This window comes from Strix uralensis, chromosome 9 (assembly GCF_047716275.1).
Source record: "Strix uralensis isolate ZFMK-TIS-50842 chromosome 9, bStrUra1, whole genome shotgun sequence".
Classification (NCBI taxonomy): Eukaryota; Metazoa; Chordata; class Aves; order Strigiformes; family Strigidae; genus Strix; species Strix uralensis.
Window position 1 is genome coordinate 15,282,045 of NC_133980.1, and position 281,460 is coordinate 15,563,504.

At 38.9% G+C, this 281,460-nt stretch overlaps 5 protein-coding genes across 26 annotated transcripts; 4 read left to right on the forward strand and 1 right to left on the reverse strand.

Annotated features, from left to right (window-relative positions):
• Positions 1 to 21,992: 21,992 nt before the first annotated feature.
• DLG1 (discs large MAGUK scaffold protein 1) lies at positions 21,993 to 191,294 on the forward strand. 20 transcript variants are annotated; one of them, XM_074877519.1, is made up of 26 exons: positions 21,993 to 22,401; positions 22,700 to 22,831; positions 37,759 to 37,925; positions 80,660 to 80,824; positions 121,976 to 122,074; positions 126,096 to 126,149; positions 129,701 to 129,751; positions 130,770 to 130,894; positions 132,251 to 132,420; positions 133,084 to 133,220; positions 135,789 to 135,933; positions 144,904 to 145,030; positions 147,060 to 147,216; positions 148,379 to 148,481; positions 160,511 to 160,625; positions 166,956 to 167,132; positions 167,901 to 167,970; positions 173,476 to 173,575; positions 176,246 to 176,287; positions 177,879 to 177,914; positions 179,422 to 179,472; positions 182,036 to 182,137; positions 182,387 to 182,559; positions 186,189 to 186,298; positions 186,670 to 186,761; positions 189,536 to 191,294. In XM_074877519.1, the coding sequence occupies exons 1-26, from the start codon at positions 22,383 to 22,385 to the stop codon at positions 189,640 to 189,642; spliced, it is 2,826 nt and encodes a 941-aa protein (XP_074733620.1). In that variant the 5' UTR covers positions 21,993 to 22,382; the 3' UTR covers positions 189,643 to 191,294. The 20 variants fall into 20 exon arrangements, with proteins under 20 accessions (XP_074733620.1, XP_074733604.1, XP_074733605.1 ...); XM_074877503.1 differs by lacking the exon at positions 177,879 to 177,914 and having other exon boundaries at positions 21,994 to 22,401; XM_074877504.1 differs by lacking the exon at positions 177,879 to 177,914 and having other exon boundaries at positions 21,994 to 22,401; positions 173,479 to 173,575.
• Positions 191,295 to 194,159: 2,865 nt separating this feature from the next.
• On the forward strand, positions 194,160 to 214,659 carry MELTF (melanotransferrin). 3 transcript variants are annotated; one of them, XM_074877526.1, is made up of 15 exons: positions 194,160 to 194,285; positions 196,842 to 196,996; positions 200,558 to 200,657; positions 202,148 to 202,330; positions 202,642 to 202,798; positions 203,676 to 203,743; positions 204,490 to 204,677; positions 204,862 to 205,042; positions 205,970 to 206,121; positions 206,529 to 206,625; positions 207,437 to 207,631; positions 209,253 to 209,409; positions 212,096 to 212,163; positions 212,261 to 212,448; positions 213,270 to 214,659. In XM_074877526.1, exons 1-15 carry the CDS (start codon positions 194,240 to 194,242, stop codon positions 213,546 to 213,548), a joined length of 2,214 nt encoding a protein of 737 aa, XP_074733627.1. In that variant the 5' UTR covers positions 194,160 to 194,239; the 3' UTR covers positions 213,549 to 214,659. The 3 variants fall into 3 exon arrangements, with proteins under 3 accessions (XP_074733627.1, XP_074733626.1, XP_074733625.1); XM_074877525.1 differs by lacking the exon at positions 194,160 to 194,285 and having other exon boundaries at positions 196,750 to 196,996; positions 213,270 to 213,468; positions 214,482 to 214,659; XM_074877524.1 differs by lacking the exon at positions 194,160 to 194,285 and having other exon boundaries at positions 196,750 to 196,996.
• A 409-nt stretch (positions 214,660 to 215,068) lies between these two features.
• PIGZ (phosphatidylinositol glycan anchor biosynthesis class Z) lies at positions 215,069 to 219,982 on the forward strand. Its single transcript, XM_074877527.1, has 2 exons — positions 215,069 to 215,192; positions 215,789 to 219,982. Exons 1-2 carry the CDS (start codon positions 215,075 to 215,077, stop codon positions 217,348 to 217,350), a joined length of 1,680 nt encoding a protein of 559 aa, XP_074733628.1. The 5' UTR covers positions 215,069 to 215,074; the 3' UTR covers positions 217,351 to 219,982.
• A 761-nt stretch (positions 219,983 to 220,743) lies between these two features.
• Positions 220,744 to 224,586, forward strand: NCBP2 (nuclear cap binding protein subunit 2). Its single transcript, XM_074877529.1, has 4 exons — positions 220,744 to 220,877; positions 220,993 to 221,174; positions 222,075 to 222,213; positions 222,795 to 224,586. Exons 1-4 carry the CDS (start codon positions 220,797 to 220,799, stop codon positions 222,864 to 222,866), a joined length of 474 nt encoding a protein of 157 aa, XP_074733630.1. The 5' UTR covers positions 220,744 to 220,796; the 3' UTR covers positions 222,867 to 224,586.
• A 13,684-nt stretch (positions 224,587 to 238,270) lies between these two features.
• On the reverse strand, positions 238,271 to 259,074 carry CPB1 (carboxypeptidase B1). Its single transcript, XM_074878221.1, has 11 exons — positions 259,004 to 259,074; positions 258,822 to 258,897; positions 257,046 to 257,170; positions 254,561 to 254,660; positions 253,013 to 253,114; positions 251,564 to 251,665; positions 249,168 to 249,278; positions 248,979 to 249,069; positions 248,065 to 248,267; positions 239,681 to 239,765; positions 238,271 to 238,458 (listed from the first exon to the last, which is right to left on the reverse strand). The coding sequence occupies exons 1-11, from the start codon at positions 259,072 to 259,074 to the stop codon at positions 238,271 to 238,273; spliced, it is 1,254 nt and encodes a 417-aa protein (XP_074734322.1).
• Positions 259,075 to 281,460: the final 22,386 nt, after the last annotated feature.

Here is a 281,460-nt window from a genome sequence, read left to right on the forward strand (position 1 = left end):
AAACTTCACTTCTTGTGCCAGAGAAGTAAATGAAATATCAAACTCAATGGCAGACCCTTAAGGACCTGTGGTAGTAATTCTTCTTTAGGCTCATCCTGCCTCTGTCAACACTGGTTTTTATTGCATCCCTTGTAGCCAGTTCCTTCCTACTTTGTATCTTGTCTTTTAGCAGAAGCATCTTCAGTCTGCTAATCTCCCTTTGATGCCACGTCAGCTGCTTCTCTGAAGTCCAAAGGGATGAGCTCTAAGGGGCTTCCTTTGGCTTTTGAAGGAAGAAAGAACAAAGTCTGACAAAACTTCGTTTTGCAAAATCCACATTTACTGTTATTGTATTTTTCATTATCTTGTACTGTTTCAAAATATGTTTTAAGATCTAGCTTCCTAATGCAGTTAGACTACTGGGTCTCAACCTTTCCTCATCACTTCTCCCTTCTTAAGTATAGATATTGTTTTGCATTTCTCTAGTCATATGGTAATGTCCCAGATGTGCTTAAATACTGCTATTTCTGCAGCTTTATGTGTCAGTCCACTCTAGTTGAGTATGTGAAACTGCTTTTTTTTTCCTTCATCTCTAGGCTGAAAAAAATGGCCAATTACAGAATTTATTTATCACATTTATCATATTATCCATCTTGCCTTTTACCTCATATCCAACATTATTGTTTTCCTATTGAAAAGTAAGGCAAAGAGTTAACATAGCTTGGGGCCATCCTGAGATTAGTGTTTATCCCATTTTCTCTGTAAAAAGACCCTCCCTTCTCCTTTCTTTGATCTACTTTTTCTCATATAGCTGACTAAAACTTTCTGTGGGTTTAATACCTGTGAGGTGTTGTTTAGTCTGAGGATTGCCAGAGGTGATAACTAAATGTTTTTGACCTGTATGTATCGATACCTTTGCTTTTAGTCCCTATTCCATTCCACTTGGAGTCTCTGCATCCTCCAACAACTCTTCTAAGGTGGTGCAGTGGGGTTTTGGGCTTGCAGTGCTGCTCCAGACCTTACCCCTTTTGCATGAGATACAAGTCCCAGAGCAATTTAAGAGCTTTTCTTCCACCTTTGGTTCTTGAATTCCTCAGCCTAGCTGGTTGCTCGTTTCCTACAGCTGATCAATTTGCCTTTCAGGATTTGGAATTTGGAATCAGACCTGTGTTCCTTAGAGGTTTGGTGTAAATTAATATGTGCTCAATTGATAGTAATTTATTTTTATCCACTCCCTTTTCACAAGCTCTGTCACTGGTACTATATGCTGAAGCAACCATCACCATGTGTCCCTCTCAAGGGTTACATATATCTTGTGACACTGCAGTCTCCTGTCTCTGTTCTTCTTTTCACTCCCTTCATGCTGCCTTCATAACTGTCCTCGTCTTTGTCTCTGCTTCCCAGGCAGATAAATCCCTGCCTTACTGTTCACCGGCCTTAGCTGGTGACTGCTTAACTCCTTCACTCTCCTGCCTCCATTGGCCCTGCCCTTTCATTTAGGGCTCAGCAGTTCATGGTCCATCAACTGAGAGTGAAACTTAAATAGGAAAAGGCTTATTCACACGGATCAGGTGATGGGACACTCGGGCAAAGCCTGGCCTGGGGAACAAAGCATTTTTGGGGATTGCCAAGTCACCTCTAAGGATGCAAAAACCGCCTCCTGGGCAATTCCTTCCCTTAGCAGAGAGGATTCAAACCTCCCCACGTAGCCATGGGGTGCATGTGATTATGTAGGCACAGTGCAACATTCATGGCTGCTATGCCCTTGGAGGAACTGGCAGAGAGGATCACAGCTGGTTTTAGCTTCCTCTCTATTAGCTTTAGCTACAAATTAATAGCATACAAGCTTTCTCCATACCCTCAAACTTGGGCAGCCAAAGCCTTCCCTTGTTGCAGTTTGCAGATATTCACAGTCTGGTTAATTATATAATTGAGATGTTTCCAGTGATTTAAAAGAGTTCTGACTAAGCAGTTGGCATAAGGGGGAAAACTGAAAGCCACAGTCAGGGGGAATCAAGAATTCAACAGAAGCCTTTGAACCAGTTTTTGATTTACATATGAATAACGTTGATCTGCAAAGGGAATTGTGTCCAGCCATCCCCAACAGAGGCACCAGGCAGGAACCGGTTCCTTGCTGGGAGTGCTCCCCCAGTTCCTATTAGGAATATTTTCTTTACCATGCTTTCATGACATGTATTTCTGCCTGGTTACATAGGATCTCATCCAGATATAAATTCCCTTGATCTCAGGGACGTTGAACCACAGAGTCCAGAGTGACTGTGGTATGTAGAATAGGGACAGACTATAGTCCTGGAGGTCTGGGAGGTATCACATGATGATGTAGAAACAGAGGCAGCAAGGAGATGTTAAAGTGTCTCCGTACTGGTGGGGGGACAGTCCTGCAGGGACATTTGCTCTGCTGTGTGGGGATAAGGTGGTACCTCTGTGCTGGGTGCTGACCTTGTGACTTGTATCAGCTCCTTGCGCAGCTGGTTGTCAGTTCTGTTGCTTCTGAAGGTGTTGGAGATGAAGGATTTCGTGGGTTTTTACTTGGAGGAGGCACTCGAGCATAATGTATAGCCTATAAACTGCTTAGGAGACTCTAAGCTTTACTTACCGTTCTTCTGGGGTAACCAGCGTCATGTGCCTTGTCTGACTAATGCTTTTTAAAATGCAGTAGATTAAAGGCAAATGTGTTGTTTTGGATTTAGCAATGAAGTGACAGCATTTCTCATCGCTGTTCACATACAGCTCATCAGGGAAGATGAACATTTCCTCTTCCTGAACCCTGCCAGTCATCCCTGAAAGTGACAACAGCAGTTCAGTGATTACATCCCTGCCCACTTCACATGCATCTGTAAAACACACCTGTATGCTGTTGCCCTAGCTTTATGTGAGGATATATTAACAAGTCAAAGCTTGAATTTTCATATACAGGTGTTTTTAATTTTTTTATGATTTTTCTGAATGTCACCTAGAAGGTGTAGTCAGTAGGTTGGTGGTTTGCAGTGTTACCTGGCTACGTGAAAGGGGGAAGTGACCAAAGGTATTTGGAGGAGTGTGTAAGAAAAGAAGGTTTGCAGATAGTCTGTCTGCCTCTCCCTGCACAGGCTGGTGATCCATCCCTAAAGGGGGCTCTGCAGCCACACGCCTTCACTCCTGGTTGCAGTAATGTTAGTGTGACTGTGACTGAGGTTGAAACTGTACTTTAATTCCAAACTGGTCTGCACAAGCCTTGTTTGGATCTGGGTGTCACTCCCGATCCCTTTGATACCATAGAAGGTAGCAACCAGCGCTCTCAGACTGCATCGGGACCCTCCGTACTCACTCTTGGCTTCTTTCATTTCTGATCGGTTTTGCCTGCTTTTTGCTGCTTCAAAACTTATCTTTTCCACTTGCCCAAAAATATTTTTGGTACTGATAGCTTTTAACTGATCTAGGTCTTGATTTGGGATTTCTTGCTTTGGTTGTGGGGAGAAGTGGGGAGGTATTCACAGGCCTTATTTTTACTTACAAGCACTCTGTTCTCTGTGCCCGCAGTACACCGCAGGACATCTCACCCATGTCTTGCTGGAGCTGGTTTAAACAAACCCCACATTCACAGCAATTTATATTTAATCTGCTGTCCAGATCTAGTGCTTCTGAGCCACTTCAGTCAATGCATCTCCTTCTCCTCCCTATTCTGGGCTCCTGGGTGTGCTTTGATGCTGCTTCTGTGTAGCTCAGCCTTCCAAGCCTCAGCTTACGTGACATCCCCAAGACAGCCAGCTTATGTCACCATCATCCATCAGGGACAGCCACAAAGAAATCTGCAGCTCAGTAGAGCTGCTCTTGCTCCCGTTCCTCTGGGAAGGGGCAATATAAGCTTAGTGAGAAGGCAGGCATGCTGCAGAGTTGCATATGCAACATCATGACATTTGAATGAAAGAAAAGAATGTAAAACTCAGATTTGTTACAAATCCCACTTTTGTATATGTGTTATATAAAGCAATTATTTGCTGCTGTGTTAGAATAAAAAAAATTAAGTCAAGCATCATGTACAGATGTGGTGGTTCTCTTAGCAATAGGAAATTAGTTTTTTCATGAGATGATGTGAAAGAATGTCCCATAGAGCTTGCCTGAGCATATGTCCAGGGTACTGGACACAGACAATGTATGTCTCCTGCCTCATCCCGTTCTCCTTCTGGCAGAGCTGACAGAGGCTCTAAGTGAGGAATTGCAGCTCTTTCTCTTGTTCTGCCAGAATTTTGAAGGGTGTCACCTGAAGAGCTGTTTTACAGAAAAGCCAGCAACTTCTGTGTCCAGCTACAAATGGGCTGTCCCTGCCCCACGGTGAGCTTGGGTCACCATGCCCAGACCACAGTCGCTCATTTCAATGGAGCCTTGCATGTGGCTCTGCTGCTGGTTTGCTGGGTGACCTTGGTCAAGTCACTTTACCTTTCAGGTCACCTCTTTCCGGCTCCTTGCCCTGCCAGCGTACAGGGACAGGGCTGCTCCCACAGTAGAGATGTGAGACAGCTCAGAGGTTCAGCTGGCCCCACGGGCTCCCTGGCAGGTACCAACAAGAGTGGAAAGAGGCCACAAGACTGAGGCATTGTACAGCAACTTTTCTGCCTGCACTGCCTAGCACAGCAGAGACCTGATCTTCACATGAGTAGGCTGCCACCACAAAAGTGATGGAGTGTAACACCTTATGTTACACTAATCAGGTAGCTATTATCTGCTTCTCAATCTCTTCTGGCCCTTACCAGATCTGTGCGCTATTTCTTTCCTAACCAGCCTTGTATCATAGCGTGAGATTTTCATGCTTGAGGAGCTGGATGCAGGGCTGCTCTCTTAAACGGCTGTTGTTGTTCTGTGTTGCAAATTAACAAGATTGCACTGGGTCTGTAATCAACACAATTAACTTGCCACAGAGGTTGCAAGAGCACAGAAAACCATAGCTGCCAATGCCTTGCACAGACATACTCACACATACAGCTTTTCCTATACAGAACCATGGCTGGAGGTGTCTGCAGGGCTCTGTCCCCTGAGCCAACATCACCACTTGGGAGTGGAGGAGGGAATTGCCTGGAGTTGAGTCCCACAAAAACCATCTTGCCCCCTGCAACCTTTGTATGTGGACTTGGATCCTACCACCCCTGTGCCAGGCTGACCTCCCCTCACCAGCCAGAGGATGAGTGGCTACTGGGGCTGCTTCCAGTACCAGCGAGGTGCAGGCAAGCCTGAACTCCCTGCAGATCCCACCGGGAGGATCACAGCATGACCATTGCCTTTCTACCTGAACCTAGCACTTCTCTCACTTTTCCTCATGATGGAAAGAGCACCTAGAAATGCTCCCTGGGCCTGAATCTGCATCTGGAGACCTACTCAACTTTCATTGAGTTTCCTTTTAAAAAGGTTTGTTAACCTTTCTCCCCTCTGATCCTGCCCTTCCTGGGTTGTGCTGCTGTAGTGAAACCTCTCCATTAGCTCCACATTGGCTCAAGGAGGTCTCTGGGACAAAGGAGTTTCTCAGGCTTGTTGCTTAGGGAATGTGCCATCCCTGGAGCAGGCCTCTGACAACGGCAGGGACCCAGCTGACCAGCCAGCTGCTTGTGCAGATAATTGCAATATCAGTGAGATATATTAAGTTATGTTTATTTCATGATCGGTTATGTTCAAGCTCTTACAGAGACATCTTTATTATGTTAAATTAAAATTAATCACTGATTCTGGGGAAAGATTAGCTTCTAAAAGCTACATAAGGCTTGTCTATTTAGTAGTACTTTGCCTATTTGTGAAGACGTGATCTTGCTAAGTCAAGAATGAAACATGAAGTGCATCAACCGCAAGTGAACTGGATGTAGGACCTGCACAGGAGTCTGTACTCACTTCACACATTGCAGGTAATTGTCTGCTTTGTTTTTGCTGGTGTGCCAGAAGTGTCCTGGATATAATCTGGCTCAGCTGGCGGATGACTGAGGACACCTGTGATGTGCCTGAGAAGGACAGACAGGAGGCAGTCCTTTTTGGGGCAGGACATTCATTTTGGTACCCATGGCAAGGAGTGTTTGCACACATGGAAGTGGGGGTATCTCCAGCATCTCTCTCCCACACAGAAGTGCTCCTGCAGATGAGTACTGCCCTCATCCCTCCCTGCCCACCACTGGGAGACAGGTTCTGTCCAAGCGGATCTGGCAGATTTCTGGAAGGTGAGAAAATATTTCATTTTTACCTTAAGTGTCCTAAGATATCAAGGTGTTGAGGTGTCATAGTTGTCCAGGGAGCTGAAAGAGACTCTCTAATCCATATCCTCTACATCCACTAACTAAAAGATGGAGCAAAGACTCTAGCTAAAATTGTACCAGCAATATGTTTGAAAGCAGATAACATTGCTCCTTCAGAGGCCAACAGAAGATAGTGGACGAGAACCCTAATCAGCTTCTCAACATGGGGCTCACTATTTGATGTCCATACTTTTCAAATGGCTTTTGGAATTAAATTTTCATGGTTGATCACTGTTTCTGTAACCTGCTCTCCCTCTGCTATCTTCCCGCATGTTCCCATATCAGCATAGATGTTCTGACAGCTCAGAGGCTAGTATTTTATTTCTGTCATTCCAGTTTTTCTCATGTATTGTTAGATCAAGATGGTTGTCTCTGTGTCTTTTCATTCATCAAATATGCTATAATGTAGAAGCAGCACTGACAGAAGGGTATTGCCTCATCTACAAGTATTTATCAGCAAAATTATCATTTATCCCAAAAGCAGAGTAACTCTATCTATCCAAGGATGTCTTCACTGTGGTGAGAACAGGGTTTTCCATCACTGTGAAAGCCACAGACCACAGAACATGCCCTAGGTCAAGTGCCCCAGAGTAACTCTCTCTTTAACTACAGATCTCAAAAGGAGACTTGCAAAACAAGACTTTCTGAAGGATTTTGATGCTTTCAGGCAAAACAATCCCCATTTTTGGTGGAAATTTTCTTTGGAGAGGGACTCCAAGTGACACCTGCACTTTGCAGAGGAAGTGTTACCCAGTTCTGCAGCAGATCAGGTTTGCTGTGAGCATGGGTAAGATCAACTCAGTCCCATCTCCAGACACCCAGCACCCATAAGATCCAAACCCAAAGCAGGATGCAAGTCCCCTGTCCTCAGGTACCTTTGGCTTTTCAGACTTCCTTTGTCCGCAGCGGACTGTGGATCTGTGTACTGTCCAGTGCCAGGAATTGACAAGTACAGCATGTCAGTTGTTTGACTGGAGAAGCTCACCTGAATAGTTAATTACAGTATTTCATAGCACATTTAGATGGGGCTAAGCAGGTACAACTACTTCAGCTCCGTGGGGTAGGTGTCTTGCTCTGGATCCGAGCTTGGCTGTTCATTTTTAAACACTATTAGAGTTCAGATGAAATTGCTTCCAGCTGCTTTCACAAAGCCCAAATATTGCCAGGGTCCCACATGATGTCCCTTTTCTGCCAGACTGTGGCCTCCTATAGAGAGTCCTTCAAAAACCAGTTTCAACAAAAACAAATTATTTTGGAATATAATTGCCTCTCACTCCCTTAAATTTCATTGTGCTCCAAAGAGTTTCCTGTAAATAGATCCCATTCTTTAGAGGAGCCATGCTATTCTGCAGTGCTGATGGAAGCCAGCCCTCGCCAGGCTCTGCTCCATTAGCAGTTCTTGGACAGGCAGCGCTTAAGTAGCTTGTTATGTGATAAAACGTCACATTTCTTCTCCCCACCACCGCTTGTGCTGATATTCAGCTCCTGCAGGAAACCATATGGCTTCCAGAAGCCTACCCACATACCTGTACATGCCTACGCAGTCCATGAGTCACATTTACTGTTTGGATGCCCCCTGAGTCATGCTGAAAATCTGTGAAATTTCCACATCTATTTTCCATGCAATCTCTTAAGAACTTTAGACAGTTATGCATAACTGTTTGCATATGTATGGTTTTTCCTATTCTGCTTTTAGTTTCATGGGTGGTAACGCAATGGCACTTCTTACTTTGAAGAAAATCGAATCTAGATGACTGCAGAGCACTGTCTACAGCTGTCTCAGGCTATGGGATCGAACTGGTAAAGCAAGAACCTCTTGAAGGTAGGGTTTTGGGGGCAGAAAGTCCAAGACACAAACCCATGAATGTGGCTAGTTGCTTTAGTCCTTTCTCGCTGCTCTGGCAGAGCCATACTTGCTCACTGTTGACCCTCACTTGGTGGTTTCAGTGTCCAAAGGTAGCTGCTACGCTGCCTTCAGCGGGGTGTGGGCATCCCAGAGTCTTTGATGCTGCTTTGCTGTGCTAAGGCCTGGTGCGGATGGAGCACACTCGGATCGCTCCTGCACATCCTGGGGACTGACTCGGGGCAGAGGGGTGGATGTCTCTCTTCATGCTGTCAGCTCCTCAGCTGCATGGACTCCAGCCTCAGACAAGTCTATCTGCCCTTTATCAGCCTCATTACATGGCAATTTTGCCACCTCAGCACAGAACAGGCAACATGTAAACTTTGACTGTTGCTTTTTGCTGATGAAAATAGATAAAAGATAGCTCTTCCTTCTTCCTCTACAAAGGGCCAGCACTGACATTACAGCCCAAATTAAGAACAGTAGCCCCGAGGTTTGCTGCAGCAGCTATGAATGATATAACCAGCCTGCCAGAAACAGAACTATTTTTGCAGCTGTACCCCAAATGCTAGCAGCATTAGGTGTTTAGCAGAAAAATCTCACAATCAATCTAAGGGCAAAGAATGTGTAGATACACTGTTCTGCTGTAGAGCATGTGTGCTGACTGTTTACATTAAAAACATCTATGTCCCCTCATAAGTGTTCCCCAACCTCATGATAATTCTGTGGCTTTATAGAGCCAGAAAGTGTCAGAGGCTACATGCGAGCTTTTTGTATAGCTGGAATAAGCAATGTGAGATTGTAGAGAACTTCTTGCTGTAATTTAGCATAGTAAAATTGCCAGAAATATTCATTAGGGCAAACAATCTAGCTGCCTCCCCCACTGTGAGAGAATATGTTACTTTACTCATCCGCCCAAAAACATTGCTCAGTGGAGGCAGGGACTTTCCTAGTGTTACTGTACTGTTGTGAAGTGTGTCTGACCTGGAAAGCTGCAAATGGGCACACAAAAACATTGCTAATTTAGACCCCTCCCACCCTTCATTCAGAGTGGTACTGTTTCAAAAGATTTGCTCTGTGGAATTAAAAAAACCCCAACAAACAAACTCACAAATATTTTGAAAAAGTGTGCTAGTAAACCTGGCTAACTTACTATATAGTATTTTGTCAAACAATATTGATAATTGGTAGTGACTGAAAAGACTTAGAGTGTGATGGCTGCTCTGTAATAAGTTTGTTTCAGCCCATTTCCCAGAGGGCAGGTGTAATGAGGGTAGGCAGTTTTGGTATTTCTTGTCAGCAATCTTATCTGAGACACCATAGAAGAAATGTTTGCAGCCTTCCATGGAAATGTTCTTGTACTTTGTAACACAGCTTGAAGAAAGCTTTCCTTTGGCTGCCCACATAGCATCCGTCCTGGGAGATTACTGAGTTCAGAAATGGCAATACAGAGCCCTTCAAAAACTTTAAGGGCGTTTTTATAGATATTAAAAAATCAGTTTTAATATTATTTGTAAGCTGCGAGGTATACTACATACAATAGGGCAGGAGAGTAGAGAGCAGAGTTAAAGGATCGTGGGTGCATGAGATGACAGGAGAGCTTCAAGAGAAAGCTTCAGTGAAAGCTGCTTTGACGCAGAGGTTGCAGGGGTGCTGGTGTGCTGAACCCCTGATACAGCACTGCAGGGGAACCCTTCTGCCTGCAAGTGATACATCCCCACTGCATAGACAGATTCTTGAAATATTGACAATAACATGCTAGCTAATAAGAAGAGAAATAAGAAGCTGAAGTATTAAGTAGAGATGAAATACCCTATCTGAATGTATGCTTTTGCACATGCAACAGAAATTAGCCAAGTGGTTGCTTTTAGGAAGAGCTGTTCCACAAGTGCTGCTGGAGGGATCTATGTAACAGATCTGAGCCCACATAATGTAGCCCTTAAGTAAGAAGAAAGTTTACAGGTTGTTTCTGGCACAGTCTGTGATTGCTTACAGCAAAATAAATGCTGCGGTGGAGTGCCTGTGTCCCAGGAAGCCTTCTGGCCGTCCCCAGGGGCCTGGCTGCCCTGTCAGCCCTGAGGGCAGCTCTCCCTAAGAAAGTGCATCGTGCTTACCGGGCAGGTTCCCATTCCTGAGGGGCATTTCTGAAGCTGTCTCTGCTTCAAGCTGAGAGAGTTTAAGTAATCTCAGCTGTTCAGGGGAACTTGGTCCCCAGTTGAGCCTCCCAATAACTCCTAGGGAAAGGCGGTGTCCCCCTGCAGCTTTCCAAGATGAAGAGGCCACCAGGAGCAGCAAGCCTGGTACACGCGTGATAAGGCTGGGCACCCCAGATCCTGCGAGCTTGTGCTACTCCATCAACACAAACTAGCAGGGACTCTTGTTTTGCACTTCCCACATGCCACCTCATCTTTCCTTCTAGCTGAGTGTTTTTCCTCAAATGGTCTGTGGATCTCTGTAGGATGGGCTGCTTTTAAGGACACTGTAAAAGTGAACCAAGAAATTAAGCCTATTGTTTAATGAGTCTAGAAGTGACTCCCCAGATCTGCATGGACATTGAAAAGCTTTTAGGGGTCTGTAAAATGAAAACCTGTATTCTGCTTTCAATATATATAATTGCTGAAACTGTCATGATATGAGGCCAATGATTTAATTCTCACTGTGGTGGTTGTGGGATGATTTCCTTGGCTTTAACAGTGACACTCTTGTGAGCGATTGGATTCCGGCTGCCTGGGCTGGCAGTCTGCTTTCCCTTGCAGGCACCAGCAATGAAATGGAGTTGGTCCATGTGTGGGCTGTTAAAATCTGCAAGGTATTTGAAGGAGTTTTATATGTTTTCCACATTTTCAAACGTACTTTCCATCCATCCAAAGAGTTTACAGAAATAACTTGCTGCAAAAATATAAAAAGCAGCAAGTGTTTGTACTGTGTGGAAATGTTAATTTAAACTCACTGGGGCTAGACCACATAGTTTACTTACTAGCACTTACTGCATGGGTAGTGAAATTTCTGAAGCACCATGAGTCAATAAGGGCTGCAAGTCAGCTGAGTCTCCTTTGGTCCCCTCACCGGTATGACTGTGGCCAGCAAGATGCCATGGCCTGGCATGGAGAGCACAGGGCTGTGTACGCTGGGGCAGCGTGGAGCAGGGTAGGAGCAGAATCGAACACTGCCTGACTAACTGCAGAAACTTAAATGAAGTCCACATAAGGAATCAAGAAAGTGAGATCTGCGGGGGCTGCTTTATACTCACGCAATGTCCCTTTGATGCTTGCAGTTCTGTGGGCCTATATAAAAAACAGACACAGTGGGTATCTAGCAGCTAATTCCAGCCACAGATAGAAATTAGCGCATTTCAGTTGCTAATTTCTTGAAGGTATGAGCTGTTTCTGATATAAATATAAGAATGTGGCTCAGTGTGCAGGGACTACCCACAAAATTATCATTTTTAGTTACATTAAGACAAAGCAGAGAAAACTGAAATCTGCAGAGGCAAAGATGCATCAGAAATTCACTGGATCTACACCAAAGATGTACCCTGCATAAATAGCCTTAACAAACAATAATTAACACAGCCAACATGTTTCATCATATTATATTGTTAAGGAGAATAGAAATAGAGTTAGTTAATCCCATCTGAATTGTAATGCCATAAATAATTATATAGTTCTCTTTCTTTGGTCTGCTGGTTTTGTTTTAAATGACGGAACGTCTTCAAAGAGTCTAAATTAAGTGTTCACAATGAAACTGGATGCTTCCTCCAGCATGTGATAGAATCATAATCAAATGAAATTTTAATTAATAATTGAGTAAATCCTTAGTGAGTTTCTGAAATGTGAGGCATGCTCTGCATCTGCATGATGCCAGGAGATCTAGGAGAATACTGAGCTGTTTCTGATTAAGAAAGTAAGTAGGAGTCCTTGAATCCAGACTAGCAATGGTGGACTGAGCTGTTCTCTGGAGTCTACCCTCAGTACACAGGCCTGGGAGTTCATAGCAATCCTAGAGCAGAAATGTAAATTCAGTGCAGCTTTGAGAGGAGCACCACCCTTCCTCACTAGCTGATTTTTGTCCCTTCCTTGATATGATTAAATATAAAGCAGTAAAAAAAAACCCAAACCCAAAACTAGCAGAGGTTTTAGTCTGTCCCCTCCTGTTCACCTTACAGTAGAGGAGCCTATCTAGTGTTTTACTATTTTAGAGATGTTCTCAGCTATCAGAATAGTCTTCAGGACTCCTGGCTTTCAGCAGCTTGTTACCTTGAAGCTGCTGTACCTTACAACACTGTTCAGACCACCTACCAGAGGGCCCCAGAAATATCAAGAATGAAGGCACAAGAGAAACTGTGTGAGAGGCAACTTACCACAATGAAACAAACCCAAAATCTTTGTACACTGTTTCCCATCAATATTGAGCAATTTCAATGCAGATGCAGCCCAGATCTGACTGAAATTTACTTTTCTATTTAAATACATGGTGCAGTCTGTGAGTATCTGAGGTGAAAGGCACCAAGGCTCTAGGACATGGAATTGAAAGGACACTGTGTGCATTTTGAAGGCAACATTTTACTGTGTTCAGTTTACCGTGATGTGTGGCTTCATCAAGTCCCACCTTGAAACCAGCTCGGTGAGCTGTCTGAACTCTTCCAGTTACGAAGCAGCTCCAAACCTCACTGCTCTTGTCCTGGGAAGCTTTCTGGGGGAATCTCGTTCTTTTTTGACAGCCTTGCTGACCTGAGTGTCCTCTGAGGCTCTCTACTCTGGTCATCATCCCAGAAGCCCTTCTTGCCTGCCTTCTAGTGCAAATTCACCTTCATTGAACACAGATGCTCATGGTTACATATTACTCTAGGTGAGGTCTCACTAGTGTTTTCTACAGGGTCATTAGGATAACCCTACCTGCTGAAGCCCGCACCAATCATCTTCCCCTTTCATAGTCATGTCTCAGTAAGGGCTCACAGTCATCCTGTGTTGAATAGCCACATTTCTTACCTCTCCTTCCTGCCTGGTATGACTTTGATCTCTACACTATTCACAGCATTTGTTTTGCTGTTGCTCTTCATGTCAGCCCATGTTTCTTCTATAAGTCTGTCTCCACAGAGTGTAAAATATTTACTGATGAGAGAGAAGGGAAGATATTTTACTTTAAGTCCTAGTCCACATGGTCTCTGCAAGCAAAAATAAATAAAGGAACTTTGCTGTTTTCAGCATTAAGCAAATACATAAAGGTAAACCATTCCAGAAGCGGGGACTGCACATCACCCAGTTAACGTTTTCTTCTGCCACACTTCTAAATTATTAGGGAAAGGGGACAAGAACTGCAAGCATACACCTGTCTTCCAACTTTTCTTGTCCTTATGAGTCAGTCTTAGTATCAGACAAACTAGTTACTCAATGCACTCTGCTGTTGCAATAGTGTAGATCTGAGAAGGAATGTGGTACAGCCTCTGGTGATACCACTTTTTTACCTTGCACAGTCATGGTTAGTGGAAGATTTTTTTTCTCCCCACAATGAAAATCTGAAAATAAGAAAGGTTGACAGATTCTTTCCAGAAATGCTGTATTTTGAGGACAGAAAGCAAACAGAAGTAATAGAAACACTGGAATATCAGTAGTAAATAAATAGCCTTACGGTGCTGCTTGTAGCTGAGTGTGCATGTTTGATTATTGCAGCCAGCTTCCCTGTAGCTTTCCGAAGCACATAGCTAGATCCTTGGACCCAGCTGGAGAAGTTAGCTGTCCATGCAAGCCTTTGCCAGCAGCAACAGAATGCTGAGGTCAATATGTTCAGAAGTAGTTCTTATTCTGAGAGTCTAATATAAGTTCTTTGGGAATTACCATCAGGAACTGTTAAAATTTCCATTGACCTCAACTTGCAGTAGTATTTGATCGGGGAACTGGGCCAAGATAAGTGATGTGTAAGCTACAAAGCTTAAATGAACTATCTATCACAGATGTTTTACTGAAAGGACAAACTGGAACCTGCATGTTAATCAGTAACAGATTCCTTTGAACTCTGACAAACTCTTTCATACTCAGTAAGAATAAACACAATGCCACTAGGATTTAAAGGGTGTTTTTTACAAAACGTATATGAGAGCTCTCTGCAAAGTCCTTTCTTAAAAACAGAGCAGGTTTACAAGTACTTTCTTCACCTAAACACATATCAAAATATAACAGAAAAGCTGTGTAGGCACTGCAGGATGCTTGCTGTTAATGGGAGCTCAGCACCACTGAATGCTTACTTCATCTGGAGCAAAGGGTAGGTTGCATTAACTGTGGGCAATTTCTGCAGCCCCTAGGTCCTTTTCCTCAGTAGATACCTGCATAGCTGGACACAGTTTTGTGGGTTTCCTCACTGCTCATCCAGAGTTGATCCAGCTCTGCAGTGGGACACTGAAGGACTCATCCCTCAGTTTCAGTCACTGGCAGCCTTTCTCTCCTAGAATGTAAATTATTCATAAAATTCTAAGCAAGACAAAACTTTGAGTTCTCTAGCTGTGTTCCTTTTTAGCACTGCTCTTTTCCTTCACATAGCTGTGGAACATACTCATGCTTATCATCCCAAAGCTTCTACACAAACAAGGAGGAAGAAAACCCATTAAAGGGAAGGTGTGCCTGATAATTCAATTACTTGCTCACCACCAGTGGTAGCCCTGAGGGACAGCTGAGCATGCTGGCTCCGGTAACTCCTGCTCTCAACTGATCTCTTTGCAGAAAACTTCTACAATCTCAAGCAGCAGGGGGTGAGGAGGGGAAGCTTGGGGCTTGCGTACCTATATCATAGCCTATAGCTAGTAGCAGGCAGAATGCCACAGATGGAGCTATGGCTTGTGAAGGGTAAACCAAGAGTCTGCTGTCTGTGCTCTTCCTAATAGCTCTCAAATAAGTATTTCTCCAATTATCTGGTTAGCTCAAAAGGTAGGTGTTAGCATAGGAAGAGGGAATTTTAAACAAGCTGGCTGTCATCCCAGGAGAGAGAGGGGTTACTATAAGAGCACCACATGCTCAGTGTGTTCCTGCAGTGCTTAGAAATACTCAGTATTTGATGCAAATTAGAATGTCTTAAGACCTTGCAAGAAAGCTGTTTATTTAGAGAGGGATTCTTAGCTTTTACAATAAGGTACTTTCTGACAAGTATGATTTTGATTCCTATAAAAATCACTGCCAAACTCTCTTTCTAGTTTTTCCACTCACCTAATCTGGCTATGTGTGTCTGTAATCCCAAAAGACAAAGATTATTTGTTTCTTCAGGTACATGTGACAGACAACGTGGTGGCAGCAGATGTACGTAGATCTCACCCTTGTGTAAGAGTCATAAGGCTGGGCACAATCCCATTCTCTCTACTACAAGTACTACATTGTTTGGGTTGGGAAAACAAAGGTATCTTGATGTGATATGCTGTGATGTCATTTTGCTGTGTGCTACTGGATCGCGTGGTTCAGGCACACCACTTTCTGTACTCCAGGGGAGGTTAGGCTTGTACAGATGTCTGAGCTGACACTAGGACAGCGCAAGGACTCTGGCTGTGGCAGCTCCTCCAGAGAGCAGCTGCCTGAAAATTAGCACAGAGTAAAAAGAGCCATGACTAGCGGCTCCACTTCAAGGCATGCTGTGGACTGTGCCACAGAAATAAGGAAAAAGCACTAGAGTAAAAGTGGCTTTTGTGCTTTCTGGGGGAAGGTGCTACTTTGCATAGCCTGTGTCTGAATTCCACACTGAGGTTTAATAGCACTTTCTTGTGTTTTGTCTGAGTTAGATAACGTTGCTGTTTTGGGGGGATTTGTTATATATTCATATGTATGATGTGAAGAGTTAAATTCATTTTGCATAGATTTTGTTTTAATTGGCTAACACTTGATCATAGAAAGATTCCCAAATTAACTTTCTAAACACACCTGTTAGCATCTGATCAGGCAAAACCCAAAGCCACTGCTGTACTCCTCACAGGAAAACACTGCTGAAGAGCATCTAACCCACTCTTTGAGGGTTTACTTCTTGAGTCGGGTTTTTACACAGACAAACTCATTCCATACAATACACCAACACCTCTGCTTAACTGGGAAAGTTAAAATAGGCAGGTTATATAATGATGTTTATCTTTACAATAGGAAGTCAACTAAGAAGCTGTTAAGCTGATATTATATAACACAGTCCTGATTATAGAAAGTGTGGAGGAAGATGATCTAGGTTGATGCATGTCATATTGGCAGTAGTTGTTAATGGTTATAATTAATATTGTTTTGTATGCTTTTGTTTTTGATGTTTTGCAGCCTTCCAGAATGCGTTGGAGCATTAGCAGCCAGGCACTGATCTTTGTTTATAGAAACTCCAGTTACACTATTCTGTATGTTAGGTAAATACATTTAAAATAAAACATTCAAAATAATGAAATAGAAGTCACATATAATTTCCTATAATGCTCTAGTTCCTGAGGTTACTGGAATAACAAAACTCACTCTTTTGCAGGATTGTGAACTGTCCCAAACTGAACAGATATACCTTATTACAAGAGCAAAAGAAAGATGAGATGACTTTATACACATGGCATACATTCAGACCACAACTTCAGACCACACAAGCTACACAATGATAGGGAAAAAAAATATTTTTTTCTTCAGATTAAAAAAAAGAACAGTTCTCTCTTACTCTCTCTGTAAACAGGAATGTGTTCATCTATGGTCATACTCAGCTGGATTCTCTAACCCTAAGAATAAAGGCATCCTTGTATTCTGATCAAGATTGAATTAACATAAGACAAGTTTCAGTTATGAGAACAAACACTGGATATAGAGCTCACAAATTAAAAATATGAAGCTTGTGTTACTGGGAAATGGTCTTATCTGTATAAGAAAGATTAAAATCAAACAATCAGAGATGCATAAGATGATCCCATAAGAATTCTATTGAGTAGACTTAATTAAATAAGCTAGACCGTGATTTTTAATAAAACTTTTAACAACTGGAATAAGATTGGATCCTTCTGTGTGTGATAGGCAGCAACTTATTTTACCCATAAGAATGAAGATGATAGAAAAGAGTGAGCTGGTATTTTGACTGTTAATAGTATATATGACAGGCATGCGACTCATTGGGTCGCGTGACACAGTAACTGCACAGCACAATGAAAAGAGTAGCTTTAATCTTTAGTAGTCTCACGAAAATTAGCTATTAGTATTAGCTCTTGCAGAAAGAAGACATATGCCACCATGCCATGCTTTCATTCAAGCAGACTGCTTCTATAAGAAGTTGTTTGCACCTCTTATAACCCACAAAATTACAGATGATAAAGAAAAGACGCTCTTTTGAAAAGACAGCTCCTGGAAGGTAAGGCTGTGGCACATGATCCAATCTTATCAGACATCAGAGAATCCAGATGAGTGGAAGCATAATGAACAAGCTAACTTCACTCAGGCTTCATTCCTTATTAGCCAGGGGAAATTAGGCTTCATTAGTTTCATTGCTTCCCCAGTTAGCTGTGAAGCTTTGCACTGAGTTTGCAGGGGAAGTGAAGGGAAAGCTTTTCTGCAGCTGTCAGAGATCCTTTTATGAGTAACAATTCCCAGTTCTGTATGAAAAAGGGAAATCATCTGCTTTGTATAGTATATGGTAATTTGGGGCATTAAACAGTGACAAACATAAGATAGAAAGGATCAATTTTCTTGTTCGTGTGTTCTTTTATTAGTAAGCCCAATATAAAAAACTCCTGAGTTTTACTCATTACTCTTCAACAAGCAGCAATTCTTTTTGCTAAAGTTAATGTTATTGATTCTAGTAATATGCCACCTTATATGCCAGTGTCCAACTTGAAGTGAATATGAATACATGTACCAGTATTTACTGAGTTAGCCTTCCCCACCTTCTGCTGTAACAGAGTTTCTCTGACCTTGTTACTATTGTATTTTCTTGGCCACACTGATAACTGTAAACTCTTGCAATGTGGTGATGTCTGCTGTCCTTTTCGTCTTGGTTTTCAAATGGTTGTTGCTGTTGTGATTGGTGTGTTATGTGTGGATCTAGTGAATGTTTCTTGAAGTCTCCTGGTCCAAGTTTATCATACCCCTGCAGTTACTGTGTGGGGCACCAGCTGCAACACATGTACTTATATTGCCATTTTGAGTTGTCCACATGGTTCTCAACTTGCTCCAGTGGGACTTAAGGGGTCCACCAGGTAGCTGGCATGAAGTTAGACCCCTCCATGTCATGTTGCCCTGCCTGTGTCCAAAATGTGACTGCTGCAAGGCACAAGAAGCCTGACAGCATTCCTGTTCCCTATGGTGGGTGTCAGCCATAAAGGTGACATTTCTAGAGCAGAAAGAGACATTTTCAAAGCGGCATCTGGCAGCTGGCTGGCGTGGAGGAGGTAGGAGCTTGTGCACAATCAGGTACAAATCCCTGGTAGGGGGCACTGCTGTGATCATTTTCAGAGCAGGCAGCTGCCAACACACTCTGGCATAGTTTTTCAAAACGGAAAAACGTTGTCTCTGTTTTGCTATGGGTTTGTAAACTGGGTTTACTGGCCTCTTGCACAGGGCCTGCTTTTCCCCGTGTGCACAAATGCCATGGGCTAGGATCAGGTGTCTGTTACAGAAGTTTTTCCACATCTGGGCAACACGCTTGTGCCGTGCTGGCTTCCTTGCTGCCAAAAGCCGCCTGCTCCTGTCACACATCCCCCCTAAGCACCATGTCCTGCAACAGGCAGAGCAGTACATGTGTTGTAGCAAGCTGCCTGTCCCGGCCAGAGGTATGGTCCCAGATAGCGTCACATGCAGGCTGCTGGCAGCGCTCACAGAAGAAAGGATTTTAACAGGGAAATCTGAAGGCAGGGAGAGGGGACCATCGGTCAGATCCTGAGCCGCTGCTGGGGCCAAGAGGGCTGCAATGGCTACAGGCTGCTGTTTCGTATAATTGTTCTGGAGTTCCTCCGCCAAGGGTCGTTCTGGAGCACAGCCAGGCCGTGTTGAGCGCAGCATAATGCTGACTTGTATGCTGACCACACCAGTCACAATTTAAGTACAAGCCTTTCTGTATGCTGCCTATAACGGTTTGATTTAAATGATACTGCTTAAGCTGTGGCATAAATGATGCTCTGGTTCATACCCAGTTCCTCCAAGGGAACTGCACCATTTCCTGAAAACCAGAGCCTGAAAAACATGATGTGTAATACAGGACAGTTTTGCAACATTGACTCTTACTGTACTGTGCTAGTAAAAATGCTATTTTCCATTCATGGAATATTTTCTATGTGTGCTGGAATTTCAAAACTACTTTATATACTGAAGTTTAATACTGTGCTTTCTGGTTCAACCACTTCCAATCAACAAATATACTCCTAGAACTGAAACAGAAGTGCCGGGAACCAACCCTGCTCTCGGAGGTACAATAAGGCTCACCTAATTGCTTCCTGGCCTGCTGATCCGTCATCCTGACCCCCTCTTTGATGTTTTCTTTTTTTTTTTTTTTTTCTTGGAGCATTAGTAACAAGTGAGAAATGCTGTCTCAGGCTATTATATATGGGATTATTTCTCTATCGCCAGCACAATGACCGTATGTAACAGGATTATCTCTTATTTAAAATAAAAAAGCCTAGGAAACATCAAATCCTTTTTATGAAAAAAGTAGCTTCTTTATGGTGGTTCCTTTAATTGCAAAAAATTTTCTTTTTTTGCTTTGTAATAATACATTTTTGTCAGTCAGCAAAACCAACCTAACTGCTGCAGATGTCTTCTTTCTGCTAGCTAAATTTAGGCTGTTCTTCCTCTCCTTCTGTGTATATATTCCTCTGACATCAAGAGGACTATGGCCCCTTTAGAGTACATTTATTGCTGTTGTAAACAGTGAAATCTGATGAGGCCAGATGATGGAGGCTTCTGCCAATGTCCCTTCTTAGCATGCTTTCATTTCAAAATATATGCACTGGTACCAGTTAGTGCCAAAACTCTGAGAGTATGAAAATACAACTAGAAAGGAGGAAAACGGGAAATGTGTGTCAGTTAGCATATACTAAATGTATATTCTGTTTTCTTCAATGAGGTATGTGAACAATTTCACAGTATGCAGATGTGGGAGGAGGAGAAACTCCTGGTGCAACTCTAAGTAAAAAAACATGGGAGTATTGGGGAAGGAGATGGAGAGAGAGAGAAGAGAGGCCTTTTCTAGATCTGGGTTAGGTTTTTTGCAGTGTAAGGTTTTTTTTTAAGACAAGGACTTTGCCACAGCCAAATCTAGTCCTAATTTTTAAACTTCAAATTTTCAAGAGTTGCCAGGTACTTTTTAGGTACCTGGGGTAAGCTTGTGTGCCTTTTCAGTTGTGTTTAAATCAAAAAAGTGTAAATGGAAATGCAAGCTTGGATCAAAAAAATTACATCAACAGGATTTGCTTTGAACTTTCAAGTCTCTCTCTGCCTCTCATATGCACGTTCATACAAGGTTTGAGGTTTTTCTGATTTGAGGTTCTGGTTGATCTTCCATCTGACTGAGAAATAAGTAACATTCCCCCTCAGTTACAGGCATTTGAGTTACCCCTAAATTTACCAGTTTTAATACACATTTTCCCTTTAAGGGGAATCAAGAATATGCTGCAAAGATCATTTACCTCACACATGTTTCTATCCAAGTCACCCATTGCTATGCTCTGTTTTCCTCTTTGCTATCACACAAAAAAGCCAGCTGTTTGTACTGCCTTTGAAGGCACCTCATTATCATTTCCATGCCAGTTTTGAGAAAATAGCTTTCATGATTCTGACCGGTCCATGATATCAGCCTATACAGCCCATTTCTGAAATTTTCAGATGAGTAAGTTTTTTCGTGATTTTTCCCATGATGTCCTTATGTTAACCTTATGTCCTTTGTTAACCACAGCAAAGCTATTTCTTTATCCTCCTTCAGATAAGACCTTCCTCTCCTTCTCATGCTGTTCTTTGCCAGGATGACTGAAACAAAAAAACCAAACCGAGCAACAGGTGGATGCCAGTGCTCTCTGTATTGCTTATTGTGTCAGCCAGTAAGGTCTGTAGGGTATCTGTGTCCCCTGCCTGTCCCATGACTTCTTGTCATGTAATTAGGTTATCAGCTTCCTGGAGCAAGGAACATCTCTAGCTGGGTATTTTTACGGTAGGCAGCACAACAGGAGCTGATCCATGCCTGGGACTCTTGCAGTATCAGTGCCAGCAGTGATCTAGTCCATTTTTGTCGTTAACTCCTCTGCCAGCTGCATACCCGTTTGGTAACCGGCAGTTAAAAGGGGATAACCGGTACGGTCGGGTGACTTCGGCGGCACACCTGTCCCTGTCCCGCCCTCCCAGAGCACACGCCGGCCGTCACCAGCGGTGCGCCCGGGCGAGCGGCCCCGCCGCACCAGGGAGCGCCTCACGCCTACAGCGGGGCGGCGGCGATCAGCGCCGAGGACGCTCGGGTGCGGGTTTCGTCGGGGGGACGGTCCCGGTCCCGGTCCCGGTCCCGTTCCCGTTCCCGCCGGTGAGGCCGCACCGCCGCGGCCGGCGGGAGGGAGGGAGCACGATGCTGCCGGCCCCTGAGGGGCTGGGCGGAGCGTGGAGCCTCGGCGCCGTGTAGCGGACCCAGCCTCGCCTTCCCGCGGCGGGCGCTCCGCTCCCCGGTGCCGCCCCGGCCCCGCCGGCGCCCGGCGGCAGCTCTCCAGCGAGCTGAGGGGCCGGGCGGGCGGGCCGGGGCTGAGGGGCCACCGCCCCCTCGCGCGGGGCTGGGCGGGGCCAGGCGGCCGCGCGCCGGCCCTTTAAGGCGGGCGGCGAGGCTCACCTTTCCTCCTCCCCCCGCGCCCCACGAACTAGGTACCGGCCCCGGGCCGAGCCGAGCCCTGATTGGGCGGCCGCCGGGCCCGGTCACGTGGTGGTGGGGGGGCGCGCTCCCCACAGCCTCTAGGCCGCCATTTTGGTTGGAAAGTTTGGAATTTCCGAGCGGTGCGAGCGGGAGGCGGCGGGCGGCGCGAGCGCCCCAGCCCTGCCCGCCCCGGCCTGGCCTGGCCCGGCCCGGCCCTGCCCGCCGCGCTGCACCGCACCGCGCCGCCCGGCCTGGCTTGTCCCATCGCTCGCGGAGGCGCCGCGGCGGGCGCCGGTGGGAGCCCCGAGCGGAGCCGCTCGCTCGCCGGCGGGTGCGCGGGTCGGTCGGTGGGTCGGTCAGACGGGGCGGCCACCGCCCCCCCCGCGCCCGGCCGGCAGGGGGAGCCGCACCGCCGCCCCCGCCGCGCCGCCCCGAGTCGGGCTCAAAGTTTGTGAGGCGGAGCCCCGGCCGGCGGGGGAGCGCCGCGGCCCCGGAGCGCCATGCCCGTCAGGAAGCAAGGTGAGCGCCGCACGCCGAGGGGCCCCGGCAGCTGCCCGCGGCCGCTGCCTGACAGCTGCGGCGGCGGCGGGACGGGCGGGGAGGGGCGGCTGCCGGGAGCCGGCGGTCCGTGGGCAGCGGGAGGGTGCGAGCCCGCCGAGGGGCACGGTCCCGCCCGCGCTCTCCCAGCTGCGAACAAAGAAGCTGCCGGGCTGGGGCGGTCCCGAGCGCGGAGGCTGGTTGCGTCCCCGGCGTGTGCATCCCCGGTCCTCCTACCTGGTGCGCCCGGGTCACCGGTGTGTCTGGTCTCCGGTTGCAGATACCCAGCGAGCCCTGCGCCTCCTGGAGGAATACCGCTCCAAGCTGAGCCAGGCGGAGGACCGGCAGCTGCGAAACTCCATAGAGCGTGTCATCAGCATCTTCCAAAGTAACCTCTTCCAGGCTTTGATAGGTAAAGGCTGATTTCTTTCAGTTTGTGCTCAAGCCGGCTGGTTCTTGCTTGTGCTGTCACTTGCAGTGTTAAGAAGAAACGGTATTTTGCCCTTTTGTTAGAAGCCACGTGCTTTTTGTCCTTGTGTTTTTATTTTGCATAGTAACACGTGCTGTTACTGATCAACAGTTCACTTCTTTCATATACTTACTTTATTTGAGGCTTTTGACTGGCCCAAACTACTTAAAACTGTGGTGCAATTTTTTCTTGTCACAAGTTATTGTAGATTACTTTAGACTGTTTTTCCCCATATCTTTATTCACCTGAGCAATTTCTGAGGAGGTGATTTTTTTTTTTTTTTCTGTGAGTCCATATGTTACAGGTTAATGAATGAGTTGAAATGATTTTAATCTAAGGTATGATTCAGGCAAATGTTCATGCAGAGAAATCTCTAAAAACATCACAAAATGTGTATTTGAAGTGCAAAGTTAACTTGAAGTAAATGAGAAGAAACCTCTAATGCTTCAGGGAATACTACAGTGATCTTTTTTTCTTTGCTTGTTAGATATTAAAGTGTAGTGTAAACACTATTAATTCTTAGCTTAGCATATTTGTTGTGCTTCACTTAAAATGTTCTCGTAAGTCTGGTTAAATTACTTACATGTAATCTTGAATTTCCTGCATGTGTGTTTGGGAAAAAAGTTGAGCATAAATACAACTTGCAGAATCCTGACTTATTTGGAAACTTCTGCAGGGAAGTAGTGAGATGTGGTTTCTCTTTGATCAATTGTCACTATTTTTGACAGCTAATGAATGAAACGGTTTTGTTAGTTTACCTTCAAGAGTAAAATTTGTGAAGTTCTGCATCCTTGTCTTTTAACAAAGTAACCTGTGTCTGAATTGTACTAATAACAGACACTGTAGCTGAATTTATTTGGGTACTGGAATGGTTGGTGTCCTACAGGTGTGTGTCTTGCTTCATAGTATATTAGCTTCTTTGAATCTCTGTTGTGGTGGAAACACAGGGACAGGCAAAACATAAACATGTGTTGCTGCATGTGGAATATTTTCTTCTGGAGCATTTATTTAATCTTCTTAGATTTTCAGAAGATAATAATCTTGCTGTAGTTTTTTTATTATGTAAATTCGGAAAAGGTAGTTGTGAAAATAAGTCAGTTACAGAAATCCTTTACTTACAGGAACTCTGTTTCTCTTCAATACTCAGTTGATGCTAACCAACCCCATGATAAAAAGCTACACAATACTTGTGGGATATCTATGAACAGGATTCACTCATTGGTGGATCAGAAAAGTCTTGCATCAAAAGCTTAATGTACTGCAGTTGTGCCTTGTATTTCCACCCAGCAAATTTCAGTGTTGACTACCTTCAGTTTGAGGAGGAGAAGGTTGAGGGGAGACCTCATCACTCTCTACACCTACCTGAAAGGACATTGTAGAGAGGTTGGTGCTGGTCTCTTCTCACAGGTGATTAGTGACAGAACAAGGGGGAACAGCTTTAAACTCCAACAGGGGAGGTTTGGACTGGACATTAGGAAAAAAATTTTCCCAGGAAGAGTGGTCAGACAGTGGAATAGGCTGCCCAGGGAGGGGGTGGAGTCACCATCCCTGGATGTGTTTAAGGGTTGTTTAGATGAGATGTTGGGGGATATGGTGTAGGGGAGAACTTTGTAGAGTAGGGCTGATGGTTGGACTTGATGATCCAAAGGGTCTTTTCCAACCTGAATGATTCTATGATTCTACCATTTTTCTTGTTCTGGGTGTATGTGTGGTTTTTTTTTTTTTTTTTAATCTGTCTTGAAGACCCATGCAGTTTTCTCCTCTTCATTGAATAAGATACCAGTCTATTAGTCCTTGATATTCTAACCTGCAAGACATAGTTGCTTCTCATATTCACATATGGATCTTCATTGTTTTAATAACTCTGCACCTAGTAGTAGTAAACTTGGAACAGCAAGCCACCTCATGTCTGCTGGCTTCATTCTGCAGGAGCAGAAAAGGGGAATGTGGTGTTGTCTGGGTGGGTTACATGGCCTGTTTTCTGGTCTTGTAAGACGTTGTATGTTGCAGCTGTATGACCCTAATTTTTGTTGAGTTCAATTCATCTGTGCACGCACAGTAGGTGTCATGCTTCTTGGGTGTGTTGCATTGTTTGCATTTGTTGGTTCACTGTATGATTGTTTATTACAGAGTGTGTATGGTCCCAAGCTGTTAGTCTGAAAGTTGATAACACAGAAGGCTAGTATTTTCCAAGCAACTTATGCTGTCAACTTGAGTCTTTCTCTAACCTCCTCCTTTCTGTGGAAATACATCCGGGGAGTTCTTGTTCATGGCAGGGTGCTCCTGGCTATTGTTTTCCTGGAAACATCTTTTTTTGGTGTGACTGCTGCATGATGGGGGTGAAGAGCTGGGGACTCCCTGGAAAAGATGTGATCTGGAGGATGGCTGTGGCTACTGGGAAGACCCTGAGCTTGCTTCTGCCTGTCCTCTTTCCATGAAGGTTTGGGAGCAGGCTGGATGAAGTATTCAGCTGTGTTGCATGTTAGGCTTACCTGGAATACTGCATTTCACATCACTTCATGGCCGATTTTTAAGTGTGCCTTTTAGAGAAGTTGCAATGTGTTCCCACCTGAAATAGCCCATGCTGTTCTGACAAAGTTTCAAGCTCAAATACCAGGTTATTTCTCCTATAGATACTTCTTCCAGAAAGTGTGCTACTTTTAGTTTCTGTTTTTTTAAAATAAAATAATACTAAAAAGGAAAAAGAATTTAGTTTATTTTCTGCTTTTTCTGCCAAGTTACTGCACTATATCGAAGACCTGCCTGTCCATGGTAGGTGAGAATGTTTGTGAAGGCTTCAGTCAGGATCTGCTGTCAACTTCATGTATCTTTTTTAGTACGATTTTTAACTTGGCAATCAAATACTGTTCTTTCAAGCAATAAATAGACATTACTTTATGCACAGAAATATATCTTTGGGTTTATAATGGGGGAAATAAAATATTCCTGAAACCTACAGATTTTATTAATATTTCATATATTTAGATACACATGAAGAAATTAAAGGTTAATTTTTTAAAAATTTCCATTTGGATGCTGAAGAATCAGTGGTATTGTTTTCTCTTTTAAGCCTTTTTTATGTTGTCCTCTCTTTTTTAATTCTATCAATAAAATTTTAGTTCAGCAATCTATGAACTTGACCTAGTTCTTAAATATATAATTATGGCTTTAAATGATTTGAATTAGAGCAGTAACTAGTCAGTGTGAACAACAAGTGTTACAAAACTGACATCACAACAGTGTTCTGTTTTAAGTGAAATAACTGTAAGAACTTCAAATTAGTAACAAAATTGGTAACCAAACATGACCTCCTTAAAACGGTCTGTGAAAAAGCCCTTCTTTTATTTTCTGTGTCTTCTGTAATGTGGTATTTCCCATTGCTGTTGCTGCAACCAGCCAAGTGTAATGATGCTTGGTACTTTAATTAAATGAATACCAATGGTGTGTAATTAAAATCAGCTTGAGAATCGTGTCAGTTTTAAGTAAGTTTCCTGTTGTACAGTCTCAGAATTGTGTGCTGTCTTTTTCTAGCTTATGAATTCTTGGCTGTAGTTAAAATAGCTTGTTATTGATATTCTGATAATTGGTGAGTCAGTTTATTAAAAGACCATAGTAAGATATCCACATATGGAAGCACAGAATAGACTTAAATGTCAAATTCTTTACCAAAGTGAAGTTATCTTCAAATAGTGGGGTAATAATTCCACAGATAAGTTCTGCTTCTAATTTGGGACTCTTTTACCTTCTTCAGAAGGTACAGGTTCTTGTAAAGGTACAGATATATGATGTATTTGTCTTTTTGAGAATATAGGAGGAACAACACTTACATGCAACACTTACAGAAGTCTAACACTTCTGAGGGAAAAACATTTGAAGCAGACTTCTGTTCATATACTGAATCTTTCTGTGTAATTAAAGACTGTTTCTAATAGGTTGTGTGCTGCAGTTGACCATATTAAAACAGTCTTCTAAAATTAAAAATATTCCTAGTTATAGCTAGAAACATGAGATAGTTTACTACTTGAAAAATATTCATTTTCCTGACAATAACTCAATTTGCACAGCTGTCAGAAAAAGGGAATTCTAAAAGAGTCTCTACATACCCTGGCAATGGAGTTAGTTGTGCTGCCTTTCTTGCTTTCTTTCTTGCCTTAAGTGTTTGGTTTTTTGTCTTTTTTTTTTTTTTCTTTCTTTTAATATAGCTATGCATATAAAGGCTTTCTGGTATAAAATGGCAAATTTGACAAGGGAAGGTTGAATTTCATATGTGTAAGCATATGAGTTTATTTCACTTGGAGTCCTTTTGCATGAAGAGCTGCCTCAAGAATTGTGCTTATGCACTGGGTATTCCTAACACTAAATATCCAGTGTGGGAAATTTTGAAGAAAAAAATGTAGTGATTTCCATAATCCTTACTGAACCAAAGAACAGCTCCCCCCTAGTAATCATTAAGGTTTGTTAGCCATAGTTTGCATTCATGAGCTTTATGAATTGGACAGAATATATTAAAGATAGTGTTAATTTGTTTTTACACACCAGAAAAAGTCCTGTCTCCGAAATTTTTGTAAAATTGACGGTTGCATTAAGGTAAACTCTTTGTTCAGGTTTGTCAGCAGTCTGACTAGGGCTGAAACTTCTAGGAATATAAAACATTTTCTCAGCTCTGTCCACACTGGTTTTCTGAACTGAACTAGGAAAACAACCCTAGATTTTAGATGGACGTAGACTGGATTCGATCAGTACTCCTCAAAGTTGGTACCCTTTGGAGTAGACTGACCACATTTCTGCTAGATGGCATGTAGCCCTGGTTCTCTGAGCTGCGTGTGGCATCTCTGTAGGCATTCTTTGTCTTCTAGCTCCCTTTCAATTAGCCAGCATGGAAATATTTTCTGTACTTGCTGGCTAAATTGAAATCAAACACAGTTAAAGCAGAAGCTCTTCTTTATAACTGAAACCAAAAGTACTTGTTCTTGGGGAAACTTCAGTATCAGCTTTTATTTCAGTGATATGGTTAGTTAATAGAGCATATGGCGTAATGACGCAGTTAACTTTTCAAATCAGCTCAGGCCTTGTAGAAAATTTTAGTTGTGGGTATGTGTCATTGTGTAAGACTGCTCTTCAGTTAACTTGAGGAAGGCTACTTTGTGAACTGCTTCCCATTTTCTAAATGTTACTGAGGCTCTACTACAAGGTCTTTCAGACTCAGTTGAATAATATTTACATTAAGAATCCAGAAATTCTTGACAGTAAGTTGAGGCTCTAGTTAGATAATCAGTGAATGTTGGGTTGTGTTTTTTTTTAATTGGAGGAAAGTTTAGAGAGAATTGGATCTTCTGTTATATTAGATACTGCTGAAATTGTTGTAGATGCTAAACAGGGTGTTTTCACATGGAAATCTTACCCGTGTTACATTTTTCTGAGCTTTTCCCCAGATTGCAACTTCTGAAATACGTCTTTACTATGTTTTAGGCTGAAACATCCATGGAATATAATTCTTGCAACTTTGATGTGTTTGGTTTTTGGACAAGTTTCTGAAGGATATGCTATGATTAGGTTTACTATGGTCTCCTTCCAAAACTTATGCAAAAGCTGGTCAGTTTCAGAGAGATTTGACCTGGCTTTGTGTTTTCAAAGGTAGTTAAGTACTTGATCATTTTCATGTATTTTTCTCTATCCAGATGGAGGGAGGATAAAACATTTTAGTTGGTGTGCAGATGACTGGAGTGTTAACTCAGTCATTGTTAGTATGCTTCTGCCATGTAGTTTGTCTTTGCTTTAGAATGTCCCATTTTCTAGAAGAAGTTCTCGTCTTCCTCTTCAAGGAACCTAATAATGAGTGAACAGTCTCATTACTCCTCTTTTTTAAAGAACTATTTATTGTTTTGTATGTATGTAGTGCAGTTCGGAAGTGTAGAAAGTTTTGGGGTGGTTGTGTGCTTGCTTTTTTAAGTGTTTCTCATGCTGTATTACATGTGTGTGTCTGACAGTGCAATGTATTGAATTTTTGGGATTAGGTGCTGCTTTTGGTACCCTAAAATAGCAAGTAAGACTAGCGTAAGTTGAGTAGCTACTGGTATGCAGATAAATCGTGTTGTGGCAAAAGATTATCCTTGTGGTCATTATACTGACTGTGTATTTAGTGTTGAATAGCTGCACTGTAGAATTATCGATTATGGTATTCTCTTCACAGGAATACCATTAAAAGGGGCTGTTGACAAGAAAACTGCCAATAAATCTGCTGTTCATCCAGGGGCTGAAAAGAAAGTCAAAGTTGGGAATAATTGGTATAGTTTCCAGGTTCTGTGAAACTTCTGTTCTTGTTTCACTTTATTTCCTGTGTTCTTTTACCTGTTTTCCCAGAGTCTGATGCCTGTCTCCTCCCATGCTGATGTGTACCTGGCTTTGCTCCTAATCTCCCTCAACATTTGTTTCACTACAGTGTAGAGGAAGGGGGAAAACACGAGAGAGGGTATTTGGTCTTAATCTTAGGCCTGCTTCCATCTTGTTCAGCTCTGCAGCTGGAATGCCACATGCCTCCTGTGCATCTGGTTGCCTGTATTCTGAGGGATGATGCTTGTTTTGGTGCAGGTGGAATGAATCTTCAAAGAAGCTGAACTCTAGCAGCTGACTAGTAGTCTCCTTGCACAGATGGCTTCCTGAATTATAAGTAGGCCAAATTTGCAAGAATGTTAAGAGATCACAGAAGGTGTAGGGCTGACACTAGAATAACAGCTTCATGTTCCTTCTCCAATTTAGGGGAGGCTCTAGAGCTCTTTGGTAAAGCTTTTATAGGAATCTTGTTGTGTGCAAGTATCTTCCCAGACATGTTCTCAAAAAAGTTGAGTTATTTTGGCTTGAAATTAAAAGGTCAGCCTAAGACAGAGGTGCAATAAGGAAAACTTGTGGACAAATTGTAGAAGTGTTGCAAACTTAAGTCCTGTTTTCAGAAACTTGTGTTAGAATTTGGCTGCAAGAGATGTACAAGTGTTACCACTGATGGAGATGCTAGTATGTGATGTCACCCACCCTTGTGTTGCCACTGATGTCAGATAATACCTTGGAGTCTGAGATTTATGTTGGTAGAAGAAACCAATGCTTGTGCTGTCTCCTCTAAAGCAGAGCTATGCACCTGTATGAAAGCTCAGCTTAGAGTATTGAGTGAACTCATGCCAAAAATAGTTTGATTTTTTTATGAACGCATTTGGAGAGAAACCTCCTCAGTCCTGTACTGACACTATTTAGGGGACGTCCTACAAATAAGCCTTAGTAGTAACACTTCCTTTGTCCCTGACAGGTTTTTATTACCACTAAAGACAGTAGTAAATGCGTTCTTTTAAGAAAAAAAAGTACATTGTTATACTGGCTGCTGATTTGCAGCTGGGGTTGAAATATTTGGAAAGGGTGGATAACTGGGAGTTAATTTTTAGTTTGGATTTGGTTGTGTGTTTTTTTTATATTTAGGCTTAGGTTCATGATGACTAATTGCGCATGAGGTGGTATTAATTGAAAAGAGTTTGGATAGCATTTGGAGGATTGTTATGCCAATTTTTGTCTGTGTGGTGACAACTTTAATTTTTAGGTTTTTTCCTACCTTAGTTCTGAACATAGAGGAGAAGACCCTGTGGGTTGCTGAAGGAAAATTGGAGAGAGACAATGTGAGGGTATGGTGAAGGAGTGATTAGTAAGCAAAGAGGAAAAATATGAATGAACAGTTTGGAAATCATAAGTAGACAGGCTGGCAAGGAGTTCAACATGTCTGTAAAAAACAGCTAGAGGAATAAAAGCAAACAACTAGATCTGAGGTTAGATGAGGATGGTTTCAGTTCAGCGCAAATTAAGGAGCATTTGTGTTAAAGGGGAAAATAGCATCTCCTGGAATTTGCGTTAAGTAAAGAGGCATCTGCAGAGTGGAGGATTAAAGGGTAGGACACAGTTACTGAAACAAGTGGAAGGGCTGTTGGATGCTCTAGCTTGTAGTAAAGGATCTTGTAGAACAGAACATGAGTGGTGAGAAAGTTGCACTGCAACTTTCAACTTTCATTTTTGTCTTGATTGTGCACAGCAGTAGTAGGTTTAGATTTTTAAAGAAGAGAAACCAAAACCAAACTAAACCAACTAACCCTGAAAGGGGCTTTACATGGGCTGTGATGAGGCTGGTTTTCACTTCCATAGTATGAATGCAAACATTTATTTTTGCCTGGACACAGAGACTATGACACAACGCAACCAGTGAATACACAAAGAGAATACTTAGCTGACTGTGGTCATTGACTTGGTAAATGGATATGAAGCTTTTCTTTGTGTTTGTATTTTCTTATTGATCACTAATCCTATACTTTTCAAGTCTCAGTTCACTTGTGTTAAATAGATATTTTTAGTTTGATATAGCAGGTGAAGTAAGCATGCAGGATTGAGATGTCCTTAAAATTAGTAGGAGTTGCTTTACAACTGAAGAGTGAAAGTCTGTAGCACTGGCAGATTCTTTTGTCTGTTCCGACAGTGATCATGACTCTCTACATGTTTTGTCTGTACATCCGTTGTGTAGGGCTGCTAAGAATTTGGCAGATGCCATACATCTCAAATTGCCCTGAACTGGAATAACATGTTGACCTTGGTTTTCCTTTCTAGTAGTTTTAAGTCTTAAGTTTTCAGTGCTTCAGGTGCTTTGGCAGGAAGCCCTAAGAAAGAAGGATGTCTTTACCACCCCTTCCAACCGCCCCCTTGAATTAGAGAAGTACTTAATTTGTAATGGGATGACACATCTTCCTGGACAATGTACAGGTAGTCAGACCTGTTTGTTTATGAAGTTACCCATATTCAAAAAAAAATGGGTATTTGGATGAGTGAATGTCTGAAGAGACAGACCAATGAGAGATGACAGAGGAATTGCTCACATGGATGGATCTTCAAGTGAACTACTAAACTGAACTAAGTCAATTTCTGAAAGAATTAATAAACTTCTTGGTTGCTTGCAAGTCTGAGGGAGCATGGTCATACTGAAAAGGTTCTCCTGAATGAAGCTGGTATTGGAAATGCTTTGTCCGGTAAAGTCTGAATGTTGATGCAAATGTATCTAGAGGTTTTCTGGCTTGCTGACTTGAACATTGGCTGAAATCTGTTTGTTCTGCTGTTGAACGTCTGTCAGAAAGGAATACTTCATTGATGTCAGTGCAGAATTAACTATATGGCTGGAGCATGTAAATCCTGGTCATGCTGCTGTGCAGAGGAACCTCGTCAGGCTGGAGAAATGTGTTGATGGGAACCTTATGGAGTTCAGCAAAGAGAAGAGCAAAGTCCAGCACCTGGGGAGGAACAATCCCATGTACCAATGTATGCTGTGTGCCACCCAGCTGGAAAGCAGTTCTGCAGAGAAGGACCTGGGGGTCCTGGTGGACACCAAGTTGAACATGAACAAGCACTGTGCCCTTGTGGCGAAGGCAGCAAAGAGTATCCTGGGCTGTGTTAGACAAAGTATTGCCAGCAGGTCGGGGGAGGTGACCCTCCTGCTTTGCCTGCTTTGCATTTTAGAATACAAAATATGGATTTAGAGTTTGTAAAAAAAAAAAAAAAAAAAAAAAAAAAAAAAAAGAGCAAACAGAAAACCAGGATGAACTTCCTAAGCTAACTCTTGCTCATGCACAAAGCTGTTAAATACATTAAAACTGAAAGCCTTCAAATGAGGATACAGCATATAAAAATGTGGTTGTTAACTTTGTGTATATTATAGTAGCAGTTTTCAACTTTACATAGTGTATGGTGTAAGGCCAACAGTTCAGTTTTACATGCGGTGTCCAGCACAGTCTGTTGTAGTAAATGTGTGTTTTAGTCGATGAAACATTAAGTTTGTGTGGAATTTCCTGGTATTTATTTAAGAAAAAACAACTATAACCCACAAATGGTCAAGATGCTTAAAGTGTAAAAATGCCAAACCTAAACCCAGTAGTGATTGTCAAAGGACTGCTTTTAATTTCTTAAAAAAAAAAATAAAATCATATAATCATTTAGGTTGGAAAGGACCTTTAAGATCGAGTCTAACCATTAACCTAGCACTGCCAAGCCCACCACTAAACCATGTCCCTAAGCGCCACATCTACACATCTTTTAAATAACTTCAGGGATGGTGACTCAACTGTTTCCCTGGGCTGCCTGGTCTAATGCTTGACAACCCTTTTGGTGAAGAAATTTTTCCTAATATCCAATCTAAACCTCCCCTGGTGCAACTTGAGGCAAAGGAACTTGAGGCCATTTCCTCTTGTCCTGTCTCTTGTCACTTGGGAGAAGAGACCAACATCCACCTTGTTACAACCTCCTTTCAGGTAGATAAGTAGTAAATGCCAGTGAAATTTTAGTGATTCCTGCTATACCATAACATTAAAGGTCCAATATTAGAAACATAAAGAACAACATCATGTAAAAAATTAGTGAGTTGCTTAATACTTGTTGGAAAGCTAAACCATATTAAAATATGGGCAGGGAAGAACAGGGAATCCTTCCCATAGAGATGTACAGTGTTGATGGTTTCTTCCTCAATGTTGTGTTTTCTTGAGGTTATTTTTGTTTGCTAACATATTCTGTGCTTTGTTCTTTCTTCATTACTTTGCAGTTCCATGTTTCATCTGAATTTCTTGTATATATGGTGTGTTTTACAGATGCTGGATGCTTGTTCTTTGTTCTGTTATCCCCAAAACTGTTTTTGCTCAGTTCTCAAGGTTGGTTTCCTTTGACCAGTAAATAGCAGTTGGTGAGTTGTTTATAGCCTTGAGGCCTCGATTCTGTCCTATGCCTTTATTTTCAAGGCCTCTGCTCTCATTCTATACTTGTGCTCCTCTATGGAGCTCTTTATTCTGGGGCCATGGGCAATTAATTCCCCACAGAATAACTACTTGATACCTGTTAGCTACAGAAATACACACAGAGTCTTATTTGTATATACAGTCTCTGTGTGTGCCTGTATTTAAATATAGCTTTTACTTAGCTTCAGACAATTGTGTGATGTAACACCTACGGGCTTTACATATATTTTTATATAATATATAAGGAATATATATAACATTTATATGCAAATTTATATATTTAAATATGCATAAACTGTGTGTATTTCATATAGAAATATTTATAAAAATAGATGTTACATCACAATTATCTGAAGCTAAGTAAAAGCTATACAAATTAGATAAGTCTTTAGAAAATTGCTGTTAGAGTTGGACAAGCTAAAACAAAGCTACAGGCAGGCCAAGACAAGTCCAGACGCCTGGTTATTAGCTTAATATGAGACCTATGCCCTGTTGCAAGCAGTGCTAACACCTTGTTTATGGGATTACACTCAAGAAAATGCAATTATAGGTATCCCATCTTTGACTTGTGAAGTTAGAGTTACTGAAAGGTTCATGCATAGAATAATTCTGTTCAGCTTTATTTTACTATCTGACTATACTAAAATTACATACTCCTTTCTGCAGGAAAGGCATATGGGGAGAGCTTGGCTTGACAATGGGATTTTTAGAACATAGACTGATCTTAAGTTATGCTGATTACAAGTGTACTCCCCAAATATATGGCAGAAAGTATCAGGCTCTCCACATACCAGGAGAAATGGCAAGCAGAGGCCTTATGTCTGATTTCTAAGCAGCAGGGAACAAATCTATCTGAAGGAATGGTGTCATGTTGCTGGTTGGAATCCTTGTCCTTGGAGGCAGATCCTCTAGACAAAATTGATGTAGACTCTTGAAGTGCCATCAAATATACTTAATTTAGGAGATGCTGTAAGAATTTGTTTGCTTTGCTGTTCTTTTAATTACTGTGTTGTGGTTTTCAGTGAACGTGGAACTCCCTTGTGAAGTTGGTTTGGGATTCAATTTATATTTGGTAGATAATTCTTTCTTGTTTCCTTTAAGAGTGAACAGTTTTAGCTTCCGATGTATCACATTACTGGTGAATGAGCCTGTTCAAAGAACAACACTAAGATGAGTAGAAAACATGAGGGGGGGTGGGGAAATAATAACTGACAAACTGCTTGTAGTTTGTCAACTTCTACTGTAATGAATATTGGAAAAAATACAGTGTTTGTCACCACTGATTAGCTTTTCACATTACTAATAAGAAAAATAATTTTCATGTCTTCAGGGTCCTCCTTTTCAGAATTGGTGGTCTGTCACTTGCTTTGTAGAGACTTTTATTCTTGTTGCTGTCAAACATATCGCTGATTTGGCTACTTAATGTGATTTTACTTGTAAACTGACATAATTCCACGATGATTTTCTGTGTTGCCTACCATTCATCACTTTTGTCACTTTGGCTTTCCTGAAAGTTTGTGCTCCTATTTTTTTTAATTATGTCAGCTGTTCTTTTAATGTTCCCCCTCTAGTTAGAAATGTTCCCCATCTGTGTTTTCTTTTGCTGTTGTGTGATACCTGATTTGGATTATTTTTCTGTAACTTAGTTTTCTGTAACTTAATTTGAGATAAAATCTGTTTTGGAATTAATATGGGAGAAAAGGGCAGGGACATGAAAAAAGCACATCTAGCTCGAAGAGGGACTCTAACCATAAATATAACTTAAAAAATTAGTGGTTTACTACCTGCTATTTGTAAGAATTAGGAAAATATTAGAACTTTTTATATGCTAATAATGCATCCACAGATTAATATGACTTCAGTAGATATTTAAGTGTGTTCATGTGATGAAATAGTTTTCTGAGCTGCTACATAGCACTAGACCAGAAGAAGAAATTTTTTAGGTTGAATTTTGTATGGCCTGAGTTTATGGCTTTAAAAGATTAAAATGTCCAGCACTCATTCCTTGTGGACCTAATCCATTCAGGGTGCATAGACTGCTTGCCTATGCTCCAAAGTACTTAATGTTTGCATTCTGAATAGTAAAAATGTAAAGAAATGGTTTTTTTGTTTTATTTGGTTTTGTTCCCCCCCCCAAAATAAAGGTAGATATTATCATTTAGACACCATGTTCCTAGAAACTTTTTTTGCAGATTTGGAGCAAGTTCATGATAAACATAAACTAACCCCCATATTAAGTGGTGTATATATTTCTGATATCTTTCAATAGTAAGCCTGTTATGGTGTCATTCATAGACTTAAGTGGAGAAGATGTATGGGAAATAAAGTGCTTTTTGAAACAAGTCATTCTGCAGTATGAATAAATGGCTACCTCCGCTGGCAGGGACTTAAAAGAATGGTAGCAGAATTGACAATCGGTGCCCTAGATTTCTGTTGCAAAACAGTTGCGCAAATAACCCCTTCCCATAAATAATGTAGGGATCTTCCTGGCTTGGTTGCTGTGGATTGCAGCTATAGAATCAACTGAAACCACTGCCTATTTAATATACCAAGTACTCTCTATCAGGGGAAAAAAAAATCTTTACTTGGTGTGCTTGATTGATGTATTAATGTTAATGCAGCTACAAGACAAATATGCAACTGAAGAAGCTAATGTGAAAGATAGATTTAAAGACAATTTGTATCTCTTAGGCTGCTTTGCTCCTGTATATCTAGGTCACTTAACATCTCCTGCAACCCTCACTGCTATTTCTTCCAATCAGCAGCACTAAGAGCAAGTATAACTTTAAAAATTAATGTAAGCAGTTGATAGGAATTTGACTCTTGCTCAGAGAAGAGACACAAATGGAGTTTGAGAATTGTGGTCTTCTAAACTGTTAGAGAGCAGGAGTGCAATTTCTATGTAAAAAAAAAAAAAAATCTAAGACTGGAACACCAGCAACAGTTAGACTTCTCTTATTTGTGTGGGGTTTTTTTGTGGTACAGCTTTATAAAGAAATTAAGTTATTGTATCTCTGTTGCTGACTCTGGGCAACCTCTGAAAAGCTACAAGATTCTGCTGATTAAAGTTCTCCTTACTCATGGCTGGATCCTATTTACTTGGGGTGACTGTTTCTGTATGTTTGTTTTCTGTGAAGTTGGTGTAACTGAAAACATGAATTTACAACTCCTGTTTAGCAGATTTTTACTTTGAAGATGATACTAAAAGCTTTATAAGACAACTTCATTTGTCTCCCCTTCCCTTAGCCTATACCTTTTCAGATTTTTGTTTTTTAATGTATTTACAGATGTGATTACAGTTGTGTTAGCAAGTTTCATATGCTTATACTTCACAGAAACACCTTTTATGCTTCTCTAGATTGTGTTATTTTTATTGGTGCTTCATGTAGTGGATAGGATGTCATTAAAAACACCAATACAGCTAGAGTCTTGTTCCCTAGAAGTTTCCAGTTGATTTTTCAGGGTTATAGAAAAAGCTGTTTATTCATTCATAAGTATGACTTGTAATTCATACTGTTAAAAGTTTCATCCTATTTCTGTTACTTAGACTAAAAAAGCAGATGAGGACCCATCCTGATCAATTTCCTTTTTCCTAACTTCTTGCAACTTTTCTTGATGATTTCATCAGTATACTTTTTTCCTGTGGTCATCTAATTAAAATATACCACAAAAAAGACCTTTTGATGTTGCCCATGAACATTAGAATTCAGCTAACCAAAGGCTGCATTAGATGAAATAATGCAGACCATAACTTGAAGCATAGACACCCATCCCTTCTACTATTCCGCTGTGGTTATTCCGTACGCTTCTGCCATTCCTGCTGCAGATCATGCTACTGGGGTTGGTGGCAGAAGTCGAAAGTGAGTGGGGACACTTAGGCTCTGAGATATGGGATGTAAAGAGCGAGTTGTATATCCTGTGGGGAGGTTCATGTGATCTTGGTGATACAGCTTCATCTATAATAGATAGATAAAGTAGTAGGTATCTAATTTGTTTTGCAGGAGGAAGATGGTGTTAAGATCAGAATGTTTTAGTAACTATAAAGCTTAACTTCTCAATTTTTTTTCACGTGTTTAGATATTCAAGAATTTTATGAAGTGACCTTATTGGACAATCCAAAATGCATTGATCACTCTCAGCCATCTGAACCAATACAGCCTGTGAATACCTGGGACTTCTCCAGCCTTCCAAGCACAACAGTGACATCAGAAACACTGCCGAGCAGCCTTAGCCCAAGTGTAGAGGTAGGATATAGAAACTGCTGTTTTATTTTTCTGATTGGGACTATTAGCTCAACGTTGTTCTCTACACTTCCTTCATTTTATAAAATATTTATTTCAATAGAAAACTTACATTATTAAGATCAATAGTCATAGGGGATTTAAATATTGAAATGTTTAGTAACAGATGTATGCCTTTTGCTTAGTCAAAAATTTATAAACTTTGTTTGTCAAATGTACCACTAAGTGACCATTAAATTGGATTTATGCTTTGAATTTGGAACCTTGCAGACAGGCTTGATATGCTTTTACTCATCCATACTGATGACTCTTCTGTCATTAATCCATTAATAATTTGGGAAATCTGAAGCTATATCTTTCTGATAGTAAAATTTTCCATCTGTTCATAAGAAATTCTCTGCAACTTCCATCTGTGTTCTGGAAGGACTTTTTTTGAAAACTAGATGAATACAGTTGTCCCTAGTGAGTGGTTCAAAAACTGAGCAGGGAAATGCACATTGATGTGTTTTTCCTGAATCAGGATTTCCCTGTTCAAGTTACAATGTTGCTTGATTTCTATTGCATCAGACCTATTGTTTGTCCCCAAAGAGGTGAACTTTGTTTCAAGTGTGCCTTCAGTACAGACAGCATTAGCAAAGGTGTGTGAGCTTCACAGTAATAACTGAAGGCAGTGTGCTGTGATGACCCATTTTCATGAAATGGTAATAGAGCTGAAGAGCACTGGGGGGAGAACAGCCAAAGGACCAGTGCTGCAGCCTGTAGGGAAGCTCAGAAACTTGTACTGCTCAGCAAGGTAAAGTGGTAAGGATGCTTTACTGAGTGAACTCTATCAGAAGCTGCTTGATCTGTGTAAGAAGTCCTTTTAGCTGCAGAACATAAGCAAATGTGTGATGTGCTAGGGAGTTTGTGCAGTTTAAAAAAAGTGCTTTTTAAAAATTTGTCATATTGAAGCTAGTATGAAATGCATCAGAAATGCCTTAAAGGAATCTATAGAAAAAATGCAAGAGCTGTTTTGTGTTCTATCAGAAAGTAGAAAATGGCTAGTAGATAAAAGATGAGTCTAGCCAGGGACAAGATTTATATATTGCTGAGATCAGTCATTAAAATATCTTTACATGAAAAAACTGAGCAGCCTAGGTATACTGTATTTTTAGGTTTGTAAGTAATTGAACACTGAGGGATTAAAAATCTAGTTGAACTTGCAGTGTAGGAATAGATGATTTTCCTTTGATTTTTTTTTTTTTAGTCTTATTTATACACTGGAAAACTTAAATTATATGTCTCTTTGGAATCTTAGTTACCTGAAATTGCCTAGAGAAGGTCACTGTCATCATAGTCACCTTAATGAAAATTTTCTCCAAGAATTATCATCTTTGGAGAAAATGGAGTAATGCTAGGGTGTATGAGAAATAGTATGGAAAACACCATTGTACTATTTACTTGTATGCCATCATCTAAATCTTAGGCTTCAAGCTGTAGAACTTCTCTTTCTGAAGGTATGGTGGAAATAAAGTCTCTTAGAAGCAGGGGCAAAATGGACTGTAGACAATAAGGTGGGCAAGGATAGGCAAAGTTTATTTTGTCTAATGAGGGGTTTTGAAATAAGCTGGTTCTAATGCATTTCATGTTTGCATGTGCAGAGAACTTAATGAGGCAGTTTAAGAGTCATTATAGTTGCCCTTGGTCGTGGAGGATGGATGGAGTTCCAGAAAATTGCAGATGGACAAACACTTAAAAAGGGCATATATAGCAGCAAGGCAGGAAAGGAGGATCCAGGTTTAACAAGTACAGGGAATGATTCTGCAGTCTTTTTGTAGCTCCTTGAAAGTGATAAATGAGCCAAATAACAGCCATCATAATTGTTATAACAGTTTTGTCAAACAGTTTCTTTCTAATGTAGTAATAGTTGTGGTTGGAAGAAACAGTAAATGTGATAAATTCTGACCTCAGTAAAACTTCTGGCATGGTTTAACAGGCTATCTTTTGAGATAATTTATCAGTTAAAATTTCTAAAAAATGCATCCTAGTTTGAGTTATTAGTGAAAATATCCTGATTAAATTATAAATTAAACCATGGGAGGAGAATGGTGTGTTGCTTCAGAAGCCATGAGCAGTTGAAGTAATTAATGGGCAGGCTCTAGTTCAGCAGCACCAAGTACAGTGTCCTGCACTTTAGTTGTACTAAAGTAGCATAAACAAGTTGAATAAAGTAGCATAAAGAGGTTGAATAGTTAAGAAGTGGTTTCTCAGGAAAGATCTGGGTCATTTTTGTATCTCAAGGTGAGTCAACCATGGCATGTTAATACATGAAAAGAAACACCTTATTGATGTAAGTGTGGTGTAAAACTGTTCTGTTCTACTTGGTCTGCATAAGGCTTTGCTGGAGATGTAAAATTTAAGGTACTGTGGTGCAAAAAGATGTAGAAGAATTTAAGTGCTTAGAGATTGACAGGGAAGTTTGAAAAGCTTAAAAAGAAGTGAAGACTGGAAAGATTTGGTGCTGCTTAAAAGAATTGAATACTTAATTGGGAAACAGTTTTCCTTTGTAGGCTAATGTAAAAAAAGGAAGATAATATTTTTTGCCTATACAAGATGTATTAGACTTACACTATACTAATAGGCTTAGCAAAAACATTTTAAATGTTTTCCGAAGCACCAGAATAGCTGTATGTGGGCAAATCTCCCTTACTGAAGGTCTTTAAAAGCAGTGTAACTGTCTTAAATGGCTGAAACGTTGGGGGTTTTTCCCTTTTAAATACACCTTGGAACAGTGTAGTGGACTTGAGGGTTTATGTCCCTACCAAGCCATTTTGTTGTTCCAACCATAGCATAGGTTTTGTGCTTCCACTATAGGGGAAACTTGCTGAAATCTAAAGTACAGAATAGTGCATATTGTTTAATCCAGGCTTTGTGATTATTCTCCCCCAACCCTTTCCAGAAGCTGGAAAGCTTATCCTATAAAAGTTTGCTTAATTTGCGACCGTGACGTCCACAATAAGAAAAACTAACTTACCAGCTAAAGGGTAGTGTTGTCCTTGTTTCTTTCTAAATTTTACATAGACCCATGTGAAGGTGCAATTTAATTACAAAGTTGCATCTTTAGTTTTTATTGCCCTGTGCTAGTAGACTGCCAGTGTCCATGACACTCCACGAGTGACAAGAGGCACATTATCATGGCAAGGTTACTAACGTGTTGTAAGGAAGAATGGCCTAATTTGGGAGGTCTCACCATAGACTTCAGTGTATGTTCTCAGCTGAGATGTTTGCTGGATAATACATCTGCTTCTCCAGTACAGTCTGGTGATCATGGTATATAGTGTTACGTAACAGAACCTGATATAGTGTGAAATACTTGGTCATTTTTCTAAGTGGCCCAGATTTGAACATCTATGACAAAGCTACCTGTCTTCATTCAGATTTTTTTTGTCTCAAGCATCGTGTGAAAGTCAGACAGTTGTTTGACCTTTGGTATATGAAGGTCAGATTTTACATTTACTGCCAGTATTTAAAAGCATAATTGCATATATTGATGTTGATCTTAGTTTATGTGAAACTGAAACCAAACTTTTCTCACAGTCTATTGCCAACAGTAAATGTTACCTTGTATTTCATTAGTTAGAAAACTGCTTACACATTATAGTTGTAAAGATGGACAATTTTGAAGAGTGGTAGTTCACTGTTGGTTTCATTTGCTTTTTCTAGTATATCTGAATGTCTTGGTTTAGCTTTCAAGTATGTATGAAAATTGTTACAGTAAACATATAATCTTGTACATTTTATTGGCCTTAATTCTTTCTTCAGTGACTGTTCTTTGATTTATACACTTGAAAGGCAATAACTTTCCCTCAATATTTTGAAATTTAATAAAAATGATGAGGACAAATTCTTATGTATTGACAGTTTATATTCCACATACTTGGTATGTGTAGTACGTGAAAAGTAATGTTTTTATCCTGTGAAACTTAATGCATTTTGGTTTCAATAATATCCTGCTTTTTTAGCTACTTAGGTTTATTTTTAATATTTGGTTTTAATCAATCCAAGGGCATAACAATTCCAGTACAGTATGTATTTAATTACTTGTTTTGCTTGCTGGAATTTACTAGAGATTGGAAGGAACTCGAGTTTAGTATATCTGATTTTCTTCATAGCAAGCTTTTTTTTTCAACAGAAACTGTCACTTTTTAGACTTGCAAGGCTGCTGCCCAATTCGCTATTAGTTCATTAACCAGATACAACCAGATCGGCATACCAGATGCGCTTTGAGATTATTTTAGCTATATTCTGTTGCTTGCCAGGCTGGTAGTACTGTAGGCGATAAGAATGGGACACGTTTTTTTTCTTGCTTGCAAATTGTTAGCCTTCGAAGTAATACCTTCCAACCCTGTTTCTTTTACCTTAATGATATATTTTTGTTGTAGTTATTTTGGGCCAAATGAGTATTCTTCCAGCTGACACTTTGATGGTATATGTGAGTGTTTCTTGAGAGTGGGAATATAATGCTCCCCTAAAGTGATTAAGGATTGTATTACACGAACTTTCTACACAGCTGACTTTGGGAATGACTTTTTAGCAATGCGTGCTTGTGTATATACATAGAATAGTGGTATACAAGCTTAGGTTGTCTGAGGACTTTTGATGGGACATAGCCTAGTTCTGCTTTTGCCTTCCTGCTTCTGGATCAAAAGACTTGAGTTTGTAATCCTCACAGGTTATTGTGTTAGAGAAAATTAGAGCTACAGATTGCAGTTTTCCTGTTCACAGCAATCTGTCATCTTTTCCATGCTTTATGTTTCCTGGAACCTTGTTTGACAGTTTTATTTGTTTTACTCCCCAGTACAAAAAGATGGGGGGGGGGGGGGGGGGGGGGGGAATAAAGGAGAAATTCAAGACAGTCATAAGCAAGAAAGGAATGTTAATCTTTTCAGTACTAGAAACTAGCAAAAAAAATTCAATTTGAAAAGGGCGAAAGGCGCATACCTTTTTCTTACGTGCATTAAATACTGAGTTCTATGTATGCGTTGGCAAAGCAGCTAACAAATCTAAACATCTCTTACTACTAGTAATCGTGTGAGAAGTATGTGTACAGGAGGGACCAGTCTTTTAAGCTGTTGGCTGTGATATGTAGTGCCATCTGTAGGTGGGACAGTTTGTGTTTTAGAAATACTTGGTGAAACTTGAATCACTGGTAGAAATCTCCTTTGACCTGAGTAGTGCATTGTTAAGGAAATAGTTGACTTGTGACGTTTTTTTTTTTTTAAATCTGTAGGGTATGTTTCAATATTGTGATTGTTTTAAATCTGAAAAGTTAAGTTAAAAAGTGTTTGCTGTTTAGCTTGAATTAAAAATAGCCATGATAATTTCATTTTAGATGTTGAAAAAAATCCCCACTGAACACTGTCTCAAAAGAAATGTTTTGTCTTAGGAGGTGGAACTCGATCTGGAGTGTCTTACAGTTGGGCTAACAGATTGCTGTATTTAGTGAGTAATGAGTGCAGAAGACCTTTGGTCTGATCTGTGGTCCTGATGTATCTGCACGTGCCCACGTGTTTAGAGTCTGGCTTGTAGAGAGACTGTATGGCGCGCTGTCTTTAAGGCCTTTTGCCAATTTCTTTTAATAAAAAGAAAGCAAAAGAGGAAGTAAGGAAAATAGCTGAAATCATAGACATATCAGCTAAATTTGACACCAAGGCAGGGTGGAAATGAAACTCTAAACATCTTGGAATCATAAAATAATTCACTCTCACCTGTGAGGTGGATCAGATTACAAAGGGTTTCAACCAGCTGAGCCTTGAAAACCTCCAACGATGGGAACTGCAAAACTTTTCTGGCTGATCTGTTCCAATGCTTGACTACCCTCATGGTGAAAAATCTCTTCCTTATTTCTGACTGAAAACTCTGTTTCAATTTATTTGTAGTTCCTCATGTCTTTCCATCATGCACTTGGCTCTGTCTTCTGGGTAACCTCATTGGAGGTACTGGAAGAGTGCTTTTAAAGTTCCACTGAACTTTTTTCTCTAACCCAAGCCCTGTGCCATCATCCTCTCTTTAAAGGGCAAGTCTTCCAGCCCACTCACCATCTTAATGGGCCTCTGCATAGCTTGCTTCACGTTATCAATATCCTTGTTATACTGGGCAGCCCAAAACTGAATGCAGTATTCCAGATGTCTTATTAGAAGTGCCAAGCAAAGAGGAATAATAGTTGCTTGATATTACTGACTGGTTTTGCTACTGCCACTCCTGTTAGCCTCCTTTGCTATTAAGGCATACTGCAGGCTCATGTATGGTTTGCTCAGTATCTGTAAAAAGACAATAGTCAATGCGAATGTTTTGAAAAGGGATAGAGTTAAGCTAACCTGATTTTCACCTGCAGTATAGGAATTGGTTTTGTTTACAAAGCAAGTGGTGATGTCTTTTTAAGCTTTAAGACTGATAGCTTTGTGTAACTTCTTAGTAAGATGAGCTGACATAGTGTAAAGAACTCTGGCTGTATTGTTTCCAGTGGAATGAAAAAACCTGTGTTTAATCAGTAGCAGTTTGTATTCAAAGTGGAATGGTGCATCAAGCAGCTAATTGACGTCTTAGAGGAAAACTTGGAAAGAGATACCTGCGTATATAGAATACATTATTAAAGTGGCAGGATACTCAAGTTCTGTTTTTCTGTTTTCTGAATTTTAACTGCAGTATCCTCACCTGGCCTTTACAAATGCAGTCAGTTGTACCTGTTGTAATAACAGCTGTTCTGGGAAAATCCCACACCTATTGCACTGTCTTCAAATACCTTCTTTGCCTTAATATTTATAAAGATTCAGTACTGGCTAACTTGATGATATCCTATGTCTGATTGTTGTACTCACTGTTATGATACTGGTCCTTTATGCTTGTATCTGTATGTGTGTATTGCCTGTTATTTGTATCAACTCCTTTTCTGCAGAATTGGTGTGCTTGTTTTATTTGAGCACCTAATAGGGTATAGTCTTGTGTCACTCAGGAGCCTCATTGCTTTCTCTGTGTTGACTTTACAGTGGGGAAATGGTATTTGGCTTGCTATATATTTTGCCTTCCATTCTTGAAATCCAGGCTGTTTGAACAAATAAAAGAATGTGAATTTTGAACCAAAGCTAAAGTCTTCCAGGGAAGGCTTCTGGTCAAACTGAATGCAAAAGCAAACAAACAAAACCCCAGTGCTCTGTTCAGGATGCGTACACAAGCAGTAAAAAAATCTGCTATTTCTAAAAACTTACCTTTCTCGATTCAGAAGTAAATAGATAACCTACAAAAAATGATGTGAATTTGGTATCTAATTATGTTGGGTTTTTTTAAACTTGTAATAACTACATCTTGCAGCTGGGTTCAAAGGTAGCTAGATAAATTAGGTTACAGCATCTTACAATTTTAATGCTTTCTTTACTAAAGAAACTGAGAAAATGCTTGCAGTGATGATAGTGCTTGATCTTTACTGAGTCTTTGAAATGTCTTCTCAAATATGCTGAAGTTGGGCCATTGACATACCCTTAAGCCGAGCTGAGCCTGCTTCTCTGGTTACACCTGTGACAGCTGTGTGTTATGCAGGTTTTCTCACAGAATCTGAGAGAGAATTAGCATTTAAATAACCATATGCACTTCTAAATTTTCAGATAGATGAAGAAATAACTTATCTGCAAAATCAGTATTTTCCAAAGCATTGTTTTCATTTGCGTGATTTATTTCTATGCATGGTTTACCTGTGCATGAATTTTCCTTCAGTTATTTGGTGACTTTGTAGATAGAGTCTCTCACCTTGGAAAAAGAATAAGCCTGTGACACACAAAAAGTGACTGCCAAACATAACCTGAAAGAATTGGTAGATAATTCAAGGCAAGAAAAAACTATCTCTTTCCTTTGTGTTTCCCACATGAGAATCATCCTTTGTGTTTTAATATTAATGCCACAAATAATGGTGAATGGAAATATACTTCTTTCTTCTGGCCAAACTGTATAGAATAGAGCTGTTGCTGATGGTTACTGAGATCACTTGGAACTGACAGGACAGAGAGGTTTATTTTCAGTAAGTATGAATGACATGAAGAGATTGCAGTGCTTCTCACCAAATCACTAGAATAATAGTGTTTTTAATGGCTAGCAGTACTATGTGGAAATGTCTCACTCTTCAGTGCATTAAAAATGGGGCTTTTCATGCATTTCATGATTTTGATTCAAGTTTTGGTGTGTCCTTTAATGTCTTGCTGTTGCTCCTCACAATACAATTTAAAGTAAATAAGGTTTTAAGTTATTTTATTAAATTGTTTAATTCCAGTAGTTTTAGTTCTGGTGTCCTTACCTAGTTCTCATTTTGAAAAAACCTTTCTTCTGAGCTCCAAAATTTAATACATGCTTGCTCATTCAAGGACTTGTAAAATTTGTCTTCAAGAAGCTATATTATTGTTTCTTGTGCTAAACTTCATGAGAGTTTGAATCTTGGTCAATCTTTTTTTAATATTTATTTTTTTATTTCCAATGAAAAGTCTGCAGAAACTGCTTTTGGACTAGAAAATACTTTAAGTACAGTGCTCTCTTTTTTTGAGTGCTTATTCACCTGTGTACTATATTTATGAAAACGTGTATTGGTGTTTGCTACAAATTCTTTTGCTCTACCAGTATGGTATATGTGTGGTGTCTTTTTCTATGTGGGCATTCTCTTGTTTGTGCTTAGCTGAAGATGGGTCTTGAGCGAACTGTGCAGAGAGTTACCAGAAGGGCTTTTAATCCATTGTAGTGGTGCAGTGATTGGTAAAGGGCTCTAATGTAGCTAGGTTGTACATGCTATTCTGATCCATGCAGTGGATGTGTTACTACTTCTCAAGCGTGCTTGTTAAGAGATGACTTTCTGTGCCCTCTGAAGTGTTCAGCGTGCCTGTTCATGATGAGCAGTCTGATCCACAAATCGTCAGCAAAGAAATGCCTTTTCCCCACCTCTCTGGATAGGTCTCTTTTCCACAACTCATAGTTTGCATTGGCAACCTGACAGATGTTATGTGCTTCCTATGACAAGACTAGTGGGCCTCAGGTCTTGTTAAAAGGATGATAGTGAGTGGGAGGGGAAAAAAATGGTGTGATGATGATCCTTAGTTCTGAAAGAGTCCCAAAGACGGCAACAGAAGAAAAAATTGGGGAAAAAGAAAGTGATTGATCCTGAACGTAAACTGGTTGTAGCCAGGATTAGTCTGCAGAAGCTTAATCTTGAACCAAGGTGGCTGAGAGAAATTTGAGTGATGAGGAAGTATCATTGACCTTTCCCTTCATAGACACAGTGTGAGGGGCAAGCCTAGTTTGCGTGTGCTATTGGGGCTCCTAAAGTGAAGTTTGTGCAAGAAACGTAAATGTGGACTGACTGAAAGTCTTGGACTAGTCCAGGATATTTCTGGGCAAGACACTGGACATGTGCCAAGTCACCCAAAAATGCATTTTCTCCATTTCCCTTATTTTTTTGGATGCTTACACTTTGTTAATTTCTCTGAATTTTACAATCTTCCTGACAGAAGACTTGGGAAATTAAAGAATAATTTTTATGTGGGGTACCTTGTGTGCGTTCAGCTACGAAGTAATTTTTTTTCTTTTCTGATGAAGAGGGAAGTTCCATCAGCTTAACTGGTGCTTTTCTGCTTTCTGAAGTCAGAAGTTTTAGACTTCTGTCTGGGTTGAGAGTTGTCAATCTGAAAGATGTGTATTTTTCCCCACTGATGCTTTGCAGCAGTGAAGACTTCACCTAGGTGTTCATAGTAAAAATTCTTCACAGACTTCATAGACAATGTAAAAATGGAAAGTATCTCTGCCTTGATTTGGTGGACACACAGGGTAAAAATCCTGGTCTTGGTGGCTGAATGTAAGATTTACCTTGAAATTCCATTAAAGCTGAGGGGGGTTGTTTTTACTAGCATGCAATCAAGCTTTTATTTAACAGTTTGGGATTTTTGGGGTGTGGGTTGGGTGTGTTTTGTTTTGTCAAATCAGAGGATTTTTTTAATGTTCTCCTTTTCCTCTTTGTCCTGTAAAGGTACCACCTGCCCACAAAGTAAAATGTGTAATTTTAGGAAGAATACTTCCTTTATTCTTAACTTTTTATTTTCTGCCCCTCCCCCTGCCCTCATTGCCCCCCAGCCTGCCACCCTCCTAGTATATATAGCAGAGCCAGGGAATCAAGTGGAGTAAAGTTGCAGAAAACTTAAAGGGAATAGTGAGAATGCTCTAGATACATACTTAGGATATTATAGAGTCATTTGCTGATGTGAAATATAATCAGTTTGGCTAGTTGTACATCTTGGACTAAAAGCAAAATGATGCAGATGAGATTTAATAGCTTGAAATTATTTATTGAATTTTATCAGTATACTTCATTGTGTTTGTAGCTAAGGTGTTAGTGGGAGACCTAATGGGACAAGATAGCAGAAACTGAGTTAACTAGTTGCTTTCAATGCCTCTTGTGGGAAATTAATGTAATAAGGTTCATAGCAATGTATGAAACTGTCAATTTAGTGTTTCATAGGACATAGAAGGGTTTTTTGTGCCCAAGTGTTTGACCTTCCCCAGCTGTGATAATTAGGCAGAGAAGACAATGCCTGTGCACACAAACTTTGCCTTGTCACTGCATTACAGCCTTACAAAAGGAAATGAAATTCTAGGTTAATTCGAGGCTCAAAATAGCGTTTCTCTTGCAATATGCATTACTCTTTCCTTGCCACTTTCTTCTCTCCCTGTTCTACATGGAATATTCCATTCATTACTGCCTAAGAAATCAGTTATTTTGCAGTCTGCAAATGCTGAAATGACGTTAGAGGAGAAATACTTGCTTGCAACCAAAACTATTTTTGAACAAACGCTTCATTTTAGAAATTGTAACCAGCTAAGAAAAGCTGAATTGAGATTTTTTGCTGCAAAATAATTTTGTATTGCATTTCATCAAATGATTCCCTGTGATGCTCATGTGTTAGGTAATCCTGAAAGAGGAGTATATGAAATAGAATACGAGGAGGTACTTAACTGGTATGGAATAGGATTTGACATCTTTTGTAGGATATTTTCCAGGATAAATTTAAGTTTTTCAGACATAGGTAATCAAAACAGGTTAAGAATCTTTCATGAAACCTAAAGCATTTGTATTTTAGCCTGCTTTTTTTTTTTTCTCCACGGTGTTTCTACCTCTGAATGAATGCAAAGGGAAACCTGGCACGCATTCTACTGTTTTGACTATTAAATAAGTGTGCTCTTTCTTGTTCTGTTGAGATGGTGTTTAGCTGTGATTGAAAATAAACCTTTTAAATGTTTGGAAAGATACCTGCTATGCTGAAACGATGGATTGCTTATGCATTGTAACAACAAAGGTAAGATGCTAAAGCTTTTGATTAATGCCTACAATCTTTGAAGTTCTTGTTGAATCTTTTTTCCAGTTTTTGTCAACCTGTAATGAAAATGTCTTGATGGTTTTCTAGTGTTGATTTTTAACTTTAACTGCACAGATTGCTAAAATAAATTCTGTAGCTGTTGCTAAGAACAATCATAGATGTTAACTCTTCTAAGAGCCAATTATGCCCATATTGAAAAACTCAAGTGTGGTAGAATGATGAAATTTTTTGTCATTCTGCAGTAAGACTCTCTTCTACAAAAATTCACTCTCTTTTAAATGTGCTAAAATAATAGTTTGCTTTTTATTCCAGAATGAGGAATTCCAAATGATGTTTTACATGTCCTGATAAAGGTTATGTTTAAAATAATCAAAGAGAAGATGAAGAATCTGGGAAGTCCTGTTAGGGATGGATATATTTCAAGATGCTTTGTTATTTTCAGATTTTGCTGCTTTGAGATGAAGACACCCAGATAGCTTAGTGTTGTTACTTCTGTGCTAGGATAAAGTTTCACGTATGACTGTTTTTAGTACAGTTCACTTGTAACTGCTAAAGATAAAATCTGATGCATAAACAGAATGTATTAGTAGTGTGCTTGTGAAATATTGACTTGGTGAGTTTGTGTTTTTTGGAAGCTTTTTATTTTCTTGCAAGTGGTAAACTGTTCTGTATTGCTCCCTTTTCTCTGGATGTTCAAATAGTTGCATGTGTAATTTTTTTTTAACAAGCTACTTGTAGCATTTTTCTGGATTATTTGAAACCATAAAACTTGTTCATACAAACATCCTTCCCAAGAAGTATAATAAAATTGAAGATCTTTGAGAATATTATGTAGATTTAATGATAGCTTTTATAAGAGAAAAGATCAAGATGCTTATTGGTCTGGTTGACACAAGGAAGCATAGGCTGATTGGAATGGGTGAAGTTACCTTGTCTCACCATCAAAGGAGTTTTTCTGATGTCAGGTTTTTTGGGAAGTGAAACGTACCCTTTAAAATCACATTTGATTTAATAACATTCATTTGTGGCATTTCTCCTTTAGAATATTCTCTTTTGTACAGTGAGATTAGGATAAAATATTAATTCCTTGACTTTGGTCATATCAATATGTACCTTAATCTTGTTGTATTTCTTTTAAAAAAGGGAAGGACAGTGCTGTAATTTTCATAATTGAACTGCTCAACTTCAGTTTTATTTTCTGCACTTGCTTACCTTCCCATATCTACTTGTCTAAGAGCAGAAAGACAATTTATATAGAAAGTTAAGCCAACAGATGTATTCTGGGGAAAAAAAGTATTGTTTTTCAGTATGGTTAGCCTAACTCTGAGTGCTAAGCAAGTAAGACTGCTCACAGAACTGCTGCTCCGGAGAGGAAGAGATCATCCTGTCTGCACAGCATAGTTTTAGATGGGCTTAGACTGATCATGCATTTCCACGTGGAGTTATCAGCACTTAATCCTGTCTGCCTGTTTCATGTGAAGTTTTGGCCTCATTTAACTAAATGCTGCTGTAGTACCTTGTAGCTTCAACTAAAGCTGTTTGTTTACAGTGTAGCTTAAAGAACTGTTTGCTTCCCTGTGAACATGTGTGTATCTGATGACTCGAAAGTTGTAGTCTGGTGTAAAATACAATCCTTGTTTTTTTCCATAAACCTATTTCTCAAACAAAGGAAAATGAATGCATATAAGGCAATTTTGAAATTGACATTAAAGAAATGTATGATAGGATTAGTAATAACGTTACATGCTTCCCCTTTCTTCAGCTTGAGTGATGGAGTATATGAAACAATTTGTTGTTACTCTTTATTTCTGAATAGGGAAGAGAAGAATTTGGTCAGAAAGGTGAAATTTCTAATGAATTTAAGAAATCTTTCATAATTTGGTATTTGATAATTCTGACTTACTTAATTCAGAATTAAGATCTAGCTATGATGGGTGAACAGGTCCTTAAACTACTTTGTCGTGTCTTCTAAGGTCTTATTGGTTTACTTTGCACTAATCTAGTGCAAAGAGTACTGATTAATGCAGTATTTTTTTTCTCCTTATGTGGGCACATTCGGTTTGATGTAGGTAGGCAAATTTGCATCACTGCAACCATGGATACTATTAAGAGCAGGCATGTGGGCTGAGCTTACAGTAATGATTTTTATTTAAGTAACAGTTTTAAATGAGTTCATGGCACTTAAATATTCAGAATATGAAACATCATTAATTTTTTCAGAAAAACAATTTTTGAGCAGTCATTCTTAGTTTGGTTGTTCGGTAGTATACTTTCAGTAAAACAGTTGAATTATTTGAAGTGATGTAAAATTTCTTCAAATAATATTTCTAGTAAGACTAGTGCAAAAGAATGATTCTTCTGTACCATTTTTATTTCAGAATACTAAGCAACATGCTGCCTGGACTATACCAGAGCAGTATTGGTCTAGTCCAGTACCTCATTTTGACAGTAGCCTGAACCTGATATCTCAGGAGAGAGGAAGCATGTATGATATATCAGCCTGTTACCAAGGGAGAAGGATGAAGGTTTTTTCCAAGTTGTTAAACTTAAGTCATGAGTCCTCATAAATTCTGGATCAGCTCTGTTCTGGGTGAGCACAGTGGTGTGGCTGTACAAGGTGGGAGGTTGCATGGTGCCTGAACAGAGGAGCACAACTACAGCCAGCGTGGCTGAAGCTGGAAAGATGGCACTGAGTTTCTGTGATTCCCGCAGATTTCCTCACTTGGTTGTGCGGTGTACTGTAGTTTCGAGTCCCACTGTTGTCAATTTTCAGAATTTTCCTCAACTTCAGTGATTTGTGCCTCCTCACCTACCAGTTGCAAGTGTGAAAGGCAATGACAATCTCTTGCAAGAGATCCAATGCAGTACTTGAAGCAGAGTCAGCCTCAACTTCAGGCCAGGTTACCTAGGGCTCTGAGTAGGTGTTGTAAACCCCCTTGCCCTGTCTCAGTTTAACATTGTCTCTGCTGCTGTGCATAGCAAGGGCCAAGCTTTGTTTTCTTGGTAACCTTCTCTTAGACATTAGAAGGCTGCTGCTAGCTCTCGCAAAGCTGCCTTTTCTCCAGGGTTGAACAAGCACAGTTCCCTGAACATTCTTCCTTGTGCTTCCACTGCTTGACCATCTTGGTGTCTCTCCACTGTACTTGTTCCTGTATTACAGATATGATCTTACAAGTGTTTAAAAAAGCATAGGGAGAGACTATAATTCAAGTTTTGACCTTGTGGAGATACTGTGTGCATAAAAACTAAAAACTCCAATGTTGGTAGGAAGTAAATTGTGATGGAGGCAATTGTGTGAAAATGGAAACAGCTAAAATCTAAGCTTTTATGTATAAACTTGATGCAGAAATGACTTGGTGGGCCCAAAGGAGGATGCTTTCTTAAAGCAGAGGAACAAAATATAGAGTTTTGTGAATTTAAAATTGTAGAAGAGATGGAAACACAGTTATATGGAAATTATTACACGAAAAGCTTAAGAAATACCATGAGTACTAAATAGCCCACAACAGCCTTTCCAAGTTGGCACATGTGAATGATGTGTTTTGATGGGTTTTGGCAAGGAATTTCATTTTGCCAACATTCCATGTCCTCACTAAAAAGCAAATTGCTTTCCAAACATATTTGAATGGATTGCATATAAAGCATAGTTATCTGGTGAGCCAATTGAGTAGTGCTAATAATACACCACTTGGCTTTGATATGCCATCTGGTTATAGTGTTGAAGAAATGCGTGCAGAATCAGTCATCATAAAAACTTTGGGAAGTGAAAAAAATGGTGCATCACTAATGTTGGCAGTGCCAGCAGATGGTATGAAATTGCTCTTGCATGTAATCTTGAAGTATAATGCAATGCCAAAGAAACAGCTGCCTACTAGATAGTTGGTGTCAAAATCAAGGATGGTTGTCTGCAGACTAAAGGATTGCTTAACTTTCATTTGGAATAGGAGACCAAGCGTGTGAGTAATGTATGACATAGGTGGGTTTAAAGGGTATTTGACATAAACAATGAAGAATACAGGCAGAAAATACTAATCTTGTGGCCATGCTAGGAGAAATAATGTCCCAACTGTGTGTGTTTGTGGTTGCGAACAAGCCTTTAAGAAGCTTGAAGTTTTAATATGCAGAATGGACTTGGGCGGGGGGTCATGCTTCGAACCCCTACATGGCAAAGAAGCTCAATGCAACACAAGATACCATGAGGTTGGTTAAATCCAGAGGTTGTAGCTAAAGGACTTAAGAAATACTGTATTTCAATTCTGTGGGTGGAAGTGAAAGTGGTTTGAGTTTTGAAGATGAAAAGGTTTGAAGGTGATGAGCAAGGACACAAAGAGTGATGAAGTTGAAGGTGGCAGAGTGTGACAGTAGTGGAAATGATAAAGGGACCTGATATGCGAAATCTGAAAAGTTGTACTAAGAGAGCATGAGAAAATAGACCCATGTCATGCAAATAATTAGTAAAAGTTTGCATTCTTACTGTATATCGATTACAATGATATAATAAGCTTTCTGCATTTAACTTCTTTTTAAGGGGATTCTCTTAAGTTCAGAGTTATCTTTCTCTTAAGTGTTACTTGGTATTCTCCCAACCAACAGTTTAGGCCTCAAGGACTTCCTGGGCCAGAGGCAATTGCTGTAGTAATATTTGGCACTCTCTGTGGATTGTCTAGTCTCACCAAAATGCACATAAAATACAAAACAAAAGTATAAATCTGTGGCATATGTTTCATATACAGAGCATCTCCAGAGAAAATCTCTGTTTACATGTGTTTGATTGCTCTTTCTAAATGACTGCAAGTATGCAGGGTCATTTCACTGATAACACCAAAAATTATTAGAACAGTGTAGTTTTTCAGACAGAGACATCAGTGAAGTTTGTCTTTCTTTGAGCTTGTGTGCTTGAAGAAACTGGATGCCATGTAGCTGAGGTGCTTATATGAGGCTGATGAATCTTATGTGAAGCTCTTGAGTCTTTGTGTTTAAGTTCGTACTCGTTTCCCCTCCTGTTTTAAAAGCTGCTAATTAATACTATGGATAAATGATGAATTAGTTACATTTGGTTATTGCACAAGTTCTGAGTGTATTTTGGTTAGGAATTGACTGAAGAGCAGATAAAACAAGTGTCTGTAACATATCAGTATTTCCAGCAGTGGAATTATACAAAATGTGGACTGACTTTGAGAACATGGTATGGAATATGTTTAGGTTGGAGATGATGAATACTGCAGTAAAAAAGGAGAATAACTCTCTGAAATCAATCCTATAAATAAGACCCCTTTAAAGCATTTTCACAACTCCATTTGCCTGCTTGGAACTGTGTGGGTTTAATTCAGAGGAGCTGATGATTCTAACCTGAGTAATTTTCCAGGTAGGATTAATGGGAGCAGAGCATTGAAACATTCATTCCTGATCAGTTTTGCTTTGCTGTCCTTCTTTACTATGGGAGAAGAATTCTATCTGTGACTTCATGTGTGACAGTGATCTGATCTATCAGGTTGCTGCTACTGAGAGTGCTTCTACTTCCTTTTATTCACTGTTCACCTATTAGGAACCTAGTAGAACCTGGTGTGCTTTTCTGATGGCTAATGAGGTGAAAGCTGCTCTTGGAAAAGGTAGATGCTGGGGTGGAGAGTTGGAGAGTATTGAGTGATTAAATTGACTCAGCTGCCTGTGAAAAGGCAGGTAAAATAAGACTTACCATCTCAACACTTTGGAAGGAGAGGAGAGCAGTGATTCTTCAGCAAAATCAAAACGTTTGCTCTGACTGCTGCGCATGAAACTGGACCCTCAGAATGAACAGCTTTGGCATAGTTTCCTGTTGTAATGAAAACAGTGGGAGAAAACAGTGGGTGAATAAATGTAGGGTTGTTCGTAGTTGGACATATGGTCTCCAACACGATTCCTTCAGTAGGCAGAGGTATTTAGATTTCTTGATGGAAGAAAAACAAAAGGCTTCCTCTCTTGAAATGAGATTTCAGGGTGGCTGAACTCATTGGCTGATTATCTGGTATGCCACTAGTTGGTTTTGTTTTACTAGCTGGCACCATGCTTGATCACTTCTCTTTTGTGAATGCAGTAGCACCAGGGCTTTGTTAACATGAGGTGTGTTTTTACACTTTATTTGAGGCTTAATCATAGCCTGACTTATTGTCAGTGGGTATTACTCATACTTTCATAAGTGGTAATAACATTACTTGAATCTCATTTCTAGGACTGGTATTTACCAGACCTAAAAAAAGTAAAAGAGAAGACATCTTCAGGTGAAGACTATCACTGTTTAAGTGATATTTCAGCCTTGTTAAGTTTTGGTGGTGGCGTCTTTTTTTGGGGTGTGGGGAGATGAGATGGTTGAGGACCGTATGCTGCTACATCTTGGGTTTGGAGGAGGGAAGGACACACTTTAATGAAATTCTGATACACACTAAAAGAGTAACTGAGGGCTGCTGTCTTTAAAGGCCAATGTGGGCAGGAATCATCTGCATTTTCTGAACTTCTCTAAATGCCCAACTGAGAATGAACAGTCCTTAGGGTGTTTTAGTGACAAACCCGTACTGCCTGGAAGAATGATTCCCTCCTCTCCATTGTGTGAAAACATGAAAACAATAATTACTTATTTCGGTCCGTGTGCGTACTCTAACAGTGGCTTACTTTGTGCCCACATATAATACGTTGAGGACATTTTTGCTCCTTCCTTATCCTGGCAAGGCTAAGTGCACCGGCCGCCATTCCAGTTTCTCTCAAATGTGCCAATGAGATGGAGCACTCCAGTGCAGTGAATTTTCGTTCCTCTGTGGCCTATTCTTTCTTTCCTATTGGAAAAATACTCAGTGTGGTAGTTGCATTTAGCCATATGCATTTGGAGTGCCTTTATTACCTGGTGAAGACACCACCACTGAGGAATGTTTTGTTCACATGTTGCATATGCAATAGATGATGTGCAAGTGGTGTTGCTCAAGCTCCAGAGCTTTTCTCTTAAGCAGACTACAAAGGCTCTTCTGACTTGGGCTCTCACATGTACTGGGGTGGTGGGCTGGCCAAATGAGGGAGCACTGAATCTGGAACTGAACAGTCACATTTCTTGCACTTGGTTTTTATTTATTTCCATAACAACTCTGTTGAAGTCCTTGGAGTGTTATAATGATGAACTTGGTCCATTTTTCTTTGGTAATTAGAAGATGGCCTTTCACTTTTTGTACATGCATTATTTCTTTGAAAATGTATAGTAATTCAAAATTATGCATGTTTGGCTTGTAGTATATTCCTGTATCTTTTTGTAAATGTTTTAGCCAGAAAGAGACTTCTTATTCTTCAGTTTGCTGTTTTTCTATTTGAAAAAAAATATTTCATTCACATGTGGTAAAATGCAATTATTTACTACATGACTGAGTCCGAAAATCTACTTTGCTTTAGTTTAGAAAAGTGCAGTAGTTAAATTGAGTACAGTTTTCCTAAAAAAACCACCAACCAACCAAAAAAACCCCAACCCCCCAAAAAACCTAAAAGAGGAAGAAATGTCTGTTATGTAGTCTAGAGTGATGATGCTGTTGCAGTTTATTAAAAAAAACCCCAAACCAAACAAAAAATAAACAACCCTCTACAAAACCAAACCACCTTTCTGCTGCTATTTGTATTTAAGTTTGATAATAACTGTAGCTCAAGAAGGCAAAGGTAGGACTATCTCATTACATGAAACTTTTTTTATCTGCTGCTTTCATCTTCCTTCAATCTAAGAAAACAGCTAGGGAATACTGGAGTTGTTTAAATTGAAGTTTGACTCTATGCTGTAAAAAATTTCAGTGAAGATGAGGAGGAGTGGTTAACTTAGTGACCAATTACTAATAAATGCATCTTAAAATCTGTTTGTAGAAAACTTTCTGGAAACAAGCATCATCTTTTGTATGGTGAGAAATGCATCAATTTTTCTATTTCCTCACTTCCTAATAGGTGGTTTACAGGATTGGATGTACACAGCTGGTTTTATGCAAGTAACTGGAATTCAGGTGACTGGAGAGAAGTTTGAGGTTGTGCTAGAAGCAGTGTGGTCTTTATAACTCCATTCCTGATCTTACTTTGATTGTGACAATGTTAACACTGTTTTATACAGTGTTACATATGCGCCACTCAAAATTATACATACACAGCTGGAAGTACTATTAGAGAAGCCGGAACAGCTTGTCTTGACACGGTGGGGAATATGTTTCCAAAATTGAAAGATGGCAATGACTTTTCAAACGAGACAATGTTGAAATGGGAACGATAAGAGTTAAGCCAAAATAAATTAAAGCTGGAAATCAAAAGGTTCCCTGCTGCTAAAGTAATTGGTTCAATAAAAGCCTTTTATAACAATAAAGTAGATAAAACAAGCTTGTTATGATGTAGCTGGATGATTTTAAAGATCATATTAAGTTTTTTTTTTTTATTAAAGGTTTAGGTTGTTTGAGACACCTAGCAGAAAAATCTATCTCATGGTGCATAATTTTGAAGGAAAATCATCAGATTGGTTTGGATCCAAAAATGAGGATTGTTAGTTATCTAAAATATATGCGCTGTTTAGCTTATTCTAATGTAACTCTCCTGTCAAAAGGATTGTAAAAGTATATGTCTGATAATGTTAAACAGGTAAATTAATTTCAGAATAGGATTGTTTCAACTTTTTAAGTACTCATAATCCCCAAACCTTTACTTTTTCTCCTATTGTTTCTTCATGTATTCATTCAGAGAATAAAATCAAAATGAGTTTTTGTGCATCAGGTCAGTGCACTGCAGTTTATAAACAGCATGTTGGAACAGCGTTGTAGCAGTTTGTAACTATAATGAAGGAAGTGAAAAAACTGTGTCAGAATCAACTTGTATTTTCTCTGGTTTTGTCTTTGCTTCAATTCTGAGACTTGGATATCGTAGTGGATTTTCTTGGTTTGTCTTTGTAGGATGTGAAGTGTATTTCTATAAAATGAAGACCTTGGAAAAAGGAATATAAAACAGGAATATAATTTACTACAAATTCTTGTGTTTCACATCCTTACCTTTAAATGCTGCTATTAGCAAGCAGAGAAACTCTTTCGAGTGGAAATGGAGAAATGCTGCCCTCTACTGCTTATAAAGGGTTTTTCTCAGATTAACAAAAGCAGGATAATGCGGGTATCTACACTGTCGAGAAGTTGGCAAGGCTTTTTCAGCCCTCCGAGACTTGAAATATGTGAGAAGGTCCTTTTGAAAGGTAGAGGAGGTCCCAGAATTGTAGTATTAGCTTACAGGTTACAGGGCTAGCATTAAGTTGTTGGTTTGATCATGAAGCTGTAAAATCTTTGTTGATGTTATTGTATTTTTTTTGATTCCTACATTATTTTGGAATTCCTGTATACAGTTAATATCCTTCCATATCCACTATAAAAATATGCATGTGGTAATTGTTGATAAAACTGGATTATCCCAGCCCTCATTAACTTCGGTAATGATTTCTTGTAATATGAGAACTGGCAACAGTAAACTATTTTTGGTTTGGTGATCTGTTTTTTCTATGAAATGTTTTAAAGGGCTTTTGCAAACTCTGGCAAGTACTGTTTCTATCCTTTTCCTTTCTTAATTTAAACTTGTGTGTCCTCAGCAACCCAAGTACTATGAAAATGTCTTCAACTCTGTATGATGACTTCCCTTATAGCCTCAAATAAAGATACTAGAAATCTGAAAGTTTTCTGACCTGCCTTTTGTAGACACTACAGTGCACAAATGCGTTAAAACTTATGTAATTTTCTTTCCCTTACCCTTTTCTCTTTTTGTTGTTCCTGTTTGTCATTGTATTAGCATCTCTTTAACCAATACTTAAATGCCCAGTGGAAGCCTTGAGTTGATCCAAGTCTCTGATGTGCTGCCAGTAGTAGGTGATGCAAATTGAATCCTTCAGAGTACAAATACTCTTTTTAAAACTGAAGCACTGTCAAATACAGTGAATCAAGAGTGCAGTGAGAATTAATTCGCAAGGGTCTTTCCTATCTTGAACTTCCTGCTCTGAGTGTGCAGTTGCCCATAATGTATGTAGCAATAATTATGCCTTGGTTAACCCCTTCTGTTTTCTTCATGCTGGACTGTTCTCCAGAAACCACTGATGTATCCCATCTTTTTCATGTGTAGCAACACTTTTCCTCCGCTTTATTGCTTCCTGTTGGTTTAGTTCAGTTGTACCTTGTGTTAGTTTTGGACAATGTGTAACAATTTGCAGAAATGAAGTCACAGCTGCTTTCACAACAGATAGCTTCTACAGGTTTAAAATATGCTTCAAACAAACTACTTTTTTCTAAGATGCACTGGTTTAGTTGACAGAGTCCTTCTCACATCTTGGCTTTCATGCTTTTGCTCAAGTGCCAAGCATTAATAAGACCACTTTGACTAGAGTTGAAAATATAGTTTGAAAAGAAAATTATAGCACTCTACTGGACATGGATTTTCCAGGTTCAAAGATGCTCTTCAAAGATTTTTCTTTTTTCTTTCTTTAAACCTCTTACCTGAAATAAGGAGAGTATCTATGGATTCTTTGATTGCCTCACGCAGCCTCTTCTCAGTGGTGGAAGTGAAGGGAACTGGTTTGCTTTGTTGTGACCTGACTGCTTTATTGATGGATCAGATTGTGATGCTGTGGGGAGAAAGCAAGATAACTCTTCTGCTTCCTAAGTAAAGTGTCTGTACTCCTATCAAAAATACCTTCTCTGTTAGGTTAGTGTGAGACACGGTTCATATGTACTCCTTGAAGTCACCTACAGATAGATATCATCTCTGGTTAATGATTAAAAAGGAATTTTTCTGACAAAATAACAATAATGCAAAATTCATTTCTTCTACACAGTTGGTTCACTGAAACTGAGGAGAGTATAATGTATGGAAAAACATGTATAAGATGAGACCAATATTTTCATGTAGCCTAGGATTCTGTTTCTGAGTGTGACTGGTAATTCATCTTAAGAAAAACATTGTAAGTAATGGACAAGTGTCCGCTTCAGCTGCTGTCCTACTCCAGCAGGCACCATCTTAAAGATTTCCTGAGAGTGATTACATTTGTACATTTTTATTAGACCTTGATTTACATTTATCTACTATTTTGTAGTTTCCTTTTGAACATTTGATGTCCTTGACAATGATTTCTACAGTAGTTTCTTCTGTTTACTTTAAAACACCTGCTGGATAATTTAATTGTCTGCTAATGCCTGTGTTGTCTTAAATAGTAATTGCTTTTTATATGCCTTTTCTATGCCATTCATCTTAAAGATCTCATATCATGTTCCCATGCTCAGCTGCTTGCTTTATAAGGTGAAGTGCTTTGTCAGTTTAATCTCAAATAGAAGACACTGAGTATCTTTATCCTTGCTGTTATTCTCTGTACTTTTTTGATCTTTTTGTTGCTGCTTTTCTCAGATGAGATGATCAGAAATGTTTTCAATAGGCAAGATTTGTGAACACCTTAAAATTACACAGAGAAGTAATTCTTCCTGGTTTTCTCCAAGTTTCTGTTTTGAAGATTGGAACTCAATTGTTTTGAGCTAATAGCTTTCCTCCACTTAGAGGAGTTTTTAAACCACCAACTTTTTACTTAAGGTACTATTTTCTAGGTGTGTTTCTAGGTAACAGAGGGGAGAGGGAAGGAGAGAATGACCTACATTTGCTATAACATGCTGTTGCATTCACTCAGGTACTTGGGTTCTAACTCTGAAGTAATTCCAAAGCTGAAGTAGGGCACTATTTTCTGTAGCAAGGTACTGCATCTTGCTAAAACATACTAAGAATAAATAGTCACTTTTGAAGAGTTGTGCAATTAGTTTGCCAACAGCTGCTGGTGTTTCTTAAGGACTGGTGTGTGCGTGTGTGTTGCCCTAGATTCCTGCTGAAGTACTGTGGTTTAGAAACATGTTTTAATACGCAGAGGCTCTAGGGTTGATAAGTAGGATTGATTTTTTATGATCAATATTTCGAAACTTTGCTTCATAAACTATGGATACAAATCTAAACCAAAGTTAAGTTTGATTTAAGCTGCTTATGTTGCAAATGTTTAATAAGCTTAAAAACTATGATTTAATATTTGTATGCTTTAATAGTTGTGAGTTAATAGTAAACAAATGTTGCCTGTTTCTGAAGACTGCTTCCAGCAGTAGACCTCATTGTCAGTTGAAGTACCTACTGTTATGTTTTTGCTCTAGTAAGGGGTGTTCCTTGTGCCTTCTCTCAAATGATGAAGTTTTGGAGGAAGGGAGAAGCATTAGTAAGTGAAATATAACTAAGGTGGACTGGAGTAAGTGTGGTCAGGGTAATGATTAGCACTTGGTAATAATAAAGTATGTAAAGCATGACTGTTTGAATTCTTGGCAAAGTTTGGCTTTAATCTGACAGCGATTTTTACTGTGAGAAAAAGCGTTTTAACTTGTGTTAGCTAGCATTAAGGTAATTCAACCTGCTATAGGAAAATACAGTTTCAGATTCCTTTGTGGAGCTCAAGTTCAGTTTCAGTAACAGTCCCCACACTTCTCACTTAAGATGTTCTGTCATGGTGATAAGGTTGTAACTTGCCTCTTCAGTTTTTAAAAGGCATAACACCACCCCCACCCCCCAACCCTTTTTTCAGCTTGCTAATTACTTATTTCGTCCTTATTTGCAAGTTCTGAGAGTGTTACTGCACTGGCTACCATATTAATGACCACTGCATAAGAGACTGAATCTGCTAAGAACAGCAGAAATACTTGGAAAAATACAGAGAGAATTGACACTCACTTTTTAGCAGTATTTGCTCTACCCTAAAGTGCCTGCAGCTTGCGCTGTCCCCCATAACTATTAGATGCTTCTTAGTACAGCTGTTATTCCCAGTAGTAGTGCATGGGTTTTGTTTTATCCTTGCTGCAGAACTTGGCACATCTTGTTGAGCTTCATGAACTGCGTTCTGACTCAGTCCTCCAGGTCACAGAAGTCCATGTTAAGGTCCTTCAATTTCTTGTATTAGCCAGTTTAACTAGTGGAGTGTCACCTGTCAGTTTGCTTTGGGTGTGCTGTGTGTCATCATGCCAGCAACTAGTGAAAATGTTGAGCAATATGGGCCCCAGTATCTGTCCTGGGGGTGCTCTGCTTGTTACAGCTGCTAGCTGGGTATCATGCTATCAGTTGTTTTCTGAGCTGGGTGGTCCATCAAATTTTCAGTCCATGTAACAGTCTGTTTATCCTGCCTGTGAGTCCTTAACTTCTAGATGAGAAAGTTCCAAGAGGCTGTGTCAGAAGCTTTTCAAAGCTTTGGTCTCTGCCTGTCTGTCTGTTCTGTCTTTTCTTGCAACTCTCCCCTTTGCCTTTTAGTTTCCCAGAAAATGGCAGGAGGGTCAGTGGCCTGCAGTCAATAAGTCTTCCTTCCTGAGAACAGATGTTCTCAGTTAATAATGAAGTGTAAATTGCCAGTATCCTTCCATCTGGATTGAGATGGCAATGTTAGTCCCTTCCTGTAAGAGGCTTTGCATTTTAAAATGGAGAAAGTGATGGAGTCGCACTGAATTGAAACTGTAGGCTAGCAAATTATTTTATCTGTTGGAGTCAAATAGTAGCATTATGGGTCTTTTTCCTTTTAGAGGAAGGAGTCATCTCTTTTTTGAAATGTTCAAATCTATTAGAATGACAGAAGAAATATACTATGGGAATTTCCCCTTTAAGCATTGAACCAACTTTTTGTATGAAAAAGTCTTTTTGAAAATAGTTGTTTCTTATAGAACCTAGTGACAGTCCTCTGTTTACTCAGAAGTGTATGGCAGATACTTGAGCATCAACAGAACAGTATTGCTGTCTAGATTGTGTCCTGTTCTCAGCAAACTATTTTATCATTGAGACGTGATCTGTTTTTCCTGCTTTTAAAGCAGTGGGACTGGAGGACTGATTTGTGTTTGTCTCTAGGAACAACCTTCTCGCTGTCTGCAGTGGGGGGGAAAAAAGAAACGCAGTTATTAGCACTGTGGAAGCACTTCATCTCCGCTGGCTATGAGAGGCTCTTAGCCTTTACTCTGTTGGTGCTACATCAAAGCAGTAGAGCAGAAACACATCAAATTGCAGTCTTTTTTTGATGTTGTGTTAAGGAAGCATGAATGGCTATTGAAATGAATCTGGAGTAGTGTGAGGCTTCACCAGATAAAAGGCATTTTATTAGTATTATTAGCATATTTTCTCTCCCTCATTTTCACTTGTTTTTTTATCTGTATGCTGTTATTTTTCCATGGGAGTCACAGACGCTTGATGAACACTTTTGAGAGTTACTCAGCAGCAGAGCTACTTTTCTTGGCTACATTGCATGGTCCATTTAAAAGGTATTCCACTACTGAAAATTGCTGCTCTAAAAGGAGCTCTTTCAAAAAGATAGGATGGGATGACTCAGATTCTGAACAGTCCTTCAATAGCTGAAGGATCTTCATATGTTAGCCATTCTGGAATAAACCTCAAAGATGTTGCTTCTCTTTCCTCCCATTGCCTTTCCCTCCAATAGTTCTTCCATGACAGGGTGAATCAAACAGGACTTCTGTCTCAGCACAATAGATGCTTAAGGAGAACGATGTTTAGGAGGATGTGCTTAGCCTAGTCAGCCTGCATCCTATAGGGAACAACCCAGAGGGATAAATTAGATCCTTGCTCCAGCCTGGTCTTGACACTGGGGAGGGCAGTCCCAGCTAATCACATCATGCTGGATTAAATCTCTCCCACTGAGTATAGCCCTGCAAGTATAACCTGGCTTGGCTAATAATCTTTATCAGCTGATTTTAGAGTCTATCTGCTTCAAATACTAGCAAGGTAGAAGCTTTGAGGGTGTGAGGTGATGAGACAAGGGTGTAAAGCTTTTGGGTCTTTCAGGTCTGTTAAGTAATTGGGCTTTTATAGGTTATCAGTTTTATCTTTGGGATTCAGTGTCTATTTACTAGAAATCTTTTTGAGGTTTGGATGGAACTATTTAGGACTAAATACATATCCTTTTTTTCTCTTGTGGACAGATGGGAGCAACACATCAAAGGCAACTTTAGATTAATCACATACTTTTATTCTAAGAGTGATTTCAGCAATGGTTTTTGAATACAGAGATCTCAGTTCTTAATTTTAAAGGACTTTTCAGGTCAGACTGGTACTGGTTTGGCTGGGATGGAGTTAATTTTTTTTCACAGCAGTCCATATGGTGCTGTGTTTTAGATTGTGACAAACTGTCCATTAACACACCAATGTTGTAGCTGTTGCTGAATAGTGCTCACACAGTGTCAAGGCCTCCTCTGTTTCTCACTCTACTGCCCTAGCAAGTAGGCTGGGGCTGGGCAAGAGGTTGTGAGGGGACACAGCTGGAGCACCTGCCCCATACTGACCGAAAAAATACTCCATCTTTTTTAACATCATACTCAGCAATAAAACTGGGGGGAAGTCTTTCCAAAGTAGCTGGTGCTCAGGTTGGCCATGGGTCTGCTGGTGGGAGGTGATCTGTGATCTGGCTTGTATCACTTGTATGTGTGGTTGGTTGTTTTCCCTTCACTTACTTATCTCAACCTATGAGGTTTCTCCCCTTGCTTTTGCCTTTCTGATTCTCTCCCTCATCCCTCTGGCAGGGAGTGAGTGAGTTACTGAGTGGGTATGTACCTGCTATCCAGGATCAACCTACCACAGACTGTTCGTAGACATGTTAAAAATGTTTGAAGTAATGTACTACTGTTTGATTTTGGGGGTTTCCTAGTTGAGTTGTATTCTAATCACAATACTTTCTATTCAGAATACAGTCACCTTTTTTTTTTTTTTTTTCCCCTCAGAGATGTTACCAGTATAATGAAATTAATTTTTTGCTGTGAATTGTAACAGGAGGTCAGGTAGGCTTCAGTCTGTTGCATTTACGTCATCTTCAGTGGATCAAACTTGGAAGTGTTGCAGAAGGAACCATTTATTTTCAGTCCTTTCTTAATCTGTTTTGAGAACGTTCTCCTGCTTTTGGTGGTTTCCAGTTAGGAAAAAGTAACATTGGATTTTGGATTTCATAGTAGTCATACTAGCCAGTTCTGCAGCCTCTCTAATTCTCAGGAACTTCTTGTGTGGAAACTAAAGATGTAAAGGCATGTTCCAGTAGTGCTAAAATACTTTCAAAGCATCAGAAGAAGGGGAAGAGATTCTACTCTGGACCTTTTTAATTCCAAAACATGAAATGGTCTCATACCTGCCTTACAGAGTGTGACTTCCTATGACTTTTTCTCAAGGTGTGCTACCATTTTAATCTACTATAAACCATTTTAGTATACTTCCCCCCCCTTAACATCTTTCTTGTTACATAAATTCTGCCTTTTGTTGCTTAGGCAGCCTTATTCCCTCCCTGCTCCCCCTTCCTTTGGTGGGGATTTTGTGATATTTATTCCCTTGCCTGCTACCTACTTCTAAGAAACTTGCAAATGATTGATATCCTCAGAGACCTCTATCCCTCCAATTATTTTGGCTGAAGTGAACCTATAGTGTTGGAATTACTAAGAGGCAGGGGCTGACAGATGAATGTTATGATTAAGTATCTTTGAAACCACATGTCCAATGCTATAGGACCTTTGGTGGTAATAGTCAGAAAGGTCTGTTTTTATGAAGTTTTGCTTCTGAACACTTTTTAGTCTGTCATGATTTTGCAGCTCGTATTTTGAAGCCTGATTATTTATGCATATAGAGAACATCATAACACAGACACCTCTGGGTTTTTTTCTCTGACAAGGCATTATATTTTCCTCCTCTGTTTTGGACTGAAGAGAACTCCAAATGTAAGTTTATAAATACCCATAAGGATGGTCACTCAGGAAGGAAAACATTCTTGTCTGGTTTTTGGCTTGACTTATTGAGGCTTATGAAGGACCTCATAGGAGTCATGTCCCAAATCTGTCTTATACATAACAATTTAAGAGTTGGAGTAAACTAGGAGAAAAATCACAAACACCCACTGAAAAGTTTCTATTCATAGGACCTGTTCTGGGCTTAAATGCCATTGCAGGGCAAGTTTTAAAAAAATGCAACTATTCATCAAAATCCTCTTTCCAAAGTAACATTTCACCTTCCTTCTGAAATAATGGGGATGTGGTATTCTTCAAAATTTTGGCAACTTAAGACATGGACAGCTGTATTCACAATATATGACAATATATTTACAAAAACCAGAAAATATTTTTCTGTTGTTGATGTTAAAACAATAGAAAGGATTCTCACTGTTTGAGAGTTTGGTGATGATTATTTTCAGTATGTATGGGTCAGTGGGCACTGCAAGTTTTCTATTTGAGAGTATTAAGCTTCTTGAGAAGGGCAGATGTACATCAGTGTTCTGAACTGGAGGTGTAACAGTGGCTGCTGGTTTAACTCCTGAAAACATGTTTACCTGCCAAGCTCACAAAAAGGTGCTTCTAAGATATGGATACCTGTTAAAAATACCCTTTAGAAGGGGAAACTTTGGCTTACAGTGTTTTCTGTAAATAAATCCATTTGTCTGAGAGTACTGTGCAAATGTTTTTTTTTTTTTTTTTTTTTCTTCCTGGCAATTTAGGAGCATGCAGGAACAAGCAGTACATTTTTTGGCTGCTTTCTCAAAATTGGCTGGGATGGTCATCTGATATTTCAGGAAGCAAGAACTGCAAAACCAGAGAGCTTCATGGATGCTGATGGATGCAGTTTTTACGAGACATCAGTAGTTACGAAACTAGTGGTCAAATTTCATTTATGTTACAGAAAATGCTTATAAAATTACTACTCCTTGAGTAAGGAATTGTTACAGCCATTACATTAGAGCTCTATGTTAGTATGAGGTAGTCTTAAACCAGTATCTAGGCTTCTTTAAAGAGACTAATTCTGGAATTCTGTGTGTCTTTCCAAGACCACACAGACTAAGATCATGCAGAGCAGAGGCTAAAATAAGTTCATTAGATTTAAATAATTCTGATGCTGACAAGCATCTTTTTTTTTTTTTTTTTTTTTTTTTAAATTGTATTAAGTATCCTGGAAGTATACGAGTTCAGGCTTCTGGGGAAGAGGGACCCAAACTAGAGTCCTACCAGCTTGACAGGTGCCTGCAGTGATACTTAAGGGACATGTTCTGTCTGAAGAAATACGAAGGTTAGTATAGCTTTTTCCCTTTTGGTTTGGCAGTCTGAACAGTTGGTACATTTGTCAAGTTAGATCTTCACTTGTTTCATTAAAAACTCCAGGTCTTACTGCTTCTGAGATTGCTGTTTCCTAACCTGTGTTGTATTGAGAGACACATGGATCGATGAAACGGGTACTATGCGTGTTCAATCAAGAATAGTTGGCAAGTGCTGAACAGAAGCATTAAGTTTCTGTAAGCATAGTGTGGTTTTCTGATGCTGTTGTAAGTCTTGTTTCCCTCTGATATTTGTACTGCTCAGGGAGATTTGGAAGTAGGAGCTTTCTTATGATAATAACAAAATTAGTCTAGCTCACTAATTAAAAAGACCTTAATGCTGTTGATATTTTTATTGTGCACATGGGAGCCATGCGTAAAGATGGGTTGTTGCTAAGTAAACATTCAAACAGAACTTGAAATAAAGGCAATTCATTTTATGTAATGTTTTCATAAGGATGAAACTAGTCACTTACTGGTAACACTTTTGAGTACATGTGATTTTTAAAAAGTTTTGAATTGGTTTCTTTAGATTGTTCTGTTTAAAACTGTCATTTTAACATTTGTATAATGTCAGGTAGAAGCATCCTGTGCAAGAAGAAAATTTAGGTTTTTGTTTTTCTGTGTTCAGTGAATGCTGATGTGATCTTAAGTATATGGCAGCATTCGATGAAGTCCTGGCAACTGTATGTATCTTGCAGTTTCCCAGTTTACAAATTGTTGCTTTGTATGATCAGCATGGAAATGGGGATCTGACTGCAGGAGCTTAAGCTTGTATGTGATAACACAAGGTACAGACTGATAAATTGGGAGGGAGTATTGATAGATCATTAAGGAGTTAAGGCCATATTCTTCTTATCAACAGCTTGGTCATTGTGTTGATAGATTGGTTTTTGTTTTTCAAATGTTAATCCAACCTTCAATTTGAATCAGAGCAGTAGTGAAATAAGTGGGGATATATGTCTCTTTAGAGCTCAAAAGTAGTTTTCCAAATATTCTGTTCCATAAGTTTCTCCTTATGATAATATACTGTATGTTCATATTTCAGAGAGCTTTATGTTCACAACTGTATTTAAAAAGCCTTTGAGTACAAATAATTGTTTTGAACAAGTAAAACCTTCATTACAGGTAAATCTCTGGATTTCATCAGCAAAATATGTAAGAATGCATTTTAATTTTACAAGTTTAAATATTGTATTTTGAAGCTCATGGGCAGCAAGATGTGTAAAAAGTTCCATGTTTGTATAAAGATCAAGACAATTTTGCAGTGTAACCAATTTATTTGTTTACAGCCACAAATATATGGCTGAAAGATTTGGATGTTTTATGTAGTCTTCATCAACAATGTCTATAGATGTCATTGCCTGAAGTTATTTAAGCTTTTTCTTCTTTATTGTATCTTTCTGATGGAATCCTTTGTAGATGTGTAGACTATATCTTCCTCTTATTGATTCTTCTATGCCCATGGCACATTAGAACTTATATTTTCTGCATCACAAAAAGCTATTTCTGCAACATTCAAGGACTGCTTGGCTTTTGGCTCTTTGACTTTATTTGTTGTCATGAAATTGCCATGCATTTGACTGTATTATTTCAGTGAGAAATTATATTATTACAATGCGATTAGAGGTGTGAAAGTAAGATAGATTGTTGATCTGTGGTGCATAGAAAAGGTTGTTTTGTGGGATAGGAACATTCTTGTGTTTGGCAAGAGATGGGACTCTGTTTTGCTTTCCCTTGTGCATTTTTTTTCTTTTTCCTGTGTGGTGTTTAAGTATGTGTTCAGTTGTGCTCTGCCCTATTTCTTCAGACAAGAGACTGTGTACTGTAACACTGACTGGGGGTCAGCTAAAGGAAAACGAAGGGGTTTTTAGGTTCTTCCACCATTCTGTTATACTTAGAGCTACCCTTGGGTTTGAATGTTCTCGCAAGAAAAACCTAACCTAACTTAGCTAAACAAAGAAGGTGTATTCTTCTTTTCTTATTTGTGGGTTGTTTTGTTGTTTTTTTTTTTTTTTTTTTAATAGTCTTTGATGATTAAGCAGAATGTTAGAGATTTTTCTTTGGTCCTGCCCCTAATGCTGTACTTGCATGCAGAAGATGACCTACTGTTGCAAATGATGTCTAAGGCTATTTGGTGAAAAATTGTAGGTCATGGCACACGGTGGAAAGAAAAAACTATGCTTATTAGTATGGAAATGCTGTCATCTGTAGTCCTTGGATATTCTACCAAGAAAGAGGTCCTCATGCAAATGAAGTTTATTTTGAGGTTTACTGTGGGCTGAGTTACACATTTTTCTCCAGACATCTTGCCTTAGTTTTGGTTTCATCAATCTGCACATTTATATCCAGATGACTGTCTCAGTATAATTCATGAAGTTACCCATTTCTGAGCTGTAAGTGTGGATGCCAATTTTACACTACATTAAACTTGCTACCTCAAGGGGTGCTTGTCAGGTAAACCAAAGGAAGTAAAAGGGAGATGATGGAAGACTGCTACAGGTCTAAACTTAAGTGAACAGTCATATCCTAAAGAGGGGAGATCTAACAAGATTTCTCTGGAAGTATTAAATGCTTTTTTGCAATACTGTTCAGTACAATTAAAAATAGAAGTGATGGCTAACATTTCATTGGAGCTTTTTGCGAAGGTTTGTTAGTTTATGGTCTAAGGCATAGATGAGGGCAGAGAAATCACAGAGAATGTGTTTTTGATCAAATTCTGTAATGCAATTTATTAAAATCTATAAATACATAAAAGTCTGCAGGGACCCCTGTACTTCTTGAAAAAAGGAAATAAAGTTTGAATCCTTATAGGACTTGATTAAAAAAAAAAAACCACATGAAAAATCCCCAACAAATAATTTTAAAAATAATTTCATGTCTTAAACTTGTTAGCACACAACAAAGGAAAACAAATTTTGAGACCATGTATTTATTCCAGTTCTAAGGAAAAAAGCTTTTTTTCTTCAAACTGTGTTGTTAAAGTGTTCACATGTACAGTTGCCTGAAATGCTCTACTGAGGCTCCTCATAACTAAATTGATGCATAGTCCAGATTATTCATCATTTTCTAGAGATAACTGGGGAAACAATAGCAGCTTCCGATTTCATTGTGTGTTGAAGTTGGAGAATATTCATTTATTTCTGTAGCTGTTTATTGCTTTTGGTGGACCATTAGGAGTTTTACTCAGCAGTTAAAGAACATTTCTTTTAACGTGTCAAATAACCTTGAATTTTTAATGTTAGAAAATGAGGATTAAATATCCCATAGCCATTCATTTTGTGGTCTGCTGACACTTCCTTGAAAAAGCTAGTGTAAAGTGCAGATCAGCAAATTCCCTGCTGTTAAGCTTACAACTTCCCTGGGTTTATAATTATGCACAGCTGATTTTAAAATGGGTTTTCACATGCTCATTGGTGCAGTGCGAAAGCACCTTGCAGGAAGTGTTGGGTTTATCTCTATCGGGCCGTGTAATGAGTCCCTTGCTGCAACATCTTGCCCCTCCCCTAAGCAACCAGCACACACTGAGCATAGTGGCTCTGCTGGAGTTGCTTCTGTTTTCATGGAGGAGATAGCAGCCCTTACACTGCAGCAGGTGGAGCTGCCTTGGTGGATCTAACCCTGGGTTCTGGCTGAGAGGATCCGAGTATTACTTTGGGCCACGAGACAGTTGTCACTTCAGGCTGATGCTAACGTAATTAAATATAAAGCTGACTTGAAAAATTTAAAAATGGACACAGGATTTTTTCTTTGCCTTTTTTTAAAAATCTGGTTTCTCATGTGAAGCAAAATTCTTCCTGAAGGATTCAACCTATCTATACAAAGGCTTATTTTTGAACACCATGGACCTAGATTAAATGTCAAAGACAGGCAGCAAGCAGCGCTTACAGAGGCATTTTTCTGGAATCTCAGTCACGGATCGATTGAAGTGCACAGGGTCTGAAAAAATGTCTCCTAGCATAAAAAACTTGGATTGTTTTTCTCCGATGCTATGCCACTGTAAAGTAGCATGTACCAACAACACAATATCTTTAATGTTTGGATGTAAGGTGGGTCTATAAAAGGACTTTCCTGGAAATGTAAGCTGCATTTAATGAATGATTGCCATTATGTCTAATGTAACTGTAACTTAAATTTCTGATTAAATAGTGTGCATTTTGTTCCATGCCTTCCTTGATTATTGGAGCTCTTGATGATTGTGACAGAAGTAATGAATTATCATGCCTACTGTTTAAAGATCCCTTTGAACAACATTTTGGATTTACTGAATGACGCATGTAAAATGTCGTCATTCTCTGTTAATCAGCATTAATCATCATGTAATCAGTTTATTGCACTTGGCTTTCATTTTCTTCAGCTGTAGAGAATTACATACACAGGAGACTTGCACTGAGATGCAGGGCTGGAAATGCCTCTTGACATCATATTGATGGAAGCAATTGTTAGTGGCAGGTTTGGGTTTAACAGTGCCCTTGGGTATTTAGTCATTTTAGGACTATATCAACTATTTAGGTTTCAGAGTAATAAAACATATCTAATTTGGTAATCCTCAGAATAGTAAACAGAACATATTCAGTGTTGTGTCAAAAACATTTTCTTCAGTAAGATTAATGCACGAGGTGAAGGATTTGATGAGAACACTAAGTACTGGAAAGCCACCTTGAAATTAAAGAGATATGTGTGTGAAGTTACTTTTGAGACAGATTCAAAAATCTTTCTCTCCAAAACTTATTTTGCATATTTGGTGTTTCCAAGTCAGTGTTCATTATTTTTAACAAAAAATAATTGAACTAGATTTTATAAATTGGGAACAGTTGCGTGTGTGTGCACACATGTACGTACATATATGCATGTGTGGTGCATTTTTAGAGAGAGATACATATCACAAAATGTTCATGTTGAAGTAATGTCATCTAGGTTGAGAGGGAGGAGTCTAAATTTTTGTGGATCTTTTGATAGTGTGAATGATTCATTATGAAACTTAGTTGAATGCTTCCAGGAGGGAAGAATTTGTCTTGTTTTGAATCCGCTTATCTTTCATGTGTCCAGAGTATTTTTCTATTGAAAGTATGTGTATATTTATTGATGCAATTTGGAAACTATTTGCTATGAAATTAAGATTTCTTTCCTTCTTTTTGTGCAGCTGCACACCCCTTTTTTATTTATAAGACATTCTCATGTTTAAATAATAAACTTGGGAAGAAAGCCATAGAATGAAATGGCTATCTTGGTTTTTAATTTTGCCGGTTGAACTGCAGGGGAGAGATGCTGTTCACTTTAAGACCGAACTAAAAATATCCCGCAAACATCCAGAATCCACTTTGGGCATTTTGTGTCGGATCTGAGCGATGGCGGCATTTTCTGCTGCACTCGCGCGTCCGCGGCTCCTTTTGTCCGTCTGAAGGCATCACCGCCGGTTTACCGCGCCCCGGCCCCCTGCGCGGGGCTGCGCGGCGCTGCGCGGGGCCCGCCCGGCGGAGGGCGCTGCTGGGGCCGGGCCGGGCCGGGGGGAGCACCTCCCACAAACCCCCACCGGCAGAAAATCTTTGATTCTCTTTTTTTAATGTTGTCTGGCTGTACGCTAGTAAGAAGTGTACCTTGCAGACCAGAGAGGTTTCTTGAGCGTAATTAATTTAGCAGTGTTGAGTTGTAAAATATCTCAGACTATTTATGCACAGGCTTTAATTATCTTCAAATAAACATATTGCTGTTAACACAGAGTGGGTGCTCTATACTATCTACATCCCAAATGAACTGAAGAATTTAGGTTTAAATAGTTGTGACCTGCTCGTAGTGCAGATAGAATTTGCACCAGGCACTTGTTAATTTTTGAAGAAAAGTTGCAGCGTTGTACTGCACTAAAAATAAAATACTCTTGTCCTCTGATTAGATAGTTTGAATACTGAAAGAGTCAATGTGACTGTGAAACAATAATACAGGATAACCTGTTCAGTCCTTTACATAAAGAAACAATTCATCTCATACAAGTAATCCTATGGAATAGTGTTTTACATTTTCCTTTACTATTTTTTGACCACATATGAAAAGAACATTCATAATCAGACTGTTTTTCCTTTGGTTTCTTTTCCTCAGCATTCTGGAACAGGTGAACTTCACTGTGAATATTTCTGGTGTTTTTGTAAATGTATATATGTATGGGAAATTGTTGTGTCATTTCTGGATATCCATGACATGAAGCATTACATAAATACATTCAATACTAGCTGTGCATTTTGACATATGATGGAACACTGTGACCTAAATAAACACATTATAAGCAGTTTTATTCAAGAGACAATGTCAAACTGAAACTGTCCAAGGGGGGTGAAATGCCCTTTTTGTGTTAGCTCTAATTATTAAAAGAAAACTTAGTGCTTTTATTTAAGAAGGAAGCAGTTAAGTTACTCAAAGTACTGAACTTTGTTTAAAGAAAACAAACCCAAAGATCAAAACACCTGTTCTAATGTTTCAAGTCATTCAGTTTGTTATATGTTGAGACCTAAATTGAAAGTAATACTGAATGTCCTATTCCATGATCAGTGAAGAAGTTCTGAAAATACACAAACACATACCTTCTTTTCTTATATTACTGGAGTTTCACAGGCTTTCAGCTTTTCAGTCTGAACTGCTGTTGGCTTGCAAAGGGACTATTTGGCTTTCGTAATTTTCTTGTTTTTTACAAAGGAAGGCTTTCAAGTTAACTTCAGTACTGCAGAAGTGGAGCATACCTTTTGTTTTGCGTTCTTCTCTTTTCCTCTGTGAAGGCAGTTATTTTCCTAAGCACCAATTTCTGGTTTAGTGCTTTCACTAGAGGACAGGGAACTTTTGCACAACATACATGAGCATCTTAATATACTGTTCATTTTGAATTAGTTCTGTTTTAGCAAGATTATGCAAATTTTGACTGCATTGTTGCTTTTGTTGTTAGAGTTGTTGGAGCTTCTTTTCTGCTGAATGGTATCTGGATGTCAGAGTTGTGAAGGTTGGTTTTTGGGGAGATGTGAGGAGAACTGTGGGTATTTAGATTTTTCTACTCATCTGCTTTTGACATATTGCATCCTAGTCCTTCTATGTCAGAGTGGAGATGTTGAACATCAGTGCTTCCCAACATCATCAGTTGCTGGAATGATCTTTTGAAGGGTCCTTTCAGATTTAGTTTAACTTCTAAAGTGGAGCAGTGACTGAACAAGGACAAGTAAACTTGGGGAGTCAGGTGCAAATGGTCTAAAGCCACTTTGTTTTATTATGCTGCCTGCTCATACTGCATCAGAGAAGGTCTGACCTTTTGAGCTTCTATATGTTGGAATCAAATGATCAAATGATTAGATTTACTTAAGTCCTCACTTATTCATAACCTCTTCCAAAACATTGGTTGGACTTTCACAGTGAAAATAAAAATTTAGGGACAGACTGTAAAAGTCAGGCTGTGTGTTTTCTTGGGTTTTGTTTGTAGTTTTTGTTGTTTGAAGTGTGCAGTAATTTGGGAGCATATTGCTGTGTGGGGAGGGTTAAAGGAAATGAGTATAGGAATGTCAGCTTGTCAACTTTATTGTTTTTTAAGCACCCTTTCACTCTTACCTTAAAGCTGTTTAGCACTGATTTTTTTTTGTGTGTAGAGAAGATACATTATTGTGCTTTCAAATTTGTTTTTACATAAGGTAATGGATTGATGTGTATGTCTAATATGAATTGGATTGATACGCATCCCATTTTGAAGAGAACTGTAGTTACTGCTGCCTTGCATTTTGTCATTAAGTTATCTGGTAGCTAAGGACATTCGTGTGTAACTAATTTTCTGTCCATAAACATGGCATTCTGTATGGCTTGAATCTCTGGAGTAACAGCATTGTATGCTGTTGTGGATATGGGTCACCAGTTTAGGGCATGGGATTGCTTAAGTGTTCTTTAAATAATTTCCTTTCATTTCTGTTTTAGTAAGATTTTTCATTAGAGGATCTTTAAAAAAAAATATAAACCCACAGTTTAATTACCTCTAGCGGGTAGATGACGTATGAGAATATCTTTGAAGTATTTTCTTTTTTAAAATACAGATGAGATCTTAGGCAGTCTGAAGTGAGCTTTTTTTTAGAATGAGTTTCCTAAAGCTTTTCTGTGCTTTTTCTGTGAACCAGGTGATCTGTATTCAGAAAAATGGTGCTATGAAATGTCTGTAGAATCCTTGATTGTCCTGTAGATTGTTGCAGATACTTTGTTCGTCCTTATTTTTGTCCAGCTCTGCTAGGCCTGGGAATTGAAGCAGGGAGGCTGTGGGCCTGAACAATTAACACAATGAATGATTTCACTGTGGTGAATTTGGACCATCTTCTCAGGTAAACTAGCACTGGTTTATTAAAGTTAAATGTGTTTTTCAGTAGTTTTCACCAGTAAGTAATTTAGTCCGTAGTGTTTGGTGACAGTTCAGAACTCATTAAAGGTATAATCTAGCCTGAAGAAATCTTAACTATGTTGCCTCAGAAGAGAAATGTTTCTAATTAATCTTGACCCACCTGTATACCTGCAGTTGAATCCTTTGGGGCAGTATCTCCATCAGAACTGTGTTAAATGTTTTGCACTTGGTTGTTTTGGACTTTAAATTATGATTATAAATTACACAGGAGTTCATAAAGCTTCTTAAAAAATAGTTAGCTTGGCTACTAACAAATTGAGTGCTGGGAAACTTCCAAGATGTGCAGCTGAGGCAGTCTGTCTGCAAGTTCAGAGCTGCTTTGCCACATCTGCCTTTTTTTCTTTCCTTTGATTTTTCTTGCCTGTTGTTTGGCTGACTCTTCTAAACTAGGGTCTCCTTGGAGCCTAGATTTGGGTGCGGGTTTGGATTCTCTTGGTTGTAAGCAGAGAAATGGTCTGGTAGCCACTATGAGATGGGTTGGTGCTACCTGCTTTTCTTCCTATTATGCCAGCATTGCTGCGTGTCTCATTTTGTTGTGAGATGTTTTAGGGAATTAAAGAAAATTTAATATTGCTGGAAGAGGGAACAAACATTCTGCTAAATTAGTTTGCTAAGCTTGCGCACCATCTTAAGTCAGATGTTTACTAGCAGCAAGGGACAGGGAGACATAGTTGTACAGCTCGACCAAGAGGGATTGAATGGGTCTTGCTCCTTTGGACGGTAGCTGCCATCTGAGTGAGCCAGGCTGTATTGTGAAATGGTATCTTTAGACTCCTACAGAAAGTAACCTGCGTGGGATTTTGCTTCATATGTATCAGCGAATTAGGTTGGTATGGCGGAAACAGTTGACTGAGTTCTTGTTCAGGGGATGGCAGCTCCTGGGAGAGGAAAGGAATGGACAGTTTTGAATGGTGGCTCTTTGATGGTGCCAGATCACTTGAATGCGCTACCTCAGTCAAGAGGCATAGTATTTCAGAGGTGATGCTCCGTGGTACAGTAGTACAAAACACTTCCACTTCGATGGAGAATTAGCTGTTAGAAGATACAGTAATTTCCTTTACTTGAAACACTGTGCTTGAAAGTAATTTCTGCAAAGGGCAAGGATAGTGTGGTACCTTTCAGAATAAGAAGTATTGTGGATATTATATTTTCATGCACTGCATGTCCTTGTCTTCTGTTTGCACTTTGAAACATAATCCTGTAAGTCTTTCAGTTGGTGTATTTTAAACATGGATTCTGGAGGTGGTTTTTTGTAGTTTCAAGGTGAGAAATATTTTGCAAACAGTAAAGTCAATCTTTAATTTTGCATCAAAATCCAATTAGCAGTTCACATTTAAAATGTTTTTTTGAGAAGCTTATAGCCCTTGTCAGTGCCTCGTATGGGAGAGAATCATTTACCACAACATTTTTTCGTTTTAATCTAAATAATGGCATACTGATCTATTAAAACTTTGTACACACGAAGTTACTGTAAGCACTGATAGACTTTATAATGTAAATGTATGTTTCTTAGTGAAATCTAGGGCCTGTTTACACTCAGGCATGTCCAAATACCTGTTCCTAATAAATGTTGTCTGGTTTGAGGAAGAAAATCAAGGTAATTCTGTGCTTTGCCTAAAGGTACCGACTGTTCTGTAAAGGAAGTTAATTTTAGTTGACCTGTGACTTTTTTTTTTTTTTGGTAATTAAACTGGAATGATCCACTTTGAGATTTCCACAGGGTCTTGTCTGAGATGATCTGGGAACTTAATCCACTTTCAGGTCCCATTTTCCTGCATTTCATAGTCAAATTGAAGCTTCAGATCTGGCAGGAACGGTTTGGATCACAAGTCCAGCCAAATATTGCTTTTACCAGCAGAGCAGGCTGCTTTTAAGCTAGCAGAATTCCTACTTTTTCTGATGTTGTGAGATATTTTCTATCCTTCTTGAAGCTTTAATGTTTATTTTCTCTAACTTCCAATGTGATCTTATTTATGCTCTGATAATGTTCACTTGTATTTTTGCCCAATACTGTTCTTTAAATGATAATTCTTCCCTGTTTCTGATGTTTAACATGGCTGCTCTAGAGACTTATTGTCAACTCCTTTCAGGGTTTTGTTTTGTTAAGTTAAAAACAAGTCAATCTCAGAAAATAGATGAATGGCAGGAGTCAGCCTGAGCAATCTAGCATCTCACTGCTGCAGGGAAAGCAAAAGGACTTTTATCTTCTGGTAGTACTGAGCTATTAAGTTGGCTTGGTCATCTTATGAAACCTCTCAGCTAAAGATGTGAAAAATTAGGGCTTTTTGCGTAACCATTGCAGTTTTTCACATCTACCATCATTCACCTTCTCTCCTTTGCCATCCAGCAAAGGAGAAGGTATGGAAGTGTTTGGAGGTTGGTTGTTGTAAAAACAGAAGTCTTAATGCTCTTGCTTTTCTCTTTGGAATTATTTTTTCTGCCTTGTGCTTTTCTCTGCTAATCATTGGTATTTTTAGAGAAAATATACTTGTATTGCTTCTACTTCGTAATTTCTAATTCTTCAAAAGTGTAACTTCTCTCATATAGTAGACCTTGATCTCATATGGTCTCAACAATGAATGGTTGAATTGAGTAGGGTGGATAAAGATTTTTTTTTTTAACTTTATTTTTTAAGTACAAAAATAAATCAGGGTTATAACTTCAAAGCTCTCTGACATTTCACCAGTTACAGGCTAAAAGAAACTGTGCATCTTCAGTGTCTGCCTGTACGTGTGTGGTTGGGTGTGGGTTCGTTGCTGTTGCTTTGGGGTTTGGAGGGAGGGGTGGGGATGGTGTGCCGTAGGGCAGGCTGTGACTGGGTAAAGTGCAGTGGGTGATGGAAATGTAAAGCCACAAGTATTCCTTCTAAGTTAGTAAGGGAACTTAGCTTGTCTCCCAAGGAATCTTAGTGTTGGCAGAACAATGTGGCATATGGAAGAGAAGAGCAAACAAATCCTTTCAGCACAAGCCAGTTATGTGACTTCAGGTGCCCCGTTGAACCACTTCTTTGCTGGCAAAACTGCAGTATTGCTATATGATGAGTCTACAGAAGGCAGAGTAGACTGATGTATGGCTTCCAGAAGAGAGAGATCCTGTCCTTGATTTCCTCTCTCCTTTTGCACTGTCTCTGGTATTCTTTGAGTCCCTGCCTGAATCAGGATCAGTAATCCAGTACAAGTCTAACCCCCTACAGGAGAAGAAAGTGGTCAATTTTCTGCTGATTTGAGTGCCAGAACCAAAGAAAGGAAGCGGATATGGTGTCATCCCCAAGGTTTGGGCGACAGGGAAGAGCAAGATGTTCCTGTTAGGAGTTTAGCTGTCCTATTTGACCATGCTTAGAGATTGGCTTTTGCTGAATAGACAAAAAATTAAGTCTTCCTGTAAGACAAGCACTCAGAGTTGGGTGGGCAGGAAATGAATGGGTTAAGCATTACAGCAGCTGGTAACTGATGGATCATTTCAAGCAGTTTCTTTGTAGTTTATCCTGTAGACTTTATAACTTTCTAATATTGCAGGACTTTTCTGTGAAGGGCATGGAACTTTGTGGTAGCCTAAAATCATACTTGCATGTAACTGTTAAAAGCGTTAGTTATCATACACTGTTTATCAGGTACTGTCTTGGTGTAGTGTTCACGTGCTTATACAGATGGGTTGCTCGCAGTGATCTACTGGATTGTGATGTATAAATGACTTACCAAGAACATGATTACTTTTTACTTAAACTGTAGTGTGCAGATCTTAAAATTCTGTTTAAAAAAACCCAAGGACATGCTTTATCTGTAAACTAGTAACAACTGTGTGCGTGCTCTGAAGTATACTAGTAGTGTGTGAAAGTGATTGTTCAGGTTATAAAATACTGTGATGCATCTTATGAGCACAGTAAACCCTGCTAGAAAAAAGTTGCTTGACTTCAGCTTTAGTTTTAACTAGCAATAAAATGCATAGACTACCTAAAGTGCCTCAGAACTGGTTGAGACTACAAAGGTGAAGCTGGGGTGAAGCTTATATTTGTGTTTGTAATGTGAGTCCGTGTTAACTTTGGAGTTTGGAGGTGCTGGATGAGCATTTAACTCTTCAGTCTGGAGAACAGGTCAATATTATGTATGCTTCTGATTTCATGAATACCTTTTAGTAGGGATCTGCAGGTGTGGATAGAGCACAGTCTGAGTAGAACGCATCCCTGGTGGCTAATAGGTTCTGTTTTTTTAAATTGCATGCAAATTAATAAGACAGAGACTGCATAATGTCTTGTGTTTCTGTTGGAAGATTTACTTGTTGGGGAAGCTTAATCTGTCTAGTAGCAAAACCGCATTTTATTGTTTCATAATGAAGTTAGCAGTAGTGAATTGCTACATTGATACCCTAGTGTAAAAGCTGAAGCCCTTTAGCTGACAGAAAATGCTTTTGGCAGATGTGTTAAATTGGAAGTATGAAAAAAAGCTTTTGAGGCTGATTATTTTTAAAGGAAGGACAAGGTGATAAAGCCAGTTAGTGCTGAGGGTTTCTGCTATTAGCGAATTAGGTAGTGCTAAAGTGTTCATAAGAAAAAAACTAGTCAAGGGAAAAGGGTTTCAGGACGTGTTCCTATATGCAAATAGGCAAAAGAGAATTAGCTAACTTTACAGTAGTTTTAGGTGAGACTAAAAAGGCTGGAACATTTTTAGACAGGATCAGTCTTCAAACTGAAAATACTAGTTAAAACTTCTGTTTATAGATTTCGTTGCCTTGAAGTCAGCAGTCAGACAAATAACTATTTCAGTCTGACTTAGGCTTTCTGGATAATCTTTTCAATTTCTGTGGTGGACTGATCTTTTTCTATAATTGTTTTCTTCAGAAATACCGCTACCAGGATGAAGATACACCTCCACAGGAACACAGCTCTCCACACATTACCAATGAGGTGACAGGTCCAGAGCTGGTTCATGTATCGGAGAAGAATCTGTCGCAGATTGAGAATGTCCATGGATTTGTTTCCCATTCTCATATTTCTCCAGTAAAGGTAGGCATTAAAAAATTGAGTGAACTGTTTTGATATACTCTTCAGGTATATAATCATTGGGGGAAAGCAATGCATGTGATACACCCGCTTCTTTTTTTTTATGGAACAGTTCATTTGTAACTGCTCATTTGTAGACATTAAGGCATTGACTTGCTTCCACACATTCTGACTAAACATGCATGATAGTAAAATGCCCAGATAACAAATGTAGGGAACTTAAGATCTCAAGTGCTGTTTTGAGGGGCACTACAGTTCCTACTGTCAGTTACATTTTGGGTTTTCTATCAGGATCCTGTAGAATCAATTCTGAGTTTGTTTCTGGTAAACATTTTAATTGAGAACATATGTGGAAAATGTAATAAGCCAAATGTAATATATATGTGGAGTTTTTCAACATATAGCCCATTATTCTCAAGACAGCTCCAGTAACTTCAAAGCAGATCTAAAAATTAAGAGGACAAACTGAGTGTGAGATTTGGGAGTGGGTTGTAGCAGGCAGTTTTATTTACTGGGTTAGCAGGGAGATGTAGCTTCATCATTTTCTTAATAGCATAATATTTTAGTGTACCAGACTAAGTGGCGTTTTCTATAACACCTCTGAGTCTTTATGGATTGTTTTGAGGAAAAAGGGGAGAAATGATTTGATACTTGTGAGTATTTGGGCTTTAGAATGATGAGATGGGCTTACACTGTGGTAGGCCTATAGCTTGGTATTTTTAGCATGAATTGTTGGTGTGTTGTAGTGTGCTTTGTGACTGAAATGGCAGTGTACTATAACAAGTGCCACTGTATTTTAAGGAAAAAAGTTGGTTTGAACCTAGTTACACTTCCAGATTTTTATTATGAAGAAAAATCTTATTAAATGTATCAGCTCTTTATAAGTGACTTGTATGGATTCTATAGCGGAGCCAACAGTAGTGGACAAGTGTGTTTACTAATTGTGTTCCAGCTTTTCTAGGATTTTTAAAATGTGTGTGTTAGTATTGAACACAGTTATTTATTTTTACTTGTAACTCCATAATGAATTCTGTGTGTTTCCATAGTCTTCAGTAGCTAGACAAGCTGAATTGTTTAAGCCCTAATGAATAATCTTTTTCAAGTGGGCTATATTAACCTCTGAAGAGCCTTCTAGAATGCTAATATGAGAGTGGCTAGGACCTCAATCTTTGGTTGCTTATGAAGGTAGACACGCAGCGACACACTTTCACATGTCGAATTCCCTGAATTTATTGATATTCAGAAAGTAATGCAACATATTTTGTGTGCAACTGTTAGAAAAAAAGAAATCCTCTGCCTCTGAGGACTTTGTCAAACCTGTTTATTCACAAGCTTTTCCTAATTCATAATGCAGTTAGTCTTGCATTTCAGAAAGCATAAAGGGATCAAAAAGGCAGAGACAAACTGTAAAACTGTCTGTAGTAAGTCATCAAGTATAATGCATTTCACAATCCAGAAACTCATAGAAATAAAAAATAAAATTCTAGAATGGGTATGTGAGACGGAAAGTCTGTTTCTTGGAACTGATGAAGTGTTATTTCATTGTACTTGAGACTGTTCAAAAGGCTGTAATTACCTTGGTTTCTTTCTGGCTTCCTGGATTTAAGGAAAACCAGACTACTCAGAATATTTCCTGTGTTTGACTTTATTTCAGATTATTTTTGCAAATAGCCAACTACAGAAATAGAGAAATGAGGATTTGATATTGATAATATTAACATTCTATAGAAGATGACTTAATTTCTTACATCTCTACAGTGCCAGTGATCTCTACCTTACAGAGATCCTACAGGCAGTCTCCACAAACAAGCGAGGCTTGTATTTAGACTGTAAAGTGGGACCCTTAATTATCTGTAGCTCTATTGAACTACTGTAACTTTCTGTAAAGACACTGATGTAAAACCCAGAACACTTTTACAGAAATAGATATGAATGATTGTACTTTGCTTTCTTCTGCTCGGATGTCATCTAAGGTGAAAATTTTTTAGTTTTCTTGGGGTGTGTTAAATATACAACTCCGCACTGTTTTGGAAGAAAGAAACCACTGCTCATTTATGCTGTTATGGAAATAGAGTTAAGCAGTGTATAATTACAAAATATGGTGAGGCCTTTTCAAAATACTTTGTATCTTAGGTCTCTGAGGAGGGTTACTATTCTCTTTTTTAAATTGGTGAGTGCTGGGAAATCACTTGATAGGCAAGAATGTGTATAAGAGAAATATCATCATAAAATTCACATTGCCATTTATACCATACACCTGATTATTTTCAGGTGACTGATTTCAAAGCAACGTATGGTAGAAGTGAAATGTCTCTGAGCTTTGTTCATCTGAAAACTGGGGTCAGTTCTCCAGGTTTCAGTTGTTTACCAGCATTTTGTGGAACTTATTGGCTGCTGACTTGCGCTTCTCCAGAAGAAGTTAACTTTTTTGCATAAATTGTTCATAACCAGAGTCTGAGGTCTGAAGGTGTTTGGAGAGGAGGGTGCATCCATAGTTTCATAGGCCCTGGGACTGTTTATGGGACATTTTAGAGTTAAATGCCTTTGAGCTCACAATTTCTTTTTGGTCAGGAGATGGTTTGCTAAAGTTATTGGAGTAAATGCTGTTAAAACTTGAACTTAATCATCTCAGAAAAAAGCCAAGGTTGCTACTGTATTATTAGCATAGCTGGTCCTCTCCTCTTTTGGCCTGGTGATCTGCAAGACGTTCATAGTTTTGGCATAGCTCATGCTGAACATAAATTTAGCAACAGCAGCTCTGAGTTAGAGTGCTTTGTGTAATTTATTTGGTAGGTTGGCATGATGCACTGTGTAGGGACCAGGTCTTGGCTAATATACAAGATCTTGATTAGTTTGTTCAATAGTACATTTATTTAAGGAAACTAAATGTAATAGAGGAGGTTGTGTTTATTACTCTAATAAAATAATAAGCAAAGTTTGGGGTTTTTTAAAAAATATAAAAGTTAAATACACTTGAAATTTCAAATACAGAATTAGTAGTTTGAAGAACAAATGTAGACAGTGCTTTTACGATCATATGCTGCTTTTTAAGAAATACTGCAGAGGGCGGTAGAACCCGATTTTGAGGAATAGTTTCGTTATAACAAGCCCTTTGCAGTCTAGAGCAGTAATAGAGAACATGAGTACAAGATCGTGAAGTGTGATGCCTGGTTTTAACTAATTTACATTTTGTTCTTGAGAGAAGCTTTCAAATTTTCTAGGACTTAAAAGTAGCTTTTACAACTTGCTTGGACAGGTGGGTGGCTTTCAAAGAGCAGCTTTCAATGACCAAAAAGACATAAATGTGTATCCCAAATTTTTAGAGGATGAGTACTTGACTAATATTTATCAAATATTCCACATTAAGTACCGTAGTAACCCAAGGTGTGGTTTACCTTCTTGACAGAGGGGTGGGCTACCTCAGATTCAGATTGGATTAAGATGTTGCATGTTTGCAACTAGCATGAAATGACTGATACTAGCTGTACTGATTTAAACATGAGACAGGACTTACAGGTTTTGTCTTAGGGTGGAGCTTTGTCACTATAAGAAGAAATGTATACTTTATATGTCTTGAGCATCAAGGTAGTAAAATTTGACCCAGGAGATTTGATGTCCTCTGTTCCCTATTTAATACTGTGTAAAGTAGAACTCTAATTCTGTAGAACAGCTTTTTTTAAATGTTTAATGATAGGGAGTCATGAAGAGATAGTAAAAATGGTCAAACTTAAAATCCTTCACAAATACTCTGTCCCAAACATTTTAAAGAATATTTTTGGGTAGGTAGGCAGCTTAGTACCGGAAATTCTTCAGTATGAGGTCTCCAAATTCCTTATAGAAACTTGTGATTACAGTGCAAGGTTCCTTGAGGTATGATATAAAATGGGATCAAATTGAATTGGCTTTGATGTAGTTGAAGCAAGACATTGCTACCAAGTTTGACCACTAGATGGTGATGCTACAAAAGGATTTATTTCAGTTGTAAAACTGAATTTATCTTCTCTATCATACCTTCAGATTGACGTTTTTTGAATTTAATATTTGGTTTTATTAAATAGCTCCAACGAAGTGAAATCTGTCATAGGTATATGATATGATGCCAAACAGGTTTTTAAACTGTGGAGTGGAAGTTGGAGTTTTCCATCAAGGAAAAAAGCTTTGAGTAATAAATTATTACAAAGCTGTAAAAGGAGAGATCATGATGTAATAAGGCAAAAAAAATTAAATTGCAGTACTCTTAATTTAAAGCAAGCTGTCCATGAAAGGGGAAATACTTTATTTATAGCTCTATATTTATGATGTAGCATGGCATTTCAGTATTTCAGTATAGACCCTGATTGGGGTTTGTATATATGTATATATGTATGTGGTAAGTTTATAAATTATATTATGGTGTGGCTGCCTCCAGTAACAGGAAGCTAGACTTACTGATGCAGAAAAGTCTCTTAAATTCTTCTTTCTCTCCTGCTGATCTGTCTCTGAGGATTTTTACAGTAACACCAGTCTTCAAAGGGCATGAGAAAAATGCTTGCACTTGGTTTGTTCCTTACATAGCAGACATCGACAGCTGAACATAAATGTTTTAGAATGCCGTACTAGCTTTGTTAGTCTAGTAAGGTATCTAAAATTGCTTATTCTTGCTATTCAGTAAAATTTTAATTAGACTGGCATGTCCATAAGGAACTAAAGGTATTCTACTGGTTGAGTAGTTGGCATCTTTAGAATAGCTTTGTGCAGTCATCAGTGAAATAGCAGAACAATCGGGAATTGTGAGAAATAGGGTTGGGGGAGTGGGGGGGAATGTATGTTAATATTCAATTTATGGTTACATAATTATGGACTCTTGTACATACTGCATGCAATACAGTTGGCTACTTTATTGTTCTCCATGTGTTCACAGAAATTATCTCTAAGTGATGCTGGGAAAAGACAATACTGAGCAGATCAGGCAGCATAGTGATTGGCCTTTTTTATTACCAGCTGCCTGTTTGGTCTCATGCAAAGACCTGTCATTCTGGCTGAGTTCTGTTACATTCTGCTAGTGTACTTGAGCTTCAGATAATGCAGTAAAAATCCCTACTTCCCTATACCGAAGACCTTTTTAAAAAGTTTTAGACATGTGGATTAATGCTGCTTGTCCATTTAAAGCACAGTGGTGGAGTCTTTTGTGGTTATATAAACTTAGTGAAGAAAACTGTGATTTTATAATATTATGACATTAAATGCAAATGAGTTACTGTTTTCCTGTCTTTGAGCAGTGAAGTATTTCAAACTAAGGTGACATACTGTTCCCCATTGGGGAAAAAAAGATGAAAGTTTTACCCCCAAGCTTTAACTACAAAGACTCCTTTTGCCAAAGTGAAGCCTCAGGTGCTGGGTCCAAAACTAATCTCACAATGTGTTGAATACCTTTGAACCAGTAGCTTTGCCTCATGTCAGTGCCCCTCTGCTTTATCTGTGTTTACCTAGCTGTGTCAGATCTAAGAGGAAAATAAACTTATTCCGGCTCAGTTTGTATGAGTGTGGAAGTAGTCATTTATTAGAATAAAAGCAGTAAACTAGAGCTTACCTTCTTTGGCTCTATGAATCTCTGAACTGTTGGAGCTTGGGATGGTATAGTGGGGAGGGAAGGATTACTCAATGCTTACGCTATTAGCTACTGAGACAGGCAATAGGTTAGTTGGGCATTTTATTTGACCTAGTGCTGTGATTACGTGTGTCATGGTTTGAGCTCAGAGGGCAACTGAGCACCATGCAGCTGCTCATTCACCCCTTCCCCCCACAGCGCTGGGAAGGGGAAAGTAAGCGAAGATGCTGCTCACTTCCCCCTTCCCCCTTCCCCCTTCCCCCATCCCAGTGTGGAGGAGGAGGAAAGAAAAAGTTCCAGGAACTTGAGATAAGGACAAGGAGCAATGATGTCATCCTTTAAGGCACAGACAAAACCCAGACTTGTTAGGAGGAGAAAAAAAGAACATAAATTCAATACAGACACTAACAACACCACCACTTAACAGATACCACATCTTGAAAACACATTCCCCCATCCCTCCCTTCTTCCTGGACTCAGCTTTGCTCCTGATATCTCTACCTAGCCCCTGCTCCCAGCAGTGCAGGTCAGTGCTACTGCTTCCTCCAGCTTGGGGGTGGGGTGTGGAACTCCTGGAATCCCTCCCCTGCTCCAGCACGGTCCCCCTCTAACAGGAGAGAGTCCTCCACAAACCAGCTCCAACATGAGTCACTCCCACGGGTGTGTGGGTTACCCCTGCATGTTACAGTCCTCCCAGCACCGAACTACAACCGCGGGGCCTTCTTCCCACAGGGTCCCAGCCTTCTCCGGGCACAGTCACCTGTCCTGGTGTGGGGCCCCCACAGGCTGCAAATCAGTATCTGCTCCACTAGTGACCCCCATGGGTGGTTGTGGGGTGGGGGGTGGCCCTGCCCTCTCATCACTGAATATGGGGGAGTCTCTGCTCTGGCACACCTCCCCCCCTTCTCCTCCTTTCTTCCACTGACCTCGGTGTTTTCTCAGATATTCTCCTTGCAACTTCTTCTCACAACTTCAACCCCTCCTCCCAGGTTTCTCTTCTTAAATACCTTATTGTAGAGGCACAACTAATTGGCCCAGCCTTGGTGCAAAGGTGGGTCTGACTTGGAGCTGGGGAAGCTTCGAGAAGCTTCTACAGGGGGCCACTGCCTTAGCCCCCTCCCCTGCTACCAAAAAACCCCTGCCACTCACTCAAACCAGGACAATGTGCTTGTTGGGTAAGAAGTATGCTCTCTAGCCTTATCTTTCCTCTTGCTTAGAAGTAGTGGCCCTCTGTTTTTGTGCCAGATGCCCCAAACTTTGTGTAGTGTACTCATTGTTTCAGAAGGGTTTCTAATAGTATATATCAGTGTAACCAAACCTACACGATGGGCTTTGTAATCCTAGTACAGCAGTCCGGTTGACTACATGCACTGCAGTTTGTGAAATAAATGTCTTGTGCTCACTTAGTGTATGCCTCCTTTTTTCACATGCTTAGGCATATTTGGAAAAGTATTTCTAGGACCTAATGGTATTTAAGCTTAATGGTTTTAAATTAACTCTGATATGAAACTGCTTATCCATTAGTGCTGCAATGCTGTATAACAGTCTACTTAAACTGACTGGTATCACAGGAATGCAATATGGCAAGGTGATACTCATTCTTAAAATAGCATCCAGAAGGAAAAGGAGAAGTGAGAACTCGCCCTCATTTCTGTACTGGAAAAACATGGTGTGAACTATTCTAAAGAGCAGAATCAATGATTATGTGGAGAAATTGCAGATGAGAAAGCAATGAAAGCATTGTGAAGAGAAGTTCTGCTGCATGAATCTCTTAGAGCATGTGCATAAAGAGCACCATGTTCATGTAGGTTTCTAGGTTTTCATAGACGCCGACAGCAGAATTCTTCAAAAAAGCTTATAGAGAAATTTAAGCTGTCATGGAATAAGAAAAAAGTATCTTGAGATTTGTTTAAAAAAAAAAAAAAAAACAAAAACCAAACTACCACCAAAAGGAAAGTAAAGGCTAAGAAAGAAGATCAGTAATCATGATGGATGGAGGTTACCAGAAGGATCTTGGAAGAACTTGTATTTTCATTGCATCATCTCAGAGGAATGGGAGTTCAGGTTTGTAACAGATTAATGGAATAATCATCTCCAGTACTCAAGTTACAGTCAAAAAGGCAAATGGAGTACAAGGAATATTGGGAGAAGAAAATGGGAATAAAACTGCATTATTTTATCACTCTAGAAATCTGCACTGTTCTGTATCTTGATGAAAAAGGCATAGTAATCTAGAAATGGTTCACAGAAGAGGCATAAGGGTGGTCAGACACAGAGGGCAGCTACTGTATAATGAAAGATGAATCAGTTTGACTCCTCATTTTGGTAAAGAGCTGAGTCAGGAGATAAAACGACAAATAAAACTACAGTCAGTAAGGTTGAGTCACTAAAATTATGAATATGACTAGGGAAGGGTTATTTCTGAAATATCAATTTATTTTTTGAAATATCAGTTTATTTTTTGAAATATCAATTATCAGGTGATAGTCATCTTAGCCCCTAAACACAGCGATCTACTGTCAGTCTCTGACTTTGGAATTCTCTTTCAGCTGCTGATAGTCTTTCAGTTTCTGGCTACACCAGTAAAGGTATTATAGCATACATTGCTTGTCTCTTCTGCCCTTTTTGTTCAACTGGAAGCAAGCACCTTTATTTAACTCTTTCCCATTAATCTATCTGGGAAATAACTGCTTATATAAATGTGCGTGTACACACATGCTTCCTTTGATGCAGGGCAACCTCCTTTCCCTGTGAACCAGAATCTTGTGCTGATAAGCTTAATAGGTTCCCTTCTCTTCATCTCCTCGTGTGTCTTCCCTCGCATTCCCTCAAGTGCTTGCTCAGAAGTCTTTTAGAGCTTGTGGAGCTTCTGTTAAAAGAGATTTCTCTGTTCATTAGGAGAGTTTTTCTGCTCTCACAAAGAAGTGATGGTCTTTATCATTTGAACTATGCATGTTCAAGGTTAGTCAACAGCATGTCGTGGTTTGAGCCCAGAGGGCAACTGGGCACCACGCAGCCACTTGCTCACTCCTCCTTCCTCAGGGATGTGGAGGAGAAGATACAACAAAAGGCTCAGGGGTCAAGACGAGGACAGAGAGGGATGACTCACCTGCTATGGTCACAGGCAAAAGACAAACTTGATCAGGGAAGAAAAAAGAACATCAGTTTAGTTTGAACACCACCACTAATTTACCAATCAGTAGGACAGTGAGAAATACAGCCCCACCTTAAAAACACTTTCCTCTCCACCCCTCCCTTCTTCCTGGGCTCAGCTTTGCTCCCGATTCCTCTGCCTCCTCCCCTGGAGTGGTGTTGGAAGATGGGGGTTGTGATCAGTTCATCACCCACTGTCTGCTGCTCCTTCCTCCTCAGGGGGAGGACTCCTTGCACTCTTCCCCTGCTCTTGCGTGGGGCCCTCTCATGGGAGACAGACCTCCACTGTGAGTCCTTCCCACACACCGCAGCTCTTCACAAAGTGCTCCAGCGTGGGTCCCTCCTGCGGGTTGTAATCCTCCCAGCAACACACTGCTTCAGTGTGGGCTTCCCTCAGAGTCCTGGCCTTCTCTGGGTGCAGCCACCTGCTCCATTGTGGGGTTCTCCACAGGCTGTAGGTGGGCATCTGCTCCACCGGTGACCTTCATGGACTGCAGGGCACAGCCTGCCCTCTCACTACAGGCTGCCTGTCATGGTCCACTTGGTGGACTCGTGATGGTTTGTTTACTATGATCGTGATGGTTTGTTTACTATGATCGTGATGGTTTGTTTACTATGGTCAGACAGTGGAATAGGCTGCCCAGGGAGGTGGTGGAGTCACCATCCCTGGATGTGTTTAAGGGTTGTTTAGATGAGATGTTGGGGGATATGGTGTAGGGGAGAACTTTGTAGAGTAGGGCTGATGGTTGGACTCAATGATCCAAAGGGTCTTTTCCAACCTGAATGATTCAATGATTCTGTGATCTCAAAAATGCAAAATTAAGGCGACCACCACCAAAGGGGATTACATCAGTCAAACAGTGAAACTTTATTGTGTTGCCTGTGAAGCGGCACGCAATAGAGATGGGTGAAAGAAAGGGGAAAAGTAAAGTTTAGAGAGAAGAGGAGAGGTTATAGCTACCACTGCTGATCTCAAGATGTCCTAATGGTCCTGCGTCCAGCCAGTGCTCTGTTGTTGGTCGTCATGATCCTTGGTGGGGAGGCTTCGAATTTTCATTGCCCAGAAGTCATCTTTTATGCTTAGTAACACACCTTGCTCCTCCTCTGCCTCAGGGATCTCCGCCCTTCTCAAGTGAGGCTACCATGCATGCACGACGGGGAGTGTCCAAGGCGTGGTCAGTCTTGGTATTATAATGAAACAAAATTCATCTAAAGTTCATGATTTCTTCATCAATGTTATGGCAACAGTTGTGATCCATCTTTTTTGACAGTAGCTATGCGGTCATCTCTAACGGCTCTGGTTAGGCTCAGGTACTGAACAACAATAGCACAGCGCTCTTTGTACCACATGGCTCAGGCACTGAAGAACAGCACTGCACTCCCTGTACCACACAGTTCAGTACTCAGGAGAATAGCACAGCACTTGTTGTGCCACACAGTTCTGTATTCGGGAGCCTTTGCACTGCATTCCACTCTTAGGATTGGCAACTGTGTTCCAAACAGGCTGCTGTCAGGTACCTTCCTGTCCATGTCCCTGATGACAATGTTGAGACAATGCTGATCTTCTGACTCTTCTGACTCTGCGCCTTCTTTCTTTAATTGGCCTCAGTGTTTGCATGGGTATTTCCCTGACAACTACACCCCCCTCTCAGGTTCCCCTTCTTAAATATGTTATTGTAGAGGTGTGACCACCATTGCTAATTGGCTTGTCCCTGGCCAGAGGCGGGTCTGACTTAGAGCTGGGAGAGTTTTGAGAAGCTTCTCACAGGAGCTGCCTCTGTGGTGCTACCGAAACCCCGCCACACACAAACCCAACACACAGCCAAAATAACTGCATCTTCCTATTTGCCCTAGTACATTTTTTTGCTTATATTATTTCCTGAATCCTGCTCCTGTCTGAGCACGTAGGTGATATTACCCTGAAGATGAAGATACTGTTTCCATTTAGAAATTAAAGATTGGTTGACAGGTAATTGCAAGATCAGTTATGATTGTGAGAAAGTTGCAATCTGCTGCCTTTTTCGAAATGGAGACCTTTCTAAAGCCTTATGACATCTTCAGCAGGAAGACAATACTTTTGGAGTTAGGAGCATACCTAGAGTAGTGGAAATTATAAAGAAAATCTTGAACATACTCTCAGAAATACTCATTTTTGGGCTAGCGTCATATTTTGGTGGTCATTCTGGAGAGGAGGTGCTCTACAATCTTTAATTAAAATGCCTTGCCCAACTTCTTGACAGTTACTACTTTTAAACTTCCTGTAAATGAAGAATATACAAATATGTGCAAAGGTGTCAGTTTGTGCCTTATAGTAAGCAGCAGTTGACTGAATCTGCCCTTTTCTCGGTATGGATCTGCTAAACACATTCTTGTCAACAGAGACAAGAAAGAAAAACTGTAACAGATGGACTGTGGATTAAACCAAACATTAGAACAACCTAAGATACAGTAATCAACATCAAGTCATCTTAATTACTGGCTCTTTTTGCCTGAGATTTCCCCTGAGCTTTCAGTGCAGTTGGGTTCATTTTGATGACTGAAGAAAGCCTAAAAAAACTTAGATTAAACACAGGATGTTTTTATCAGTCTGGCGTGCCAGAAAGATGGGCAGGAGGTTCATGAACAGGGTACGGAAAACCAGGCAGTTTAATCTGCACAGATTGGTAGGTTGTTTGAGGGATAGTATGAGTAATAACGTAATTATCTTTTATATTCAATATTTATACTCAAATGTGTCATTATAGAATAATTATGCTAAGGTGTTTACTTATAAGGTAGTTTCAGCAGTAAAATATCTACTTTTTATTGACACTGTAAATTACACTTGATCAAGGACTATCCTTTCAGTTCTGCATCAGTGAAAAGCTACGATAGACTTTCCAACATGTCTTAGCAGAAAGGGTTAACAACTTCTTTTTCCACATTATCCAACTTGAGTAGTGTACTCCTGGGCTTTGGCTTACAATATTATATATGCTCAGTAGTGAGACTTAAATTTGTTATGCCAGTAAAAAATTATTAAACATAGAATGCTGAAAAATGTAAAAAGTAAACATGAATTTATATCTGCATTTTCAGTGGTGTGTTTTATTCCCCTGCCTGGAGAGTTAAAGTTGCGTAGTCCTCATTCAAATATTTCAATTGAGTTATGCACATTTCTTTTGTGTCTCTTGTTCTGGTAAACACCTAAGTGATACTGAAAATAAAATAAATCCCTGATGTTGTTTTAGGTGGCTCTTGAATTTTCTCTATTAAGTATATGTTTATTCCTTTTGAGTCTGTGCTTATTTTAGCCAATACTCTGTTTAACAGGGTGGTAATAAAAGGTAATATAAGACACTTTTCAAATGCTTCAGGGGTTTTGTTGTTATTATTTAAAATGGTAATTGAGATATAACTGCTGTTTGCATATACAAACAGTTTTTGTTGCTATGCATTTTTAATTTCGAGGCTTGTAAAGGTATGTTTGGAAAGCTTTATCCTTGAGATTAAAATATGGCATTATGTAATGTTTTCACTTGTCTCAGCGAGCTGATAATAAGAATTGGCTAAGGTACTAAGTCAGAGGAACTTCGTTCCAAGTATTTGATGTTAATTTTTAAATTCTGTAACTGCTGTGATCACTATATCTTGGTAATTGGCCACAAAACAAATAATGTTATTTTGCATCCGCTACAAATGCAGATGTATCTTGCAGTAAATTTATTAACCTGTAGAAAGGTATGTGTGCTAACTTAGAGATCTTAAGTAGGTTCTGTTTTGTGGGGTTTTTTGGTGTTGTATTTTTTTTTTTTTAAATCAGCAAATTCTGAATTCTTGCCTCACAGTAAATAGGGGCTTTTTTGTTTTGCTGTGGTGTTTGATTTTGGTGTGTGGTGGTGGTTTTGTGGGGTTTTTAAAAATTATTATTATTTTATTCACATCAGTTCAATATCCAGAATATGAAAAAGGGATGATGGAAGCTCTCAGCTCCCATTAGGGTTTCCTGAGATTCCCTGGTTAGCCTCCCTGTACTACCTCCTGACATGGGAGGCAGTCATTCACAGATGCAATTTCAGCTACCACCTCTGTGTTGACGATTCTTAGATTGTTTCCTTTCTCTGGATGCTTCTTTTTCGGTCCAAATAGAACTCTCTGATTTCTACTTGTAGGTGTTTGACCCTCTGTTGAAATGCTCTTTGACCAAAACAAGCTCTTGTTTTTACTCCCACCCATGTTTTTTTCAACTGTACCATTTTTCTAGTCTGGACTCCTTTGCATTATACTGATGTTGTACCATCTCTAGAGTTATGCCATGCCTTTATCTTCAGGTTGTTTTGTAACTTGTAAAAATCAGGATTTGTCTCATCACCACAGTACAGGCTTCTTCTACAAATAACTGCAACTGTATCTTCTTAGGCATCAGCAAATCTTGCTCAATATCATTAACATCCATATGGAGTGTAGGTGACACAGATTGCTGTCTTGTATCACCAGCATGATTGCATAACGTCTTCCTGAAGTACTTTTCTGGATTTCTGTCTCCATTGAAATCAAATCATCATAGCTTCACTTTCAGGAATTTTTTTTTGGTCTATGTGAGCCTTTCCGGAAGTGCTGGTTTCTAAAGTCTCATTGTCAGTGACACCACAGTTGATTGTTGGCTGGGTGGGGATCATCCTTGAAAGAAACTGCCTTAAAATACTGCAAACCTGTCTCATCTTTGGACAGATTGATATAATAGCAAGAAAAATAGGTACTTGGTACATTGCTTGTCAATGTATTGTGGTGTTTCCTTTCAGAATTTTAAACAGTACTCTCCCATGTGACTCTCAGTTTGGAGCCTATAGAGACATATGTGTGTGTATATATATAAAAAAATTCTTACACATTTTTTTGAAAATTATACCAATATTTTTGTGCCCTCAGATCTTTTCAATACATACAGCAGTGTTGACATTCAAGGCCATGTGAAGAAAAGCATAAAAAATATTTTCACTTTGACTCTTTATAAAAAGACTCAGAATTCAAAGCATTTCATTTGTAGTTTGTTCCAAACATCTTCAGTCATAGCCAGGGATTAAATAATTTTTTCAGTAATAAATTCATAGGCATTTTTCAGACTAGGTATTTTCGGTGAGTTTGGAAAAAGTATGGCTCAGGTAGGACTGCAGTCTACCCATGAAAATAATTCACATTATAAAAAGCTTGTCCATTTAAAGGATCATTGCATCTATTATGTGTCAGGCATTTGTTTACCTCCATTATGTATCTTATGAACATGGCTTTGAGGACACTGCACAAGTCAGACCAAGTTTCATATGACTTACACTGTTAAGCCATTGTATTTTATGAATATTAATAAAGTGTCTGAAAGATGTACTTAGAATATTTATATGTGATATGTTATTGAGCTGTACTAGTGATGAAGTAAATGGTGCATTGATCTTATTACTATAGTTTTAAACTAATGTACTTATTATTTCTGCTTGTAATGTAAGCTGTCAGGAAAAATTTGTTACACAGAATAGGATAGCTGTCAGTAAGAATGCGTTAAGCAGAAGGGTATATTATACCAAAAAAAGTATATGGGGAATTGGGTAATCCCCACTAATATGCACATTATCAATCACTGGATTTGTAGATTCATGCTGTTGTAAGTTGTGACAGTGTGGTAAGGAACTTTTCTGCCTTTGTTTTCTTCTCTTTGAAAATGTTTGTCCTGGTGTTATGATTATGACAGAGCATTTTGTATAGAAATAAACCACAAACAGTTTTGATAACTTTGTGTTGTATTTCTGGAGGCAAGCTTGTACTGAAAGCCTTGACACTTAACTGATTGCCTAAGTAACCTCTGTGATAGGAGCTGGAGGATTTTTTTTTTTTAAAGTAGTTTGGTATAAAAATTTGGATGGTAATTTCTGTAAGGTAACTTGAATTCCATATAATCTTTTGGATAATTACTGTTACTGAAAATTAAATAGTTCATAATAAGTATTTTTCATCTTTTGCCAGTTGTACTTTTGAGAAATAATGTTGGGTCACAAATATATGTTTATTGTTTTAGTATTATGCTTACAGTAGTCACAGAATTTTGGAAATAGGTGTTACAATCATGACATGTTAATCATAGAATAAGAACAACAGAGTGTTGACGTTTACTGTTTAATCTTAATATCTCTAATCTTCTTGCTGATTAAAAAATGCCGCAGCAAAACAGCCCTACCAGACATCCATTGATATGCAACACAAAATGACTGTTTTGTGGCACTGTGATTTCTTCCCTCCATAGATGTTTTATGCAGTAAGGAAAGGGGGAAAAGAAGAGGAACCAGCAAACAGTTCGTTCTTGGATGTTTTTTCTGAACAGGGTGTTAAGCTCTTTTTGCTCTGTGGAATGTTTTCAGAAAGGCAGAATCGGTGAACAAGTGCAGTTATGCTGCATGCTCCCTGTTTTGTTCAGTTCAGGTTCATAATTTATGCAAGCAAGGAACTGAAAAGATGCTATTGGATCTTACTACAGGCAATGATTGAAACTTGGTTATTTTTGATCCATGCTTTCTCCACCCAGTAGCTGTTATCATCCACCACCATCCTCATAGCTGTGAATTTGTAACATTGTACTGTACCTGCTACCCAGTTTCTCTTAAATATCTGTTGTCAGCTAGGAAGAGAGAACAAGCTTTCGATCCTGTGGGTTCTGAAAAAAAGGAAAAAGAAGAAAAACATTTGCTTGCTCTTTTTTTTTTTTTTGTTAAAAATTGCTCAAGATTATGCTCATCATTGTAATCACAGGTAGAGAAGGGATGTAGGGGGTGGAAAAGCTTGGAAGAAAAATAGCATCAGCTATCAAGAATTTTGTTTTCCTGGTTTGTAAATGATGCTGCTGTAATTCTATCTGCATTTTTTTTTTTTTTCTGCTCATTCACCACTCAGCAGCTGGTAGGGAAGTAAGACTGCCTGGCAACCACCTGCAGAGCTGCAGAGATGAATTACATTTTCGGAAATAACACACTCCTCTATTCTCGCGCCAATCGAGGCAACACTAGCTCAAGCCACAGTTCTGTAGGCCCAAAGCACAAGCAGTGGGCAAAGAAAGGCTCAACAGATGAGTTACGGAATGAGCCTTCCCGTTGGCAGCAGATAGTTGCATTTTTCACTCGGAGACATGGTTTCATTGACTGCATTTCTGTTGCTGCCAGCTCCACCCAGGTAATATGCCACTTGTTGAAATTACTGTGTCTGCATGTTTTCTGGTTACTTGCTAGTCAGAAATAGCAATTATTTATATGTGCATGCTTTCATATAATCTCTGATTTATGAATGGTGTTTTCTGTCTGCTTTCATTTTCATATTTTACAGAGCTCTCTATAATTTTTAGCATTAAAGCATGAAAATGGAAACACTAAATGAGGTCTGATTTTTATTTCAGTTATATTGCAAATGATGAGCCTTCCAGAAGTTTAAATATGAGGTATTTTAATGAAATAGTGAAGTACTGAAAAATGTAGTTTGCATTCTACTGCTTAGCTCTGGAGGGGAATAATGTGTTTAAGAAATACTAATTGCATATCTGTAGTAAGATGACAAGTCAATAAAGACTACATATTTCCTGGTTAAAGAATCGTATTTAAAGGATTAAATAAAGTCTTAATTACATGTAGCACGACAAATTCTAGTCTGTAACGGTTTTCTGGGTTTTTGGCTGCTAATAATCCATAAAAAAGATAAAGGAATGCTTTCCTTACATGCAGAATATACATTTAATACTGCAGTCTGTAAGAAAAACAATAAATAGGAGATCTTAGAGGGGGATTTTCACTTTCTTGTTGCAAATGTACATGAATGTTGAAGAGGGATCCTGTAGTTTCTGTAATGGGTCATTATACAACTCTTAAGTGATGCATTAGATAGACATAATAGCTTTTAAGTACTGTTATTTTTTTAAAAGTCAAAACATTAATCTTTTGACTAAGTATTATTGTTGCTCTTATTTGTTTAATGCTTAAACAAGTAATGTTGGAATGCATGAAACTTGTAGTTGGACTGACTAGTCGGGACTAGAAATTTGCTGATAAATAAAATACTGAACAGCCTCTGCTTTGAGCGTAGACCAGATAAAGATCCTGAGATCCCTTCAAACCGAAGCTGTGATTCTGTGACTATCCCAATGTTTGTTCTGTTTTTCTGCTATGAAAAAGATAGCATACCTCTGTGAAAGCCTGCCAATTTTTTTTTGTAAGTCTGACAGTTCTTCTGTTAAAAAGAACTGCTTATACACGTTCATGGCCAGAAGGAGAGAAAAAACCAAAATATTTTGAAGTGGTTGTAAAAAAACGTAGTGAGCATATTCAGAAGTAATGCACTGAATACATAAGAACTTGTTGAAGCCTCTTCCTCTGGAAAGATGCTGTGCTATCCTTGTACCTTATCCAGCCATTGCAGCTGTTCTAGCCTCAGGGAGGGAAAAAGATATTGCAGATTGCTCATTGTGGTGCAATTTTGTTTTTCAGTTATCTTCAGTTTTTCTTCTGTGATGTAGTATTCTGAAAATTCTTGATGACTTTTATTTGTTCATTTAAGGTACATCCTCATCACTTGAATATAATTAGATTTGCAGAGTCCAAATAAATAATTAGATGTGATGTACTTCTCTAACCTTCTCTGTTGAAATTCTACTTGTGATGATGATCTTATTGGTGGAACATCATGATTTTTAGCATATACAAAATCAAAGTGATGATTTTTAAAGTACTGGTCATCTTCCCTTGTGAATCTGCTATATGACACCCATTTTTAGCTGTACCTTCATTTGCTTGGCTCTCTTGAATGGGGTAGGATGGTGTGGAATGGTGATACTTCCTTAGTTCCCTCCATTACCAGTGAAAGGGAAACAACTCCTGGAGACTGGGCTGTGTGCCCTGGTCCTTCTCTGGGGCTTGCAACAGGTCACCTTCTCCCCGGCAAGGTGGTAAGAGGACCTGTGCTAAAGAAGGACTTTGGATTTTGGGGTAGGGCATTTTTTGATTAGGGGGTCTTGTACCCTAAGGAAACAAGGAAGAAGTTGGTGATGGATATGGTAGCACAGCTTTTTGCTGTAGTTATTGCTAGATTTACGCCCAAAAGAATACGTGTGTGCACAAATGCATTGTGGCATGGAGGACTAGTCAGGAGTGAAAGGCCACAGCACCCTGAAGACTACCAATCCATTTTCAAACATTAAAGGTGCCTTATTTACCAGCATTACCCATTTTTAATGTTGTTAGGAGATTCAAATCACCCATCTCTCTTAGGAAAAAGGCAGCAGTGGAAACAGATGGTGTGAACAGGTACAAATGAAGACAGAAAGTGGTCATTCCCACTCTGCTTGTGTCCTGCCCTAGCCAAGGTCTCCAGGGTGCCTTGCATGAAGTGACTGTCTTTGTAACCTTCGGTTCATTTTGTAAACACTTTCTGACTGTGTACAGTGCAGATGGAAACTTCTCAAGACTGAAGTTTGCTTAACATTTTAAGGAGAGATACACAGTTTTAAAAGCATATTAAAATCAATAAATCTTAAGAACATGTATCATGAATCATGTAATGTCATGTAGATTTTGTTAGCATCATGTTGGTTCCCTGCTGTAGCCAGTTGTCTCTCCTTTTATGGAGTCAACCAGTGGGCTCATGGAGTAGTGGAGGTGTGCTGCTTCCCAAACCCCTGTGTGTGGCTGTAATGTTGGCATGTGCAGTGTGTTATTTCAGTTGATTGCTTGCCACACGGCAGTGGTGATAAGAACTGAACCAGTGCTCTGGCTCCCTGCCAGCACTGCTTGCTGTCAGAAGGTTTTAGATTCCACTTCCCCTCACCTGTTCCCTCCCACCTGTTGGTCTGTCTCACTCAGAGTTGATAACAGAATTTCTTCATATTTCTGTTCCATTGTGTCTCAGGAAAATTACTTTTTCCAGAATGAGTCAGAAATCTGGTAAGCAAAGGAGAAGGGGACACAGAATGTTTTGCTTTTGGAGTACTACTGCTACTGCAGGGGCTTTCTGTCTGTATTGTGCCCAAGACTCTGAACCTTCAGGCAAGGCAGTCACTGGATCCCCTCTTACTCCATTGTTTTCAACTCCAACTAACAACTCTAGTGGACTAACAGAGTCTTGCTGTATGAAACTAAATGTATGGCAGCCTGTGAAAGAGGTAGGACTCTTTAGGTCTGTTATATAACTTCGCTAATTTATTTTATATTTTGATAGTTGCCCTCTCAGTTGAGGCTTGTATTGATTGACAAAGTGTTTGGAAAGTCAAATACAGGCCAGTCTGTCTTTCACCAGCTGTCAGCTTACTAAACAGGTCTAGCATGGTTCCTGTGGTATAGCATTTCTGTTTTGCTGCCAAAGCTGCTGTATATGTTTCAGTTAATACAATTATTAAGTAAATGACTGTCTGACAGAACCACTGAATCTAAAGTGAACGCCATCTTCTTCCTGTTCTTCTATTTTTGGTCTACAACATCAAGAGCACTCTCAATTATGATTAAGGATGTGCAGGATGTTTCTTTTAGTTTGAAGAAGCTAATGCAACAGAAATGTTTTAGAAGTTTTTAGAAAACGTGACCTTGTCTTTTAGAATGATCTGCCTCCATGTTTGAGAGCTGATGTGATACCATATGTTGTGCAACTTAAGAGAGTTTTAGTTCATACTCAGTTTAGAGTCTTGGTAAACTTTGTGTCCACAGCCATTCTGGGATGTATGGTAACTCAAGGAGAGTAATTGTTGTCTTGTTAAACAAGATAAATTAAAATCTTAATGTGCAGAGTAGCTATGCAGTCTCTTTTGAGAAGAATTTGGTTTTCTTTTCTAGAACCTCTGTTGGGGCCAGTGCTTTCCCCTATACTCCAAAAAAGAGGAGATACTTGAATTTGTCTTTATGAAAAACAATTACTTACTAAAATTTTCAGAGAAGCAGGTAGGCCTTTGAGTTCTCTTTTTTTTTTTTTCTGAAAAGCATTTTCTATAATTCAGTTTTCTGTATGAATGTTTGAATCATTTTATCTTGGTTGAATTTTTTTTCTAGTTCTCACAAGTGGTCCTACCGTGTGTACACTACTCAGTGTTACGTAAACTCCTAGTCCCTGATAGGTAATTTCTAGTTCTCTATTCCTTCCCTATCCTCATCTGAGTTATAGCATGATTTTTATTGTCACATAATAACCAGTGATTCCTGTTTCATATATATTATTCTACCACTCTTGAGACCAGTTTTCCTTATTCTACTGAAATGTGTATTGTTGTTGCTTATACCTGGACACAGAGTCAACCTCCGAAGTATTTCAGTGCATGGAAGCAAGCATGTATTCTGCAGCTGTTGTAAAATGTCAGGTGTGTGTATCTGTAGATCCCTTTATAAAAGATGCCTTTGCAAGGCATGAAGGAACTCTGTTTGGACTATGCACACAACTTTTGCCATTGCAGGGGCATGACAGTCTGAGTGAAGAACATGCCTTTCACTGCTCTCCCTGGGAGTGAGCTCAGACTAATGTTTGACACGCTACTGTTTGCTGAACTTCAAGCACAAGCATATTGTGAAACATTTCCAGTGCAGTTCATTTTTTGTATTACTTTGGCAGATCCATAAAAGACAAAAATGTCAGGAATACATCCACCTCTTCATGTGATGCATCTCATATGCAATTGAAATGAAGTGCCTCATCCTTGTTTATTTGTATAACCACATCGTTCACACTTTGTTTGTCATGTAATGGCTCTGTAATAGACAAGTCCCAGTTGATGCTTTTGTCCGTTGAGTAAGGATACTTCCTTTGATGCTGTTTCTAATGTGCCTTCCCAAATTTCATTCAAGTGAAGATCGCATAGTTCTATATATGATTTCAGGAACAGTTAAAAGTCTTCTCCAGTTAGAAGACAAGAGAAATCCTTACCAGTTGGGACTGTTCCTGCAACAGATGCTTTGCTAACCAAACACTGTAATGAAATTCTAGCAGGTATAAGTCTAAAAGGGCACCATAGTTGCAATGCTGGTCTCAGGGACATATGCAAAAATAACAGGAGTACATCAGTAGACTTTGAGGAGGATATAACCACCCTGTCAGCTGTCATGTTCATGTTAAGCCAGCACTCTCAGTCTTTCCATTTTGTTGTTTACAACATTGATAGGAGCATTCCTGTTTCACAACAAAGACTGATAACTTTGTGCCATCTGTCAAAGAAGCTCAGAACACTGTAATACAGAGGTCAAATTCAGTACTGAAATCTGAATTTTTGTTGATACCACCACCACCTAGCAAGTCTTCCCTGAATCCCAAATGTACCCTCTGAGGACCTGCTGTTTCTGGTTTTGCCCAAAGTAGCATTAGCAACATTCATTTCTGTATCAGTCAGAAATGTCCCTGAAAGTAGTATGTCACGTCCAAAAAAAAATTTATCTCTCTTTGATATACTCAGAAAGCTGCAGTATCTTTTAAACTATACCTTTGTTTACTTGGGATCATCACTGGCTACTTCAAGCAATCTCCTCTTGCTACCAGCTTGAGTTTCTTCCAAGAACTGCTTGGACTCCAAGACAATCCGTGCAGTAGGTGCTTCCTGACTCTCCTGAGCCATGTACATTCTCTGTACCTCACTGATGTTTTACAAGTTATCTACTGGAAGCTGCTACTAGAGTAGATGCTAAAGTTGTTAAAGTTATGTTCTAATCTCCACTTTACCAACATGGCTGATTCTTATCTTCTGGTGGGTAGAAGCCACCTGTTCCACACCAATGTGCATTTAAGAAAAACTGTTACATGTTTTTCCTTTGGGCAGCTGGGGTAGGAGGAGGCACTTGTTTCAGTGGACTGTGATCCACTTTTCTTGCATTTTTTTAAGGTCCTCTCATGTATCATAACAATAAAGTGGTTTTATCCCCTAAAAAACTGTCAGGGATCCCAAAACTTGTACAGTTCTGTCACTTGCTTTTTGAAAGACTTAAGGCTTCCTTCTATGTACCAGGTTTTTGTGCACACACACACACACACACGCACGGCTCAATATCAGAAAAGCTTTCTGAAGGACAGTAGTCAATGTAGAGCAAAGATCCCCTTCTGTGTCAATCTTTCATAATTTTAAAAAATCTTTGTCACCAACAAAAGCACTTCTGGACTTATTTTTCCAGTTGGTGTTCCTCAGGGTGTCTCTGTGCTGTTCGTTGCTGTTCATGTGACTTGGGTTGTCAGTATTGAATTTCATCTCGCTGCCTGTAACCCACTTCTCTAATATCAGGCTTGTTCTACAGCTTGTTTCTGTTGTGCATTTGCTGCCTTCCTTTTTTGTGTTTAGCTGCACATTAGGATGTAGTTGAGCTAATGTGTTCTCCAGACAGATAATAGAGATTTATGACTCATTTTGTCTCTCTTGTAAGCTGATCTTGGCACTTATGAATTTTCAGTCTTTTGCTCCATTAAACTGTTTCCAATGCATATTCTAGTCCCTTGTAACATCTCAGAAATGATATATCTAAGCAGTGATTTAAGTAAAAACAGATCACCCTATCCATATTTTTCATAGAAAAGAAGAAAGGGTCACGTGTAAAGCTTACTAGGACACTGGTAAAATAGAAGTGCTTATCCATTTTTTTTCATGTCCTCGTAGTCAGCTTAAGAGTATTCTTTTTAAGTTACCATTGTTTTTTAAACTCTTACTTTTACTGGAGACTAGTATGTATGTAGTTGTGTCAGTCTTCTAGTATGATGTCATATTTTATGGGATGCAGGTATAATACAGGATTTTTCTTTGACCATGGAATCTTCAATTTCTTCCCACTGCTTTGTGTGGTATTTACTGGAAACTGCTGTACCGTGGGAATGTTTTGAACGAGTCTTCTAGCCGCTCCTCCTTTATTCTCTTTATCGGTGCTGCCTCACAGTGTGTATTTTTCCTTATATAAAATTGTTTCTCTTAAGACTGATGCCTGTAGAAGTTGAGCAACCTGTATTACGTGCTTCCCAGGTAATGGCGTTTGGTTTTTGTAACAGAGTAGGGAGCAGAGTAAAGATTGCTTGTGCAAAGCAAGTTTAATTTCCTAAGTAAACGGTAGTTGTTTTTCTTAGATAACGAACTGTATCTGACTACACAGTGTGATGTAGCAGGCGAGAAGGGAGTCAGTTTTCCCTGTGGAGAAGAAGAGTGAGCGAGCTCTGGATTCTGTCTGAAGCCTGTACAGTCTCCAGTCTGAAATCCTGGCCTGAAAAGGGATCCTGATATATTGGGAGTGTTCAGAAAAGGGATTATAACCGTAAATTGTGTTCAGGAAGACCTGCTTTAAAATGGGAAACCTAAGAACCTCTGCTTAGTTCATCCAAGGGAAAGTCAGGAGTTGATTTGGTCACAGACTATAAATATATAGGGATAGATTTTGGAAACTAGAAAGCTTGTTTGTTTAGTAGAAAAAGGCATTTGTATTCCAAGTCAGGGAACTGAAGCTAGACAAATTTAGTTAGAAAACTTAATTTTAAAGAATAGTATTAATATAATAAACATTTTAAAAGTGTAGTGGGACATGATGTAATTGCCAAATCGGGGTAATAAATTAGTATTTCCTGTGTAAAAAGCATAATGACAAATCAGATTTGTACTTGAAAATGTCAAAATACAGAATCTCTAATTTAACATCTAATGTAATGACTTCAAACTGCTATTTGGAAGCTATAAACTGCTATAAAAGCAGTTTATATTTTTAAAAAACTATTACATCCCTTTACTACTGCTTTTAATTTGTATTCTAACTCTCTAATTTTTGTTACTCTTTTTAAAAGATGAACACCATGGGGGAAAATTCCATATACAGCTTTTTAGAATTTGAGCATGCTGCCTCATTAAAGAGTAGCACTTCAGTAGTTAGATGCTAAATCAAGTGATATCAAGTGAATCAAGTGACTGTGAAATACTGATAATCAAGATGGTGAAAGTACAGACCTAAGACTGTATTCCCAGATAAGTGTTGATTGCCAAAGCAGATGCATATCTCAGAGCAAAAAAACAGCTAGGACTGCCCTACCTGTGAACTTGGAGTAGTTCCTATGATTCGTTTTACTGTATTAAAAATAGTAAGATTCAGGTGCCAATAGTAGAGAATTTAAATTAATGTGTTAAGAGGCACAGGTGATCAATAGGAGATGACATTTATTCAGGATTTCTTAAGGAACTTGTGTTTAATATGGCTGAACCGTCTGCTATGTTGTGTGTGACCTTTTTGTTTAAACTGTGTGGGTATTCCTAGAATAAAAATGTTAAAAAAAGGCAAATATGATGCCCTTTAAAAGGAGCTAAGCTGTACTTTCTGAGACTGAGCAGGTCTGATTTCCTTATTGTACAAACTTTGAGAAATTCTTTTATTATTAAAGTAGTATTAACAGATAGATGGATAAACTTATTTTGACAAGAAGTCAGCTTGTCTTTGTAAAGGGAAAATAAGGACTTGCAGTTCCTCCAGACTTCTTTGAAAACAGGGTGCATGTAGATAAAAACCTCCATGAGAACGTGTGGTCATCAGAAGGTTGTTATCATTACAGAAGTCTTTGGAAAGAATGTTTTTTGGATCAAAGTATGTTAAAATTAATGGTGCCATGAGATAAAGGGGGGAAGGATGTTTTGTAGATTTATTAAAACAGGTCCCTTCAACTGGGACTGGATTCCCAGAAGGTCATAGTTGTGAATGGTCGACTGGGAGTGGGGGGGAGAAGCTGTGAGGCAGAGGCATGTGATTGATTTTTTTTTTTTTTCCTAAATTATTTTTATTTTCAGGTTAATTAAATTAGCTGCAGAGAATAGCAGACCAAAGTGAACTGGCACAAAAATAGCTGTTAACATTCATCGTAGAGCAATGAATGGGGAACAGAGTTAGAAGGATAATCCTGCACGTGTGCATATAGTGATAGGCTACAAATGAAGTATTTCTATTCCAGAAGGAGACTTTGGAGTTGTCACTGATGGTTCTCTGAAAATGTCACCTTAGTCCTCTGCAGTAATGAAAAGGGTAAATGAAATGTTAGGTATTACTAAAGAAGTAGGGAATAACTCAGAACATGACACTGAGTATATTTCCTGTGTATCAATATTTTGAATTTTGTGTGGGGTTCCGTTTACCTTGTCTTAGGATATAGCATAATTAAAAAGGAAGAGGGTAGTAAAGTGTTAAGAGGAATAATCTAGTTATCTACAGGAACAGCTAATTTAAAAATAAACCAAAAAAAACCTGAGGGAGAATATGATACAGACTTATAAAAAATGAAATTAAGAAGGTTCTCAGTTAGAAGTTACTTAATAGTTCTCTAATTCTAAATCTATCACAACTGTCCTGTAAGAATTCTACTAAAATTGTGAAAGTCACTGCCACAAAATTCTGTGGAGAGGAGAAGGTTCAAAAAGAGAATGATTTCACAGTGTAGTGAAATGGATTTGCAAAGGGCAGGCGGCAGGCAGCTATTACAGATTGTGTGTGTATTACAGATAGTTCAGGAAGACCTTGACTGTCAGGTTCTGAGATGGTTTCCTGGGAAAATTACTGGGCATATGTCTAACTCCTACTTGCCCAACTATCAGTTTTTGCTGTTAGTAAGATTCTTGACCAGAGTGGGCCTTTTCTCTCATCCAGTATGGCAATTTTTACTGTTTGTGTGGAGCACATTTGTTTTAATGGAGAGGGACATGAACTATCAGAATAATTTATCTGTGTCTGTAGTGCACCGTGTTATTTGAGGTTTCTGAATAAATTACACTAGGAAAAAAACCCTGGATAAATCTCTAGAGGATATTCTGAAGCTTGGCAATAATGTGAGTTCAATGCAGGGAATAGAATCTCAGTTTCTGGCCTTTGTGTGTCACTCGGCGATCATGCTCATCTGACCTAGAAGTCTCCGAGTCTAAGAAAATGCCATCTGACAGATTCATCCCCTGAGTGATGCATCAGTCATGAGAAGATCAGAGTGGTAGGAATTAATCTTGAAACTTATCTGGGAAGGACTAGTGGATAGATTAATAGTTTCAGAGAATGTGATAAAGGAAATGAGTAACAGGTGAATTCCCTACTGTTGTCCTTAGGCCTGTCTAAATTAGAAACATTCTTCTTGTGTCTTGCTATGCCTTCTAAGTACAGTAGATATATTGCTGTGCATCTTATAGAATCTTCTTGTGTTCTAATGTAATTGGTCAATGGCAGGAGTGCTGGCAGGTTGCTTTTTGTCTGGTGCTTGCAAGGTGGGCCTGTGCAAACCTCATGAAATTCAACCAGGCCAAGTGCAGGGTCCTGCACATGGGTCGAGGCAATCCCAAGCACAAATCCAGACTGGGCGATGAATGGATTGAGAGCAGCCCTGCGGAGAAGGACTTGGGGTTATTAGTGGATGGAAAACTGACTATGAGCCAGCAGTGTGCACTCACAGCCCAGAAGGCCAACCGTGTCCTGGGCTGCATCAAGAGAAGTGTGGCCAGCACATAGAGGGAGGGGATTCTCCCCCTCCACTCTCGTGAGACCCCCCCCTGCAGTGCCGTGTCTGGCTCTGGGGCCCCCAACATCAGAAGGACATAGACCTGCTTGAGTGGGTCCAGAGGAGGCCACGAAGATGATCAGGGGGCTGGAGCACCTCCCGTATGAGAACAGGCTGAGAGAGTTGGGGTTGTTCAGCCTGGAAAAGAGAAAGCTCCAGGGAGACCTTATAGCGGCCTTCCGGTACTTAAAGGGAAAACAGGAAAGCTGGGGAGGGACTCTTGATAGGGAGTATAGTGATAGGACAAGGGGTAATGGTTTTAAACTGCAAGAGGGCAGATTTAAATTAGATGTAAGAAAAGAATTCTTCACTATGAGGGTGGTGAGACACTGGCACAGGTTGCCCAGAGAATTTGTGGCTGCCCCCTCCCTGGAAGGGTTCAAGGCCAGGTTGGACGGGGCTTTGAGCAACCTGGTCTAGTGGAAGGTGTCCCTGACCGTGGCAGGGGGGCTGGAACTAGATGATCTTTACGGTCCCTTCCAACCCAAACCATTCTGTATTCTATGATTATTACTTTCACCTAATTTCTTTTAATGCAGGACTTGAAAAATTTGGCAGCTTCTAATTTGGATTTGAGCCTTGCTAACCAGATATATTTTGTTTTCTGATTCTTCAAATTTAAAGCAATTAAGTAGGTATCTATTTATGCCATTACCACTTAATAATTTTCAGTATTAATTTTCCATTTGTTTCACCCCTGTTTCTTTATCTGCTCATTTCTACCGATGTTGTGCTGCTCAGGTTTTATCAGTTGTCCTTCAACTTCAGCAACCATAATCAAATGAAGTAGAATCTACTGTAAAATACAATTTTCTACTTAAATTTTTGCTTGCTGGAAAAGAAAAACTGCAAAAGAAAAATACTGGGATGTCTGTCAAGGTCCTTCCAGCAGCAGTGATTGGAGGGCTAGGGAAGAGTATAAACCCAGGACAAACAGGTATGATGCTTCCTCTGAGGGCTTTCATAGCTTTCTGTCTGTTCCAGTGTAGGGATTTAAGAGCTGGACATGACTTGTGTGTTTAATAAACCTGAGTCCCTGAGTTTTCATTGACTTGGCCTGCCTTCTTGTAGTGGCAAGGATTCAATGGTGAAAGGAGCAAATTCTGCTTGTTTATCACCTAATTAGCGGAGGAGAGTCAGGGTTATGAGACCTGTTCTTGTGCATTTTGTTGAAAGATTTTTTTAATGCAAAACAGTGTTGGAAACAGAATTCAGGTTAAGGAAATACCCTTTCCTTGGACTGAAGAGTCAGATTTGTCTTTCCTGTCTCTTGTTGGCCCTATTTGGTTTTAGTTTGTTTGTTCTTAAAGGCATCTGGGGATTAGATGAGCTGTTGGAGCAGCCTGTGCAAGGAGCAGCCTGAGCACTGGCCTGAGAAGTGGAAACTTTTGAACCTCACATGTCAAAGCCTGAAACCCAGAACTTCACCCATGGCCTGGCCACTGTTATAAAAGTGTGGGTAAAAGTACATTTATCTTGGTATCTCGTTATTCTGAGGATGTAAGAATGAAGAAAGTTTTTTGAGTAATTGTGGTAGGGAGGTAAATAAATGCAGGCCGTGACCTCACTTCATTTTTCCTTTAAACCGTTTAAGTATAGAAATATTTTATTGATGTCCGTTAGCTTCTCAGTGTTTAAGTGCTTGAATCATTAGTAGAATTGTGTGAATTGCTGGTAGAATTGTGTTGTGTAATGTTGTTGGAATTAGATAGGGATTATATAAAATGAAACTGCAAAATTTTCTTTAAATAGTTTGTAATTTTGAGGGACTGAGAAATCCTGTTTTGCTTTTCCTCAGTTGTAAATTCAGAAGTCAGAACCCTTGTCTCAGCCCTTCCTACACATGTTTTTGTAATGAAGAATTTAAAATATTTGTATCCTAAAGCCTTCAAACATTTTATTGTAGATCAGGCATTTCATTTATCTGAACTGAATGGAAATTGTCAAAAATGATTGTGTAAACTAGTATTCTGTCAAGATTAGACCAAAACCATTAATGGAATTAAAGTCATAACTCAAGAAAAGCTGACATTGTTTCATGTTTTCTATAGTATTCTGAGAAACTTAAGCTACTTCTTGTAACATTTATTGTTACCCACTTTTCTCAGGTTGGTATGGGTAATATTTCTTTTATTCAGAGTAAATAAGGCAAGGATGTGCCACACAACATGTGGCTGATAGACGTTTTGGTCAGTGTGATGCCAATGCAAAATGCTGACTTTATGTGATCCCTGGTCTTCCCTGGCACTGACGCAGAATGGCAAGTCTTGCACAATAGCTCTGACTCCAGCAGAGCCATGTGGTTGTCACTGCAGTGTCTTCTTCCCAGGTGAGGTGTTAACCACCTGATCTCAGTGCTGAACCTCATCCTCTGACTCCTGTGTCTCTGTCCTGAACAAGGTGAGTCCTCATGGAAACTGCAGGGAACTGTTTACATGGCTTCTGCATTCAGTTTGGATACACAAGGGCTTAGTTTGCTCCATTTTAGTTCCACTTTGAGCTGACTTGGCCTAGTTCCAGTTCATGAGATGTACAGGCTGTTTTTGTACGGAACCCAGAACGGCTCAGGTTTCCTGCTCTGCTTGAGAGGTTAAGCAGCTTCTGCACTGCCTGGGTATGGGTGCACCATAGCTGTGTTTGTCCAGCACTGATCATAAACGGATCAAATGTGACTTGTGTTTCTATGATGCAGTTAACCCAAAATCCAGATAAAATGCCTATGGATAATTACAGACCAAAAACCAGTTTGTACACCTTGTTTTTAAAACCACATTGTTTTTAGTCAACACTGTAGACTTAAAATTATACATAAATGTTTTTCCATTGCAAGGTTGCATAAGGCTATATTATTTCCTAAGTTATACTGAAAAGTGCTAGAATCCTTAGGAATTTTTAGCAAATAACATTGTAAGAAAAAAGCCTTTATTTACTTGTGGAGTGAAAGTTTGCTCAAGTAATGCTAGGCATTAAAACTGTTAAGACTTTTATAGTATTTTAATTTGCTGAAGACAATGAGTGTTTGATGCTACATAAAAGATGCCTATTTTGCTGAAATGTTGCAGGGCTCCTATGACTCATTCTAGAGCCTGGATGTGTTGTATAATGGTACTTATTTTGAGACTGTATTATAACTGCATGTTGTCATGGAAGCAAGTCTGAGGAGCTTCCAGTGTTTCCATGGTGTAAGAATGAATAAAATCAGATGAGGTGCTATCTAGTAATTGCATGGTAAAGATTTTAGCCTTAGCTCTGAGCAATGAGAAAGCAGAGCATCTGGATAGCAATATAAAGCTATCAGAATTGTAGTGATGATAATAGTGTATGTTTGGGAGGAATTCAGCATGTGTAAAGTTAAAATGCTAATGCCACTTATATGTACAAAGCCTTTCGTAAATGAAGCAAGGAGTGAGTAAAGCCACTCTATGTGTAAATCAAGTCATTAATTTTCCTAAATTTTCTGACATTTACATCCTGAAAAAGCTAATGGGTTTTAATTAACAGGTTGTTACATATGGGTTTTCTTGTGTGGTTTTATGTTTGTGGTTCATTAATGTGAGGTAAATGACTTTCTGCTCATGCTTAGTGTTTTAGGGCACACTTGTTTATTATTATAAAGAGATTTTTGGATGTATAATAATAGATTGCTCACAGAATAATACAATTGTCAATAAAATAATAAATACTTGTCCTGAACTGGAAAGCTCTGTCTTGGATTCACTGACTTTCTTGAGATCACTTCATTACTCCTTGTTTTAGGACTGAACCCGTAAATACTTCAAGGGCACTGGCGTGCTATAAGTAAGTGAACCTGAATGTTTCTTACCCTAAAGAAAAAACAGATAGTGCTTTAGATGAGATGAGGCTCACATGCATAATTTCCATATTTTATGAGTAATGTTTCTTATAGATGTACTCCAAAAAAACCCCAACCCTCAACCAAAAAAACTTTTGGAGAAGAGTAGTGAGATAGTTTTAAGAGTTAATGGACACATTTCTAGTATCGAGAGAGATCACTTTGTAGTATCAGAGCTAGATAGATACAGGACATCTTTGCTATTTGAATGAATTATAAAGAGCAAAATAAGCATGCTGTCTAGGAGGGTTTAATTATTCCCTGAATAATTCAGAAATAATTGGAAATTATGTGTTCTGAGAGCTTATAAGAAGTGTCATATCTACTAAAGCATGTAAACAGTATCCAATCTTTATTGTTGTATTTTGGTTTAATAGAGTTGTCAGGAGTGAACAGAGTCTATGACATCTCACTTTACTACCACAGCATAAACTTTCTACTGTGAATTTCAAAGACTAAAATATTGACACCCTAGAGCTGCCATTATTTTTCTATAATAAAGTCTTAGAACATATTTTCTCTTTGCCTGGGCTGTTCTGATGCTGAAACCCTGCTTGGGCTTCTTTGTGGAGTCTTTAGCATTATAATGAAAGCTACTATTCTTAAGGCTGTTATTTAAATAGAGCTTTCTAGGCCTTGCTTTAAGTTGCAAATTATATGCATTAAATTCATTCTCAATAGCACTTATGAACCTAAATGAGGAGCCTTGTAATTCTGTTTTGAGTTTAGAGTGCTGGCTTGCTTGGTGAATACAGATGCATAGGGTTCAGTGCTAGACATTTCGTTTAGTATTTGAAAAACAAAAGTCACAAATTACCTTTATTAAAACCAATATTAATTCTGTGTACATTTTGTGTATTATGGATTTGGAATATGACTGAGATTGAACCATTTAAGCAGTTCGTGAGAGAACTAGTTTGAGCTAAGTGAATCTTTCTGAATACCAGACATCAGAAGTGGACAGTGGTGGTCTCCTCTGTGTGAAACGTTGTGATGTCAAGTCTATAAGGGTCCATTTTTAGATCTTGATAGAGAGAGGAGAGGTTGGTTGTTGAAACTGTTCTGTTGAGACTATTGTAGGTATTTGCATGAGATTCTTATCATCAAACCACCACTGGATACTGTGTGAGAGTGCTGGTGATAATTTTGCCCCGTTTCCGCTTTGCGGGTGTCCATTTATCTTGTATGCAAAGCTCTACCTTTGCTACAGAGTACAACTTCATCCCACAAACTGCTGGACAGTCTGCCTTGTCCTATATTATTGCTTATGGTTAATAGCATTCTGTGGTGGTGTGTTTTTGGTGTATGTTTGTTTTCCCTTTTTTTAAAATTTTCTGCACTAAAAAATTGTTTACTAGGCCTCAGCAAATAAGAGTCTGTTACTGCCTTTGCTACTTTACTTCTGTTGAAGTAACCATGGTGCAAATTGTTCATCACTGGGTTGTTTTTGTAGATGAAGATTGCAATAAAGAATTGACAGTAAATAAATTGCTTATTTGTCTTTAAATCAATTCAGGTCACTGTCACCATCTGTGATTATACTGATATTCTGCTGTCACTGTTTTTCCCCTTCAAAGCTATTTATTTATGTTTTAAGTTCAGAATTTTAAGTTCATTTGAGTTCATTGTAAAATGCTGTGGGGTTTGGGGAGGAAACTAGGTTAGAGAATCAATTTGTTGACTGAATTAAAAAAACAAAACAAAACAAAAAACAACCACCAAAACCAAACAACCAGATAACCCCTACAGTTTAGACATATCCAGCATGCTAGCTATGTGTCTTTAAAATAGAGTGCTCACATAGATATATATTCAAGAGCCATGGTTTACTCTGAAAAAAGTGAGACCTAAAATCAAGTCACATTCAGAGTAGTCCTTTTAATCTACAAGGGCTGGGTGGGTAAATCTCCTTTCTGGGATCCAGAAAACCTTTCATAACTTTGTTACAGTACTTATCTGAACTAGTGTTACAGCTCCAAGATGACTTGCCTGCCCTCAGAATCTCTCAGTAAAACCACTGTGTACTAACCAACCCATCTTCATGTAGACATACCCTGACAGGCTTCAGTCCCAGCTTCTTCATTTCTGTGCTTTCTGCCCAAACTCTCCTTGGAGAGACCTGGACAGCATTCAGGTGGAGATCTAGGTATTTTTATTCCTTGATCCTTGGGAGACCACGGGAATCAGTCTTTGCTCCATCATGGCAAGGAACAGGGAGTGCCCTTGAAGGGGTAGAAGGGTCAGAAACCCGAATCTGAAGCCAGAAGTTCTCATGCTTGTATCAGTGCAGAATGATAGGCAGATTTAATTGTAACCACCTGTGGGTTGAGGCCATCATAATTAAGCTTATAATTTACTCTCTTAAGGTTTTGTTTGTGGTAAATCAACTTACTGTTAAACACAGTATGGAGTATGCTGACTTGGACAGGAGAATCTAAACAATACCCCCATCCCCATGAAGTACGTGTGATGTAAATTTGTGACAACATTTGTAAGCATGAGTGGTTAAAAAGCTGAAAAAGTGCATATATTTTAAATAATTTGGTTTTTAGCCAGTGTGTATGAAATAGTCAGATATGGTATCTGTATCAAAACTGGAGAATTACTGCACTAACACGCTGAGCAAGGTGCACAGGTGAGTTTGAGTTCATCAGGTGGGAAGCACATTTTTAAAGCAAAGTAATGGTCCATTGATAAGAGAGAACCTTTCTCGTGTGAAACAAATAACAAACCTGTAGAGAGAGAAAATCTTAGTCATACTTTGATTAATGGTATTCTCTTTTTGGTGGTTCTGCTTCCCATTGTATGTATTCAGTGTATTTTACCCTCTAGACTAGTTTATCAGCACGACAGTACTCATGCCTGGGTAGAATTGGATCTTCTGTCTTCGCAGTTCTCAAAATTCAGATACATGCAGCATATTAGCATGTCTGTGTTATATGCTGTTTTGATATATGAACATTGTTTGGAATTTCAATACTTAAATGATTGCTTATGTTCAGTTAGTTCTACACTTTTCACCTCTTGTGAAACTTGGTAATTTTTTATTTGATTGCTGTGAAACTTTGTTTGGCAGTAGCGAAATAACTTGTGGTATGTTCTTGATGCTACAATTTGTTTAAAGTCCTGGATAAATACACTCAGGAAAAATATGGGTGTCTTAAATTTATTGCTTAACAGCTTAAGTCACTGACATTGTAGTACTAAGGACCTGCCCAGGCCACAGGGATGGCTCTGACTGAGGGAGGAGTATGGCAGTGTTAACGCTAGCTGTGTGCTCAGGTTTAGATGCGCTGGGCACCATCCAGATAACATGGATTATAGATGAGGATGGATGGGAGTTGTGCTTTATTCTTACCACCATCAGACCCCACCAAACAGCCTTAAATCCATGAAGGTGTGTTTAGATGAGTATTGAGTTTTGTGATTTTGAGGAAGATGGATGCAATATTCTTAAAATAGCAGACTTCACTAGTGAAATGTCCTGTGGCATTCTAGGATGTAGTGCAAAGAAAAGATATAAAACTACGCTGCCAGACCTTAAATTATATATCTATAGAAAGAAAATATGACTTACATTCAGCTTTGTCACTAGGTATTGAGTGAAAATTGTTTCTTCCTGCCAGTTTTAAAGATTTGTTCACTTTGGAAGATATTTTATTTCCTACTTTCAAAAAGAGGTAATGAATATGGGCTTGTTTTCGTCAGTCAGGTCATATGAACAGAAGTTGCTGCTTTTGTGGTATCTGCTTGAAGGCAATAGGAGTGAAGTACAGAATTATTTTTGGAGGATTCTCCCAGCTATTAGAATTGCTTTTTGAAGTAATGGAGGTTGGTTATTGAAGCTTTAAAACAGACCTTTGCAGTAGACATTGCTGGTCAAATATTAGTACTATTTTCCCTTTCCATGGGTATTCTTGTTATCCAGCTATTTGAGTGGGTGTTATAGAATGTGGAAAGAAAATGATCCTTGAAGAAATACTACTTGTAAAAGATTACTGGTACTTTAACAGTTTGCTGCGAAGAAGTGTGCACTGTACATTCGATGTAGTAATTTAAAAGAATGAAATATTGATGATTCAGCTTTGTGTTAGTAACAAATTGTTCAGAGTTAGTACGTAATATGAAAACATAACCTGATCTTGAACCCCTTCTGGTTATGAAAAATCACTTAGTGCTTGATATTAGAGCAGTTCGTGCTAGTAATTAATACAGTCTGCAGAGAACACTTGCGGGTTCAGGCTTTCTGCAGTCAAAAGATGATCTGCCAAACCTGTGCAGCTTTAGTTACATAACTGCTTTTTCTTGCTTTGAATTATGCATATGTCCTCACTGCTTTGCCAGCGATCTGTGTTTTTTTTTTTTTTCTACCAGTGCGACTGTAAGACAGGCTCTGCCTTACCTCACATGTGTGAATGTAATTAGGCAGAATGATCCCCGTGACTCTCAAATATCTGATTAATCTATTTTAATAACATTCTTCTTGCCTTCTCTACTTTCAATTTTTTTTCTGTTGTCTGTTTTCATTTTGTTTACACCATGATTGTTCTAGATAAGCCTTGCTATGTTTTGATTATATATGTCTTTTTTCTTCCTCCCATGTCTTTTTGACCAAGATTCACTTTCCATACTTGCATAAGGCTGCATTTCGATGTGTCCTAAGCTTTTCCACTGGAGATTGCCCTGACACACCATGCGGCCCTGGATGAGTTAGGTATTCTGCCTGTACCTCCTGTTCCTTGGCTGTGTTTTGGTGCTTGGACTGTTGCTCTTGGAGCTACAGGTGCCTTCAAGATTTTGTTTCATTTAATTATTGATATCTTACTGATACCATCTTAGGGACCAAAGGCATGAAGACTTATGGAAAAAAAACCTTCTGCTGTTACCAGTTACACACTGAAATCAGTGTGTCTGAAAGCACATTGGAGAGATGTGAATTCCTTTGTCTTGTCTTTTGCCTTGTGTCTTCACCTTTCTTGTTTGGAGGAGAATATAGGAAGCCAAACAACTGAGTTTCCAAGAATATAGTATCAAGCATCACCTCCCCTTGCCCTCCCTGTCTCACTTAGCATGCTTCAAAGCTGATTTTCTTTTTAATCAAGAAGCTGCTTGGTCTACGTGTTTTCAACAAAGTTGATGCCTCCAGGAATAAGATGTTCCTTTTGAATCTGGAACATCACCTATTTTGGGATTTATTATGTACGCAAGAGAAAAGCCTTATACCCAAAACCCCTTGCTTCTTCCTTTCTACATTTTAGTAATTAGACAATGTCATGCTGGATAGAAAATAGAGAGTACTGATATGCAAGTAAAATGGGTGGTATGAATGCAGCCTGCTAAACCTCCAGCAATCTTGATAAAATCTATGGAAAAAAAATGTTTGTTTGTGGTCTACAAAAGCATTCATTTGCCACACTGTTGCCAAAGAGGATACTGGTACAGGGGCTTTGACACAAGACATAGTCTCTGTCCAAATAATCCCTGCAGGCTGGAGAACGTGCTTTAGAGTTGCTCAGGATTAATGTGTCTGTGGCAATTTCTCAGAGGAGAAAAAGTTAGTTGTGATGTGCTGGTTTTGAACTGTTTACCTATATGCACATTCACAACATGCTTGTCTTCCTCTCTGCCTTTGCCCTTCAATAACAAAATCTAGAGATCTTGGGTTTTCCAGACAGAACAGCCTGGGTGCATCTGCCCATTATGTATTAGTGGGACAGAGTCCTCCAGCTCCCTGATGCTTCAGAGGCAAAAGGCACACCTACTATACGCATGCACAAGTCTGTGAATGTTTGTATGACCAATGCATTTCCAGCTTCTGTCACTGGCCAGAAGCCCTTCTGTCTCTGCATTTATGAATATTGCATTAATGATATGTTATGCAGCTCTTGCTTACATCCATTCTGGGTAGAAGATGAGACATGGCAGCTCTTAGTGATTAGAAGAGCAGCTGTCAGTTCCTATTCATCTCTTAATATCCATGCTATAAATAACTGCAAATGTTTGTACTTAGGTCTATATTTCTAGATATTATTCTGTGTGTAAAAATTATGCCAACTCATATTATTTAAATATTCAGATTTGCTGTAGGAAGGTGTACAGTGAGAGGGAGAATAACCATGTATTAATGCTAGGAACTGATGAAATCTCTCTCCATTTTATCCAAATACAGTACATCTGACCTAATCAAGCTTTATTTCCTGTGGGCTGGTGTCCTTCATTTTTATCATACCCAGTGCCATATACTCAGATTCACAGTATATTCCTAGAACAGACCCATGGGGCAAGAGGCAGATGATGTGTGCTGTGGCTGGCCCAGAGCTGTGCAATGCTGGTTGTGTGTCCACTGTCAAGAAGGCTGCATGACCACTGACTTGAGCCTGCTTCTTCCTTCTGTAAGGCTGGGAATATCGATGTCTCTAGCTGTCAATTTTCATGTAGACACTGGGAAATTAACTTTGGATCCTTACCTCTTTTTAGAATGATTAATTTAAAATTGGCTTGAAAAGTTAAATATTCAACAGCACAATTAAATCAACTCCTCATTGTGTGCCCTTTTTTTTTTTGAGTGGGGATAGGAGTTGTTTTGGAGCTTTTTTGTTTTGAAAATTGGAGTAAAGATGTGATATAGAGATCATGCATCCTTGGCATTAAAAACTGAATTAATAAAATATGAAGAACTCAGGCTCATTTAAATGTCTGTTTTTTTTAAAAAAAATCCTTTAGCTTAAACAATGTGCATCTTAAAATTGTGATCTCACAGTGCTGCTGTATTTCATGGAAATGCATCTCAATTATTAACACAAAGTAATTCTTGTTATTGTTATGGTCTGAACAAATTTGTTTTCTGTCATGGAAGTTTAATGTTGAAATCTTGCGTGTGTCTGCCCGTTCACAATTCATATACATTTCATCATAAGCTTCTTTAAATTGATTAGTTTTCAGCGCCCATAAAGTGTTCAGAAAAGTAGAGGAATTAGTCTATTTTAAAATTTTCTAGATGTAAACCTTGGAGAAGTTTTGAGGTGGTAAAATACAACCAAGTTTAGGGATAGTAGGATCTTAGGGGAGAAAGAAAACTATAACCTTTCATAGCTTCTTTTTAATAAAGTCAGATGACTTTTGCCATCTATTCAATAATTTGTGCATTGCATTGATTATTTATGCCCAGCAAATTGACTGTTGTGCGGTGGTTCAATGGTGCTCTTTAAATAGAGTGAGAGAGTACATAACATGCAGTACTAGCTAAAACAGCATTTAGTGTTTCTTCCTATGACCATAATCTAGAAAACAATCATATTTTTTACTTTCTCAGGAAGCAATATTTTGGTTTATTTTCCCTCCATTTTTTTTTCAAAAAGGACTATCTTTGTTGCTCGTTTCATGGCTACTCACTGTCATAACTACAAGTACTGTGGTGCTACAGATGACAGTGAAATGGGAACGCTCAAGCTCACTGATTTAACGAGGAGCCCAAGAATGGAAATACGTCAAAATCTTCATATGCAGCCAAAGCAGCCTTTTCGGCATCAGCAGCGGGCACTGAGCTTTTGTACATCTTTTAGTTCATCCATGCTGCCAGTGTCTTCCAAACACAGAGGAAAATTTATAAACCTACGTGATAGTGTAAAAAAAAGTCCTACAAAAAGCACAGCAAAAGTAAAAGCTGCTAGTGGTTGGATGTCTGATGGCTCATGTTCTAGTTGTTCTTTAGAAAAGGTATGTATTGCACTAGGTATTTATAGATGTGCATTTTTGATGCAAACTGTAGAAAGTATGTCACACTTTTTTTCTTTCTGTAGTGTTATCCCTGCTATTTCTAGAGACTTTATATAACTTAATTTTCTTTTGTATTTCATAGCTAGAAAACAAAGTAGCAATAATTGAAATTGGGCTAGCAAAAAAATACTGCTCGGTGTCTTCCCATTAAGATTGTTGCACTGTATACAGTGTGGGTTTTTACAGTAATTTCTTGAAAGTGAGGAAAGTCTGGTTTGCTTGATTTCTGTTCTCCAAAATATATCTTTTTGAATTTGCTGGTTTAGTTGGTCTTCAGGATGTGTCTGGTGCCCTGATCTAATTTCAGGTTAGCTGGTTTCCTCTCAGAAGGAGTTACTGTGTGTTGGTTAAACATGAGAAAATGGGTGTGTTCTTCCTTTTCAAACATCTGAACTTAGTGTTGGATTGGGAGGCACTAGTTTTAACTGATCACTTAAAGGCATTATTATCTAGCTTTTTTAAGCATGCCACTTAAATGATTTTTTTTTTTATATAGATATTAAAGTCCGTCCTAACACTTAAAAAAAAATTACTTGATTTTTATCATACTGTTGTAACAGGATGGCTTTTTGTTGTAGGTGTTAACACATTTATTTAGGCTGACAGATTTTGTTAAAGTGAGTTGTTCAAGTCATGCATTCCTGTATATAATGGTCTATCATAATTGTGTGCTATAGTTCGTATATATTCAAAACAAGGTTTTTAATTGGCCCACTACTTTCTTTGTAGTTAGATTTATTTGTGTCCATTTAAACCAGGATCGTTAAATGCTTTAGCCAGACATCTTTAAATAAAGTTATTCTGAGGATAAACTTTTGTTTTTCAGAGTACTTCAGTGTATTTTTTTGAGAATTCCTAAAAATTACAAGTGTTTCTTGAAAATTCCTGGGAAGTGGAACATTGAAAGCGATACTCTGGGCTATTGGAGCTTATTCAGCTGCTCACACAGATACCTGTATCATATAATAGTTTTCAGACTGATTATGTGCCATACTAAAATAAAATTAGCATTCCTCTATTATAAGGAAGTTCCAGGTCTTCTTTCTCTGGTGATTAAAAATCTTTTAATTTCTTGGATTGTCCTTCCTTGTGGTAGCCATGGTGCCTGCATCAGTTCACTGTATTCCATTAAACATTCAAGTGAAGACAGTCTTATCTTCATTTGGATTTGCACATCCTTTGAAAGTGGTTGCCAGTGTTGTCACCTCTTTCTTCACCCACATGGTAGCGGAGGAGACTCAGCAGGAACAATGCCAGGATGCTTGGAGGAGCAGGGAGCAGGTTTTAAGAGACAACGAATAGTAAACCAACAGCACAAAGGGAAAATACAATGATAGTACAAATAGCTTGTGAGACTGGAACCTGAGAGAATTGAGGGACTTTGAACAGTGTCAGTTTTAAAATAACAAGGATAAAAATTGGAACCGGTTGGAAGGGTTCTTGAAGCATTTGGGAGTGAGAAGCCCAGAGAGATGTGGGAGTTAGGAATTGAGAAAAGGAAGGAAGCAGGAAAATAAAGCTGCCATTTGGTGCAAAGAGAGGGGTGCAGATTGTTTGGCCCATGAGGAAATCAACTGCAACTTGGTCATTTATTTTGCTAAGTCAAAGAGCAGGAAAGTGTATGGTCAGTATCTAAGAGTAAGTTCAGTTTGTTTTTAACCTTCTCTTATTGCAGGAGTTGTAAGTGTAAAGCTGGAATTTTCCTGACATGCTAAATGCTTAGCTATTCAGCCTTAACGTTGTGTTATATATTTGTAATATGTGTATATCTGAAATTTTGATTAAGTGGATTTTTACTGTGTATACACGGGAAGCTGCTTACTTTGGAACGAGGCAGACCTGAAGGGGTGGCTTATTTTTTGCATCTGTAGGGGTGAGTGATTGCTTAAGCTATTTAATTTGATCTGTCCTCTTAAAGGTTGCATCATTCTTCCAGTATCTGGAGGTTTATTGCACTGAGCATTTCCTGCATCCTTTGCAAAATGCATGTTACCATTTTTCTAGACCAGTTGAGATTCTTGCCCACCCTCCTTTTTTTAACACTTGAAAGATTGTGCTGTTGTTCATAGATGTAGGGATGTTTAAATGACATCAGTCATCATCTTTCAAGATATCACATATATCTTGTTCTTACATCTTTCAATAACTGCAGCTTTTTTCACCAGCTGTTCATTTTGGGTAGATTGACTTTGAGCTGAAAAAACCCTATAGAAATACCATATATGCATTTAATAAAAGTTGCTGCTCTTGGGCTGTTTCAGGTTTCTTTAATATTTGCTTTTAGTCTTTAATTTGGTGTATGGTGTTGGTGTAGGGTGCCTTGTTTTTTAAAAGAACTCAAACTTTAAAAGTATGTTTAATACTGTTATGTTCTGGGGTTTTGGTTCATTTTCAGGATTTAGTATTTTCTTTTGTCATTATGCTTACTTATATTTAAGGATCACAAGAATGTCTTGGAACAACTAAGTTGCAAGAGCTTTGATCTGCTGTTCAGCTTGTAATTTTGATGATAGTTGCCAGTAGTTTATGTTGCTGACAGCTTGTTGACAACCAGTATGTTAACATCTCAAAATGATTTGAGTCAATGTTTTGCTCAAAATGCCATTTGTAATCTTTTTCCCTTGCAGCTTATGTGCCAGTAGCTTTCCTGGTTATTATTTTAATGAAAATTCCTGAGACCAAAATTCTACTAGTCTGATCGTGTATGGTAAACCTGTATGAAGATCTTTGAGAGGTGGATTGGATCTGTTTTAGGATCTTCAGCCCATTTGACTGAAACATTTTCTTTGATTTTTGCCCGGTTTAGAAACCTTAATGTACTTCTGTTTTTTTCCCTTTATCAAAGAGGAATATTAACTTGGTGCAGTGCTATCAACTTTAGCCACTGTTTCCCTTCTTTTGTACACTGTTGTATAATGGTGAAGGGCTTCTGTTGTGAAACCAGCCCACAAAAAGCCTCACTCTGTCCATTGGCATGAACAGGTTTTCTCTTGGACCCCAAAGTCTCAATGCTCTGTACTGCAAGGTGAGTCACTTGGTATGAATAAGCAACCTGGATATGCCTTACTACTTTGTGTTCTTTGACGTTAGCACATTGCTGGGGATGCACTGCTGTATACAGCATGGTTAAAGGTAGTTGGTTGTCTTCAGTTTTAGTTATAGTCTCCAAATCCATATGCTATTTCAGATTTTTTTTTAAAGCTGTTAAATTTGAATCTTGTTTGTTTTAAAAAGTTTTTCTAGTTTTTGTTATTTTTGACATTTTGTCGGTGATTTTTAGCCCACAGAAGCTGTTCCTTCCTCTCCTCCCATTGTCCCTGTGATCCCTGTCCCACCAGTCCCTGCTGAGACCACTGTCATCCCATCCACCATACCACAGGTTTTTATTCTTTTTTTTGTTAAATTTGTTCAACTTTTATTTAATCAATCTATTTCATTGCTTTGTTTAAATTCACCTTTTGGTACTCTCACAGCTTTGAGTTGAACTGTGAAATAGCTGAATTAGTAATACACTAGTTTCTTCCTAATTTTTCTTTGTTTTATAGCAGCTTTTAGTCCATTTAAAATATCTATATTTTCATATGGAAGTGTATTAGTAAGGTGTGAAATAGCTAAAGAAAAAACCTTAAAAGAATGGAAAGAAGCAATAGGATATTTTGTGTTCAATAATTTTAGAGTCATTTCATCCTTACTAAAGCATTATTGCCTCATTTATTTATAGAAAAAATGTTTCTCATCTCATATACCAATACATATGTCTTTCATCGATTGCACTTGCATGACATTTCTCATGTTCTCTGACCATTTGCTGGTATTAGTGTCGTTTGGGGCATTTAGAATACAGAAGGGTTTTTTGGGGGGATTTTTTTACCCCTCTGTTCCTAACATATTTGGCTCATAAAATGTGCTTCCCTTCTGGACCTTCAACCTTTAGGTCACGTAATGTCAACACACAGGGAAAAAAAAAAAAAAAAACAACCAACAAACAACCCTGTCAAGACAAGTGAAAGTAAACATGAGTTAACATTAATATCTTGCATATAACTCGAAATATGTGATTTAGGATAGGTAGCAGTTATATTTTTGCATATAGAATGGTATTCTGCTTTTATTTTTTTGTAACTTTCAGTGCAAAAATCTGAAATGAAGAGTGCCTGCCTTCTGAAAAGATGGGTCACTTTTTGGAATTGTTTGGTGACAGATATTTATTAACTTTAAAAGGGAATTGAGCTATCCAGAATAATACTAGGATATTTTTGTAGTATTACACATCAATGTTTTTTTTGCTTAATGTCTGCTTTCAAACTAGGTGGCTAAACTCACAACAGTTAGTGTAGTCTTTTTTTATCTCTGCTACACTGTTAAATTTTACATAATCCAGTAATTATCAAAAGTTTTTCCACTTGATTATTTTATTGTGCAATTTCTAGTGGGTGTGCATTTACATGAATCTGTCACCCTTACTTTTCCCAACAGGCAGACCAGAGATTTTGTTAGTTTAAGAAATATTTACTTATAGAGAGATTCTGCCCACATTAGGATTTGAGGCAGACTATTGCAAGCGGTGGACTTCTATTGTCAGCCTTGATGGATAAAGATAACTGAGTCTCCAGTAGCATTTACTTTCAGGGAATTGCCAATAGGCTAAACTTAATTTAAAATAATCAGTGCCGTATGTAGTTATATGTTCTTTGACTGCCTTTGCTGTGACAGTATTTCTGTCCATTGATGATGCTGAATTACAAGCAGAAGAGTAAGAGTTGAGCGGTTTGTGCCTCTGTCTTCTGAGTGCATACAAGTGTCTACAGGAGTTAGCTATGTAATTCTGCATCATTTGTGATTCCAAGCAATTAGAAAATACCACAGAAAGTTCTAATCAATTTTGGATTTGGCAGATGCATTTTTGTGCAATAGATACTCTCTATTTTGTTAATCACTTTACCCCTTAGGCAAGTCCTTAGTCGGCTTGTAAACAAACTTGTCAAATGTCTTTTAAATATCTGAACAAGCCCTGGCACAGAAGTTTGAAAGTGTTAGGTAATTTAGAGAACTCTTGCAAAACAAACTGAAATACAGGTCTTCCTTCCAAAGACATTTGATGTTTTGAGATAGATGTTGCCCTTTGTCTTTGCAGTGTCTGGGCATACCTTTGGAATGCCTGGCACAAAGCTTTTCTCCTTCCCGCTTGGAAATGATGGTAAATTATTGCTTCTTGATGGAGAATTCAGATAAATGTGAAAGGACTATTAGGAACCATCTTTTAATTTAGGAAGGTGTTGGCTAGTTTGTGTCTCAAACATACTGCTCACATAGAAACCTCAGCTACTAATAGCAATTTGCTTTTAGCTAGTCTTCCTCTTTTTTTTTAAAGACAGTAAAAGAATACCACTTGTCAACCTGAAGAAAAAGATTCACGGGAAACCAGCTTTCTCTGGCACTGCTTTTGTTGAATATACTTGGATATTACAGAATCCTAATATTAATTAAAATAAATTCCAAAATTGAGTAAAATGTAAACAACGTAACTGAACTTTCAAAATTAATCCTAGTTTTGTTTTCTATTTATAAATCTAAAATATTTTCATAGTTGATACACAAATATAAAATAAATGTATTTATGCTGGTCTCTTGTAGATCAAGTGGAGATTAGACTCCTAATGCCTCATATTCAGTCAGTTTCTTTTTAATGCAGTGTATTGTTTTGTTTTCTTAAAAGTGTGTTAATTGTAAAGCTCTTACAGAGATGGTGATGCATAATTTAATTGATGGGTACAGGATCTTATTTTTAATTTAATCTTATTTTAATAGAACTTGCACTTGAATAAGAAGCAGAAATTGCAGTGTAATTGAATAGCAGAAAATGGTTGTGAGGGATAGCATTGTTTGTCAGAGATTTTTATCATGATAATAATAACTGGTACTCGATTTCTGTACTGCATAAAGTGTGCCCATGCTTCTACTGAGAGAATTGCTGGGTGATAAAGGTGTTTGACGGCATCTTGACAGAGCCATAAGTGTCATCCTTTTTGTTTCTTTTTTTTAATAGTCTACTCTGTTACCTTGCATAGATACCACCTGGTTTTAGTACTTATTAAATGATACAGGCCTAATTTCTGACACAGCAACCTGATAGCAGATTCATGACTCCTGTCTAGTGATGGTAGATTATTCATCTCGGTCTTTCATAAGGAACTTCTGAGTCATTGCTTAGTTCCTAGCTTCTGGAAACTTTTAAAAATTATGAATTCTTCAGAAGTATGCTGTTGTCATGGTAATGAAACTAAAATGCAGAATATGAATAGGTTAATGTAATTGTCCTGTAGGTCTTAGGTTTATCTTTGAATGAGTTTAATACTACCTTCTATTGCAGCCTGTTAAACTGTCCCTAAATTTACTTCCATGCACACATAAGAGATTAAAAAAAAAGTCTTAAGTTTAAAGATAATGGATTTTTGTACATATTTAAAAAAAATCTCAGCTTTATTAAAGCTGTAAGGAAATTTTGTGCCACTGAGTTTGTAGGTCCCATTGAACTTAATGCATCAACAGTATTTGTAGTCTGTACACTTTTTTGTTTGTTCTCAGGGCAGGCTAGGTACTGCCTATTTTAAAGGCAGATAATTGATGCAAAAATAGGAAATCTGTTTATTTGGACGTATTTCAGATAAATGTCACCAGTCTGTACAGATTTTCTTTCAGTTGAAACCACATTTTTCACAGAAAAATTCTCAGTAACATCAGAGAGTAAAAGTGTTAGCTTATTCTACCAGTTTCTGGCTAGCAAGAATGCTATACTGTTTCATATTTCTGTAGCAATAATCCCTGCTTATGGCTTGTGAATCTGTAACAATGTTCTGATGGAATCACATGCTGCTGGGCGGTGGATTAACGTCTGCTGTGAATTTGCTTTCACAAGTCAGTTTTGTAGATCCTTTCTTCCATAAGTTTGCATTTCTGTAAGTTTCCATTTTGCAGGTTGAAGAGGGGAGTGGAAAAAAAAAGTGTTCCTGGTAGGAAGAAAGAGAAGTCAAATCCACCAAAATTTGGTTTTAAGATATTGGCTGGTAAAGCAATTTCTGAATGTCATACTACAAGTATTAGGGTAACTGACATCATGTCAGGTGATTGCATGACTCAGTTGTTCTTTTGAAAAACAAGGTAATAAATGGCAGAACTTGTATATAAAATATGAGCTCAGAGTTCTGGAAGAGTGTGGTTTTGTAGCATGAAAGCAATTTGTTCAGGGTAGAAAAAAGTGTGTCAGAAGGTGAATTTTTGAGATTCTCAAGCTGAGGCTACCTTTTAGTAGAACTTTGAGAAACAGCAGATTAAATGTTTTATAATTATCATTAGTACTGCTTTCTCTTATGCTGTATAATTTTTTAATTCTTTTGTTAAAGGCAAATCCCCCTCCAGTGCTGGTGAATACAGATTCTTTGGAGACTCCAACATACGTAAGCCTACATTTGCTTTCAGTTATAACTTCAGATAATGTTTTATGTATGTGGTTGTGTAGGTCTGTTGTTACTGTTTAATAAAACCTATTTTACCTCTTCGAAGGTGCTTGATTTCATCAGCTGTCCTGATGGTTATTTGAAGTCTTTACATAGCTATTTCATGAAAAAAAAAGTTGTATATTGCAGGTGAAAGGTTCTGAGTACCACTATGTGACAGTGCAAAACATGGTTCTTTGAGGTTCCAGAGGTTCAGTGTTCAGAGAACAATCTGTTTCTTCAACTGTGCAGACAGACGCTTTAATATTTAATGTGCTATTTCCGTTGCACTTTGCATAAAAACACTTCTTCATGCAGTGGCTATACTTAAGATTTTAGTGCTCTAAATGCTCATAAAAATGTGTTTTGAAACATTAAGGTAATAAGTGCAGTTATGTGGAGGCTAAAATTTGTGTTTGACAGTGTGTGTTTTGTGATAGGAATACCACTGGCAGATAGAGACTTTGGGATGTATGTAAGTTTGGCATAGGTTTCAGGTCTGAATTTTCCTCCTGTACCTTCCTCCTACAGTTACTTATGTATCCCACTTGCTTGTTGTTTTACTGAACAGTGTTAATGCCTGTACTAGTTGTTTTATATTGTGTTTATTCTAAGTACTGGTATTGGCAAGTAAAGAGTAAATCTTGTCCTTGTCAAAAAGCATTCATAACTTAGCAGCTTTGCTAGAAAGCAGCTAGAAAGACAGACAAAAGCATGAATTAACAGTTTAAGCAGAAGACAGAAGGTTAGTACAGTGACATAATTGGCTCATAGATGAGTACCGAGCAATAATGATGCCTCCAACTAAAAGATCAGAGCAGTAGCCTGCAGTGTGTGGCCCTTTTATTGATGTGATGCAGATACTGTTTAGAAATACTGAAGGTAAGGTGTCTCCCTGCACACACAAACTAAACCAAGATGAAAAATGATTAATAAATATGTATTCCCATTTCAGAAGGCCCCATCTGATAGAGGCATGTGGAGGACAGTAGATAGTAGACACAGGAAGAGAAAATAGCATTAACAGAACAAACTGGCACTCAAAATTATAAGCCATCTAAATTAGCAGTTTGTAGTGAACGTAAAACAAACAAGCCCATAACTGTCTATAATCTAACCTACTCTGTAAGCATAGGAAATTGGGTACAGGAATCCCCTTCTAGGTCCCCGAGTAGCTAATCTACAAAAACCTTGACTATTAAAATTTTTCTGTTGAAAGAAGAAAAAAGGCAAAATATGAATCTAGAAAGTCATCAAGGAACAAATGGTCAAGAACACAGCTCTTGTTATCTGCATCATAAAACTGCTGAGGAAGTATTCCCTCTTAGGACTCAAACTGGGTTGGAAAAAAAAACAGCGAGCATATATTTTATTCTTTGTAAAAGCCCAAGGAAATGCACACAAAATTCAAGTTGGTGGCACATGAGAAGATTAACTATACCAGAGAAAATAACTGTAGTACGGCCAAAAGGCTCTAACCAAATTCTGCTGAACTACTAATAGGTTTTCAGATTCCAAGAAGATTGCTGTGGCATAATTACAGCATTTGTATAGAAACTTCCTTCATCCAGGGGAGGTCCCTGCAAATAAAGCTTGACTTAGTGGATCTAAGAGCAGTTCAAAACTTGCAAAAAGTAGAATAGGACAGTGAATTTTATCATCTGATGTATCCTTACTCCTGTCTCTGCTAATGGAGGGTTTGTTAGATAAAATCAATTCAAAGGTAAATTTAAAAAAAAAAAAAGAAGCTATAGAACTGAGCTAAAGCAGAAGACAATATTTGCTCCTCTTTATCTAGATGATATTTTAAAATTGGTTTACAGAGTTTTGCACGTGGAAATAAATAAGAGACTGCTTAAATATATTAGGATTGGCTTTGTTTTGCCTAATGGTAATGAATAGGGAGATGATTAATGTCCTTGTTATTTATAAAAAACAAACAAACAAACAAAAAACAGAAGAAGAAAAAAGTGCCACATACTGATCAGTCATAATGAACTATTTCCCAGGTACTGTAATGCTGCATGCCTGGTTCAGTTAGCACATGTTGTAGATAATAGCTCAAGGAGTAAGCTACCATAAAGACTTCATCACAGGGCCTTCTTTTGTGTTTGCCTAGAAATAGATACAGTTTCATGTATTCAGAAGGTCAAGACCTCTTTCCTTTTTAATGGAGAAATATCATGTGTTCTTTTCCACTGAACAGACTACTAAGGACATAATCATTTTTGAGGTACTGCACAAAGATGATGATAATAATCTGTTACGTTTGGAATGGACATGGCTTCTATTGTGTTAAGGGGAGATATGATTAGAGATTGAGAAAAAACTTTAGCGAGGGATATATGAGCTTGATATTAGCCTGTGAAAGTTGTGGCATCTCCAGCTTTTGCAGCTTTTAAATATGTTAAATAAACATATGCAGAATGAAGTAGACATGATCTTAATTTTGTTTGGGGTGAATGAAAGTCCCTTTCTTAAGTCTCTGCGGGAGAACTGTACAGATTTTAAAATGCTTTCTTTTATACATATATTTTGTATCTTTGTAAAATCTTGAATAGTATGTAACAGAAGACTACCAGATACAGAATATCTTAATAGAAAAGATTCTTTGTAAAATAATAGAGTAAATGTTTCATCCTAAAAGGCTTGAAATAGCGAATTGCCTGTAGTCACATGTTGTATATGCTGCTGTAGGTATCTGTGGAGGAAAGAATTTGAGTTCCAAGATATCTTAGTAATGGAAAAAAAAATCTTAATGTTACTTTAATATTAAATATAGTTAAGTATTTGATATTTATTTCTTTTCACTTAATTTAGATATTTCTTCTGTTACTTGATTCTGTGCTAATTCCGTAGGCAGCAAAGAAAGTGGGTATCCTTTCTAACTGAAGAATGACAAGGCTTCTAGTATTCGGGTTTTTCATCTAGCTTTATAAAATATTCTTATAAAGTCTTCTGGTTTTGGTCCTGTTTTAATTTGTTGATCTTTAGTATATCTGTAACATGATAAATAGTAATCTAAACAATTGTTAAATGTTGCTTTAGAAGGGTCTTACCCATTTCTGGTGAGAAATGGTGTAAAGCATCAGTCTTTGATTTTCCTCTGCTCTGTGAGGAACAGCAATTCGAAAATACTGCTCTGTTCTTCTATACAATTTCTTCCCTACCCCATGACCCCTTCCTTTTCTTATGTTTCAACTTGCTACATGGCCTGAGGAACATCTGAGAATCTCAAGAGCATTTTTTTGTTTTCTGGCAATCAGAAGCAGAGGGCCTCTGCTCTACAGTATCTGTGTAGAACAGTCCGCCCTCTGAAATCTTAACTTTTAAACTCATACAGCAAGAGTGTCTGATTCATGTACAGAGCAGTATGAAAATCACACGTCCCCTCTGAGCTCAGTGGTCACTGTGAATCAGCTGAGATTTGATGGGAGTGAACCTCTAACTGAGCAAACTGTATCATCTAAAGTGTAAAATTCTCTGTAAGTCTCACTCTTCTTTTATTATAGGTCAATGGCACGGATGCAGATTATGAGTATGAAGAAATTACTCTTGAAAGGGTAACATTCTAAATGTCCTTCTGTACTCTGTTTTAGATGGGATTTATGATACGTTAGAATGAAAATTTAACCTCTTGATACTACTAAATGGCAATCCAAAACAATCCTCACTGTTTTTTTTTCTCTAGGTAGATTATTTAGCCTAAAGGAAAAAAAATACACCCAGTTGCTGGAGTAGGAATAGAAGTTTTTATTCATATGCTTGAGCATTAAGAGTAAAATGGGGGAAGGATCTCCCTGGGACATAGTGCATTTAATGTTGTTATCTAGGTTTGTAGAGAGTAATAACAAATTATGATTTTGTTTCCTATATTGCCATTTATGAAAGGCTTTTATTTGTACCGTTAAGCTTTAGATTGTGATTCAGGCTTCCACTTGAGATTACAAGTGACACCTTGTCATATGCATTGCTTTGTTAGGTTTACAACATTAAGATCTATCTCAGCTCTCTTTTCTTGAGCTGCACTGTTAACAAAAAGAAAGGGTTGCATTTGATACCTGTGCAGTTCTGGAGGTTACTGAGAGGGTGAAGAGGTCTTGCAGTTGGTAGTAAGGGCAGGCAACCTTTGAAGGGGAAATGTCAGGCTGAATCTCTGCATCTGTGAGGGTATATTACATATGTGACACAAATTTCTTGGGGGCTTCTCTGGGAAAAAATAATTCATCACTAATATTTTAATGAGGAACAAATATTCATATGAATAATCTCAAAGATCTAGCTCACTAGAGAGGGAAGTTTATATCTAGTTTATCAGGCTCACTTCAATGAGAAAGCTGTGGTGTTGGAACTGTATCTCCTACAGTCACACAATGACTTATGTTCTCCTTCTGTGAAAATAAGTATAATTACATCTTACATATGGTTATATGTAGTATACTGCTTAAAGTGTCTTTTAATATTTTTTTTAATCAGTGAAAATTATATGGATTTGATTCTATATTGAATCAAATAGATATACTAGACTATCTTTTTCCCCCAAAAAGAAATGTGTAAATTTTTTTTCCCCTCTACCTTTAGGGAAATTCAGGACTTGGCTTTAGCATTGCAGGTGGTACAGACAACCCACATATTGGGGATGATTCAAGTATTTTCATTACAAAAATTATAGCCGGGGGTGCAGCTGCACAGGATGGAAGATTACGGTATGATGACTTTCTGTGTTGGGTTGCTAAATGTTTATTATTATATTTTCAAACAGTGGATAGAACACTTTTTGTTACTTTTTTGTTATCATGCTACATTACATTTTAAATAAGTTTTTCTTACAGAAGTATTTTGTAAATAATGAAAAAATGTTTGAGTAGACCAGTTGTGGGGTTTTTTTTTCCAACCAATAAGATCTGCAGTTAAGTGAAATTAAGTGAACTTTATCTTTTCTATTCACTGGTATAAATTGATTATGCCATATGTTCTATAGTCCTTAACAGACAAAGGAAAAGCTTAGGTAGGATAGGTAACTCTTCATTATCCGTGTGCAGATTTTCTGATCTGTAAGATAGTTGAGCTTAATAACAGCCCTCTCTTACGCTGTGTTTTAATTTTTCAAAGATATTACATATCTTCAAAAGCAAATTTTTATTTGAATTAATAGAGTACTCCTTCTCCAGTATACCCCATTTCCTTATTTAATTGTGGACTGATACTACTACTTAACTCGTAGTGAGGAAATGTTGGCATATTACTAGATGGTAGCAAGTGATATTTGCAACTTCCCTTGAAGAGTAATGTTTGAAGTTAATAACAAATTGCATTAAGAAATTATTTTTCTAATCCAGAACAGTCTTTAAATATACTCCTGTATCACTGTGTGGAAAAAACCCCACATCCGATTGTAGGACCGTTTTTTTTCTCTGTTGTCAAGAACTGCCCTGTCATTTTTAGTGCAAATGCCTGATGCGTTACGGTTTTTAGTCCTAATAAGCTTATTTTAAGGCTTCATTTTAGCTTGTTGGCCATTGTCAGAGGTACATCTGACAGAACATGGTGGCAGGTGAGTCAGGCATTGTACTTAGTGTAATGAGAGCTCAGTGTTACTACAGCAACATGTTAAATGGAGTGGAAGGCCAGCACTTAAATAGCTCGCGTAAAGCAGGAATGGAGGTTGACTTGTTCGTATCATGGCTTAAAACTAGTGTGTTCTCATTGTGTGCCTCCTAGTTTCTGGATTTTTAAACTCTTTCTTATAGCCCTAAACAAAAGGTAGTTTGTATGAAGCTGTCTTCAAAATCCTATTTAAATATGAACACACACAAGACGGTGTCCTCTTTGGCTGTGAACAAAATATTCCCGTTAAATGTTTTCTAGTGATCCTTGTTTTATTTTTAAGCACTAGTAATTAATTTTAGAGCATTGTCTTGATTCAGTATAGTTTTGAAGCAAAATCTATGTATCTTAATGTGTTAACATGTATGTTAGTGTATTGTAGATAAAATATTAGGCTCTTAATGTATCCTCTCTGCTATAACGCAACAGCTGAACATGAATGTTGCTATCTCTAGGGTTAACGATTGTATTCTACGAGTAAATGAGGTGGATGTTCGTGATGTGACACATAGCAAAGCAGTTGAAGCATTGAAAGAAGCGGGATCAATTGTACGATTGTATGTCAAAAGAAGAAAACCAGTCACAGAAAAAATAGTGGAAATCAAACTTGTAAAAGGCCCTAAAGGTACGTAGGAAGTACAAAGCTTCTGTTTCACAAAAAGGATAGACTGGATGATAGATTTCTGCATTTATTTTTCAAAATAAAATAGTACCTTGCATATGAAGTTCTAGGAAACGCAGAATAATGAAAAATAAGATAATGGCATCTCAAATGCTCCTGAATTTTCATCCGTGTGTCTTGAAACTGTTCTTGTAGAATGCATTCTTTCAAATAATAAAATTGTGTTTCTGATAGTATTTAGTAATTTTTAAGTATGTTGTAAATGGGAGTAAAATATTTCATTGAATTACCTAGAAAGGGTAAGAAATTAAACAACATTTAGAGAAAGTATTATTTTGTTTTTATATGGGTAAATGTTGGACAATGGTTCTTTAAGTATCAGTGGTGATGCTATAGTTGTGCTGTGTGCATCTGTCACAAGACATGAAGTAAAACATTTAGCTTTTGATTTTTCAGAACTTGTGTAAATGTTACATCTTTTCCAGAACTTGCTGGAAAATTGTGGAGTTCACTTTGAAAGGCATCCAGTATTGCTTCAGCCAGAGCCTAATATTTTTTTGTAGATATATATGTAGGTGTGATACAAATAGCATTATTATTGATGTAATAATCTGAATCTAATGAATGCTAAAAGGTTTCTTGAGTAATGACTTTATCTTCAAGCAGGTCTTGGTTTCAGTATTGCTGGTGGTGTAGGAAATCAGCATATACCTGGAGACAACAGCATCTATGTAACCAAAATCATTGAAGGCGGGGCAGCACATAAAGATGGCAAACTTCAGATTGGAGACAAACTTTTAGCTGTAAGTAAGAGCTGTGTTTTTTCTAATGGTCATTCACTTTTACACCCAGTAAGGGCATGGTTTACTTTGTGGTTAATCTGCCTGCAGTGGAGTGTTATTTCATAGAAATCGGTAAAAAAATTGATGTAGCCAGGAAATCAATGATAAAAGTTAAATCTGCAGTGTTCAACACCATCTCATCAGGAAATCTGAAATCTGTTCTCAGCACAATTTTCATGCAAAAACTGTATTAATCAGCATGTTTATTTCTGATGCCTGCTATTATTTTTCTGGGATCTGAGTGACAGGATTGTAAACCAGCATACAATGGGACTGTTTCTCTTCTCAAAAAAGAGGAATGGAAAGGAACTCTGTGTACTGTGAAAGGTGCTAGCCTGTAATGAAACTGCTGCTTACATTGGATTTCAGTGTTTGTAATGCTTTTGAATAGCTTTTTTTTTTTTTTTAAAGCTTAAAATACTTCAAAGTTGAATTTTCTATGCACAAAGTAAAAATAACTTCTGGCTTCCTTAAATTCCATCCAGAAATGTAGTTGTCCAGGGCCAGGAATTTCTGAATGAATTTCTGAATTGTAAACTCAACTCTTGTAAGGTGTAATTGCTCCACCCTCCTACCTCTACCAGGCAGTACCTGCTTCTGTAAGAGCTCTGAGTGCATCTCAGTACATGACAGCAGAATGTGTGCCCTATTGCTCTTCAAACAGTAAGAAACTTGACTCTAAATGTGTAGTGCAGAGTTTCCCATTTTCTGTAAAAAGAATTTTTGGGTAAGTTTGTCACTTACAAATACAGAGCTGGGAAAACTGAAGCTACTTAAAGATGAAGAATCCTGGGATTATCCCTTTAAAGAATCCTGCTTTTTTGAAGCATTAGGAATGAGATCTTGGTGTTACAATGGATAGTTCTAGGCAGATTGTTGCATGAGAATTGGGAGGAAAAGAGAGAGAGAGAATGTATTATGTTTACTATGAGCTGCACAATAAATATATATCTTCATATACCATGCAAATTCACAAACCCAAAGATCCAGCTGCTTGATGATAATGCTGTTAATATTTGATGTTCTTAAATTTTAAAATCTGCATCATAGGAAGTGGTTTGATTATAGGACCTCCCCACAATGCAAGGGCACTTGAAAGCTTCCTTTTAATGGCGAACTGCTTTCCAGTGTTATAATTTGTCACCTGCACAAGAAAATTTCATGCTCACTTATTTATATCATAAATAATACAGAAGGTTTTAAGGATTTTTTTGTTAGAAATATCAAACTTCTGCAACAGATTACTTTGTCCAGTATTACTTTATCCATTAAAAAAATTTGCCTGACAAAATTTTAAGTAATTTTGGATTAATATCAGATACTGTTTCAGGGATGTAAGGAGCATATGCAATATGCTATTGGATATAGTAAATATAGTGTCCTAATTTATTGTAGCTGCAATCATTCCCTTAGTTCTGTAAGTTAGGAAAGAAGTGAGTAAAATGTCATCTATAATATCTTCTGATTAGCTGAATTTCACTTAGTCAAAGTTTTAGTCACTAATGTAGAGATAAGCCTCCGTATTTTGCAGAGTATAACTTTCTGTGTGTTTCTGTTGTACTGCAATTACCAATGCACTGCAAAATGACTTTTCAGTCACCAGGAGTGGTAGGAATTTAAATCTGTTTAAAAAAAAAAAGTAAGAGGCTTTTGGAAAACTTTTAGGAAACTTCTAGAAAATGGAAAGAATATATTTTAGCAGTAGAGTTTTTCCCCCACAAACAACAATTGACAAGGTCCAATTGTTTTTACACAGTATATAAAGTTAAGTAATCAGAAGAAAGTGTCTTTGGTCCCTCAGGTTCAGTGCAGTACAAACCTTATTTCCCATGTTTCCTGGAATTACCTGCAGAAGTTACTTCTCTCTTCAAAATATGGAAGATAGGGTCAGCAACTCAGTTTACTGAGGCTTTATATGAGATACTAATTTTTAAAGGATTTTTTTTTTTTTCAAACTGAAGTGCTAGTGTTTCACCTTAATAGCAATAGTTTAAAAAATATGTTGCCTGTAAAGTTAAACTAGTTCTTGTTACCTGGCATGTAAATCAAACACTTTGGGGTCTTCTCCAGTTTTGATCCCTACTTTTGACCTCTTGCAAGAATATGTTGTCCCATTATAATATCTAGAACTTAATTATGTCATTACAAGATCATGTAGGATTTATTCTTATTAGAAGAACCTTTCTTCTGTTTAATGCTTGCAGTAACATATCGTGTCAGTGCTGTGATTGTGCACGCTTATGGCATTTTGAGCGTCGCATTTGTCCCGTTAGTTTTCCAAAGTCATGTGTGCCTTCTTTACAATGTTACACTCGATACAGTTTATTGTAATCTTTGGATTACAAATGTCTTACATTTCACAGCACTACAAATCATCTCTCATACAACTTTTATATAAGCAATTATATCTGTGGCACGTGAATCCTAATAAAGACCCTCAATGCCAGAGTGCTCCAACACCTTTCAGTGAATGTCCTGTGAAAAGGTACGTTTTTCTGTGTTGAGAATTTGTTTATTTTTTCTCTTTAGGTGAACAGTGTTTGCTTAGAAGAAGTTACTCATGAAGAAGCAGTGACTGCCTTAAAAAACACATCTGATTTTGTTTATCTGAAAGTTGCAAAACCCACCAGCATGTTCATGAATGACAGTTATGCCCCTCCTGACATCACAAACTGTAAGTTCAGCTGATTTTTGTGATGTAATTAATTTTTCCTTTAAGACTTTAACATACCCTGGTTTTAGTATTTTAACAGTTTCAAGCTTTTTAAAATTATACAGTGTGAAAACTTGATGTAGGAAGGTTGATTCATCAGGAAAATTGTGTGCTGAACAGAATAACATCCGATAGCTTCTTACTGAAAAGACAGCAAAAATGGGGTTAGCGTGTTTCCGTGACTGCTGTGGCCTAGTCTTAGTGGCTCAATGTTTCTGGTCCCTTGCTGATGAGTACAAGGAGAACATGTGCCTCATTCTCCTGGAGCCTGTGAAGGATAACAAACAATGCACTACATAGATGTTCAGTGTCCTGTGAACTGAGCAAAAACACAATACTGTTTCAGGTAGACATTAGTTATGTTCTGACTTACTTTTTTCTCTTTTCCTGCTTTTTCGTGAGCTGCATGTATTTGAATAAACTGGACTGGGAGGAGGGGGAGGTCTTGACCTCTGATGCCTGCCTGTGAATGTGTTACAAAATTCCATGTTAATTTATTTGAAATCTTCCTTCAGTTTTGACATAATTGTTGATAATTCAAGTGGAAAACCAGTGAATGTTACATTGAAAATACTTACAAGAATTTCTTGTTGACAAGAGGGTACTATTTACAAGAGTCTTTTTGAAGTCAGACGTCCAAATCTGAAAAGTTCAGGGTTGAACTACAATGCAAAGAAGTAATTGAATTGAATGTACTGTTTCTTCAAGAGGGATATTACCGCTTAGTGTTTGGAGAAAGGGATGGGAATAGTATAACTGTATCTTTCCAAGACTGAATAGGTGGACTTTTCTGGATGACCAGTTTTACTCCTCTCATCACATGAAATGGTTCTGGAGACTTATTTTAGCGTTGTTTTGTTTTGTGCTGTTAAATACAAGTAATCGATATGTGGCACCAATGTGTTCAGATACTACTTCACACGAGAAAAGGAACACTTTTGGACTAAAAAGCCACTTATGTAATCTAAAGCAGTATGTAAACTGTTTCTGTGTATGTATGTATTACTGTATGTAAACAGTATCTAAAACTGTATGTAAAGAACAACAAACAGAAGTGCAGCACAACGAAGGACTGAAGTACTTATAAACCCATCATTTATTGGCGATAGCTATGGTATCTTTACATCTATTTGTAAACTTATTGAATTACGATTTGGAGATAATTAGGTTTTATGTCTTCACTGTCTTATTAGAAGAAAGCACTTGAAGGCTCCATTCTTTAACATAAAGCTAATTTTCAGCCTTCACTTACTCATCCACAGTTTTATACTTATATATATGGTTAGAGAGCAGTCATTTTCCCTTGTGGTATCTAATTTGTCCAATAATTCAACCTTTCCCATTGTTTCCTTGGAAGGCAGACTTCTTTTTCTCTCTGTTGTAACCACCCCCTTCATATGTTTCGCCTTGAACTCAGATTTCTGGAACAGAAGTAACCTGATTTGTATGTAGTGTTCCTCGTAGTATTGCAGTAATGCAATTAGACTGCTGTGGATGGTGATGTGACAAACAGAAGTTTGTCAGAAACTTATTTATTACTACTGTGTCCTGACTCGATCACTGGGATACTTACTTTATGAATCTTTTGTGGGGGTAATGGCAAAGCCTCAAGAAAGTTTGGGGAGAGGAAGGGTAGAGAAGGATAATTTGCCCAATTCTAATAATCAATGATACCCTGATATTGGCAAAAGTCATACTTATTAACTCTTGCTCAGTGTCCCTAACTATTAAAAAACAGCTTGGAATAAGGCTTAGATGGAAAAGAACAAGGCACTATAGCAATTTAGAGGACAGATGATCTCATTTGGGAGGAAATCTGAACTGAAACTGTTCAGTTTGTATGAGTGGAGGAAGGAACCTGTAGTAGGATTTGACAAACCTACCCCTTCACTAGGTAACCATAAAGGAATGGTTGGATATAAATGTAGATTCTCATTTTGAATTTTTATGTGCTTTGATACTGTTCGTTAAATGATACTTTGATCTTAAAAAGACTGTCTGTAGACTCAAAAGTGAAGAACAGAGATACCAAAATCAGCGTGGCTGATTCTCAGTACTGTAGTTCAGTAGGTTTTTAGGTAAGTGAGATCAGACAGCTGAGCGTCTTGTTCGAAGCAGCAGTCATATTTCCTCTTTGACTACAAATTGGTGTTCTCCTTTGGGTGATTATTTTGTGTTTATATTCACGTTGTCTGTAGCAATATGTACTTTTAAAGGAATATTTGTTCTAGCAAATGGTCTAGCAAATTAGGATCTGTCATAAGGGCATGCTGCTGTCCTTCTCATGCAGCAAATTATTTTCTCTCAAATGGTGGATGAGCTGGAGACTCAGTTCATTAAAGTTAATTGCATCATAACATAGAGCCATAAAAGAGACAGTGGTATCTTCAAGAACACCTTCTTACCATGTCTGTTGGCTCTTGAGGAGAGTTCTCTCAAGGGTAATCCCACATGATTGCCATGAGGATGTGTACTACCATCTTGCCTTGAGTCCTTAATTTCCCAGTGTACATGACAGTCTCACATCCATTTTATGGAGGTAAATGCCCTGGCCATACATGTAGGTCCTCTTTTGTCCCATTACAGTCATCCCTGCCAGGTTTCTCTCCATTTGGCTGCTCCCCCTGTAAGTGGGACTGTGCACCCAGTATTCTGTCCTCTGTGTGAAGTGGCACTTCTGTCCACCGAGGAGTGAAAAGCCAATCTCCTGAGCTGTCATGCCCCTCAAGCTCCAGCAGCTGCTTCTGGGAACCTTTCTCCTCCTGCTGATGCATTTTGAAAAAAATCACACAAGATTTCTTAGATTCCAGCTGTCTGTCTGTCTTCTGTCGTTCGGTGACCTTTGACAAGGTTTGTGCACTAAAGTGCTGTACTTCTGAGTAGATTTGCTGGGGTTTGTTTCATTTAGCTTCAGCTTTAACTTTCAGTTCTCTGTTTGAAGTTACTCTGGTTTTTTTGTGCTGTTTCTGGTGGACTTTTATCAACTGTTAACCAAAGAACATTCTTCTGCAAAGTGCTGGGTCCTTTGATGAAACTTCAGTCTGTTTCTTTTCCTTACAACAGGAAAACCTTTCCTACCCAAGGCTTCATATGTTTGTGTCTCTGTTGATCAAAGTGCAGCTGGCTGTTACTGCAGCTGGCATAGAGACTCTGGATATATTGCCTGAATTTTGCACACAAAATAGATCCAAAGGTCTTGCCTGAGGTGTTTAATGGCTTAATACAAGGAAATCAGTTTAGCCTTTTCCTAAATCTTTCACTTATAAGAAGCAACTGCATATGGCTAAGATGCTAGATGCTATTTTTCTAATACAGGGCAGAACAAAAGCTTTTTCAGTACCCCTCGATATTTTCACATTTACGATGGAAATTTCAAAGGGAGATACCAATCTCCTTGAAGGCTATTGCTTCTTTATAAAGGAGTACTATAACTTTGCAGCTAGAAAGCCTTCACTTTCTGTAACAAGCTGGTGAATTAGATAGAACTCATAGCAAAAAATGGTGGCTCCTGTACATAGTATTTTAGAAGCTGATGTTTTCAGAGCCACCATTCCAAGGTTTGTTTGCACCTTCGTTCTCATCTCAGATGAGACCTCCAAAAGTGGTGCTGCATTTAGCAGAGCAGGAGCTTTAGGTTAGAGACTCTGAAGAGGTTTTTCCAGATGACAGATATTAAAGAGGTATTTTCTAGAATCACCTGGATTGTGAGTGTTAAAACACTCACCAGTCTTCCTTCTTTACCTACTTGCCTGCAGCTGTTTTGAGACATGTATTTGCAATCCTCCTTCATATTTCTGTCCATCAGAATTCTCTTATCCAAGTTCTTAGGAGTTCAGGCCCATCATAAAGGAGAACGTACTGTTTATTTCACTACTGAATCTCTTAAATCCACACAGAGGCTGCCTATGGACATGTCCATTACAAATGATGTTAAGGTAGAAACCCTCTTTGCTAATTGAGTGTATATATAGACTGCTCACTGACCAGAACTCCCCTTGTCGTTTTTTTGGGGTTTTTTTTAATGTATGTGGGTTTTTAAATACCCATTTTATCAGAAACATCTAAAAGCATAGTGCACCGTACTTACCACCTTGGTATCCGTATTGTCTGCAGAACATGCAGTAGGTTGCTTGCTATGCTAACTTTTGTGAACATGGTAGTTCACTCAAAAGTCCACAAAACACCAAATTCAGAGCTAACTATACTGAAGAACTGTTTAAGAACCAGGTTTGTAAATTTCAGTATCTAGCTTTTTTGCAAAATCTGTTTTCTTTTAGAACTCCTGTAGTAAGAGTACCAGCCACACAATAGTACAGTCTTGTCAGGTGGTGTGATGGTACAAAAGATGGACAAAGTAAGTTAGCATCCATATAGATAATTAAATCATTTGATATTTGATATATCTTTGGGGTTAGTGTCTTTGAATCAAGGGATGTTTGATCGAGAGGTTTCTGAGATTCTGATTTATGGCAGAATTTATTGAGAAGAGTACAGATCCTGCCAACATTGTGCACCTGTGGCTGAAAATTGACCTCCATCATTTGATATTTATCAGAGTGAGTGAACGGCTTCTGGCTGCCCATGGGGGAAGTTAACGTTGAAAATCTCGTTAAAGAAGAGTTGGGGCTGTCTGACACCTGAGCATTTAGCAGGAAATGAATGTGGAAAAAATGGCTCATGGTTATGTGCTGTAGCTCTAGAGACTGGTATGTGTATGGGGGATGAAAGCTTGACCGCAGAGTCTGGAATAGTTGATTGATATGCCTGTTTCTATTGCTTCCGTGAGATTTTTCTTTTAACCCTTGAGGTGTGTATTGGTAGTTTAAACAGTTACTTTACAGTGATCTCTATTTTCTGACTCAAGAAGAATGGAATTATGAAACGTTGTTCTGTCTGAGCACGTTGTCATTTGAGTACTGTTCTCCTGTGGGGCATCCAGGGTCTGAAACACTGAAAGACAAGAACTTCCAGTACAGGAAACATGGAAATTCAACAAAAACCCCCTACATTGATTCTATGCAGAGGAGCAGCAGCACTGTAGGTGGGGTGGTCCTTGGGACCAATGCCGCCCAGCTGGCTAGCACCATTTTTTGGTGTGTTGGATAATCATAGTTACTAGTCTTCTGTAGTAGGTCATATGTCAATAGAGATTGTAAACTGCCTCAGTAATCTGTATATAAATGTTGGTCATTAAAGGATTCCTGGAACAAATGTCCAGTAACTTGTTGGTATAAATGCTTTTAAAGTTACTCTGTTGAAATATTACTAAGAAGATCTAGAACTTGCTGTTTAAAAACACCACCATTATCTGTACAGTGTATATTGTAGAATATCAGAGTCAGAAAAAGTGTCTACACAGTTTTTGAGACAGAGGGCTTGCTTCCTATCCAGGTCTCCAGACAGTAATGATGCATTTTTGTCTCCTAGTCAAATTAAAAGTATTTTTCCTTTGTGTGTGTGTGCATTGGTACAGTATTTCCACTCTGCATTGAGAAATAAAATACTGCAAGGTAGGGACTAATCAGTTTTCTCACTAGAGACACGAATGCCTTATCATTCCTTAAATAGCATAAATATGGGAAGAGAAGAATATGTAGTAACAGTAAATGACAATAAGGTTTTAATTTATTTCCCATTTTTGAGATTGTACTGTGATTGGTGCCTTCGTTTTGCAGATGATAAGAAAATAATAGGAGATCTTCCTTTTTGTGTAGAACTGTTACCTCAAGGGGAGGTGGATTTGGAAATGGAATTTCTTCTTAAGAGTCTTTGACTTCTCCTGTCAAAGCAAGTTCATTTTATGCATGTAATTCTCTGTTCATCCAAAACACAGTTCCTTTATCAGTTAAAACTAGTAAAAATATTTACTTGGAAATAGAAGCTTAGACCTGATTTAGGATTCAGAAAGTGATGGCTTGCCCTTTATTTCTGTCATGTTCCTCATGAACGTTCTTAAGGTGTAATCTTCAGCTAAAACAGTTCTAGGAAAGGCACAGGCACCTTTTTTTGCAGGAACTCCGTAAAGAGCCTTTTTATGCCTTGTAGGTTTGCTTCCATAGTGCTGAGAATACCAGCCTTGAGAAAGGACCTGACTTTTCTAAGCCAGTAGCATATGTAGAACTTTATAAATGATGTAGACAGTGCTGATGGGGAACAGTCCTCAGCTTGGAAATAATGAACTGTTATATTGTGTGATAGCTGAGTTTTAGTTGCATGGTGAAAGGATACAAAATTTAAAGAGTAAGAATATGTGATAGTATTAGATGATATGTATGTTTCTGAATATGATGCAGTTAAAAGCTTTAGGAACCTTAAAAACAATCAAATGAAAAAGTACTGTAAGTCAACGACCATAGAATTTGTTATGAAAAATCTAATTACTCCCTATAAAATATGCATCGGTATAGCTGCCACTGACTTGTTAAAAGCAACAGTAAATTCATTTTGCGAAATGAGAAGATTTAGTGCATGAACAGAATGTACACAGCTGCTATACTGTGCTACAGTTGTTTAGGGTTTTTTTAATCAAAACCCATTTTCCACTAATTGGAAAAGAGCTCAAAGTCTGCATTCCTTTTTTTTGTGCTTTAGCTGTAAAATTTTCTGAGGAAAACCAAAGCAACTCTATTTATGTACAGTAATCATTTTTTAAAGTATCACTTGCTTTAAACAAAAAGTATGTACAGTGACATGGGAATATACTGTTGTATTAAAATATGTAATTTTTTTCACTGAAAAGTAAATATTGCCGTATGGTTTGGTAATGATTGTGAAATCTGTTGCCAAAACTCCAGTGTGGCTAAAAACCAAGTTTTGAAATTGAGAGTAAACTGTCCAAATCTGTTACCAGTGCATAGAAGCTACACAGTGTGCGGGGGCAGACAGAAAAAAATCAGTAGTGGGATCTACAGTTGTTGAATCCTTGCAGGGAACAGAAGGGTGAAGGTGCAGTGTACATGTGTTACAGCTGTTCTAAAAAATGGTTTTAGGAGTCATGTGTCTTGAGTAACTCATAATTATTAGGGAATTCTCAAATATGAATGCTTATGTTGATCATTTGGTTTTAGCAAAAGCAGTGTTCTCTTTGCTGTAGACCTCATGAAGCTAACTTGAGGAAGCTTCCTTTTGTCTGTGTTGTAGAAGGGGACAGGCTACCATGAATTCAGCATTGCAATTTCCAGAAGTCTGCAAGTCCCAGACTAGAGCACACAACTCACTTGAGGGCTGGTGTGCCTGAGTAACACAATTACTTTATCAGCTAGTGCTTTTAAACTACCTAAGCTGTTAACAGTGGATTTTAATGCTTGCTGAAACACATTCTAGAAAATTGGAAGAACTCTTTAATACTGTGACAAAGCTTTAAAGAATAAGAAGCAATCCGGCTAATCAGATATGATACCATATGTTATATGCCAGGCATTAAGGTACTATAGGTGGTTCCCTAGCTGGCTTGGTACCTCTTTTATTAGACCATTGATCAGGGTAAGACAGTGTTCATGTGATACATACTCAATGTATGGAATTTACTGCACATAGGTTTACTAGGAATCTAAAATAGTACAGAATCAATCCTGTGCAGGTTGGGTGGTTTGAAAGCTGGCTATTTAGCAAATCTGTCATACAAAAATACTCTTGATGAATTTTGTATATGATCCAAATGTTCTGCCAGTGGTTTAAAAAGAAAAGAAAAAAGGAGAATATACAGGTTTCTTCTACAATCTGTGTCATGTCTATTCAGTTAAAAAGCTCTGGGTTTAATGTAAATCCTCAAAGGTCAGGCACTGCATCAGGTACAGCAAGCAAATAAGAGTGGAGAGAATCTGGCAACTTTACTAATGTTGAATCTGTGAAGTGTCCCCACACTCCCATGTTTAAGCATAAAAGCCTGAAGCACCTACACCAGGAAAAAGATTTTTTCAATTGTAGAAAATGCTTTGTAATAGGAGACAGTGGCTATGACTACACCTGGTGAATGGACACTTATAATTGATGTGCCTAACTTGGAAATATAATGCACCCTCTTAATTATTTATTGGAACAACTCTCCTGGAATTGTAGAATATTTTCCATCAGTTGAAATCATTAAGATGCTAAGTTTTTCTAATATGTGTGTTGTGGTTAAGGTAAAACATAGGCACTTCATGCACAGGATGCACGGCCTGTTATGCAAGAGGTTAGACTAAATCCTTTTGATACTCCTTTCTGGTTTTAATCAATCAACTGACCCTTGCAGTACAGTTTAATTTTTTTGCACTAGCTTGTTTATTCCTCTCAGTAAATTGATGCTGCTTACCTTTGTTTCCTGATATGTGCTGTTGGCTGAGCACATACTAACATCACTACCAGCACTGGTGCTATTAAAGATGGCTTTGTTCAGTGTATAAGAAATGTGACATCCCTCCCTGTTCAGACCTGTTAATCAGAATGGCCTGGAGTATTCTGGAGATGCTAGGTGCTCCACATCAAAGCACTGAAAGGAAAGAGGTAGGCAGCCTGACAGTTTGGAAGAAGTGTAACATTAAAATGTTTTATATTTCACTGGTGCTCCAAGATGTGAATTTAAGAAGGACTGTGATTTTAAGAAACTGAAATTCTTAATTAACTTCAGTCAAGTTAAAGACAACTTTAAAAACAGGTAAATCTCCAGACTCATGTCCTCATGGCCTTCAGCTATCCACAGTGTCTGTTTCTAAAAAGGCTTTTTTGAGACCCAAACTGAAAAATTTGATTACTACCTTAAAGTGTGAGGAGACTGGGGAATGTGTAGATGTGACACAGTATTTTAGAACTATTGTATTGATAATGTATCATTTGAACTGTTACATTTTGTTTTTCAGAAGAGGTCACTCCTTATAATACTTTGTTTCAGTCCCTCCAGCTCTTTTTCCTTATTGCCTTAATGCTTGCTTTTTTTTCTTCTTCTCTTTGAAGCTTATTCTCAGCCAGTGGATAACCATATCAGTCCATCTGCCTACTTGGGACAGTCCCTGCCCCCAGCATCACCAGGGCGATATTCACCAATTCCCAAGGGAATGCTTGGAGATGATGAGATTACCAGGTAATGAATAGTCAAAGCTACATGTCAAATTAGTTAATGAGGGAAGCTCATAAGATGTGTTCATGGGCAAAATACTAGTGAATACTATATTTTATTTCAAGAAATAAGTATTGTGAACACTTATTTCAAGAAATAAGTATTGTGAACACTTATTTCAAGAAATAACTTGTAAACACTGTTGTAAGGAGATTTTTCTCGTTTGGTTCCCCCCTTCCCCCGTGCTTGATTTGATGGATTTGTAAATCCAGAAGGACTAGAGACCTCTTAATCCTTTCCCATTAACAGATCATTCATTCCTCCACTGATTCAGTAGATTACATTAATCTTATGTTCATCATCACTGATAAAGGGAAGCTCTTCTAATTTTGTTACCCTTCTGTTCTGCAAGCATAGGGATGTTATACTGTGTTTTCAGTATGTTGTTGCTGAATTCTGTGTCACACCATTATCTGATATGGATAATGTCACTCAGTTTCTGAGGCAGCGTCTACCTGGGGTTGAAACCTAACGGTATAATAAGTTGAAGAACGAATTTTAGTGTATTGGAAAGTAGGATATGTCTTCGTAGTTATTTTTTACTTCAGATAGGTGGGCATATAAGGCAAAGTGATTCTGTCCTGCTGATAGCATTGTTGAATTTACAGTTTTATAGTGTTTCTTTAAAATAAGCATAAAAGGAAGTTTTTAGATTTCTTCTGAAACTCAAGGGCTATTCACTGAAGGCTTTAGGTGATTCTCTTTAAATTACCTTCCCATCTTCCACTACTTCCATCCCAAAAAGAGGTTTAAAAATTTTGAGTAATATTTTAAAAGATACTGCATATTTATGTTCTCTAACTGCAGTATTTTTGTTAATGTATTAGTGTGATCCAGAGCAACATACATAGGTTTTCACAATGTAATTTATTTGTAATAAAACAGTACTCTGAAAAAAATGAATATAATAGTTCATAGGGGATGAAATTTGAGAATTTGACAGTAAGTTGATTTAAGAGCTAGTGCAAAAATGGAGTAATTTTTAAAGATTGGACTAGATGATATGTTTTGTTTTAGAAAAATGCAGCTTCTTAGTTTATCCTATAAATTAATAATTAATGTCTCCAAATACTTAAGAATGTCCATTAATTGTTCTTTAGTGCTCTCTAGTGATTTTTCAAATGCAGTGCACAGTTGCTCTGCTTTATTAGAAATGTCTGTTTCTGAAATCATTTATGCTTTTCTTGCATTGGGTCAGGTAGCAGTTTGGTAGATTTTTGGAAGGAGCTTTTCTGCATTAGAAATTGATTTGCCTTATCTTAACTTGATCAGTGTTTGTTCTTTCCTCTTCTCATCCAAGTCAGGAGGTGATCCTATAAAAAGAATGCACCAATTTGGTTTAGATTTAACTTTTTCAATTGCAGTTGCTGCAAACAAATTGCAAATGTGTTTGAGAATGCCCTAAATTCTGATTTTTTTCAAAAGGGCTTATGCATACTTCTCGAATTTTTCTTTGCTGTGCTTGACCAACTGGAGTGAAATTAAAGCAGTAAGGACATATTTTTCATTATTGGTGTTTCCATTAGAATTTGTTCTTTAAGTTTCAGAAAGGGAAAACAGTATTTTGTTGCTTGCTATTACCATTAGATAGAATAAGACTGTGAGCTATATTGAGGCTCTTGAACAATATGGAAGGTGTTAAGTAATGACATTTAGTGCTGAATAGGATTGTAGCATAATAGGAATTTAGAATACATACATACTTACAGATTGTTCGGTTCACCTAACAACAGGGAGGGGATTTTGTGTTGTATCTAGAAGCAGAATTGAAAGCACACAAATAATAGAAGATATTATTTAAAACTCTAAGCTCTGGGGGGAGAGAACCTGTGAGGGGGAGTAGGACACATGACATTGTTGCCTTAAAAAATGTGTAACTTGATATCTAAATTTTCAACAGTACTTCTCTGAGAAAACCTGGTTTTTCTAATTGTTTATTTTACTTTTATTCACGTCTAGTGACCAAGATTTCTTATTCCTTTCTTTCGTTTAGGGAGCCTAGAAAGGTTGTCCTACATCGAGGATCAACAGGTCTTGGTTTCAACATTGTTGGAGGAGAAGATGGAGAAGGAATTTTCATCTCTTTCATCCTTGCAGGAGGGCCAGCTGACCTGAGTGGAGAGCTTAGGAAAGGAGATCGTATAATTTCTGTAGGATTCCTTGCTGCTTTTATTTAAACAACAACAAAAGTTTTTCCCTCCCTTGATATTAATGCCAGTTGATGATTTATGTGCACAGAAGAGCTAAATTTGAGACAACAGAACACATGCCAATATACTTCCAAAGTATCTTTGAGAACTTCAGTCTGCCTTGATTTCTCATCTGTAACCTGATTAAAATATCACGTTCCTATCTCAGAGATATTCAGTAGCAATATTTGGTGAAGACATTAACTTATCTTAGTCTGGTAGCTGAGGGGTATGTGTGTGTTGAAATTGAAAAAAATAAGGCTTCTAATGAGATGGAGACACACTCGACACTAGTGTCTAAAATGGGGTGTTTTACTTCCTGGAATAACTGCTAAACTTCCTGTTAGTCTTAAATAGATCCATCTCATACCTGTCTGAGGGCTTCTTCTATATTAGTACTGAAGGTCATAAAGATTTTGTGTGTTTCTTTGTAAAATTACTTAATTTATGGAGAATCATTTCTTTGGACAATTACATTATAATTTGGTAGTTATTTAAGAGGAATTTTTTTCTCTTAAATTTTGGCTCTGCTGTTATTAAAATGCTAATACTAAAAAGCATCTTTGTTTTAGTTTGAACTATGACAAATGCTTTTGATCTAAAATGTGACACACACATTTCTGCTTCAGTTTTGTTCTGACACAATTTTTATACCTGCTTCATTGAAAACAAGCCATGATAGGTGTGGTCTGTCACTGGATGTTAAATGTAATGGTCAGTAGGCACACTTTGGCTAAGGAGATCCCTGAAGCCCTGTTGTAGAAAGGTGAGGTGAACCATCACAGAAAGTAACATTCTCTGTGTCTCCTTAAAAGAAAGAAAAAAGTCTTAAACAAGAAGAAGACGGACCTAGCGAATACAAATTCATGAAGTGATATGCTATGACAATTACAGTATTTCTTAACAGAGGGTATATGTGAGAGGGGATTTATTGACTTTGGATTTCAGTAAGGATCAGTAATCTTTGTTTGTATTAATTAGCTGGTAGTACTGGAAACCGGCAAGACTCACATGACATAGAAACTAGTTTGTGTCCAGTTAATTTTTTTTTCATGAGTCTATGTTCTGTGATGATAAACACAAACATTAATTTTGATAAAGAGCTGTTTTGTATTACTCGTAGGTAAATGGAGTAGATCTAAAAGCAGCCACCCATGAACAGGCAGCAGCAGCCCTGAAGAACGCAGGCCAAGCAGTAACTATTGTAGCTCAGTACCGTCCAGAAGGTAAGGGTTGCCTTAAACATTCAAGTTCACTTCTACAATTTGAAACTCAGAGAAGGATAATCTACAGTGTCCTCCCACCTGACCTAACCCTTCTTTTGAGGAGAGGAAAAACAAATAATGCTATAGATGTTGACACATACCTGTTAGCATAACTGCAAGTGTTGGTGCCACAGCTTGATGTTTCTTGCTCTGATCATGTTCAGAATTTTGATTTCTTCAGTGAATGTTAACACTGTCATAACATGAAAATTAAGCTGGTAAATCCAGAATTTAGTAAAAATACCACATTGTTACTTCTGTATTTCACAGTTGTCTTCACCCTTTAATATATGATGGCTTTATTTTCTTTAACGGTAGGAGGATAAAAGACTAATCCCTTCTCTGTTGTGTTGATTTAGATAACCTAAGGAGATCATCAGGGTTTCATTCTTCTGTTTCATACTGAGCTGGTATTTCTGTTTATCCAGCAATTTCATCTGGTCTGGGTTAGACTGCAGCTGCTGCTGCTAACCATCCTTGTGTGTTCTACAGAAGCCAAATAATACTACATCACCACAATACACATATTTGTTTTCTTGTATTTCTACAGCACATTTCAAATGTCTTTGTCTATTTGAGACTTCAAAAGTTCAGTAGTCTAAAATTATATGCTTACTGTGAGTTTGTAAACCCATACATTATTGTTTATATATAAAATAATTTTGAGGTCTTACTGTGAACTGTGGTGATCAACAACTTTCTCCAGTGTTACTAAATTGGATGATCCATCACTAAATCTTTCTTGCAGTGACTTGTCTGCTTAAACCTTTCCTTTAACAGTACTAGCAAGGGGTAGTGTAGGTGTTTATCAGGACTAGACATTGAACAGGGCTGCTGCCTTCACCTGAAATTGTTAGGTAGCTGATTGCCGGCATACTCTTCTTCATTCTTTATTTCTTCCCTTCTGTCATGTTTCTTGTATCCTGCGGTCCTCAAGTCATTGAAACATTAACTTTCACATTCCCCTCCCCTTCCACCCACATCAACATCCTATATCTCCACTGATCTAGGAACTCTCAGTAATAAGACCTGCCGATTCATTTGTGACTGGTTCATGGTCAAATCCCTGCAGCCAGTCCATGTTGTCAATGCCTGTATTGTCTTGAGGGGGAGTGCATCCTGTTCATGTGTTCAGTCTGTAGAGTGCTCTGTTCCAGGATTTGTTTTTTAGCAGTGCTCACTCTGAGACTTCCTTTTAGAAAGAATAGTAACGTCAGCATTGGTTCTGGAATATTTGCTTTGGCTTTGTGTTGGACTTGTCAAATATTTCTCTTGATAGACGTTTGGCCTATCCTCTGCTTAGGTCTTCAGTGTTGTAACAGGTGGGTCAAATTGTTACACCTTCTTGCTCCTTGCATAGCAATCCCTCACCTTAGTGAGAAATAAAACCTGTGTTTTTATTTGCCCATGAGTTGTCATTTTTGAGCATCTGGCCATCTTTTTGTTCAAAGAGGTTATTGCTGGTCGCTATTTATTCTGCCAGGAAGATATGTTGAGATGTGGCTTCTAGTAGCAGAAGAAATGTTTCTCCAGTAGAATATATCTCAGGACACAAGCAAATTTTTTAATTGCCAAAACATGTATCCAGACCATGCAAAAGCAGCAGTTTTTCTGTCCTCTCTTTCTGGGATTCAGGCTTTAAAAAGAAAAGAATCCTTTCATACTCTGAAAGTCAGAACTCTTTTCCTTTTAGCATAAGAGAACTAATTTTGGATGGTTCCTGCTCATTCTGCATTGGAAATAACAACTTTCTTCATCACCACTTGTCCAAGTAGATAACTTATTTTCTTGAAACGTGTATTGAGGTTCTTGACTGACTGATGGGATTTTGAGTCATTGCACAGAGATTTGCCCAGAGCAACGTACCTTGCCTCTTAGAAATTTCTCAGTGACTGTCACTTGTAGACTTCAAACTTAGAGCTGTACTCATTCCTTCATGATTACTGAAGCATTCAGAACAAGACTGTATGCAGTTGAGCTGTACTGAGAATGCTGTTCTCGAAGAATTATAGGGCCAATTTGAGAGGATGCATGTGGGAGATGTTACTTGAACTATCCTAGATTATGGGCAGACATGTGACACATTAATCAAAGAAAGGATTTTTTTTTTTTTTTTTTTTGCAAGATGTTTGGTCTGCATGACCGTCTGTCTTTCTGAAATGGTGCTTAAAATCTCCATTCAGAGTGAGGATGTTGGATGCATGTTAGGGCTTACTCTACCCTTTTGAAGTATGCCATGAAGGAAAAGTGTAACTAGGAGATTGAAATCCATTGTCGCTCAGAGGCAAAGTATCAATTGGCACATGGGCAACCTACCTCAGAGAGCTCTAGTTACTAATGTCTGACTTTGACACCTCTGCTTGCCTTTTTCTTACTCCTCATGGAAAGAGGTTGAATGGAACTTCAGCTGTCAGCTTCTTTCAGGTTTGGTGTGGGAGGTAAGTCGGATTAGTGAAGACAATATTTCCTTAAAGGTTACTGTTTGTTTATTATCATAGGAAAGTAGTCTGTTTGAGATTTGATTTTCCAAATAGAAAATATCATCCATATGACTGAGTGTACTTGATAAAAGGGCATATGTTCTTTGATCATCTTCCTAAATTATAGCTGCAGATGGTCGTCTTTTCCCTCACTTGATTCATTTAAGTTGGGAAATTTTGTATATATGTATCTCCACTTTTTGTTTTTGCCATTCAAAAAAAGTTAAGTATTAAAATGAAGAGTTCATAAAGTTGTTGTTCATCACTGGTGTTTCTCACATGTCTTCATAAAGATGAAGAGCATCAGTTACAACTGCTTGTATTGCATATGTATTTTATTTATATTTATAAATCCAGCAGGATTTTATAAAAGATGCTGACAACTAGGACAGATCAAGGAGATTCTAGACATCCATCAGGGTTCATTATAACTGGGTAAATAGATTCAGTATGATAGGAGCATTTGGAAGACACTTGGGACCAGCTCATTTCACTCCCTGTAATTGTATATGACAGTTTGTATGTTCATAGATGTGGTCAGGGATCCTAGTTTGGGTTTTTTTACATCCTACTACATTAGCTCTATCAGAAATTCACCATTTGTATTTCTACTCAGATTTTTGGGAAAAGAGAATTTCTGCAAACAGTTCTCTTGTAGAAAAGCCCAAGTAGGCTGTAGAAAAAATTATCTTTGGAAAACTCCTATGATGGAAAGGGTTGAATTTTCCATGTCTGTCTCTTCAAATCAGTGGTTAATCCAAACACTAGTTCCTGGACTTGTGGTAGGCTAATATGGCTGAATGATACTGCTTTTATAATATCCATCCTCAAATTACATAACCGCTGACTTTTTTTCCCTTAAATGTCCCAAAATGTTCCTTGGTTATAGAATCTGGTGAAAACAGATGTAATCTTATTCCTAAAAATATCCGCCTGAGAATTCATTTAGTTTCCAGCAGTGTTCAGTAAATTTGAGGGATGCCTTACAAAAGTTTCCTACTATACTGAATCAGATTTCAGCAACTTACCAGCACTCTTTGGGATAGCTAAAAGCCAAATAGGGAATGTGAAGGTATTCTCCTGCTTACAAAGGTGACTTGTGCATCAGGCACCACGTCTGTAATACCACAACTGTAGTCAATTAACTTATGCTTTCTCTTTGTAGATTCTATGCTTTATCTTGCAACTTTCCTAGGAGCTACTTCTGTAAGCTATCGAGTCCCCTATTGGGTTGTACTTGTACGTACTTCTGTGGTATGTACACACGCATGTGTGTGTATACAAAATCTCCCTAGCTGCAGAGATCACTGGGTTTGAACCTGCTGGGGCTGGATGCTGTAGAAGAGGTGTCCATGGTGGAAGAAGAGCAGAAGTTTGGGAAATGGGAATTATCCTGTAGAAGTGTGGTGAGGAAGTCAGGATGTCATTCTTGGTTTTCTCTTCATTTGGAAGCTTTTCTGTGTTCCCCCATTTGTAGTACAAATTTCTATCTCCTTTCAAGACATCATTCATCAATCCATAAAAAGGGATTTTGCTTTATCATGAGTTTTGCTGGAAACCATGACCTGCAGCAGTTTCAAAGAAAGTGGTGTTTCTCCAGTACACAAAAGCATTTTGATGAACCATTTTAATTTGTAGAGATTTCTGAGCCATTTCATTTTTCTGTTGTTCCCTGGCTCTGCAGAGACACCTCAGTGCTACACTTCCATCTCCTTCTTTGGGTTTTGAACAGACGTAAGGTGCCAAGGAAAAACTGTGATATTCAGGTGGAAGAATGAGAGGAAGCTCTAGGCAATTTGGATAGACATGTATCTCCTGGGGGTGGGGATTCAGAGATGGTCAGAATTATGATCGTGCTATGTAGTTGGGATACAGGAATGTGAGAGTCTCAGTTCTTGAGACTGTCCATTCGAATTAAAAGGTCATTTGAAACATTCTTGTTTTTTGAGGATGACGTAACGTTACCTCAAAATTCAGAATTTCTGGAAGGTTAGGTTTTGTCATTCTGAAAAGGTATGAGGTGCCAGTAGGCTACCATAACTGTTTTATAGCTTGAGTGCATTTAAGTGTTTAAAAATAAGAAAAGTACCCAAAGAAATACATTATAAGTATGAAAATATATTTGGTTGAAATTGGATAGAATATAATTTTGTGGATTAAACATTGTTTTTTTGTAGTTATATTCTACTAGATCAGAAGTGGGCAATTAAGTATATCTGTAATGTTAACTGCAATTAGATATACATTAACTGTAAAGCCTGCTCTTGGAGGGTCTTGAAAAAAAAAGCTGGCAAAATGTATTGGCATCAGGAGTCATTCATTAGTCATCTAACCCTTCCCCCAAAACAGGAGCAAAATTCAGATAACCCTGTCATGACAGAAAAGTGTGGCAGCAGTTTCCTAAGGGAGGGTCCACCTGACAAATTATAATTTTAACTAGTATAGCAGTCTTTTTTTTTCAGGCGACTTATCAGCTGCATGTTATTTAGAATTTAGAATCTACATTGGTCTTCTCTTTGTAATTCAGTTGCTCAAGTCCATCTCTATGTATCCACTTATTTTCTGAAAGAGTAGTAAGATGTAAGTGACCATGTTCTTGGGGGACTGGGTGGATCAGTGTAAGATTAGGAGAAGATGAAGCCAAAACTTCAAGAGAAGATTTTAAGGTATTTTTTGTAAAACCTCTTCTTCTGAACTTATATTGTTCATATAGGTAGGTAACACACATTTTTCTTTCAGCTCTATTAAAAGAAATAAGTGATTCTCCATTGCAAAATGTATTCAAGATTCATAGTTCAATCAAAACTCCTCATACTTGGTTAGCCAGATTGTTTAGGTGGATTTTCATGTGGGTTGTTTTTTGTTTGTTTTTTTTTTTTGAAGGAACGTATGCATCTACTGAAAATAAGATCCAAGTATGACTACTTCATATTTTTTATTCTCGTCTTTAAAACAAATGAGTCAAAAGGAAAAAAACCCCAAAAAACGCTTTGTTAGAGCTTACCTTTCAATGGCCAGTATTTGGCCAATTTTTCTGTTTGTGACCATTTATGCACTGTTTTCTAGTGGAATTTAAAACAGAATAAGTAAGCTCTGGGAAATGGAAGCACTTCCATGTGTATAAGCTAAGATTATTTTTTGAGCATTTGTCTTGAAATATGTTATAAGTCTTCTGTTTGTAAAAGTCTAGCTGGAGTTGCAGAAAGCCAATAATGCTTTTGCAAAATTCAGTTTTCAGTATTTGTTCTGTATCAAGAGGATGTTTCCCTTGCTTTCTAGCTGAGAACATGGATTGTCTTAACCAAAGGTGGTTTAAAAGACCAGTACATCCCAATTTCATAAAATGAAAAAATCTTAAAAAATAATTTTTAAAAAGTTTACCCTGTTTTGGGTATGTGGTGTTTAGTCTTCTAAACTTTTGTTCCTGCTTGGTTTGTACCTAGTTCTACTCGTTTGCAAGTAATCCAGATTAATCAATTAAAGTACCTTTAAAATAGGTGCCATTAAGATTAGAAGAAGGGTTCTGCTATATATAGTCCTGATAGATACTATAAGGCAGCTTACACATGTTTTAAACCTTTAAAACCTCACTCCTGCTCTTTAATATAATAAATAAAACTGTGTTGTCTTTAAGGGCAATTCAGTCTTTTACAGGTTGTGAATGTGTGGTAAACCTTCGACAACATTTTTGGTGAATTCACTTCAGCAGTGACTGGACCTAGTCTCTTTCTGAGTTTTGCAGATTCTGCAGGAGGTGTTCTTAACTAAATACAATTTTTTCTTGTCTGTTTTGAAATTGCGTGGCCTAGTCTTTCAAGTGATTAATGAGGTACAAGGTCATTACACATAGAGTGCGTGGAAGCCACCAATAGCATGTGAAATGCATTGTGTTCTCTCTCAGGTCATGTTAATATAAAATGACAAGCACTGAAACAATATCTCCTCAAAAATTATTTATGATGTTTTTATTGTGGTCCATACATTTTAATAGGTAACCTCTTTGCTAGTGTTTTTGAGTGGTGGAGTACATGTTTAGTACAACAACTTCCTCTACCAACTGAAATATATACTACAGTCTGTAACAAGAAAAGGTGTGCAAAATATGAATGGTTCCTATGAATTTATCAAATACTAGTATAGATAATCAAGGGATGGTAGTAGTATGTGACTAGAACTCATAAATACAACTTGAGTCATCTACGTGCTGTGGCAGTCCTGCCTCACAAACTTAGAATTGAAAACAAATGGAAGGTCAATGCAAGATCAATGTGATGGTGGCCATCCTAACTTAACTACCAGGCTCCGTTTCACAGTTTGTTTGGAGGTACCATGAAAAGGAAAATCAAGTATTCTGAGGGTGGAGGAAAGAATATAAATCAGTGGTTATATAAAATTGTCAGCGCAAGAGTCCTGCTTTGACAGATCCAATAGGTCCTGCTATAAAGGAGGGCTTTCCACAGACAGATGGGAAGAGGGAAGCAAGGGGCATACTTTTTTTAATTGAAGTGAACTTTTTCAGCTCTTCGTGGGTTCAGTATATGTAAGAATCTCTGCTGCTCGGTGCTGTGTTGCCATCTGTTCCCTGTACACCCATCTATGCTTCTATGAGTCGCTTTTCCTTCTGTGCTGTTTGCTGAATTTTACATCCGTTGTCGTAGTCTTCTGTTCTTTTGCCTCATTTGCTAGAACATGTGTTCCAGACCAAATTAATTTTCATTGTGGACTCTCTTCTCTTCCCCTGCCTTTTCACCATGTATCTGTGTATCACTGTCTTCTTGTTGCCCACCAGATAGGCAGTCCAGGAGAGTTTCACTGCCCAGACTCTTTCTCTGAAGTTTTGATTTCTGTTAATGTAAACGTTGACATTGAAAATACTTTTTCTAGGCAAAATCACTTTAAGAGCTTGGGAGCAAAGGAATCTTCCAGGATATCCTAATCTTCCCCCCCCCCACCCCTTTTTGTCTGTTGCTGTGCAATACATGCAGACATGAAATAGAGCAGGTTTATTCTAGTTTTGCACCATCTGCTTATCCAGTATAATTTTAAAGTTTAAACTTGAGCCCAGATGTATCCATCCAATGTTCTTAACAACTAACTATGTGTAAACCTGAGTAGGCTTTGGGGTTTTTTTTCTTTGGTGATGGTGGGGTACGGTTGGATAAATGCCATGAACTGAAGCAGCAGATGCTTGCACTTCCTCAAGCTCTATGTTATGATAGCAGGTACTACTCCCTCCCTGCCCCTAAACTTATTAGAAACTTTGAGAAAATTCTAGCCAAGAACTGATACCGTTATGTTCTTATTTTATTGCATTTCGTGTTAGTCTTGCTGCCTATTGCCCTTTATTTGATGTATAGCATCAGCAGCTTTCCTAAAATTCAGAACATTAGAAGAGATACTGAGTTAAGTCCCATTCACTGCTGTTGCATATACATCAGGTTTCAAATCCTGGTCAAATTCTTATGTGAAAGGATTGAGGGTTTGGATTCTGTGGTTTTGTTATGTAATTTCACTGGGGGTGTGTGTGTCTGTGTTTCTTCTGCCACCATAGTTCTAATTACAATAATATTTCAGAATCTCAGTGTTTTGGTGGCTGTGGAAATTGGAAGTGTATTTGTAGATGGAGTTCCTGTGACCAGCCTACTCCATTTGGGTTAAAGTCAGTTTTGCTTTTTCATTTAAATAACATATGTCCTTTCTGTTTGGTTAATCCGATTACATTAGACCAATCATATTCCTTCTCGGCCAACCTCTTCATTTCCTCTTAACCAAGAAAGCAGAGTGTCCTTCTTATCTTGTTCCCTGTGCCTGTTGCAGCTCCAAATTTCTGGAATGTTGAAGTGGCAAAATAAAACTTTTTAAGAAAAGCTTTTATATGTGCATTGTATGACTTGGTCACACTTAGACATGTGGAATTCTATTGTGCTGTTCACTGTGATTTAGGGAGAAAAATATCATCCATTTTGTCATACATTATATATGTAATATTGGACATACCCCATAAGAAAGAAAAGAATTGTTAAGGAAACAGTGCTATAGCATTTGGGAGAATCTAGTGATGATAAGCTGAATGAAACAGGTAATTTAAACATACAATGAAATTCTGTAAATATTGAAAATACTTGAAGGTATTCTCTGCTTGCTTAGTTGTCATCCCTAAATACTTGCTTTCTCGTCAGTGAGAGAGACAAGCATTAAGCGAAGATTGTGCTTTTGGTTTTATCTGGTACTTCTGCTTTTATGTTATTTTAGCTAAGGGGTTTCTTACAAAGTCATCTATGCCTGGTACACCCATTATATGAAGTCTTCCATTAGTGTAAATTCGATGCTACTTCTCCGTAATTTCTTCGCTGCTTTTTGTTTGTTTTTTTCTGCAGTTAATAAGTAGTAAGGTATTACTACAGGGATTGATTAAAAACTTAGATGTGTGTAGGTAGTTTTTTTGGTGCTTCTGTAATCAAATAAAATTTCATTTTGTATGGATTGCATTTGATACATATGCATCTCGAATCCGAGTGTCCAGTACTGCTACCAGCTGTTGGCTATTGGTGTTCCCCTCTTGTAGGGCATGTAAGATGGAGGAGCTGTGGACAGTCTTCTGACTGCTATCCTGGAACTACTTTTCTACATTTCATAAACTACCGGATGGCATCAGTGTTCTTCAGTTTAATAAGAGATTGAAGGTGCTAAAGACAGTTGATATCCAACTCTTCTTAATCATAGAGATAGAAATAGAAACTCCCATGGACAGATTAGCAGCACTCACACTTTACTTTATAATGCTGAAGTTGAATGAAGCCTAGTTAGTCAACAGGAGATGGGTGCTGATCCTTTGGGTACCGAATGGATACTGCTTTTCTCATCCTATCAAGAGTCCTGCTGTTGTCTTATTTTCTGTCTCCAACATTAGTTTCAGTATCACTGTATCAAATACCAAGCTTTCTTTTATAAAAACCAAAATCCTGTCTACTTTTCAGATCCAAATCCAATGATTTTGAGATTTCTATCCATCCTGTTCCTCCCAGAACCTTCTGTAAGAGAATATAACTCAAATTTTTAGCTTGCTTTACATCAAAGGAACTCACCAGATTCCATCTGCCCAGAGTGCTCAAGCTTTTCCTAAGTATGACGTCTCTTGGCACCCCTTCATTTTGAACATAGAGCCTTCTCAATCCCAGCCCATTAGTTTCCTTTCTTGCTTTATTGGTATGGCAGAGCCTCTATGTAGAAATTATTCTTAATCTCCTTCTTACTCCTACAGATGTCCCTGTCACTCATTCAGCACTTACTTCCCAGGAGTTCTGATTGGAAAAAATGAATTACCCCAGGAAACTGCAAGACCAGCAACCTGAAGATGATATATAGGATCAAGTAGAGTTAAGCGATAGTAAGGAATAGCTTTCCCTGATAGCTCTCTTACATACTACATGCTACATAGGAGGAAAGCTGATTCTTGCCACAGAAGACACATGATACTTTCTTAACAGAAAATTGTAGACTGTTCCAGTAGCTATTGCAAAGAACTGTGGCTATTTTCAGTACTGGATAGGCTGTGGCACAAGATTATCTGGTCTTTTCCGTGCTTTCACACAGGGGGTGTAAAAAAAATCTCTTATGTCAGAAATCTCAGCTACCATTCTGATAGAATGTTTGAAGTTTAGAGCTTTAATCTTCCCAAACACCCAAGAGACAGATGAGAGGTATAAATGAGTAAAATAAGGTGACTCGCCCAAGGTCATGCAGTGCAGCAGTAGCTCAGCAGGAGTAGACAATTCTCTCTCTGCTTCTGGGTCCTTCCCTAAGGGATATTGCTTTCTAAAAAATACAATTTTATCACATTCCTTTAAGGTTACCATCCTGTCACCTTAAATTCTTTTGCTATTAGTATTGGTAGTGGTGGAAATAATGTTTTTATATCTCTTGTCAAATGACCTCATCAGCCTGATTTAGTGCTTTATTTGTGGACTTTATTTATAAAAAGGCACTTGATGCTGTTTTAAAAATTAAGATACTACCTTAAAAACTACTGGCTTTTGTTTTTGAAGGACAAAAGCCAGGGTTATTTAAGAGACTCTTCGTATTATCATAAACGGGATAGGGTTAATTATAATTACTATTGCTAGAGCATCAGATTTATAGTAACCTTGATGAACGAAGTGATATACCAGAAACTGGTTCACAGAATATTCTTCTGTAACTTAGTATTTTCTTTCTTCTTCTCTGGGTAGTCTGTAAGCCTCGGTGCTCACTGTCTGATGAGTGTGTGGGGAGAAAGTGCTACAGGCTGTAATATGATAAATCATTCATAGTATTTAGATGACTGTTGAAGGAACCTTAGTTTAGAGATGTTCTCAAGATTTTTGCATTTTAGAGCCCTCTCTATCACTCTTGCATTTCCTGAGTGAATTTGATGCCCGCAGGGAATAAGGGTGCAGCTAGGAAGAGCAACACATTACCCAGTTCAGCAGCTGCCTGCACGCACCCTGGCTCTCCCAGTGTTGACTTGTTATAGTCTGGCATCATGTGGTCTCCCAGTGAAGGTGGTGGCTGCAGAACATTCCTTTAACTAGGAAGGTTTTTTACAAGTGCATCTGTTGATCCTGAAATCCAAACTATTCAACGGAAGGAAAAATTTACTTGCTTAGAGTTTATATTTTATTCTGACAGCATGTAAGTACCCTGCTTCAGGAAATGTTTGTCCAGAAGAAGCTATTACTGTTTTACTGTCTGCCCCTGTAGCTAAAATCAAATGCATTTAGCTTAGTTTTATTAGTACACAGTGCTGCTTAAGAACACAATCCGTTTTCCCAGGATTAACATTGTACATAATTCTGTAGAGGTTGTTTGACTCTCTAATGCCATTTACAAGTGGATTGAGATTCATGCCAGAATTCTGGATTTTTTTTTTTCCTTTCCTCAGCTCCCATGGGAACACTGTCTTATTCAGAAGATGTTTTGCGTATTTCCCACCTTGTAGTGCTAAATTCTTTATCTAGTTCAAGACCAGTAATCTAAAAGTACAGACACTTTTCATTCCCATTTCTTAACATTTAAAATTTCAAAGTATATAGTTCTTGATTATAAACATATATATTTCACATGTATGTTCCGAAGTTTTCTTTTTGTCATGGGTTAAAATTTATCTGTATCAGTCTTTTTATTATAGAAAAAGTTATTAATAAAAATGTTTCTGTTAATTAGAAAAAAAAAGTTACTGTGAACTATAAATTAAACCCATGAAAATTTTAAGAATAACTTGTTTATTAGTTTTGGCTAATCACAGTTATTTCAGATTTTATTTCAGTGAATGTTGATAAATGTAAAGTTTATCATAGCTTTTAATTACAGAATACAGGGCTTAATAAAAATGTTGGCGTTTGTGAGAGTGTTTTTCTTGTATTGAAAAAGCTGTAAGAAATGCTTGCTCTCTGAGATTTTTGGCATTTTTTGTGAGTAATTTAATTGTGGAAGTTCAGGGGAAATTAATTGCAGTGCCTCCCTTTCTTACAGAATACAGTCGATTTGAAGCTAAAATACATGATTTACGGGAACAGATGATGAACAGTAGCATTAGTTCAGGATCAGGATCTTTGCGAACCAGCCAGAAGAGATCCCTCTATGTCAGGTAATGGTCTTTTTCACAGTATTTCTACTGTGTTTTTCTGCTTTTCTGTATACTTAGTATTTCTGTATTTTCTTTTTTGTGTAATTATTTACTCATTATTAAACTTAACAAATTGATATTTATATGCAAAGTATATTAAAAATAAAGCTTAATTTCAATTGATTAATGTAATAGAGCTGAAAAAGAAGTAATAGCACCAAGAACCCTATGTGAACTTTGAAGAGTGGTGCTATTACTTGCTTTTTGTCCTGCCTCTGAGATGATAATACTTCAGCAAAAACATATTTATTCTTTAAGTCAGTGTGTGTGAAGTCTTAACAGCTTGCTTAATTCAGTTTGTGTTTCTGTGACAGTAGTCTTCATATTTTCTCTTGTTCAGTTCTTGAGTTCAGATTTATAGTCTCCCTTAAGCTTTGACAGATTTCCATCTTCTTTCCTTCAGGTTACTTGAGCTGTATTCTCAGCTTGTATTAAGAAATCTTATTTCTATATCCAATAGCATTTGTTATAGAATAATTTCCATGGTAACCAAGAGAGCAAATGCATCAATGCAAATGAACTGAGCAGTCTTCATTAATTTATTCACATAGAATTAAACATAAAGGAGGCTAAAAGGAAGTGGAAATATAAAAGCATGAACCATTTAACAAAATAGGTAGTTTCACTGGGAAATTATGGCAAGGTGCAGCTCATTAATGTGCCAACTAACTCCCAGCATCAGTTATCATATACTGATAAAGCATAATGCTTCAAGAATGGAATGTGGGTGAAAGGATTCCATTTTTAAAAATGAATTGATTTTTGAGTTCCCCGAACCAGTTCATCTCTGGACGGAATAAGGGCCAGCAGTAGCCTCTTGGCAGGGGCCAGAACATCTTAGTAGGGCAGGTGAGACTTCAGTAGTGCTGGTGCTTGGGTTAGACTTGGTTTAAAATGTTGTGGGACCCCACTGGTATACCTGCTAAAGCCTAGGCTTGGGTGCTATTGACTTTTCCCATCTGAAGCAGATACTGTGTTGTTGATGGTGCTCTATCTGTTGAGCTACGGGAAAGGAAGCAAGTCTTACACAAGGCAGTTACCTGAGTAACTGCATCTATGCTCAGAAAAGTCTCAGTACTTTGCAATCTATTTCTGAAGACTTAGAAACAAATGTAGCAAATTAGTCATACAGGGCTTCTGTTAGATTGACTATAACATGTAGCCCTTATGTTTTGACCAGTTATTTTAGTAGCTTTATCTGAACTCCGTTTTTGCAGAGCTGATCTTGTTCTTTTTTTTTCTGTACTTTGTCTGCCTTAAATATTTTTGGGGGTCAAAATTTAAATCTCTAAGGATAAATGCCTAAGGGTAAGTACTTGATATCAGTTATCCATGTCTTAGAATTTCCGGAGGTAGGTGTACATAAGGATATTGTGGTGACATCTTCCTTTCCATAATCCCAAAATTTATTGCTTTAGCCATCATCATATAACTAAGCCTAAACAATTCTAAATGCTTTTATTTTGCTTGGTTAGCTATAGTCTGATTAGGTTCTAAACCGCTTATGCTCATGTTCACACATTGGTCTGGTATTTTAAGCTACTGACAAGCATTTTGTGTTTATGTAGCTTTTATTCCACTGTTGGAAGTTGTTATCTGTAAGTGACTAAGGGTGAGCTCTTGACTTTGCCGGCTGCTGCAGAAAATGCAGCCTTCTCCAGGTTGTTGGCAGAAGCTTTGTGGAGACTTTCCAAGAAAGGTTTTTGAGACTAGGTAATCAGCTTTGTTATAAGTCATAACAAAAATCTAAAATGCAAAAATTCCTCAGGAAAAGTACTTTTCCACCCACATCTCTTAACAGAGGGTGCTGCTAGGGCTTTTGAGATCTACTCTTGTCATCACACCAAAAGATGCCAAAGACCGGTAGGCAACTTGGTATACACAGGATGGGTTCACATCTGTTCTGTCTGGTTTCTGATGTAATTTTGACCTCACTGAAGTAAGTTTTATGAAACTTTTCACATCTTGCTAGATACTGACAGAATGTGTTAGTTATCCAGCTTATTCCTTATTATAAGTCACTCTAGCATGATCATTCTCTACTTTAAATTGTACCATTTCAAAGCTAATTTTAGTAACCGAAGCTATCTTTTTTGTGTAATATTTGATTTTGTATATGCCTTAAAGGACTCCAGTTACATAATGTAATGCTGAATTGAATGGTAAATCTAACAGTAAAATGTTTATAGGCATTCAACCATAATTGTAGAAAGCCTATCAAATAAAAATACTCTAAAAATAATAATCTCTGGTGATTTCTCAAAATCATGGTAACAAAATGGCAAATGAAAACAGATACAGCATTGTGTTCCCATAACTGAAGCTTGATATCTTTATGAATAGTCTGCCTGTAAACAGCATTTTGGGCATGTTATGTAATATTAAGGAAAAGACAATTGTGTGCCTGAAAATACAGTGTGAAGTAAAATGGCAGATTTTTCTTCTTAATTGTATGTATATCAGTATATGATGAGTAGCAATATAACAGTCCTTGTAGGGCAATACAAATACAGCAATTCAGCAGCAGCTAACTCTTCGTTTGAACATCTAATTCTCTCTCTCCTCCCTACTAATTAGGATGTACTGTTTTAATGGCCTTCTCTTATTTTTGCTTTATATTTCTTTTGATCTTTATTCTAAGAGGAGAGAGATTCTCTCATACATAGTTTCTGGTTTTGCATCTGAGCTATATCTGTACGCTCTTCTCCTTCATCTGTAGATTCAAAACCCACATGTGAATAGGTGAGATGCCTTCATGGTACCAAGTTTCTATGATACTATGTTGAGAGGGAGTAAATTTTGTTCCATGCTTTATCTCATCTTGTATGCCAAGTCTCAGTCTGTGCAATATGCATAGAATTCAAAAATGAAAATTACTTTTACCTCTGTGCATTTTTCTGACAGCATGATACATTTCAAATTCAAACAATGGTGCTGATTTCTGCTTGAATCAGAGCAGAAAATGGTTGCATAACCAAGTGGAAGAAACTTTACAGTTTTGAAATCATTAGGAAGTTTTAACTAAATCCACTGAAAAATAAGATCTGGCATTAGCACTAGGCCTGAAAAGTGTACGTGCCTGCAGGATTTTAATTTGGCAGGCCTATGTTATTCTAGTTTGAAACATCTAGTTTCAAACAGCTTTCCCAAAAACTGAGGGAGAAAAAGAGAACCTCCTTTATAAGCTACCTTCATTTGTTCTGAAGTGGTAAGATTATTTCATGTTTCATGAAATAATACACGGAGATGCTTTTGCTGCAGGAATTCCTTGTTGCTTTGTTCAGCAAGAGTACCCTAAAAGAAGAAATGTTTCAGTAAAACTTGATAAGCAGCCTATGATATTGAAAGTAATGAGTTTGGCCAGGTAAAAAGACATTCTGGAGAATTTGGCACTGTTGACTGTACAGCAATTAAATTTTTGGCTTTGAAGCATGAACACTCATGAGACATGTGACTTGACTTCAGTTTCTGTAGACTTGTAAAAGAAGGAACCCAGTTACCTTTTTTAGTGCTGTTTAGTTGCTGAGTAATACAAGGTGAAATGAAAGGGAGGACTCGGTGCTTTCTCTGTAAAATGTAAGTCTCCATAGAGGGAGTTAATAAAAGAGATTTTTTATGCACCACTCTGTAGATAAATATGTCATCTTGGCTGTGAAATGAGTTGTTGTTGGATGACTTGCCAGGCATACAGGAAAAGCCATGTTAATCAGTTGGAATCGCAAGAGCTTTTTGTTAGTTCTGTTTGCTTTTTGGCTCATTTGATCGTTACCAGTTCCTGGTGTTCCTATAAATTTTAGCTGCATAGTTTTGTCACTACTGTGTGACGCCCTAATTCATCTTACTATAAAAGTGTCTCTGTCAGCTTTGACTTTTTTCCCCAATAAAATTATTTTTCTTGAAGTGACTTCAACAGAGGAAAAGTATTTGATGAAACTGCTTTTCATTGTGCAAAACCTATTCTGTGTAACATTTATCTAGTTTGAAGAGCACATGTTGATAATATATTTTTTTATCCATTTGTGCTTCCATTTCACTCTTGTGTGTTGTCTGCATGAGAACAAATATACATGTGTTAATGCTGTTAGGCCCAGCTCACTGCTCATATAAGTTTATATTCAAACTAAAACTTAGAAGTTAAAAGTAGTGCTGGTAGAGATCATTGCTTGCATGCTAACAAGAATTCTCAGAAAATAAATTTCATTATGCATTTAATTAATTCAGTGAAAATGTATACAACTTGAATCTGCATTAAAAGTGCATAATGGATTGTGTGCAGTTTATTTTGAGATATGGAATATTTGTCCAGACTGCTTCTTGAACAAATATGTGCAGAATAGATCTGGAGTAATAACTACTAGGTGTATATGTTTCTTACCTGCAGTATTTGGGTTATTTCAAAGAAAATAAGAATTCTGATTTTTTTAAAAGAATCAGTATTCTCAAGTATGTTATGGAATTAAACTGAAAGATGTTATAGTGGAGGTTGCACTACTGCAGGAAGGTGGTATTTCAACCTTCAAGCTCTTTCAAAATTGAAAGCCAAAATTTTATTATAAATTTAATAAATTAAAAGCATTGCATATTTAAATATAGGCTTTGTTTATCATGAGAGTAAATATTTCTAAGCCATTTTAAAATTTGTGTCTTGTTCTAGACATTTTAGCAATATTTATTAAAACCTTTAGCCCTGTATGAAAAGTTTTTGATGCTTTTTATGGCCCAAGAAAGGCATGGTGTCTTAAACAACTCTCATTTTGCGGTAGACCTTATGCTAAAGATTAATTGATCTGACAGAAAATTTTGAATTTTTTTCCATGTAAGCAATTTGTCATTGGTTACGAACAAATAAAATAACAGTTCAAACCCAAAGTAATACACTCAGTGCTTTAGAAAGGCAAAATTCACAAAGCTAAAATACATTTTGGAGCAGTTATGACCTACAGGTGCTTACATGGGTCAAAAAAATTCGGAGACATTAAAAATCTAGCAGAAAAAGGTACATAAGACTATTGTTTGGGATGAATAAATGAACTGAATTTGGACAAGGAAAAGCACACCATTTTAAATCATCACATTGTAATTGATTGATGCTACTTTGTGATGGACTTAGTACTAAGTCTCTAAATCAGGGTAGGGTATCATTTAGAATGTACATCACTGACAAACATGAGCTTGCAGATGAAATAAAGTTGAGAATTTTTTAGCCTGTGTAATACAGGCACATCTCACTTTACATAGGTGAGGTTCATACACCTTTTTCAAATGTAAGATAGGAGTCCTTTATAAGGCATAATCTTAGGAGTATCTCTTAAAATTTGGTAAGAGGCTCCAGTTATCATTCATTTCCACATAAACCCTTCTTTGTGCTGGGAGAAACATACTGCAGGTCTCTTCAGCTCCTCAGGGAGCAGATCCAGATATAAAATGAACCAACAGGGAGAAAAGAAATTAATTTTAACCCAGATCAGCTCTGCAGTGTGGTGCACCATGTGCCTTTCCAGACAACTGTGCTTTCATAAGCAAGAAAGGGGAAAGGAGTTGGTACAAAGCAGGCATGAATGTGGGTGTGGATAATAGTGGGCTTGCATAAACTGACCTTGCTGGCAGAGGGAATGTTAATAAAACTGTAGCCAGCACTGAAGCTGATGTTCGGGTATTGCCAGTGCCTATTTGAAAACAGGCCTACCTTAGAAAAAAGGATGACATTCTCTTGAAACGGTTGGGAATTTTCCAAAAGAATGTGCATAAGGTTCTTTGCCTTTGGGTGCTCCAGTAGCAAAGTTGTGGTCAGATCATATTTCTAAGTTGCTGCTTTTTTTTTTCTCCCTGCAACCCTGTGAGCAAGATACTGACTTTCATTTTAAAGACAGACAGTAACTTTTAGTTACTAAAATAATTCCAATTTATAACTTGATATAAACCAATGTACATTACAGAACTTTCGACAGGGCTGTATGCTTCAAATACTTGCTTGCCTTTTTTATGCTAGGCTGATATGTAACTTGCTCTATGCAAAGTACTTTCGGAATGGCAGGAGGTATCTTATGTGGACCTTTTATAAAGCATTAGAGTTTTGCTCTGGATTAAGTTTGTTCTCATTCATTAAAATTTACAAGTGTGTGTGGATACATATGAGAGAGAGAAAGCATTCAGCATTCTTGTTTTAAGCAACTGTCAGAATGATGCAATCATTTATGACCAACGCAGGCAGCTTGCTTCATATTTTGTGCTTTCATGCTCCCCTATTTTTTTCTTGCTTTTTCTATCTTTAATTTTTTCTTTTCAATGTAGAGCTCTTTTTGATTATGACAAGACTAAAGATAGCGGCCTTCCAAGTCAAGGGTTGAACTTCAAATTTGGCGATATTCTCCATGTCATTAATGCTTCTGATGATGAATGGTGGCAAGCACGGCAGGTAACTCCAGATGGAGAAAGTGATGAAATTGGAGTTATCCCAAGCAAACGCAGGTATGTCATATTTTATTGACTTTGAGATGTCTGCTGTTAAACATCTGATATGATTAATACATGTATTGCATATGCTTTGCTCTTTGTAATTCTGTATCACATCAGCCACTTGTTAGGTTTTTTTAAAAGAAATAACCTCTAGTGGGATTCTGACTAACTCAGTGAGAAGTTTGTTAAAATCCTCTTTAGCATTAGTTGTGTGCTGAAGTTGATAAAGGTGGTTCAAGTACATTACTCTGTTCTCACTGTAAGCAAGTTATGGGTTTAATAACATTACTCCACTTATCTATGAAAAGGTGTAAAGTGAATTTAATTCAAATCATGACACTGTCATGAATTCCTTCTACCCAGAACGTGGAAAACTGGCAAATCTTTCTTTGGTGGCCAGAGTAAACGGAGACAAGGTATTTGTTGGCATACTAGAGACCCCAATAATAGATTGAGTGCTCTGAATTTTAATATCTGCTGTTGACTCATAATTGAGGCTGTTCATGCACTATGTCGTGTTTTCTGTTTGCGCCCTCTGGATTTATTGAACCTATATAATCACAAAACACTCCAATACCCTCACAGCTCATCACTTGAGAAACAAAACCCTACTTTCCCAATACACTTTGCCATTAGCAGGCTTCCATTTTCTGCAGGTGTCATCAGCAATAAAAATCTGTACCACCAAAGGTACATCTATATGCTTACATTGTAACAAGTAGTAACTTCAAGTTCTGGAATTTTGCTGATTGTCCGTTTTTGTGTATGTTTTTGTGGTAGAGTTGAGAAAAAAGAACGAGCCCGTTTAAAGACAGTGAAATTCAATTCCAAAACAAGAGGAGATAAAGGGGTGAGTTAATGAAGTGCTAATTACACCTGACATTGTGAATGGTAATGTTTTTCAGTGGTTTATGAATGCAGACTCAGTTTCAAATTTTAGTGAAAAGATTCAATTCTGTCAAACAGAAAATAATTCAGAGCACCAAAGCAAAGTTTAATTGCCAAAACACTGCAAATTGTTTAAAGAATTAGTGTAGAAATATATATCATTAATGCTATAATGTAACAGGAGTTGTAGATACTAATTGAGTAACGCCATTTTTAACAGCTCTGCAAGTGCTGTTTATAAAGCAGTTTAGTCCTTTAGTACGGATTGTACACCTGGACTCTTTTTTTATGGGATGGGGCTTACTACCAATTTTCAGAAACAGTAAAACTTTTTTTTCTTTAAGGTTTTTTAATGCCTCTAGGAAACAAGGAAGTAAAGGGTCCCTATGATGAAATGAGGTTTTACAATGTACACAGTTACCCAGACAGCATAAAGTAGCTTCTTTGTTACACTTACGGATGTAGAAGCTTTAAAGAATTTCTTGCAAGGGCATAGGCCAACAAAAACTCAAGACTAGAGCCGTTGCTGACCAGAATCAGTCTCCATCTCTCAGCTGTTTTTTCTGACCGCCCTCTCCGTTGGCGCAAATACAGATATGGCTGGACTCAAATAGTGTAAAGTAGCCAATGTAGATGAAAAAGAACCCAATCCAAAAGAAATCTTGGATTTAATTTTAGTCAGTCCCTTGGTGTAGTTTACTGCACAATATGCAATGCCTGACCCAGTACACGTGATGGGAATGAGTGGCAGGAAAGCAATGTAGCTGCTTAGGTAGTAATAGGAATGTTTGTAGCTGAAATTACAGCAATTTAATAATGGTACAGCAGCCAATTTTTTTTTTTTTTGGAGAGTGAGGTTTTTTGCAATGTTTTGGTGGTTTTGAAATTTGAGAAACAATTTCATAACCTTACTATTTCTACCAATATTATATAACCAGTAATTTCAAGAATTAGGTATATGCATTTTAGATCTAAGAGCCTTCTAAAGTAATAATATAGTGTCATTTTTAAAAATCTGAAACGTGCTTTAAGCATCTGAGGGAAGCTATTTCTTAAATAGTGATTATTTTTTTCAATAGCACTAATGTTGCAACATTACTCAGTCATTATGGTAAATCCCAAAGATTCTTTTCAGTCATTTATTTCAGTTACTATGTTTTCATAACTTCAAAAATCACATTTATACAGTATTAAAGCTTCAATACTTTATCCTGATAGTGTAGGACTTTATACTTTAAAGACTGTCAAATCCGTATGTACATCCCTCTGCTATATGTCACAGTTTTCAGTTTAGCTTATTAATGAAGAAAATGTCATGTTTATTTCCATAAGTATTTGTTTAAAAGGAAATCAATAAGTCTAGTTATTTTCTGATGAATGATTGCAGTACTACCTTGAGGATTTACTAGATTAGCAGGTTTTTTTCTGTTTTGGTGCATTCATATTTTGGTATTGGAATAAAATATTATAAACTGATGTGGTAATTTTTAACCTGATCATTTTTATAATTTGAGTTCACTTTTTAGAAGTCACATAAAGAAAATGGCTTCGATAGTTTAGACTATTTTAATTACATGAAATAATTTTCCAAATGTTACATGTTCTTTGAAAGATAATTGCATGGTTTTGTAGTTTGTCTACCCATAAACTGCAAACAGTTAATTAACGATGTATTAGAAGTAGCATTTTGATAATAGCATAATTAGTGCACAGTCACTGTGTACTAGCATAGCACCAACAACATGCATGAAATACTGAGTGGAAAAGCAACTACGCTTGCCATTGATACAGAACTGCAGTTCTTTTTCTTTAGTAACATTTCATTTTGCAAACACACTTACACTGTTCACAATCTTTTGCTTCAGCTGTAAATGTTTTAATGTTACAATTTCTCCTTGAAGTATTCTTCCTGTATTTGTCATGATGATATTTTTCCCAGTAAGTTGTGTGCACCGCACCATACATGTCCTCATGGACTGTGTGCCTTCCTGTGTCTCCATATGATCATACTCCATGGACAGGAGAAATGCCAACTTTCTACAATTCTTCAAAATTTCTAGATTAAAAACTTAATAACCCTAGTGATAACAAACATTGAAATCCATGTTCCTTTCATTTTAAGGAACGCTAAAAAATCTGGAGCAGAAATGGTTAGATTTTTTTTCTTGTTTGTTCCTTTCATATGCACATTTATCTCACTTTCTGTGCTGCTTCTGTTTTAATATATTCTTGCTTATGATGCCTGTTTATGATTTGCAGTGGGCTTATGAAAAATTTAATACAATTACTATTCATTTTCAACTAATAAGCAATTCTCTCTAGCTTTTTATAATCATGGTATCTTTTAAAAATAATCTTTTGGCTAATCTTTTATGCAAAATCAGTATAATATTACCTTTATTTTCTCTTTTTTTTTTTTGGCAATGGAACTGACTCTGACCATTATACATGCAGTATATAAAATTTGATATTAGTTCAGTGATGTACTGTACAGAAAGTTAAAATAATTTTTGTCATGAAATATTTTCAAAACTAAAATGAAGAACCTAATTACATTTTATGAAGTAGAACAAATAAGCCACTCATATTAACTATACAAATCGCAGAGTCTCACCAGCTCGGTTAAACTGCAACATTTTAACTTTGTTACATTTGTTTCCCCTATTCTTTTGCCCAAACTGAGGGACTTGTCTGAAGTGAACAATTACATAGATGTGAGGCTTCCATTTTTTGAAATTAATTCTACAGTATTTTTCAGTATACTCAGCAAAGATCACCTCTGGGCATATTTCTTTGTTGCCCTTGTTCTGTAGATTACAGTAACCTTTCTGGTTATGAGAAATCAATTGCGATGACTTGCTGACTTCAGGTAAAGGAGGTCAGGAAGACCATAACCTAAACCTTGCCCATTCCCACTATGGTTCCTGCAAGCATATGATTGGCCTGAAACCAGTTCTTTTGTCCATATGTCAGGTTTATAATTTACCAGTTCCTACAGTGGAATGACAGTTTTACTCGAACACAGATGCCAGCCAATTAAAGGTTTTATGGATTTCCCACTTAACACAGTATTGCTATTTCCAGAGCTCAATGTTGCTGATTGTGCTCCCTTGGTACCATGTGCCTCTTTAACACCTGGTAATTTTAAGTAATTTTTTTAAACAATGTTAAGGAAAATATCACTGGATGTTTCAGTATCTGATACTGCCAAGCAAGTCTGTATTAAAACAGATGGCCAGAAGGATTGTTAGTACTGGTACTGTAGCAGGATGCAGCTTTTTGTGTTGCACTATAGGCATTCACTTTAGGAAGGCCAAATGCTAGTTTTGTAACTGTACCAAAAAAGGTGGCTTACCGTTAGAAAAAACTTTGTCCTATTTGATCCCTAGTTGTTACTGTATTTCATTCCATACTTAATGCTGGTAGAAAAGATAATATATCTTTTTGCAACTGTATTGTATATATTAGAGGAAGATGAGCTGAAGACAATTACTTAAAAGTTAACATGCTCCAAATTTTAGAAGTATCTGTTAATAGAGTTTTTAATGTATGAATTGAATTTTTTTTTTTTAAAGCAATTTTTAAAGAATGGTTCTGTGGAAGTTTTATTACTTCCTGCTGCACGTGGGCTCTGCTTGGTTTAGCTTATCTTAGAAAGCTTGGCTTAGAAATAAACAGTCCCCCCATGCAGGGTCTCAAAATCAAGTTGGGCATTTTCTCACTTTTGCCATCCTTCCCGTAATAGAGTTTCTGCAAACCAAATGACAAACACATGGCAAATTTCATGTCAGATGGTTCACTTTATGAAAAGAAATTTCAGCTGGCTTCAAGTTAGCTGTTTTCTAGTTCTGGGCATAATTGCACAAAAAATGTTACTGATTTATTTATATATTGAGTTTTTTTAATTGACTTAGAACAGTAAATCAAAGGTGCTGTAGTCACATAATGTCTTCAGCAGAATACATGGCAGATATTACTAAAATCTGTGTTAATTACATCTGTAGACATGCCTGTATATGAATGAAAATACACTGATGCTCTCCATCACTTAGAAAAGGAGCACAATAATAGTTTATATTCAAGTGGGTGGATATGTATATGTCTATGTAGATAACTCCAGAAATTTTTGCAGCAACTGAGATGCAGAAGTTCTTAAGCAACATAAGCAGTTAATGTCAAAAGTTGCTGAACGTGATCCTCGGACAAACAGGATTTTTCATGTGGTAATTCTCTATAAATGCACCCTTGAAAAAATAATTGCCACAGTAAACAAATGAAATGAGTTTGTATCTCAAAAGACTGGGAAGCCTGCCATGTGAGAAAAGGCTGAGAGAATTGGGTTTGTTCAGCCTTGAGAAAAGAAAGTTTAGGGGAGACCTTATCACCATGTCCCAGTATTTAAAGGGTGACTACAAAGAAAGTGGAGACTCCCTTTTTACAAGGAGTCACATGGAAAAGACAGGTAGTGGGTACAAGTTACTCCTGGGGAGATTCCGATTGGACACAAAAAGAAAATTTTTCACAGTGAGAACAATCAGCCATTGAAATTACCTCCCCAGGGAAGTGGTGGATTCCCCAACATTGGACACTTTCCAGATTCATCTGGACAGGGTGCTGGGCCATCTTGTCTAGACCGTGCTTTTGCCAGGAAAGGTTGGACCTGATGACCCTTGAGGTCCCTTCCAACCTGGTGTTCTATGATCTTTTGAAAGTTAATCTTGGTATTGGGATGCAAAATTATGTAGACTGAAGTAATCTCTTTCAGTGAACTTGCAATGAATTGCAATTGTGAAAGATTGAAACAAACACAGGTTTGAGGGGGTTTTATTGTTTGGATATGTTAACTAGACACATTTCTTTTTTCCTTTTTTCCTATTTCACTGTTACTTAGTTTTATCGTAAGAGCATTCAGTACAACACCAGCTTTTAACTTCCATTTTTCTTTACTGTATAATATGTTATTTAGCAGTTGTCACCACAGTATTTACAGTGTTTGCCTTTGCAAATGGGTAACACTGGCAAATAATTCTGGTGTGCCGTTATGATGTCAGCTGTTTGCAAAAGCGGTGTAAAGCCTCAGCATTTTTTAAAAATACTGTAAACACTATATTAGATAACATCAGTGATTTAATTGGCTTTAAGTTCATTATGGTTTGGCCACCTTATAGCAGCCTAGTTTTTCACATCTTTTTACACTCCCAGCAAGCCTAAATTTATGAAATACAGGTCACGCCATATAGGATGAACCAGCCTGACAGTTCTCTCTGTAACAAACTTGTGAAATATGGTGTGAGCAAAGCCATGATCCCAATCTCCATTTTATAATGAGCTGAGAAGATAGTGTTAAACTGAAATATGCACTGCATAATGTGGTTATAGGAGTCAGCTTCCACAAAGCTGCTGGTCTGGGCCTTTGTTCACACAGACATTAGACATCCTTTGTTTTGCCCCTCCTTCTCTTCTTCAGCAGTCATTCAATGACAAGCGTAAAAAGAACCTCTTTTCCCGAAAATTTCCCTTCTACAAGAACAAGGACCAGAGTGAGCAGGAAACCAGTGATATTGACCGTAAGTATGTGGCATTCGATGGAGAGCAAAGCACATGTAGAAGGGCCTGCTAGATTGCAGTAGGGTGTTACCATGGAGACAGTTTCATGAGCTGCAACAGGCTAACAAACTTGAGGTGCTAATGACAAACCAATCTACAAAATCAGTGCAACTGTTTGTTTGCTGTTAAAGTAAAATTTAACACAAGAGTATCCCAGTTTGGAATAAACTGGGTAATACTGTTGAGTAACAGTGTGTACGTAACTGGAGGAGGTAAAAGCCTTCCAGTGATGATTCCTCATTTCTGATGTGGAGGAGAAGGCACAGCAGCAAAGAAAGTATAACGGAGTTTACCAGCTTCTCTAATCAGTCTCTTTAGACCGGCTTCTTCGAAGTCATTCATTCTAATTTGGTTTTCCCAATGAAGAGAGGTTACTTTGATTTTCATCGTTGTTGTCAGCACTAAAAAACAAAAAAAAGTGTCTTCTCAAAAAGCAGTTGCAGAAGTTTGCTAATTCAGACCAGGTCTGCTATAAACTGCATTCTCTGCCATTTGCATCACTGATTACACTTCATGTGCCAGTGAGGTCAAATCCTATAGACTTATCCTCCCCTGTGATGTTCTGGGAACTGTCTCCTGTCGTAGCGCCAATTTTATATATTACTGACAATTATTTTCTTTGTGATTGTCTTTTTATTGCTTGCCCTCTGGGGACTACTCTGCAGGAGGTCCCTGACGACATAGGATCAAAAGGCCTGAGTAAGTGATCAAAATACTCCCAAGTTATTTTAACCTCCATCTGAAAAATTACTACTATTTTTTTTTTTAACAGATCTCTTTGAGACTGGTGCTCTACTGGCATGAGGAGGTTGACACTAAAAATGTTTCATAAGCTTTTTCTAGTTTGCAATGTTCTGGGGTTTTTTGCTTTCAGGAACATGTCACTTTAAGTTCATGTGACTATCACATTAGATTTTTTTGTTGTTGTTCAGAAGCTTACCAGCGCTTACTTGTTTGTCCTTAATAGTACCATGTTTTTGAATTTGGTGATTTTTTTTTTTAATGTCACTTCTATCCTGTCTTTGTGTTTTTATTTATTTAAAAATAACCTATGGCTTTTTACAGTAATAGTACAACCATTACTGTAATGCTTTAATTAGTTACAGTTTTCAGTCGTCTCTCTAGGTGACTGATGTTTACAGCTACTTAAACAAAAAACTTTGCTTAACAAATGCCATGGGAGTTTTGCTGTCTGCCTTATCTGAACTCTTATGATGCTTTTAGACCGTGTAAAGGGGTAGCTAATAGAGGAGACACATAAGCATTTATTGTATTTCTTGAAGAAATGTTAACTAAATACAGTAAGATTCAAAAGTTTGATTACTCTTAACAGATCTGTTTGTGTACACAGATACCACCACTGTACTGAAATGACAAATAAAAAAAAAGTCAAGACCTTGTTTTCATCACAGATATTAAACACATATATGGTTATGCATTTATGGAATAGCAAAATTAGTCACTAAAGACATGTGACTAGAAGTCATTAAAAATAACATTTCTTCACAGGGCATAACTGTTACGTAAAGTGTTCCTGAAATTACATGTAAAAAGTGGTGTACTTCTATAGTTGACTTGAATCATGAAATAAAAATTCTGGTAGCTATAACATTAATTTTCCATTTCTGAAATGGCTAGTTTCAGGGAAATTCTTGGTCTAGAGCAGAAGACCTTAGCAACCTTTATGGCCTTGTGGGTTAGAGCAGAAGATCATAAGCAGCCTTTATGGCCTTATGATCATACCTAGTTTAAACTGTGTAATATGGTCCAGAAATGTCCCTAGGTGATTCTGTTAGAAAAACAAATGGCTTCTAGCCTGTTTTTCAGCACAGTCAGACTTTTTGAAACTGCCTTACTATGCTTAATGCAAGCTGTGTTACTTGGGCTCTGCAAGACTGCTGTTCTTGCTGGCATTTTAGGCTTTACATCTTTACCGATTGTGCCCATTATCAGACTATCACAACACTTGTATTCTCAATTAACAATGCCTCCTTTTCATGTTCTACCACAAAGCTTTTAAACATGGCTATTTGCCTCTTCCATGGACATTCTTTCTCCAAGTCAAGGAAATGAAATGGAAGTAGATCCAAATTACTGGTACTTGCAAACATAGGAAGTATTTGTTTTTCCTGCACAGAAATGAAATGAGGGAGTTAGTCTAGCCAGAGATTTGTGGTTTAAAGATATTAGTTCACTTTATCCAAAAACATTTTAAAAGGTTAATTAGTTTACCTATGATGACTGACTTTTTTTGATGTTTATTAATCACTAGAAGCATACTTGCTTCATAACTGTATTCTTACCTCTAGAGTAAGAAGTGAAAACCTAGAAATTGCAGGGTTACATGTGAACTATGAATTAGTGTACTTTTTGTAATCTTATTTTGATGTGCTGTTTAATGTTTTTCTTTTTATTAACATCAATTCCTTTCGTATGAAATTAAGCTTGATCCTGAGAGCTATGAGAAGTACCTTAAAACTTTTATATGCAGTATGTATTGATTTCAGCATTTTGATATCAGTATTGTCTTTCATCTGGATTATTTTGTGTCAATTTGCTTTCTTTTGGACTCATGCCATGTTCCTTGTGTATGTTCCTTATTTTTTTTTCCCATTGTGTTGCAATTTCAGAGCATGTAACCTCTAATGCCAGCGATAGTGAAAGTAGTTACCGTAAGTGTTTTTAAGTTCTTTGTTTATTTAGAACCTTTGTTTAGTAGATCTTTATTTGGGTTTTTTTGTCTGTCTTTTGTGGGTATTTACATGTTAAGTAGAACTTCCCATTTAGGTGAAATCCATGTGAATGTATTTGGTAGAGTACTGCAAACTGTGCTGTGTCTTTGTTTTTAAAAAACTGGCTGGAGAGAATCATTGCAAACCTCCTTTATGGATATTTTTATTGTGATCTATGATTTTCATAGTTCAGCTTAATTTGAATCTTATTTCTATTTTTTTTTAAATTATGCAAGCTAGCTAGACCTCTTAAAACCAAAATGTAAATTTAATGCTGACAAATATAATTATATGTAGTTGAGCATAATACTGGAAGCATAACTAAACTGTGTAACCTTAAATAGTGCAATACCTATCTAAAATTTTTCACAACTGAGATTTAATATGTATATACTTCTAATGAAAATAATAAGCTAACATGTATTTACCCTTGCTTTCAGCTTTCATTTATCTATTTTGTCAAGTGTGGGTGCTTAGTATGAATTGCCTTCAAAGCATACAACACACATTCAGTGCTGGAGTCAGTTATGATAAATTAGCATGCTAGGCACGCGTGCACATTCTCTCTCTCTCTCTTCTCTCTCTCTCCCTCTTTCTCTCTCTCTCTGATGATGTTGTATCTTTTAAATACTAGTCTGAATTAGCTTTTTTACTAGCCCAAGCTACAGTACTATTTACTATTACCCAAGCTACAGTAGTACTACATGTTCACAGTGCTGCATGATGCTGCTCTAAAATGCTTTTAAAATGTCTTAAATCAGAGCCAGAACTTCAATCCCACTGGTAATTTCCAGTGAACAGCTCCTCAGTAAGGTGCACAATCCAGACCTGGAACCCAGGATAGATCAGAGCAGGAAGATGAAAAAGTTGAGGATTTGAAGAGAAATATGAAAAGCAAGAACAGTAAAAGTCAGGCAGTGTGACACTGCATGGCTCACTGATCAGCTTCTGGTTGCCTGAATAATGGGCACTTCAGAAACAGATATAATGTATGTTAGGGTAATAAGGAGGGTGGTTCATTAACAGATATATTGGTTTGGAAGCTGTTGATTTTCTCAGCCATGATGATCCACATTTTTTCTACCAGATGATTACACTCAAGGAGAGAATTTATACATGTATATAAAATGCTAACAGTCTTGTAGATAGTAATTGAAAATAACCAGTTGGGGGAGGCATTTGTGTTCCCTGAGAATAACACAAAACTGAGCATGTATGGAAGGTGCCTTTGAGAAACTTAGAATTTTTAGCCACTTTTAATGACATGCCATTAAAACTATTTAACAGTGACTGTTTCTTCATAAATTTGCTGCTTTCCTTTCCCCCTCACCAAGGTTTTTCTCAGAGCTTGCTTTATTTATGTTTAAAGCTTGTTATTGGTACTACTAGTTAGTTTTTTACTCTGTTGTTACTTGAGGAACCCTGATATTATTATTAGTGTCACAGATTTGCTTATCTGAATGTGTAATTCCAAGCACTTTTTATTAAAATAATTTTTTTAATTTCTTCTTACTGCTGTCTAATATGAAAGTTATCTTGATTACAGATGAGTACGGTTGTTCAAAAGGTTCATTCTATTAATATTCATTTTTCCAAAATATTGAAAAGCAGTGACAATATATACTTTTTGCCCTCAATCAGGGGATGCTTTTTACTTGTTATTATGTCTTCAGTAGTTTGCTTAACTAATTTTTGACCTTATAGCAGCGTGACTTCCCCAAAGAAATATCTAATTATATGAGACCTGGTTCTTTCACAGATGAGTTGATAGTTGGTGATTCCCTGTTCCTCTCCCTAGCCTAAAAGGGGTTCTGAAAGTATATACTGTCCTTCTAAAATCCATTTGCATGAGTAAATTTTTGAGATATTAAAATATACAGGTTGCATGTTTTCATGTCTGTCTTAAGGTATTCCTCACTTGCAATAACTTACAAAATTAAAATATTCAGTCATGTATTGCTGTAGTACAGTTTGAATGCAAATTTATTGCAAATAAGAGAAGTGTTTCTCTTAATGAAATTATAAATTTTAGATTTAAAAGATCAATGGTATTTGCTATGAAATAAAGAGTATATATATAAGCAATATATGAATTTGTAAAAGCCTTCATCTGACATCTGTTTCTAAACAACTGTGGTATAGCATCGGTATGTTCCTTTGCCTGTTGTAAGTATGGCTTATGAACTCCAAAGAATGTTCCAAAATTACACGAGTGAGTTATTGAAGGACTGTATTTTATTTGAAGTTCATAGTAATGTCATACGATTTGAACTTGTATCTTCAGAATTATAAATTCTCTGCTGTCATGGAGTTAATTTTAAGTGATTTCATTGCAAGAAATCTTACTTTGAGAGATCTTGTTAGACTAGAAATAATCTTCTAGAGAGATGGCAACTGAGGTATATTTCGGATGCTTTCACTAACATTTAAAAAGCCTGCAGCTGTCAAAGGTCAAAACTCAGTTATTTTAGTTTCATTCACTGCTGATGTGCTTTCTGGAGCTGAGAACAATACAAAGCATTCTTTCTTTTCAACTTCATCTTTAAAAATTCATTAATAAAATACCGTAATTTTTGAGATGTTTATGTAAATGCCACTTCATGATAAAGTTAATGGAAGATATGTACACCTTAACATACATGGTTGTCAGCCCTGTATAAATATAGAAAAGCATTACTGTAAATGCTGGCTTCAAAGTATGGAGAATTTTCATGATGAAGGTGGCATTGCCTCTAGCAGTGAATGATAGCATGCATGCATTTCATTCAGGGAAAAGTGTACAAAAGCATTTCAGTAATGCTGTAAAATTCTTCTTGTGCTTGATGTCAGTTTGACATGCTAACATAAACCAGGAAATTATTTATACTGTATGTGTCTTATGCTTTAAAATTTTGTGTTTGGCTTATCTTTGTGATTTTTATAATTCATCACTCTTGAAAAGTGTCCTTCATCAGTATCATTGTAATGCATATTACTGCAAAATGTCTGTATCATTATAGTTCATTGAATGACTCAATTTAAATATGTTGATTTAGAAAAAAATACATAGATATGTCTTTGCATTTGCATTTTAGGTGGCCAAGAGGAATATGTCTTGTCATATGAACCAGTCAATCAACAAGAAGGTTTGTAGATCTTGCTCAGTATAAAGTAAATATAATCTGAATTATCAGAATGTTTCATGTGCCCTTACGTACTGAGCACCATGATAAACTTCTTCACTGTTTTGAATTTGTTACCATTATTCATATGAATAAAGCATAAAGACATAAATTATTAAATGCAATTGCTAAATTATTTAGTGCAAGAGCCAAAGGTGTGCTAATTAAAATAATATGTGTGGTTTACATTGTATAAGAAAAATATGGTATGTTTAACAGTTTTGTCGATATGAACCTCAGAAATTATGTTTTTCTTCTGTTTCATATTGCTTTGGCATTCTCACTGTTGTAGTTCCTTTTTTCTGGCACAGCAAAAAGTGTGACAATAGATCATTTGTCTATTTAAACTTTAATTGAAATGTCTCTAAAATACAGCAGTCTTCCATTTCTGTATGGGCTTCTTATATGGCTAATTTTGTTAGCAATTGCCAAATGATAATTTTTTTTTCCAGAAAAAAAATATTTTTGCACGAAATGGAAATTGATAGGAGAAGATATTTTTTCATACTTCCATTTAAAATTAAATGTTTTCACTGATTTCCAGGGGGGATGCTATCATTTCCTTTTCACCTTCGTCCTGATCTTGCTTCACTGTGTATAATAGATATAGAATTTTTAGTGTTCCCATTCACCAGGACAGGTGCTAACGACTGATTTACATTATCTGATACATAGTTCATGTATTTGTAAATTAGTCTGTACAAGGCATGTCCTTTGGGTATTTGATACCTATTACCTATCAAGTATTTGTAAATTAATATGTAAAAGGCATGTCCTTCAGGAATACTTGATACCTATTACCTATCAAATAAGGTGGCCGTCGAAGTAAATACACATCCTGTAGACATGAATTTTGAGTGTCAAAATTTCATTTTTGGTTTCATGCAGTGAGTGGCATGGCCCAGTTGCTTTTAATAGCATTGTGGAACATGCATGCCTGTATTCACTTTCCACTCTGACTTGTTAATATGGGCATCATTTCATCAGTAAGCTTCCAAAAGTAGTAAAAATTGTTATACAACGCTAATACAAAGTACATTATCTATATCACATAATTTGTAATTTTGGTAGTCTCCAAATAAAATCATGGATGAGAAGTGCATGAGTTAAGACCACGCTAGAAATGGGAAAATGGTAGGCCCTCTTCGATGTGCTAGGTAAGCCATGCTTAAGCTAGGGAGCTGGACGTTTGTTACCCTCCAGTGAACAGCTGCCAGGTCTGGTGCGTGTATGCACACCAGAGGGTCTCACAAAATGAGAAAAATCTTTTTAACAGGTATTAGCTTCCCAGATTAACGGTTTAGTGAGAACAATAGTAATACCAAGTGAATTAATGTCAAGGTTGAAGGGAAAAGATGTGAATGAGACTTCACACAAGCCAATGGTTTAGTAACCATCATATAAAACTGAAGATTTTAGAGAGCCGAGTGCTTTGGCATCTAAATACACTATGTTAGACTCATAAAGGGAATTACAGTCATGTATGAGGAGGGCCATAAAAGAACCAGCACCTCATTCCTTTGCTTAGAAGCAGTAATACATTCCCTGCATATGTTATTTGCATTTGTCCGCTAATTCACTTCCGCACTTTTTTTTAAGAAGTCCAGAAGAATAAAGAACTGTAATGACCAAAATAATTTTAAAGGTACTTGGTCTTGAGACACTAGTGGGTATTAAGATGCTGGTGGGCCATCCTTAGTCTTTAAGCAAAGATGTTGGTTATTAAATTAATAGGTTAACAGATATAAGACATTCCTTTTATGAATATATTAATACCCTGGAAAAGAAATAGTTCTGAGAGTCAAATTAAAATATGTTTCATAGGTCATACTTTATTTAATTTGCACTTATTTGTGCAGTAAAGATAGACTGAACCTAAAACTAAAATTTATACAGCTGAAATTATATGTTAATGGCAGGATACTTAGGCATTATCGTCTTCGTGGTTCTTGCAGTATAATAAGATATTTTCTGCTTAAGCTTAATTTCCAACCAAAAGCCCTTCATAACTTTATAAACAATTAAGCTGCTTTTAAAAGATGCAGCACTTCATTTTATAAGGGAGTTAATAGTTACAGAAGCTATATATAGTTGAGCCTTTTCATATACAAGTATTTAATTGTGGTCTTAGAGGAAAAGAAGCTTCTCCCAGCACAGAAGTAGAATTTCACGAACTCTGCTACTGCTTAGGTACCTCTTCGAAGTGTAAAGATTTTCACACTTCCTCCTTTTGCTTTTTTTATTAGAATGAAGGATGTTACTTTATGAAAAGATTTTTTTTTTCCAAAGACTTCATAATTTAAGACTCATTTTCAGTCACCCAGGATAGTGATTTGAGAGTGAAGATCTGGCATATTACTGTGACTATGGTATTAATTGATTTACATTCTTGAACATGTTTTTCTTCCCTTTAGGAATAATTTTAGATATTAAAATCTTTGCCATGTGATAAAGCTTATTGTGCTGAACTGTAAAAGTTAGCAGTCATACCAAAATATAACTGATGTTATTCCTTTGTGGTTTATAGTCAGTTACACTCGACCTGTGATTGTTTTGGGACCCATGAAAGACAGAATAAATGATGATCTAATCTCAGAATTTCCAGACAAATTTGGCTCATGTGTTCCACGTAAGTCTCAGAAAATCCTAAAACAATTCTAAATTATGTTTTTCCTGTTAATTTTCTTAATAGATATCCTTGGTATGTCGAGTTAAAAAAAAAAATTGTCTAAACTTTGTAGACCTATCTTAATTGTCAGTCATCTGTTTGCTTGTGAAAATTTTGCAGTATAAATGGGAGACTATTTTTGGCTATTGTAGGGGGAAAAAAGTCACTGTTTTCTGTTTTGCTTTAAAAATTACTGGTTTATATTTAAAGATACTACTAGACCAAAACGAGATTATGAGGTGGATGGACGTGATTACCATTTTGTCACTTCTCGAGAGCAAATGGAGAAGGATATTCAGGATCACAAATTCATTGAAGCTGGCCAGTACAATAATCATCTTTATGGAACAAGTGTCCAATCAGTGCGAGAAGTAGCAGAAAAGGTAAATCAGTGCCAGTTACTTTCATTTACTGAGGTGATTATCTGACTGTGCTCACAGGGGAAAAGAAAAGAATGGCAAGAAGCCATTAGGAGCCCTCTGAATTTAAAAGAAATTTGTACAAGAGTAGAAACAAAGCGTGTTGTCACAAATGCATTTAGGGAAGTAATGAAGCCTTGGAATAATGAAAACATCATGACTAAATAATAGGAAAAGAGCAACTGTAGTTTGTGCCCTCTTATAAAAAAGAGAATAAAGAAATAATTGGAATTACAGGCTAATTAGCCTAGCTCACATACATAGATCATTAACTAATTAAGAATAGTGGTGGTGGAGTTGATTAATGGGATGATCCATTTGATATAAACCTGTGCAGAAGAAAACTTGTAAAAAATTTTATTCTTTGTGCCTTTCATGGATTTAGCTGACAAAGGGAAAAGAGTAAATGTACTAAACTCAATTTTAGAAAGACTTTTTATATAACTACCACTCCATTTTGAAGACTGACTTTACTGGTTTTATCCTAAACAGATTTTAGTTAACTGTTTCTTGCAAAATCTAAATATTTCTAAATTCAAACTGAAGTTTACTTGAGCTCTCTGAAAAGGAGTTGGAAGAAGGAAGCATATTTCTTAGAGTTAGATGCTTGTTTTAAAGAAAATTTTTTGATGAAAGTTCTTTGCAAATGCTCCATGTTAAGTTGATGAGTGTTGCTCTACTGCTTACAAATACAGTGCATTTACAGTAGACAGTGTTATCTGATCCATATGAGAGAAGAAACAGCTATTTTCTAGGTGGGAACTCACAAGCATGAGCACTTTCAGTCTGGACATGCAAAGGGTAAGTGTGGTTAACCCATGTGACACGAGAGTGTTGTTAGTCCTCTGGAAAACAGTGTAGACCATTCTGCCCAAATGGCTGAGTATTGTTATTTCTGGAAAGTGTAATTCACTGGAATCAAAACCAGGCTGAACATGGTGAGATTCTGGTTCATGTGATGAAGTTTTCTTCTGCTGTCTTTCTCATCCTGTGGCCCTGTGGTGTATATAGCAAGAAGAGTGAATAAAATAAAATTAATTACAAAATTGTTAAAGTAAATGAACAGTACTTTGTATGGGAAGCTGAACAAAGTTGTGAAACTATCATGTGATTAAATGATGAAACTATTATTGAACAACTTAAACATTTTAAACCTGTTGGCAGTTGCTTCACCTGCTAGCACAGATACAATCCTTTATTTCCATCCTAGAACTGAAATTGGCTGTGTTCTTTTGCCCATCTAGTGGGATTAGTAAGGTACAAAGCGACTGTGAATCTTTTATAAACTGACATGAAGAACAAAGTACTACCACATGTTTCCATGCTATTAAATCTCTTGCACAGGCACTGTGGGACTTTGGGTAGATGCAGCAATTTCTCAGTTCCAGTTAACGTTAGTTTTGTGGGAAACAATGGCCTGTCCTTCAGAACTTGACTACAGAATCATGACAGGACTGCGAGCTGGTCAGTCTGGGGTTACTCTTTCCTTGTATTCCTCTCCATCTTGCTTAAGAGCTGACTCTCTTCAGAGGGTCTTATTATTGGATACAAAAGATGATTTCCAAGCTTTCTATGATGAATTTAGAGAAAAACACAACAGAAGTGACTGCTGCTACTCCAGAAGTACCAGAAATGGTATTCTTGCAATAGCTTTAAATTGTGTTCATTTGCCCATGCTTCCAGGTGATCCTTATCTCTCTCATTTCCTTACCTACGATGGACCCAGCTAAACATGCTTTTTGATGTCATTGTTCGGTTATTGTAAAAGGCACTGTGTGCTCTGCGGTGTTTCTCAATCAGATGCAGTGCAAGTAAGGAACTGAAAAATAGGTACAATATTGACAGTATTGTTTACATGCACTGTGCAAAGAGCAAAATAGCTTCCCTGGATGAAAACATGATAATTGTATCATGAAGTACTTGCATTTCTTTTCCTTGTCTTCCAAATCTTCACTTGAAAGGAATTTTCATATCCTTTTTACTTTGGAATCACTATCAGCTTGCAAATCTCTGTGTCTGAGGCCCCTGTTAATGCATGTTCATTATTGATCTGGAATAAACCATCACAGTTACATTCCATAAGGTCCAGTACAGCAACTGTGCTGGCCATCTAGTCCTCCACCCTTTGCCCAAAATCCTTTGACACCTGGCATAAGCTGTTGGGCCAAACACAGCAAATACTAAGTGTGTTATCCCAAAAAGAAAAATGGGTAGTGCTCTTAATTTTCAGTTCCCAGAGCATGTGCCACATTTAAAGAAAAAACATGTGAAATATGTGGACAGGTCAGCACATGTAGTAAAACACTCTGCTAGAACATACAAACACCTTTCTTAAATGATACCAGTCAGCATCCAGATCCATGGACTGGATCTGGGAAACAGCTATCATCAGTTGAAAGCAAGCAGATACGTATTGTTCATGTGGGAAGAATAATTCTATCCTCTTTAAGAATTCCTGAAATAAAATTCTGTGGGTTTGTTGTGAAAGAAATCAAATGTAAATGATCCTAGTGAGCTCTTCTGCCAGGAAGCAGAAACATGTCAGTCATTTCAGACTACAGTCACTTCCTTACTCTTCCATGTGCTGTCCAGGAATGACCTCTCAGGAGTTCAGGAAGTGCATTGTATGATATGACTAACCTTCGGGTTTATGGTGCTTGTGCGTTTGTATCCTGGATCACAGAATTCTGCCATTCACATTCACAAAAAAAAAGATTTTCTTATTTTAGTCACCAGACAGTGGTTTTCTGTTCCTCTTCCCCCATCGCCTTCTAAAATGGTGGTATGCCAAATTACTCCTGTGCTACTTAGAAAGGAAAGAAATAAAAATATGTGAGGTGGAAATGAGCGTATCAGAGGTGAGAGGAGCTGAGGAACAGGAAGAGCCTTTGAGATGAGATACCCCAAAGAAAAAGCGATGGAAAATCGCTTCTAGTGGGAGAGTAGAAGTGGGGAGAAAAGCAGCCCTACCACCTTGTCTTCCAACTGCCCAAGGAACGGTTAAGTTACATTTGTTTCTTAAGAGATGAAGAAATAATCAGCCCAAACAAATTACATTCACCATCTCAGACTTGGTATTCTACTGTGCTGGTACCTGGGGGGAGGAGGAGAGTGCTTGTATTCAGTTCCATCTAACAGTTCCGATGGTGACATACTTCTCTGCCATCAGGGGTGGTTACTCCCTCAGGTATGCCAGGTAAATCATCTGGCTCATCTGGCTCCTCTCTAAACTGCATCCATGACATGGCCACCTCCCTAAAAGATTCTCAAATTATTAAAAAAATAAAATAAATCACTTTGGTGGTGTGGTTGAAGTACAGCTGTTCCACTGGATGGTGCTGCATTGTTGATTGGGCTGCAACCTCTGATGGAGAAAGGAAGGAAGAAGGGTTAGGAACATCTCAAATGATGTCTGTTCCCACAGAGGAGCATTGTGGGACCTTGTGCCAAAGTGGTGAAGTCATAGTATCAATGATGCAAATGCTCTAATTTTGTTGGCTTCAGTGGAGACATGTTTTCTAAATTGTTATGCTATGCATACTTGTGACTTAAACTTTGCTTAGTGCCGTTTTCCCTTCTCTTTCACTTTTTAGGGTAAACATTGCATTCTTGATGTTTCTGGTAATGCGATCAAAAGGTTGCAGATTGCCCAGCTGTACCCAATCTCCATTTTTATTAAACCCAAAACAGTGGAAAACATCATGTGAGTAAAAGAAAGTACCTCAGGCTAAATTGAGACTGTCCTTGTGTTTGAAAAGCCAACTGCAAGTTATGTGAAGACAATTGTAATATTTGCATTTGAAACAATAATTAATTTCCTGAGTTTAATTTCTAGGGACTTTTGGACGGGGTTTTTAATCCAAATTAAAGCTCTTGAGAACAAATGTCATTGTGCTAAATTCCATGCAACATAGTGTCCGAATAGTTCATTCCCACTACAATCTTTGCTTAGGTGTGTCATTTAGGAGACTGCCTCTTATTAGGTTTAATACTCAGACAACAGTTTAAAACCTTATTCAAAAGACTCCAAGTATTTGATAATAGTTTTTAAATGTGTAATGTTTTCAATTCCAGGGAAATGAATAAACGCTTAACGGAAGAGCAAGCCAGGAAGACATTTGAGAGAGCTATGAAACTGGAGCAAGAGTTTACTGAACACTTCACAGGTGTGTTTTGCTTGGGACTGTTCCCTTGTCAGAAAGTTTTATTGCTTGCTGTAAAATAGTAATTGCCTCACTGCTGAGATAAGGCTGAATTTTGTTTTCTGGGTGATCTGTGATTGTTTTGAGGCATAGAGCCATCTTAGTACCTCTACACCAATTTCAATTTGATCAATTAAATATATACAGAAATTTACTAGGAACTTAATTTAGGCTTTAAAAACTGTGAGACTTTCTACCATTTTCCTAGGTGTTGTAATGCAGATGTTCGCTTTGTTGATATATTGGATGCTTAAAGCTTTTTATTTGCAGAGCTGAGAGTGCCCAGCAAAGCTCCCTGTAGAAAATTACTCATTTCCATTTTTTATTAAATCAGGAAGTAAAGAATGATGGTAATTAATTAAGCCTTACGCATTATGGTACTTAGCAAATCAAATTTGTGTATGCCACAGACCTAACTGTAACAGCAAGGGATGGGCTGCAAGCACTCAAACTGTGCTAGTTGATTGCACTGTGGCTTGCAGTCGGAGGAGGAGATCAAGTCAGGATCTTCAGGAGGACAGATGAGCCTTCCCTATTCCTGTCCTAGATAGATACTCACTCCTTTCCTTCCTGTTATGTTCTCTTTTGCAGTGTTTCAGTTTGCTGCCCCATTCACCTCCTTTCTGTGACATGACTCCTTTGCCCAATTCCTCCTTCCACAGCTTATGTGGGCAGAGCTGTGAATGCAACGGTCTGCTCCACCTGGGCAGAGACACAGGAAGGGGTGGTGGCTTCATATGAGCAGAAGATAGAGGAACCAGTAGACTCCCTGCCCCAGTCTTCCCACTGCCTTGTTCTCTACATTGTGTGCTACCCACACAATGCACAACTTGAGTCCATCCCTTTTTGTCTGCCTCCCTCCCTCTCTGCTGCCTCGCAGCTGTCAGTTTATCCCAGTACTGCATCTAGCTCTCCTACTCTTCCCATAGCGCTCTATCTGTCTGCACCCAGAAAGTTATGGGACTCTCAACATACATTGTGAATTCTTCCTGCTAGAGTCCCTTACTAAGTGACTTGCAAATGTGTCAGGTTTGTTGTTCAGGAAATGAATTAGTTAATTTTAACAGATATTAATGAAATATTTATTTCACAGCTGGTATTCTGCTAGGCTGTCTCAGGGCATTATATAGGACACTTTTTCAGGAAATTAAGGGACATAATTCAAGATGTTTCAAAAACCTGTGGGCCTTTTTAAGCACTCTAGTGCTCACAGCCATGTTTCTTCTCAGAACTGTAGGACTTGTTGACGAAGGAAGATAACAGTGGTCAGATTTCTGTCCTTGATAATCCAGTTCAGGCCAGGAATCCTTTTCTAATCTGTTTGAGACTTGAAGACATTACTACTTACAGTTTGGAGACTGCCACCCATATGAGTCAGACATGGTAAATGTCAGATATGGTAAAACAGAATGTGTGACCATTCCTTAATCTGTTAAAAAATACCACATCATGTGGGGTAACTGAAATCGACTTCATCAGCAGGTTAAGTTTAAACAGACTTAAACTTTGCACTGAAGCACATGAAGAGCACATCCATCTTCTGGTTTGAGTGTATTGAGCTTTGGGAGGTGTGGCTAAACATAGCTGGAGAGAAGCAAGATGCTGAAGTTTATGACTATGCAAAGACATTTCTGAATCTTTCTAATGCACTATTGTGCTGTGAATATTATACTTGACCAATAATAATTGAACAGCCTCCTCCCACAGGCACTATGACAATGGGCTGCAGATGGGGAGAAAGTTTATGAGAGATGGGAATGATAAGTAGAAATATAAAAGAAGTAATTTGCATGAAAGCAAATCTTGGAAGCAGCAGTAATATATTAATGCAGAAGAGTGAGTCTGGCCTGTCTCCAAAACTATTTTTTATGCTAAACTTGTTTCTTGGATTATCAACACTGAGGTGGCGATCCTAATTAAAAAGAAGTTGCTATCTCATGGTGATTGCTTTCAGACTGAAGCGTGGTAAGAACAGCTTTAACTTCATCCTTATTTTTACCAGACCATACTTCACTCTGATATGTCAGAACACATCCATATTGGCTCATTTCTAATTATTTTCTAGCCTTGGAGAAAATATATCTAACTTACACCATCTGAATATAAATTGCACTTTTAACTCTATAAGGAAGACTACTGTCTATAAAATTTGAATCTATTGGCTGGGCAATAAACTCCATGAGTTTCTCGTTGTTTTGGCCAAAAGCAAAGGTAGTGCTAGCAGGTAGAAATCCCAAGGTCAGCCAGCCTTGCTCTGAAGTTCAGGATCCAGCTGAGGACTTCACCAATGTGCATTACACCAAGCCTGATTCAGACTGACTGCATGAGGACACAGCCCTGTAGTCTGTCTTGCTTTGTTGTGTTGGAAACACACATGAAAGTTGGACCAAAAAGAATACTGGAGGATATGAATTGACTCAGGCAAGCTCTAACATGTGATTAGGAAAAGCAAAAAAATCTTCTCAGTTGTGTATATATATACTTGTAGTAAAGTGAAAACCACTACCTGACCCCAAGCATCTGAGTGGGAGAGATGGTGTTTTGTGTGTCCTGCAGTACCATCAACAATGGGCTTCATTCCAGCACAGAAACCAGAAATCTCCATGGGTGTCCATTCCTTCAGCAATCTAAAATCCTCTTGCCCTCTCTGAGAGAAAAGAACAGCTTGGCTTGGAACATCTTGGTTTCTGTACAGAGCTAGGAAGGATGATTGCTGATTGCCACATTATGTTTTGCAGCTATTGTCCAAGGAGACACACTGGAAGAAATCTACAACCAAGTGAAACAGATCATAGAGGAACAGTCTGGGCCTTACATCTGGGTTCCAGCAAAGGAAAAATTATGAAAACAGATTTTTATTTTTCATTTTCTAACTGACATCACCTACTACATCTGACGACTCTTAAGCCCTTCCAGTGGAGCCTGCCTCTAGTTCTTTCCAGCGTGGTTCATACCCTAACCATCACATTCTGCAGTTCCCATAATGCTTTACATTTGGTGTCTCTCTTAGTTTAAATAATTTGTATTATTGTGTGTTGTTGGTTTGCCATTTATCAAACATGACAATGGAATGGCCTGACCAGCTATTAGTTTGGGGTGGGGGTGGGAGGGAATTGCTTGGTAAAATTCCTTAATGTTTAAGGGAAAGTAACTTTCAAAGATTTTTCAAAAAAGCTTTATAGACGTTCTTTTAAAATTTCATAACAATTGAAAGAAAAGTTGTATTCAAGGAAGTTGTAAATCATGAGTAACTTTGCACGTTTAACTTTAATAGCATGGTTTGGTCAGGGCAATCAATTTCAGGTTTTATTTTCTGAGTTAAATTCTATTCTCACAGGGTTTTTTTTTGTTGTTTTTTTTTTTTTTTCTTTCCAGGCAGTTAGAGAGAAACTTCCAAAGTTTGAGTTAACATTTTCATTAAGTCCCATTACTACTCCTCAAGGGATATTCATTTTCATAATTTCGTATGGATATTCTTATAATCTATTTTTTCATTTTTTGCCAATAAAATTGCTAGGGACAAAGATGTGTAATGTTTTTAATCTTCCTCGTGAAACACTATTTATAGTGTCTTACTGAAATTGTTTATAGATAATGGTCATCACACTTTTTGAGCCTAAAATGTTTAGGTGCTAGGAAACCTTGTATTTTTCAGAGAAATGCCAGATTTCCATTGGCAGTAATACAGAAAACAGCTGCAGAGATGGTCATTAGGGCAATGAGAGAATGATTCGTAGCCTAAAAATGTGTGTGTTCTTAGGGGTCAGATTTTAATGAATATTTTACCCACAATAACTGCCTATTTTGTTATAATAAATATATATATATTAAACTTTCTTTAACTAAACTCTGTAACTATGGGAATTATTTTCTTTACATAGTTGCGCACACGTATAAATATATATATAAAAAATATATATTTTTCTTTTACCACCTACTCCTAGCTTTTTGTTTTGAATAAAAATACAAATTAGAATTTACCTTCCTTAATCACAAGAAATCAAATGGGCTATGGTGGCTGGGCATAAAGTCCAGGGTATATTAGTTACAAGAAAAAAAATACATGCAAGTTCTCCTCTTTTCTACAGAGTTTCAGGTGTTTGTCTCTTCCCCCCACCCACCCCTTGTAATATGCATGTCTTAACCAAAGGGAGAATTCAGAGTCAAGAATACGTTTTATTTTTCTGTACGTGTTCATCTCGGTTTGCATAGGCACAAGATCTTCCATTTGCAATGCACAAACTTCAGTGCCGAATGTTATAAATACGTTGTACCAAAACGTGGAACTACCTTCAGTAATGAAATTTTCTAATTCCCATATTATTTGGTACCTGCCATTGCTTGTTTGAAACTTGATTGTTTATAAGAGGGGTGTACTTATGGCAGTCACGGGGCAGTCACAGAACCAAATTAACTTTGGTTTGTAAAGAATTATCAACACTATCCATTCCATTTGTTAGAAAGAGGAGAACAGCTAATAAACTTTATTGTACAATATATTTGTCAAGTGTGTTTTTAATCAAAAGAAATATAGGTGTTGCGGCATTTAAAGCAGTTGACTCAGACTGTAAATGAAAATAATGTGTTAGAGGAACACTGGTGACCAGATGGGTGCCAGTGAAGTTATATTACCCTAAAAGCAGGTTTAAACTCGGGACATAAATATTGCTGGTGTTATGTGGAATACTTATAAGACTTACAGTAGGTGTAAGTAGCTGGTGTATTGCCCAAAATAATTTTTCTTTTTAGATTTGGAAGTAGATGTGCTGTCTTTCTGAGACTTCTGTCTATGCACGTGCAAGGTGTACAAGATTGATGCAACTTTTGATAAAGTCAGAAATTTTTAAAGGAGCTAGAAGTGTACTATAGTCTGCCTCTTTGAGAGTGACTGATTATCTGAGGTGTACAGTGAGACATCTTAAAACAGACCAACAAAAAAAATCGAAGGGTCTAAATCTCAGCTATCAAATATGCAAACCATAATAACATCTGAGATCTCTATATTGTATACACTTTTTTTTCCTGACCTCTTTTTTTTAACTCATCAGAAAGAGTCCTGTTCAGCTGAGTAAATATGTGAGGAATTACTCTTTCATATATTGGAGTGTCTGAATAACTTTCATAGAACTTTTCTCCCAGGTGTTTGTCATGTACTAGCCAGGTGTCACCAAATATTACACTCAGACTGAAGTCCACAGAACTTACCCTGCATAGCTGTCATGCATGAGTGAAAACAAGTCTTGAATAAAGAAAACCCAAAGGACTCTGGGGTGTCTTCTTCGCATTTTTGGTTTTATTTGTTTCAGATGTTGCCCTTGAGTCCTGACAGAAAAATTGATCCTGACAGCCCTGAAGCTCCTAGCTGACTTGTTTTATCTTGTAATTTTTAGGATCTTGCATTAATTAGTGTTTCTCTGGATCTCATTTTTCCAGTATTGGGTGTTGATATGTCTTTGTTTCTTGGGTACACTTTCCTTTCTGTATTTTAAAGATACATTTTACAATATGTGTACTTTTCTTAAGGCTTCCAATTTAACAGTTAGAGTAATTAGGAAATCCAAATGGTGTCATACGGATGCATTACCACCCTGCTTTTGCTGGCCCAGTGAAGGCACTGTGGGTTTTCTTCCCTGCCTGCTAACCCAACTATTTGTAACTGCTATACAGAAGCATGCTTGGTGAAGTATTTGCTGCTCTCTGTTATTATTTTAAGTTATATTAATAATTTCCTTGGTGGGCATTTTTGCTAAATTGTGCTGAAAATTAGGTTAAGAAATTTAATAACTCCTTAAAGCATAGATATTCATAGAGTTGTGAATAAAATAGGAAAAGAGCTAAATTATCATGAACTGTGCTTGTGTGATGGTTTAGAGGGGGTTGCATTCAGAATAGGCCTCCTGTAGAAAAAGGCTCTCTTCTACCTTCTGAAGATCAGAAGAACCACAGGAGAGGCCTGGTACCAAATTAATTTCCTATTAATCTTACCCTTGCAGGCTTAAGCAACTGGTGCTAGGACTGTGCATCAGTCTTCTCATCTGTGTGTGTATGTAAGCCTTGCTGCAGGCATCAGAGGGCTTCAGAGGTTAATCCAGCCAGTGGGAAAGGCACAGGAGGGATCCCAGTAATGGATCTTTCCAGAAATTTGAAGGACTCCAGTGGTGCCAGGTCATTCTTTAGCACTTTAGACAACAAAGGAACGACTAATTCCAGATGGTCTGGGCAGCCAAGAATCAGAGTTTGGCCATAAGGTTTTGTTTAAGAAGGTCTAGAGGGGTCATAATCTATTTTGTTTAAGTTCTAAACTTGAAATAGCAATTAATTGACTTAAACTCAGCTGTTGTCTTACAGGTGCTAGTAGGTGTTAAAGCTAGCAGCCTGGCCGAATTGCAGTCAAGTAGCTAGGTAACTAACTCCTGAAAGCAACCGTGCAACATTCCTGGATGTATAGACTGTCTGAAGGATGCGTAGGGTTGTGTTGTTCCTGCATGCTCTCAGTAGAAGGTGGTAAAGGTGTGCATGGGGCTTCATGGCAGTACACAGCAGTTCTTTTTCTGGTGGCTGGGTGCTGAGCTGAGAAATGGCAGTCAGCAGAGCAAAGCAAAGTGGCATTAAATGGCTTTTATCTAAACAAAGCGGTACAGGCGGCTGCAGTTCATTGACTAATGAGAAATGAAGAAAAGGGCAGCATAAGTGAGTGTTGCTCTGTGAAAGCTACTCACAGCAGCTTTTAGCAGAACTATTGTCAGCAGAGTTTTTACTCTTTTGGGGAGAGAGGAGCCTTTCTGGGCCTTCTCTAAAGACTTAAAAAAATCGAACTACTTCAGCAGTTTCATAGCACTTGCTATTAAATTTCAGGAGATGTGCACTTTGCACGCACTGTACCACCTGTAGAGTGTACAGGCTTCACTATTGTAAAGGCCTGGGTTTCTTCTTATGGCTTTATGGAATTCATGACAATGCTGAGAATGTGGCAAAAAAAGTGACCGTCAGCTCTGTCAGATAAAGTGCTTGACTTGCATGGACTTTTGCTCCCTGAGCCCCAACACACAGGGAATACGCAGAACGTAAAATACTTAAAATGAGGATTTCTTTACACAGCCCTGCCTTACCCCTATGAGTCAGTGTGTAGCTGCTTATCGAAGTCGATAGGTGGTGCTAAAGCAGTAACAACCTCATGGTGCCTCAGATATTTTGCAATGTCCTAGTCTGAATTTTTTTGCAAGTGTAGAGGCGGCATGAAGAGAGGTAGGGTTTTTTTCACTATAGTCATTATGAGCTGACGTGTGCAGAGGTAAGCAAGATAAATGGTTGAACAAAGTGCACCTGCAATTGGATGTTGCTGATTCTCACCAGAGAGCAGGCTGGGAAGAGCACACTTGCAGAAGCCTTGATCTCTGGGGGTTCTGAAGGCTGGAAAAAACACAAATGCCAATATTTTCACCATGAAGAGCTCCAGAAATCTCTTCTATCTTCTCTTCTTTCATGCTGGTAAGTGTCCTCCAAAACCTTTTGCTGTGCCCTGGTGTCTTTGGGGTTGACTTATATGTGATGTGAGAGAGCAGAGGGAAACTACAACTATTTCAGAACCAATCTCATGTGGTCAGGAAAAGGGATAGAAAAAATAGAAAAGGAGTAGAAAAAGCTGGTTTGAACACCATGTATGTGTCTTGACTCATTGGTGTCAAATGTTGTGTTTTCTCAGCGCTGAATCTGGTTCAGTCGTGTCTGTTTCTCACAAGTGTGAACAGTTCTATGACACTTATTTTGTAAAAATAAAAGTAATTGCCTTATTCCACTTGTCACGCTCTGTGTGACATGTTGGCTTTCTCCTGTCATTCCCAAATTCTAATGGTGAAAGCTTTTAATTTCACCGGAGGTGCAGATGCTGTTTCTGAAGCGCTCTGCAATTCCTCAAAAAGAAATTATCCTAGTTTATTCTCTTTTTTAAATTTTTTTTTACATTGTTTCTGTTGAAAGTCCTTGATAGTGTATTAGTATCTGTATTAGCCATTTGATGTTACACAATGTAGTGCTGTTACTTTCAGCAAAGGAGTTAATTGGATGTTTGCTAGTGATAAAGTTATATGTCTGTTTAGGACCCTGAGTGTATTTCAGATGGAAATTGCCAGCTCCTGCAGTTGATGCTTTATGTATATCTACAGATATACAGAAGGGCCAAAACTGTGAATAAACTTGGGTTCAGAGACTGACCTGCTGTTTTAAGGTGTTCTTGGTTGGCAGTTGGAAGAGAGGCTAACTACAGACTTTGTCTGTGCCCAAGCCCACTTCAGATGGGTTAACTTGTAAGGAAGGAAACGGGAAATTGCCCAGGACCTGGCTTTCCTGTAACAACAAAGTTCAGCATTTTGGAAAGGGACAAATTAATGACCTCTTTTAGATGAGTGAGGAAAAAAGCAATAGATTCATGCTGTTTCACTGTTTTGGCTGAAATACAGAGCCAAATGACTTTTGTTTCAGGTGTATATGGCTAATGATTCTGTCATACAATTCATGCATTTTCCTGTGTGTTTATATCTAAAACCAGACTGCTGAGGCTGAAGAATGGCACTTAGCTATGTGTACTGAGATGCTGAGAACCCAACTTAATTTCCATTTGCTTGTGTTTAGGAGAAGAAAAATGCAAACCCCTTCCTTTATCAATGAAAACGGAGGTTCTTCCTCCTGCACCAAGAAATTAATGTTGAAAATTTCATCTAGGTAGATGAGGTAGATGTTAAGTTTCTGTGAGGTGCCTTTTTACCATGACCTTCTTGTACCTTTTTTCTAATGATCTTGGTTCTCAGAATTCCTGCAACTCAGAGGTGGGCAGTTGTTTATCCCTCTACTAGCACATACTGCCATGAAAACTTCTGTAAGCTTTCCAAGTCTGACTTCATGTTTGTTGACAGCAGTAGAGTTGGCTCTTGAGTTGAGTGGAACAGCATCCAAACCCTCTGTTTCAGTATCGGGTGCAAAACAAGCTTTATGGCATCCATGATCTTGTTTAGTCTGCAGCCACAAGGTCAGAAAACGTGCATGGCTACTACTGAGCACTAGTGGAGTAATTTTAACTTGCAAAGTTAGGTGTGGTATCTTAGCTTCATGACAGTGGTGAGTAAGAAGAGGGCCAGTTAGAGTTTTTAGAAAACCACATGACAAATAACTTAGAGCAGTTTCCAACTTAAAAAGTCAGAATTGTAGAAAAGCAATGGATTGTGGTGCCCCCTGCTTACAAAAATGATCTCTGCTTGTTTATCGGCATAAGCCATACTTGCATATGCGTTTTATGTACAGCTGCACCATTTGCACATGATTACATATTCTTACAAAAGCAACAAAGTGTTTGTAGCTTTGGTGCTCAGTAGGGTAGCATTTGGGCCTGCTGAAAGACACCTTTCTTCACTGATTAATGGAATCTCCACTACTAAGCTTGAGTCTTTTCATTCATGGAACTGCCTGCCCCTTTTCGTGACTGTGGAAACAGCCTCTTATGTAAGAGTGTTTTGAAGTTTACTTTTTTAGTTTTCATAATAAGCCTAGCAGCAAGGCTCTTGAGCACCTAAGATCAACTTTTTTTAATCCAGACCAAAAAGGACTGTGGCAGGACTCCAGGTACTAACTAGCAATGCTTGAGACAGTGTTGTCTTTGGGACAGTCTCTTTGGTTTTGTAGCGTATCATTTTAAACATTAATTTTAAACGCTTTTGGCTTGAGAAAGATGATGTATTCTGCAAGGTTTTAAGAATAGGCTGGATGCCCTGCCCTATTCTGTGGTCATTTATGTCAGAAACAGATGCCATTGAGTTTCAGTATCTGAGTCTGAGCCTATCCCATTTCCAGTCCAAAAAACTTCAGTATTCATGATAATCTGAATGAAGGTGGAACCGTCTCTAAAGACTCACTGTTGAAAGAGCCCTGATTTCTTTCTGTTTGGGAGGAGGAACAGAATAAAAGGTTGGCTCTTTGGGAACCTTTAAATGGTAAGCTCTGTTACAAAGGCACTGATGTGTTTTATAATATTTTCTCTTGGTATTGTGTTTGCAGCTCTCAGCCTGGAACGTATCCGGTGGTGCACTGTCTCTGAGCAAGAACTTTCCAAGTGTAATGACATGAGTAAGGCCTTTGGTAGGGCCGGCATCCTTCCCCCTCTGGAGTGTACAGAGGGGGCGTCAGCTGCTAACTGTACACAGATGATCAAGGTGAGTTGTGAGTGACAGCAGTGTCATCGATTTAATTTACCCATGTGCCTAATAATAATCCAGTGGCAATGTACACAGCTCTGTGGTGAGTGTCTGATGATCCAGGCAGCTGACTGTATGCTTCCTGGCATTCATGTCTCTGAAAGATCAATGCATATATTTTTTAAAGAGTCATAAAGGTATACATATAAACCTGAATGTCAGAATGTCCCCGTGTCATCTATTTGGCTAGTCATGTATGGCCAGTCATTAGGAACACAGCAAAGGTCTTGAATATTTCCTCCCAAAATCTTTGATTTGGGAATTGTCAGATTTATTTAGCAGATATTTAAGAAAGGATGAAGCCATAAGATGCAAACGCTAGTTAAACCTGTGCTGCTGAGCCTGTTAAGTAGATAGTATTTCGATAAACTCTGGATCAAACTCCCATTTCAGGGTCCCATCATGGAAACTGCTGTGTATACAGATGAGATGAGTGTAAAGCCAAACCAGATCTCCCAGTACACAGCAGCAAGTAGGGTGAGCAGCTGCCCAGAGCATGCTCAGTTTCCAAAAGGAGCTTTGGGGGAGGTTTCAAAGACTGTAAACATGTGACTTTGCACAATGATGTATGGAAAATAATTCCCTCCTTAGGAGGGGATGGGGGGCAACAAGTGGATATTGGAGGAATTGTGGAGGTTGTTGTCGATGACCGTATGTATCGTGTGTAGGCATGCCCAAAAAATCAATTTGTGGAAGAGATGCAGCCTGTCAAGGACAAGAGGTTCAGAGCCAGGAAATGAGGCCCAGCAGAGTAGTTTGAAGGGAGATGAGTCAGGTGGTTGTGTGACCAGAAAAAAGGAGGAAGATTCAGAAATTGGTATCTTGTAATGAAGCAGAAGAGTTGTCTGACTGCTAAAACTACCACATTGCCTCTTGATAAATACTGTTCTTGAGCGAAGGAATCAAGATTGTATTGAAGAATGTTAGGAGTAGATATTGATACATATGTGGCTCTTACCTTGGGATTAGACAGGGAATACTTTCTAATGCCAGATCTTCCTGAAGGTGCTTGGCTCATTGCTGCATTCCATAGAGGGGTCTGTTAGACTCTGCAAAGCAGGTTATTAAAAGGGCTGATGAGTGTCTGTTTCTGAAATACAGTGCACAGAGAATTGCATTTTTAAGCCATTGCAAGCAGCAGGTACCTATCTAAAGCCTTGGATTCCAATAAAACTTGATTAGCTGAACTCAGAAACCTGCAGGCAGATAGCGTGAGTAAGTAGCATTCTGATAAAATGACTCTTCACTTTAAGGCTTCTGATGAGGCTTGGTCCTTGAGACCTTTTTGTCTTGTGCTAATAATCTACTAAATGTTCAAGCTGGCCAACTCTGTGTGGAAGCCCTGAGTCCACATCTACACTGAACTCTGCTCTCTGAGGCCAAAAAGGGAGCGGGACGCAATGGCTGAAGAGGCAGAGATACGCAGTTTTATAACACTATGTAACTTGGACTTAGTCCTGTGAATGTGTTAGCACATGGATAAAGTAAAAAACCTTTTTCTTTGAAGGTGTTTAAAAATTGAGAAATGTCTCCATATTAAACTAGGGAACCTGATAATATTTAATGTGACCACAGCTATTCTTCAGCAGGTCTTTAAACACTTCTGTAGGTAATTCTCAAAGGTTGTGACACACAGGAATGAGGTCCCTCTGAAAATAATTAACCAGGGTATTACCATCGCACATATACTTACCAAAAAATCATACGTGGAATAATCCCATGCTTTTACTAAATGTATTGGCAAATGCTTGCAACAAAAAAAATTAAAATGCCCACACTGTTGCTGATATGCCACCTCAGCAGTGATTGTATGTGTTTAAAGGAAAGGTCTGTAGCCTGTGAACTACTTCACATCACGTACAACAATAGGCATTTTTTTTGTCTTGTTCTGTTAATTTATACACAAGCTATTGACAGGAGGCTCTTCTCCTAAACAGAGCTTAAAGCCTCAGCTTTCCCCTCAGTACAGTGCTATCTCACATGGAAATATGTCCACATAATACAGTCCTTGTCTTCTGTGGCCAGTCCTTCCCATTTTATCTGCTCTGTTTACTGTCCACCACCAATTCTAGAGGCTCATTCTCCCTGAGGGTAAGGTCCTTGTAACTCCCACCTCCTCTTCTTCCTCTCACTGTCAGGTGTCCCTTCTAAACAACAAGGCCATATTTGATTCCTGAAGTGTCGTTCTGTGCTTTGGCTCTCACCAGTGGAATATCAGATCTGGTTATTCCAGAAAGATTGTGTCCATTCTTTAAAATCCAAATATCTCCAAACCCCAACTCCTCTCCATGTTCCCTTGGAGCTTTGTTCAGCTCTCATTCATGAGAAGCAACTCTCAGGACATCTGTTGTTTCAGTTAATTAATATCTTTTTTTTCTCCCTTGAGCCAAATAAATATTTCAAATTACATGGCAACTTCAAGTCTGATTTAGGTGTCAACGTCGTTGTATTATCTATGCTTTCACATGATCCCTTAAAATTTTTTCAAGTTTTTTATGTGGCTCAGCCTGTGGGAAATTGCTGTGTTATATTAGGCAGCATAGTCCTAGCCCTACCCTAACCAATGCTCAGCAAACTGCCAGGGGATGAGAAACTAAATTACCCCCTCCAGTGCTGAATCAGAGGTTAAGCAAACTGATAAGAAACCTGGAATCAGCTTAGAAATGCAAAATGTCAAGCTGCTAATTATTTTCTCAGCAGTATCTTGTCTCTTTGCAAGATGCCCTCTCCTGGCTTCCAGTAGGTTCAGTACACAGAGCCAGGTTCAGCTGATGAGAGGTGTGTGTAGCAGTTCTCTAGTCCTGGCTGCTGTGGGAAGTCCTATCCTGTGCTATCCAGAGCAATCCTGCATCTGTAGCAGGATTCCAGCCAGCTTGACTATAAAGTCAGCTGAAAAGATACAGTGTTCTTGAGCACCTTCCCAGCCATGGATGCCCCAGATTTGTATTCCCCACTTTGGACAGTCTTTTTAGATGCTTTCCCCAAAATGCACTGCCATCTGCTTCCCCTCTCCCAAAATGTGTGGCTGTTTGCTGAGGTACAAGCCAGCATGCTTTAAGGTTGCTTTTGAGTACACTTTGCCATTCCGATTTTGCGGCCTCAGAAGACATTACTTCAAACTATATGTGTATAACCTCAAAAATATTTAAATCTTCAAGCTTTTATGAAGCACTAGCTATAGAGATGAATGAAACTCCAAATTGAATGGCCTTAAAGTTCGTCACAGGGCTGCAGGATTCATTTCTAAGATTCCTTTGGACTATGAAGACTAGTCAGGCCATCATGGTCCAGGGCTGGTTTCTGCATTATTTCTGAATGAAAGTGGTTTTGAAGTTCTAAAATCCCTCTTGGTAATTGTTCTTCAGAAATTTGAGTGCCTTTAAAAGAACTTTTTGGAGAAAACTCACAAATGCAGATTAAAGGGCCTCTTCTCCTAAATCCATGGGTACTCTGCCTCTGGCTGTTGAGAAGTACTGATACTTAAGCTTCAACATGTATTCTGCCCTTGTGTCTGCACAGGATGATTTGGCAGATGCAGTGACACTGGACGGCCGTTCGATTTACCAGGCTGGAAAAGAGCATGGTCTGAAACCTGTGGTTGGGGAAGTATATGATCAAGGTAAATAACTTTTAGATTACTTAATATGAACTTTTTCTTATGCGTTTTTACTGTTTCCATTTTATTTTGGGGTCCTCCTCTTGAAGATTCTAAACAGTAGGTCATGGTCAGGTTCCCTGTTGGATGTTCTTGCTTGTAGCAGGATGTGTGGGGGAAAGAGTCTGTCCTGAAACAGTTAGGTCAAAATAGCCACTTCTGTAATAGGTATGTTGGGTTGTTTTTTGTTTTGCCTTTTTTTTTTTTTTTTGTACTGTCTCACTGCTTACTCTCTTCTCTGTTCCATACTTTGCAGATAAATTAATGAATTGCAAAGCATAAATTGTGATTAGGTTTGTCTCTCAATCCCATAAATTAGAGTAATTAGATTTTATTTTTAATAGTGTATATGATTACCTGCTGGAAGAAAGGAAGTGATAGATTCTGCTCCTTATCTGGGTGTCCTTAAGCTTCAAGTTTCTTTCAAGACAGAGATGGTAATTCAGTGGTGACTTGTCATCCTAACTAAGGGCTCAGCATCAATATGTTTGTGCAGTTCAGAGCTGGAAGATGTCCCCCATAACTTTCAGAGTCCCAAGGGAAGAAACAGCTCTGGAAGCAGTCTGCAGGCACTGGTGCCCCACCACTTTGTCGTGAGATGGAGCTGGATTTTGTTTGCAGCTGGGTCTTAGTGTGATCTGGCTGAGGCATCCTTAGAAGTGCCTGTTGGGCTCAGCCTGCAGGGACTTGGATCACCTGCAGCAGCCCCCCACCTCCTCCATTAACCACATCGTAACTCTGGTGCGGAAACTGAGCTTCAGATTCTCAAAACTAAATGGGCCTCATGATCCAGAGGCTGGCTATCTCCGTTAATCAGGTTTTGAGCTTAAATCAGAGAGAAGTGAATGAAATTTAATGATTTCTAAATAAATAGATAAATCTAAATAATAAATAAATAAATCTAAATAAAGTGAGATTGAATGTCTTTATGGTCACTTCAGACCCTAAACTCTTGACTGTATGAGTTATATCAAACTGTAAAACAAAGAGAATGAAATCAGCTATGATGCTCCAGTGACATCAACTTGCTATGCTGTGTCTAAATTAAGATCAAATTAGTAGACAACTGGGGAATACATTTTTTTACTATTAATTATAACTACTTATTACTATTAATTATTTTACTATTAATTATAGTAATCAATTCAATCCAAATATATTTAGAGACAGAGAAATTTTCTTCTTGGAAGGAACCTCTGGATGTCTTTCATCCCACCTCCCTTTCAAAGCAGGGTGACCTTAAAAGTTAGGGCAGATTGCCTGTGGCCTTTAACTGAGACATTTCACACTGAAAAGATAATGGAGGACATTCACTCCAGCAGGTTCTCACTAAGGATGTGAACAATGTGACTTGCCTGTGGGTAGGGGAGACAGAAGAGGCCACAAATCAGGGTATCTCACTGTAATGCTGCTGCGAGACTACTTTGGTTGCTTCTCTTTCTTCCTGTGAGCAGAGATTGGAACTTCCTATTATGCCGTGGCTGTGGTAAGGAAGAGCTCCAACATCACCATCAACAGCTTGAAGGGTGTCAGTTCATGTCACACAGGCATCAACAGAACTGCAGGCTGGGATGTGCCGGTGGGCTATCTAATTGAGAGCGGGCGCCTGGCAGCGATGGGGTGTGACCTTCCGAAAGGTAAGAGTTACAGGGCAAAGATCTGTTCTTCACCAGTGCCTTTCTGTATGGTCTTGCAACCCTGTGTGTGGACAGAAATGTGTGGTTCTAGCTACTGTTTTGTTCCTTGGTTTTGATGCTCCTTGTAAGATGGAATAGACCTAATGTAGGTCTGATGAAGACTGCAGGGGTTTTTTTAAACTTGGAAACCGTCTTTTAAGAACAAAATGACTTATCCCTTCTAGATGTTTTTAGAGATGTACTGTGTAGATGAGATTGTAGGATCTTGCTGATGCATTGCTAAAAATTTCTCATTCTTATTTCACATTTAGCTGTAAGTGACTATTTCAATGCAAGCTGTGTTCCTGGAGCAAATGGTGCAAATTATCCCAAATCCCTCTGTCATCTCTGCAAAGGGGATTCGGCTGGGCAGAACAAATGCAAACGAAGTTCCCAAGAGCGATACTATGACTACAGTGGGGCTTTCAGGTAAAACTCATGGCTCTGTCAATTTTTTTATCGCTATGGTCTATCCACAGCCATGTGTCCAGGCCTCACTGACAGGAAATTGAAGCCAGAGAACTTCCAGTTGATCTTGTTAGAAAATCTGCTATTGTGTTAGGACAACCATGCTTTAAACCTAGAGACTGAACAAAAGTAATTCTAAACCCACTATTTCAGGTATTAATACCCGAGTATTAAAACCAAATGGATATACAGCACTTACACTGGGCAGGGAAATCCCACTGCTGTTTGCTTTGTCCAGCAGGTGTTAATACAAGTCCGAGTGTTTGTTTCTGCAGGTTGTATCTTTCCCAGTAAAACCTGATGACCCTTGGAGTCCGAGAGCTGAACTGCCGCCCTGCTCAGTTATTTCCGTCACCCCACCTCAGCTGCACTGAATTACTGAGCTACTCTGCCCTCCATTTTTGCACACCAATCCTTCCCTTATTTTCCTTCCTCCTGTCTGTGTGCTGTGTTTCAGTTCCCAGTCCCTGGGTAACAGCATTTACCGAGCAAGGGCAGAATTTGCTTGTGTGAAACACTTGCTCCTCTCTGTGTATTCCCCAAAGGATTGTATGACTGCCTTAGATGGAGAACTCTCCTGGACAAAGAAGGTCATGGTGTTTGTCCCAGGCAGCACTGAACATGTTGTCCATGTTCACCAAATGACAGTGATAGTTTACTTCATGCTCTAACAGCCACTAGTCTCTGCCTTGAGCAAAACTCCCAGCACAAGGAAATAGGTCAGTGTCTGTGGCTGCTGGATCGTTGCATACAGCCCTCTGGCTGTCAGCTGGCAGAGACCAGCGCATGGGAGCTGTGCTTTGTGATGTGTCTTCATGGTTGGATTTATATTTATTAGGTGTTTGGCTGAAGGTGCTGGAGAAGTCGCTTTTGTGAAGCACAGCACAGTGCCTGAAAATACAGATGGTGAGTAATCCAGAGGCTTGTTGAATAGTGGCTGCAAGGTCTGAAGTATGGTGTCTATAATGACAGAATAATATCAAATGTTTGATTTATTTTGAATTGAGGAATCAGCAAAAAATGCTCTAATAGCAAAAACAGATGCACTCACAGATGTAAGCACGAGGAAATAGGGAGTCCATGTGATCCTTTTTTTTTTTTTTCTTTAAATGCTTGATAGTTTTAGTAAAGGTTAGAATTGGAATCTTAAGCTTCTTCTGGAAAGAGAGCTTAAACAACACTAAAATCTTAGTTTTATACAGACCTGGGCTGTTACATTGCTCCTGCCTACCCAGGGATTTCATCAGAGACTAGCAGGAAGTTAACAAGATGTGGCCTGGCCTATCTGGCACTTAGTGAAATCTACCTTGAGCATAACAATACTTGAATATCATGGGCTTGTCTGCCCATCATTTACAGGGAAAAAAACAAAAAAAATGTGGCATGTGATCCTAGACTTAGGGACGCTCTAGATACTGCTGCAGACCCCAGTACAGTTCAGTGCAGTCTCACAAGTGTCTTCTCTCACAAGCTGTTTATTGTCTTATCAGAGGCATGAGACTAAAGGACCATGTAGATGCATTGGGATACACTGTCAGGAATAGTTCAGAAATGCTCAGGAGATGTGTATTCTGCTCTACATGTGCACATGGAGCCAGAAGCATCAGCCCCACCTGATGTCTGTTCCATAAGCATGTTCTGTCTGATTTCAGGAAGAAGTTCTTCTTCGTGGGCCCAGCGGCTCCGCTCCCGAGACTTCCAGCTTCTGTGCCGCAACGGCAACACAGCGGATGTGACAGAGTGGAGAACCTGCCACCTGGCCCGAATCCCAGCTCGTGCCGTGGTTGTGCGGCCTGACACAGATGGGACAGTTGTCTTCCAGCTCCTGAACCAGGGACAAGTAGGACACCATTTTTTCATCAGTGCGTTGCATTTTAGAGGGGTTCTCCCACCTGTCTAGCTGAATTGAAGACAGGATATCTGGGCACCTTCAGCTCTGTGGGGTTTGAAGGGGTATGGGATGTCACATATCCCAGGTAGAGGGGTGTGTGACAGGTGCTTCTTTTCTTTCTTTAACATGACAGCAAAGATTTAATGGGGTAGGCACCAAGTTTCAGATGTTTGACTCCGCAGCCTATGGTGCCCAGAATCTTCTGTTCAGAGACTCCACCACAGAGCTCATTGCAATCACAGCTCAGAATTACCAGGCGTGGCTGGGTGATGAGTATCTTCATGCCATGCAAGCCCTGAGCTGCAACCCCAACAGTAAGTTATCTTTAGATTCCTATTCATAACCAAGAACAGAGATAGCTGATAACAGAGACCATCTTTATTCTGCTTTATTTTCTTCTGACTCTTGAAGGGTTATGGCAAGATGCCAGCCTAATCTTTGAACATGGAGAAAGGTCACTTTCTGACCTAGAAACAGTATCACATTGCAGAATACTCTCCTGTGCAAATTGGCTCACTTTGTGTTATAAGGTGCAGGCATTTTCCACCCTTTCTGCTATATGTGAGACATTAATCTGGTACATTGCTGCTGCTACCTGGTACTCCATTTCTTACCTGCTAGTAATGTGTTGCTGTGTAAATCCTCAGGTAGTCTGTAAAGAATGGATGAATGGGTTCCTAGCAGAGAATCTCTTCCAGAAGCTGAAGAAACCCTCAGCTGCTCTTTATTGAAGCATTAACAGTCTTTGGTACTATTGGAAGAATGCAGAAATGACTCGATGTGCATTCTGGCAGTCAGAAACACAGGTTGTAAGAATCTCTCCCTTAGAAGCTTAATAATCATGGCAACTGAGCCTCCCAGACATGCTCCGTGCTGTGGCAAAGCCCCCACCTCCCAGACTTGTCTCTTCTGGGCATTGCTCAGTGACTGTCAGCTATGAGGATGCCTGTGTTCAGGGTGGTTTTTTGCTCCACCCGGCTGATACATTACGGCTGCACTTAATGGTCTGTAATTGTAGGAGTTCTTGTTCCTTTGCTATGGATAGGTTTGCAGTGTGGACATACCACTAATTGGGAGAGCTCTGTGGTTCCTAATAAGGTATAAGTCTGAGATGGAGAGAAACAGAGAAGTAAATATTTTTAATATCTTGTATGGTATGTATTGACAGTGGGCAGTGTGTGTCCCTCCTTGTCTGTTACAAAGAAGGTGAACTGTCGTATTTGCTTTCCAATTGTGTGCAGCATTGCCAGAAAGCCTGAACTGGTGTGTTATATCCACTGAGGAGATTTGGAAATGTGGTGAAATGGCCGTTGCCTTTAAGAAAAAGAATTTGAAACCAGCAATTCAGTGTATTTCAGCCAAGACAAAGGAGCAGTGCATGGAGCTGATCCAGGTAGGTTGCTACAAGCCTTGTGCAGTAAACCAAATGAACACAAGCTGCTCTCTGCTGGGTAGGTAGGGTCAGAGAGATACGCCCTTACGTGACCAGTAGAAATACTGGATTTCAAGGAGGTGATCTGTAGCTCACATGGTATGGATGGGCCTGAACCCTGATGATATTCAGTTGTGATGAGGGCATTGTTGCCCATCTAGCTCAAGTGTGTATGTGTGAAATCTCCTGTCCTCATTTCACTGATGATGCTTTATGCAGGTTTTGGGGGTTTTCTGTAGCAGTGTATTGCTCTTTTAGTGTCAGACTTGTCCTTCAAGATGCAACAGGTATGATGCTAGAGATGTCGTCATTGTAGCAGGGAAGGTATCTGCTGTTTTTTTACAGAAATTCAAACTTTTATTTTTCAGAAAAAAGAAAGTGATGCTGTAGTTCTGGGTGGAGCTGATATTTACACAGCTGGGAAGACATACGGCCTTGTACCAGCTGCTGGAGAAAGTTACTCTGGTAAGAAGGTCAGGAAACATAAATATAGACCCTATTTTTCTAGGTTGTTTGAAAACAGCCCTAAAAGCATAGCTTCTATTCCCTAGCCCTGCTGGGAAAACTGTTTTCAAAGGAAATGAGAATTGCTATCCTCCTGTCTTGACAGAGGAGGAAATAAGTATGGGATGGATGAGTTCCTACAGTGAGTTTGTGGCAGTTTTGAGTCTTGTACCTCTTTATTTGTCTTTTCAATTCTTCAAAAAATATTTACAATGGAAAAAATAGTATTCACAAAATCAAAATATTTTTAACATAAGCAAAAATACAGAAATTACAGTAGATTCTAGTTAGAAACAAATTCTTCCTGTCAATGTGGCTGCTTCAGAGTCTGATGAAAAAAGGACTTGTGGGCATTGTGTCACTAAGGCAGAATTTCAGTATGCTGCAAAACTCACAGAAATTTTAATACAGGTTTGACTTTTCCCATAAAAATAACTACTTAAAGCAGTTTTGCCAAGTCACTAACGACGCAAATGTTGTTTTTTGGAGGGATGTATTTATAAGAGCTAATGTTAACAAGAACACTTTCATGTTCAGTTCTAGGTTATTCAGTTCAAGTGCGTAGCAGTACCAGTATACAGGCTATAAGTGAATGCAACATTGTGAAGTAGTAGAAGTGAAGAATAATTACATGTACATTCATAATTCCTGACTAGCTGATTGTTGGTGCAGTTGAAGTTGGCACCATGTAAGTGTAATGATCTGTAGATGATCGTTAAGCAGTGGGAATGCTTAAAGGAAGCTGTAATGCATTTTGGTTTTTTTCTGCAAGCGGATGACAACAGCAGTGCATACTATGCTGTGGCACTGGTGAAACGAAGTCTGTCCAATGCATTCACCATCAGTGACCTGAAAGGGAAGAAGTCCTGCCACACAGGACTGGGGAGAACCGCTGGATGGAATATCCCCATTGGTGTGCTAATTAAGAGGGGCATTATCAAGACCAGAGACTGTAATATTCCTCAAGGTAAGACAACAGTACTACATGTCAAAAATGCAGTAACAGTCTAATTATAAACTTTCATTAGGGAAGTAATTTTGATATTTCATAGTTCTATATTAAGCTTATCTGTTTGTGAAGGGGTGTTGTGTTTTTAATGTAATGATCTGAAATTTTAAGTTTGTCACCAGAGTAGGTTAATGGAGGGGTCATACTGAGAATATTATATCTAACACAAAAGTATTCCTTTCCCTCTTTATCACAAAATCATTGGCTAATTTAGGTCGGAAGGGACCTTTGGAGGTCATCTAGTCCAACCAACTGCTCAAAGCAGGTCCAGTTAGATCAGACTGCCCAGGGCCATGTCCAGGCAGGTTTTGAGTAACTCCTAGGATGGAGATTACACACAACCTTGCTGGACCCCTATCCTAGTGCCTGACCATCCTTCATATAAAGAATATTTTTCTTGTATCTAATCTGAATTTTCCTTCTTGTAACTTCAGTCTGTTGCTTCTCATCCTTTTGCTCTGCATCTCTGAGAAGGATCTGGCTCTGTCTTCTTGAAAAACCCACTAGGTAAATGAAGACAGCAATACACAGTCTTATGTCCAGGCTGACCAAACCCCGCTCTCAGCCTAGTATGTCATGTGCTCCAGCCCTCTGAGAATTCTACTCTCCTTCCACCGTATTTGCTCTAGAATATCAATGTCTTTCCAACACTGGAAGCTCAAAACTTGGCACAGATGTCAGAGGAGAGTAATCTCTTCCCCTGAATGCTCCACTAACACAACCCAGTATGCCGTTAGCCTTCATAGGCACGAAAGCACGCCGCTGACTCTTGGTCAACTTGTTGTCCACTGGGATCCACAGGTCCTTTTCTTACAGAGCTGCTTTTCAGCCTGCCAGTCCCCAGCCTTTCATGGTCTTATTCCATCCTAAAAGCAGGATTCTGCATTTATGATTGTTGAACTTTGAGGTTCTTGTTAGCCTGTTTCTCCGGCCTGTCTGGATCCATCTCAGTGGCAGCCCTGGCCTCTGGTGTATCAAACCGCAAAAGTTTATTCCGGTTTTCAGAAATGCATTTGAAGAGTCCATTGATTTTTGTATTTCATCAACTTTTAGCTTATCATATGATATTGAAAATCCTGCTTTCACACCTGTCTGTCTCAGCTGTCGCTTGAGGATACTGACCCAAGTCAGATATCAATAATAGGACAGTCACAGAAACTCACATTGTCTATACAGTTGTATCCCCTTTAGGTGGTACTTCCAGCTCTGGGATGTCACTGCAGTAAATGATGTATCCCTGTCCTGAATTTCAGTACATTTATTTTCATTTATTTAGTAATGGAGCAGTGTAGCACAACAAGCAAAGGATCTGTGACCATAGGACTCCAGATGCAAATTTTGCTTGCCTATTTCCTATCTCCCAGGAAGCTCTTTGGTTTCATTACATAAGCAGCTAAGTGTTGCTTTGAAAATATTTTAAAAGTTGTAGTTTGTGAATTCCAGTAAGGCAGTTGTAACTCATGTTTCCAGTGTTCTACTGAAACCTGCATTGGTTATAACTTCACTACAGTGTAGCTACCTTTATTGTGAAGAGCTCACGCTTTTCACTCCTTATATTGATTTGTCTGTCTTTTCTCAGCTGTGAGTGAGTTTTTCTCTGCCAGCTGCGTGCCTTCAGCTAAACAGGACAACTACCCATCAAAACTCTGTCAGCTGTGTATTGGAGACAATCGTGGAAACAATAAATGCAGTGCAAGTAGCCAAGAACGTTATTACAGCTACAGTGGAGCCTTCAGGTAATTAATACATAGGGTTGTTATTTAGTCTGTCAGCTTGTCAAAGTGCAAAGAGGAGCTATTTTCCATCCCAGTCAGCAAAAAGCAGATATTGCTGCTTCAGTTATATGGCATGTGCCATAAATGAAGTGGGACATGTGTCCCCAGATGTCTTCAGCAATACAGGTACGTCATAAGGCATTACACTAGATCATGTCAAAGCCTTTTGCCAGCTTCCTGGCCTGCAGCCAACCAGATGACCATCAGCCAAATCCATGTCTCTGTTTACAGAGCAATGGGTGCCTAGAGAGTGAGGACCAAGTGGATTGTCATCGGTCTCCAGTCTTGCTTTAATTTAGTGTGACAGACACTCTGCCACTCTGAATGGTTGGGTCATCTATAAAGAGTTTTAGCAGGGAAGCAGGCAAATAGTAGCCAGTATCTGGCTGCTGTGAGTCCATGCTGAGCATGGCAGGCTAGTGAGGGGGAGCCAGGAGTGGGTCTTCACCGTCCCTACTCATTGGTGGCTGTATGTGAAGGTAGGTTTCTGAACAGCACAAACAGCTATGGTCAATGTTCAAATATCAAATCCTCTTGAAAACAAGATTTGTTAAAGATACAGAGGGAAGTAGTATAAAATGGAATAAATACTTTGTGTAACAGCAGGGATCTACATATGGGGCCATACCCAAAGACAATGAAACTCTTAGTAGTGTAGCACTTCCTTTTCCTGACCTTCACCTCTGAGGAAGTGGTGCATGTAACAGAGCTGGCAGTGAGGGGTCTGTTTCCTTCAGGGGAGGAGACTAACAGCAGCTGCCTGGTAAATATCGAAGTGCTAGACTTAGAGAACTACTTTTTGCAAATCTGTGTAGTTGTGTCCAGCTGCTTTGCCGTGGTCCATGCCTTGCACGCAAACTCCAGATCCTCTGTTGTATTTCATAGATTAACAGAGCTAGCTACCAGTCACCAAAGGAATAAGCAACAAATGCTGTTACAGGCTGTATGAGTCTTGCTCATATTCTAAGGTTGTGCATTTGATAATAGTGCCCATACAGCCCAAACTTTATATGGAGATCACTTTTTTCTTTTTTTTTTTTTTAATAGAGATGATGTTTAATTCATTGAGTGAAGTGGAAAGTTTTAGGTCTTTAAAAGGTTAGGATCTGGGTGAAAAATGCAGGGTCACAGTCTTCTGCAAGGTAGGGATGGGTCTGGCTGTGATGCTTAGGTGATCTTCTCTGAAAGAAGAATGGGTGACATGAGCTTAAAATGCTGCCTCAGATTTCCAGATTCCTTGAGCTCTGCAGATCTTCAGACTGACCTGACTAGAGGTATGAGAGGTCATTCAGTTTGTGTATAATTCACTACTTGGGGTAGATTAAACTGGGCAGAGTACCAAAACGTCTGTTTGGAACAGCCTTTTCTGATGGGGCATGCACTGAACAACACCTACTGTGTCCTCAGTTCTCTGCATGACAGGGTCAGTCACGTGGTGACAAGACCTTTGATTATAACTGCGTATGTTAAACTAGGTACATGTGGAATATACGTAATTTTGGTAACTGTTACCAGCAATAACTTCCCCTCACATTTTGTACTACATAAACCGTGCTCAGTTACAGCTTTAAATTGTCTTCTTTTAGGAAATGCATCTTGAAAACTCTTGTAGAATAAACTACAAGACACCACCACTAAACTCTCTTACCCACCCATCCTATGCAAGCGCACACTACCCAAAATACCTGGGAAGTTAGATCTCTTTGCTAGCTCACCCAGCTCACTGAATTGAGGTTGATTTTATTTGTGTTATTTGCTGTTTAAAGCAAATGCCATGCATTTATCCTATCTGCTGACTTCGTATTTCAGGCCTAGTAAAAAATCTCCTAACAGTCTATGACACCTGTTGTATCGTGCACTAGACACCACCACGATATAACATGGGAAGAAGCAAATGCTGATAAAGGTGTGTTGTTCTACACCTCTGCCCTGAAACCTTCTGGAATGGGATACCACACTTGTAGAAAAGGAGGAGATTTTAGGGTGCCCTTGGCATGTTGGGCCGCTTCTGCTTCAGAAGATTAGGGGAAACTGAACTTAGTTCTGGAAGAGTACCCTTAGAAACTGCAGTTAGATCAACTGGATGTCTTCAGTGTGCAGGGCTGTAGAAGCAGTGTCTGTGCAAGCACCAAGGTCACTCTAACTTGGAAAGAAGAGGAAAAACAAAGTATACATGTGAGTGTGCACACATGCACATATGCAGAATTTTATAAACTCTTTGGCTATGCACTCGAATGATTTTAGGCAAAAAAGTCTTAATGACATATACTTTGTATATGGTTTAAAAAGGAGTGAAAGCTGCTGCTAGTAGATGGGGAATACTTCACTGAGTCACATATTTTGTGTTTCTTTGCTCATCTAATACTGGCCTTTTTCTTCTCACACTGTTTTTAATTAAAAAAAATCCTGCTGTATTCCTCTCTTAAAATTCTTAATTCAGAATATTTTTTTAATAAACTTGCAAAGACATTGGTTTTCTCTCAAGATGCTTCATTTCTCTGTTTTTGCTTATTGTCTTAGGGTCCAGTGCATTTGTTTGCAGGAATGTATGTAAGCAAAAATGAATTCTAAACTTATCGGTTATTAGAAAAAATGTGGTTCACATAAAGATGCTTTGAATTGAATTTTTATCTCTCATTTCCCAAAGGTGCCTGGCACAGGACTCTGGGGATGTGGCCTTTGTCAAGCACTCGACAGTGTTTGAGAACACAGACGGTACTTAGTTTTACATATCTCTTTATTATAATTCAGTTACTTTTCTTAAATCTTTTTGCTCTAAAGTATTCAATGAGTGACCAGTTTCTTTTTCCAGGTAAAAATACTGATAGTTGGGCCCAAAACTTGAAGTCCAGTGATTTCCAGTTACTGTGTCCAAATGGTGCCCGTGCGGAAGTCACCCAGTTTGCTGAATGTCACCTGGCTCAGGTGCCAGCTCAGGCCATTATGGTTCGCCCAGATACCAGCATTTTTGCTCTGTACGGACTGCTGGACAAAGCCCAGGTATTGATAATCCATTTATTCTGTGGGGGAGTTACATATGGTCTGGTACAGACCAAAGATAAAGACAACAGGACCATACTGCCATACTATGTTCCCTGCATCATGGGCCTGGCAGCACATGTGCTGTGCAGAGCGCTGTTGTTGGAGTGGGACAGAGAAGGTAAAATACAACCCGTGTAATTCTCCTAGTAAAACCACCCCGGTGCACAAAGGATTTCAACTTCTTGCCCAGCCACTGGTTTCAGGGGTAATTTTCCTGGAGCTTAAGGTGTTCTCCCAAACTGCATGACTTTGAAGTCTACAAGAAATAGCGTACATGCTAACACTTTTCCATCCTGGAATCTTCCTAGGAGTGCAACAGAATGTTGCTGGGTATATTTATGCTGCAGCCATGTGTATGGTAAACCATCTAGGCAGACCATGCCTGGCTGCCACAGCTAGGTTCGGGTTAATACTGAAGTTAACTAGTTTAAAAGCAATACTGAGTATCTCCATGCTAAGTTTCAGTCATTTGTGTAACTCCTGTGCAGCCCAACCCTGTATTACACAACAATATTTAGACAGAAAAATTTTTTAAAAATGCAGCTCTTTCCAGATAGTAACTAAAAAACCAAAATCACAAATGCTGTTCTTTTGATTGCTAATGGCAGAATTCTGTATCTAATCTACTGGAGTGTCTAAAAGCAAACACATCAGAGAGATTCTGCAGTTGTGTACGCACTTTTCATCTACAAAACAATGTTCCTAATGTCTTTCATGTTGCATGAGAGGAATGTGGCACTTAATCTTGCAAAATACTGAAATTTATGTATTGTTTTCAGGATTACTTTGGAAATAGCAGCAATGGAAATGGATTCAAAATGTTTGATTCTTCAACTTTTCAAGGAAAAAACTTGATCTTTAAGGATTCTGCTGTTGAGATTGTGCCAGTAGAAGAGAGGAGGACATATGCAGAGTGGCTGGGGAGTGAATATATTGAGTCCCTTGAAGGGATGCAAACACCACAGTGTTCTGGGGCAGGTAATAAGATAAGACAATACCTACTCATGACTACTGTCGTTCCCCTTCTTATTTTATGTCAGATACAAGGTTTGGACTAGCATGGTCCAAATGCCAACTTCCAGGCCACCTCTGCCCTACCACACCTTTTCTTCAGATAAGCTGCTGTTTGGATAACCTGTTGTGCTAACATTGGAATGCCTCTTCCTGCCTCTTTGCAGGGCAAGTGCTAACAGCACCTGCTCATCGGGGGAGTGGGGTGGGGCTGGAAGCAGCGCCTGTCCACATGGATGGGGTGGAATTTGGGGCAGAAGCCAGCAATACAGTGTCAGCATGGTTTACAAGATCAGTCCAAAACTGGAGTGTCTTTGTCATCTTGCTGATGTTGAACCACCCTGGGCTGGAGGATTCCCAGGTACTGTTAGATGGATACTGGGTTTCTGACCTGTAGAAGAATTTCTGTGTCTTGGAAGACAGTATCAAAAACTGTGTCTAGTGAATCCTCTCTGGCCTCCTGGCTGGTTACATTCAGACTCCTACATCCCTGCTTATCCCATCCTACCCTTGTTGGGAGCAAGCTTCTCCTGAGCTCTGCTGCCAGAAGAGGTAAGTGCACAGAGGGTGGACAGAGACATGACCTGCAGTCCAGAATACAGCTTCTGCCACAGGCAAGGTCCTCCACCTTCCAGTAGAAGAAACTAGGGGCAATCTCCAAAGTCATTGGACAAAGAAGGTGGGCAGAGGGACTTGGAGGGGAAAAGAACGAAGCCAAATGTGTGCGTCCACTGAGCTTGTTGACTTTCCACAACCAGTACTCTCAGTGCTTGAGAGAGATGTCGTCTGCCCTGTGATCTTTAATTTGATGCAGTCTCCATCAAGAAACTTGTGGCTGTCCTCCTTCTGCATGGGGTTATCTTGAATGCCTGTGCATGAAACTTGTATTTGCTGTTAGTGAAACAAAGTAGTTCACTTCTGATTAACAGTTTCTGTATCTACTGGCTTGTAGCATTTGGTTTTTATTTTTATCCATATAGCTGCAATAACACCAAATGTTGCTGTGCTGCTGGCAGGCAGCGTCCTCCTGACTACAGCTACTGCCTCATGATCCTGGGATGAAAAGGCATTCGGTGTAATAAAAAGCTGGTAAAACCAGATAGTAATACTGTAAGTGAAAATAACAAATAAACACGAGAAGTAATTACAGTTTATCCAGACTTCGGCCTGGTAGCTATACTCCTTTTCTCACTGTTCTGAGAAATCAACATTTGCTCCTCGCTGCTCTGCCCCCCCGTTTCATTCGCTCCAAGGTTCCCTGGGCCAAGAGGGAAAGAGGCACAACGCGGCACTGCCGGGTACTGCAGGTGTTGGGGCTGCGTCTGCCGCAGCGGCACGGGGCCGAGCCAGTTACTGGCAGACTGCCACCCAAAGGCGGGTATTGGTGTTTTCCTTATCTCTTGGGGGTTTGGTCAGTTATTAAATCACTATGACTTGAGGTGCGTTTCATTCGGCTGTCGGAGCGGCGGGGCCGCAGTGCGGCGGGGCGGAGCGCGCTGCGCATGCGCGCCGGGCTCCCGCTGCGGCGCCGCGGGCGGGCGGGCGCCCCCTGGCGGGGCGAGGCGGTGCCGCCATGGGGGCCCGGCGGCTGTGGGCGCTGCTGGCCGCGCTGCGGGCGGGCTGGTGCCTCCTGCCGCAGGCCGGCTACCTGCACCCCGACGAGTTCTTCCAGTCGCCCGAGGTGATGGCAGGTAAGGGCGGCGGGCGGGGCGGGGCTGGGGCGGGCCGGCCCCGCGGTGCCCACACGCCCGGCGGGGCGCTGGGCCCCGGCCGCCGCCCCTCAGCGGGCAGCGGCGGTGGAGACACCCCGAGAGGGCATTTCCCCTGCAGCCCCCCGGCGCGAGTCCCGCGGGGGAGGTAAAGCGGTGCTTGGCGCTGAGGCCCAGCCTGCTCCTGCGCCCAGGGGCTGCGGGGCGCCCGCAGAAACCGAAGCTGCCGGCCTGCTTCGTGCTGCCTCTTGTCACAGAGCGACCCTCGCCCGCAGGCTCGGAGCGGATCCGCCGCCTGGGGGTTGCGTTCCCGCTGTGTGCTGTCCACAGCGAGTGGCGCCGGGAACCGTGTCACCATGATAGACTTCTCTTTTTTCTCTTGGAAGCTTTCTAAAAATTAAAGGGAAAAATTAATGGCATACTCCTAAAAATTTCAAGGTTGACACCAGTCTCAGAAGTTTAGGGACTGCTCTGCATCGTGATGCCTCTTACACTAAATTGTATCCCTAATGCTGAAGTACTGAATAAAATATATTATGTATGTATGGTTTTTTTCTTCTTTTTTTCTTCCTTTATAGGAGATATTTTAAACCTACAGGTCTATTATCCTTGGGAGTTCCTTTCCAGCTCTCCTTGCAGAACAGTTGTTTTCCCATTAATGACATCAGGAGTTACCTACTGGGTGATCAAGTCCTTGCAGCAGCTGGACATATGTTCGAGTTGCATCAACAGCTACACCCTTCTTGTATCACCTCGCCTTCTCTTTACAGTCTTTTCTTTCATACTCGACTACAGTGTTTACCGATTAGCTCCTTTCTGGGAAGCGGATCCGTGGAAAGCACTGGTACTTCTTGCCGGATCGTATGTCACTCTGGTGTTTTATACAAGAACGTTTACCAACACACTTGAAGGACTTCTCTTTGCTCTTCTGATGCTATTGGTTTCCTCGAGAAAGTCTGACGGCAGCTTAGCGGACCCTACAAGCAGCCCTCTCATAGGTATTATAACAACTGCGGGGTTTTTCAACAGGCCAACCTTTTTGGCATTTGCTCTAATGCCCCTGCTTTACTGGGCTGGTTTAATTGTTGACTCTCAAAAGAACATTAAAACTGTCATAAACTACTTTTTGAAGCTTCTCCTATGTGCATGTTTTACTGCCGTTGTTTTTGTAACAGCTGACACCTTCTATTTTACCTCCATAGGCTTAGACAACCTCTACAGCATTAAAAAGAGCAGCCTATTTGATGTAATAGGCCAATTAAATGAGAAAGTGATAGTAACGCCTTTCAATTTTCTCAGCTATAATCTTAACCCTCGTAACCTTGCACTGCATGGAAGTCACCCACGAGTTACACATTTTACAGTCAATGGAATAATGCTCTTTGGGATCTTACATATTCTGGCCATTGGTGCTGGTTTTAAAATGTTGAAGAAATATATCCACCAATTAATACGGGTCAAATCACATTACCGTCGGTCGTCTGGGTTGTTAGTGCATTCCGAGGGCAATCCAACATTACTGCTGTTTTACTTTGTTCCTTTGGCATTTCTCTCCCTATTCAGTCACCAAGAACCTCGGTTTCTCATTCCTCTCATCTTGCCTTTAGTCCTGTTCAGCACGTCACAGAATAGAGCTGCGAAGTGGAAACACATCATTATTATTTTCAATGTTCTCGGGGCTTTGCTCTTTGGGTGCTTACACCAGGGAGGACTGATACCATGTTTGCTTCACTTGGAGCAACTCATGCATTCTCCGGAGTCCTCAAACCAGCCAAGCCACTACAGGCTACTCTTTGCTCACACCTACATGCCTCCCAGGTCTCTGCTTAATATCAAGAAGAGAGACACACATGTAGAAGTCATTGATATGGCTGGGTCTGAAGAAGAAACCCTCTGCCAAACAGTAGAGCAGCAAGTAAACAATTTTATCTGCAATGACTGTCATGTTTTTGTTATAATCCCTGGTACGGTCAGAGCCACAATCACAAAATGTGGTGTCTCGTTCAAGAACGAGACTTTGATATTTCCACACTTATCAATGGAAGACCCACCACAAATACCCTTCCTGTTCAGTGGAAATTGGAGAAGTCAGTTAGGACTGTACATCCTTCAGCTAGACAGGGACCAGCAGACCCTTTAGATTCTAGAACAACGGTTTTTCACTTCACTTGGGTGCTGCCCAAGGTGCTGCGAGACCTTCCTCTTCAGACCCCCCTTCAGCACAAGCAGTGACACTGGGAGCTCCCGAGTCTTTATTCCCTTTCTTCATGCTCTTACACTCACCAGTATAGCCAGTTCTAGATGGAATCTGCTTAAAATTTGAGTTATTCAGCCCCTGTGGTGTTTCATATGAACTTGTGTAATTTTTTTTAATGAGAGAGGATGAAATCAAAGCCTACCAAAACTGTGATTCAAGCTTAGCTCTTCCCACGTGAGACTTATTTTTGAAAGTTCTTATAATCTCTAACAGGGGGGGTATGGATTGTGTGGTAAAAACTGATAACGGGCATTAACTCAGCTGCTGGAGAGAGGTTACAGGACTAGACAAAAGTTGGTCTTAGTCAGGTTTTATTTTTACGCTCTTCAAAATTTGGAGCATCCCCTCACTCATTAGACCAGACTGCGGTCACAATATAGCGATCACAGCGTCATGATACTGTCTGATACTGGTTCTTAGGTGGCTCTGTCTTGAAAAATCCCCACTGTTGATCTGACAGAATCAGATTTAGAACACGGAAGATGCTTCAGCGTCAGTACTTGTGCTAAATCCTAAAATCCAAGCTTTATTTTGCCTGTTTAGTCTTTCTTGCCACAGTTCCATTACAGCAGCTTGAGAACGCTGTATTTTGATGGCATTAAGCCCGTCTGTTGTCTAGCTGTGCAAAGGGGGCAGCCCTTCCCTTGCACACTGCCGCTGCAAGTCTCGCAGCTTTCATGGCTCTGCCGTGGCTCTGACACCGGCAGTGGCGCACAGCAGGCCCCGCGGTGAGCCGCTTCAAGGCGCCGCGCAGACAGAAAACAGGTGACTCGCAAGGACTTGATCCTTTGTAGGCGTTTGACCAGATGGCTTTCCGAACTGGCTTACCACAGGGTTAGAGATCCACCAGTTCTGTTGCAGGGGAGCGTGTGAGGATCTGAGGAAGAAGCCGCATCCCCTGCGACCCCCTTCCCTTTCAGTAACAGCTCCCCATTAAATCAGCCTAGTCAGAATGACAGATCCCATCCTCGCTCTCTATCGGAGAGCAGTCTGCTTTTAAAGTGGGATACAAATAACCCCGAGCTTCAGCTGAGAATGAGGTATATGCTTAACAGTGTAGCACAACTAAGAATTTTTTGTTTTGCCTGCATGAACTTCTGGATACAAAACATCCCGACAGGGAGGGAGATACTAATTTGGCACATGCACTGTAGGTCAAGTCTCTCCCTCTTAAACAAATCTGACACTTGAGTTCTTCCTGCTTGCAACGGCAATAATGCTTTTTGCAGTTCTTCATCCACACAACTTTATGTAAGGTCTCATGAGCCAGGTTTTCAACACAGACAAGGATACTATAGCTTGATGTCAGGCTCTGAAGGGAAGCTAGGAAAAATCCCTGTGTGAAGGATTTGCCTGTGTCTTCCAAACTATATGTACAATCTAGATGTTTAGGAAACATAGCTCTTGTTCTCTTGTAAAGCATTTTGTGTTGTCTCCCCTACATGCTTGTTTTGCATCCTTCATCCCTCATTACTGACAGGCCTGTAAATTAAAGGTGCATGTTGGGGGGGGCGGGGGGAAGAGGGTGTGTGTGTATGTTTGTACTGATAACGCATGAAGTAGTTACAAAAGCATCATGACACCAAATGTATCTTGCAAGTTGATTTCCTTTCTGCTCTCTCTGGGAAAATAGCCACGTGCACAGTTGGTACTATGTCCTGCTTACTGTTTTCCGCTTTCTTAAACAGGTTAAGTTTTAAAAGTTATTTTCATAAACTCAAGATCTCTGACACTCTCAGTGGGGTAGTTCCTGAAACTCATCAGGGGTGTGATGGAGCACGATTCCTATGCCATAATGACCTCTCCACCGCTGCACAGCTAACCTGTGACAGAGCCAGGAAGAGAACCTGGACTGCAAATACTAACTCAGACTGAAAATACACTGCTTTTGTCTCATTGGCCAGACCTTTATCATTTTACACCATAGATCCATTTTTTCCATCCATGCACGCCTAAGTCTTTGTTGGTGGGAGGTTTAATTTTACCGGCACTGCTGGAAACTGTATCTCAGATAACATGCAAGGTTCTTTTTACCTAGAGTAATACAGAGATTGGAAATCATCTTTCCCAGTTAACCGAGCATCGAGTCAGCTACACTAAATAGTGAAACACGCTATGAGGGAAGGTTCACTACTTTAGTCTCATCCATGTTGTTAGATACACCACCTTAAGTAAACCAGCCCTGTGCACTACCTATGCTGGATCCATCCTTTTCTGTATTTATATTTAGGATGGCTCTATTGGTTGATTTTTCCCCCTAAACCCTTCTCGCTACCATAGACTTGAGGTGTGCTTTCAGAATAGCTACTGACTCTTACCTACCTGTAAACGGGCTATTATCCTGTCCATCACCATCATCATTGACATTTAGCGCTTTTTGTATCAAAGTCGTATCAAATGTAGAATATTACTGTTGTGTAGACGGAAAATGTTAAAGGAACTCCAGTGAGACATTGGGTTTTATTTCAAGTTTCTTATCGAGCACTTAAAGTGACAATCCTGACCGTATTCTGGACGATGTTTAATGTGAGTCTGTCTGCCTTCTGCCTGTTGCCGAGTACCGCGGAAAGTGTAAACTGACTTTGAGGTGAAAATCCGTCATACCCAGCAGCAGCACGTTTCGCGTTGTGATGCTCGGCCCCAGGAGCCGCTCCCGGCTACAGGCTGTGGAAAAGCAGCGCCCGCCCGCAGCCGTCGGCCCGCCTTCCGCCGCGGCGCTCCGCGGCCTTCGGGAGAGGCTGAGGGTGTCCGCCTGCCGCCGGGGCCCAGGAGCCCGTTCCCCCGCCGGCTCTAACGCGCTCGTTCTCCTGCGCTTGGGAAGCGGCCGCGGTTCCCACCTCCTCCCCGGCGGGATCCTGCGCCCGCTGCGGCTCCGCAGCTGCCTCCGGCCCGGCGCGGCGCGGCGGTCAGGGCGCTGCTCCGGGGCGGCCGCCTCGGCCCGGCCCGCGCCCGGGGGGCCACGGCCAGCCCCGCGCCCGGGCGCCGTCCTTGAGCTCCCCGAGGAAGGTATCGCGCAGGCGGAGCAGGCGGGGGGCCAGGCCCCGCGCCGCCCGGTGGGCGCCGAGCTGCCCGCGGGTGATGGCAGCGGCCGTGAGGCGGGCGGCGGCGCGGATGGGCCGCGACTGGGCGAGCCGCTCGATCAGCTGCGGGTTGCTGAGGAGCGCGACCAGCACCCGCCGCAGCACCATCCTGCGCCCGCTCTCGCGAGAGCCGCCCGCCAGCGCCGCCCGCTCTCGCGAGGGCCCGGGCCCGCCCCGCTCCCCATTGGCTGCTCGCGCGGCGGCCGCGGGGCGGGCGGGCGCTGAGGGGCGGCGGGCGGCGGCGCTGCCATGGCCGCCGGGGGCACGCTGAGCATCCTGCGCAGCGACTCCTACGCCGACCTCAGCCAGTACCGGGACCAGCACTTCCGGGTGAGCGGGGCGCCGCCGCCGCCGCTGCCGGGGGTGGGGGCTGCCGGGCCGCCTGGGCCGCCGCCCGGGCCCGGCCGTGGGCCCGCTGCGGGGTAACGCTGTCGTTGCGGCTCAGGGGACGCGGTACGACCAGGAGCGGCTGCTGAGGAAGAGCTGCACGCTGTACGTGGGGAACCTCTCCTTCTACACCACGGAGGAGCAGATCCACGAGCTCTTCGGCAAGAGCGGCGACATCAAGAAGGTCATCATGGGGCTGGACAAAGTGAAGAAAACCGCCTGCGGCTTCTGCTTCGTGGAGTATCCTTCTGCGGGCCCGGGCCTGCTGCCCCGCGGCCGCTGAGCCGGGCAGGGGGAGCGGGCCTCGCGCTGGGGCGGCGGCTGGTGGTGCCGCCCGCAGGCCGCCGCAGCGGTGGGCAGGAGCGGGCAGGGCGTGGGGGGACTGAAATGCGGGCTCTGAGTCACGGGAAAATCATCCGAGGATGAAATTATTCGGTTGCTAAAGCGTCTGTGGGAGTCCGGGGCGAGAGCGGGCAGTGCGAGGTTAACGGCTGGACTCGGTGATCTTAAAGGTCTTTTCCAACCTAAAGGAACGATTCTGTGGGTCTAACATACACTGCACGTCACGTGGTGGTTATTAGGTTGCTTTCACTCAGATACTTTAAGCCAGACGCTTTCTAGATAGTTGGCTTCTGCAGTAAAAGCATACTCTCAGTGCCCGAGTAGAGGTGTTTCTGTTCAAACGAGCATGCGCGTAAAGTTTCTGTTGGTTTCCTGCATCCCTGTCACGTGTTGGCGTCATTACATGCAAGTCTCTTTGAAGATCGTTCTGTTACCGGCTCCAGCGAACTCACCGAAATGGTGGAAGTTTGCAGCATGAACCGAACATGCATATGGGGGGCGGGGGGGGCACTTCTCAGTCTCTCTTTAGTAATAGAGCTTTATGCTTCTAAGGGTGGGTGCGGTTAAAGAACTCGATCCTATATGTGCGTTTTTAATATGCTTGAATTCCTGCATGTCGCGCAGTTTCACTAGCAGTTTTCTCAGCCCACATAGCTTCATAAAAGCAGTTGCTTTTAAAAGTAACCAAGCAAGAACCTGATCCAAGCAAATACTTGGGTTTGTATCCTCTTTGGTATTGTTCTTTTTTCCTTGTGTTGAAAATAGAAGTCCATTTTATTTCATTAACCTATTCCTAAGGTATTATGCAAGAGGAGATGCTGAAAATGCAATGCGGTACATCAATGGAACCAGACTTGATGATAGGATCATAAGGACAGACTGGGATGCAGGATTTAAGGAGGGTAGACAGTATGGTCGTGGAAGATCAGGGGGCCAGGTAGGTTGTACAGCCTGGTTTTTAAGGGACTGTGAAACTACTGCTTTTTGAATGAACACACTCAGAACAACTTCAGAAATAGGAACTTATGAATTATTGTTTAATATAGTACCGTATGTTAGTCTGTAAGAAATCTTACCAGTGATGGTGTTAGCCGCTAAGAATAAGTAATTTATTCGTGTATTTCACTGAGAGTATTTTCAGACTCCTTGGCTGCTTGGGGAGATAATGCTTATAAAAAAGCCCAGAAGATGTAAGGCTGTCAAGAACACAGAGGACAGCACTTAGCTTACCTAAAGTTGAGCAGGTAGCGGATGCTTTTGCTGCTGAAGCATGAGGCTAGCCATCCTCACTTTGGCTGTCTTGATTAAAGAGTCCCCCTGGGCATTACTGAAAAGGAAGTTAGGTTATGCTGTATTCTGGGCTTCTGCATGATGCACTTTGCCTTCTGTTTTGTCAGTCAGCTCCCTGATGCCACTTGCATGTCGTGAACTCAGTTTGACTGTATTCTGATGGTGTAATAGTTTTTGAGAAATTGTTTTTCTTAGTCTTTACTAGACTTCCCTTTTTTCCTTTGTAAGGTCCGAGACGAATATCGGCAAGACTATGATGCTGGAAGAGGTGGCTATGGCAAAACTGTTCAATGCCAGTGAATAGTGAATGACTCATCAGCCTCACAGGAGAACTAAATCTGCATTGTAAATGTCACCAGGCACAACAGAGGTCTGTTGCACACAAATTTATGTAGCTAGAAATTCACAGAAACTACTACCCGTGTTCCTGTGATCACATAGTATGTTCAATAACTCTTTCTGTTTTAATCCCAGGATCCAAAGCATTGCAGAGTACCTTAGTACAGAGGACCTGGGAGCAAGGTTATAAGCAATAGTGTGCGTGAGGCTTTGGTCTCTAAATGCTGCTGTAACTCTACTGAAAGGAACAAAGCTTTAACACTGTGGTGCTTTGTTTCACTGGCAAAACTTGATTATTCTATCACTGGGTTTTGTTTACATTAGTATCACAGGGTGGAGAGCCATCATAAAGAACGATTGGTGTATGTTTCAGAGATGAAAGAAAAAGGCAAAGAGCCTGAAAAGGACATGGATTTTCTAGGGAAATTTTTCAATTTCTAGGGAAGACTTAAAGTTGCACATTTTCTGGGGTTACTGGATTGCATCCTTTTACACTGGTGCTGTTCCTAGCACACCTGCGTGAATGGCCACAATAAAGTCAGATTGGTGAGCCCAGGCATCATAAAGCCAGAAGCAAGCCTAGCAGAGAGCAGGAAACAGACCCTTGCAGTCTTCTGCAGAGTATAATGCGGTTGCAGGACTTTGCATGATTCAGAACCATTTTGCTTTGTGGCATACAGAGAACAGTAAGTGTAAGAATTACAGTAGCAGTTATTTTCACAGTTGCAGTAATAGTATTTTGCTCCTGTTGGGCAGCTCTCTACAGCCTTAATATTTGGGGAACAATACCTTTCCTGTGCCTACAAGTGTTGCATGAAGCCAAGCTGTACAGTTACACCCCAGAAATGGGATGTTTGAGGAACTGTGTGTATAATGAGAAAGTTTGTTCTCAAAATAGATTCACTGTCTGAGAAACTTGATTTCCAACAAAGGTAAAAATAAAGAGAGATAGGTTTTAGGAGGAGCCTTACTTTCTACTGAGCATGTGGTAAGAATGGTAAAAGAATTGCAGGACTGTATAGATCCCCCTCCCGATCCTGTTAATACTGCTAGTTTATATGATGGGATTTTGATGTGCTGCAGACATAAGAATAAAAATAATTAGTGATCCCACAGTCTGTGAAATTGACCTGCTGAAATGAAATAGTTTAAAAGGAACTGTTACAGGGCTTTGGGTTATTTTTTAAATGGACTTCTGAGTTCTTTGGAAATGGCAATTCGTAAAGTTTTGTCCAAATACTTTGTTGTCCATGACTCCTTAAAAACCTTTAAAATACCAGGTATGTAAAAGTTGATCTTTACTCACTGAAGATATTGTTGGGTATCTTGATGTGTTTCTTGTGTACAGTTAGTCACAACTATTACTGTAAATTTGAAATACAGTGAGATAGAACAACTGCAATGAGACTTGGCTTAGTTAGGAAACAAGGTTTTCGGTGAGCTTTTTTTTTTGTCGCATAGAGTAAAACTAGCTTTTCAGGATCACTAGGTGCTGGTCTGCAAACAATACTTTGAACAAAGTTACCTTTTTCTATGTAGTACATTTGATTATGAGTTTACAGCCTGTAATCTGCTCTAGGAAACCTCTGAAGTTTATTTTTCATTGTATTGATTTTGTATAAAAAATGGTGTTACCAAAATTCTAGGTCACTTTCAAATAAAGCTGCAACGTTAAAATGGATTGGTTTGTTTTGTTTTGTTTTTTAACAGAATCAGTGAGAGAAAGGAGCTATATTCAGACTCTTGTCCACATCCTTTATTCTAGTGTCTTTCAAGATGGAGAGAGTGAACATTCCTTCCTTTTGACTGACTTTTCAGTCTTGTTCAGTTCTTAACTGGGTGCTGAAAGATGCAGCTTTTCATTCTGGTACTTCTTGGATTACAGAACAGAAATTAAATTATTTACTGATGCTGAAGTGGACATGAAAGTCCTTGGTGTGTATCAAGTAGTTTTCAGGATTCACTTCCTTGTAAAAATGAGTTTTAAAATTATTTCTTATTGTAAATGCTGCAAGACAGTCATTCTCAAATGAAATGGAGATGATAATAAGATTTTCCCCGAAAACCATCACTGTCTTTTGCTGCACACATATGATGTGACAGAAAGATTTTGTTTTAAAGTGAGATTTTCTATTTTGAGAAAAGTTTCAATCAGTATGGGATTGAAAAGCACATGATCTATTGTGTGAAGTCTTAGTATCTCAGAAGTGCATATAAAGGACAAGTGAACATGGTTTGATTTTTGCCTTCCCTAATTGAAATCAGACATGGCTCTGCTGAAGCTAGTGCTTAACAAAAGTAACTGAATTAAGTCTTTAAAACTTCACTGGGGGGATGCTTTAGCTTTCTTACATGGCAAGTCATTGTGATCAGATTCTCATGGAAGTGTAGGATCTCCTGTGATTTTTTTTTTTTTGACGCACCAGTTCATTATGATTACATACACTTCCATAGAAGTTTAAGCTCTATATTAATTAGCTTTTCAAAATACTTGTTCCTCATAGTTAGATACTTTTATGGAATTGTATCCATAAAGAAATACAGCAGCTAAGAATATGAGTGGAAGCTTAGATATGCCATGGTGGAAGAGAGGCTGTTGCAAATTAAGGAAGTGAGAGCTTCAGTCTTTCCCCCAGACTTGTGCAGGCTCATGGTGGGTTGGTTCATATGCCTCTCTTTGGCTCCAATAGCTGCAAATAGGATTTGTATTCACAGCATTTGAGTCTTTGTATTACACTGTAAAATCAGTAGAGTGTAAATTGGAGCATTAAAGGCCTTCATTTTCAGCGACTGACAAAATAATCCCTGTTACCAGTGTACCCCAGCAGGCTGGTTTCAACGTGGTCTTTATATTAGTCAGGTTACTTGCTACCCTGTGCAGCAGCAAAGCTCCTGCTCAGGTTGGTGCCAGTGCAGCCACCAGTGGTGGTGATGGAATGGTTCTTTCTACACAGACGATTCTGAAAGACAAAATGATTAAAGTATTTAAGCTAATATCCAGCACCTCATTATCCATATCTTGTCAGATTAAGCTTCTTGTGAAGGTAAAAGTGGGTGAAGAACTCTACTGTAAAAATTGATGTGGTCCGTAGGAAGGCTTTATCTAGAGTCACAGACAGTACTAGTCCGAGCAGTCCTCTGGGACTGAACATCTTATAAACTGTTGTCTGAGTTTCTGAAGCACAAGCGGTACCTTGTGTTACAGCATATAAATGAAGAAGAGTTAGAGTGGGCATTTTTCTTTGCAGCCTCTGGGACTTCTGCTCCTAGCTGAGTGTATTTGGTACTTTCAGGTAAGTATAGGGCCTGATACGACTACAGGTGAAGTACCAAAAAATTGCTGAAGACTGCAGGGAGAAGCGTCCTGGGCTTCAAAACGTCTTAGTGTGTTTGGGAAGTAATGGCATAATTTATTGTCTGCTTTCATATGTCTCCTGCCTGTTCCTACCGAAATAAGCTTTTGCACAAGGGATTGGATATACTCAGAGCTGCGCCGTAGTAATGCACACAGCTCCTCTGCTCTCCCTTTTGGGATAACTAGATGGTGTAAGTGTTTCTCCTGGCTTGGGGGAGGAGGCCTCCCTGCCCTTGTCTAGCTAAGACCAGTGTAGAGCCCCAGCTTGTGACTGGCAGGTGTTGTCTCCATTACTGCTTCATCTCTTTCTGTCCCATGTAGGCAGAGGAAGGCTATTCACAGTTGGCTGTGTTGTATCCCAGGATTTCAGTAATGGTGCAAACTGAAAACCAGGCCTTGCTCATTTCTCAAAAGTGTGCTCTCTCCAGGCTGGATGAGAAGCTGGAAGAGTAAAGAAAAGGGAGGTTTTTTTGCGTGACCATCCACTTAATTTTTAAGAATGAATTTATGATTTGTATGCAGAATTAAAAGGCTGCTAGCATAAAGCTCCTTTGAGGCTCATTTTCAGACCTTAAACTGATTGAACTATGGAAATTAAGAGGGCTTACTACTTTCTTCCACCTGCAGACAGCCATCAGCACTGCAGAAGGAGACACCATAGAAGTTTAGGTTAAGCAAGTTGGTCATGATCTTGTCTATTCCAGAGCCTTGCACAGCCCTCAAGGGATATGTACACATGAAGTTAGGACTGTGCACTTCAGGCATCAGTTTCCCAGTATAGTGTCCCATTATAGACGTGACTAGTCATGATCAATTCTAGAAAACAGAATTTGAGAGAAAAATAGATCACTAAAGTCTTTCATTATCACCTATGTATATAATTTACTCTAAGCTTGGCCCAGAGAGGTCTTCTGCAGGTCCTACTTTCTTAATGCTTCACAGTTACATTTTATTTTCTATAGCACATGGTGGATCAGGATTGAGGAGTCTTCTGTGTTCCATTCTGGGCAAATGATCTAGGTCTGGAGAATCCATAAAAATATAGTAGTTGTATGTCAAGACCATGTAACTTCATCCAATGTCTGCACCACAAAGGTAGAAAGGGTATATTGTGTCCCTGTCAGTTGACAACAGGGTTACATGAAGGAAAAAGTTCACTGACCTTCAGAAACTGCTTTCTGAAAGCAGGAGAAATCCATTCTTGTGTCAGGGTTCCACAGTTTATGAAGACTGCCTTCCTGTCTCTCTGCTTCCCAACCTGCTTTCAAAGACAAAGATGTACTTTATTTACTTCAGTGAGGTAATATTCTCCAAGATTATTTTAGCTTCAACTTGAAGGTTATTTGAGTGTCTGTTAAGGTTCCTTACAGGAAAAAAAAGCCACAAACATAAATAGGTAGCCAAACTCTTTGCAACACTTACTACTTAATATGTTTAGATCTGACACAAATAATCTTTCCCTTTAGCAGAACCATGAAATTTGAGTTTTAAACAGTTCAGGAGCAGCACAAGTAAAATGCCAGATGGCTCCCTCTAGTGACTGCAAAATTAGCATGCTTTCATATTCTGACAGCGAAGGGGATTGCTGAAAGCTGTTTTGTGCAGCATTGTTACATGTTGTACTGTCTCAAGATTTTTCTTTGGTTTCTGTTGTAAAAATGGACAATTTTCATCTGTAGACCATTTTTCAGAGTGAGAAGGATTTGTGGGTTTGTAGCCCATTGCTATTCCTCTGTTTAGCAACAGCTTAGTTGTCTTTTATACTGAATGTTGTGATATGCTGTGTCTGGGGTGACTTCTTTCCCTACCCCCAGCAACCTCTTCGGATTTTGTTAGAAGCACACCTGTGATACTGAAGGAGGGCTTGGCTCTTAGATGCCCAATCCATGCTTCACAACCTCCCATTAATTATATTTTGTGTAACTTTGCCAGCAAATCCCCTTGTGCCAAAAATCTGTTTTTCAATCTCTAACAGGTTATGAAATAAAGTTCTGTATTACACACAAAGTAAATGTATGCAGCTTGACAAGACAGTAGGCAGGGTCTGAAATGTCTAATTTTCTGTGGAGTTACAGTAGTCCTTTGGGCACTTTGCAGACTTGAATATCTATTGCTTCAGAGTATCTCTGTGGGAAAGTGCCCTTTTTTTATCTTACAGATTTTTGATCTGGGGCATAAGGGGGCTTATGCTGTGTGTGAGATGAGCCTGTGGTGGATGAGGAGTTGAGCCTCTCAGTCTCCTCAATGCTAGCACTGACTAGACTGTGCTAATGTATTTCATGACACAGTGACGTGGGGGTGTAAGGAAGACACACAAGTACGCTTCTCACGCATGGTTTGGGAAGATGAGCAGTACTTGCAGGATATACGTTAGATCTTTTAAACCATTTTTACAAAGTAATAATATCTTAAGAAGAACGTAGGGATCTAGTGGGATGAATCCTGTCCATGCAGGACTGCTGTTATTTGCTTCATATTAATATCTTCCATCTGTGCTTAAGTCTTCCACTAGTCTGATGGTACTGCTGTACCATTTTACAGCTAAGGAACAGTTGAGTGAAGACTATGTTTAAAACTTCCCTTTTTCATTTCCTTCCCAGGAGCACCTTCGCCTGAATTCCAGAGGGTGCTTCTCAATGGGAACAGGACTGCATGGAATGGCTTTTTGTGTGAATCCCTCAGCAGAATGGAGGGTCTTGGTTGTCCATTGCACCTTTGTGCTGTGGCTAAATTTGGCAGAAGCAGTAATCTAAGAGTGCATGACCTGAATGAAATGTAGATTTATTTCTCTTTTCACATTTGAAGGCCAAATATGAGTTACTGCTGGTGTAGGATTTTATTGCTTTGAAGGTGCTACAGCAGACATTTGCTTTTGAAAACCCTTTCTTGACTGTTCAGTAAGGGCAGCAGTTCTGGTCGAATGTTCCTCCCAGAAGCTTTCTCTTTGTTCTCCAGTGCTCATCTCTGACTACGTAAAAGCTGCTGTATTTTGTTCTGTTACCGCCAACAAAGTCTAGACAAAGCCAGTTGCTTCTGCCCTGACAGGAAAATCTACCACTCTTCCAGAAGCTGTATGAGGGGCTGAGCCAGGGTTTCAGACACCAAGTTGCATAGAGAGAAACTGAAATACCTTCCATCAAAAAATAGTGTGAATTAAGCATTATTCAGTTAATGACTGAGAAAATATCCTTCTTGAGTGCCTTGAGGATGAGTATGTTTTTGAAAATAAGACTGTATCTTAAGTAATGTTGTTGGCGTTAATTTTATTTAATTAGAACTACCTCTGATTTCCTCTTCAAGGTGGGCTATTTATTGATTCCTCTGGGACTGCTGTTTTTCAATTAGGACAGTATTGAATCACAATTTGTGCTATTTCAGCTATAATAAAAAGACATTTTTTCTCAGAACACATTTTGAAAACAAATGGGAAATAAAATTTGCTATTTTGATCTTTTCTCAGTTACAGGCAACATAAATATCAGCATAGATTAGCCTAAATGACTCAGCTTGTAATTAAGTTTCTGGACAATGAGGCTTTTCCCTTCTGTACCAGTCTGTCCCTGCAAGCCACAAGTTGAAAGGAGATTCTGATTTTCTAGTTAGAATAGGTAAGAATATATTAAGTATTAATAATACAGACATATTTAGATGTCTAGCTTACGTGCAGTTTGAATTGCTTCAAACTGAACTTGTTTTGGTTTTCTAACTTTATTACTTTAAATTAGTGGTCTTATTTTACACTTTGTGTTTTTAAATATTTTTATGGGGAATTTTTCTGACTTCAAAATGTTGCTACTCTGTTCAGCTTAATTTAAGTTGGTGCTTTTTGTTGTGTGTTTGGGTTTCTGTAATACCAGTTTTGCAACATCTCAAATTACTTTTTGTGAAAACCCCCCTGTCGGCTTGTCACACTGCCACAAGATGTCATGAGAAGCCGTGTCTCGCTTCAAGACGAGTGTGCTCTGCGAGTCCCCGCGATCGGCCAAGTCGAGTAGTTGTTCTGGAACGATGTGTTCTGAAAGCATCCCATTTCACCGTCCAGCTAGTGCAGGGTCTCAATTTCGTGAAGAAACTCTTTCATATTAGGATTTTGCTTGAAACAGAAGTGACTAATGACTGATTGAACTATCTTCAAATGTACCCTGAAGCAGCAGAGGTCAAAGCGCCTTAAGGCTGCTGAGATGTAGCATGACTCCTGACACTAAGCACTGTGGAACTGAAAGGTTCTGTGTGTAGTAACCATGATTGCGCATGCTGGCAAAGGACTGGTTTGTAGTTTGGTTTTTGTAGGGTTTTTTTTTCCCTTCTGAATTTACTCTAGTAAGAGGAGAAATGTGTTTCCAGGAACTGGAAAGGACTTTTCCCCATTAAATCCAGGAATGTCCCAAAGTCTCTGCACTGTTGCTTCTGCTTTTAAATTCCCAGATGAATTTATTCTTTGAAATCTACATATTAGCTTGAAAAAGCCTTCAGGCAGCAATCTTGCAATGTTCCATCCTGCACAACTGTAAGGAGAAGATATTTGGTGTTGTCTAAGCTCACCAGAGGGAAACTTGGCAGAGATCTGAGTTACTCAGATCTCACAAACACACCTTGACTCACGGTGGACTTTTTGCTGAGTTGTTTCATAGAGTGCAGTTCTATCAGGAGCTTAGTTTTATCTCCCGTTGAGTTCAGTGAGATCTGTGTGCATATCACTGAAGTACTGAATGTGCTTTAATGAACTTTATCTAAGTTATTTCTCCATAAATTAAACATGTAACATGCTAACATGGCATGAATTCTTAAAAGGTCATGTGGGAGCAGTATTGACTCCTGAGTTGTATCTCAAAGTGAGTCAGGAAAGCTGAGCAAAGCAGTGTCACAAAAAGTAACCACAGCCTTTTGGTAGGAGATTCCAAATCCCTCATGGTAAGTGTCCAAAATCAGTTGCAGGACAGTATTTTTCTCAGAATCCAAGGCCATGAGGGCCAACAAATATTACTTGGTGTACAGAATTTGACAGAGAAAGACTTTGCTTCAGCAGAGCGCAGAAAGCTGGCAGGATGTGAAAAGTGAGGGAAGATTCCAGCTGATTTGTGCTAATCCAGTAATTCGGATGCTAGACACAAAATGGTCACCAAGGCAAAGTTAATAAAACATTGAAAGAGGCCCAGCAGCCTGAATAAATACATGGTGTTCATCAACAGTCCCCAGATACGATGTTGATTCTGTGTTTGATCATGTATTTTCCCCTAAAGATACTTAATTGAACTAAGACTGGTGTGAGACTGAGTTTGTTATGATTGATTCATTCCCTATTAGAAAACAAAATCACTTTGATGTATGTGAACAAGCAGTGCTCTTTCTTGTTGTGTTCTGAATTGTCTTCCCAGTTGAGCCAAGTACTTCACAGGCTGGAGTACTCCATGAGCAGTGCACGCCTCAGCAGGCACAACACAGTCGTCGTCAATACAGAGATGAATAGAACTGATAACTAAATAATTTTAATCTCTTTCTAGGAAAGAATGAGCCAGGGCTCCATTTTCAGACAAATCTGAAGGTAATTAACTGTTCCCAGACCCAGAGCTGTCCTGAGAGGAGAGAAAACATATCATACAAAGCTGTATGCTTGAAGTACCAAAGCTTTAAGGTGCTCAGGCTTGTGATGGACTCTCAGCCTGTGGAGTTTGACGAGCAGCACAGGAGAGAGCATATTTTCACTGGATATTTGCAGAAGGATGTGTCTATCCCACCTGTTGAAGGACAATCAGTGTCCTATCTGGTAAAGGCTTTAGAGCACACAGACAGCTGTACTGTGACTGCCTTCTGTGGAGAGGGTTAGGGTGCTTTTCCCTGCACGTGTGGCACTATAATGAAGTTCATGATTTTCCTTTCTTAATGGTAATGGCCGGTGCCTACTCTGTTCAGGAAGAGAGTTTCATTATAACTGTTAAGTCCAGGAGAATTTAGTATGTTCTATGGGTGTATGGATACAAACACACAGAGTTTAGTCTGGGTTGAAGTTGATGTAAGGGTACTGGAATCTGTATTTCAGTTTTTGATATTTTAGGTTTTAATAAATTTGAAGTGAATAGTTTAGTGCACATAAAAAATGCAGAATTGCCTCTCAGTCATTACTTTTTCACTGTTAGCCAGAAGTTTATGCTGGGCTATGCAATTTAACCTTTTAGAAGGTTAGGCTAGGTTAAGAATCTTTAAAAATAGTTCATTATTTCTAAACATTTTTTATTGCTGAATATGTTGTTGCCACAACTGCTGTCAGTGACAGTATAACTTAAAGTAGAGACGTGAGGGACTGAAACTGCAAAGTGGTGACAAAAGCTACAAATAAAGCACCATTTTCTATTCAGCCTTCCTTTTAAATGGAGGAAAGGTATTCCGCATTTATAAGGATTATATTGTTGCTTTTCAGATGTGATTCAAAGATACATATCGAAAGAGGGATAGTATAAAACATCGTTGTGTCATTAGGAATTCTACTTCCACTGGAATAGGAAATGTTCTATTTATGATCCTTAAAGAAAGCCTTCAGGTCATGAACAGTGTTTCCACTTGTGGAGAAAAATGTAAGAATAGTTTTCTGAAAGTCTCTCTAAAATGAACATTCCCTTTTGAACCCTTTATTCATACAATTTCTGAGCACATTTTAAAAAAATCATTGAAGAATTACTTGAAGCTATGTGAAAAATAACAAAAAACCCTCAGTGAAATGCTAATGTTTTTTGCAGTATTCACAGTTTAGATTTTGAGTGAAGTAACTGTTGATTTCAATAAGCCTGAACTCATTAGTTGAATACACCACAAGGAGGACCTGCTTTTCCTTTCATTTACTCCAGGGTGGATGAAGAGTGAATTCACAGAGCTTGGGGGCATTACTGTGCATAGACCTAGGAAGAGAATGGGTGAGCAGAGTATCTGCTGTCATATGCGAGGGATTTTTTTAAGAGAAAAGGATCTCAGTTTTTGGATTTGAATGTACTATAAACCTGGACATTAGAATATTTCTGCTAAGTGTGTTGAACACTTGAACTTCTAAAACTTTACATATGTGAGGTTATTATCTTTATACACACACATCCTATGAACACAGACGTGAAAGTATCAGTGAAGAGCAGCCTTTTTGTATCTATTACTGTCTTTGCAGTTTCATAATCTGAGAATGTTGTACCTTTGCAATGGCAGGAAAGGGACCATGCTGATGAGTGATGATGATAGAACGTACATGTCAACAACAATGTCAATGCTGCATCACAGCGTATTTGTCTTTTGAGTTCTGTTTGTCAGTTTTAAAATTTACTAGCACCTCTTGATTTTTGTAGCAGGTTGATTAGATCATGGACTAACTCTGGTAGGAAGAGAGATGCTCTGAGCTGTATTGCTTCTGGACACGAACTGGTTGATCATTGTGCTGCTGAGCTGTACTCTGTGGCCTCACTCTCTCGTGTCAGCAGCAGCACAGGGATCCACAGGGATGACAGCCATTACTCCTGAACTGTTTTCCTTTTTTCTTCATTACAGTCTTTACACTGGTTCTTATGGCCTAATGTATCAATGTATTAAAGAGAAACATGAATATTTGATTTTTCCCCATGAAGCCAGGAAATTGGGAGTTGATTTTATATTAAAGCAATGTGATTCATACTTTCCTTGAAGAACTCCAGAATTAAGCACCTTAGGTCTCCTGTTAAATGCAGAAAGAAAACACTTCAGTGTTTGCCAAGAAACTGGTGTGCTTTGTTTAAAAATATTTGAAGAAAAAGTTTTAGATGTTTTGAAATATTCCCCTATTTCTTGGCTAAGCTGTATATATCAATTTATTGATAGCAAATTCCCTGTTTTCTGTGGTTTCAAAGGTCACTGCAAGTAGCCTAGCATCCTTCCTGTAAAGGGCAGGGATGCAATCCCCTCCTCGAAAGCAGCATTCGGCTGTTTCCTCTCCTCTTGTGGTAAAAGACTGCATGCAGCTGGAATGCAGCTGTTCTGAGTGCGGTGGGGAGCACAGAGGCAACCTGCTTCAATACACAGCCCACATCTGTCCTTGGAAAAATTCAAAGTGACAGGAAGCATGCGGAGGCCATATGTCAGCAAAGCAAGGTTCAAAACAGGCTGCACTGTAAGCATAGGTTTAATTTCTAGCACAGTTTTTGAGGCAGTTGAGTCTGGATCATTAAGAACAAAAGTTTCCTTCTCTGAATTACCACTATGTGTCAGCAGCTGCTTGAGAACTTTGAGCAAACTTGGAAATATCTTCCACAGAAGCACGTGTTTAACTCTCACACAACTGTTGGGACTTACTGTACTTCATTCATTTTTGTGTGTGAGTTACCTACTTTATATGTTAAAAGAGTCAGGAATTTGTAAGTGCTGCCTTTGTCGGGCCTTTGCAGCTGTGATCTGTACTGAAGGGACATTTCCTCTGTGAGTTGTCTGGTATCTCCAGTATCACTCCTGTGAGACCTGGCACATGGACAGTACATTGTCTTTAAAACATTTCATCAGTTCTTAACCCCTTTTGAGTTTTGGAGAACTGAGATGAATTGACTGAATGTATTTAGCTAAACAATCGCTTAATATGGGAAAGATGGCAGCTTTTTGATATGATTCTTAATGGAGAAAACAGAATGCTCCTTTTCTATTTATCTAATTAAAAGAGCAGTATAAATCAAATAGGAAAAGCTGAAATTGTTTGTCTCAGTCCTTGGTTGACCTGCATCAGGCAGAGATTAATTTCACAGGATCACAGAGCAGCTGAGGTTGGATGGGACCACTCAAGACCATCCAGTTCAACCCACTACTCAAAGCCAGGTCACCTAAAGCAGGTTGCCCAGGGCTGTATCCAGCCAAGTTTTGAACCTCTCCAGGGATGGAGACTCCACAACATCTCTGAGCAACCTGTTCCAGTGTTTGGGCACCCGCACAGTAAAATAGTCTTTTCTTGTGTTCACGTGGAGTTTCATGTGCTTTAATTTGTGCTCATTACCTCTTGTCCTGTCACTGGCCCTACTGAGAAAAGCCTGGCTCTGTCTTCTTTACACCCGCACAGCAGATATTTATACATGTAGGTAAGATCCCCCTGAGCCTTCGCTTCTCCAGGGTGAACAAGTCCCAGCTCTCTCAGACTCTCCTTGTATGACAGATGCTCCAGGCCCTCAATCATCTTTATGGCCCTTTCATTGAACTCACTCCAGTGTGTCCCTCTCTCTCGTACGGGGAAGCTCAGCACTGGGACCCAGCACTCCCGATTTGGCCTCCCCAGGGCTGAGTGGAGGGGAAGGAGCACCTGCCTGGACCCAGCAGCACTGCTCTGCCTAATGCAGCCCAGGACACCGCTGCCTTCCTTGCTGTGAGTGTGCATTGCTGCTATTTCTTTGATAGAGTCTTCCATTCTTGATAAAATTCCCAGGTATGTCAGGGCTGCAGAGTAACTCACCTGTTTTTTTCATGGCTTTTTTTTTTCATGAAAATTATTATGGTTAAAAATATATGCTGCAAAACTGCAGCGTAGGCTTATAGTGTTCACAGTAAAGACTCAGCTTAAACTGTGCAATTAAAGGAAAATCAAACCCACAGATTGTTTGTGAGGTGGATTTTATTTATATTTTAACTTGGGTAAAATATTTACTGTTCCTTTATGGATTTATTTGGCTTTAGAAAGCAAGAAAAAGATTCAGTTTGGACAACACTGGATATTTTTCTTTAGAATTGTTGAAAAAGCTTACCTTTTACAAATGTACCTCCATCATCCAAATATGCTTTTATTTCTTTTCCTGTGTCTCTCCTGGTTCTCTAACTACTTCATAACTGAGGAATTGGTTACCAACAATGGCAATGGTGTCTTTGAAAATATGTTATCAATCAGTTTTGCATGTGGATTTTCTATGTTTTTTGGAAGCGATGCTGAAATTTGAAGCATTGTGACTTGTTGCTGAACCTTTTCTTCATTTCTGTGTTTTCTTTCAGTGTCTCTGCCCTAACAGTTTATCTGCTAGCAGAATGTCCTTTCCTGCTTAAATTTCTCCCATGTAGTCTTTATTTTATGTTCCAAGCGCATGAATGATATATCACGTTTAATTGCTCTTCTCCTCTGCATCTATGTAATTTGACCAGAGGTGCTAGTGAGTGCCTTCTGTGGAGCAGGCACAGAAAAGCTGCATATCACTGCCTTGTTGTGATTTGACTTTATGAATGTCAGAGCTACCAAATGTGTGCCATATCCTGCCTTGGAGTCACAGTTGTAAGTTAACTGGGGTAACCGTAACACTGTTGGAGCTGCTGGGTGCTGTGACCTACCCCCCAACTGTATTTGTACCTATGTGTTTGGTTGCCTGCAGTGTACAAAGAGTAATGAATGGTGCTGGGTATCAATAATTCACCTTGCAGTAAGGCCTGTGATATCTTCCCAAATAATACAGTTATAGTCAGGACAGTCCCTGGGTGGTTGTTAATACTTAGTTAAAATTAGCCAAAATATTTTATATTCTGATTAATTTATTTTCCTGCCCTCTGTGACATGTTTGGCTCTGGCCGGTATGTTCTGCTTGCATCCTGTGCTATTTTTAGTAGTGTTGATTATCCTTCACCCCACTTCTGTTGCAAAACAGAATGACATGTCTTTTTACTGGTACGTGCTACTTTCACACATGGGTTCAGTTTCACCAGTGATCAAAACCAGATGGATCAGTCGTGTGTGAGGACTAGTTTAATCTGAGTGCTGCTGGGCTAATTGGAGTGGGCTAGTGGATGTGTTTCTTTCTTTTTCTTATACATGTAAATGAAAGTGTCATTTTAAATTGAACCTTGTCTTTCTGTTTTCCTCCACAGAGAAGAGGCAAAAAAGGAGAACACGTAGTTTTTGACAGGTCTGAATTTGGTGATTATCTTGGGAGAACCATTTGCTCTGTAAAGATGCATTTCATGGGCTGTTTTGACCTGCCAGCAATAGTGCTAATTCCAGGAGCATCAATGGACAGCGGAAGTCTCTGTTCAGAGCTTCCAGCAATGGCAGGGAGATCTGCCAGGTTCTGTGTTGACATAAGGTTTTTCCCCATCTTTCTGCAGAGTGTGTCCCATATTAGTCAAGCTCTAAACAGTATTAATAAATGCCAAACACATTTTCTGCAGCTGCACAAGAAAGCTGCAGAGAGTGGCTATTTATCACTCCCACTCACTCTGACCCAATCAGACCCACATTACCTGTACAGAAAATTGATCAGGAGGGGATAATTCTTTACAGCTTCTCATAAAAAAAAACAGTTAATCATTTATCACCAGGCTTAGTCTTTATGGCTGTTTGCAAATCTTCTACTCATGACAGTAGGAACATGTGGGACACCAGGAAGTACCAGGACTCAGAATATTTTGAGAGATGCTACTGTAGTGAGTGTGAGAGCCTTAAATGCAGGGTAGTTTATAGCATGATTTGTATCAAGTCTTGGTCTTTAAAACTAATAGCAATTATAAGCTTCAGCACCGAGTTCAGATCGGATTAGCAGTGACCTCAGATCCAAAGTAGTTTTCAATGATGGGGCAGATCCAGGGTGGGTTTTGAGAAAATTCACAAGAGCATATCACAGCTAACATAATTTTAAAAGTATGTGATGTGAACTTTTCCTTGCTACTGTTGCCATTAGGGCAATGAATGTTGGATGAAAGTGCATTTATATGAATCATCTACCTGTTTTCATTCTGTTTAGTATTCAGGTTGTATAAGTTCTAATGCTCTGCCCATCTGCTATTTGTAAAGATAATTTTAATCATTAAGGCATCCTTTACTTTAAATTGATTAAGCTTCTTGTGCTCTTTCTTTTTAGACCCTCCTAACTATATCAGTTGCCTTAATAAAATATATAATTTCTCTTGACAGACTTGTAGTTCTATTGACCTATGATGGACTAAGGATATGACTAAGAACATTAAGTAAAGAGAAATAAAAACCTATTGTTAGGAAAGAATAAAAAGGAAGACATCTTTGAATAAAGCCTTCTTTAATAGTTTTTAGAACTCCATTCTAATACAAGTGCTCAAGGACATAATTGGCAATATATTTAACAGCAAGTAAAGTCTCTTCACAGGTTGGCTTTATCTGAGATTCAGGGAGAATAAAACCATATCTACCAGTGTCTCGGAGCTCAAAAGTGAAAGAGTACTTGATGCCTTGATCGTAAGCCCAGTCGTCAGAGCCCCCTGCAGCAGGATCTGTTGATAAAGAAATAAGATAAAGCTTAACTGGAAAAGTGTGGCTACGCATTGAAATGTGATATAGTTTGGATTCAAGTCACGTAGCCAGAAATGCAGTAAAGATAGATAAAAAGGAATATTCAGTGAATTGACTGATTCCTGCTCATGAAAAAGCTTCTGTGATTTTAGGCCATTTGTGAGCTTCGTTCCAGCTGATGTATGCAAGCAAATGTAAACAAGCGAAACTGCTCCCTCCTTGTCAAAATTGTGGGGAGACCATGGGAGGAATGTCTAAGGAACAGGAGAATGGCATGCTTGCATGGGGTTGTTTAGAAAGATTTGGTATCAGAAGCAAACACCCTCTCACTGGGTAGCTTTTTGACAGTCAGACAGATCTGAAAGAACCACAGATCTGGAATATCAGCTCCATCTTTTTCTTCTGGACAAATGGTAGCCTCCCTTTCCAGCACTTTGACACAATGAAGGCAGCCTCTTTTGCTAAGGAAGAAGCCTCCAGAATTGCTAAGCATCTCCAAAACATTTTTAAAAGCAAAATCTCCATAAATATGCTAAAAATTGGGAGAAGCTATTTTTAAAGGTTTTCTAAATTGTTTAAGGAACAAGAAATAGGGAAAAGAGATTAGTTTCCATATCTAAGTAAATTAAGAGATCTTAAATATAAGAGACATTAGTGTTCTGGAAATCTACATTTGGCAACCTCAGCTCAGCTTTTGACACTGCAAAGGCCATATCCTGACAGCTGAGTTCCCAAGAAGGTTGGAAGAATGGAATTGTAATTAGTACGTTTCTCAGACTGTAATGCAAAGTGAAAGAAATAATTATCTGTTTTGCTAGAGTGATTGAAGCCATTCTTTAGGATTCACATCATCTTTTCACTTTCACTTGGAGATACTTGCAATGCAGAAAATCTCAGGTTGAGATTTTTTATGCTTAAATCTAAGTGGTGTATGATTTAGGAATTCATGCTATGCACATGAATTCTTAAAAACTTTATCACATCACTTTACCTTCCAGGGGGTCAACACACTCCCTGAGATCCTTAAGGAATATATCATCCCATATTTTAGAAATTACAGATTTCATATATACCTCTGAGTATATGCATGTGAGGAAAAAAGGGGACTACTTAGAAAGAGGAACAAGAATCACTAGAAAACTGCATCTGGTAGTCTTAGTAGCACTTAATATAGATGGCTAGTATATTTAGGCCAGTACTTACAGATCGCTGTAGCTCCTGGGCCATATGTATATTTGGTATTATACAAACTGGCCAGCTCTTTGGATGCAGCACGAGCAATAGAATTCTGTAGGAAAAGAAGAGTGATAAATGCAGATTTTCTGAGTGAATCTAAGCAAATACATTGTTGAATAAACTGAAAAGCCATGCTTGAGAAGTTTTTATTTGAAAACTGTTGTTTACCTCTCAGAATGACTAGATGTCAGTAGCTGACAAGGCACAGCTTGTCCTGTTGTTGTGAAAAGAGCTTATCTGTAAAAAACTCATTCTCCTAGCTTTAATGGAGTAGAGTCCATTATTGCTCTACTGTGTACTGCTCCACTGATGTACAGCCTGCTGTATAGTCCAGTATAGTTTGGATGGGTAAGGGGACAATAGGTAACAGGATTTTCTATACTTAGAAGAAACTTCTACAAGATTAAAACTAAATAAGGAATCTTATTTAGATATAAGAGAATCATAGAGAATAGTAATAACTTGGTACAGTAAATTGCAAACATCAATGGCCTTTCTTTTCCTTCTACTCATGCAGCTATAAATTTAGAGTAGAGTCATCTTAGTCAGTGCAGTTGAACACAGATACAAGTGGAAGCAGATTAAGGTCTTATAAATATTAACAGCCAGAAAAGGCATAAATTACCCTGGAACCATATGTAGTCTCATTAATTTCAATTCATTTCCTGTGCACGGAGGGACTCATTCAACTCCCACTGATTTCAGTGAGGGTTGGATCAGGCCCATCAATAGTAATATGAAGCTTTGTATGTTTGCATTAAGGAAAATTACAGACTTTTCTTTGGAACGTGTGGCTTTTCCAGTTCTTCATTATACAGCATGTTGGTAATAAAACATGAAAACTATTACTAACAGATGATAAATGTGAATGATTTTTGAGAGCAGATGTTCAGTATAAGAATAAGCAATGGGTTGCCATATCTTTATAGCTTGCAGCTGAATGGCTTACTATTCCAGGAATTTCCTCAAGCCCCTTTCTCTGTAGGTTATACTCTGGCTTACTTCCCAGTGGAAGATATATTGTAAAATATTCTCTGTTCATCCTTGTGCTTCAAGTGTTCCTGTGAATTACTTGAAAAGGCGTGTTGGACTATGTGTTTAGAAAATCTTAGTTAAGTGAGAGAGCTTTCTCAGCTTCTACAAAACAGCATCAAAATATGTTTGCATTAGCACTGGCAGCCTCCTTTATTGCAGAATTGCAAGTGTTTCCCCATTCCCAAATGTTGGATTTTGAACATTCTAGAATTATGGGAGTTTGCTGTAGGAATTTGTGGTCATTTATCATGTTAAGAATATTTAAACAAGGCTAAACAAAGAGTATTTGAAGCTTGTCCTTCCACCTGTGGGCCATACCTGAATGGGGGGTTTGGTTTCTGGCTTCTCTGTTGTCGAAACACAAGCAATTGTAGGAAGAATGTTGTTGCTTTGCATTTCACAGTCTTGGATTCAGAGCAATTGGAGTAGCTGAGCTCTCTCCAGTGTTGGGGTTTTTTTGGTTTGGTTGGATTTTTTTAATCCCTTAACAAGCTGTTTTTTCTAAAATCCATAATAATTTTTAACACCTGTTGAGGGAATTTTAGAGGTTGGAGACTAATATCTGCTAGTGATAGCATGTTTTCTTCAGTCATCTTTTTTTATAATATATACATTTAATCAGCAGCTGAGACTGAGTCAAATCTTCTCCCAATAGTGAATGAATTTTTAAATGTAAACTGATTCTTTCTCTTTTCAAATATATGCAAAGTGGAAATTAAATTTGGAAAGATGGTCTGGTACTATGGATGGACCTGTTGGTTACTAGTATCTGCCCTCTCTTTAGTAAACTGCATGGTAAGGACAATAGAACAGCAGAGCTGCTCTTTGGGAAGAATAGGACATTCCTTTCACTCAGCTGCCGAATGATGGCTTTAAATCATACCAGAACAGATACCAGAAAAAGTATGTCAGGAAATCTTTTTACCTGAGGGATTTTTTATTATTGGCCAGGAAGCTGTAAAAACAGAGATTTGTAGAAAGAGCAGTTGAGACTTCCAGCTGTTAAGAGCCTGGAATCCAAATAAATAATTTCCTCAAGCTCTCCAGTTTGGAGATCAAGGTGGTATTTTAAATGACCCTCTCTAAGTGAAAAATATGACTGAGCATTTATGACTTCATCATGAAATGAAACTTTATCAGTAGTTTTGATATCTGATTTTTTTCCTTTAAGTGACTCTCTACCATTTGCTTTCCTAATAGATTTGTAGTCCAAAACCTGAAGGTAAGAAAATAAATTTCAACTTTACAGGAACTAAAGTCACCTCTTAATAATTATAATATAACATAAACCAGCAGGAATAATAAATATTAAGTATAAATACAAAGTGTTTATAGTTATTATAAATACTCACCAAAATGTGAGTATAAATACAAAACATGAGAAAAATTTTTTTCTTTTTTTTCCTAAATAGGACAATTACTCAAAACGATCCATAAAAGGAAATAACATGGAGATTTATGCAGAGGTATATAAATAATGCCCAACATTTTCCAAAAGAGAAGGTGATATTTAGCTTCTGAAAAGTGATTTGGAATTGCAAGCCTGTATGCTATTTGGAATACAGCTGCAAGGAGAAACATTGATATCTTTTTGACCTTTGGGGATACTCTGCTGTTGAGTGATCTTCTAGATCTCATACAACTGGCTTAACTGAATTGTTGTGGTTTGTTTGGAGTTTGTTTGTTTGTTTGTGGTTTTTTTTTTACTGTAAGAATCCCTCTCTTGCAAGGAAAATTTTGCTGAGAGTTATAGTAGCAGAGAAACAACTGGCGCCCTGAAGTCCTGGAAATAACTGCAAATTAATACCTTCTAACTGGGAGCAGAAATGGCTTTTCAGCTTCTGACTTGCAGCTGACCTCGCAGAGCTGGTCATTTCAGCAGAAGGTAGTATTCCCTGTGCTGATCACCCATCTGTGTTTACACAGCAATTACTAACATTTCGCTTGATCTTGTGTACAGAGTGCATGGGCCAGTGAGACAGCAGAGTTGTGTTCTTAGTTGTCATTACCTTACATAATTCACAACCTTTAAACCTAGTTTTTCACTTATTAGCTTTTAAGGAAAGATATGTTATTGGCCTCTCTCCCTCACCACATCTGGAGTTTTGAACTAAAGATAAATGATCAGGCTAAGCACCTTCTGTGTGTTAATAGGTAATTTTTCTGGGAGCATCTCCCTCATTTTACTCTCATGTCATCAGGCTAGATTTGCCAGCAAATTGCGGCTGTTTAGAAACACTTCAGGGACGCTGATTATGCAGCTGCTGAATGTGGACAACTCCCTTTGCCCTCACAGTCTGACAGTGATCTGGAGAAGCCTTTTCACTGATTGACTGGACCTCTTGCTCTCTTCCCTCACTGGGCTGCAAACTGATTTGCCCGAGGCTGAAAACTGTATTTTCACTTCACCTCGTTCTCATGTGCTGTTTAAGCAACCCTCAACTTCCTTTGTAATGAAAGTCTGAAAATGTGGTATTTGCAAAGTTAGCTTTAGCCAAGTGTAGCTAAACTTCTGAGGCTTCCTATTTTGCCAATAAAAACAGACTCCCCTCAAAACAGTCCTGACTGACGTGTAATTTAGTTTACTATTCTGTTGTTCCTCATAGTTAAACATGTCCCCCAAGAGTACAGGGAATCCGGCCAAGTGGAGGACTTTAGTACGATGCTGCTTTTTTCTTTGCAAGCCTGTTTCTCTGTGACAGTCTCACAGAGTGTTTAAAAAATCAGTCCCAGGTGAGAGGGTTTCCAGTGTGACTGAGTTAAGGTGAATGTGCCCTACACCTGTTGGAGACTCTTGTCTTTCAGCCAGATTCATACATGAGCTTCATCTGGAAGATGCTGCTACTAAAACCATCCTTTTCACAGTTGTGAGACTGTCAGTACAGAGCAGTTCTGTTGTGGGACATCTGTTGTGGCAAACTCGGTGGGGGAGCTGTGAAGCCAATTCCAAGTATTGCTCTTCTGCCCACTTTCCTGTTCGTTGTGCTTCCCAGTTGACTTTAACAATATTTTCGTGTAACAAGTAGTACAATCACAGGAGTTTGCAACAGCAGAGATACAACAACAGCATAGGTTGCAACTCCTCATTGGTATGTCTGAGTCTGTTAGATGATAGGACCTCTGCTGTTCAAAAATTCTTACGGGTCTTCATATATCTTAAATGCATTTAGAAAATCAGGAGTGAGAAGACTGCTTCCAGGCATCACGTTAAATAATCAAACTGATGTTCACAAAGTCATGCAGTATATTTGAAATTCACTCTTCTTGCAGGCTGCACAGACTCTGGTCATATCTCCACTTTCTACTATACCCTATTTTAAGCACTCAAGAGGAAATGAAATGCTAGACCAACCCAATATGGAAGGTGAATTTTGGTGAGCTGAAACACTAACCGACGTGGCCAGTATGCATTCAAGTAATACAAACTGAAATCCTGTGCTTAGAAAATTATCTTGGGTTGTAAATTAGTATAATATTCTGCAGCCTGCCAAACTGTAATAATACACATATATTAATCTGACAATGAGTATGAGCTGGCTGCAGACATGTATTTGGCGCTGAGTTTGTTGTTTAACTGAGAGATGGAATTGAACCTGGAAAGGAAAGAAGGGCACAATGCACATTCCTCTGCTCTATCAAATCATAGTTCAGAGCCAATTCAAATACAAACAAGAACTGATAAAGCTAGACTTGTCTGCTGAAAATGAGGAAAGAGTAGGGTGACTTAATAGGAAGCTAAGGCCAAAATATGAACTGATTAAAAAATATGGGCTGAACTGTTTATGAAAAGTGTGATTAAATACAGAGCTCTTCATTGCAAGAGGACAAAAATGTGAATAGTAAAATAAAGATGAAAAGAATCTTTTTGGGGTGTGGAGACGTACTGGTCTTGCCAAGCGTGTTTTTTAATTGTGAAAAGCTAATGCTTCTGTTCTCTGTAGGAGATGCATTCAAGTGTGTATTCTGTGTGCAGGGTAACACTCCAGGGTATAGTAAAGAATGAGTCAAGAGGATTATGAAGCAGGCAAAATGTGATTACCCAAAAGGAGCGCATATTTCTTTCAGGGTGTCATCACAAGACCATTGTGTAACTTCTGAGAAATTCCTGACCTAGATTTTCCTGTCTTGGGTGTTTTTATTTTTGTTGTTCAAGTATTGTTTGGATAACAGTGAAAGTTCTGTGCAACACTCCAGGAGGTGGAGGTGGGGGGACAAAACAACAACCCTGAATAAAGAGAGAAAAGTTTTGGGGAAATCCTTGTGAGCTTGAGATCCTCAAAGATCCTCTTGCATCTAAGGAGAAGACTGGGAAGTTGTGGGAAGGAAGGGACATACGTGACTTCAATCATGTTTTACACCCCAGGGCCAGGGGTGGCTGAGGGATAGTTCTAATACCCGGCTCAGAGTAAGTTACAGTAACTTTGAGGTTGTTCTGATTTGCTATAGCAATGCGGTGGAGCATGAAGGATGTCTGGGAATCTCAGAGTGCCCTGTTCTACCTGAGAAACCAAAACCAGAACACTTTTATGCCTTCTGGTAATTTCTCGAAGATGTAAACAGAAAAAGATTTTTGAGCCCCGAGGACATGCTGTTCAGTACGCTTGCAGGAGAGGAAGGTACAAGCATTCTCTAGATCTTTCTCTTCTGCAGACTAAGTGTCTTCAATCTCAAATTACTCAATTTTGGTGCCCTTTTATATCTCAGACACTAGAATGCAGCATAAGCCCCATGGTATTATGCTACCTTTAATTACGTACAGTGGAACAAAATGTTGTTAATGATAAGCAGACATGTGAGGTTTTGTTTAAGCACATGTCCAGTTGCTCACTGAAAGAGATAAGAAAGTGCAACTATATTTCCTTTAATTTATTAGATCTGTCAGAGTAAAAATAACATCTAAGATAAGATAATGGCACTATAAATTTTGCTTCTTCATTTGCAAAATGATTTATGATCCTTTTATTTGCCCAAACAATTTCTATTAAAAGTTGAGATTCTCATTCTTCAGCATTTCTCTAAATTCTAAATCTAGACAGAACTTTTAGACATGAAACACAATTGGCATACAAAATAATACCTCTTTTTGTAGCTGTCTCATTTCAAGCAAGTACAATTGTTGATTGAAAATCTTAAATTTTCTTTAGTCACAGCTTAAATGAATGTGTTTTAGTTATTTGAAGTAACCTGAAAAGCTGCACTTTCGAACCTGACCCAGAGCCTGTTGAAGTCAGTCTTTCTATTTAATTCACTGATATTGGAGTGAATTAGGCCCTTTCTGTTTAATTATCCCGACTGCAGGCAATGTTGATTGGGTGATACTCTGATCTCATTCTCCAAAAGAAGGATTTTTGGCAAGAAGTCTTCCCTTGTTAAAATCAGATACTGCACAAGTTGAACACCTCTGGGATCCTGCTGTCTTTTTGTTGGGATCACCAATAGAGGAAATATTTTCCCTTAATTAAGACGTTAAAAACACTCATAAGGTCACCTTGTCATGGTGGTGAGATTTGTGATTGCTTTGTAGTGGAAAATAATGGAACTCCCTCTGGGATCAGTGTGCCCGATTTAAAATATAGGATAAAGTGATGTTGGAAAGACTAACTTACAAAATGAAATCAAATGGTTGAAGAGACATATATAGCCTGCATTCCTGAGCTATTTATTTTTTATGCTTAATGGTAATAGCAGAATTGTCCTCTGTGGCAGGAAAGGAGAGTTTTTAGTGATAAAAATTGCAGGGGTGATTCATTAAATTTTATTGTGTATTCGAATAAAAAATTGCTAATGTAAAATTTGAATTTAATGAATTGGAGAACCTAGAAAAGCACAGAGGTTCTTTCTTATTGTTAAGGATTGTTCTAATAATGAGCTGTCAATGTAAACTTTTTACATTTAATGCTGTGAGAAACATCTTGTACTTTTAGTTATGTTTCATCACATTTGCTCTTGATTCAAAAAATTGGGCAGAATGTCGTGCAAACTTTTAACACGTGGGAACTTTGTGATCTTGACAACAAAGCAGCTTCAAGGGGTTTGTGTTGTTTTAGTACTTTAAACTAAACTGCAGTGTGTGAAATGTGAAGCTTTTGTAAAAACTTAAGACAATAAATTACTACAGTTCCCTTGAATAATTACAATTAAAAATTTCTGGAATATAAATTAAGAAAACAAAATCTTCGTCTTAATTTCATCCTCACTTTTAAGCTGTAAAAAATGTAGCAAGAAACCACACTGTTGGCCCCAGTTTGTATTTGTGTCTCAAAATCATGACATCTGTTTGGGAGCATTCATAAATCTGTCAAATGTGCACAGCAGAGCAACACACAGTGTTGTTGCCTTGGACTTTTGGCAGCATCCAGGAAAGAGGGGTAATCAAGATTTGTTTGTTTTGTTTTGCTATGTTGTTTTCCCTGCCAACAGCTTCTAATTGCTAATATGCCAGAGAACTGAAGTAATTTTATTATTCATGATTGTTGATTTTTGGCCTTATAAAATGTTTGCAACTTCTATACACATTTAATAGTTTTAACCCCTCTCTCTGTTTTTAAGTATAAAATATATATATATACTCCAGACTGATGTTATCTTACTTAAATGGCACTAGGGTGTGACCTTTCTCTAGGATGAATAGAAGAGACATTGTCCTTTAAAACACCACATTCATCCTGTCTTCCAAATAAAAGGTGTGTTTGAATCCAGGCCTGTTTAGAAAGGCCTCAGCACTGAAACTTTTTACCAGTTTTGTATCTAACTGGTTTTAATTATACTTCTGACAAAAACTGCCTCGCTGTCCTGAACCTGTATCGATGTGAGTTTCACCATTTTACTTCAGTGAGAACTAAGGTTCAGTAGGAAGTGGTGGACAGAGATCCTTGTCTGCTGTTGATGATACCAGTTCAGTCATTTCTTAGTTATTACAATCTACCAAGCTGTTAGCTTGACTTACAGGGCATAATGTTTCTATGTAATGTGTTAAAGCTACATACACAGCAACCTCTTGAGTCAGGACGAAGCAGTGCTGCACAGCACAGTGGATTTCTGTATACCATGACTGGAAGACAAACCTGACCTTGTGACAAATTCGTTGTGTATGTGGAAATTAAATAAGGCTCTTAAGTTTACCCTGTGCTTGAACTATCTTGAAGCCATCATGGTTTCCCTTGTTCTTGCTATGAAAGACTGAAGTATTTTCAAAAACTGGCAGTACAGATTCTTTCCAGATGTTAAAGAAACTGCTTGAAGTTAAATGGACCTAAATAGCAAGTGATGATTTTTACTTATTCTTTTCATTATGTTAAAATGACAAAGAGACTTACCAGTTCCTCGTAATTCAGGGGTAATTTGTAAGTATATGAGTAAGGAAACAGTAGCAGCTGGGAATAGGAGTGAACCGTCAAGTATGCCTTGACTGTAGAAAGATGTTCACGAATAAAATCAGCCAAAGCCTTGGTCTCCTTTTCAGACTCAGGTGCAGAGCCACAGTAAGTAGGATCACAGGGTTTTTTTGAGGCCCCAATAGCTGTGAAGAAAGGTGAATTTAATGAAAAAAGTTGGTAGTTAGGAGAGTTATGTTACACAACTTTTGTAGATAAGCCTTGGAAATCCTACTGACACACATGCCATATCAGAGGACAGAATATTTCGTTGCATAGTTAAGACACTGGGCAACATGACATAGCATTAAATAAATGTGCCCTGTACAGTGTGCATAGTGGAAGAACATGAGTATTGATGTAAATCCCTGTATTATGTAGTGATTTCAGATATTGGTTTGCTTCAGTACTTAACAGTCCTCTCCTTGCATATCTCCCCCATTTCTAGGATGCTTCCAGGAAACAGCCAAGTGAAAACCACTCAAAAGAGACCTCTCTCCACTGAGTGAAACCAACCAAAAGAAAACTCTTTTGTTTCTATTCTGAACTCACAGAATTTTGTGTATATATATGTATGGGTCTGTGTACACATGCGTGTAAGTGTATATATATTCACGTGTGCATGTGTATATATACATTCACAGAAGTAGCCATACTGATGACGCTAGAAACCAAAGTCTGGTTTTTGCCCAAAACTGCTCCAAAAATTGAACACAAGCTACTCCACAATGCTGCACCAATGGTCTTCACTCAAGCTTGAGCTGGACCAACCATCAGGTAGGAAAAATCCATAATTAAGTATCTTGGCTACTGCACCTCTGTATGATCGCTTGCAGCTGTTGTTAGGAGACACTTACTGCACCAGCCAGCATTAAAATTCCTGTTGGGATCTGTACCAATACAACTGCTACCAGCATTTTTAGAGCGTGTCTTTCTCCACATGCGGTCCTGAAATAGAATGGTGAAGCATAGATCAAAACTAAGGGAAAGTTCTAACAGTGGGCTTTTCCAGCAATACTCTTCTTGAGAAGGAAGAATGTACTTACATTTGTCCAAGTGTAAACATAACCATCAATATTAAGAACAGGCAAAACATAAAAGTCCAATCTGTTGAGAAGTGTGGTCATGACACTATCTTTTCCATAGGTCTCAACAGCCTAGTTGGACAAAAAGAGAAAAAGCTGATGATGCCTTCATAGATTTGTATCTCCTGTGTGTATTTAAAGGCCTGGGTCTGGATCAGGAGTTAATGAATGTTATGGGCAAAGTCATCCACGTCACTCCACCATGTGAGATGGCAGCTCTGTGGTATTACGTATACTTAGAGGATTTACACTGACTCAAATGACGCTGCTGTTAGAAAGCCATTGCATTCTGGTACATATATTATATGGTAAGCAACATTGATTTTGAACAGGATAATAAATCACTGGAAAGAGATTTCCATCTATTAGCTTCTTGTTTACAGGTAGAGCAAAGTTCCTGTCCATATATTCTCCCTACATCCTGTCATCTTAAAGGTTTGGGTTTAATTTATGTGAGGAGAAAAAATCATTGTTCCCATTTTTTATATCTGTTGTACAGAGAAATTTCATTGATAACCAAAATTGTAGGGAATGTTTCCAAAGAACATCCTTACACATTTCCTGCCATAATGCTGTGGGTGCACATATTCATAGCAAGGCAGATCTTTCCCTGCACTTTTGCAGACTCACATTGAATAATAATCATAAGAACTCCTGCCATAAACCTGTATATCCTGATTGTTCATGGCCTGGCACTTTGTATGCCTGTTCACAGTTTTATATCTGTGTCGAGGGAGCATGTTTTATGGAAGTATGTTGCACCCATGTTTCCTTTACTCTACACAGACATAAAGGACAACACAGGGAGCAATGCAAGGGAGAAGGGCACCTTTTGTCCTGTAATTAGCAAGTGGGAAGGTTGGATGTAGAATCTAGAAAAGCTGTTTCAGATCACTGGAACATACTTTTTCCTGTTTTGGTTTTTTTATGCTTGTCTGGGGGTTTTTTGGAGATACATGTAACAATCTACTTTGCTCATGGTTTTTCTAGTTTTCTTTTATGTCTAGAAGCCATCCCATGTGAACTGCTGATGACGCTCAGAGGACTGTGCTTTTAAAGCACTTCTGCCTATCCACGCTTGGATCCACTGAGCAGAGCCACTGCTGGTGTCAGGTATACCCATGAATTAAGTGACCAGACAGTGAAAATGACAGCTGTAGTGACGTGAATTGCTAAGAGAAAAATGGTAGCACATACTGTCTGCAGCCTTATTAGGAGATAATGAAATCACATTCCCATTGACTCCGCTGAGATGTCACATTCAATTTCCACTGCTCCCTACACAAAACCGCATGGCTGTCTGATAAGACTGAGATTATACTTGCCACCAATGCCTCCGCCAGCATGGCTCACTCACGTACTTTGGCTTTCCTTTACTTGGGTTTTAAATCCCAGCTGCTCCTTCTGGGTTTGCTTGTTTTTAATCACCAAGAAGGAATTCTTACAAAATTTGAGATTCAGTCAGTGAGTTATTCTGCTAAGCTGACTGATCTCCCTCCAGCTGAGGGGGAATATACCTCTTTTCCATAGAGAAGACTGTGCAGCATTTGATAACTCCCACCTGCTTTCTCTTGGTGGTGAGGAGAAGGAAAAGACAAAGGAGATAAAATTCTTTAATTCAAGGCCTAAAGTATCCCAGCCTGCAGTGAAGCTAATTTCACCTATGCAGGTAAAATTCTATTCTTTCCTGAATATAGTTTCATGTTTTAGAAACCATTCTGTATAACTTAAAGTGGCAGCTCAAAGGGGTGTATATGCTTTTCCCTCTTCCTGAATGGAGTTTAGAGAGCTTCATCTATCGTCTTCCTCCTCTCTCAGGTACATTTCCTCAGTGCACTCTCTGCTTAGCTGAGGGTAGGTTTTCACCCTCTCTGTTGCCTTACTGAGTAAAACTGGTTGCAGAGAATACAGCACCTGATGGTGTAGGAAGTTCTGATGTGCACTCAGATGCCTTTTGATGTGCCCTTGAATTGCCTTATTCCCTACTCCTTATGACTATGTAAAGAAAATGACTATGCTTATAGTGTTACTAGACCTGTTTGCTTGTCTCTCACCTTACTCTTACTACAGGTGCAAAAAGGAATTTATAGACTGTGTAAGTAACTCTTGTAGTTGTCAGTACCTCTTATACATGCTTTTAGGTAGTCTTAAGCTGCTGAAAGATTACAGGCCCAACCATTAAGATCTGCTTTAAGTAGTTACACCCTAACGATCTGAGGTGAGAGAAGAGATGTGCGGACAGGTATTTAGAGGTAAAAAGACAATCTGCAGTGGCCTCAGCTCTTGCTGCTCACTTAAGATTTTCTTAAACATAGTTGCATTTTGTAAAATATTTTTTTGTCATTAAGCTTACTGACTTCTTTCACAAACCACTGGCAGAAAGCCGGGGAAATCCACTCTCTTGCATGGAAACCACAATCCATAAAGATGGCCTTCTTATTTGGACCACTTTTTCCCATCTAGGAAAACAAAACAAGAAAAAACCTAGGTCTTGAACAAAATAATTTGTATGCAGAACAAGTCAGTCAGCTTGCTGACCTAAAAAATCAAACTTTATACAAATATAGCATCCCTTAATTAAATGGAAATCTGTGGAGTGCTCTCAGCTGTAGCTGACCATGATATTCAAGCTAAAACAATAGACTCTTAATAATTTCATTTTTATTAATGTAGATAAGCTTCCCCCCCAATTATTTGGTTATTCTGCACTGTTGATTTATTTCCTGTTGTGTCTCTAAGAGTTGATCTTGTTTGCTTGAATGATATGTTGTTGTAAATGCTTATGCAATTTTGGGCAAGTAATCTTTATCCTTTTACCTTTATTCAAGTCATTGTATCTTATTTATTCATAAGAGTTACACCAAAAAATTTGTCATGGTTTAACCCCAGCTGGCAACTAAACACCACACAGCTGCTCACTCACTCTGACCCCAGCAGGAAGAGGGTTGGAAGGGTAAAAGTAAGAAAACTCATGGGTTGAAATTAAAATGATTTAATAATTGAAATAAAACATAATAATATAATAATAATTTTAAAAATTGTAATGGAAAGGAAAATAACAGAGAGAAATAAAGCCCAAGAAAGACAAGGGATGCAAATGAAAATGATTGCCCAGCCTGTCCCTGAGCAGCAGCCCTCTGGCCCACCTTCCCCCTAGTTCATTGCTGAGCATGATGCCACATGGTCTGGGATATCCCTGGGGTCAGTTGGGGTCAGCTGTCCTGGCTGTGCCCCCTCCCAGCTTCTTGTGCACCCCCAGCCTCCTCCCTGGTGGGGTGGGGTGAGGAGCAGAAAAGGCCTTGACTCTGTGTAAGCCCTGCTCAGCAATAACTAAAATATCCCTGAATTATCAACACAGTTTCCAGCACAAATCCAAAACACATCCCCATACTACCTACTATGAAGAAAATTAACTCTACCCCAGCCAAAACCAGAAAAAAATCATATATGATGAAGATACAAACAAATTTGTTGCCTATTTCTAGAGAGACTGACATTTATAAATCCTTTTAGAGTAAATGGGTTTACAAACAACAGATGGAGAGACCATAAAGGTAGATAATCATTCAGATAGCTCTCAGGAGTGTGGTTGAATTTATATGTCTGAACTTCTAATAATTCGTTATGCCCCTTTTTAAAAAAATAAAACCTTAAAAGTTGTAAAAATCATAGTAGTAGTGAACAAAATATATTAGATTTTCTGCAAAATGTATGTTACTATCTTAGCATCATTGGTGTTTTAATAGACAACATAATCTTGTGGAGGTTAACAGAGAAGTCTGGCACAAAGAAAGCAAAGCACTTACTTTGAGAAGGTACATTGGCCGTCCTTCGTATGTTTTCCCGATTACACTGCGAGAGACAAGGTCTGGGTTCTGAGCAGCAATATTAGCAGTCCAAGCAGCTATCTGTTTGAAAAGGAGGTTAAATTTACTGATGTCTTTGTTCCTCAGGTCCAGACTAATTAATTCACAGACTTAAAGCCAGAAAGTCCTTCTGAGCATTTAACTTGCCCTAATATTTAATACAGTTTGTAGATTTCCAAGAATTATTTCCTACTTGTACTAGAGCTATATGCCTGAATTAAGATTTTCTAGTATGAATTTATCTAAACCTGTCATTAGAGTATGGCTGGTGGATTACAAAACCCTTTGAATGCTGACCCTAAATAGTTATGACCTTGTTACCCCTTAAATTCTCTTAACAAAAGAAAACTGGTTTTCTTGTTCAGCTAAGTAGATTGAATGCCTTGAATTTTCTACTTGCTGTAATGTTTTTCAGTTTCATGGCTCTTTTATTCATCATCATTCTTGAATTACCGATGGAAGTGTGGAACAGGGATTTGTAGGAACAGTCCACCAACGCCAGATACAAAAGAAAGAATATCTCCTTCATTCTATTTATTATTTAAGGGAAGTAACAACAGCCTTTATTATCTTAATATTGGAGGAGATTCCATTTGTTACAGGTGCCTTCAGAAGCTCACAAAAAAGTTGTCACATCCACATAAAAAAGCATTTCATGCCCAAAGAGCTATATGAAATAAGAAAAAGTCAGGAAACAGCAGAGAGATCTAGATAAACTGGCAAGGAAATACTAGAAATAATAGTTGACATTATGGATGTTGGTGGTTTTTTTGCATGCCAATAACCTTTGCAGAGGGAGAGGAGCTTTTGTTCATATTTTTAATAGCCTTGTAAAAGGAAACCTTTTTTTTTCAGGAGAATTCTGGTGGAAGAAAATTTATTAGTTGTGTATATGTTCTATAGATACTACCTGGAGAGGAAATAATTTTCTTGTTTGAAACTGTAACAGGTACTTAGTGGGCAATGATTGGCACAAAAAGGAAGGAAAAACATGAAAGGGAGATTGTCATACTTTTAAGTATAAGAACTGTGATGCAATGGATGATAAGGAGCCACTGCAAAGACATGAAGAGTGATGTGGTCAAGACTACATGTCAGGAAAAATGAGCCTGACTGTGAAAAAAGGAGGGAGGAGGGGAGAGTTTATGGTGGAAGATGAAGAGCTAGAACTGGAGCAGGGAATCAAGTTTTTAGCAGAGGAGATGGGAGAAGGAGTGAAAAGGAAAGAGCAAATTAGTAGTGAAGCACGTCAGCCTGGTCATTGGACTTCTGCCAGAGCGTCTTTGCAGCACTGGGAGCAGTAGAGGAAATAGGTGTAGGGGGATGGGTTATACAGTTTAACTCAGTAATGAGGAAGGAGACTTTGAAGAAGGAGTTTATCATATTAATGGATGGAACAGAGCAGGAAAAGAGGAGAAGGCTGGAAGCCCTTTTGACTATGGAGACTAAGGTACTGAGCTGATAAAGTGGTAAACTTCTAGACTTTACCGTTTCCCAGTTGTTGTACTTTTCATAGCTGTGTGTGGCAATACGAGCTTTGCTGTCAAACTGGGCGTCCAGTGCAGCCTGCAGGTTGTCAATCAGGACTCTGCAATAAGGCACCGTGAAAAGCGTAAAGAGAAACATACAATTTGCTAGCAGGAAAGTAAGCATCAGGTAGACATTTCAGGGTCTTCCTGAAATTAAGGCCACATGGATTGTGAAGTGAAATGTGGGGGGGTTGATTTATGCATTTGAAAATAAGATATATTAGGTTCAAGTTTCAACCTACTTCTTGCTTCAACCTTGCCACCAGAATGATCAGGGAGCAATAGGTTTCTCCTAATTAGCACCTACCTGCTTATTCCCACACTAACAAACCTCCAGGGTGGCAACAGTTTGGTTTAGGAAGAATGGCAATGCTGAGACAGAGCGTGTGTAGAAAATGAGTTCTGGGCTGACCTCATGTTGCCAGATTGCCTCTGCCTCAATAGGAAAAGGGCCCTGTCTTGAACTTATGGCACTGGAGGAGAGTTAGACTGCAGCAACCCAGAGATGTTTGCCTGATGAAATTCTCTGTCAAACCAAGCTTCCAAAGCTTAGGTGTGGTTTGACATCCCTACTGCAGGTGACATTATCCATCCTCCAAGCTACTTTACTGCATGTTAGGTGGGCTATTAAAGTAGAACACACAATGACAAGAAATCCCCAGCATCCTGTCTGAATTGGTTGGATCTCTCCTGTTCATCTTTCCCTGGGTCTGACACAAAGGCACAGCTCATCATCAAGCATACTCTTAAGGACCTTTTGCTTATATTTTAACTTTGGCTATCCGAAAATGAGTCCTGTTGTTTTTCAAGTGCTTGTCTTAACAATCTTACTCGTCCAGGATATGTCCCTGATAATTTGTGATTGGGACAGAAGAGCAGAAGGCCAGTTTGTGAGGCACCACCAGCCTTCAGAACAAACAGTGCAAATGACTACATTGACATGATGTCATGGCACTGCAGCTGCACTTCAAAAGAATTGTAACATCTTGGATTGTCACAAGGACGCTCTGCTCAAGTTTTTCAGGGACGCCTTCCAGACATTATGGCCTTTGTTGCAATCAAAAGATTTGTGCATGGGCCTGAGGGAGTTCATGAGTATTATAGGAAAAACTAACACATGTAGAGTAACTCCTCCTTTGCCAAAGAGGAAATTCCACTGGAAATGGATTCCCGTGCTGTGGCATTATTGAAAACAATTTATTCTAGAGTGTTTTTATATTCTGTTCCCCCAGTGGCAACCAAATCAGACATGGTTAAGATGAGGCCAGGAAGTTTAGGAATGCATTATCCTTGGATTTAGCAGATCATAAAAGTTATGTTTCATGAGAACTGTGTGGTGTCCAGTGAAGGAGTTTGGTCTGGTGGAAACAACAGTGGGGCTGAGAGACAAAAACTCTCCACTCAGCCAAATGAAGTCATGAGAATTTGATCAATACTGACTTTCAGTGTCTGAGTACATTATGTTGACAGAATATTCATTACACATCAAAGAAGCCTGATAATCAAACTGGGCTGAGCCAATTTGCAGTGCTCAGGTGGAGCTAAAGGAGAAACAAAGACAGACAACTCCACTCCAGACCAAAGTCAACTTCTCATCCTCAGTTAAGGCTTGCATAGTGACTGGCAGATATGAAGTATAAGCAGGTGCCTGATCCTGCTCTTTTCTCCTTACTCTCCCATTAGTACTACTCACTACAATGCTTCTGTTCTCAGGGGTGTGTAATGTGGCAGTGTGGTTTATTCCTTCCACTTATGCTGCAGTTGTATTCAGTCATGGAAACTCAGGGCCTTTTTACTTCTGGGTAATATGCTTACAAAATACTTAAGCCCATTAAGAGGTCTCTCTTTAGAGAAATCCTTGCCATGGATCTGCTGTGTGACTTGAGTAAGACCAAGGCTGTCTTGGAAATCTGTTCTCCCCACTGCCTTGGTCCTTCACCTGGCAACTGTCTTCTCTTTGTCACCAGCTGGGTCTCTTTGCCCCTCTAGCTATTGTTCTGCAGTTTAGAGAACTCAGTGGGGAGCCCCTCCTGGTGGCCCTTGGGGCACACCATTTTCTGGCTTCAGTTCCCTGATACAATCATGCAAACCCCTCTGGTGTACCTTCTGTTTTTAACTAGATCTTTGCTGTGTTTTGCCTTTAGTGGGAAATCTTTATTGTCCCCTCCATACTCCAGCCTTGTGTACTGCAGTGAGCTTTCACCTCAGGGAAATTTCTGGTAGTAATCTTTGCTTCCTGTTTCTTACCTCTATGAACATTTCACCTCACCCCTTTAACGCAGAGCAGCTACAGTCCATTTGAACTGCAAAGAAAGTAGAGGCATCCACAGGAGGGATGGAGTTTGTGACAGGAAGATCAGTTGACCAATATGAAAAGATCAAACACATTTTCCCCAGTATTTAATCTCCTTCTGTTCAAAATACAGTAGTGAGAACAAGCTTACCTATACTCCACTCCACTTTCTTTCAAAAGATCTTCAACCTCAAAAGACTTGTCAGCTTCAACTCGAAAATCCACTTGCATTTTTGGCCTTACCAGTGTGGCAGAGTCTGGCTGCCAAAAGTCAACCTGAAAGAAGGCCAAATGAATACATAAAAAAAATACATACATACGGCTGTGATTTTTAGGTGGGTGTATGTGTGATGGTGATGTTGACTGTGATTAATATACTGAATTTCATTCCTATCTTATTACACTGACCCGACCTTGCTTGGCAGAAGTATCAACCTAAATTTTAACTGGAAATTGATTAAGAAGATTTTGTTAGGCCCTGCAGTTTATGTGGCAGAATTCTGGAGATGGCAGTGACAGTTTCACAAAGGCCAAGTATTCTACAGCATCTGAGTGCATACAGACTTGTGAATATAACTGTCTTTACAACTTCTTTCATTTTTTGTACAGGTTTCGTTAGAGGTTTTTGCCTATAAGCGTTACACAGAAAATGGACTCAGTAGCAGAGGGACACTACATGAATAGTTTACATAAATCAGCTGGGAAAGACTGTTGGCTCTATGAGTGCTTTTGAGACTCAGTTCACTGAAGTTGATACAAGGAACCTGTGCCTTCAGAAGATGTTTATTTCAGGGTGGACAAATGACAGTGCTATTACTATTTCACAAATTTTTGCTGAAGTCAGCTTCCAGACCTCTGGATTTAGCGACCTGTTAAAGGCCAATGAAAGCAAAGCTGGTTTGCCAACCTGATGCCTTTTCAGACTTTCATCTCTTGAATGTAAAGGAAATTGAGACTGATGGGCATATTCATGAACTATGTGTCTTCAAGAGAGATGACTATTCCAGGATATACTACATCATCAGTCCTGACTGATTGCTTTGTATAACATTGGTAATTCAGGGATCTTTTTTTTGCTGAAAAGAAAAAAAAAAAAAAAAGCAAACAATCCCTTTATACTACACACTTAAAAGCAAGCATGGTATATTAATTTTCTTAATATTGGCAGCACCTTTCCAATAGTATATTCTTCTACAGAATACTGTTCCAGCATGCCATACTAGCCTATTGATGATAGTTCTCCACATCTGTACTTTGTTAAAAATACCATCCTTTCATCCTACAGATAATGGTGTCTTTTTCACGAACAGCTATTTTACAACATCAAAGCTGAAGGGAAATATTGAAAACACATTTGCTGTCTTTATTGTTTCTCCTCATGTCATTGTGTCATCATATATCTACATCAAGGTCAGTAAGAAATATGCAGCTTGGTTGGAAAGGAAGCTTTAAAGGAAAGTCAGAGAAGAAAAGATGACATGAGAGACTAGAGGCCAAAGAAAAGTTCAATTTGGTGGGAGTATGGATTTTTAGATTATTTATGTGAGCAAAATGTTTTGCCTATAATGGTAAAAGTTATGGTAGTTGGGATTTTTGTGTTTTATCTAATACATTCTTGAAAGCACCCAACACTGAATACAGCATTTCAGATTAACTTATTCTATTAATAAATTCTGATGGACACTTTGATATTCAGCCTGGGTTTATCAGACTTTCTTGGAAGGTATTGGAATGTATTTGTATAAGCTCTAGCTTCATCACCTTGTCCTGTTCCTTCTGAAGAAACACTCCAGCTGACTTGAATGGAATCAAGATTAGGTCTTTAATTCAGTAGCATGATTTTTTTTTTTAAAGATATATGTTAGTTGAACAAAAGGAGAAATATTCCTTTCAAATGCAAATATATCCCCTTCCCCAAGTTCTTTACCTGCATGTTGCTGGCAAGGAAGCTGATGATTTCCACCTGCTCATCATTCTGTGGAATCACACGAAACACCTTCTGCCTGAAAGGGGAAAAAATGATTGGATTTGAAACAGGTAAGTCAATTGAAAGGCTTTTGCTCATGCAGAAGAAATTGTGCAAATATAAAACTCAGTGTTGGTTCTTACCCATCAAAGGCAAGATCCTGCAGGTGAGCAGAAACAGCTGCAGCACCTATGAGAACCAAGAGCGCCCACATTTTTTTTAAAGAGAAAAACCAGGTCTTCAGTTCTGTGCTGCTTTTATAACCTGTTTTGTCCTGCTTTTTATCAATTAATTATACATCAGAACAACCCACTGATCAACTGATAGATTATTCCCTTGGCCTTGTTTTATTTGCATACTATTTATAATGTGTGTTCTACTCCACACCTGTGAAAACAGCTGAAAGTCTCAAGGGGGGCTGCCTAAAGAATCTTGCTACTTGAGCTGGATAAACTCTTGATATGAAAAATAGAATTTAATTTATGTTCTTTTCTTTATGTGAATTTTGATTAATTTTTTTCCCAATCATTTGGTTGCTGGATTACAAACTTTATAATACTTTACTGTTACTTTATGTAATGGTAGATGTCTATCGGATGTTGTGCAGTGTGACTGGTCTTAATCACACAGCATTGTCCCTCTTCCTGAAGAATAGGGGGCTGACTCTGACAAAGGAAGAGGAAACACAGTTAGGATGTACCAATTACCTTTTTTTTTTCCCAACAGAGAAGAAAAGTACTGAACTTGTTCTTTGCTCAGTCATTTCACTGAAACTTGTGAGTAAATCAGGTGTCTGCAGAACTGAGAGTGTGGAAATTTCTAGTCACAGTAGAGTGTTACATATACTCCACATGATCCATTCATTGATTCTTGCATGATTTAATCATATAAGGATCAGAGGTAAATATCTTTTAAGTTAAGCACTACTGTGGGCATTACATGTAGGCCAAGAAGATCAAATGAAATGTAGTCATACAAAAGCATTTTTAGTTTTACCTTTCATGATGTGCCTAAACTATCTGAGAAACAATAGTGTGTTTGCATCACTGCACTTGCATCTGTTTAGTTTTCATTAACGAATACTTGGCATTCAATGTAACGTTAATTGTCTATTGATGCTCTGTCCTGAGGTGACCACTGTTTTTGACAGAGAGCCTCTAAACGAATCAGTGTATAAACACATAAAGAAGGGAATTTATGATCTCAGTTCTGTCTTCTGTTATGCCTAAGTGACCAGACAAATTAAAGGGGTTCAGACACAGATAATCTTGAAGATATTCTTTGACTCCATGCCTGGTATTTTGTAGATATCTACATATATGTGTATCATATAATATGTGAAAATTTATTAGAAAATTAATATATATTAATCTCAGATTAAAATACATAGTTACAGTTTCAAAGTGCAGAAATTTGAATTGCCAATGACCATTTTAAGAATGAATGTGGCATCAGACTCTTCACCTAATTTTTTATGAGGTTTTCTGGAGTCAACTCAGTAAAGCTACAGCAGCCTTATATACAGAATACGTAGAAATATATTTTAAAATCAGTGTACTGAAGATGCAGCAGTTTATGCTTAACAATATTACCCATGATGAATATGTTCCTAAAAGGACACTCCAAAACTACACTGAGATTATTCATCCAAAACTGTCTTTGCCAAATCATAGGGTTTTTTGAACTCTCTTTACAATTAATAACCTAACTTGTAGCACTGCAGGCTCTTGCCCAGCAATAATCTTACTTAGAGTCATGTCTCCTAAGAAGGATGACAGCAGGAGTTATTCTGACTGAGTGCCAAAACAATACTGCAAAGTCTTCAAAAGTTTTAATTTTACAGTGATGAGATCCATGGTATCAGATAAAATGGTGTGATCCCATGAACGTTGCTAAGACAATAATGTGGAGATGATCAAGCCCAGATCTTGCAATGAATAAATGATCACAAGAAGTAATCAAACAAATTGCAGATGTCATCATTCTCTGTTGAGCACTGAGAAGCATCTTGGAAATAGAAGACTGACAGATTTCAATGCCTGAGTTTACTTTTAAGAAATTCTTTACTTTTTCATGCAGTTGGAGATGATGGGAGGTTTTTTGTAGTATGATTTTTTTTTCCTCCAAACAATAACCGATGCAGCATTACTGCCATCAACTACTGAGCTGGCAAGTATTACTGAATACTGTAATTTCTAATGTCTGTCTTTGCTGTTTCCATCCCAGACTAGGTCAGAAAAAAACAATGACCTGGAATCTTACTTAAGTGATTTATTTTGCATCTCAGGATTGATGTCTGTTTGTCAGATTAGTTCATAACATAGCTCTAAACATTGCCTTGTTTTTCCAACTGTATAATATAAATGTTTAATATTTGTATGATAAAGGGGCAGCATAAGGATAAATAAAATAGCAAATTAAATTTGGTTAAGCCATCTGTTCTTTTTAGCATCTGATTACAAGCCAACAGCACATCAGTTGGCCATGGCTGAGTAAACCTTGGCCTTTCCTACTTAACACTGAGTGCAGAGGCTAGTATTACCTATATCTTTGGAAAGATTCAGAAGGAAGATTTAATTTTTTTAATCAAGAAGGTAACAAAACCAGCTGAATCCCCCAAGGAGAGTGTGTAGTAATTTCCTTCAGGACATGTATTTTGCCTTAAGATTAGCACAGCTGAAAAAAAACCTGTCAGCTATTGTAATTATGTTGCAGTTGTTTGCTTTTTTGATGGTTAAAAATAAAGCCTTCTGTGATGATGTCACTCACAAATAGTATTCTCTCTGTTTAGTGACATGAGCTGTAAGAAGTTTTGATGCTAATAATTGGCTATATTTCAGCTGAAATTCATTTTTGTAGTAATTTCTTATTTCAGTTTTAGGAATAGAAATACTCTGGTACTCCACTTTGTAAAGCTTATGAAGGCTAACTGCAGACTGATAAAAGGAAAAAATACACACCAGTTTTAGCATTTCAGAAGCATCCTTTATCCTATGGAGCCTTTCATCCCATTTGCTATCAAACCAAGTCCAAAAATCTGAGGACAAATACTGTCTCTTTTTCTAGGAGTTTCAGTAGATACAGATTTTCTGCATCAGATAGTTTGTTGAGCTATATTTAAAAAAGTCTACTAGCCTTTCATTACAAAATATTGTCAGTTCTTATAATCTTTGATTAACAAATTTATCTGTTTAATATTGTTTGATATTTATTGTGTTCCAAAAGATCAGTGAAAAACTCCTCAATGCTCAAATCTTAATGCTGCTTAGCAAAATCCTAACATGTACCCCAGACCAGCCACATGTGTTTGAATTATGGGGACCCACTTATCATCATTTATTTTTTAAGGTAATATGTGCTAACCTTAGTTTTGAAAAGTAATACTGTTGAATATATTCTGAAGACCTTTGAGAGTACTTTGAAGAGATCAGGATCAGCAGAATTGGCTATCCAGCATGTGCTCCAAGCTTTCTTGGTACTTTCTCTGTATTTATATATTAATAATATTGCAACTTTTAATTCATCAAAGGTTTTTTCAACTTTAGTGCTCTGGGACATGGTCATATCCTTCTGTTTTGGTAGCTATGTGTAGGTATCTTCTTTTTATTTATTTATTTATTTTTTTCACATTTGCAGATGCTACTTAACATGTTACCAGGAACTGGATAAGGAGAGAAAAGAATGGGAGTGATGATATCTAGGGTATGGAGCAAAAAAAGGTATTTCTCACAACTTTGGGATGTGTTTCTACTTCTGCTATTGACTCATCAGGTGAGAAATAAGTCCATGGGACCTGATGAGATGCATCCACGGGTCCTGAGGGAACTGGCAATGAAGTGGCTAAGCCACTATCCATCATATTTGAGAAGTTGTGGCAGCCTGGTGAAGTTACTGCTGACTAGAAAAGGGGAAATATAGCCCGCATTTTTAAAAAGGGAAAAATAGAGGACCCAAGGAAGTACAGGCCAGTAAGTTTCACCTCTGTGCCTGGCAAGATCATGGAGCGGATCCTCCTAGAGCACATGGAAAATAGGGAGGTGACTGGTGACAGCCAACATGGCTTCACTGAGGGCAAATTGTGACTGACAAGTCTGGTGGCCTTCTACAATGGGGTTACTGCATTGGTGGATAAGAGAAGAGCAACTGATGTCATCTACCTGGACTTGTGAAAGCATCTGACACTGTCCCACACAACATCCTTGTCCCTAAATTGGAGAGACATGGATTTGATGGGTGGACCACTCGGTGGATAAGGAATTGGCTGGACAGTCACACTCAAAGAGTTGTGGTCAATGACTCAATGTCCAAGTGGAGAGCAGTGACGAATGGCGTTTCTCAGGGGTTGGTGTTGGGACTGGTGCTGTTTAACATGCTTGGGAACATGGACAGTGGGATCGAGTGCACCCTCAGCAAGTTCGACAATGACACCAAGCTGTGTGGCACGGTCGACACGCTGGAGGGAAGGGATGGGCCATCCAGAGGGACCTGGACAGGCTGGAGAGGTGGGATGTGCAAACCTCATGAAGTTCAACAAGGCCAAGTGCAAGGTCCTGCACATGGGTTGGGGCAATCCCAAGCACAAATACAGGCTGGGTGATGAGTGGATTGAGAGCAGCCCTGCGGGGAAGGACTTGGGGGTGTTGGTGGGTGGAAAACTGGCTATGAGCCAGCAATGTGCGCTCGCAGCCCAGAAGGCCAACCGTGTCCTGGGCTGCATCAAGAGAAGTGTGGCAGGTTGAGGGAGGGGATTGTCCCCTTCTGCTCCACTCTTGTGAGAACCCCCCTGCAGTGCTGTGTCCAGGTCTGGGGCCCCCAACATCAGAAGGACATAGACCTGCTCGAGCGGGTCCAGTGGAGGCCATGAAGATGATCAGGGGGCTGGAGCATCTCTCTTATGAGGACAGGCTGAGAGAGTTGGGGTTGTTCAGCCTGGAGAAGAGAAAGCTCCAGGGAGACCTTATAGCGGCCTTCCAGTACTTAAAGGAAAAACAGGAAAGCTGGGGAGGGACTCTTGATCACAGAGTGTAGGGATAGGACAAAGTTTAATGGTTTTAAACTGCAAGAGGGTGGATTTAGATTAGATGTAAGGAAGGAATTCTTCACTATGAGGGTGGTGAGACACTGGAACAGGTTGCCCAGAGAAGCTGTGGCTGCCCCCTCCCTGGCAGTGTTCAAGGCCAGGTTGGACGGGGCTTTGAGCAACCTGGTCTAGTGGAAGGTGTCTCTGCCCATGGCAGGGGGGTTGGAACTAGATGATCTTTAAGGTCCCTTCCAACCCAAACCATTCCATGATTCTGTGAAACAGCAAAACCTGTAACTGTTCTTTTGTAGGGTTGGTGGATTCTTGCCAAGGTATCTCCTGTGAAATAGGTATCATACTTTTACCATTTACCTCTAGTAGTTGGTATTAAGACTGAATGTATTGCAGCTTCATTATATGATCAATGCACAGATTGGTTAGTATTTAGAAAGTATTTTATATCCCTAAGTAGAAATTGTTGTATATACCATATAAATTCTGATTCTTATTTGCTTGAAAAAAGTGTGAAATATACTAAAATAGAAGCAGTGAATAAAGGTATTGGCAGTGCCAGAATTCCCAGAAACCAAGCACTGAGAATCTGTTTAGTGTGAAACAGAAAAAAGATAGGAAGCAATGAGAAGGACTGACCTCACACGCATTACAGACATCTTCTTCTTAATTTGTTTGTCCTTGGGATGGGCTTTCTGTCACGTACAAGAGTGTGGTGGGTTCTCATACTCAGGCCTATACCCTGGCATCTGTAAGGCTGGCAGAGTCATGGCAGGACTCAGCAACAGCTCAAAGATACAAAAAAGCGTAAGTTTCTTCCCCGTACAATTTTTAAGGCACTGAGATCAGCATGTGGTATGTAGTGAGAGATCACGCCTACAGTGAAAAGTTCATAATCTAAAAAAGTAGACCAGTAACTAGACACTCAGTGCTCTTAATAGAAAACAGTTGAAACTTTCAACTCTCATCTTCTTGCAGCATCTGATAGGTGTAGGACTTTCTCTTCTGGTGTAAATCAGCACAGCATTTACACCTATATAATGTTTCCAGCAATGCCAGAACCAGATGCTGCTGAGGCGGTGCTAGAATTATTCTGGAACAAGATACAGGAGTATCTGGCCACTGTTGAGGCCCCTCCAGGATATCTAATAGGGGTTGTTAGCACATTGTCTTTCTCAGTATTCCCCTAGTTCCCATTCTGGACTCTGCAGGGGCTGAAGGTAAACTGGGCTGTCAGTGTGCAATCATCCACCTCCAGTTTTAACAGAAGGATTTTAGACAGACAGGTGAATTTTCATTTCATCCAGCTAAATATGATCCAGATAGTGATGCTATATTGGAGTTAACACAGCACAGCAGGATCACCATGAGTGGGAGTAAAGACAGATGGTAGATAACAGGAGAGTCCAGGATGCATTAAAAAAAAACCAGCAAGAAAGGTTCAAGGAAGAAAGTGGACTAAGCAGCTTGATTCTACACTTAGGCCTAAATGAAATGTCTTTTTACAGATTGCTGGGTAATTTACTGTTCTGTTTTGCTTTTTGTATGTGTTGGCCTTCATGGATGATGTAAATCATGAACATTCTTCTCCTGTATAGCTTGTTTTTCATCTGTAGACTTGATAAAGTTTGAAGCTTAGTGCTTGGATAGTTACCTTCAACTCTGAATGATTTTGAAAGCTGATGCCCTTTGCTCAGAGGCAGGTTGTACCAACTGCTGTTATACCTGGGCAAAGGTCAGGGATTTCTACCATTTCAGAAAAGCAACACCATTTAGAAATGAATAAACTTTCTCAGTTCACATTTATTGAAGTAATCCAAATTCACAAGCTGCAGAAGAAAGTAGAACTCCAATATGATCAAGTAGAACTTCAGCTAATTCTCTGGCTTCCTCCCCAACAAAACATATATATTAAAACATCATTAAAATTAGTTACTTTCTTACTTTCTACCAAAATTTGAAGTTAGATTTCATGTGTCATATTGTAAAAAGAAAAAAACAACCAAAAATCATGTAAAAACCAACAAACCAAAAAGTCCAAATAGATTAATTGGATATCCTGCACATCAATGTATTCATAAACAGTATGTTCCTTTTCAAAAGACTCATGGTTCTTAGCTGATCAGAAGTATTCCTAAAACTTTTCCTGAAGCTATTAATTGGACTAATAATCTGTACTTGGACAGCATTATTAAAACACACTAATTGCAAAGACCATAGTGAGAGCTCACTCATTATAAGAGTATGGGGTAGCAAATTAAGCTGAATGAATTAATCTTGGCACTCTTTGTTCCTCTGTGAACATGTAAGTAAACCAAGTTCAAACTGAGTGGAGAATCTGTCTGATTTAAGTGAGTGTATTAGCTATTAGTGAGACATCACAGGTCAAAAATAGCAAGAAATGAAATTCATGAGGTGTGTAGAACCAGGTCCGACTGAGGTATGGATTTTTGCCTAGGTGAAAAGTTCCTTTTAGTCAACAACTACAGAGAAAACTGGACTCCTCAAGAAATTAATAATTTGCTATTTTTCAGTAAGCAGTAGGCTTCATGGAACAAATTAAAACATACAGAGTGCAAACAATTTCCTAATGTAGCCATAGTCTAATCTCACTTTCATGAATTTATCTGGAAATTAATTCAGTTGGACACATCTCTGTTAAACTTGTATGAAAAGGACGTTGACGCAAAAAAGAAGCAAACTGTAGAACATAAAATGCCACCATTCTTGGGAAGTATTTTCTTCTGGAAACATGGAAATGTTTAGGCATTAGAGATAAGATAGCTGCTTTAAATTCAGTGTCCAAATTCTGCTGTATTACACCCATGCAAGTCTGGATCTTTAAATTCAACCATTTTGCTTTTTTGCTTGTTAGAGCATGATCGAAACAATACTATTTTTACCAACTTGATTGCAAAACTAGTTTGTAGTACAGGTATTTCAAAGACTGGGACCACACAGGTCCAGTTTTAGACAGAGGCTTTTTGCTACTAATTTATCTCTGCTTCTTACTTACATTTCTCTTCACTTCTCAGCTTCCAACCCTGAAATCAGATCTGCTGGGAAGGGGTGAAAGAGGAGTAGAGAGAGAGAACCCATGCTTTGATCCACTGCCTCCTGAAACATCACAGCTACCTGAAGTCCTTACATTTTCTGTGAATTATTTAAAACATTTTCTCAAAAAAGGTATATTTTGATGTGGAAATGTTTCTGTAGTGCGTCATGGAAATGGTAGAAAAGGTAACCCAAGGCCCTATGTTGTATTCTGCAGCCAGTATGTCACACCTGTGATGTTGTGTCACTTAGGACTCCAGCCATGCAGTGCAGCAGTTCAGCTTGTGGTTTGCTGCAAATGTCGTCAGAAGATAGGAAAAAAATTAAAATATATTAAAATACGGGATATAAAATCTATTTTACATATATAGATGCTATTTTTTTCTATAAAAACCCATAATACTCCTACCTTGAGATGTTTCACAGTGAAAGGTGAAGGTCCTTCCCTGCTGTGGTTAGTTGGTTTTTACTACTATGCGGCAGAGTGCTTGTAGAAAGGTTGGGGAATTTTTCCTCTTCTTTTGCTGCCTAAGATTTTCCTACCTAAGCAAAGCTGCCTCTTGGTTTGTTCATTATATTGCTCACATTTGACTTTGCTTTCTCAGTGGAAGGCTTCCAACAGAATACATGAAGTTTAGGATTTTGCTTGTTTCTGATTCATACATAGTCTTTAATTAAATATTTTGCTTTTTTTATGCTGCCTTTGTCCCACCCTATTTTCTGAATTAGGCAAATTGCTGGAACTTCTCACGTGTTTGAAGAAACTGGTAATTTTTATTCACTCCAGGAAAGTAAGAACAGCTCCTGATGTTCAATACCTCCCTCTCACTGAATAACAAACTTCTGGAGCTTGAACTGCGAGGTTTTGTCAGGGCTAAATAACAGAAATTAAATCCAGTAAGGTTATCCCAATACCCCTGAGGTGCAGAAACTTTCCTCTTTCCCTGTGGCCATTTTAAGGTTTTTAGATTGATGCTTCAGCATGTGCTAATGGAAATCCCTGTTCTTCATGAGTGATCCATGTGGAGCAAGGCAATGGGATGTACATTATATGAGAGGCAGACTATTCTTACATTTAGTAAGCATGAAAAGTATCCTTGAAAGGTTTATGCAATACCAGAATAAATCTTCCAAATTATGCTAAATGTAGAGGTATTTAAGATTAAAGGGGAGGTAATTTTTTTTATTACTTGCTTTACTGGTAGTTAACATTTGATTTAAACTTGAAAGTGCCGAGTTGAATTTATTAGAGAGATTCATCATACTTTTAGTAAATAACACATGAAAATAATTTATTAATGGAACATATAATATTTGTATTTTAATTTTAAAAGTTATTTTACTTACTTATGTTTAACATTTATAGATCCTGTGATATATAGGCAAGGGCTGTTATATACTCAGTGGCAGTGTAATTTGTAGGCGAGGGGTTTGACTAACAGCACTGCTGAAAGAATACCTAGGCCCAATGGAAAAAAATCTGCTTCTCCTTATCCTACTGCTGTTCTCTGATTTCCATTCTGAATGAAAAATCTGATAAGGATTCATCAGTCCTGCAGTGCAGAACTCCATGATATTTTGTAGAGTAGTGGATTTATGGACTTTCTATGACTTTTTACAAGTGGAAAGCCCTCAGATGTCTTCAAGGTGAGTTGCTGTTCATACTTTTATCCTGGTAGTGTTTACAGGGGTCTGATGGGATGGTGACATTTCCAAACCCATATAAATCCTCTGCACTAATAAATGGAGCATGGAGCAGTGTTGCCTAGTATTTCAGGCTCCTGAGCTCTTGAGGCCATGTGGCACAGGCAAAGCAATGCAGATTTGTTAGCTTAAGTCCTAATGCAAGCTTGCTGCAGGTTTTTCTGCAGATTCAGGGTAACTGTTTACATGGTTGCTGAAACAGATATATTAAAGGTTGCTGTAATATGCTCTGCATTTCCATTGTATGGTCTGGCAGAACTGAGACAATTACTCTGATTTAGAGCTTTCCTATCAGTAAAATGAGGATATCTGAGCTGAAAAAAATGCTTTTGTGAAACCCAACATTTTATGTAAGATTTGGCATCAAGGTATCAGCAGGTTCATGAAAAGCAATGGTTCAAATTGGGTGGCAAAGCAGTTCAGTCAACATGCTGAACAGAAAAGTTAGAAACAGTCTTTAAAAACTGGAGCTGCTGAGTTCCACCTGGATTTTCTTTATCCCCTGACTGATTGGATGTAAAACAGATAAGAAATTTTGAAGGCATGATAAGAAGTGGGAAGCCAGGTTGAGAATAAGAGGTGATAGAGAGACTGGATTAGAAAAGTCTCATCCTGTCTCCATTGCACAATCAGCTGACTTTCAATTCACTAGTGGATGCAGTTCTGTCTAAAGAAATGCGGTTGTCATTAGTAAAGGTTTTATATTTGCGTGCTCAGATACCCTGCAAGGTGTGTGTGCTCACGTTTACTTACTGTATGACTAAGTATTATTTAAATAAATACTCCCTTAAGCTCCCAGAATAGAGTAAAAGCAGGAAAAAAATGTAATTTACAGACCTCCAGGATGTTCAATGTACAGAAAAATTTGGTCTTATATCTATTTCCCTTGATATTGCAGATTAATGAATGCATCAAAATCAGCAGTTGCGTAATGCAGTTTGTCAGGGGAACAGGATCTTTGTGCTTCAAAACCGGGTTTGCTTCTTGCTTTCTCAGGCATCACACTGTGTTATCCTGTTGACAAACATATAAAGTGCCACCTTAGGTCTGTTTAGCCTGGTGCTCCCACTACTCCTGTTGAAAAACTGTTTCTAATCATCACTCTTCTGATGGTTGGAAACTGCCTTTTAATTTATAACTTTAATTTGTTCATGATATGCTGATACTCAATTATTCATGTACCAGCAGTATCCCTTAGCTTTAGAAGAGCTTCATTTTCCTTTCTGTGATGTATTTATGAGGAATAGTCCTATCTCATCTCAGAATTTATTTTGCTAGACTAAACAAACCAAAGCATTTGCTGGATTAAACCAATTGTTTTTGGAAGAGAAGCGTGCACTCCATGCCTCACTGTCTTCCTGTTTCATCATGGCTTCGATGACCTAGATGAGGGGATCGAGTGCACCCTCAGTAAATTTGCAGATGACACCAAGTTGGTGGGAGTGTTGATCTGCTCGAGGTTAGGGAGGCTCTGCAGAGAGACCTGGACAGGCCGGAGCGATGGGCTGAGGCCAACTGTGGGAGTTTCAATAAGGCCAAATGCCGGGTGCTGCACTTGGGCCACAACAACCCCCAGCAGCGCTACGGGCTTGGGGAGGAGTGGCTGGAGAGCTGCCAGTCAGAGAGGGACCTGGGGGTGTGGATTGACAGCCGGCTGAACAGGAGCCAGCAGTGTGCCCAGGTGGCCAAGAAAGCCAATGGCATCCTGGCTTGTATCAGAAATAGTGTGGCCAGCAGGGACAGGGAAGTGATCTTACCCCTGTACTCGGCACTGGTGAGGCTGCACCTCGATTACTGTGTTCAGTTTTGGGCCCCTCACTACAAAAGGGACATTGAATGACTTGAACGTGTCCAGAGAAGGGCAATGGAGCTGGTGAAGGGTCTGGAGCACATGTCGTACGAGGAGCAGCTGAGGGAACTGGGGTTGTTCAGTCTGGAGAAGAGGAGGCTGAGGGGAGACCTCACCGCCCTCTACAACTACCTGAAAGGAGGGTGCAGAGAACTGGGGTTGAGCCTCTTTAACCAAGTAATAAGCGATAAGACAAGAGGGAATGGCCTCAAGTTGCACCAGGGAAGGTTTAGACTGGATATTAGGAAGCATTTCTTTACAGAACGGGTTGTTAGGCGTTGGAATGGGCTGCCCAGGGAGGTGGTGGAGTCCCCATCCCTGGAGGTGTTTAAGAGTCGGGTTGACATAGCGCTGAGGGATGTGATGTAGTTGGGATCTGTCAGTGTTAGGTTAATGGTTGGACTAGATGATCTTCAAGGTCCTTTCCAACCTAGATGATTCTGTGATTCTGTCTTGCTCTGTGTTTCAGTCTCAACTTTTCTTCTAACTGTGGCTAACCAAACTAGCATTTCAAAGCAGGAACCACTAGATACTTTGCTTAATACTATCAGTGCTTTCCTAACTTCTGACAGCACTTCATGTCACACATTGTAGCATTGCAATGGCTTTCCCATGATGGCATTGCATCAGAAGCATATGATCAGCTTGATTTTGACCACAACTGAAACAAGTATGTTTCTGCAGAGCAACAGCATCTTGATCAGCTGGTAGAGAACATGTAGGGCTGAGTGTTTTAGTCAATCTTGTACTTTAATGTTTTCTCTAGTTAACTGACACTTTGCATAGCTCATGACTTCAAAATGCCACTGATCACTTTATAACTTCCATTTTAAAATCACATGGACACACAAAGGAAATTTCCCATAAATGTTGGGTTTAGGCTTGAGAATTTAAATGCAAAAACATCAAAACATTCAAAATTATCGGTACCAAGTGAGATCAGTGAGCCTGCAGTACCTCCTTTATCAAATACCTATTTACAGGCATGTATGTATTTCTTTTTGAATGTGAAAAATATATGGTACTTGTGGGCTTGTTTGTTTGTGGGTCTGGTTATTTTTTTTTCAGATTTACATTCTCAGCCTCAAAGTTCATGAAACGAAAGTAACTAGTATGACTTACTGGAAATAATTCAGGATCAAGTTAAGAGTTTTATGCAGAACAAAAGATGAGAGAATGCTCTTTTCATCAGCTTTCTCCTTCATTACATTCTAAGATGTGATCCAAAATAGTTAAAACTGTGACCTTTCAACTGTTGTATTTCACTAATTTCTGATGGCATTAGTGGTGGGTGCGTGGGAAGTGGATCACTTTGCTACAAGGAAGATTTGTCACATTTTACAGGATGCTACTTGGAAGAAAAAACATTTCTTTTAAACCATTTCTAGCACTTATTCTTTGAAGCTCATTCTTGTCCCTTCAGAACTGCTAAAGAAGGGAAATAATCTGCTTGCCCATTCTTCTCACACACCTAGTGGGTAAGCAAATCCTCGTTTAGTCATTGCACTCCAGATGCACAGGAATGTGTGGTGGAGCTGTTCACTTAAATGGCTGATTTACTGGTGCTTCTTCTCTGGGACCAAAGAACCACAGAAAATACTGGGAAGACAGATTGGAAGTCAGAGGCATCCCAGACCTACTAACAGCGGCACAATGAAAATTGGAGACCTTGAATGACAATAAAACAACTGTGTTGGTAGAAACTCAACTGATGGAGCTCTCATGTGGAACATACTGTGTCTACAATGTTACAGGTCATTTCCTTTGCCTTTCTCTATAAACATGTTTTCCAAGTTGGTCCAGCTGCTTCAAGCACAGTCTATTGAAAGCATATTAATATGACAGATAACTAGCAGCTGTTGTTGGAAAAATGACAAAGCGAAGGGTAGATGTTGCTTTGGTGGATGAACTTGTGCTTTCAGGCAAAACGTCTTCCTTGATATTTTGCTTCTCTATGAGTTTTTCAGTGCAAAGGCTGGGCCAGTGACAGTAAGAGGTCACATTCTTTCCAGCTATAGCTCTAGTAAATGTAGCCATGCCTTATAAGAAACAGGTATGCTGATGGACTCATTGTTCAAGGCACTGAATGACAGAGAAAAGGTGTTCTTAATCTCTCTGCAATTGCCCTCTCTGTTAAAGAAAATACTGTCGTCTGTTAACCCTGCCTCTTATTTATTCCTCTCCATAGAAGTATTTCTGTATTGAAGATTTGGTGATTAGCGTATGTAGCAATACACATGCTCCTGATGAAAGTCTGTGTTCTAGAGGTGACCTAATCCATTTAACATGTCCTACCTCCTATCTCTTCAATTCAGACTTTGTTTTAAAATTGATTTTTTTCCCCCAAATACAGTTTGATTAAAACATGAGAAAACAACACTTTTCATGACTAAAAGAAATACCATTTTCCTTTCTAACTGTGGGGTTTTTTTGTTTCTTGACTAACACACTGCATGTTTGGCCTGAGAAGGAGAGAAAAACACCACAATCCATTTAACTGGCAACATTACATTCTTATTTTGTATTTAAATCTATCAAGACACATACTGCTTTAAGTTTATTGCTGTTATGATCCTACAGGTTTCACACAATTCACATTGCCTGTAGCTGTCAAATACCATACAGCTGCCTTAATAAGAGCATAAACATACACGTACTATGATCTACTTTACTGCTTCAAAGTTTAAAATGCACTCTGAGAGATTTTCACGGGATTTTAAAAACCAGTTATTGAGAGTAGTAATTATAAAAGTAGTAATTTTTTCACTGATGCTGTTTTTCTATAATTGAGAGTTAGACGGTGAGAGCATTATGTTTCTTTATAATTTTTTCCCCCACAGTGTAATCTACAAGGATTTTTGATTTATACAATTTTACTTTTATAATTCACTCTGCCCTGAGGAACTGCAGTCAGGCAGAAGACTAGGAGACTGAAGGAATGCAGACAAACTATGGAACCCTATATAAGCAACCTGACAAGCACAAAGCATTAAAATAATAAATAAAAATCTGCATTTCAAATAGACTTGCATCAGGAGTTCTTAAACTTGGGTTAGGCCACATGGTTAGAGAATGATTGCCTTGTGTAGTCTTTTCTGCTGACCTTCATTCCTTTCATAATTTTCTAGCATTACAGCAGCAATTACTTACATGGAAAAAGGGTTTAATGTATGTTATACTTCTTTTAATGCAGTTTAGCATCTGGAAACTCAGATGGAAGAGTCTGCTTCCTAGGGACTACATTTCAAGAAGTGCTGACTTAGGCCACAATCCCATGCAGTCACAAGGATGCAACTGTACAGAGGTCTTGGCAGATCATTACAGGGGGCTATAAAATGTTACAAGTTTATTTTTTTAAGTTGCATTAATACTATTTCAGGTACTTATTTGCTTTTGTTTCCAGTTGTTCCAAATTGCACATTAATAAAATAGCTGTTTAAGGTTTATGCACTTTTCGGAAAAATGTAATCATGTTGTTATGAAGTAGTCCAGTGCTGAGAAAAAAGAAAATTTGTTTGTTTAAAAAGAAAAATTGAAGTTCTCTAAATAACAGAAGTGAAACCTTTTATTTACTTTTTTTGACTCAGGTCTTCTGAAGTCTTGTTTCAATATCATTCAGAACTAAATTCTTTCAGGTTGTTGTTTTTAACTCTTGTATGGATCCTAAAAAGAGTAATTTCAGATTTGTTTGTCAGCTAGATGAAGTTTTTAAGGCTGGAGGAGAGAAGGGGAGTTGTATTTTACATGTAGGGTCAAATAACTCATAGATTTTGTAAACTAAGAACATTCATAATTGCAAATCTGCAAGGTTTGAAGAATTTTATACTTTTTGCAGGTCTCCAGCATCAGTGTTTCCAAGGTTTCACAAGCTCTGCAGGGAAAATGATGAACCTTGTAAAGTATGTGTGTTCACAATACAAACGGTTCGTCATAAATATAAGTCACTGTGACTCATGCCTCTTTCAGAATGTACAGGTAACAGCATAAAGCAGAGTCTCTCCTGCCATCTTTGAACTGTATATCCTGCTATCATGTAAGCTGTTTGGTGGGAGAGACTGCAAGTTCTGAAAGAGTCAAAGGTAGTTCAAGATTATTGATCTTAATGATTTCCTGTGAAACAGCACCTATTAGAGAAATACCATCCTGAGGGACAAGAAGCCAAAAAACATCTCAAATTGTGCTGAAGCTCTGCCAAGGCATTTTCAAATTGTTCCAAGCTTATCACAGGCTGTATTTGTCTGCTATAAATTAATGTTGTCAGTATCATGAACTGTGACCTTAGCACAAGGCCAGCACTGTTTCTAATGAACGGCAGTGAGTTTGCCTGCTGTTATGAACTGCAGCAAGAATTGAGAAATTTGAAGCTTATGTCTAATAAGTTAATTATTCCATCAGTTTGCCCTCTGCCTCAGACGTAGCCCCTAAACCAATAGAAAGTTTCTCACAAATTGGCTAGTCCATCGCTTTGACCCAAAGCTGGATAACCTGTGTCATTCCTGATAGCTGTCCAAACTACCTGTTCTTAAATTTTCCAGTGCTACAGATGCCAAAATTTCCCCTCACAGGTGTTGCCAAAAGACATGATAACATTTTGAAAAAAGCTGTTTATAAATGGATAAAATTGGTTGAACTTTGAAACATGGAAACCAAGTCTGGTCTCTAGTCTAACAAGCCAAGAAGAAAAGGGCAAAGGAGTATAGCCACAAGGTCAGGGCTGTAAATACCCCATCTGACCTGCCTGCTAAGGTGTTTTGTCACTAGCCCAAACCACACTGTGCTGCACATTTCTTCCCTGCCTGTTTTTTTAATGCTCGTCAGGTGGACTGTCTAGGTTTCAGAGAAACCTTTGGTTTATCTTAAATCACCTTAAATCTCTGACTAAATTCAGACTTGCCCCCAGGTGAGACTAGGTCTTAAAAAGCAGCTAGACACTGAAACATGACTGAAATTATTTTGACAATCCCAACTGAAGCACCCTTGTTATGAATACTGAAGTGTGATTTATGTAGGATGCAACACTAGTTTTAGGTAAGCTTGTGTGGAAAACTTTTATATCCTAGTCTCTGCTACAGCCAGCTCTCAGCCCCAGAGACCACTACCAGATTAATTTCAAACCCCTCAGCTTTTTTCTTTCAGAATTGGCCTGGTGAGGGGCACCAGGGTCAGACACAGCCAGGCAGGGTGTGGAGCCAGGAACAAGGCAAGGACAGGCTAAGCTGGGGCAGGACTGGAGATCAGTGTCCTTCAGTGTCACTGGGGCTGGGAGAGACAGCCCCAGGCTGGGCTGAAATGGCATCCTGGGCTACAGATAGGGTGGAGAGGTCTCAGGTGGTGCTCATCAGGGTCCTTAAGGCCTTTAAGTGCCCTTGGGGCCCTGAGGTTGCTCTCCTGAGAGCCAGACTACAGCCTGGTGTGTGTCCTGAGCCAGACCCCTGTTGGGAGCTGTGGGGGAGTGAAGTGCCCAGGCTGCCTTGCTCCTCTGTGGTGGGGCGCCCCTGTTTGGGCTGGGGTCTCTGTGAGCCCTGTGCTGGATGGAAAACAAACTCTTTGTGTTGGGGAGAGCAAGAGACTTGTGTAATTGTCTTCCCCTTCAGCTGTGGGCTTGTGCCAGGCTGCAGGGCTAATGCCACAGCCTCACCCTCCGCTCTGCCCAACAGTGAGAGGACAGCGCTGCTTTCTGGGGTAAGCTGATGGTTTGGTAGGCGTTGACATGACAGAATTACAAAGAGTTCCTTGCCCTTTGTGCTAGCTGATAAATGAAGTGAACAGACAGTCTTGTTTCATGTTTTATTGGTCAGTGTACTGATAAAAGGCAAACATGCTATCTGTGAGCTGTGTCCGATGTAGGGAACATGAGCTCTGCCAGCAGTCAAGTTACACTGTGGTCGGGTTCATCCGTGCATCTGCAAGAATTTATGTGGCGAGGATTACGCTTGTTGGGTCAGGAAAGAAAGTATGTGGCCAAATCCTGATCTCAATTGCACGTGTGCAGCTCCCAAGGCAGTAGGGCTGCATCCTGGCTCAGCACATGGCCTAATGAGGTCTTGCATGATTGCAAATACTGTGGATGGCACACTGGAGAGCGAGCAAACAACTGTTCCTTGTTTTGCTGTGCTCTCTGCACTACAGCATCTGTTTTGCTTCATCATTTTTTAAAAGAAAACCACAAATATTTTTCACTAGGGAGCTGATAAATAACAGTGCTTACATTTTTTAAAAGTTTTAGGGGGATAAAAGTGATTCTTCTGGTGTATAAATTCCTTATGTTTGGATTTGAGCATTAATTCACAGATTGTCTCTTATTATTTTGTTCCCAGCTCAGGAAATCCTGTGGGGTATTCTCCCTCAGGAAATCACATGGGCTAATGTCTTAGCTTGATTTATTTTTATTTGTATATCTAACTTTGCACAAAATTGTCTTTCACAGCAGCATTTTTTTATGGAGATTTGTATTTCTTGGAAAATTCAGCAAACTGGGGAGTATTTAACAACTTGTCAACAAAACTTTAAAAAATTTATTGTGACTTTGTGGATGCACTTGATACTGGTTTGATGGGTGTGATGTAGTAAACTAAGCAGCTATTTTAAAGGGCTATGGTCAAAAGATTATGTTTTTCCAGTCTTAAAACAGCTGCCTGAGAGGAAATGTATTCTAGTAAGTGGCATACTACATGTATAAACAGAAGCAAGGTTAGCCTGAGCCTAGTCTTAGTACTTCTTGAATACTTTGTATTTCTGTAGTACTTTCTGTCCTTGCTTCTAAATGAGTATTTCATGTGGTAGATGACAATTCTTTTAGAGAAGTAGTTTTAGCCCTTCTGTCTTTCCTATTCTTGAGATGACAGAAAAGGTTAAAAAATTATTATCTATCAAAAGGGATATTTAAACTGTGGTGTGGTCTATGTAAAGAGAAATCTTCAAAGGTTCAAGTTATGACTTCAAAGTGATGACTGTGTAGGTCCTGAGGTAAGCTCAGATACTTCTGTAATAAGAAATTATCTTTTTTTTTTTTTAATATATATAGTTTTCTAATGGCTCGAATACATGCTGTCTTGTTTCTGAGTTTATGTCAGCTTACTGTATTGTTTTCTATCCAGCATCATGAATATACAAATGACTTTACAGAGCAAATGGATGTGCTTGTCTTCCTTGTCTGTGTAATATTTCATTTCAAGATTAGACATAACAAGGAGGTCAACAACAAAGGGCAAACAGGGTACACATGTGAACTGGAAGAGGACAGAGCAATTGCAGAGCTCTGCTCTGGTGCAGCTCTCTCCCTACAAACTCCATACAACCCTGCTCTCACTTGGAAGAGCAGATCAGGAAAACCCTGCTTCTAGAAAACGGTGGCATAAGCACAGGAAGGTGATCACCTCTTCTTCTGGACAGAGAAAGTGGCCTGCAGAACTTATCTGTTTGACAGATGTATCTGATTGGTTGGTTGGGATGGGAACTGCTGCATTTTTACCCTGCTTTATGTTTACTTGCTGATGGTGGGCTCTGAAGGGGTGTTTGAAGTAAGCTGTCTAAAGTTTTGAGCAATTTTCTGAAATGATAGTGTTAGCATTAGACCTTTCAAAGTTTACTGAAATAATGTGATTCTAATAATATCAGAGAATAACATGACACAGGGCCTTGTTTAGCGAAGAACAACAGAAAAGGGTTATACCTAAATAAGGAGAAGAGTAGATTAATTGGAAGAGGCATGTGAAGTCGAGAACAAAAACAGACCATGAGATCTGTTCTTGTTCTAAAAACAATTGGAATAAATACACCCTCTCCACACACACGCACACCCCCCACCCCGAAAAGAAACAAACAAAACCCAACAGATTTCCTCCCCCCTCCATTTCACTGATGGTTTCTCAGTATTGCTTTTCTGCATTAAGCAGTTAAGGCAGTATTGCAATCTAGTTGCTGCAGGGATATCTTCTGATTTTTGAATAGGTCGGTGACTGGAAAAGGATGTGATCCCTGTGATGAGGGTCTGAAGCATGGTCCCTGCTATGAAAGATTGTGAAAGTTCTCTGTTCTGTGCAAGCCTTGTTGTATAACCTTTAAAACGAAAAAACTTTTTACATTCCATGACTGAGTAGAAATAATTTTTAGCTACTACGAGAAAGGTGTATCTTTGTTTATATCATGGTACAAATGTTGTTGACGTGCCTGAGAGGCTTTCTGTAGACTCGACTTCATTACAATACTGATTTTTCTTTTTATAAAATTTATTTTTCTGTCAATATTTGAGTGAATTTATTAAAATTGTTTCACAACTCTTTTCCTCCAATAATTCCTTCACTATAATTGGATTGTATATTTTCCATTGTTGTGCAGTATAGTGTAAATACTAGGTACTGAAGTGCATATTATTACTTTAAAAACTCAGATTGGGTGACAAGAATTAATTACAATTATAAATTATTACATAAGTCTCCTACAGTGGGAGCTCCAGTGAAATGCTGGTATTGGATAGTTAGCTGGCACTAATCTGTGTGTTCAGTTTTGGATAGTCCAAAGAAGATTTGATGTTTCCTTTCCTGAAATAAATGAAACCAGCTATGGAACTGTCAGAAAATAACAGTAGTTCTTCAGGACAAATCATTACCAGCCTTTGTCATGGGGTTGTAATTGTTTCATGAATTCTGCTTCAATCAGGGAAAAATATGCTTAAGTGCCTATAAAAGTTTTTATGCTGCTATGATTTCCTCCTGCCTCATCTTCCTCCTCCCAATTTATGGCTTTATTCCACTGTCTCTGTTACTAAGCAACACTGTACATGGTTTTAATGCAAATGGCTTCAAACTCTCTGATAGTGAGGCAGAATAACATCAGGTTAATTTCCTGATTAATATATACTACAAAGAAGTGCTGTGCACTACGGAAACCAAAGAAGATGGCTAGGAAGCTGCCTCATAGCATAAAGAAATAAAGTTGGGGTGGTTTTTTTATTTTCTAGATTGTCTTGTCTGTATTTAAAACAACCTTTCCAAGCAGAGGGATCAAATGCTTCGTTCTGTCATTTTGACTTGATCTTCTCTGTGTTGAGCCGCCCAGCTGATTGCACAGTGTATGTGCCATGATGATGCAAGTAGTTTTCTTATGGTTGCATGCTATATTTTCATCTCTATACAAGAGGAGATAAAATGATTGTTCAGATGCTATTTTTGCTCCATTTCTAAAATTAATGGTAGCATGTGAGACTTTTCAGAACTGAGTGATGTCTTTTCATTCAAGCCAATAGTAAAATCCAGCTGACATCCGTGTGAACAAGATTCAACCAGTGTTCGTGCTTGATTGTTCTTTTGCATGCCACAGTATCACTCCCCATATTCTTAAAGCTCTCCAATACTGTGCACTGCAGGTGACTGCATATTTTTCTCTTTTTTCCCGTAATCTTAAAAATTCAAAGTCTCATTTAACAGGCTAGCAATTATAATCTTGCCCATACAGCAATACATGGAAATAAAACAAATTTCAGTGCTGCACTAGAAATCTGAGGGTCTTAGACTGCAGTTTGCTCACAGGAACAACTGTGACAGGTTTATGGCCAGTGTTTGCAGAACTGCTTTGGCTTTACTTCTCTAATCAGTGGCAAAGCTTGCTACTACAAGGTGGAATTTGAAAGTCGAAAAGTAGAATATCAAAGGGTCTAAATTATACTTAAATGCATGTTTGCAACTTTGATTCCTGTAGCGCCTGAAGATTTATACCTTTCAAACAGCCAGAAGTAATATTTAGCCTCCAGTCAACTTTTGCATTTTAGATAGTCTCTTAGTTTGAAATCTACCCATTTTCAATGTAATGAAAGTAATAGTGTCTAACACAGCTCGAGGAACCACATCTGCATTGACCTGTCTCCAAACACTTCTTGTTCTGTGTATTTTTTAATTTTTTCCCTGTTTGAAAAAAAATATCTCCTGTTACTTAGAAGCCCTCTGAAGGAGAAATACTGAAATGACTGCCAGCAAAATCCTGTCAAATGCACAGTCAGCAGAATGAATAGTAGACCAGAAATCTAGTTTAAATTTAAAAATAATATTAAAATTATGATTCAAAACTTGTGCATAAAAATGTTTGTTTTCAAATTTCTTAGAGACCTCCTGAGAGAATTGCACTGTGCTTTTGCACATTTTGCACGAATTTAAAGCATATAGAGAAATTCTTAGATTCCTTTTGTTTTCTGTGAAAACACACATGTAAAAACACAGTTAGAGAGCACATCCTTAGTACTGCCCATGTGTTTTTCTCCACTGTTATAGTGAACTTAACAGCTATGCATGAAATACTCTCTGTGGGTTAGAAGAACATACAGTAGATAAAACAAAAGTTAAATGTAGACATGGTTAATTAAATACAAGGCTTTGACAAATAAAAACATGCCATAGTGTATTTTAGTGCGTATTTGTAGCACGCTGGAGTGCAGCAGTGGCACATATATATAATATGGGCTGGATGGCAGTCAGTATTATATATTATCAGTAAATGCAATATTGTAGGCATTGCAGGTATTTCATTGTAGGTGAAATTTAGGAATGTCCCTATCCACAGTATTTTTTTGGGGATGTCGTTGCCTCCATGGCTGTATCAGGCTAGAGGAGTAAACTTTATTTGCAGTAAGTAAAACTGGATTCTGTTAATGTTTGCTGAGCACACTAATAGTCTGTGCAAGTTTGAATGTTGGAGGCAATGATCTGCCTGTAGCTGGAAGTTATAGAGCTTTGCAGTGTCAATCAGCTGCTGCTGTGACATAGGCAGATCATCAATCAAATGATATTGCAGGAGAGATAAATGCATGTTCTGTCACGGAATAACCTTGTCAAAATATTTGAATTAACTTGGCAGAAAATTTAGCCTTTAAACAGCTCCAAGATAAGCAGTGAAGTGTAAGGAAAATTTTATCTTGCATATAAAGTTTGCAGTTGTCTTTTGGGCTGGAGGCAAGAGGTCAAAATTGGAAT

Excerpts from the sequence above, each read along its gene's own strand:
- NCBP2 (XM_074877529.1), top strand. The coding sequence starts at position 220,797 with ATGGCCGCCGGGGGCACGCTGAGCATCCTGCGCAGCGACTCCTACGCC. Across the intron at positions 221,175-222,074 it reads TGCGGCTTCTGCTTCGTGGA|GTATTATGCAAGAGGAGATG; the intron begins GTATCCTTCTGC and ends CCTATTCCTAAG. Across the intron at positions 222,214-222,794 it reads GTGGAAGATCAGGGGGCCAG|GTCCGAGACGAATATCGGCA; the intron begins GTAGGTTGTACA and ends TTCCTTTGTAAG.
- DLG1 (XM_074877519.1), top strand. Across the intron at positions 145,031-147,059 it reads GGAGATGATGAGATTACCAG|GGAGCCTAGAAAGGTTGTCC; the intron begins GTAATGAATAGT and ends TCTTTCGTTTAG. Across the intron at positions 186,762-189,535 it reads GTTTACTGAACACTTCACAG|CTATTGTCCAAGGAGACACA; the intron begins GTGTGTTTTGCT and ends TATGTTTTGCAG.
- MELTF (XM_074877524.1), top strand. The coding sequence starts at position 196,775 with ATGGTAAGCTCTGTTACAAAGGCACTGATGTGTTTTATAATATTTTCT. Across the intron at positions 200,658-202,147 it reads TGGGGAAGTATATGATCAAG|AGATTGGAACTTCCTATTAT; the intron begins GTAAATAACTTT and ends TCCTGTGAGCAG. Across the intron at positions 204,678-204,861 it reads AGCTCCTGAACCAGGGACAA|CAAAGATTTAATGGGGTAGG; the intron begins GTAGGACACCAT and ends TTAACATGACAG.
- CPB1 (XM_074878221.1), bottom strand. The coding sequence starts at position 259,074 with ATGTGGGCGCTCTTGGTTCTCATAGGTGCTGCAGCTGTTTCTGCTCAC. Across the intron at positions 249,070-249,167 it reads ATGTTTACACTTGGACAAAT|GACCGCATGTGGAGAAAGAC; the intron begins GTAAGTACATTC and ends ATTCTATTTCAG. Across the intron at positions 238,459-239,680 it reads CCCAGGAGCTACAGCGATCT|ATCCTGCTGCAGGGGGCTCT; the intron begins GTAAGTACTGGC and ends CTTTATCAACAG.
- PIGZ (XM_074877527.1), top strand. The coding sequence starts at position 215,075 with ATGGGGGCCCGGCGGCTGTGGGCGCTGCTGGCCGCGCTGCGGGCGGGC. Across the intron at positions 215,193-215,788 it reads GTCGCCCGAGGTGATGGCAG|GAGATATTTTAAACCTACAG; the intron begins GTAAGGGCGGCG and ends CTTCCTTTATAG.